The sequence below is a fragment of the Bos taurus genome, chromosome 24 (assembly GCF_002263795.3).
Source record: "Bos taurus isolate L1 Dominette 01449 registration number 42190680 breed Hereford chromosome 24, ARS-UCD2.0, whole genome shotgun sequence".
NCBI lineage: Eukaryota > Metazoa > Chordata > Mammalia > Artiodactyla > Bovidae > Bos > Bos taurus.
In genome coordinates this window covers 46407238-46645528 of record NC_037351.1, presented here as the reverse complement: position 1 = coordinate 46645528, position 238291 = coordinate 46407238, and the positions used below count along the sequence as shown (strand labels likewise).

Below are 238291 nucleotides of genomic sequence, written 5' to 3'. Positions count from 1 at the left end.
AGTCTCCACAGCGCTTCAGGAACTGGTGCCTGGCATCCACGCCGGGGACCGGGGGCAGAGGGCTGCACGGCGACCGGCCCGGCTTGGCCGGAAGGCGTGCGGGAAGGCGGGCAGGCCGCGGGAGAGGGCGGGGACCAGCGGGCGAGGACAGCGCGGCGCGGGGAGGGCCGGCGCGCGGGCGGAAGACGCGGGCGGAAGGCTGTGGGTTGGATGGGCGGGGCCGCGCTCGCCGGTGGGCGGGGCTCCAGCGCTCATCACGTGACGGGCCCGGCGGCGGCGGCAGCGGCGGCGGCGGCCGCGGCGTCTTTAGCGGCCCCCAGTGCAGGATGGTGCTGGAGGCGGCGGCGGCGGCCGTGGTGGCGGCGGCGTTGTTGGCGGTAGCGGGCGGGGGTGCTGTGACGGCAGCGGCGGCGGCGCCCGCGGGTGGTATAAAATGGCGGATTTCGAGGAGTTGAGGGTAAGCGGGGGCGCGGGAGTGGAGAGCGGAGGCCGCGGGGGGGGGGGGGGGGGGGAGGGGAGGGGAGGGGAGGCGGGGAAACCGCAACGTCGCCGGCTGCCACCTTCTTGTTTCGCGGGGAGCGGTTGGCGGAGCCCGGAGCCCCGAGCCTGGCCGGCGTCCGAGCAGGCGCCCGCGCGGCCGTGGGGGGAGCGCTCGGCGGCGGAGGACGCGCGGGCCGCGCAGGGGTGGCGGGCCCTGGGGCCCAGGGTGAGCCGACCCGTGGGGTCCGTCGCGGGTACGCACACCTGGCGCGAGGGGCCGTGGCCGCTCCCGCCAGGGGCTCGTGGGGACCCAACTTCCCCCATTTATTTTAAGGGATGAAGTCGGGAGTAGGGTTTGCTTTTCCACCTTCGCGAGGGGTGTACGTGTCTGGCGATTCCTCAGTCTCCGGGCCACTCACTTGAGTGGGAGGCTGTTTTCGGAAACGTGAAGTTGCTTTTAGAATTCTCCCTCTCCTTGGGGTGATGCTGCTGTTCAGGACGATCTGTCACGAGAAAGGCCCCTTCCTCCCACCAGTGCTCCTTGCACGTCTTGGAGAGGAGCGTCGTCTTTTGGGAATCCTGCCTTTCGTCATCGGCCTTAAACGTTGGTGTTTTTCTTAGTACTATGGGTAAGAACTCCGCAAAGTCTGTGTTGTCATGAGAACAAGGTCATAACTTTATTGTTGATACGCTTGTATTGTAGAGTAGAGGTTTGAAATGGGCTGTGTTGCGGTTAGAATGGAAAAGATATATATATATATATATATATTTTTTTTTCCCCCGAAGCTGATAACCTTCAAAGCCCTAACTGAAACAGAATTGTGATAAACGAGCCAATTTTTTTTTTTTTATGGACTGTTGAGTTACTGACGGCATAAATAAGATCCTTAAGGACGGAAATCTGATTAAAAAATAAATAGTCTTAAAAGAACGGATGAATAGAAACTTTTAACTGCGATCAGTTTGCACAACATAGACGTGTGTTGTTAGCGTTACTTTTTCAGAATAAGAAAGTGGAATCTGGCAAAAGATTCAGTGTGTATGTTTATTACGGAATTTGGGAGTGGGGTGTATTGGGGGAAGGGATGTTGGCGGGTACCTGGCTGGTTTGGTGAACATCGGCAAAAGAACGTATTCATGGCTCTGATCTAAAGGTAAATTGTTTTGGTTTGAATAGTGCCTGTCATTTTCTCTCCAGCTGTTTCAAAAATTACTTAATTCCCAGTGAAAAGTATGTTAATACGTTTTATGCACTATGCTAGTTTATACAGAGAACCTGATACTAGGTAAAGGGTGTTCATATGGTTAAGTGTAAGGGTGAGTCTCAGCTGTAGAGCTAATAACACCTGTAGAGCTTTTGAAACAACAAGGCCTGAGCCTCATCTGTAAATTAATGCATTAGATGTAGAGTGGATTGAGGATACTGAAATTTGTGGTTATTTGTATCTGCAATATTGTCTTAGTTTTTGTGTACTAATGGGTATATGTAACTTGTCCTCTTCTAAGCTTTTTTTGTTGTTGTTGATGAAAACTTTGCCAAGACTTGTGTTAGACTTTTACAAATGTTGGTCACAGCTTAATAAAAAGTGGAGAATTTATTGGTGAAAGGCAAAAAGGGCTTCCTTGGTGGCTCAGTGGTAAAGAACCCATTTGCAGTGCAGGAGATGGCGGGTTCGATCCCTGGGTCAGGAAGATCCCTTGGAGAAGGAAATGGCAGCCCACTCCAGTATTCTTGCCTGGGAAATCCCATGAACACAGGAGCCTGGCAGACTCCAGTCCACGGGATTGCAAAAGAGTAGGACATGACTTATCAACTGAACAACAATGGAGGGCAGAAAAGGCAGGCAGTGCTTATAGGTTGCAGTGGAACCAGGAACTGGAAAGTGGTTGAAAACCAAGATTTTTCTCTTTCTGTCTTTATCTCCCCTTACCTCCCTCCACTCTCATCTCCAGCCCTCAGCACTCTCTTCTCTCCCATTTTATTTTGTGGATCATCATCATCATTTTTTTTTCTGTAAATTAGCTGTCTTTGCTTCCTACACTTGCTAGAAGATGGCCCCTTCCCGACAGGTTGCCTTAGGAAACAGGAAATTTTTCGGAAGTGAGGAGGGTATGAGCTATGCAAACACTGAGTTATCACCCCAGATTTTGCCATACTGCTTAATAGCATCGTTTGCACTTAAAGATGTGCTGTAGCTCTCCCTCATTGTAGACTCCTCATTGCAAACCTTGATGATGATGGTGGCAGATATCCATTATAATAAAGTGCTTATTATGTGCCTGGCTCTGGTTTCAGAACTTTACATACATACTTATTTAAATAGTTCTCACAAAAAGTGAGGCCCAGAGTGGTTGAATAACCAGACGGAAGTTGCACAGCTTGATACTGGGAAGACCTGGGATTTTTAATTTAGGTCTAACTTCAGAGTCAGCGCTCCTCAGAGTCTAAGCTGTACTGCTCTGTCCAGTTTCCTTGAGGTCCATGGGGTGTCCCCTACCTGTCCTCCAGCACTCTGTGAACTAAATTGAATGATAAACAATGATACCCTGCTTACATGACATAATATTGAGGGGAAAACCAGACAACTGGCTAAAAATCGAATTAGAAGGGAGGAAAAGAGGAAGACACATTAAGTGTTTTCTAAATGGTTTCTGAATCAGAGTATATTTTGACGATCAGAGGGATAGTGAAGTAAATTCACGGACGGGGAAAAATCACAGGCATTGGTTTGTTGCCTAAATTCTTGGCTGTAGAGGAAATGGCCAGCAGACCTGAATGTTGCATGTTTGGCTCATAATGCCACTCAGAAGATTTCCTTTATCTTTGTCCATTATGACTCAGGGCCACTTCCTAGAAGCCCATGTCACAAGAGCAGGTCACTGCTGGCTAATGCTGGTGTCTCCTGTACAGAAGGTCCAGAATTTGGGGAAGGAATTTTGGGAATTTAGACCTCACTGTGCTTCAGTGACTCCTGTGCCTTTGCTTTTCTTGGGGGAGGGGCGTCATTTGATGGGGCCACTCCTGTAGACCCTTAAGAGGCTGCCTGACAATTTCCGTTTTTGAGACTGTCTTGTGGGCCAGTACTAGAACTCTTGTCCAGTCATGGCAGAGTGTGACATCCCTACATTTTGCCTCTTGCAGTTCAGGTGACCAGCAGGATACCAGCACACTCCCTTCAGTTCTTAGGGGAGAGAGGATCTGATTGGCTGAGCACTTAAGCCAGGAGATGAGGGTCATATTGGGCTTCCCAGATGACTCAGTGGTAAAGAAGCCTGCCAATGCATGAGATGCCAGGTCAGTCCCTGGGTTGGGAAGATCCCCTGGAGCAGGAAATGGCTACCCATTCCAGTATTCTTGCCTGGCGAATCCCATGGACAGAGGTGCTTGGAGGGCTATGGTCTCTGTTCACAAGGAGTGAGACAGGACTGAGCAACTAAACAACATCAACAAACAAAGATGATTACAATAATGCATCATGTGTTAGAAGCTTTCAAGGTGCTGTTGTTCAGTCGCTCAGTCGTGTCCGACTCTTTCAACCCCATGGACTGCAGCACGCCAGGCTTCCCTGTCCTTCACCATCTCCCAGAGTTTGCTCAAATTCATGTCGGTGATGAATCGGTGATGCCATCTAGCCAGCCACTCCTCTGTCATCCCCATCTCCTGCCTTCAGTCTTTCCCAGCAGCAAGGTCTTTTCCAGTGAGTTGGCTCTTTGCGTCACGTGACCAAAATATTGGAGCTTCAGCTTCAGTATCAATCCTTCTAATGAATATTTAGGATTGATTTTCTTCAGAATTGACTAGTTTGATCTCCTTGCACTCCAAGGGACTCTCGAATCTTTTTCAACATCACAGTTCGAAAGCATCGGCACTCAGCCTTCTTTCTGGTCCAACTCTCACATCCACACGTGACTCTTGGAACAACTAGCTTTGACTGTATGGGTCTTGGTCAGCAAGGTAGTGCCTCTGCATTTTAATATGCTATCTGGGTTTTAATTTCATGGCTGCAGTCACCTTCTGCAGTGATTTTGGAGCCCAGGAAAATAAAGTCTGTCACTGTTTACATTATTTTCCCATCTATTTGCCATGATGTGATGGGACCGGATGCCATGATCTTCATTTTTTGAATGTTGAGTTTTAAGCCAGCTTTTTCACTCCTCTTTCACCTTCATGAAGAGGCACTTTGGTTCCTCTTTGTTTTCTGCCATAAGGGTGGTGTCATCTGCCTAGCTGAGGTTATTGATATTTCTTAATTCCAGCTTGTGCTTCATCCAGCCAGCATTTCGCATGATATACTCTGTATGTAAGTTAAATAAGCAGGGTGACAGTATACAGCCTTGATGTACTCCTTTCCCAATTTGGAAACAGTCTGTTCCATGTCTGGTTCTCACTGTTGCTTCTTGACCTGCATACAGGTTTCGCAGGAGGCAGTAGGTGGTCTGGTATTACTGTCTTTTAAGAATTTTCCACAATTTGCTGTGATCCACACAGTTGAAGACTTTATTGTAGTCAATGAAGCAGACATAGATGTTCTTCTGGAATTCCCTTGCATTTCCCATGATCGATGGACGTTGTCAATTTGATCTCTGGTTCCTCTGCTTTTTCTTAATCCAGCGTGAACATCTGGAAGTTCTCGGTTCACGTACTGTTGAAGCCTAGCTTGGAGAATTTTGAGCATTACTTTGCTAGCATGTGAAATGAGTGAAATTGTGTGGTAGTTGGAACATTCTTTGGTATCGCCCTTCTTTGGGATTGGAATGAACACTGACCTTTTCCAGTCCTGTGGCCACTGCTGAGTTTTCCAAATTTGCTGGCATAATGAGTGCAGCGCTTTCACAACATCATCTTTTAGAATTTGAAATAGATCAACTGGAATTCTGTCACCTCCACTAGCTTTGTTTGTAGTGATGCTTTGTAAGGCCCACTTGACTTCACACTCCAGGATGTCTGGCTGTAGATGAGTGATCATACCATTGTGGTTATCTGGGTCATTAAGGTCAGTTCTGTGTATTCTTGCCATCTCTTCTTAATCTCTTCTGCTTGTTAGGTCCATACCATTTCTGTCCTTTATTGTACCCATCTTTGCATGAAATGTTCCCTTGGTATCTCTAATTTTCTTGAAGAGAGCTCTAGTCTTTCCCATTTTATTTTTTCCTCTATTTCTGTGCATTGATCGCTGAGGAAGGCTTACTTATCTTTCCTTGTTATTCTGTGGAACTCTGCATTCAGATGGGTACATTTTTCCTTTTTCTCTTTGCTTTTCGCTTTTCTTTTCTCAGCTATTTGTAAGGCCTCCTCAGACAAGCATTTTGCCTTTTTGCATTTCTTTTTTCTTGGGGATGGTTTTGATCACTGCCTTCTCTACAATATCACCAACTTCCGTCCATAGTTCTTCAGGCACTCTATCAGATCTGATCCCTTGAATCTATTTGTCACTTCCACTGTATAATCGTAAGGGATTTGATTTAGGTCATACCTGAATGGACTAGTGATTTTCCCTACTTTCTTCAATTTAAGTCTGAATTTGGCAATAAGGAGTTCATGATCTGAGCCACAGTCAGCTCCTGATCTTGTTTTTGCTGACTGTATAGAGCTTCTGTATTTTTGGCTCCAAAGAATATAATCAGTCTGATTTCGGTGTTGACCATCTGGTGATGTCCATGTGTAGAGTCTTCTCTTGTGTTGTTGGAAGACGGTGTTTGCTATGACCAGTGTGTTCTCTTGGCAAAACTCTGTTAACCTTTGCCCTTCATTTTGTACTCCAAGGCCAAACTTGCCTGTTAGACCAGGTATCTCCTGACTTCCTACTTTTGCATTCCATTCCCCTGTGATGAAAAGGATACCTTTTTTGGGTGTGTGTTCTAGGTCTTATAGGTCTGCATAGAACCATTCAAATTCAGCTTCTTTGGCACTAGTGGTTGGGGCATAGACTTGGATTACTGTGATGTTGAATGGTTAGGTCTTCATGCTATGCTATGCTAAGTCACTTCAGTCGTGTCCGACTCTGTGGGACCCCATAGACGGCAGCCCACCAGGCTCCCCCGTCCCTGGGATTCTCCAGGCAAGAACGCTGGAGTGGGTTGCCATTTCCTTCTCCAATGCATGAAAGTGACAAGTGAAAGTGAAGTCGCTCAGTCGTGTCCGACTCTCAGCGGCCCCATGGACTGCAGCCCACCAGGCTCCTCCATCCATGGGATTTTCCAGGCAAGAGTACTGGAGTGGGGTGCCATCGTCTTCTCCTTTAGGTCTTCATAGAACCTTTCAACTTCAACTTCTTCAGCATTATTGGATTATTGTGATGTTGAATGGTTTGCCTTGGAAACAAACAGAGATCATTCTGTTGTTTTTGAGGTAGCACGCAAGTACTGCATCGTACTCTTTTGTTGACTAGGAGGGCTACTTCATTTCTTCTAAGGGATTCTTGACCACAGTAGTAGATAGTCATCTGAATTAAAATTGCCGATTACAGTCCATTTTAGTTCACTGCTTACTATAATATTATGTTCACTCTTGCCATCTCCTGTTTGACCACTTCCAATTTGCCTTGCCAACAAAAGTCCATCTAGTCAAAGCTATGGGTTTTCCCGTAGTCATGTACGGATGTGAGAGTTGGACTGTAAAGAAAGCTGAGCGCTGAAGAATTGATGCTTTTGAACTGTGGTGTTGGAGAAGGCTCTTGAGAGTCTCTTGGACAGCAGGGAGATCCAATCAGTCCATCCTAAAGGAGATCATTCTTGAATATTCACTGGAAGGACTGATGGTGCAGCTGAAACTCCAATACTTTGGCCACCTGATGTGAAGAACTGACTCATTGGAAAAGACCCTGATGCTGGGAACAATTGAAGGCGGGAGGAGAAGGGGACGACCGAGGATGAGGTGGTTGGGTGGTATCACTGACTCGATGGACATGAGTTTGAGTAAGCTCCGGGAGTTGGTGATGGACCGGGAAGCCTGGCTTGCTGCAGTCCATGATGTTGCAAAGAGTCGTATGCGACTGAGCAGCTGAACTGAGTTTACCTTGATCATCCACCTAACATTCCAGGTTCCTATGCAATGTTGTTCTTTACAGCGCTGGGCTTTCTTTTCACCACCAGACACAGCCACAACTGGGTGTTGTTTCCACTTTGGCTCAGCCTCTTCATTCCTTCTAGAGCTGTTTCTTTGCTCTTCTCCAGTTTACTGGGCACCTACTGATTTGGGGAGTTCATCTTTCAGTGTCCTACTATCTTTACGCCTTTTCATACTGTTCATGGGCTTCTCAAGGCAAGAATGCTGAAGTAGTTTACCGTTCCCTTCTCCAGTGGACCGTGTATTGTCAGAACTCTCCATCGTGACCTGTCCACCTTGGGTGGCATGGCATGGCTATGAGCCATGAAACTATGAGCCATGAAACTATGAGCATGGCATGGCTCATAGTTTTCATTGAGTCAGACAAGGCTGTGGTCCATGTGATCAGTTTGGTTAGTTTTCTGTGATTGTGGTTTTCATTCTGCCCTCTGATGGATGAGAATAAAAGGCTTGTGCAGGCTTCTGATGAAAGGGACTGGCTGTGGGGGGAAATTGGGTCTTGCTCTGGTGGGTAAGGCCATGCTCAGTAAACCTTTAATCCAGTTTTCTGTTAATGGGTGGGGCTGTGTTCCTTCCCTGTAGTTTGGCCTGAGGCCAAACTATGGTAGGGATAATGGTGATAATGACCACCTCCTTCAGAAAGACCTATGTCAGCACACTGCGGCTCCCAGGACTGTTGTAGTCAGTGCCTCTGACCCCACGGCAGGCCACTGTCGACCCACGACTCCTCCAGAGACTCCCGCACACCCGTGGGGAAGTCTGCCTCAGTCTTTTTGTGGGGTCACTTCTCCTTTCTTCTGGGTCCTGGTGGGCATGAGGTTTTATTGTATCCTCCAGGAGTCTGTTTCCCCAGTCCTGTGGAAATTCTGTAATCAAATCCCACTGGCCTTCAAATTCAAATTCCCTGGGGGTTCTCAGTCCTTTTGCCCGATCCCCAGGCTAGGAAATTTGTTGTGGGCCCTAGAACTTTGGCAACAGCGCGAGAAACTTCTTTGTTACGATTGTTCTCCAGTTTGTGGGTTGTCTGCTCGGCTTACCTGGGCCGGTCTCATGGTGACCTCCAGGAGGACTTCGGCCACTTGCCGCGCCTCCCAGGTCTGCACTCAGAGCCCCCGTCCCTGCGGCAGGTGGCTGCTGACCCGGGCCTCCACAGGAGACCCTCACACACTCAAAGGCAGGTCTGGCTCAGTCTCCTGTGGGGGGTCACTGCTCCTTTCCCTCCATTCTCAAGTGCACAGGGTTTTGTTTGCACCCTCCCAGCGTCTCTGGTGGGTCTGAGATTTGATTGTAAATGTGTCAGAGAAGAATTTATTCAGTTCAACTGTTGCTTGTTGAAAGTGTTTATGTTGTTAGGAGGTTGTGATTTATTAGGTTGGTGCAAAAGTAATTGTGGTTTTTCTTTGTTGAACTTTGACGTTTGATACTGGAATACGTTCTTGAATGTTGTGATATACATCATTTTAATATGTATTTCTTGCTGTATTTTTTTTGCTAATGATTATTACTTGCTGCTTATTTTATATTTATTTAGACTATAGAAATAATGTTAGACAAAAAGCAAATTCGAACAGTTTTTGTTATTTGAATTCAAAATTGGTCATAAAGCATCAGAGGCAACTTGCAACATCAGCAGCACATTGGGTCAGGCAACTCCCAACGAGTGCACAGTGCAGTGCTTGTTCGGAAGTTTGGCAAAGCAGACGAGAGCCTTGAAAACGAGGAGGGCAGTGGCCGGTCGGCAGAAGTAGACGCCGACCAACTGAGAGCAATCCTTGAAGCTGATCCTCCTACAAGTATGCAAGAAGTTGCTGAAGAACTCAGCATTGACCGCTCTATGGTCGTTGAGCATTTGAAGCAAATTGGAGAGGTAATGAAGCTCCGTTAGTGGGTGCTGCACGAGCTGACTGCAAATCAAAAAAAATCATCGTTTTGAAAAATGTTGTCATCTGTTATTCTACAAAGAGTAATGAAAGGTTTCTCAATTGGATTGTGATGTGCAATGACGAGTGAATTTTATACAACAACTGGCAGCCAACTTAGTGGATGAACCGAGAAGCTCCAAAGCACTTCCTAAAGCCAAACTTACATCAAAAGAAGGTCAGGGTCACTGTCTGGAGGTCTGCTGCCTGTCTGATCCACTGCAGCTTTCTCAGTCCCTGCGAAACCCTTACATCTGAGAAGTATGCTCAGCAAATCGATGAGACGCACTGAAAACTGCAGCGCCTGCATCTGGCGCTGGTCAACAGAACCGGCCCAGTTTCCACTACAGCGCCCAACTGCGTATCGTACAACCAGCATTTCAAAAGTTGAACAGATTGGGCTATGAAGTTTTGCCTTATCTGCCATATTCACCTGACCATCTCTTGCCAACCGACTACCCTTTTCTACACTTGTTGTCTTCAAGCATCTCGACAACTTTTTGCCAGGAAAATGCTTTTGCAACCAGCAGGAGGCAGAAAATGCTTTCCAAGAGTTCGTCGAATCCTGGAGCATGGATATTTATGCTGCAGAAATAAACAAACATTTCTCATTGGCAAACATTGATTGTTGATTGTGATGATTCCTATTTTGATTAATAAAGATGTATTTGAGCCTAACGACTTAAAATTCATGGTCCAAAACCCGAGCTACTTTTGTGCCACCCTAATAGTTTGTGAATTAACTAACTAGTTGTGATTAATCTGGAACACGCTCAGACAGTCTGGTGGCCTGGACCTTTGTCACCGCTGCTGTCCTGCTTTCTTCCTCCAGAATAGCCTCTAGGAGGCAAGCGCAGTGGTGGAGGAGAGGCAGAATAGTTGTCGTCTGAAGTCCTTCATCTCTTCAGCCAGAGCACCCTTTCTACCCTTGTCTTCTCCAGTTGCGTAATTTCAGTACGCTACTGGTGCGCTCCTTAAAAAGGTCCCTGTTACGATTTAACCTGGTCAACCTACTCTTTGCACTTCTCCCAAGGTTGCGGGTGGAGTGGGATCTATTGTAGTGACTTTTTTTTTAAGGTTGTCTCATGTATTCCTCATCCCCTTCCTTTTGTGCACTGAGAGTTATCTTTTGTGTGTCAGAGAATGAGAATGAATGTGTTTGTAAGAATCTAGTGAAAGAGCCAGTGATTATCACTTAATAGATACTAGTACACCAGACACAGAAAATCTACTCAGAGGCTTAAGGCTTAAGTAATTCTATAACAGAAGATTTTCTGCCTAAAAGACTTGAGTGTTTGGTTCCTTACTTGCCATCCTGGTACCTTTGGGTGCTCTTGGGATACAGAGGGAGAATGGGAAGTTAGTGGGTAAGGAGGGTGTTGAGGTTAGAGGTCCTCATCCCTCCAAGTTCCCGTCTATTGGGCCAAGAAGTAGACTAATACAATAGATGTAAAAGAATCCACCATGTAACTCAAAGCGGTTATTAGTGGACACAACTCAATTTCCAGGAGGGCTTCCATTTGAGATCATGTTGATGAAAGCAGATTCAAAACCAGATATTTAATTTAAAGTGAAATAGATAATTTTTCATAGTAAACCAAGGTATTCTTAGCTGTAGTAGACCTTTTTGTGTGTTTGCTCCTTAGGTCAGCACCATCTCTCGGTATACATGAATATTTATTCTGATAAAGGTGACATTTTTCTAACCATTAGATCCTCCAGATGTTTGTCTTTTGTCAACATTTGTGCCTTTGTTTTCCTGAATTGGATCTTAGCTATTAAAACATTTTTTTTCTTGCAATATAATTGTTATACCATAAAATTCAGCCTTTTAGTGGTTGTGGTCAATTTGCAAAGTTGTGCAGCCGTCACCACTATTGAGTTTCAGGACATTTTCATCACCCCAAAGAAACCCATGTCACTGTCAGTCCCTTCCTGTGTTCTCCTTCGCCCAGCCCTCAGCATCTACTGGTCCACTTTGGCTCTATGGATTGGCCTATTCTGGACATTTCCTAGTAACACAGTGTCACATGTGGCCTTTCTTGGAAAGAATCATGTGATTTCTTTGACTTAACATATAATCTTTCCAGGTTTGTTATTGTAGCATGTATCAGTACTTCTTTCTTTTTTATGGTTGACTAATATTCTGTTGTACGAAATATACCACATTTTGTTTGTTCTTTCATGAGTTTATGTACATTTGGGTGATTTCCACATTTTGATTAGTGTGAGCATTCATCTCTAAGTGTATAAGTCCTGTGTGGACATAATGTTTTTGATTTTCTTGGATAGACACCTAAGAACGTAGTTGCTGGGTCATGTAACTCTTAAGTTCTTAAGAAACTGTCCAACTCTTTTTCCAACTGCTACACCATTTTTCATTCCTACCAGAAATGTATATGTTATGATTTCTCCACATACTTGACCTCAGGGATGTGAAGTGGTATCTTGTGGTTTTGGTTCACATTTTCCTGGTGACTCGATGTTGAGCATGTTTTCATGTGCTTATTGGCTATCTGTACATCTTCTTTGGAAAAATGTCTATCCAAGCCTTTTGCTCATTTTTTAAATTGGGTTATTTGATTTTTTTATTATTGTTTATGTTCTTTATATATTTGAGGTATAAGTTCTTTGTCAGATATATGGTTTTCAAGTATCTTTTTCCTTTTTGTGGACTGTACTTCATTTTCTTTGTTACATACTTTGAAGCACAAATGTTTTGAATTTTATCTGTTTGTTCTTTGTTGCTTGTGCTTTTGATGTCAAATCTAAGAAACCATTGCCTTATGGAGTGTCAAAGATTTATTCCTGTTTTCATCTAGAGTTTATAGTTTTAATTTTTACATATAGGTTGTTTATCCGTTTTGAGGTAATTTTTGTTTATGGTGTAAGGTGGAGATAAAATTTCCTTTGCATGTGGATATCCAGTTTTCCCAGGACGATTTGTTAAAAATTCTTTCCCTATTGCGTTGTCTTGATAACTAGACTTTTTATTCAGGAATCTGAATTTAAGAAATTCACAACTGAAGTAAATGTGATATGAAATCAATTGGTGTCATAGTCTAAACTGTCCTATATGAATGTTCATTTTGAATCCACTAGTGACATGCCAATTTCCCTAGATTTTTTTGAAACAAAGGTTTTTTTTTTTAATGTGTGACTTCAGAGAACAATATAAACTTAACAGACGTTCAGAGCTCTCCATATGATTATTCATATAAGTCAGTAAAAAGCAGATCTAGATTAAGAGCTTTTTTTTTTTTAATTGGGCACGCATAGATTTCAACTGTATGACCTTAGACATTATTTGACTTTTTTCCCCAAGTTGGAAATGGTTTAATATTTTAAAATTTCTTATTTCTTTTTTTCATCTTTTTCTTTGATTCTTTTTTTAAATGAAAGGGCAGAAAATGTTTTAAAAAAAATTTCTTTCTTAAATCCTGATATTACTGCCTTTAATGAGGGTTCTCTTTAGGTTTTTTTTTTTTTAGGTTAATTCCAAAAGTCAAAAAAAAAGCATATCTTTCTATGTCCTGACTTTTCTTTCGATTCTAAACAGTATCTGTTGCTTGACTCCCTAGTAGATAAGAAATTCAGGTCATTGTATTTTCTACCGGCCCCAGCACTTTGATTTCTAGGAGGTACAGTTTTGTTCCTAATGCAGTTGATTATATTTTAAACTTTTCGTAATAGTTACATTTCTGTTTCTTTTGTTCTTTGCTTTTTAAAAAACTAATTGTAATCATGCTAATGAAGTTTGCATTTCTTTTAATTGCATTATTGTTTTATTATTGTTACTGTTTTTGGCTAAGCTGGGTCCTCATTGCTGTGCAGGAGCTTTCTGTCTTTGCAGGGAGTGGGGCTACTCTTGTTGCGGTGCCTGCTCTTCTCATTGCAGTGGCTTCTTGTGGATCACAGGCTCTTGAGCGTGGGCTTCAGTAGTAACAACATGTGGGTTCAGGAGTTGGGGCATTAGGGCTTAGTTGTACGGAAACTTCCTGGACCAGGGATTGAACTGGTGTCCTGTGCATTGGTTGGAGGGTTCTTAACGACTGGACCACCAGGGAAGTCCCAGATTTCTGTTTTTTCCCACTGTGAATTTTAGGCTGCCTCCTCTCTGTTGCCCCTCCCCAAGGACCTTCAGGCTTTGGAGGCTAGAGTCAGAACTAAAGAAATATGTTTTACTGCTTTACTGCTTTGGTGGGTTGGTATTTTTCTAATGTTTTCCTAACGCTTTACTGCTACGGTGGTGTTTTTCCAACACATTGACTCTCCAGATTTCTGTTTTTTGACCCATCAGTTTTAGACACTCTTTCATTTCCAGTCTTAGAGAGGATTTAACACCCACCATTTTCCTTTTGTTCTCCCTGCTTCCACCCTTGTCATGTATGGATGTGAGAGTTGGACCGTAAAGAAGGCTGAGCGCTGAAGAATTGGTGCTTTTGAACTGTGATGTTGGAGAAGACTATGAGAGTCCCTTGGACTGCAAGGAGATCCAACCAGTCCATCCTGGGGGAGATCAGTCCTGAGTATTCATTGGAAGGACTGATGTTGAAGCTGAAACTCCAATACTTCGGCCACCTGATGCGAAGAACCAACTCATTAGAAAAGACCCTGATGCTGGGAAAGATTGAAGGTGGGAGGAGAAGGGTACCATAGAAGATAAGGGGGTTGGATGGCATCATTGACTCAATAGACACGAGTTTGAGCCAGCTCCGGGAGATGGTGAAGGACAGGGAAGCCTGGTGTGCTGCAGTCTGTGGGGTCACAAAGAGTTGGGCATGACTGTGTGACTGTACAACAACTACCCTTCTTTCCCATTCTAGCCTTCATTTTCTATTGCGTTGTCAAGATTTGTAACTTTTATATTATGGCTTACAACTTTTCTAAACTTTCCTGTGCTTCTACAGAAAGATTCTACAAATTGAATACTAATAGCCAGCCTTGTGATTTGTGCGCGGATATAAGTAAGTAGTTACTGTAGAACCGAGTAGTGTGGAGCTTCTGTGTTAAACCCGGGCTCCTTAAATTAGTAATATTACAACACCTGGCTTGATTGTGGATAGCTCTTGGAAATCACTGTTAAAACTTTAATATTGCAACGTGTTTTCATCCTAGAACCATTCAACTTTTCTTGAAGATGGGTTTTCTGGAGCTCTCAGCCTTTTATAATTGGGCAGTTTGCTTTCTAGAGCTGCTTTCTAGATCTAGATCTTGCTTTCTACATCTGTTATCCTGAGATTACATTGCACTCCTGGGTTTGGTTTGTTGTTTGCATCTCATGTCTTTCTCTTTTTTAAACTCCTTTTTGATTTTACTGGAATATAATCTTGAATAGTTGTTTTATTTTTTTAATTTTGTTGAAGTATAGTTGGTTTGTAATGTGTTAGCTTCTGCTCTACAGCAAGTGACTCAGTCACCTGTTTATATTTTCATGTTCTTTCCCATTCGGGTTTGTCAGAGGATATTGAGTATAGTTCCTGTGCTGTTTGTCCATGCTGTATATGCTGCTGAGCCCAGTATCCCAATCCCTGTCCCTGACCCAAGTAGTTGTTTTAGAAACGATAAGCAGGTGATAAACTTTCTGGTTTCTTGAACATTTAAAAAATGACTTGCTTTTGTTCCTAGTGGAAAATTTAGATACAGAATTGTAAGTTGGTAATACAGTTTTTCCTTCTGAATTTTGAAAGCTTTGCTTTTGGAATTTAAAACACCCAGTATTGCTGATGAGATCTGTTGCAAATCCGGTGGTTATCCTTTTGTGGAAGCCTTGTTTACAGTCTTTATGGTTATCTCCTTATCTTTGGCTTGTGAACTGTGTTTAGTTGTGGGCCTTTTTCATTCCTTCTGGTGGAACCTTTTCAGTGGTAAGGCTTTTCAGGTCTGGGGAATTATTTTTTGTTTTTTTGATAATTTCTTTCCTCTTTTCTCTGAGACTCTTGACAGGTAAATGCTAGATTTCCTAAGTTGACGTTTTATTTGTTTACATTCTGGAAGATTTCCTTGACTTGTCTTAGAACTCGTCCATAAAATTTATTTTAGTGATTATATTTTTGATTTAGAAGAGCTTTATCCTATTTTTCTTTCTGCTCCCTCTTCATTTTTTAAAATAGCAACCTGTCCTTGATTTATGGGGGAAAAATATCTTGAACTCTCTTAGGATTCTAATTCCTTTAAAAAAGTCCTCTTGATTGTTTTCTGAATTGATAATGGGGAATATTCCCTGGTGGCTCAGATGGTAAAGCATCTGCCTACAATGTGGGAGACCCAGGTTCAATCCCTGGGTTGGGAAGACCCTCTAGAGAAGGAAATGGCAACCCACTCCAGTACTCTTGCCTGGAAAATCCCATGGATGGAGGAGCCTGGTAAGCTGTAGTCCATGGGGCCCCAAAGAGTCGGACACGACTTAGTGACTTCACTTTCATTAGTGATGTATGTATTGGTGTGTATCATGCTAATTAATAAACTTAAATATTTAAATTATTTAATAGATTCAAAAGATTGTTTATACCAGGGAATGAATGAATGAATGAAGTCACTCAGTCGTGTCTGACACTTTGCAACCCCATGGACTGTAGCCAGCCAGGCTCCTCTGTCCATGGGATTTACCAGGCAAGAGTACTGGAGTGGGTTGCCATTTCCTTGTCCGGGGGATCTTCCCAACCCAGGGATCGAACCCACGTCCTCCCGCATTGCAGGCAGACGCTTTACTGTCTGAGCAACCAGGGAAGGTCTTATACCAGGTAAGGTATAGGTAAATAAACATTCATGTGCACACCATCCTAGTTAAGAAATAGTTCATTAGACCAGCAGGGTGCCCTTCTCTGATTACATCCACATTATATAGATATAAAATTATATATATATAAATCACAAGTTTTATATATGCATATTTTTTATAATTAGTGTGTGTGTTTTAAAATTTTATACAAATTGAATAATGCTGTATGTATTTGGGATGTTTTGGTTTATCATTGTTTTTGAATTTCCATTGTGTAAATGTAAATACTAGTTTTATTGTTGCTTGTTGGAAAAATTTCCTTTTTCCCCCTCCTATAGCAGGCGCCTAAATCTCTCTTCTATATGTCTGAAATCCAAAAAGCTCTGAAAATGTGTGTGTGCACACACACACACACACAAGTAACTTACTTTGTGAACAAAGTTAACTTGCATTGATACGATGCTATTTGTAATCTTTGTCGATCTCATTTAATGTGAATATTTAATACAATATGTTTTACTGTAGAAATTCTAGGAGTAGCATTGCATTGCTGGGAATTAAAGATACTTGCATCTTCAACAATACTGGATAATGCTAGGTTATTTTCTAAAGAGTATTGTATCAGTATTTACTCCCTCCAGTAATGTAGAGGTTTTCATTACTTAGCACTTTTATTAAACTTCAGAAGTTTTTGCTGGGGAGTATAAAATATCACTTTTTAGTTTTCAATTTTTTGATTTTTGCTAATGAGTTTGAGCATCTTTTACTGTGCTGGTTAACGTGTTCTTCCCTCATCTGAGATTCTATTCATGTCTTTTGCCCATGTTTGTACTAGGTTTCTTTTTTTTTTAATATATATTTTTTTATTGGGGTAGAGTTGCTTTACAGTGTTGTGTTGGTTTCTGCTGTACAGCGTTATGAATCGGCTCTGGGTACACATAGATTCCCTCCCTCTTCAGCCTCCCTCCCTCTCCCCCATCCCACTCCTCTAAGTTGTCACAGCCACAGGATTGAGTTCCTTGTTTTAAGCAACTTCCTACAAGTTATGTGTTTTACACATGGCAGTGTGTATGCTTCAGTGCTGCTCTCTCAGTCTGTCCCGCCCTCTCCTTCCTCTGCTGTGTTCACAAGTCCATTGTCTACATTGGTAACGTGTATTTTTCAACGCTCTCAGTTCATCAGACCCTCTCCTTTCCAGACTGTGTCGACAAGTCTGTTCTATACGTCTGTGTCTCTGTTTCTGCCCTGAGTATAGGTTCATCAGTACCGTTTTTTTCTAGGTCCCATATATATGCATTGATATACAGTATTTGTTTTTCTCCTCCTGACTTTCTTCATTCTGTATAATAGGCTCAAGGTTCATCTACATCAGTTCAGCTGACTCAAATTCGTTCCCTTTTATGGCTCAGTTTTTAAAAAAAATTTCCTCCTGATTTGTAGTAGTTCCACGATTGAATCTATCTATACTTTCTAGACTAGTTTCTTAGTCTGACAGCACCATCACATAGTTTTAATTACTTTAACAGCTCCCATAAAAACACACTTCTACTGCTCTAGGGCATATGTAAGTAAGCAGAGCACAGCAAGAAATAGAACATGACTGGCATCCATTCCCGTGAGTCCTTTCCCAGTGACTAACCTCCTCCTCCTCAGAAGATACCTACTGGCCAGACCTGAACATCTTACACTAGTTTTGCTTGTTTTTTGAATCTTATTTAAATGGACCTGTATAGTGTAGTGTATATTTTTTGTGTCTCATTTTTTCTTCTCAGTTTTGTTTGCGAGATTCATCCGTATTGTTGTATACAGTTGTAGTTTTTTGTTAATTTCCTTCCGCTAGCAAAGTAATAGAGTTCCAGTTGCTTCTTGTGCTTTCTCATCCATCCTTTTAATTTTAGACATTTTGGTGGATGTTCACTGGTTTTCATTTGAATTCCGTAATGATTAACTATGTTAAGCCCTTTTTAATACACCTTTTGGTCTTTTGTGGGGTGGCTTGCTAAGTCTTTTCCCATTTTTGTATTGGGCCATCTGTCTTTTTCATACTGATTTGTAGGAGTTTATTAACGTATCCCAGATACTAGGGCTTGTATGTTGTATTTTGCAAATATCTTCTCAGTTTTCCCAGCCCTATAAGTGTATTTAAAGATCTGTTTGATTTCTTAACTTCCCCATTGCCCCCTTTCCTTTGGCAGGTATCTCCAGGGGAAAAGAGGCATCAAATATTAGATTCCATATTCTAGGCTTCCCTTCTTTCCACGGTCTTGGCCTTCCAGGTTCTTACTGCCTTTGTTGTGCTTCTTGCCTTCCAACAATTTATTTTTTCTTAAATTATGTTCAGTTTTAAAGTTTTCATAGAGTTGGTATGAAACCATCTAGTCAGTCATTGAGGGACACAGAAGTAGGCCAAGTCCTCCTGCCTTGTAGCTCCTCAAAACTTCTTGGTGGTTTGCTCCTCCATATAATTTTAGGATCAGTTTTTAAAGTTCTGTAGATACGTGCACAGCTGTTGGGGTTTTGATGGGAAATGCATTGAATTTGTAAACCAATTTGAAGGAAACTGACATTTTGTTATTGTTTCTTAAGCATGAACGTGGCAATATTCATTCACTTAGGTCTTTTACAGTCTAATTCAATAAAGTTTTTATAATTTTCTTCTAACAGTTTCAAAAAACGATTGCAAGTATTTTGTTAGATTTATTTCTAGGTGCCTTATTTTTGTGTCAAATCAGTAACGGTATCTTTAAAAATTATATTTTCTACCTTGCTGGTGTAAAGAAGTACAATTTGACTTTGTATAATGGACTTGGTATTGTTCTAATTGTGATAAATTGTATATAGAATTCTTTTGGATTTTCTGCGTAGACAGATCTGTGAATAATGACCTCTTTGTTTCCTCCTTTCCAATTCTTATGCTTTTTTTTTTCTTCTTTCTTTTTCTTGTCTTAATGTGCTGGCTAGGATCTCCAGTACAATGTTGAATAGAAGCGGTGATGGGGGCATCCTGATCTTGTTCCTGATTTTAAAGGGAATGCTTTCAGAGTTTCACAGTTAAGTATGATGCTTGCTGTAGGTTTATTGTAGATAATCTTTTCAGGTTAAGGATGTTCCTTCCTATTGCAAGTTTGCTAATTGAAAAGAAAAATGAATGGATGTTGAATTTTATCACAAACTTTTTCTGCATCTTTTGAGAGGGTCTTATGTTTTTCTTCTGTTAACCTATTAACGTGATGAAATACACTGATTTGTTTTCTAATATTTAAACCAAATTTGTGTTTCGAATATTAAGTCTACCCTGGTCTGTCCCTTTTTTCCATTATTGGACTCAGTTTGAATATAGTTAACGTACGATTTTGGCTTTAATAATGAGTAATATTTCCTTATAATTAAGAAAGTATATATACTTTTCCTCTTTCTTTTGGAGGAGTTTATGTGAGATTAGAAAGATTTGTTTCTTGAGTGTTTGGTAGAACTTCCTTGTAGAATTGGGACACATCTTAATCACTGACTCAATTGCTTTGGTTACAGGATTGCTCGTATTTTCAATTTTCAAACTGATTTTGGTAGGTTATACTTTAATAGAAAGTTGTCCATTTCATCCACATTCTTGAGTTTATGGCAGATTTGTAGTTAATGTCCTTTTAATCTTTTTTTTAGTGCTGCCTTTTTCTTGCTTAGTTTTAAAAGCTAAAAATGCCAATTTAAAAAAAAAAAACCCTTTCAGATAATCAAGTTTCTGTCTTTTATATGCTCTTTAACGTATCCTTTCCCTCCTTAATTTCTGTTCTTTATTTCTGTTGGGTTTATTTCTATTTTTCTAATTTCTTAAGTTGGATGACTTGCTTATTAATTTTCAGCATTTTAATAGACATTTAAGATCATGAATAGCTATGTATTTGCTTTCCCTGAATCACACAAGGGATGAATTCTTAATTTATGAGTTCTTTAACACTTTTATTTGCAGAGGACTTGCCTGGTGGTCCTGTGGCTAAGACTCCAAAGCTCCCAATGCAGAGAGCCCGGGTCTCTCCCTGGTCGGGTAACTAGATCCTGCATGCCCCAAGTAAAGATCCCATGTCCTGCAGCTAAGACTTGGTGCAAATAAATAAATAAAAATATTTTAAAAGTTTTATTTCTAAACATGCTGGCATTCTTTTAGTTAATTTGGTCATTGATTTGTGTTGTGGCTAGGTAGTGTGATCTATGGGGATACAGTCCTTGGAAATCTGTTGAGACTTTTTGAATTTGGAGAGTTTTTTTGTATTTGAAAACAGTGTATTTTCTAGTTGTTGGTGAAAAATTTTATATGTGTCTAGTATTAGACTTGTTAATTCTATTGTTAGAATCTTATATCTTTGTTTTTTAAGAGTAGATGTTATTCTTCTGCTAGAATTATTTTTCAATTTTCTTTGTAGTTTATATCAGCTTTTTAAAAGACATTTTATAATTGTTACTGGTACATGAAAATTTGAATTTATCATATTGCTGTTGAATTGAAACTTTTACTCTCTGTAGTTCCTCTTTATATCTAATAATGCTTTTTCAGTTACATACTGTTGTTTGATATTAACATACCTATTATTTATTTATTTATTTTTAGGCCATCTTATTCTGCCTGATTTTTAAAATTTCCCCTCCTACATTTTTGTGTTCTTTTATTTTAGTTTTATCTCTTATGAATGTCGTGGTATTGAATTAAAAAATTAATCTGCTGTAATAATGTTGGTCTTTATACTTTAAATTTTTTATTAAGATAATTGTTAATTCGCTGACAGTTGTCAGAAGGAATACAGAGGCAACAGAGACATCTGTGTCCTCTTTATCCAGGTACCCCGTTGATAATGCCTTGCTAAACTGTAGTACAATAGCACAGTCAGGGTATTGACATTGACACAAGGTACAGACCATTTCCATCACCACAAGCATCACTCATATTATTGTTTTTATAGCCATACCTATTTCCTTTCCATCCCCTTAATCTCTAGTTCCTTTGCCTTTCCATACAAATTTTAGAATAACCTCATGTATATCTATAAAACGCTTTGGTGAGACTCGGGTAGGAATTGTCTTAAATCTGTGACTTGACATAGGGAAAATCGATTTTGTTGTTTTGTTCCTTGTTCCAGTGCACAAGGGATCCATTTATTTAGCACTTTTTAGACTTCTTTCCGGAGAAGGCAATGGCACCCCACTCCAGTACTCTTGCCTGGAAAATCCCATGGCCGGAGGAGCCTGGTAGGCTGCAGTCCATGGGGTCGCAAAGAGTCGAACACGACTGAGCGACTTCACTTTCACTTTTCTCTCTCACGCATTGGAGAAGGAAATGGCAACCCACTCCAGTGTTCTTGCCTGGAGAATCCTAGGGATGGCGGAGCCTGGTGGGCTGCCGTCTATGGGGTAGCAGCAGACTTCTTTCATTAGTGTTTTGTAGTTAACAGCATACAAGACCTGTATGTGTTTTGTTATAGTTTTGACTGTACATATTTTCATTTTCTTTGGAGTGATTATAAATAGTATTGTGTGTTCTACTTGTTTCCGCATATTCTTTGTTAGTATATAGAGGTGTGATTGTATTTGTGTGTTGGCTTTTGTATCCTGTGACCTTGATGGACTCAATTATTAGTTCTCTCTCTGTCTCTAAACAGTTAAAAATTTTTTTATTATTTATTTGTTTGGCTGTGTCAAGTCTTAGCAGTGGCACTGGGGATCTTTCACAGTGGTGCACAGACTCTCTAGTTGTAGCACATGTGGGCTCAGCAGTTGTAACGTGGGCTTGGTTGCTCCATGTCATGTGGGATCTTAGTTCCCTGACCAGGTATCAAACCTGTGTCCCCTGCATTGTAGGGTGGATTCTTAACCACTGGAACCACGAGAGAAATCCCCAGTTATTAATTCTAGTAATTGTTTTGCATACTCCTTGGAATCTGCCAGTACAGGCAGTTTTGTTTTTTTCTTTCATTCGCTGTGTCTTTTCTTTTGTTGGTCTCATTCCACTAGCTAGAACTTCCAGCACATCCTTGCCTCGTTCCCAGTCTTAGGGAGAAGCATTCATTTTTTTCCACCATGAGCTATAGTTTTTTTTGTAGGTGCTTTTTGTCAAGGTGAGGTGGTTCTCCTGTATTCCTTTTTTTCTGAGAATTTTTATCATGAGTGGTTGTTGAATTTGTCACATGCTTTTTTCTTCATTGATACACACACACACATATATGTATAATCATGTGATTTTACTTAAGCTGTTAGTATGGTGTACTTCTGTGATTTCAGACATTGAGCTGACTGTTTATTCCGGGAATAAACACTTCACTTGGCCTTAGTATTCTTTTTATATATTGCTGAAATCTGTTTGCTAATACTTGAAGATTTTAGCATCTACAGTTGTGAAGGATGTTGGTTTTATTTTCATTTTTTGTATTGATTTTGTTTGGTTTTGTTATCAGTCTGTTACAACTTCATAAAATAAATTTGGAAATCTCTGATATTGTTTTCCAGAAGTAATTATGTAGAATTGGTACTGATTCTTATTTAAATGTTGAGTAGAATTCTCTGGTAAAATGATCTGGGTGTGGTAATTTTTTTTTTTTAATTATTTTTTTAAATTAAGAGCTAAATTTCCTAATTAGATGGAGTAGTCAAATTATCTATTTCATATTGGGTGAATTTTGATAGTTTGTATTTTTCAAGGAATTGATCCATTTCAACTCAGTTGACAAATTCATGTGTGTAGAGTTGTTCTTAGTATTCCCATATTTTTGATGCTGTGATTTCTGTAGTGATATCCCTTAATGGCTATTTTAATTGGGAAGTATTTCATTTTCATTTGTTGGGATTATTGATATATTTGTATTTATTTCTACACCTTTAGTTTGAGCATGTTTCTTTTTCTGCATTTTGTTTCCTCATCTGTTTTCTTGCTGTCTTTTTTTTTCTCTTTTTCATGTTTCTCCATTTTACTAGTTGTGAAATACATTTTTTTTTTTTTTTTGCTTTCTCACAAACTCTTGGAGTTTAATTAATTTTCTCTTGAAACTTTATATATAAATTTAAAATTACTGTATTTTTCTTCCTTTGCTGTAGAATGTTTTAAACTGCTTACCACGTCTACCAACATTCAGGCATGCCATCTTGCCCAGCACTTTTGTCTTTTCTTAGCCTCACATGTTTCATACTATAATTTTATCCAGTAAATGTTTGTTTAGGTTATTTCCCTCCCTCCCCGGGTTTGTCAGTTTCCTTGCTTATCCTGCTTTCATAATACGCATTCCTTTAGATTACTGTGGTTCAGCCATGGTGGGCTTTTACTTTCTGTTCAGTGTGTTGCTACTGCTGCTAAGTCACTTCAGTTGTGTCCGACTCTGTGCAACCCCATAGACGGCAGCCCACCAGGCTCCCCCATCCCTGGGCTTCTCCAGGCAAGAACACTGGAGTGGGTTGCCATTTCCTTCTCCAGTGCATGAAAGTGAAAAGTGAAAGTGATGTATCTGTTTTTTAATATGCTGTCTAGGTTTGTCATAGCTTTTCTTCCAAGGAGTATGCTGCTTTTAATTTGGTGGCTGCAGTCACCGTCCATAGTGACTTTGGAGTTCAGGAAAATAAGGTTTGTCGCTCTTTCTATTGTTGCCCATCTATTTGCCATGAAGTGATTGATGGGACTGGATGCCATGATCTTAGTGTTTTGAATGCTGAGTCTTAAGCCAGCTTTTCCAGTCTTCTCTTTCACCTTCATCAAGAGGCTCTTTAGTTTCCCTTTGTTCTCTGCCATAAGGGTGGGTGTAAAGCAGCGGAGACAACTCACAGCATCAACAGTCATTTAACCCAGGAACTGCTAGCGAACGTATGACGCAGGGATGATTCCACAAGTTTCGCAAAGGAAACGAGAGCGGAGACAACTCACAGCATCAACAGTCATTTAACCCAGGAACTGCTAGCGAACGTATGACGCAGGGATGATTCCACAAGTTTCGCAAAGGAAACGAGAGCCTTGAAGTTGAGGAGTGCAGTGGCTGGCCATTAGAAGTTGACAGTGACCAACTGAGAGCAGTCCTCAAAGCTGATCCTCTTACAACTATGCAAGAAGTTGCTGAAGAACTCAGCATCGACCATTCTCTGGTTGTTCAGCACTTGAAGCAAGCTGGAAAGGTGAAAAAGCTCATTAAGTGGGCGCCTCGTGGGCTGACCACAAATCAAAAAAGAAGTCATCATTTTGAAGTGTCATCTTCTCTTATCCTACTCAACAACAACGAACCATTTCTCGATCGGACTGTGACGTGCAACGGAAAGTGGATTTTGTACAACAACTGGTGATGTCCAGCTCAGTGGTTGGACCAAGAAGAAGCTCCAAAGCACATCCTGAGCCAAACTTCTACCCAAAACAGGTCCTGGTCACTATCTGGTGGTCTGCTGCTAGGCTGATCCTCTAGAGCTTTCTGAATCCCAGTGAAACCATTACATCTGAGAAGTGTGCTCAGCAAATTGTTGAGATGTGCCGAAAACTGCAGCTCCTGCAGCCAGCATTGGTCAAGAGATTGAGCCCAATTCTTCTCCATGGCAGTGCACAACCAGCATTTCAGAATTTGAATGAATTGGGGACCAAGTTTTGCCTCATTCACCGTATTCACCTGCCCTCTCGCAGATCGACTATCACTTCTTCAAGCATCTCGACCACTTTTTGCAGGCAAAGTGTTTCCACAACCAACAGGAGGCAGAAGATGCTTTCCAAGGGATCGTCCAATTCTGAAGCAGGGTTTTTTTGCTAGAAGAATAAACAAACATTTCTTGTAGGTAAAATGTGTTGATTGTAACAATTCCTATTTTGATTAATAAAGATGTGTTTGAGCCTAGTTATAATGATTTGAAATTCATAGTCCAAACCACATTTACTTTTGTATCAACCAGAGATCAAATTGCCAACATCCGCTGGATCATGGAAAAAGCAAGAGAGTTCCAGAAAAACACCTATTTCTGCTTTATTGACTATGCCAAAGCCTTTGACTGTGTGGATCACAATAAACTGTGGAAAATTCTGAAAGAGATGGGAATACAAGAACACCTGATCTGCCTCTTGAGAAACCTGTATGCAGGTCAGGAAGCAATAGTTAGTACTGGACATGGAACAACAGACTGGTTCCAAATAGGAAAAGGAGTATGTCAAGGCTGTATATTGTCACCCTGCTTATTTAACTTCTATGCAGAGTACATCATGAGAAACACTGGACTGGAAGAAACACAAGCTGGAATCAAGATTGCCGGGAGTAATATCAATCACCTCAGATATGCAGATGACACCACCCTTATGGCAGAAAGTGAAGAGGAACTCAAAAGCCTCTTGATGAAAGTGAAAGTGGAGAGTGAAAAAGTTGGCTTAAAGCTCAACATTCAGAAAATGAAGATCATGGCATTCAGTCCCATCACTTCATGGGAAATAGATGGGGAAACAGTGGAAATAGTGGCAGACTTTATTTTTTGGGGCTCCAAAATCACTACAGATGGTGACTGCAGCCATGAAATTAAAAGATGCTTGCTTCTTGGAAGGAAAGTGATGACCAACCTAGATAGCCAACCTAGATAGCATATTCAAAAGCAGAGGCATTACTTTGCCAACAAAGGTCCGTCTAGTCAAGGCTATGGTTTTTCCTGTGGTCATGTATGGATGTGAGAGTTGGACTGTGAGGACTGTGAAGAAGGCTGAGCGCCGAAGAATTGATGCTTTTGAACTGTGGTGTTGGAGAAGACTCTTGAGAGTCCTTTGGACTGCAAGGAGATCCAACCAGTCCATTCTGAAGGAGATCAGCCCTGGGATTTCTTTGGAAGGAATGATGCTAAAGCTGAATCTCCAGTCCTTTGGCCACCTCATGCGAAGAGTTGACTCATTGGAAAAGACTCTGATGCTGGGAGGGATTGGGGGCAGGAGGAGAAGGGGACGACAGAGGATGAGATGGCTGGATGGCATCACTGACTCGATGGACGTGAGTCTGAGTGAACTCCGGGAGTTGGTGATGGACAGGGAGGCCTGGCGTGCTGCGATTCATGGGGTCGCAAAGAGTCGGACACGACTGAGCGACTGAACTGAACTGAACTGAATAGCATTTGTCTAGCTAATCACATGCATTTTTTTGAGCCGGTAAATCTTTTTGTATTGTTTTTCTTCTTACCTTATCCACTTTCAGAATACTAATGAGTTGGTTTCCCAATGTTTTCTAAAGGAGATCAGTGAGTTTTTTAAAGTACCATTATGTACAAATGATTTTTCATATACTTGATATTTGAATCTGATGCAGTGTTAGACTTTTTGCTGCTCACGTCAGCTTGTCCTGGGCTGCTGAGTTGTTTTGTGTCCTTCTGACAGGATTTCAGTAGTCCTTGATAATTTGTTTTCTGCATAGGCTGTTCTAGGCATGTCTTGTGCATTTTCAGACTTGCAGTTAGACATTTCCCCAAGGAGCCTGAGCTTTTTTTTTTTTTTTTTTGGTGGGAAATGATATTTAGATCACAATCTCTTTATCCTAGATTCAAACAAATGACTTTTTTTTTTTTTGTTCTAATGAATATAGAATACTTTCAGGTTAATAGAAAACTTGAATAGATAGTGCCATGTACCCCACCAGTTTGCCCTTGTCATGCAAACTTTTTATTACGGAGACTTTCTAGGTGACAAAGGTAGAGAATTCTCTGTGTATTCCATACCTTGTATTATCAACTTGGGTCTTTTTTCATGTTGCCCGGTTGTGTCTGTTTGTACTGCAGTATGCCAGGCCTCCCTGTCCCTCACTATCTCCCAGAGTTTGCCCAAGTTCATGTCCATTGCATCGGTGATATCACCCAGCTATCGGATTCTCTGACGCCCTCTTCTCCTTCTGCTTTCAGTCTTTCCCAGCATCAGAGACTTTTCCAGTGAGTTGGCTGTTCATGTCAGGTGACCAGAACACTGGAGCTTCAGCATCAGTCCTTCCAATGAATATTCAGGGTTGATTTTCTTTAAGATTAACTGGTTTGATGTCTTTGCTGTCCAAGGGACTCTCAGGTGTCTTCTCCAGCAGGACAGTTCGAAGACATCAATTCTTTGGCACTCTGCCTTCTTTACGGTCCAGCTCTCACCACTGTATTTGACCACTGGGAAGACCAGAGCCTTAACTGTAGGCAGTGTGATGTCTCTGTTCTTCAGCACACTGTCTAGGTTTGTCATAGCTTTCCTGCCAAAAGCATCGTGTATGTCCTCATCTACTCTCCCCAAATGATTTTAACAGAAATTCCGTGTACTTTATAGAAGTTTTATCTGTAAATATTTCAGTATGTGAAGTCATTTTAACCAAGTAATTTATTGAATTTATCTTAAACCATTTTTATTTTCCTAGATTAAATTATATTTTAGGTACTTTGAGGCTTTTATGTCTGTGCTCATAGGAAACATTACTGTGTTACCAAAAGATGCCTTATCATCTGTCTTTGGAGATGACATAATGGGTGGTATCCTAGATCCCTGTTTCATCAGCTTTTCTCCGAAATTTTGGTTGGATGCGTGGACTCACCTGCTGAAGTTTGAAATACAGTAATATTTTAAAAGTTTGTGTTTTGTGTTCAGTAATTTTTTCCATGTTTGTTTTCTAGCGTGTATTTGATTTTCTGATTCTTAAGCTCTTGAATAGTTTAAGGAAGAAATTCCATTTTTCCCTTGAAGAGGTAGAGGAATTTATTTACTAAGCTATGTTTTCTAGGCAGATAATTTTGGAAGTAGAGCAGGACAAAGATAATACTCCTTGAATCAGATTGAGTAACATATTTTTCTAGGAAATAACTTTGTCTTTAAGTTAGACTAAAGGAACATTTCATGCAAAGATCAGCTCGATAAAGGACAGAAATGGTATGGACCTAACAGAAGCAGAAGATATTAAGAAGAGATGGCAAGAATACACAGAAGAACTGTACAAAAAAGATCTTCACGACCCAGATAATCACGATGGTGTGATCACTGACCTAGAGCCAGACATCCTGGAATGTGAAGTTAAGTGGGCCTTAGAAAGCATCACTACAAACAAAGCTAGTGGAGGTGATGGAATTCCAGTGGAGCTATTTCAAATCCTGAAAGATGATGCTGTGAAAGTGCTGCACTCAATATGCCAGCACATTTGGAAAACTCAGCAGTGGCCATGGGTCTGGAAAAGGTCAGTTTTCATTCCAATCCCAAAGAAAGGCAATGCCAAAGAATGCTCAAACTACCGCACAATTGCACTCATCTCACACGCTAGTAAAGTAATGCTCAAGATTCTCCAAGCCAGGCTTCAGCAATATGTGAACTGTGAACTTCGTGATGTTCAAGCTGGTTTTAGAAAAGGCAGAGGAACCAGAGATCAAATTGCCAACATCCGCTGGATCATGGAAAAAGCAAGAAAGTTCCAGAAAAACATCTATTTCTGCTTTATTGACTATGCCAAAGCCTTTGACTGTGTGGATCACAATAAACTGTGGAAAATTCTGAAAGAGATGGGAATACCAGACCACCTGATCTGCCTCTTGAGAAATCTGTATGCAGGTCAGGAAGCAACAGTTAGAACTGGACACGGAACAACAGACTGGTTCCAGATAGGAAAAGGAGTTCGTCAAGGCTGTATATTGTCACCCTGTTTATTTAACTTATATGCAGAGTACATCATGACAAACGCTGGACTGGAAGAAACACAAGCTGGAATCAAGATTGCTGGGAGTAATATCAATCACCTCAGATATGCAGATGACACCACCCTTATGGCAGAAAGTGAAGAGGAACTCAAAAGCCTCTTGATGAAAGTGAAAGTGGAGAGTGAAAAAGTTGGCTTAAAGCTCAACATTCAGAAAATGAAGATCATGGCATTCAGTCCCATCACTTCATGGGAAATAGATGGGGAAACAGTGGAAATAGTGGCAGACTTTATTTTTTGGGGCTCCAAAATCACTACAGATGGTGACTGCAGCCATGAAATTAAAAGATGCTTGCTTCTTGGAAGGAAAGTGATGACCAACCTAGATAGCCAACCTAGATAGCATATTCAAAAGCAGAGGCATTACTTTGCCAACAAAGGTCCGTCTAGTCAAGGCTATGGTTTTTCCTGTGGTCATGTATGGATGTGAGAGTTGGACTGTGAGGACTGTGAAGAAGGCTGAGCGCCGAAGAATTGATGCTTTTGAACTGTGGTGTTGGAGAAGACTCTTGAGAGTCCTTTGGACTGCAAGGAGATCCAACCAGTCCATTCTGAAGGAGATCAGCCCTGGGATTTCTTTGGAAGGAATGATGCTAAAGCTGAATCTCCAGTCCTTTGGCCACCTCATGCGAAGAGTTGACTCATTGGAAAAGACTCTGATGCTGGGAGGGATTGGGGGCAGGAGGAGAAGGGGACGACAGAGGATGAGATGGCTGGATGGCATCACTGACTCGATGGACGTGAGTCTGAGTGAACTCCGGGAGTTGGTGATGGACAGGGAGGCCTGGCGTGCTGCGATTCATGGGGTCGCAAAGAGTCGGACACGACTGAGCGACTGAACTGAACTGAACTGAATAGCATTTGTCTAGCTAATCACATGCATTTTTTTGAGCCGGTAAATCTTTTTGTATTGTTTTTCTTCTTACCTTATCCACTTTCAGAATACTAATGAGTTGGTTTCCCAATGTTTTCTAAAGGAGATCAGTGAGTTTTTTAAAGTACCATTATGTACAAATGATTTTTCATATACTTGATATTTGAATCTGATGCAGTGTTAGACTTTTTGCTGCTCACGTCAGCTTGTCCTGGGCTGCTGAGTTGTTTTGTGTCCTTCTGACAGGATTTCAGTAGTCCTTGATAATTTGTTTTCTGCATAGGCTGTTCTAGGCATGTCTTGTGCATTTTCAGACTTGCAGTTAGACATTTCCCCAAGGAGCCTGAGCTTTTTTTTTTTTTTTTTTGGTGGGAAATGATATTTAGATCACAATCTCTTTATCCTAGATTCAAACAAATGACTTTTTTTTTTTTTGTTCTAATGAATATAGAATACTTTCAGGTTAATAGAAAACTTGAATAGATAGTGCCATGTACCCCACCAGTTTGCCCTTGTCATGCAAACTTTTTATTACGGAGACTTTCTAGGTGACAAAGGTAGAGAATTCTCTGTGTATTCCATACCTTGTATTATCAACTTGGGTCTTTTTTCATGCTGCCCGGTTGTGTCTGTTTGTACTGCAGTATGCCAGGCCTCCCTGTCCCTCACTATCTCCCAGAGTTTGCCCAAGTTCATGTCCATTGCATCGGTGATATCACCCAGCTATCGGATTCTCTGACGCCCTCTTCTCCTTCTGCTTTCAGTCTTTCCCAGCATCAGAGACTTTTCCAGTGAGTTGGCTGTTCATGTCAGGTGACCAGAACACTGGAGCTTCAGCATCAGTCCTTCCAATGAATATTCAGGGTTGATTTTCTTTAAGATTAACTGGTTTGATGTCTTTGCTGTCCAAGGGACTCTCAGGTGTCTTCTCCAGCAGGACAGTTCGAAGACATCAATTCTTTGGCACTCTGCCTTCTTTACGGTCCAGCTCTCACCACTGTATTTGACCACTGGGAAGACCAGAGCCTTAACTGTAGGCAGTGTGATGTCTCTGTTCTTCAGCACACTGTCTAGGTTTGTCATAGCTTTCCTGCCAAAAGCATCGTGTATGTCCTCATCTACTCTCCCCAAATGATTTTAACAGAAATTCCGTGTACTTTATAGAAGTTTTATCTGTAAATATTTCAGTATGTGAAGTCATTTTAACCAAGTAATTTATTGAATTTATCTTAAACCATTTTTATTTTCCTAGATTAAATTATATTTTAGGTACTTTGAGGCTTTTATGTCTGTGCTCATAGGAAACATTACTGTGTTACCAAAAGATGCCTTATCATCTGTCTTTGGAGATGACATAATGGGTGGTATCCTAGATCCCTGTTTCATCAGCTTTTCTCCGAAATTTTGGTTGGATGCGTGGACTCACCTGCTGAAGTTTGAAATACAGTAATATTTTAAAAGTTTGTGTTTTGTGTTCAGTAATTTTTTCCATGTTTGTTTTCTAGCGTGTATTTGATTTTCTGATTCTTAAGCTCTTGAATAGTTTAAGGAAGAAATTCCATTTTTCCCTTGAAGAGGTAGAGGAATTTATTTACTAAGCTATGTTTTCTAGGCAGATAATTTTGGAAGTAGAGCAGGACAAAGATAATACTCCTTGAATCAGATTGAGTAACATATTTTTCTAGGAAATAACTTTGTCTTTAAGTTAGACTAAAGGAACATTTCATGCAAAGATCAGCTCGATAAAGGACAGAAATGGTATGGACCTAACAGAAGCAGAAGATATTAAGAAGAGATGGCAAGAATACACAGAAGAACTGTACAAAAAAGATCTTCACGACCCAGATAATCACGATGGTGTGATCACTGACCTAGAGCCAGACATCCTGGAATGTGAAGTTAAGTGGGCCTTAGAAAGCATCACTACAAACAAAGCTAGTGGAGGTGATGGAATTCCAGTGGAGCTATTTCAAATCCTGAAAGATGATGCTGTGAAAGTGCTGCACTCAATATGCCAGCACATTTGGAAAACTCAGCAGTGGCCATGGGTCTGGAAAAGGTCAGTTTTCATTCCAATCCCAAAGAAAGGCAATGCCAAAGAATGCTCAAACTACCGCACAATTGCACTCATCTCACACGCTAGTAAAGTAATGCTCAAGATTCTCCAAGCCAGGCTTCAGCAATATGTGAACTGTGAACTTCGTGATGTTCAAGCTGGTTTTAGAAAAGGCAGAGGAACCAGAGATCAAATTGCCAACATCCGCTGGATCATGGAAAAAGCAAGAAAGTTCCAGAAAAACATCTATTTCTGCTTTATTGACTATGCCAAAGCCTTTGACTGTGTGGATCACAATAAACTGTGGAAAATTCTGAAAGAGATGGGAATACCAGACCACCTGATCTGCCTCTTGAGAAATCTGTATGCAGGTCAGGAAGCAACAGTTAGAACTGGACACGGAACAACAGACTGGTTCCAGATAGGAAAAGGAGTTCGTCAAGGCTGTATATTGTCACCCTGTTTATTTAACTTATATGCAGAGTACATCATGACAAACGCTGGACTGGAAGAAACACAAGCTGGAATCAAGATTGCTGGGAGTAATATCAATCACCTCAGATATGCAGATGACACCACCCTTATGGCAGAAAGTGAAGAGGAACTCAAAAGCCTCTTGATGAAAGTGAAAGTGGAGAGTGAAAAAGTTGGCTTAAAGCTCAACATTCAGAAAATGAAGATCATGGCATTCAGTCCCATCACTTCATGGGAAATAGATGGGGAAACAGTGGAAATAGTGGCAGACTTTATTTTTTGGGGCTCCAAAATCACTACAGATGGTGACTGCAGCCATGAAATTAAAAGATGCTTGCTTCTTGGAAGGAAAGTGATGACCAACCTAGATAGCCAACCTAGATAGCATATTCAAAAGCAGAGGCATTACTTTGCCAACAAAGGTCCGTCTAGTCAAGGCTATGGTTTTTCCTGTGGTCATGTATGGATGTGAGAGTTGGACTGTGAGGACTGTGAAGAAGGCTGAGCGCCGAAGAATTGATGCTTTTGAACTGTGGTGTTGGAGAAGACTCTTGAGAGTCCTTTGGACTGCAAGGAGATCCAACCAGTCCATTCTGAAGGAGATCAGCCCTGGGATTTCTTTGGAAGGAATGATGCTAAAGCTGAATCTCCAGTCCTTTGGCCACCTCATGCGAAGAGTTGACTCATTGGAAAAGACTCTGATGCTGGGAGGGATTGGGGGCAGGAGGAGAAGGGGACGACAGAGGATGAGATGGCTGGATGGCATCACTGACTCGATGGACGTGAGTCTGAGTGAACTCCGGGAGTTGGTGATGGACAGGGAGGCCTGGCGTGCTGCGATTCATGGGGTCGCAAAGAGTCGGACACGACTGAGCGACTGAACTGAACTGAACTGAATAGCATTTGTCTAGCTAATCACATGCATTTTTTTGAGCCGGTAAATCTTTTTGTATTGTTTTTCTTCTTACCTTATCCACTTTCAGAATACTAATGAGTTGGTTTCCCAATGTTTTCTAAAGGAGATCAGTGAGTTTTTTAAAGTACCATTATGTACAAATGATTTTTCATATACTTGATATTTGAATCTGATGCAGTGTTAGACTTTTTGCTGCTCACGTCAGCTTGTCCTGGGCTGCTGAGTTGTTTTGTGTCCTTCTGACAGGATTTCAGTAGTCCTTGATAATTTGTTTTCTGCATAGGCTGTTCTAGACATGTCTTGTGCATTTTCAGACTTGCAGTTAGACATTTCCCCAAGGAGCCTGAGCTTTTTTTTTTTTTTTTTTGGTGGGAAATGATATTTAGATCACAATCTCTTTATCCTAGATTCAAACAAATGACTTTTTTTTTTTTTTGTTCTAATGAATATAGAATACTTTCAGGTTAATAGAAAACTTGAATAGATAGTGCCATGTACCCCACCAGTTTGCCCTTGTCATGCAAACTTTTTATTACGGAGACTTTCTAGGTGACAAAGGTAGAGAATTCTCTGTGTATTCCATACCTTGTATTATCAACTTGGGTCTTTTTTCATGTTGCCCGGTTGTGTCTGTTTGTACTGCAGTATGCCAGGCCTCCCTGTCCCTCACTATCTCCCAGAGTTTGCCCAAGTTCATGTCCATTGCATCGGTGATATCACCCAGCTATCGGATTCTCTGACGCCCTCTTCTCCTTCTGCTTTCAGTCTTTCCCAGCATCAGAGACTTTTCCAGTGAGTTGGCTGTTCATGTCAGGTGACCAGAACACTGGAGCTTCAGCATCAGTCCTTCCAATGAATATTCAGGGTTGATTTTCTTTAAGATTAACTGGTTTGATGTCTTTGCTGTCCAAGGGACTCTCAGGTGTCTTCTCCAGCAGGACAGTTCGAAGACATCAATTCTTTGGCACTCTGCCTTCTTTACGGTCCAGCTCTCACCACTGTATTTGACCACTGGGAAGACCAGAGCCTTAACTGTAGGCAGTGTGATGTCTCTGTTCTTCAGCACACTGTCTAGGTTTGTCATAGCTTTCCTGCCAAAAGCATCGTGTATGTCCTCATCTACTCTCCCCAAATGATTTTAACAGAAATTCCGTGTACTTTATAGAAGTTTTATCTGTAAATATTTCAGTATGTGAAGTCATTTTAACCAAGTAATTTATTGAATTTATCTTAAACCATTTTTATTTTCCTAGATTAAATTATATTTTAGGTACTTTGAGGCTTTTATGTCTGTGCTCATAGGAAACATTACTGTGTTACCAAAAGATGCCTTATCATCTGTCTTTGGAGATGACATAATGGGTGGTATCCTAGATCCCTGTTTCATCAGCTTTTCTCCGAAATTTTGGTTGGATGCGTGGACTCACCTGCTGAAGTTTGAAATACAGTAATATTTTAAAAGTTTGTGTTTTGTGTTCAGTAATTTTTTCCATGTTTGTTTTCTAGCGTGTATTTGATTTTCTGATTCTTAAGCTCTTGAATAGTTTAAGGAAGAAATTCCATTTTTCCCTTGAAGAGGTAGAGGAATTTATTTACTAAGCTATGTTTTCTAGGCAGATAATTTTGGAAGTAGAGCAGGACAAAGATAATACTCCTTGAATCAGATTGAGTAACATATTTTTCTAGGAAATAACTTTGTCTTTAAGTTAGACTAAAGGAACATTTCATGCAAAGATCAGCTCGATAAAGGACAGAAATGGTATGGACCTAACAGAAGCAGAAGATATTAAGAAGAGATGGCAAGAATACACAGAAGAACTGTACAAAAAAGATCTTCACGACCCAGATAATCACGATGGTGTGATCACTGACCTAGAGCCAGACATCCTGGAATGTGAAGTTAAGTGGGCCTTAGAAAGCATCACTACAAACAAAGCTAGTGGAGGTGATGGAATTCCAGTGGAGCTATTTCAAATCCTGAAAGATGATGCTGTGAAAGTGCTGCACTCAATATGCCAGCACATTTGGAAAACTCAGCAGTGGCCATGGGTCTGGAAAAGGTCAGTTTTCATTCCAATCCCAAAGAAAGGCAATGCCAAAGAATGCTCAAACTACCGCACAATTGCACTCATCTCACACGCTAGTAAAGTAATGCTCAAGATTCTCCAAGCCAGGCTTCAGCAATATGTGAACTGTGAACTTCGTGATGTTCAAGCTGGTTTTAGAAAAGGCAGAGGAACCAGAGATCAAATTGCCAACATCCGCTGGATCATGGAAAAAGCAAGAAAGTTCCAGAAAAACATCTATTTCTGCTTTATTGACTATGCCAAAGCCTTTGACTGTGTGGATCACAATAAACTGTGGAAAATTCTGAAAGAGATGGGAATACCAGACCACCTGATCTGCCTCTTGAGAAATCTGTATGCAGGTCAGGAAGCAACAGTTAGAACTGGACACGGAACAACAGACTGGTTCCAGATAGGAAAAGGAGTTCGTCAAGGCTGTATATTGTCACCCTGTTTATTTAACTTATATGCAGAGTACATCATGACAAACGCTGGACTGGAAGAAACACAAGCTGGAATCAAGATTGCTGGGAGTAATATCAATCACCTCAGATATGCAGATGACACCACCCTTATGGCAGAAAGTGAAGAGGAACTCAAAAGCCTCTTGATGAAAGTGAAAGTGGAGAGTGAAAAAGTTGGCTTAAAGCTCAACATTCAGAAAATGAAGATCATGGCATTCAGTCCCATCACTTCATGGGAAATAGATGGGGAAACAGTGGAAATAGTGGCAGACTTTATTTTTTGGGGCTCCAAAATCACTACAGATGGTGACTGCAGCCATGAAATTAAAAGATGCTTGCTTCTTGGAAGGAAAGTGATGACCAACCTAGATAGCCAACCTAGATAGCATATTCAAAAGCAGAGGCATTACTTTGCCAACAAAGGTCCGTCTAGTCAAGGCTATGGTTTTTCCTGTGGTCATGTATGGATGTGAGAGTTGGACTGTGAGGACTGTGAAGAAGGCTGAGCGCCGAAGAATTGATGCTTTTGAACTGTGGTGTTGGAGAAGACTCTTGAGAGTCCTTTGGACTGCAAGGAGATCCAACCAGTCCATTCTGAAGGAGATCAGCCCTGGGATTTCTTTGGAAGGAATGATGCTAAAGCTGAATCTCCAGTCCTTTGGCCACCTCATGCGAAGAGTTGACTCATTGGAAAAGACTCTGATGCTGGGAGGGATTGGGGGCAGGAGGAGAAGGGGACGACAGAGGATGAGATGGCTGGATGGCATCACTGACTCGATGGACGTGAGTCTGAGTGAACTCCGGGAGTTGGTGATGGACAGGGAGGCCTGGCGTGCTGCGATTCATGGGGTCGCAAAGAGTCGGACACGACTGAGCGACTGAACTGAACTGAACTGAATAGCATTTGTCTAGCTAATCACATGCATTTTTTTGAGCCGGTAAATCTTTTTGTATTGTTTTTCTTCTTACCTTATCCACTTTCAGAATACTAATGAGTTGGTTTCCCAATGTTTTCTAAAGGAGATCAGTGAGTTTTTTAAAGTACCATTATGTACAAATGATTTTTCATATACTTGATATTTGAATCTGATGCAGTGTTAGACTTTTTGCTGCTCACGTCAGCTTGTCCTGGGCTGCTGAGTTGTTTTGTGTCCTTCTGACAGGATTTCAGTAGTCCTTGATAATTTGTTTTCTGCATAGGCTGTTCTAGGCATGTCTTGTGCATTTTCAGACTTGCAGTTAGACATTTCCCCAAGGAGCCTGAGCTTTTTTTTTTTTTTTTTTTTGGTGGGAAATGATATTTAGATCACAATCTCTTTATCCTAGATTCAAACAAATGACTTTTTTTTTTTTTGTTCTAATGAATATAGAATACTTTCAGGTTAATAGAAAACTTGAATAGATAGTGCCATGTACCCCACCAGTTTGCCCTTGTCATGCAAACTTTTTATTACGGAGACTTTCTAGGTGACAAAGGTAGAGAATTCTCTGTGTATTCCATACCTTGTATTATCAACTTGGGTCTTTTTTCATGTTGCCCGGTTGTGTCTGTTTGTACTGCAGTATGCCAGGCCTCCCTGTCCCTCACTATCTCCCAGAGTTTGCCCAAGTTCATGTCCATTGCATCGGTGATATCACCCAGCTATCGGATTCTCTGACGCCCTCTTCTCCTTCTGCTTTCAGTCTTTCCCAGCATCAGAGACTTTTCCAGTGAGTTGGCTGTTCATGTCAGGTGACCAGAACACTGGAGCTTCAGCATCAGTCCTTCCAATGAATATTCAGGGTTGATTTTCTTTAAGATTAACTGGTTTGATGTCTTTGCTGTCCAAGGGACTCTCAGGTGTCTTCTCCAGCAGGACAGTTCGAAGACATCAATTCTTTGGCACTCTGCCTTCTTTACGGTCCAGCTCTCACCACTGTATTTGACCACTGGGAAGACCAGAGCCTTAACTGTAGGCAGTGTGATGTCTCTGTTCTTCAGCACACTGTCTAGGTTTGTCATAGCTTTCCTGCCAAAAGCATCGTGTATGTCCTCATCTACTCTCCCCAAATGATTTTAACAGAAATTCCGTGTACTTTATAGAAGTTTTATCTGTAAATATTTCAGTATGTGAAGTCATTTTAACCAAGTAATTTATTGAATTTATCTTAAACCATTTTTATTTTCCTAGATTAAATTATATTTTAGGTACTTTGAGGCTTTTATGTCTGTGCTCATAGGAAACATTACTGTGTTACCAAAAGATGCCTTATCATCTGTCTTTGGAGATGACATAATGGGTGGTATCCTAGATCCCTGTTTCATCAGCTTTTCTCCGAAATTTTGGTTGGATGCGTGGACTCACCTGCTGAAGTTTGAAATACAGTAATATTTTAAAAGTTTGTGTTTTGTGTTCAGTAATTTTTTCCATGTTTGTTTTCTAGCGTGTATTTGATTTTCTGATTCTTAAGCTCTTGAATAGTTTAAGGAAGAAATTCCATTTTTCCCTTGAAGAGGTAGAGGAATTTATTTACTAAGCTATGTTTTCTAGGCAGATAATTTTGGAAGTAGAGCAGGACAAAGATAATACTCCTTGAATCAGATTGAGTAACATATTTTTCTAGGAAATAACTTTGTCTTTAAGTTAGACTAAAGGAACATTTCATGCAAAGATCAGCTCGATAAAGGACAGAAATGGTATGGACCTAACAGAAGCAGAAGATATTAAGAAGAGATGGCAAGAATACACAGAAGAACTGTACAAAAAAGATCTTCACGACCCAGATAATCACGATGGTGTGATCACTGACCTAGAGCCAGACATCCTGGAATGTGAAGTTAAGTGGGCCTTAGAAAGCATCACTACAAACAAAGCTAGTGGAGGTGATGGAATTCCAGTGGAGCTATTTCAAATCCTGAAAGATGATGCTGTGAAAGTGCTGCACTCAATATGCCAGCACATTTGGAAAACTCAGCAGTGGCCATGGGTCTGGAAAAGGTCAGTTTTCATTCCAATCCCAAAGAAAGGCAATGCCAAAGAATGCTCAAACTACCGCACAATTGCACTCATCTCACACGCTAGTAAAGTAATGCTCAAGATTCTCCAAGCCAGGCTTCAGCAATATGTGAACTGTGAACTTCGTGATGTTCAAGCTGGTTTTAGAAAAGGCAGAGGAACCAGAGATCAAATTGCCAACATCCGCTGGATCATGGAAAAAGCAAGAAAGTTCCAGAAAAACATCTATTTCTGCTTTATTGACTATGCCAAAGCCTTTGACTGTGTGGATCACAATAAACTGTGGAAAATTCTGAAAGAGATGGGAATACCAGACCACCTGATCTGCCTCTTGAGAAATCTGTATGCAGGTCAGGAAGCAACAGTTAGAACTGGACACGGAACAACAGACTGGTTCCAGATAGGAAAAGGAGTTCGTCAAGGCTGTATATTGTCACCCTGTTTATTTAACTTATATGCAGAGTACATCATGACAAACGCTGGACTGGAAGAAACACAAGCTGGAATCAAGATTGCTGGGAGTAATATCAATCACCTCAGATATGCAGATGACACCACCCTTATGGCAGAAAGTGAAGAGGAACTCAAAAGCCTCTTGATGAAAGTGAAAGTGGAGAGTGAAAAAGTTGGCTTAAAGCTCAACATTCAGAAAATGAAGATCATGGCATTCAGTCCCATCACTTCATGGGAAATAGATGGGGAAACAGTGGAAATAGTGGCAGACTTTATTTTTTGGGGCTCCAAAATCACTACAGATGGTGACTGCAGCCATGAAATTAAAAGATGCTTGCTTCTTGGAAGGAAAGTGATGACCAACCTAGATAGCCAACCTAGATAGCATATTCAAAAGCAGAGGCATTACTTTGCCAACAAAGGTCCGTCTAGTCAAGGCTATGGTTTTTCCTGTGGTCATGTATGGATGTGAGAGTTGGACTGTGAGGACTGTGAAGAAGGCTGAGCGCCGAAGAATTGATGCTTTTGAACTGTGGTGTTGGAGAAGACTCTTGAGAGTCCTTTGGACTGCAAGGAGATCCAACCAGTCCATTCTGAAGGAGATCAGCCCTAGGATTTCTTTGGAAGGAATGATGCTAAAGCTGAATCTCCAGTCCTTTGGCCACCTCATGCGAAGAGTTGACTCATTGGAAAAGACTCTGATGCTGGGAGGGATTGGGGGCAGGAGGAGAAGGGGACGACAGAGGATGAGATGGCTGGATGGCATCACTGACTCGATGGACGTGAGTCTGAGTGAACTCCGGGAGTTGGTGATGGACAGGGAGGCCTGGCGTGCTGCGATTCATGGGGTCGCAAAGAGTCGGACACGACTGAGCGACTGAACTGAACTGAACTGAATAGCATTTGTCTAGCTAATCACATGCATTTTTTTGAGCCGGTAAATCTTTTTGTATTGTTTTTCTTCTTACCTTATCCACTTTCAGAATACTAATGAGTTGGTTTCCCAATGTTTTCTAAAGGAGATCAGTGAGTTTTTTAAAGTACCATTATGTACAAATGATTTTTCATATACTTGATATTTGAATCTGATGCAGTGTTAGACTTTTTGCTGCTCACGTCAGCTTGTCCTGGGCTGCTGAGTTGTTTTGTGTCCTTCTGACAGGATTTCAGTAGTCCTTGATAATTTGTTTTCTGCATAGGCTGTTCTAGGCATGTCTTGTGCATTTTCAGACTTGCAGTTAGACATTTCCCCAAGGAGCCTGAGCTTTTTTTTTTTTTTTTTTTGGTGGGAAATGATATTTAGATCACAATCTCTTTATCCTAGATTCAAACAAATGACTTTTTTTTTTTTTGTTCTAATGAATATAGAATACTTTCAGGTTAATAGAAAACTTGAATAGATAGTGCCATGTACCCCACCAGTTTGCCCTTGTCATGCAAACTTTTTATTACGGAGACTTTCTAGGTGACAAAGGTAGAGAATTCTCTGTGTATTCCATACCTTGTATTATCAACTTGGGTCTTTTTTCATGTTGCCCGGTTGTGTCTGTTTGTACTGCAGTATGCCAGGCCTCCCTGTCCCTCACTATCTCCCAGAGTTTGCCCAAGTTCATGTCCATTGCATCGGTGATATCACCCAGCTATCGGATTCTCTGACGCCCTCTTCTCCTTCTGCTTTCAGTCTTTCCCAGCATCAGAGACTTTTCCAGTGAGTTGGCTGTTCATGTCAGGTGACCAGAACACTGGAGCTTCAGCATCAGTCCTTCCAATGAATATTCAGGGTTGATTTTCTTTAAGATTAACTGGTTTGATGTCTTTGCTGTCCAAGGGACTCTCAGGTGTCTTCTCCAGCAGGACAGTTCGAAGACATCAATTCTTTGGCACTCTGCCTTCTTTACGGTCCAGCTCTCACCACTGTATTTGACCACTGGGAAGACCAGAGCCTTAACTGTAGGCAGTGTGATGTCTCTGTTCTTCAGCACACTGTCTAGGTTTGTCATAGCTTTCCTGCCAAAAGCATCGTGTATGTCCTCATCTACTCTCCCCAAATGATTTTAACAGAAATTCCGTGTACTTTATAGAAGTTTTATCTGTAAATATTTCAGTATGTGAAGTCATTTTAACCAAGTAATTTATTGAATTTATCTTAAACCATTTTTATTTTCCTAGATTAAATTATATTTTAGGTACTTTGAGGCTTTTATGTCTGTGCTCATAGGAAACATTACTGTGTTACCAAAAGATGCCTTATCATCTGTCTTTGGAGATGACATAATGGGTGGTATCCTAGATCCCTGTTTCATCAGCTTTTCTCCGAAATTTTGGTTGGATGCGTGGACTCACCTGCTGAAGTTTGAAATACAGTAATATTTTAAAAGTTTGTGTTTTGTGTTCAGTAATTTTTTCCATGTTTGTTTTCTAGCGTGTATTTGATTTTCTGATTCTTAAGCTCTTGAATAGTTTAAGGAAGAAATTCCATTTTTCCCTTGAAGAGGTAGAGGAATTTATTTACTAAGCTATGTTTTCTAGGCAGATAATTTTGGAAGTAGAGCAGGACAAAGATAATACTCCTTGAATCAGATTGAGTAACATATTTTTCTAGGAAATAACTTTGTCTTTAAGTTAGACTAAAGGAACATTTCATGCAAAGATCAGCTCGATAAAGGACAGAAATGGTATGGACCTAACAGAAGCAGAAGATATTAAGAAGAGATGGCAAGAATACACAGAAGAACTGTACAAAAAAGATCTTCACGACCCAGATAATCACAATGGTGTGATCACTGACCTAGAGCCAGACATCCTGGAATGTGAAGTTAAGTGGGCCTTAGAAAGCATCACTACAAACAAAGCTAGTGGAGGTGATGGAATTCCAGTGGAGCTATTTCAAATCCTGAAAGATGATGCTGTGAAAGTGCTGCACTCAATATGCCAGCACATTTGGAAAACTCAGCAGTGGCCATGGGTCTGGAAAAGGTCAGTTTTCATTCCAATCCCAAAGAAAGGCAATGCCAAAGAATGCTCAAACTACCGCACAATTGCACTCATCTCACACGCTAGTAAAGTAATGCTCAAGATTCTCCAAGCCAGGCTTCAGCAATATGTGAACTGTGAACTTCGTGATGTTCAAGCTGGTTTTAGAAAAGGCAGAGGAACCAGAGATCAAATTGCCAACATCCGCTGGATCATGGAAAAAGCAAGAAAGTTCCAGAAAAACATCTATTTCTGCTTTATTGACTATGCCAAAGCCTTTGACTGTGTGGATCACAATAAACTGTGGAAAATTCTGAAAGAGATGGGAATACCAGACCACCTGATCTGCCTCTTGAGAAATCTGTATGCAGGTCAGGAAGCAACAGTTAGAACTGGACACGGAACAACAGACTGGTTCCAGATAGGAAAAGGAGTTCGTCAAGGCTGTATATTGTCACCCTGTTTATTTAACTTATATGCAGAGTACATCATGACAAACGCTGGACTGGAAGAAACACAAGCTGGAATCAAGATTGCTGGGAGTAATATCAATCACCTCAGATATGCAGATGACACCACCCTTATGGCAGAAAGTGAAGAGGAACTCAAAAGCCTCTTGATGAAAGTGAAAGTGGAGAGTGAAAAAGTTGGCTTAAAGCTCAACATTCAGAAAACAAAGGTCATGGCATCCAGTCCCACCACTTCATGGGAAATAGATGGGGAAACAGTGGAAACAGTGTCAGACTTTATTTTAGGGGGCTCCAAAATCACTACAGATGGTGACTGCAGCCATGAAATTAAAAGACGCTTACTCCTTGGAAGGGAAGTTTTATGACCAACCTAGATAGCATATTCAAAAGCAGAGACATTACTTTGCCAACAAAGGTTCGTCTAGTGAAGGATATGATTTTTCCTGTGGTCATGTATGGATGTGAGAGTTGGACTGTGAAGAAGGCTGAGCGCCGAAGAATTGATGCTTTTGAACTGTGGTGTTGGAGAAGACTCTTGAGAGTCCCTTGGACTGCAAGGAGATCCAATCAATCCATTCTAGAGGAGATTGGTCCTGGGTGTTCTTTGAAAGGAATGATGCTGAAGCTGAAACTCCAGTACTTTGGCCACCTCATGCGAACAGTTGACTCATTGGAAAAGACTCTGATGCTGGGAGGGATTGGGGGCAGGAGGAGAAGGGGACGACAGAGGATGAGATGGCTGGATGGCATCACTGACTCGATGGACGTGAGTCTGAGTGAACTCCGGGAGTTGGTGATGGACAGGGAGGGGGCATGCTGCGATTCATGTGGTCGCAAAGAGTCAGACACAACTGAGGGACTGATCTGATCTGATAACAGCATGTGCTGTTCTCTTAAAGAAATTTGCTTAGTATTTGTAGTCTTTATGTTTCTCTTCTCATTCTTAGGACTGTATTTGTTTTCTTCCCGCTTTTTCCAGATTGAATTTATAGACTTTTAGTATTTTGCTTTCTAAGTCATGTTTTCTTGTATCTTTTAATTTGTCACTCTTTTCTAGGGTGTGTTTGTTGTTGACTTTTTTTGCTTCTTGAACTGACTTCTTTATTTTAAATCTTGTACAAAAAGAAGGTGTTTAGGAGATCAGTGTGTTGTAAAGAAGAGATCCATTTCAAATATCTCAAGTAAAATGGGATTTAATCATAGGGATTACATGATCTCACAGGAGTAAGGCCCAGGAACTGAGGCCTCCTATGACTTCTGGAATTGCATCTATCTTTCTAGTTTGCCGTAGTAGTTTTTCTTACGGCATCAGCTTAATCGTGCCTTTGATGGATTGATGATGTATCTGATTTTTTAATGAATCCCTGCCTATAAATGCAGGCGTAGATTGTTTTAATACTGTAGCTGGGAAAGGCGATATTAATAACGTGATTGGTCAGTTTGCCTCAGCAGCTCTTCTCCTTTCCCTATAGTATGTGTCATAGCAGATGGAGGATCTACAGAGCTGAATTGATCTTTACCGTGACGTCTAACCCGCTATAGCTTCGCCAAATTCTGTGCTTTTTTGGGCTCACATAGCACCGTCAACTTGCCTTCAGTCCTATATGTAATGTTCAGTTGTATAAAGTTCCAGCTTTAAATTGTTTTAATAATTTTGACAATGAAAAAGCTTGTTTTACATTTGTAGTCTTAATTGAATGTCAGTTAACCTAGATTAGCTTTATTGAACCAATTAGCTCTTCCTTAGCAATCAGATTATCTTTTTAAAAAATCAGTCATGCCGGCATAGTTCATGAATTTTCTCAAAGTCAGTCCACAAACATTGATTGAGAAATTTCTCTGTAGCACGCACAGCATTGTAACTGAAGTATTAGAGGGCAGACTTGGAAGCAGGCAGGATGGACTGGATAAAATCCACTTGAAAAGGAGTGTTATTAAAAACACTGACATCAGAGGTTGGTGGAAAACAGTAGCTGAAACCCATTTTTGGTAGTATTCATAGCAGGCTCACCTTACCTGGTGACTGCTGAAATTGGTTGAAGACAGATATTTTTTTAAAAAGGCATAACTTGAAGAAGAAGCAGGATCCAGCAATGTTTGCCAAGAAACACATGTTCATTGGAGTTGACTGATTAAGCTTCTTAGGGGATATCTTAATAGTAAATGCTAAATAAAGGGAGAGTTTTGTTGTTTTAAACTAGAAATTACCAGAAAGATGGTGTGACCTCCAGTGTCCTGAGTTCTGAATCTGGGACCTTCAGCTACTGATTGCTGGTGTGAAGTTTTCCACAGGACACTGTGGACTCTCAGAGCCATCGTCTTTGAGCAGACGCCTGCAGTAGGATATCTTGGCAGCATTTTGCAGGGCAAAGGCTGCCCTGTCTCCTGTTGTTGTTTCCTTGCACCTCTCCAAACCTGGGGATTTCTGTTTTGCTTCACAATACTGTAATTCTGCATTCCATCTCCTTATTCTTTTTCATTTGTGTATTTACAATAGATGTTAGACCAAGTACATTAGCATTCTTTGCCAAATAAAATTCCCATTGAAAATAAGTATTATGAGACCTCCCAGGAATTCCTTTTTGAAAGTCAAGCTTTAGAATGCCTTGTGGTCTATTTTGTCATTTCTGTAAAACAAGTTTCCTTAAAATGAAGAATTACCTGAAAATAAGGGTAAGGAGAGATGCTGTGAATTCTGAGTTAGTTTGGTTTCTTTATAAAGACTCACAGGTAGCGTATGTCTGTAGGACTGTCATTGTTCATTGTTTTTGTTGTTAGTGTTCTCCTAACAACTAGTTCAGCTAATGCTAGTGTTAGATTTAATGTTATTTGTGCTACTGTAGTATAAGTAGATTTCAGTTGAAGTATTTTTTAAGATTGACGACTTTGGGAAAGAGGCATTGCATTTCTTGCTTGGGAGGAAACTTCCTGAAAAGCTGTCATAGTCTTTATATGCCTGAAACTGTGACTCTTAACTGATGTGCCATTAGATAGGCCCCAGATTCTCTTGTTTTCCATCTTTGTTGTCCTGAGCATAGGGGATCAGTTCAGTTCAGTCACTCCAGCTGAACTGATAGTCACTCCAACTGAACTGATGGTCACTCTTTGTGACCCCATGGACTGCAGCAGCCAGACTTCCCTGTCCATCACCAACTCCTGGAGCCTACTCAAACTCATGTCCATTGCGTTGGTGATGCCATCCAACCATCTCAACTTCTGTCGTCCCCTTCTCCTCCTTCCTTCAATCTTTCCCAGCATTAGGGTCTTTTCCAGTGAGTCCGTTCTTTGCATCAGGTGGCCAGAGCACAAGGGTAGGGTAAGATAAATAAAATCTTCCTTTTACCCATGGGGGAGGTGAAACAAATTAAAATATAATGATCATGGTACTTGTGATATATGTTGCTGTTAGAGTGTGATTTAGATCCATACTCCTCCCCTAAGCCCTTGAAGTGGGGTTAGTCCAAACTGAGATGTACTCAAGTGTGAGATACACACTTGATATTGAAAACTTAGTATGAAAAAAGATCTGTTGACACTTAAAAAAAAAATTATGTTTAAATTGCAACCACTGTTTACATGTTGAAATAATGCTTTTGATGTATTGGATTAAATAAAGCATATTATCAAAGTAAATTTAAAACGTATTTTAATGTGGTCACCAGATAGTTTCAAATTATATATGTGGTTCCCATTTCTATTGAATTGCACTGATCAAGAGTATAAAGTGTTTGCTGGGGTTACTATGTAATATTCTCTGACTGTACAATCTGAAATTTGGAGACAGTATTTGAAGTAGAATTATGATACAGCATATACATTCAGATTACTTTGATATATTTAAATTTGTTTGCATTTTGGAAAACTGGCAGGTATTCCTAACAACTGTTTTAAATACCAAGAAGAGTTTTTTTGTTTTTTTTTTTAAAGAGTTTTAGCAGTTGTTCTTGGGCTATCAGTGACACTTAAAAGTGCAAAACAGAGGAATTATTATGAATCACTGCCAACTGTAGTATGGCCCCTGCATACTGACCAGGTTGAATAGGCATCCCAGGCAGCTGTAGGGCATGCAGTGCCGAGGAGGGGGGCTGGTTGGTTTCCGAAAAGGCTTTGGACGACACAGGTCTTGCTTCTCTTTCTGGTCACATGGTGCTTGTACGGTACGGCCAGTACAGGTGAAGCTGACCCAAGTGTGGTTTACCTCTAAGTTCAGAATCTGAAAATGACATAAGTAGATGGGTTTATGACACACGCAGTAAATGATAGGAAGAATTTACTAGGTTTGTTGAATAAATAACAAGGTGAAATGTGGAACAGCTATATATAGTCTTCATTTTACACCACAGAGTTCTTGTTTTACACGTGAGAATTTCAGTCATTTTAGGAATTTGACTGCTGAATAAAGATGATGTGATTTTTATCTTTAGTATTAAAAAAAATCCTAATTTTCTTAGTGATTAAGTGAAGTTGCTCAGTCGTGTCTGACTCTCTGCGGCACCATGGACTGTAGCCTCCCACGCTCCTCCGTCCATAGAATTTTCAAGGCAAGAGTATTGGAGTGGGTTGTCATTTCCTTCTCCAGGGCATCTTCCCGACCCAGGGATGGCTTTACCATCTCTGGGAAACCCTGTTGTCCCTTCATATTGGAGTTGGGGTGAAAAATTTATTGGATTTTGGATTACGGTTCTGTCTTGATTTTTGTGGATTTTTCCTGCTTAGCATCAGAAACTTCAGAGGTACATTGTTGCAGAAACTTAAATTTTTTTGTTCAATTGGTGATAATACTGTAATAAACATTACACTGTGTATTGTACACTGTGAAAAGGAGTATTTTCATTGGTTATAGATTTCATAGATAGTGAAGTGGTCAACAGAAACCAACAGACTATAGATTTCCAAAATTGAGAACAGCAAAACATAATTAAAACCACAATGTGAATGTAATTGCGGGGAAGGGTGGTGGTGGTAGAAACAGTTAACAGTTGTAAGTGATATGTGAAAATACTGATTACTAGCACATGCCAGTTGATATTAACAATGTTGGAAAAATCTGAAATTATAGTATATTTTAGATAGCATTTTTATGTGTTTGAGGCTATTGGCTTATATCCTTTTTTTTTTTTTTCTTTCCTTTTAGAATATGGTTTCTAGTTTTAGGGTTTCTGAACTACAAGTGTTACTAGGCTTTGCCGGACGGAATAAAAGTGGACGTAAGCATGACCTCCTGATGAGGGCGTTGCATTTATTGAAGAGTGGCTGCAGCCCTGCGGTTCAGATTAAAATCCGAGAATTGTATAGACGCCGATACCCTCGGACTCTCGAAGGCCTTTCTGATTTATCTGCAATCAAATCACCAGTTTTCAGTTTGGATGGTAGCTCCTCACCTGTAGAACCTGACTTGGCTGTGGCTGGAATCCACGCGTTGCCTTCCACTTCAGTTACACCTCATTCTCCGTCCTCTCCTGTTGGTTCTGTGCTGCTTCAAGATACTAAACCCGCATTTGAGATGCAGCAGCCATCTCCCCCAATCCCTCCTGTCCATCCTGATGTGCAGTTAAAAAACTTACCCTTTTATGATGTCCTTGATGTTCTCATCAAGCCCACGAGTTTAGGTAAGTGTTAGAGAAATCCGTTTCTTCTGGACAAGAGAGTGAATAAAGCAAGAGGGCTTGACTGAATTGCATGTTATAAAATCAAGGCATTAAAATGCCAAATGCTTAAATGTACAGGTAAAAAGAAATACGGGCAACCATGACAAATCTGGCATAAAACTTTAATTCATTGATCAAACTTCCTTCTTACAGCTTAGAACTCAAATTGCTTCAGGGTGTATACGAACAGACACAAATCTTATTTATTGCCTGTGATTCTGCCTTTTGATATTTTTACTGTTTTTACAGAGACTTAGTTTCTGTTCAGCATAGCTTTTTAAACTGTTTTTGCAAGAAATCTTTTTTACTTAAATTTTTCCTAAGGTGACAGTTTGCCACATATTTTAGCTTTTTGTTTAATAACCAGTGACTGCTCAGAAAACGTAATAAATTTTATATTATTAGACATTGATACATGTGACTCCAACACGTTTTTACCTCAGAATTTTCACCACATTTTTACCACAGAAGTTGATGACTTCTGTGCTGTAATGGCATAATTTCCTCCTGGCTAATGAAATTATTTACAGAGGTATTTGAATTTGTTGATAAATTGCTTGGGAAATGACATTTCAGAGTTAGGCTGGGAGATCATTTTCCTGTCCATCCTAGGAAAAACGCTTTTTTGTTTCAAGTCATTTGAAAACTCTCTTAAATATATTAATATGCTTTTTTCATTTTGTATAGGATTATACTTGTACATCTCGGTTGAGCTAGAAGGAAGTTTTGAGGTTAATGGGGTCAACATGGCCTGATAGTGGTGGGCTCCTTACATTGTTTTGTTTAGCACACCTGAACCAGGCAGGTAGAATAATGTATTTTATCCCTTCATTAACATTCATTCTGAAATAAGGATTCTATATTTGTTCATGTTTTATTGTTTTTACAAAGTCTTGTGAGCAGAATTATTGCATCATAGTCAGGACTCTTGATAACATCGTGTTAGATTAGTCTCCAGTACAGCTGTGCCAGTTTGAATTCCACAAAACGAGAGACTGTCTCTCACTGCGGTTTTTCTTCCAGCTTGTATCTTGTTTAGATTTTTCGTTTTTCAAATTAATAACAGGAACAAACATTTAAAATATGTATTAGCTAACTGTTTCTTTTATGGTTTTACTTTCATTTTTAACCAGGTTCGTTATCTGGTTAAAATGTTTCCATAATTTATTTCTCCTTTTTTCATGGTTTTTGATTTGTATCAGTGTACATATGTAGCATCATGGTTCATTCACATGTTTCTTAGCAATCACTGCAAAATTATTTCTTTGTGTTTGGAGAAGGATTCAGACTAGTAGTGTGTGTAGGTGACCCTACCTCCAGGGACTCCTCAGAAATATGGTTAAAGGCAGGACTGAGAAGAAGAGGCCATCTGGGGTCCTGGTTCCAGTGGAAGGTTGAGTGCCTGGAAGGAAGATGACTAGAGACGGAGAAAGGACGCAGCAAGGTGTCTTCTCTGCCCCTGGCATCAGTGGGGCACCAGGCGGCAAACTCTGAAGAGGCTTCATGGAGTGCTTCGTGTTTCATGCTTTCCCTGTGTTCAGAAACAGAAATAGGAATTTTGTTACTTTTCCATGTTCTTTGTAAATTTTTCTTTCATTAACCTTAGTAAGGTTAAAGGAAGGTAGTAGGCTTTTTATAAATTTACTAAAATTTTTGTATCTCATGTGACTTAATGATGTTAATAATACTGGAGGCATTTTGTGTTGAAGAGTGATTAAGAAGAAAACCAGCTTTTTGCTCATAGTTTACATTAGAATGTAAGAAATACATATAACCTTGGGACTTATAATCTTTTGCTCCTGAGCTAAAAAATTGTTGATGCATGTATTTTTCAGGAGTCCTGTTTATCATTGTTTCTGTAAACTTTATAAACTGATTTCTTACTTTAAAACAAGGCTTAAACATTTCCTTATCCTGCTTTCCCTAAGAAAGAAAAGAAAACTATTTTCTTAATGTTTATTCTTAGATTGATAAAACAGTGATCTAAAAAAGGCTAGTTTCATACTATCTAAAGCAATGCAGTGACATTCAGGAATTGCTTTTAAGTTTTAATGATTTGGTTATATAATGTTGAAAATACTTGTAAAAATAAAAATTTGGGGTAAATCCATTTATTTGGAACACTGTTATGGAGAAACCTACTTAGATTTGGGAAATGAGAAGTAGAAAGCCTTATGAATTGAAAGAGATCCAAAACCATATTTCAGAGCACATATTTTTGGCGTCCTTCGGCCAGTCTGTGTATTCTTGATTTAATATACAGTTGATTAGATGATTTCTAAGCCATCAACACATTGTTGAGCAAGAATTAATTAACAACATGGGAAAGACTGGAAGAGCCCTCATAGGAAAAAAAAAAAAAGCCAACCGAAAAGTCAAAAAATGTTCCAAAACCTCTTGGGAACGTTGAAACCAATAGCCCCTTAGTGAGGGATTCACTGTTACAGCAGGGTGCATCTGTAGATGCTAAACAAGACTGTCTCCACAAAAGAAGATACATTATTATATAGTTTTGCAATTTGGTATTATTTCTATTAAAATTATTTAAATAAAATTAGCATTTAAAATGATAGACTATTGCATCTAGAAAGTGAGTGTCTACAATAATACTATATGAATTTCTCTATAGCTGAGGTTTTACTGTAACAAATGAATTATCCCCTAATCTGAAAACAAATTAATAAAATTTCTCTTCTCCCTTAAATAGCTATTCTCATTTGCTTTTGCTTTCACTAGCAGTGTTTTTGTCTTTTTTTCCTCTTTTCTGTTTCTTCTGTTTTTTTTTCCTTTGATGATGAAGTCCTTTCTCGTTAAAAAAAATTTGTGTGTATTCAGTCTGTATAAAAGAATATATTAAAGACATTGTTATAAAGAATATTTATGAATGAAAACCTGTGAAACCACTACCCATTTTTTAGGAAAGGAACATTGCCAGTATCTTTGAAACCTTCTTGCCTTTTCCTCTTTGAGTTAAATCACTGTTCTGGATTTTGTGTTTCCTCTTGCTTGTTTTACCATATATGTGTGAGAAAAACTAATGTTCACTTAACTTGCTTTTGAAATGTGTGTGGTATACTGTGTATATATTCGTCTGTGACTAGCTCTTTTTGTTCATTCTCTTTTTAAGCATCTACATGTTGATGTATCGAAGTGTTTAATATTTTATGAAATACCTTCAAAGTGTTGAGTCTGATTCCTTAAAGTTTCTTCACTTTGCTTTTCCGTTTACAAAAGTAATTTATGCTGGTAATTGATAACTTCAGACATGGAAGCATAACAGAAAGGAAGAGTCCCTCGTAGCCACAGTTATTACTCAGCTAGAGTCATTATCAGTAATTAACTGTTTCTCTGGCATATTATGTCATCTTTTTTTCTCATTAAAAAAAAATTCTCATTTTTCTTTATTAAAAAAACCCTTTCTAACCACAGAGCCACTGTGCCACTTTTCTGGTGGAAGGAGAAGGGCATTATTCTGCTTGAATCTACTGTGAAAAGCATCTTCTGGAGTTCTGTGCTATGACAGTCTTAACTGTATTTCTTTTTTTTTTTCCCCATTTTTAATTTTTTTATTATTTTTTTTAAATTTTATTTTATTTTTAAACTTTACAATATTGTATTAGTTTTGCCAAATATCGAAATGAATCCACCACAGGTATACATGTATTCCCCATCCTGAACCCTCCTCCCTCCTCCCTCCCCATACCATCCCTCTGGGTCGTCCGTCCCAGTGCACCAGCCCCAAGCATCCAGTATCGTGCGTTGAACCTGGACTGGCGACTCGACTGTATTTCTTAGAAATAAATTATGCATCTGTAGATTATAGTAGGTCTATTTTCTTGTAGATGTACCACAGTTGAGCCAGTGTTCTGTTGATGTACGTTTCCAGTTGTTATTTATTCAGAAGTATTTAGTGTATAACGTGTCTTGGGCACTATTCTTGCAGTCTTACAGCCATTGCTGCTGGCAGCACTTTTGCATATGTTTCTGAATACTCGCACTGCATATTCACAAAGTGTAAATGCCTTGGTGTGGATTTGTTGGGTCCAGGAGTATGATTGTGTAATATTTTGATATTCAGCTTTTATAGAGAAGTTTGGCAGTTGCTTCAAAAGCATTGTACCAGTTTCTACTTCCAATGATGTATGAATGTGTTATTTTCCTTATACTTTATCCACATTGTATTGTTGGTCTTTTAATCTTTGTAGTCTGGTAGGTACGGAGAAGGCGATGGCAACCCACTCCAGTACTCTTGCCTGGCAAATCCCATGGACGGAGGAGCCTAGTGGGCTGCAGTCCATGGGGTCGCTAGGAGTTGGACACGACTGAGCGACTTCACTTTTACGTTTCACTTTCATGCGTTGGAGAAGGCAATGGCAACCCACTCCAGTGTTTTTGCCTGGAGAATCCCAGGGACGGGGGAGCCTGGTGGGCTGCTGTCTCTGGAGTTGCACAGAGTCGGACACAACTGAAGCGACTTAGCAGCAGCAGCAGTCTGGTAGGTGACAGAGTAATGGAGGTCAGTATCTTTTCATAGTATTAAATTTCTGAATATTAGGAAATACTCATTAAGCCTCTGGGTATAGTTAACAGTTAATGGACTTCCCTGATGGCTCAGTGGTAAAGAATCTACCTATAATGCAGGAGACGTGGCAGGAGCCGTTGGTTTGATCCCTGGTTCGGAAAGATACCCTGGAGAAGGGAATTAAAACCCACTCTAATATTCTTGCTTGGGAAATCTCATGGACAGAGGAGCCTGGTAGACTACAGTCCATGAGGTTGCTAAACAGTTGGGCACAACTTGGCGAGTAAACAACAACAATAACAAAGTGATACACACATTAATGTAAAGCCATTAAAATGTAATCTCATAACAAGTACATAGTGAGGGTTTAATTTGGATATGGTCATGTAGCCTGATTGTAGAGAAGTCAGAAGTATGGCGTGGGCTTTAGGAATTTTACTCTAGTTGGAGAGAGAATGTTAAGGTGAGGGAAAAGTAGCAAACAATTTATATGCTTGTATGGTGAAACCCTATAATTTGTGAACCTAAAGCTCAAATATTGTATTGGCCTAATGGATGGAAAAGTTAATCAAGTTCTTGGAGTAAGAGTGATAACTTGAGGGAGATTTGAAGGATGAATGTGCCTGCTCTGAATCAGTGGAGTTTATAGGAGAGTAGACATCAAGAAAGGAGAGATTTGAGTAGTCAAAGGAGTAGAAATAAAAATGGCACAGTTCTGAGTCCTGACAGTGAAGAAACTGCTTTGAGTAGAGCAGGACTTCGGGAGACATTGGAAATGTAGGTTTGTGAGGAAAGACATTGTTACGGAGGTTCTTATAAATAAGGGACTTTGGACATGGTTCATTCAGAGATAAGATGATCTTAGCATTTTTCAGCAGGGGAACGATGATGAAAAAGTTTTACGAAGGATGACCAACTCTGCACTGATGTTCTGGTGAGGGACCGACAGAGGCACGGGTGCCCCTTCATTTGTACAGAGTGATTCTAGGTTTTGCTAGGATAGGATGGTGGTAGTGGAAATAGGGAGGAGGCAGTTGATAAGAAAATTAAAAAAGCAAAGCAAAACAACAGAACTTAATGAGTAACTGGTGACAGGGGTGAAGGTGGAGGGCGAGAGGGAAGGAAAGGAGTGATTGCTGTGACTGAACAATCGATAGCAAGTCTCCTCACTCATAATTCTGAATTAAAGCCACTGTTTTACAGGAAGCATGAACACTCAGCACTCTGCCCTCCCCAAATGATCTCTGTGGCCAGTGTATTTATAGAATGAAAAGTATTTTAGTGTTAAACATCACTGATGATAATTAATATGATTGTTTTTGTAAAGATAAAATTATTTCAGTTGATTCAAGTTTGCTATATTCTGTTTAAATCTCATGAAATTTTGGTGTGTGCATAGGATTATTTTTAAACGTTCTCATAAAGCAATGTTTAGTGATAATTGTAACCGATTGATTATTGGAATTTAGATGCGTATTCAGTTAAGTGTTAATTGAAGGCATTCATTGTTTAAATGAGTACTAGAACATCATTGAATAATGGGTCAATGTAAAACTATGAAAAGTTCTTTGTGAAGAAAATACATTTCAATTTTTAAAAATAACACTTCTGAAGAATGACTTCATTAGATAATCCTTTTGAACTGCATAATCTTCTGTATGTTCAAAATTATTTATGTCTTAATAACTCTCCCAACTTAGAAGTTTTCAGAGTTTTAAATTTTCTCTTGAATGAATGCTCTGTGCATGTAATTGAGTATAAAGTGTTGAAAACGAAACACAACAAAGAAAGAAACACAAACTCCGAGTCTTGACCAGAGCTTTCCTGGGGAGAGTTTTTTTACTTCCTCAGACTTGATTAGAAGATGCTGTAGTCAAGGGTGAAATGTAACAATTGTGAAGGGTTGTGTTATATTTTGATTATAATTAGAATATTACAATAAAGAATGATAAATGCTTAAAATTGAACCTGCTTTAGAGTGACCTTACTTTCATGACTCCAAGATGCATGTAGCTTAGTACTTCATTTTGGTGTATTTTAACAAAAATTTCAGAATTTGGCAGAGTCTTTATTATAAGTGTCTGGTTATTGTAGGTTCTTCTATTATTGAATCTGTTATTGGAATATTACCTTTCTTTTTTTTCCTCCCCAGTTCAAAGCAGTATTCAGCGGTTTCAAGAGAAGTTTTTTATTTTTGCTCTCACACCTCAGCAAGTTAGAGAGATATGCATATCCAGGTAAGAGGAGTTTGGAATGTGTTTTCTGAGATGTTTGTGTCGTAGTCTGCTCTGCCTGCTGTACTAGAGTACCACAGATGGGGTGGCTTAAACAACAGAAATTTTTCTTCTCACATTTCAGGGGACTTGAAGTCCAAAACTGATTGACAGGTTTGGTTTCTCCTGAGGCCGCTCTCCTTGGCTTGCATTGCAGGTGGCTGCCTTCTTGCTGTGGCCTTCTTCTCACGGCCTTTCCTCTGTGTGCCTGTGTGTTCTGGTGTGTCTTCCTCTTCTTATAAGGACGGTAGTTCTGGTGGATTAGGGCTCCACCATTGGGACCTCATTTAACCTTAATGACCTCTTTAAATTAAAGCCCCAACTTCATAGTCACATTGGGAATTAGGGCTTTAGCATATGAATTTTGGGGGGACACAATTCTGTCCATAACAGTTAAGCCATTTCTCCTTAAGTAAGCATAGTATACTTTGACTAAAGTTAGGTAAATATTAATAAATACTCTGGAACCAGACATCCTGGAATGTGAAGTCAAGTGGGCCTTAGGAAGCATCATTACTAACAAAGCTAGTGGAGGTGATGAAATTCCAGTGAGCTATTTCAAATCCTAAAAGGTGATGCTGTTAAAGTGCCACACTCAGTATGCCAGCAAATTTGGGAAACTCAGCAGTAGCCACAGGATTGGAAAAAGTTTTCATTCCAGTCCCAAAGAAAGGGCAATACCAAAGAATGTACAAACTGCTGCACAGTTGCACTCATTTCACATGCTCAGAATCCTTCAAGTGAGGCTTCAGCAGTATATGAAACGAGAACTTCTAGATGTACAAGCTGGATTTACAAAAAGCAGAAGAACCAAAGGTCAAATCACCAACATCTGTTGGATCATAGAAAAAGCAGGAGAATTCTAGAAAAACATCTGCTTCATTGACTACACTAAAGCTTTTGACTGTGTAGATCAGAACAAACTGGAAAATTCTTTAAAGAGATGGGGATACCAGGCCACCTTACCTGCCTAAGCAACAGTTAGAACCAGGCATGGAACAACAGATTTGTTCCAAATTGGGAAAGGAATATATCAAGGCTGTGTATAAGTCACCTTGCTTATTTAAGTTATATGCGGAGTACATCATGTGAAATTCCAGGCTGGATGAAGCACAAGCTAGAATCAAGATTGCTAGGAGAAATATCAGTAACCTCAGATATGCTGATGACACCACCCTTATGGCAGAAAGTGTAAAGGAATTAAAGAACCTCTTGATGAAAGTAAAAGAGGAGAGTGAAAAAGTTGGCTTAAAGCTCAGCATTCAGAAAATGAAGATCATGGCATGCGGTCCTATCACTTCATGGCAAACAGATGGGGAAACAATGGAAACAGTGACAGACTTTATTTTCTTGGGCTCCAGAATCACTGCAGGTGGTGACTGCAGCCATGAAATTAAAAGTTGCTTGCTCCTTGGAAGAAAAGCAATGACAAACCTAGACAGCATATTAAAAAGCAGAGACATTACTTTGCCAACAAAGGTCTGTCTAGTCAGAGCTATGGTTTTTCCAGTAGTTAAGTACATATGTGAGAGCTGGACAATAAGTACATATGTGAGAGCTGGACAATAAAATAGGCTGAGCACCAAACAGTTGATGCTTTTGAACTGTGGTGTTGGAGAAGACTCTTGAGAGTCCCTTGGACTGCAAGGAGATCCAACCAGTCCATCCTAGAGGAGATCAGTCCTGGGTTAACATTGGAAGGACTGATGCTAAAGCTGAAACTCCAGTACTTTGGCCACCTCATGCGAAGAGCTGACTCATTGGGAAAGACCCTGATGCTGGGAAAGATTGGAAAAAGGGGGTGACAGAGGATGAGGTGGTTGGATGGCATCACTGACTTGGTGGACATGAGTTTGAGAGAGCTCCGGGAGATGGTGAAGGACAGGGAAGTCTGGTGTGCTGCTCTCCGTGGGGTCACAAAGAGTCGGACATGACTGAATGACTGAACAACAACTAGAAAAACATTTTAATTTTTTAATAAAACCCCTTTGAATTTTTGTCACTTCTGGCAGTACTTTTTTTTTTTAATGAAAATTTTATTCCAAATATAGCAACATAAAAAACTTTATTTAGGGCTTTATTTATTTGATAGAATGACATAAAGTTCATCATCCAGAGGCTTTTTTATATTAAATGTGGACATTAATATTTTTTCTGGGATAAGAACATAAACTAGAGGACCATTCTGAGCTGTATGGTTACCTGGACCAGAAAAATTAGCAGAAATCTGAAAACAGTTATGAAAAGTACTCTGAGCTTTGCCATTTCAAAAAATAGGATAAACTTAAACACGTTTATTAAGAGCAGTGAACTAAGATAGGACAGAAAAGGAAATCTGTACTATATACTTTTCCAATTAAATACATAGTCATCTTTGGTGTTAATGTATTTATAAGACTTTAAAAAGATTTAGCCTAAAACAACTGAGGCTCCTGGAGGTTAAATGATATTCTGGGATTGTAGAGTTAAAATTTAGAACCCAGAATTGAGCAAATTAGAGGTCTTTTTGCATCTTTTCAGCTCTTCATTAGAACACTTATCTTCTGTGAGATGTTAATACAATTTTTTTAAAAAATAAAGGTCCTGCAGTTAAGTTTTGGAAATTCTGAATTCGAGGTAGTTTCAAAAGTTCTTAAAGCCAGACTTCAGTCTTTCTTATGTTAGTGTACATTCTCAGTCTCCGAGGACGTGGATCAGAATATATGGATTTCTCTTAAACATCCTAACATCTCGAAGATGCACATGATGTTATTAGGCGGAATAGTATGGGACACAACTTTAGATTCTTCCACTGATCACATCACTGCTCTCAGCAAAGCCTCAGACTTGACTTGGTTAAATTTGAGCTCCCCAGAAGGGGACCAAAATTGAACAGTAAAAGAGAAAAAAAGGGACAGTACTAAAGATTGGTCCAAGAGACCTAGTGTCCAAATAATACGGGTTTTGGAAATTTTAGAGAAGAAAATTATCAAAGAAGTAAAATGAATGTACATGTTCACTAGAGGCAAGACATTGCAGGAAATTTTTATATTGGAAGTACTTTCAAGCTTGGGAGTACCAAAAAACCAACTAAGAAATGAATAGGGTGAATTAAAAGTTATATTTTATATCCCAAGCCATATCATTTATTATATGGTTTTGTTTGTATTCACTGATGATCCCTTGCTTGAGAACATTTACTAAGGGTTTATTAGCTACACAGCATTATATTATATGGCATGTCTCCTTTCCACAAGTTGCTTGCAGTCTATCTAGTTAATGAACTGGGTTATATACATAAAATGATTGTTGGCATTACAGGGTGTCACATGGACAGAAGACAAATAAGAGCTGATTTATAGGTGGAAGAGATTACCACAAGCTTCTTTAGGGTGTTGTGTTGGCCTTTGACCTAGGGAGGTTATTTAGTCAATAGGTTTCAACATACATTTTTAAGTGAACAAATCAAAGCGTGGAATTTGGATAACATGTACCATTAGTTAGCCTTAAAAGGGGCCTCTCTGGTTGCTCAGTTGGTAAAGAATCCGCCTACAATGCAGGAAACCTCAGTTAATTCCTGGGTGGGGAAGATTGCCTGGAGAAGGAAATGGCAACCCACTCCAGTATTCTTGCCTAGAGAATCCCATGCACAGAGGAGCCTGGCAAGCTACAGCCCATGGGGTCGCAGAGTCAGACACGACTAAGTGACTAAGCACACGCACTGTCTTAAAAAGGCGTGTGTGTAATTTGCCTAAGTGTATAGCATATGTCTGGACATACATGACAAGTTGCCTCTGGAGAGGGGAATCAGGTAGCCCTGATCCAAGCTGAGGGAGTTTTTTCACTTTATATCTTTTTTCTGTATCTTTGAAGTTTGAACTGTGTGAATGTTATTAATTAGTCAGAAAATGAATGACTAAATAATTACTTTCAGTAAAAATTTTCAATCATGGATGTTCAATCATCTGTCTCCGGGATGGATGATAGTGATGGTATAGTATAAATGTATTTAAAGCCACGAAACTATACACTTTAAGATGGTTAACATGATAAAGCTCAGCTTTCTTTATAATTGAGGTCTCCACATAGCCTTAACTAGATGGACCTTTGTTGGCAAAGTATTATCTCTGGTTTTTAATATGCTGTCTAGGTTGGTCATAACTTTTCTTCCAAGCCCCAGTTGTGGGAAGGATAAATTCTCTAAGGAGTTCTGATTCTACCCTTACAGTACTTTCTACCACTTACTTTGAAAAAGAGTGGTTCATTTGACTCTGTTAGCATATTACACATTGTGGATTTGGATAATTGTGCTTCTTGTGGTATCGTATAACTTCTATCCTTATGGTTCTCAAATTTCGCTGTGTATTAGAATCCAACTGGGGAGCTTTTAAGACTCCAGATACCTAGATTTCATTCATATCAATTAAATTTGAATCTCTGAAAATAGAAGCCAGCAGCAGTAGTTTTTAAAGCTCCCCAGGCGTTTCCAGTTTGCAGCAAATTTGAAAACTGCTGTGCCTCCATCCCGTCCCCTTTGCCTATAATGGTGATAAGGTCTAAACCAGAGGCTTGAATACATTCAGGTTTGGGGTTTTTTGGTCACATCTTGTGAAGACTGATAGTGACTTCAGCTCTGTTTTGGCTGTAGCACTACGCCTCGAGTTGGGTTCCACTGCCTCTGCAGTCATGCTGTCTCCGTTTCTCGTACTGCCATCTCTTGCATGTTCCCCAGATCAAGGTGTGATGCTCTCCTCACTGCTCTGTGATAGTATCCACGAATGTGCTTTTTTCTTTTCTTTCTTAAATTAGCTGGCTTCAAAGAGATTTTTGCTTAGTATATGTTTCCTCCTATTGCCTATTCTGTTAATGGTGTGGGATCTGCCTGAACAGAGGCCTGTTTATATTATCCCACATTTCATCTACCACATCCTTTCAATTTGCTACTCTGTTCATCCTTTTGTGTCTCTTTCAGGATTTAAAAGTTGAATCAACTCTACCTTTAGGAAGCTAGCATGGTCTTTAGAGTTCATACTGATTGAAATGTGAATTCTGGCTTAACCACTTATGTCTATATACCCCTGGGTAGGTTACTAAAGCCTATTGAATCTTAATTTACTCAGCCTGTAAAGTTGAAGAAATAATCACTGTCTCACTTGGAGAAGGCAATGGCACCCCACTCCAGTACTCTTGCTTGGAAAATCCCATGGACGGAGGAGCCTGGTAGGCTGCAGTCCACGGGGTCGCTAGGAGTTGGACACGACTTCACTTTCACTTTCACTTTCACGCACTGGAGAAGGAAATGGCAACCCACTTCAGTGTTCTTGCCTGGAGAATCCCAGGGACGGGGGAGCCTGGTGAGCTGCCGTCTGTGGGGTTGCACAGAGTCAAACATGACTGAAGCGACTTAGCAGCAGCAGCAGCACTCAGTGATTGGTGGCTGAATTTTATAACTGGCTCTACCTGGGTCACCATCTGTCCAGCTGCACCATTCTAAAACCTGGGCACCATGCTTAGTGCTCCCTGCTCCTTATCCTACCTCCTTGTATCCAGTCAGTCATTTAGTCCTATTACTTTTTATCCCTAAATGTCATATTGTGTGATATTTATGTTTAAATAACTTTGAAGCATTCATTTTCTGCCTATACAAGTGTAATGATCTCCTAACTCTCCCAGCTGACCAACTGATCTTTCTAAAGCCCATTCAGTCTTTTCTTCTTTGTGCTTAAAAACCCTAAAGTGTGTAAAAGTGTGTTAGTCGCTCAGTCGTGTCTGACACTTTGTGACCCATGGACTGTAGCCCACCAGGCTCTTCTTTCCCTGGAATTCTCCAGGCAAGAGTACTGGAGTGGGTAGCCATTCCTTTCTCCAGGGAATCTTCCTGTCCTAGCAGTCAAACCCAGGTCTCCTGCATTGCACACAGATTCTTTACCATCTGAGCCAACAGGGAAGCCCTTAGTGATACCATCTGAAGTCCACACTCCATTGCTTGACAGTTCTCTGCCACACCTACTCTGCTCATCTTCGTTTTTAATTTTTTAAGTCGAAGTATAGTTGAGGAGAAGGAAATGGCAACCCACTCCAGTGTTCTTGCCTGGAGAATCCCAGGGACGGGGGAGCCTGGTGGGCTGCCGTCTCTGGGGTCGCACAGAGTCGGACACGACTGAAGTGACTCAGCAGCAGCAGCAGCATAGTTGAGGAGAGTGAAAAAGTTGGCTTAAAGCTCAACATTCAGAAAACGAAGATCATGGCATCTGGTCCCATCACTTCATGGGAAATAAATGTGTAAACAGTGTCAGACTTTGTTTTTTGGGGCTTCAGAATCACTGCAGATGGTGACTGCAGCTGTGAAATTAAAAGACGCTTACTCCTTGGAAGGAAAGTGATGACCAACCTAGATAGCATATTCAAAAGCAGAGACATTACTTTGCCAACAAAGGTCCTTCTAGTCAAGGCTATGGTTTTTCCAGTGGTCATGTATGGATGTGAGAGTTGGATTGTGAAGAAAGCTGAGGGCCGAAGAATTGATGCTTTTGAACTGTGGTGTTGGAGAAGACTCTTGAGAGTCCCTTGGACTGCAAGGAGATCCAACCAGTCCATCCTAAAGGAGATCAGCCCTGGGTGTTCTTTGGAAGGAATGATGCTAAAGCTGAATCTCCAGTACTTTGGTCACCTCATGCGAAGAGTTGACTCATTGGAAAAGACTCTGATGCTGGGAGGGATTGGGGGCAGGAGGAGAAGGGGATGACAGAGGATGAGATGGCTGGATGGCATCACTGACTCGATGGACGTGAGTCTGAGTGAACTCCGGGAGTTGGTGATGGACAGGGAGGCCTGGCGTACTGCGATTCATGGGGTCGCCAAGAGTCGGACATGACTGAGCAACTGAACTGAACTGAACTGAACTGATAGTTGATTTACAGTGTTGTGTTTCAAGTGTGCAGCTAAGTGATTCATATATATAGATAGCTTTTTCAGATTCTTTTCCATTGTAGGGTGTTATACCAAATATAGTTTCTTGTGCTATACTTTAAATCTTCGTTGTTTATCTATTTTATATATATGGTGGTATATTTAATCCCATACTCCTGATTTATCCTTTCCCCTAGCTCCCTTTCCCTTTTGGTAACCATAAGTTTTTCTTTTCCTAAGTCTGTGTTTTCTGTTTTTTAAACAGGTTCGTTTATATCACTTTTTAGATTCCACATATAAGTGATACATAATATTTGTCTTTTTCTAATTTACTTCACTTAGAAGTAAATGTTTCTTTACTTGGTCCACCCAGTGTTGCTGTAAATGGCATTATTTTATTCTTATTTGTGACTTATGTTGTATGTGCATATTTTTTATCCCTTCATCTGTTAATGGACACTTAGCTTATTTCCATGTCTTACTGTTGTAAATGATGCTGTGAATATTGGGGTGCGTGTCTTTTTTTGAATTACAGCTTTTGTCTCTTCTGGATATATACTTGAGGGTGGAATTGCTGGATCATGTGGTGACTCTAATTTTTTAAGGAACTTCCATATTGTTCTCCATAGTGGTTGCACCAGTTTGCATTCCCACCAGCGGTGGAGGAAGGTTCCTTTTCCTCCATACCCTCTCTAGCATATGTTATTTGTGCACTCTTTGATTGTGGCCATTCTGACCCATGTGCGGTGATAACTCATCGTAGTGTTGGTTTGCATTTCTCTGATGATTAACAATGTTGAGCATCTTTTCATGTGCCTGATGGTCACTTGCATTTCTGTTTTGGGAAAATGGCTATTCAGTTCTGTTAATTGGGTTGTTTATTTTCTTGATGTTGTATGAGCTGTTTATATAGGATGTTATATAAACAGGTGGATGTTGATCCCTTACCTGATAGATTATCTGCAAATCTTTTCTTCGATTCCATGGATTGTCTTTTTGTTTTGTAGTTGGTTTCCTTTGCTGTGCAAAAGCCTTTACATTTGATGAGGTCCCATTTGTTTATTTTTGCTTCCTTTTCCATGTTAAGAAAATGTTCAGCTGTTAGGTCTTCAGATATGTTCCCAGGCCCCTCTCTCTTCTCCTTCTAGGGGCCCCTGTGAATTATTAGTGCATTTGATGTCCTAGAGGTCTCTCAAACTGTCCTCATTTCTTCTCATTCTTTTTTCTTTGTTCAGCAGCAGTGATTTCCACTACTCTCTTTCAGGTCACTGATCCATTCTTTTGTATCATTTAATCTGTTGTTGATTCCTTCTAATGTATTTTTCATTTCAGTTTTTATATTCTTCATCTCTGGTTGTTCTTTATATTTCCTAACTCTGAAAACTTCTAACTTTTCACTTTGTGTAGAAGTTAATTTCTCCCAAGTTCTTAGATCATCTTACGATCATTACTCCAGACTCTCTTGGGTAGATTTGCCTATCTCTGCAGTTTTTTTCTGAAGTTTTATCTAGCTCCTTCATGTAGAAATTGCTCCTCTGCTGCTCATTTGGCCTAAGTTGCTACTTGTATTTTTTATGTTTGTGGTAGGTTAGTTTTGTTTCTCAACTTTGGAGAAGTGGCCTCGGTAGGAAATACTCATTCATGTTTTTTTAAATCATCTCATCTCCCATCACTCTTCTCTAGCAGCTTGTACTCCAACTAGGCTTTCCCAGCTCTCCGTCTTTGCGTATCCTCTTCCTCCTTGCTCTGCTTGGCAAACCTGAATCATGTTTTAAGGGCCAGTTCACGTCTGACCTCTTCTGTGTTGCCTTCCACATTTCCCCAAATGGATCCTTTGTCTCTCACTGTACCACTCTCATGAACTTATTTTCTGTTAAACATTTATTTGACTGCTTGAGTTTACAAACTTAATGAGACCAACATCTCTTTCTCATTTTTATATTCTCAAGGCCTGTTATATAGTGCGTGGCGTGTAGGAAACACCTTTATATCTAATGAACGAGTTCAACATGTGAAAGTTCCTTGAGCAGTTACTGGCAGAAGATGTCAGAAGATGCTTAGTCATTACTTGTCATGTTTGTGAAGATATATAACGCACTGTATTTCCCAGTTTATATTAATTTTCCTTAGTAGAATGAAGCATCAATCCTTAGTGAACTATCCAAACCTTTGTAAATGTTCTCCCGTCTGTCTTTCTAGATTAGTCTTAAAAATTGTGTTCCCAACCTAACAAGCATTTGCCATGCTTTCCTTTTGTTTAGTATCACCCCTCTAGTGAAGCCGCTGTTACTGATGGAAATATGTCTCTCTTAAGTATAAATAGAACCAGTGCTGTCCAAACGCTTTTCTAATTTGTTCAGACTAATTGTGGAAATTGTCTTGAACTTTCAAGACCAGGCTTCCCTGGTGGCTCAGAGGTTAAAGCGTCTGCCTGCAATGCGGGAGACCTGGGTTCGATCCCTGGGTCGGGGAGATTGCCTGGAGAAGGAAATGGCAACCCACTCCGGTGTTCTTGCTGGAGAATTCCATGGACGGAGGAGCCTGGTAGGCTATAGTCCATGGGGTCACAAAGAGTCGGATACGACTGAGCGACTTCACTTGGTTCACTTCAAGACAAAATAGAATTTCCCTCTTTTCTGTAATACTTATTTTACATAGTATACTATAATACCGTATTATTTTAGTTGTATGTGTTTGTTACCTACTAGCATATGAGACTTTTGAAAGCAAATATCATGTTTTATTTATCTTTGATGCTCCAGCACCCAGACTTTGCAGTGTTGTTTGATTTTAATGAGCAGAATGATACGGGTTACTCACAAGAGGTCGGTGCTGTCTAGGATATTGTGAATAGACATTTGAGAAATGTGGATTACTACTGGCAGGAGAGACAGTTAACAGTAATAGCAACCAGCTGCCCACACGTGTTGAGCACTTGTTATATCCAGGCACTTCACATGTATTAACACGTTTGTCACACAGCGTCATGAAGTGGATGCAGTCATTTCCCATCTTTAACAGATGGAGGCACAGAAAGCTGAAGGCATTTGCACAAGGTCCCTTGGTTTGGACTGTAGCACTCAAGCTGGTGATTACTGTGCTTTATTGCCTTCCAGCGAACATAGAGAATTGGAAGCAGTATGCAGGCTATCCCTGTGGGAGCAAGGTGGAGGGCTGCGTGTACTCTCCAGACAGGACTCAGCTCTCGTGATCTTCTCTTTGACACAGTCCAAGATTTATGACAGTGGCTGAGGGCAATATTTCTTAAACTGTAAAGCGAATACATATCACTTTGGGACTCTTTCTGATTCTGTAGGTCTGAGGTGGGACCTGAGGCTCTGCATTTCTAACTAGGAAGCTCCCAAGAAGCTGCAGTGCCGCTTCATTGTGGACTCCGTTTTGACTGGCAAGGGTTTAGGAGTTTCAGTGTCAGAGATATTTTATATGGGACCGTGTTAGGTTCTCATCTAGAAATTCTAAGAGATTCTGTGTCCTTAATTGGGTGCATAGTTAGGAAGTTGCTGTGGCATAGAGGTTCTGAGACTCTGGACACCAGTTATAGATCCTAGATCTTATATTAGAATTCCCTAAGTAGTTGTAAAGACTGTTAATGCTCCGACTGTGCTTCAGAGCCAATAAGGATACCTGGTGAGTGGGCCTTTATGTTTAAAACATGTTTGCAAGTGACTGGAATACTCAGCAAAGGTTTCAGAACCACTGTGAGCAAATTAATTCATCAGAGTCTTAGAACCTAATGTGCTCCTTTTCCTGTTAACCAAATCTGTTGTCTGTTGAAATAAAAATTGTATTGTGAAAGTTCCCATGAATTGAAAATACTGTAAAGTTGCTGTAAAGACAAGACTAAATGTTAAGCATATGCAGACTGTCACCACAGTGTTTTGTTTTGATTAAACCTTCTGCCATTGGTTAGGCTAATGTTCATTTTTTAAGGACTACAAATAAAAATACCAATAATGCTTTTTTTCTGTTGAGCATATTTCTGTGAATTCTAGTTGTATTTTCCTAATCCATTTGTTTTTCTCTTTTCAACAGGGATTTTTTGCCAGGTGGTAGGAGAGATTATACAGTACAAGTTCAGCTGAGGTGAGTTTGCAGTTTTTGTGTTACTTTAATTTTATGCTTGCTAACTGTGTGCATATAGTCCTGAATTTGTAAAGTGTAAATTTGAGTACAATATTTAAGAGTTTTTTTTTTCTTTAATGCAGACTTTGCCTGGCAGAGACAAGTTGTCCTCAAGAAGATAACTATCCCAATAGTCTCTGTATAAAAGTGAATGGGAAGCTGTTTCCTTTGCCTGTAAGTTGCTTTTTACTCACCAGGCTTTTGCTTGTGAGTTTGTTATAATTACTAACAAGGCTTAAAAATCGTGACTACTTAGTGCCAATGAACAGTCCCAGCATTAAATACTGTTTTCCATTAGAGAGATTCATGGCTTCTTGGGGAAGTGGCAGATTCCAGGTCTAGGGGAGATGGAAAAGATGAGCTTGAAGCATCTTGTGCCAGGAAGTAAGGAAGCTGTGAGAGATTCTTAAGATGATATCAAAAGGCATAGTAGCAGGGCAGGACCTGTAGGGAAGGACATGAGGGCAGCATGTTGTACTGGCTGTCTGAATGAGCTGGGCCTTGACCTTGGATGGGATGGTGAAAGTTGGAGGCTGCTCATTACAACTGGACATGGTGATTGAGGATTCCAAGCTTGAGCCTTGATGGTGCACACCCTTGAGAGACAGATGCAGTGGTGTTTGATTGACAGCCTGTTGAGAGAGAGTGAGAGACACACACTCTTTCTCTCTGTATAGCCTGTTTCTGACCTGATAGATGTCAAATCTTAAAATAACAATTGTTGAATAGGAGTATGTATCTGGCTCCACTGAGGGTTGAACTAAACTGCTAATTTGCTACAGCTGTGTGGCAGTAAAGCTGTATTCTCAATAGTAGTAGAGCATGGCCTGTTTTTCAGAGTGGTTATGTATCTTAACTGAAGAAGTGCTGTGAGAACAGTGATTCTACCATGAAGGTAAGCTGCCATATTCAGCAAAGCAGAGACCATTTGACATGGAGATGAGGTGGCTGTTTAGCATTCCTGCTGAGTGTAAGATTTGGCTCTGAAATAAGTATATGAGCAACAGCTGTGAGCAGCTGAGCAAGCCAGACAACAAAGTCTAGAAATCTCAGCTCTACCAGGGCCAAGTGGTTGTAGTTGAACCCCAAAGTGACAAGGCCCGTGGCCAAGGCTGACCCCTGTATTCGAAGATCTGACTTATTGGTTGTCCGGAATCTCATTTCTGTCATATATAGCCTGTGGATTTAAAGACCTGAGAGATAGCCCTTCTCATGTATTTTATAGTGCTTGAACAGTACTGTACCACTGCCTGACTCTTTCTGAAAGATGTCTATAAGGCTGAAATCTTGTGGGGATTAAAGGGGAAATTTCAGAGGCTGAGTAGGTATGGTTGGGAAGGCATGCTTACATGCTCTTGTGTGTGTTCAGAACCTAGGGGGCACATTTTGTCTCTTGGGTTTCTGGCTGTAAGTAACAGGAGATCTCAGAAGCTGTCTTTCATCTGGATGAATCATATAAAGATCTAAACCAGGAGAAGCAGCAGCTCACTTGGAACTGAAGGATGCCACTGGGTGGCCACATGTGTGGCAGAGGAAACCTAGGATTCTGGAACGATAGCACATTTCCATGGCTTTTCATATCCAGTTCTCTTTGTGTTGGAGGGGCTAAGATTTCTTTTGACCTTTAACTTTTATTGCTGTTTTACTCTCTCACTCTCCTTAAAGAAATATCTGACTGTGATAATCTTCTTGGTGTCTATAGACCCACCTGGAAGATCTGTCCAGTATTAAATGATTGTGCTAGTTTTGGGGAGTTGTGTCTCTGAAACATGTGAGGCTGTACTTAAACTCTGGTGTTGCTGCAGAAAATATGATGCTTACAGATGTGTACACACACATTCCACAGAATTTTCCAAGTGGACCAGTCAGCGCCATGCTGTGGTATAATATTCCATCTTTAAGGTCTGCAGCACCACTGTGGATAGCTCTGAATTTGTCACTCTTTCAGGACTGGTGAGAGAGAAGAACTCAGGTAGTTGAGCATGTTCTCTGGGACACTGTTGCTCAGTCACTGCTGGTTCCTCTCCAGAAGCACTAACTAACCCTTGTGTACTTACACTAGGGCTGTTGGTGAACACACTGACTACTGTGCGATGAGCTCCACACTCACCTCTGGAGCCAGGGTCCTGCAGTGGCTCCAGGGGCACTTGTGGGAGAGATGAGGAAATGGAGCATAGGACAAAGGATGTCAAAACAGATTTCAGAAGGAGAAGGCGATGGAGTGGTGGTAGGGGCAAGGGGGAGCTTGCCTGACCCTAGTAGGGCCGTCCCAAAGATCAGATGCCAGTCTTTCCCAAAGAGGTTCTTCATCTTTAGCCTTGTGAATTCCTGTGGGACAGCTGACATAAATGTGCATGGAACTGATGTAGAACTGCTGAGACCTCCCCTTGATCCACGATTGGGATATTGTAATATCTCCCAGTATTGGGGTATTGATTGGGATAATGTAATACGGGCATTGACTGGCGTATTTATGAGAATCATGTGAGTATACTGCCACCTTAGGAGAAGAATTGAGCTCTTTACCACCATGGAGATCTTCAGGGACTTTGTTCCAATTGTAAGAAGCATCAACAAGCCACAGAGAAGTTTGACATATGGTTCTTGCCCATGATCCTGATTTATTACACAACAGATTTTGGAGGAATAAGCTTTGACAGTCATGGGATTTCCCATTTGGGCTCTGAATAAATTTGAATTTGTGTCCTGGAACAAGTCCCTGTGTGTATGACCTAATTGCAGTATGCAGTCATCATGGATCCATAATGGTTGGATACTCTACCTCATGAACAGAGAGTGAACTGAATAGAAAATGGTGTTCCCTTGATAATAGCAAGGTATCCCTGGATAATCAGGGTCAAATAGTGATGAAAGCAGTTTATATGCTACTCTTACCCAGATCAAGATGATGGCTTTTATTTTTTTTATTTTTTTTTTAAGATGATGGCTTTTAAAAGATACTTTAATCCATTGATTTTCCAGCCTCTTGATAACAGGGATGACAGTAAGCAGCTCGTAGCAGGGCTTGTAGAACGATATGTGTAGTGAGGACAGACACAAGTGAAGCTGCCTCCAGGCATGTCCCCATACCGCCATCTTTGACCCAGATGCTGCCATTGTACAGACTGACCACATGATGAGAAAGTTATGTGTTTTTAAGGGCAGGAGAGAGGGGAAGAAAAAGACCCTCTTTGCCTGGAGAGTTTTGAAAGGCTGAATTATTTTTCCTTTTAGACATATTTTGAGAAATGGATGTAAACCTGTGGAGCTGTGAGGTTAGGGGGGTGTGTGGGGGTTGACGTGGGGGAATATTTCTTGTAGAGATTCCAAAAGAATGGAGAGGATGTGTGTTACAGTGCAGCTGGCAAAACTCTCCTAAGCGTTTCCTCTCATTGCAGCGGGAGACATGTCAGTCCAGCGCCATTATCTTAATGCACTCTTTCTGAGTTTGTGGATTTCCTTTTCCTGATACCTAATTTTTTCCTGCATATATTAGTTACGCCGATGGTCTGCCTCACAGTAAATCTGGCGTAAGTGCAATCAGTATTTTCTTTTGTTAAAACACACACACATGCTCCAGTGTGATGAGATTCCCTTGACCTAAGATGGGATAATATTGGCATCTAAAATATAATGATTAAGTAGGCTCAAAATTATCAAACATAAGTGAGTTTATAATTACGCTAAAATAAACCATTGGAGGTTGCATCAACTCATTGCTCTAAAAATTGATAGAATCATTGATTTTGGAGTAACCAAATGTTGATGTGGTCAAATTGTTTATGGAAAGGTTTAATACAAGCAAAGGGAAGAATGGATTTAAAAAACCTTTTTTTTTTTGTAATCCATGAATCAAATAATGGATCTAGGTAACCATGACCAATGAAAACTGAAACCACTAGGTCAAAGCTAGATGGGAACAACCAGGCTGACATAAGCTGAACTGATCAACCTTCACATCACTGACAGTGGAGCAAACAGGCATTCTGCGCCTCATGACATGGCACAGTAGGAAGCACGTAGCATTCTCTGTGAAGTTTTTGTCTCTGAAAATTTAAACCTGAATCTAGTCAAGCCTGTGCAACTCATTACTGTCTCAAAGTATGGAGTGTCACATCTTCAAACTGTGAGGAAGCAGTCCGCCTGATCCAGAAGATGAGAATATTCTTCAGATCAAGAGCCCTGGGGTCCCCCACAGAACAACAGCGTCAGAAACAGAGTGGGAGTTTTGGGGCAGGGGGTGAGAGAGGATGAAAAGCATTCTTTAATATAGAATAAAGGAGACTTCAGAGACAGCTGAGCACACTGTGAGGCTCTAGTTTGGATTCTGATTCAGACTGTAAAGGCACATCTTCTATGTCAAACTATGTATGCCTAAAATAATGTGTCTGGAATACTTTATATAATGGGCAAAGACTACTTACAGGTAACCTATTGAATTGGGTGATAGTTTGTTTAGACTTTTTTCTCTAGTTTTGTATACATTTGAAAGCTTCAGTAATAAAAGACATCGTCGAGGCAGTTGAGAAATTGCAGTGTAAACTAGATACTAGACAATTTTTAAAATCATGGTTAATATTGTTAGGTTATGATACTGTTCTTATTTCCTGAGGTCTTTTAAAGATGCATATAAAAGTATGGGTCAAGTCACATGTCTAGAAGTTACATTCAAAAAATACTTAGGCAAAAATAAAGGTGTAAATGTGTGGAGTCCCCTTCATGGATCATAGCCTTGTCATGGCAAAGGGGTTTGCGTAACTCAGTGTAGCTGTGAGCCATAGCAGTCAGGGCCACTCAAGAGGGGCGGTTCATAGTGGAGAGTTCTGACAAAATATGATCTTTGGGAGAAGGGAATGGCAAAACACTTCAGTATTCTTACCACAAGAACAATACAAAAAGGCAAAAGATAACCACACCAGAAGATGAGTCCCCCTCCCAGGTCTAGGTGTCCAGTATGCTACTGGGAAAGGGCAGAGGACAGTTACTAACAGCTCAAGAAAGAATGAAGAAGCTGGGCCGACGCGGAAACGACACCCAGTTGTGGATGTGTTTGGTGTTGAAAGTGAAGCCCAGTGCTGTGAAGAACAGTATTGCAAAGAACCTGGAATGTTAGGTCCGTGAATCAAGGTAAATCGGACGTGGTCAAGCAGGAGATGGCAAGAGTGAACATCAGCATCTCAGGATTCAGTGAACTGAGATGGACAGGAATGAGCATGACCATTATGTCTACTACTGTGGGCAAGAATCCCTTAGAAGAAATGTAGTAGCAATGTTTCGTACAGTGATGGGCACAATAAAGGGCAGAAGTGGTCAGGACCTAATAGAGACAGAAGAGATTAAGAAAAGGTGGCAAGAATACACAGAAGAGCTATACAAAAAATGTCTTAATGACTTGGACAACCACATTGGTGTGGTCGCTCATCCAGAGCTAGGCATCCTGGAGTGTGAAGTCAAGTGGGCCTTAGGAAGCATCACTTCGAAGAAAGCTAGTGGAAGTGAGGGAATTTCAGCTGAGCTATTTCAAATGCTAAAAGATGATGCTGTTCAAGTGCTGCACTCAGTATGTCAACAAATTTGGAAAACTCAGCAGTGGTCACAAAAAAAGATCAGTTTTCATTCCAGTCCCTAAAAAGGGCAGTAACAAAGAATGCTCAGACTACTAGACGGTTGTACTCACTTTGCATGCTAGTAAAAATTATTTTCAAAATCCTTCAAGCTAGACTTCAGCAGTATGTGAACTGAGAATTTCCAGATGTACAAACTGGGTTTAGAAAAGGCAGAGGAAGTGAAGTGAAGTCACTCAGTCGTGTATGACTCTTTGCGACCCCATGGACTGTAGCCCACTAGGCTCCTCCACCCATGGGATTCTCCAGGCAAGAGTACTGGAGTGGGTTGCCATTTCCTTCTCCAGGGGATCTTCCAGACCCAGGGATCGAACCCAGGTCTCCCGCATTGTAGGCAGACACTTTACCGTCTAAGCTACCAGGGAAGCCCTAAAGGCAGAGAAACTAGCAGTCAAACCCAATGTTCGGTGGATCATAGAGAAAGCAAGGGAATTCCAGAAAAACATCTGCTTCGTTGACTACACAAAAACCTTTGACTGTGTGGATCACAACAAACTGTGGAAAATTCTTAAAGAGATGGGAATACCAGACCACTTTCTCCTGAGAAATCTGTATGCAGGTCAAGAGAGCATTTTTATCCCTCACAAGATTTTAATAATTCCTTTGAAATTCCCCAGTTTGTACTTTTTAAAAAAAATTTTCAGAGTTCGTTTTCCCTCTTTGTCACCCCTGGTATTTGAATGAATGAAAGTTCCTAAAATGAATCAGTATAAAGAGATTCAACTTTATTGTTTAAAAGAAAGGAAAAAAAAAATCATAGCCAGTATGGTAAGATCTCAGCACCTTTGATTTTACTGGAACATGGAATTTTTGTTGTTACATTTTTCTGGATTTGTAAAATATTTTATAACATTTTTAAAAGGTTATTTTCCTCTTCTGGGTTTCCTCACCTTAGGGTGAGGACTGTGTGATTTCCAGGATAAAATAAAAGAATTTAGTGTGACTGAAATTAGGCAAGATACTGTACTTGTCTTGGAGAAAACGTTTGCACCTCTGCTCAGAATTTTAAATCGCTTTTCTTTTCTGTGGTTACAGGGCTATGCACCACCACCTAAAAATGGAATTGAGCAGAAGCGCCCTGGACGCCCTTTGAATATCACGTCTTTAGTTAGGTTATCCTCAGCTGTGCCAAACCAGATTTCCATTTCTTGGGCATCAGAAATTGGAAAGGTAAAGATTCTTTTCTCTGGGGAACATGGAAGTGATTCCTCTAGGTGGTATTGATTCGCTTTGCTTTTTCTTAGGCTACTAGTTCCAACTAGTTCCATCTCGTTCACTTTTCTGTTTATAACCCCCAAAAGCCATATTTTTCAATTCGGGCTAGAGATGTGAGATTCTTAAAAGTTAAAACTAAGGTTTCTTCAGTATCATCTCTGTGTCTCCTTCCAAAGGAGATAAGTGCTCTAACAGTATCTCTTAAAGTTAGTGGTTAATCACAGTTGTGTTTATGTGTGTTTTAAGTGGTATTTTTAAAAAGTGGGAATTTGGGCTACTGTTACATATTTATGAAGAGGGACAAAGAAAACTTTATTAGGCTTTTGGGGAAATGGTTAAATGTACTCCTGTTGTGATTAGACATAATTTACTCCAGCCTTTATATGAACAGCTGATACTTAAATAATGTGAATATCTCATAATATTTACTTAGATTTATATTTACTAGAAAACATTTACTTAGATTGGTATTAATTCCTCCATACTTTTAGATTGATGAACTTGGTTTTCTGCAGATTCTTAAGTATTAAAAAGCTTTTCGTCAATTATGAAATACTGGTTAATACAACAGGGATTTCCATTTTAGAACTGCTTATTTATATAACTGAAGTAATAGAAATGGAAGAGATTGCAATTAATTTCTTATCATCAGCTTTAATGTTGCTGTTTCATAGAAATAAACGATAGTATTCCTTCTTATGGATGGAGAAGTTGAATCATGTTTGTAGCCAGAATTAATTTGGTTTTATCACCAAGGTAATTGCCAAGCTGGACATAATGAATATTTTTGTATTAATCTTTGGACTGTACAACTGTGATTACCAGGACCTCTAATGATTGTTCTCTTGAGCTCTCATTTCTGAATTTTTACTATAACTTGTTTATCATAAGACACTGATCCCTAATATTTTTTATTTGCATGAACTTAAATGTACAGTGATGTAGCACTGGATAAAGATTCAGGAAATCTTGGCTTAGTCTCAGGTTGGCAAATTGTTTGATTTTGGCAAAATTGCTTAATTCTCTGGGGCCTGCTTATTATAAACAATAAGTAAAATCTTGAGAATGGGTGTTATATACAAATATCAGAGACCTTGTTAACTGAGCAAGTACTAATGCTTTAAAGTTTAGTGAGATAATAAAGTTTTTTGAGAGAAATTTGAGCAGAAAAGCAGTATATCTTTTTGAAATGATTATGACCTTATAGATTTTGTTTTTGAGTAAATGATTGCAGATACTGAACGCTTAGCAGTTTTTTTTTTTTTTTTTTTAAACCCTTATAATGGCTGCCCTGGTAGCTCAGCTGGTAAAGAATCTACATTTCAATTCTGGAGACCTCGACTTGATTCTTGGGTTAGGAAGATCCTCTGGAGAAGGGATAAACTACCCACTCCAGTATTCTTGGGCTTCTCTGGTGGCTCAGATGGTAAAGAATCTGCCTGCAATGTGGGAGGCCTGGGTTTGATCCCTTGGTTGGGAAGATCCCCTGGAGGAGGGAAAGGCTACCCACTCTAGTATTTTGACTTGGATATTTCCATGGACAGAGGAGCCTGGCAGGCTACAGTCTGTGGGGTCACAAAAAGTCAGACATGACTGAGCGACTTTCACTTAATGGAAATAATATTCTTTTCTTGCAGTTGTAATCAGTAAATTTGTATACTCTTTTGGATATTCAGATATTTGAAAGGACTGTAGCAGGATGTTAAAAGTGATATTTAAAGTATCTGATTTGGCAACTATTAAAAGTATTTTGTTTATTGTAGAATCAATTGAATGAATACATGTAGTGAATTGGTGAGGTGGGTTTTAAGTATTTAAGTAAAATTATATATCATCTCTTCATTGCTTTATAGATAGCTCATGAAAGTTCCTTTGTGCGAAGTCTAAGAGGGTATGGAATTGGATGCTATTATTTTCTGACCTTGTATTTTTTGTTTTTATTATTTCTTCATGTGTCTTATATACTACAGTAGTTGCTTCTTCCCAGTAAAATGTCCGTTTGCAAATAGCAACTGTCAAATTTTTTCTCCAAAAAAAAGCTGATTTGGGGTTCATGTGAATGATTTGCCTAAGGTTATGTAGCAGGTGTCTGCCAAAATTAGAACTGTGGAACTCTGGATTAGAAGTATTAATTTAGACCACAGGTGTTTGAACTTTGTTTCTGTAGTGGAACTCATTTTTCATGAATGTATTTTCCCTATTACATAAAAAACAGAAAATTCTAGTTAGCAGTGTTCATAGGAGGGTGTATTCTCATTTATACCATGATGGCTCCTGAGGTACCAGTTTTGCTAAGTTGGAAACACGGTTTGAAAACCACTGATCTGAGCATTTTATTTTTCACGTAGATGTTTTACAGTGGTGAGTGATTGAGAAATACCTTTCATAGGGTGACGCATTCATCTTCCCTGAAGTAACTGAGTTGATTTTGTTCCCTTCCCAGTCACTGACTTTGCTGTATAAGTTATTTTGCATGTTATTTTTAGAAACCAGAGTTTCTTAGACAAGTGTTTTATATAAATAACTATTATCTCTCATCTTTAATACAGATTATTTTTCTTTGTAGAATTACTCCATGTCTGTATATCTTGTACGACAACTCACATCAGCCATGTTATTACAGAGATTAAAAATGAAAGGTATTAGAAACCCTGATCATTCCAGAGCACTAAGTAAGTATTGTTTGTAAGACTGAGCATATGAGATGGTTTTAAATGGAAGTTTTAAAAGCTTCACATATACATCAATACAGAAACAATTTGGGAATAATTACTAAAAACCAAAAATGAATTACAAGTTAAAAATACTCTTGAAGAATGGAGCTGTATAAATTGAAAAACCCTTCTCTTAGAAACTGCTCCCAAGAGGATGAAGTTTGACTCTCAATTGATATTGATATTTTGCCTTTTCATAAGAAGTTAATTTTGGTAAATGTCTGGTTGTTGGCAGTTTTGATGCCTGCGTTGGGAATAGGAATGCAGGTCTTTAAGTCCTCCAGTGTGTAGTGTGCTATACACTTAAAAAACTTATAACTTAAAAGGTCTTTTTGCAAAAGAAATGTTGATATCCATCAGAAATAATATTTATCTTCTGAGATGTTTTATTTTGTACTTTGATACTTTCATGCTGTAGAATAATAAATAGAGGAAAAAATGTGTAACCCAAGCTGTAGATAATTCAGTAACTGATGTTAATTGAACAAGACTTTTTTTTCTGGGAAAGAGAATATTTTTACCCCCATTACCTCCCATATCACTGAATGAACCAGAAAGGAGAGAGAATCTGTGGGTTGGACAGGGAGCCAAGCAGGGCTGTTGAAATGGTATTTTGTTTCTTACACGCAAGCCATTTCTCATCACACACAGCACAGTGTTGATCTTCCTGTCTAGAGCTGAAAGCCACGGGAATTCTTCCACAATTCTTACCTGACGAAGGTTCCACTCTTCCAGTTGCAGTCTGGTTCTCCCTGTCATGGTGTTGAGAATTAGGCATCTGAAGGCAGTTTATGTATTTATTAGTTTCTGTCAACAGTAACTTGTATGTATTATGTGGTGAAGAAGATGGCACATAATCCTACATCCATAGTAGTTTTCAGTAGTCAAAGTATAAAAATATTTTACCTTTTTTATAAAGTATAAGAACAATTATTGGAAATTACATGTAATCCCTAATTAAAAGTCATGCATGTATTTTAGAAAAGTATTGAAGCTCAGAGTTCAGCTGCCTTCCCTAATTGTATTGTTCTTAAGCCTGAAACAGCTCTCTGTTTTAAAAACTCTTCCTTACCCACAATTTTACTTTTAAAAATAAATCTTAAAAATTTGATTAAGCATGTCATTTCGAGTTTGTAATTCTTTAACCTAATACTGGAAGTATGGCTGTATTTTCAGTACATTAATACTTAACATTTTATTTTGTTTTTGTAGTTTCTTGATCTATTTGAAGTGTTTGGGAAATTTTAAATAAGATGGCGTATATTTCTATAATTCTGTTCATAAGTCACAATTTTTTAAACATTGTGTTTATTGTTGATTTTCCCTCAAGTTAAAGAAAAACTTACTGCGGATCCTGACAGTGAGATTGCTACCACTAGCCTTCGGGTGTCCTTGATGTGCCCTGTAAGTAAAGCAGCGAAACATTCTGAGGCATTTTGCTTTTTTATAAGTTACTAATTTTCCTATAAGTAAGTATGGGAATGAATGATACAGTATAAAATTTTGAACTTTTTTCATTTTCCCATTCAGGAATCTTCATAGATAAGCATTATAATATCAAAGAATGCAAGGGTTCTCAGGCAGTGACTAAACAGAAAGAGACGTAAAAGGATATTATAACGAAGAGGAAAGAGAGCTTTAGGTTCACAGTAATCTGTCGCTGCTAATTACAGATAATCCACAGCTAATACTGAACATAGAGAGTTGGCTCCTTTTATCAGCATATAAACTGTGTTGAAAAATAGCAACAAAATTATTAGGACCTAATGCTAATTAATCGGAAAAGTCAATGGCAACCCACTCCAGTGTTCTTGCCTGGAGAATCCCAGAGACGGTGGAGCCTGGTGGGCTGCCGCCTGTGGGGTTGCACAGAGTTGGACACGACTGAAGCAACTTAGCAGCAGCAGCAGCAGTGCTAATTGATGGGAGAAATCAGGAATAGTGGATGAAGGCTTCTTGATTAAAATCACTGCTTTTGGGAACGACAAGTCCTGGGATTAGGAATTTATGATATGGTTCGGTGGGGGAGGGTTGGGTTTGGTGACCAGCTACCATTGTGTACAGTTTTTTAAATGGAAAGAGAATTGTGTCAGAGAAAGGGATACTTTGTTGAGCCCCTATTACGTGCTCTTAGACTGTCTTAGCTAGCAAGCCTGTATGGAGTTGTTCCCATTTTGCCGATGAGGAGCCTGAGACTGAAAAAGGTTGCTAACCCAGGTCACACACTTAGGTTATAGTAGAAGAAGAATAGAGAGTTTGGTCTTCTGACCATATTCCAGTTTTCTTAACAAGGTACCATATTGCCACATGGGGCCAAAAATATAAATATCCTGATTATAAATCTACTTCTCTGTTATTCTGGAAAGCAGTATTTGCAGGTATCTTTGTTTCTAAAGCTTTATGTATTATCATTTACTTGAACTTACCTTTACTGAAAAGGGATAGAATTACATGAAATTGGGATTGCTTCCAAATTGGGAACCTGTGGTTTTGAGCAGGGTGAAGGTCAGCAGGAGGACTTTAATGAGGTGGCAGCAGAGGCCCTCAAGGGCATGTGTTTAGATCCGGGGTCTTCCCTGGTCACTGGGCATCAGTTCATTTGAGTGTCCTCACAGTACCTTTTTCTCCTGCTCACGTTAAAATTGATACCAAATTGAAACACGTGAAATTTCCATTTTGTTAGTCAGAAACAGTTTGGATATTAGAAATTTCTTAGTGGTTTAACCCTAGTGTATTTGGCAGATACTCATTGCTGGCTATATTTTAAGCACAGCCACTGGGAGTGGAACTTGTGTTACATGTATGTTTTATTATGTCAAACTGTTGTCAGGAAGAAAGCACTTCTCTTTACAACTAAGAAGTTGTACAGTTACACAGTGCCGTATCCTGTAAGTTTTTTTTGAACCTTTTGTTGGTGTGTGTTTTTCCTCTTTTCTTCAAACACCATGCTATTCTACAAGACAACAACTAAAGCAACCAAACTGTTGAATTCTTGGGCATTCAAAACAGTGGAAGTGGCATATTGAAGTGGTTGGGATTTCTCCTATATAAGAATAGATTCCTTTCAGATGTGTCAGTTTTAAGAAAACTGACAGTTTTAAGAAAATTAACAGTTTTCTTATTTGAAGAAATAACAAGATCCTGTTTAAAGTTCATTAATGTTTTCTTTTCTCTGCTTACAAGTGAAAACAGATCTCTTTTGAGACTGCCTTTTGAGCTTTTCCTCAGTATTCATTCTACCTGATTTTTTCCATAACATTTTCTAAGAAAACTGTGAATGGTACTCTTCAGACTGCCTTAGTGCTAACATACTTTGCGTTGATAGCTGTAGGATGTGGTGTATGTTATTAGAAAATCAAGCATAGGTGTTTTGAGCAAACTTAGCAGATAGATGATGGAACTTAGATTATGAAAGTAGTTTTGAAGGCAGAGACACTATAGCAGAACGGAAATAAGACAGGAACTAGGATGGTGATGGGAACTGGAGAGGAGAAAAAGGATTATAGGCAGTTGGGAGGATAAGCCTAAAAAACCCTGGGTTTATGAGGCAAAAATTAGAGAAAATGATAGCTTAAGGAGGTGGGAGAAATGTTCTGTTTTCATGGTATGTGAAATGTTTTGTTGTGTAAAGTGATTTAGAGTAGACATGCATGTGGATAGTGAGAGTGCAGTCCACGACCTCTGTCCTTGGGACCCAAGGGAGGTATGTTTTCAGCACTGGTTGTTGAAGAGGATCTGATTGAGTGTGTATAATTAACTTTTTGAACACAGGATCTGAATTTTACACAGAATTGAGATTGGGATGAAAACTGACCTTTTCCAGTCCTGTGGCCACTGCTGAGTTTTTCAAATATGCTGACATGTTGAGTGCAGCACTTTAACAGCATAATCTTCTAAGCATTTTAAATAGCTCAGCTGGAATTCCCTCACCTCCACTAGCTTAGTTCATAGTAATGCTTCCTAAGGCCCACTTGACTTCACACTGCAGGATATCTGGCTCTAGGTGAGTGACCACACCATTGTGGTTATTCCTGTCACTAAGACCTTTTTTGTACAGTTCTTCTGTGTATTCTTGCCACCTCCTCTTAATCTCTTCTGCCTCTGTTAGGTCCTTACCCTTTCTGTCCTTTATTGTGCCCATCCTTGCATGAAGTGTTCTCTTGATCTTGAAGAGATCTCTAGTCTTTCCCATTCTGTTGTTTTCCTCTACTTCTTTGCATTGTTCATTGAAGAAAGTCTTATCTCTCCTTGCTGTTCTCTGGAACTCTGTGTTCAGTTTGGTGTACATTGTTCCCTTTCTCCCTTGCCTTTGGCTTCTCTTCTTTCCTCTGCTATTTGAAAAGCCTCCTTGTATAACTACTTTGCCTTCTTGGATTTCTTTTTCTTGGGGATGGTTTTGGTCACCACCATCTGTACAGAGTTATGAACCTCTGTCCATACTTCTTCAGGCACTCTGTCTACCAGATCTAATCCCTTGAATCTATTCGTCACGTCCACTGTCTAATCATAATTAATTATTATTTGGGTCATATCTGAATGGCCTAGTGGCTTTCCCTACTTTCTTCAATTTAAACTTGAATTTTGCAGTAAGGAACTCATGATCAGAGCCACAGTCAGATCAGGTCTTGTTTTTGCTGACTGTATAGAGCTTCTCCATCTTCAGCTGCAAAGAATATAATCAATCTGATTTTGATATTGACTATCTGGTGATGTCCATGTGTAGAGTCTCTGTGTTGTTGAAAAAGGTGTTTGCTATGACCAGTGCGTTTGCTTGGCAGAATTCTGTTTTAGCTTTTGCCCTGCTTCATTTTGTATTCCAAGGCCAAACTTGCATATTACTCCAGTTATCTCTTGACTTCCTGCTTTTTCAGTTCAATCCTCTATGATAAATAGGACATCTTTTTTTGGATCACTGCCTTGTTGGGGCGACGGGTCTTCTGTAACTCAGTGAAGCTATGAGCCATGCTGTGTAGGGCCACCCAGGACGGTTGGGTCATAGTAGAGAGTTGTGACAAAACGTGATTCACTGGAGGAGGGAAGGACAAACCACTCCAGTATACTAGCTGTGAGAACCCATGAACTGTATAAAAGGGCAAAAAGTTAGGACACTGAAAGATGAGCCCCTGCTCCTGCCAAGGTCAGAAGGTCTCCAGGATGCTACTGCGGAAGAGCAGAGGACAGCTATTAACAGCACCAGAAAGAAGGAAACTGCTGAGCCAGGGCAGAAACCACACTGAGTTGCGGGTGTGTCTGGTGACGAATGTAAAATCCAGTGCTATAAGGAACAGTTTTGCACAGAAACCTGGAATGTTAGGTCCATGAATCAAGGTAAATTGGATGTGGTCAACCAGGAGATGGCAAGAGTAAATATCGACATCTTAGGAATCAGTGAACTAAAATGAATGGGAATGAGTGATTTTAATTCAGATGACCATTATATCCACTACTATTGGCAAGAGTCCTTCAGAAGAAATGGAGTAGCCCTCGTAGTCAGCAAAAGAGTCCGAAATGTACTTCTTTTAAGGTGCAACCTTAAAAACAACAGAACAATCTTGGTTCATTTCCAAGGCACACCGTTTAGTATCACAGTAATCCAAGTCTATGCCCCAAACACCAGTACTGAACAAGCTGAAGTTGATCAGTTCTATGAAGACCTAGAACTAACACCAGTACTCTTTTAAACGAATGATATAATGAAGGGATGCCTCTTAGGAATGCAAGTGTAAGTTGTTATTAGAAAATCTATTGAAATATTCAAATCTATAACAATAATTGAAAAAGAAAAAAAATCCTCCAGTTACCCCATTAGGTGCTGAGTAGGTCAGCATCCTTTCCTCACAGAACAAAACCTCTTAGCAAAATAGGAAAACGTAGATAATTAAAACTAAAAATTACCACCATGTATGATATAAAACTAGGAATGTCTTCATGAAAGTGAAGAACATTTGAATTTGTGTTATAGCTCTGCCAGCTGTATCTTAGTGAGTGTATTGTTTTCAGTATCTTGTAACCTCAACATCGTCATTTCAAAAATAGAAATAGAGGTACTAGTCTTTTGGAGTCATGCAATTATTATGAGAATTAGATGAAATTTATGTAAAAGTCTGTAACATGCTGTAAGTTTCTACATTACGTAAGAGGTTATTTGTTATTAAAGGAAGGGGAAATAAAGCATATATCATAGAAAATTGCCTCACATTCTTTTCTCACCTTTTTCCATCTTAAATATTCCCTAACATGATACAGAAAAACCTTAATGAACTTATTGGGCAGCCCAGTAGTTAAATTGTTCTATCCATTTGCATGAATCACTATACTTCTAAAATCTCTTAGAATCCTAGTTAGACACTTAAGAGATAGTATGGACTCTTGAGCTAGATCATCTGGGTTCAAATATTGACTCTTGATTTTGTAATGTTAGTCAAGTTAACTTTGTTTCTTTGTGCCTGTTTCCTCATGTATAAAGTGAGGATGATAATATAGATCAACTGGGTAGTGTAGTTGTTAGGTTAAAAGGTAGTGTCACTAAGATAAAGGTAGAGGGTATTCATTGTGCTACTTGGCATATAGGACTGCTATAATGATGAGTTGGCTAAATTATTTTCTTTTTATATTATAAAATAACCCAATGTTCATTTTAGAGGAAAGAAACTACAGGTAAACCAAAAAGAAAAAAGGAGAATATCCTAAAGATCCTCCCCCTCCCCCTCAGGGAGGATTAACGGTGTTATAATTTTCTGTGGTTTCTTCTAGACTTCATAGTACATATGAAGAAGTCCTTTCCTTTTCCTTTTCTTTGTCTTTGCCATTTATCCAGTCTCTCTGCATTCCTTCTACCATCTGGTTGACAAATACTGATCATCTGTTGCATCCTTGGTACTATGTTGTAACACTTAGGTTACAGTAGTGAACAGTGACATAGACCTTTTCCTTGTGGGGCTTAGCATATAGTCGAGAAATAGATTTTCTATCAGAATGAGAGAACTGATTAGAAACTGAGAATTTTTTGTAAAGGAAATATACAGGGAAGTTTGAAAGGCTTTACAGCAAAACTTGGTCTGATCTAATCTGGATGTTATGTCTGTCTTGATGTTCGTATTCCTCTACCAATTGGCCATTTAAGTTTAATAGTAAAAGACTGGTTAATGATAAAAATGCATTGTAAAACCTTCAGAAGGAAAGGAGAATGTTTTTGTGGACCATATGCTCTGTGTGTGGCAGTTTAAGTTATTAGTTTTTAAAATCAGTACTTTTTAATGAAAACAACTTGACCAAAAATCTGTCACATAATTTGAGACCCATTTAAAAAAATTTAATGAGGAAAAAAAAAAAGAACTAGGTTTTATCAGTATACTGACACTTCAACATATGTGATTATAGGAAAGTAAAAAGCTTTCTTTCTTAAGTGAAAAATACATTTGCAGTTCATATCACGTATATGAGGCTGATTAATATAGGTAACCAAAGATTAATAACCAAGTAGAAAATCAAGAACGTTTTGAATAAGTAGTTCTTAGAAACCCAAATGACCCTTAGAAGCTATAAAAAGCTCAGCTTCACTTAGAAGTGTATTACAAAACTATAATGGGGTGTTTTTCACCTGTCAGATTGGCAGAGGTTAAAGGATTCAAGAACTGCTATATTGATAAGGTTGAGGGGAGCCAAGCACATTAATACATGTGTATGTGTAAATCAATAGGTAATTTCTGTGAAAGTTAGTTTGTTATTGGGACAAAAATCACAGATACGCTTGGACTCAAAATTTTTCCTGCTAGGAATTTATCCCGTAGCTGTCTATTGCAGCATCATCTGTAGTGATAAAGGATTAGAAAAAGTTTAAATATAAGTAAAGAATTGTGTGAATTGCATGCCACCATTTCTGTGAAAATATTTTTTAAAAGACACACTTGATTATGCATAGACCATCTGTGAAAGGACATGCGAGAGATAGATAGCAGTGGTTCCCTTTAAGTAGGGGAAGAGATGAAAAAGAAACATGTTTTCATGTTTTAAAAAATTTATTTATTTTTAATTGAAGTATAAAGCTTTAAATGTTTTCATTTTATATGTATCTTTTTCTACCTGTGATTTTATAAGTTTTACTTTCTTTCAGAAAGTGAAATGGTCTTTTAAAAATTATAGCTCAAGCAGTGAATACAAATAAAGTATATTGTAGTCTTGATGGAAATAAATTCTGGTTTGAATTTCTTTTTGACTTTGTTAGTCTTGTATGACTTCTTCAGATTTTTATGACTTTTGAGGCTTTGTTCTCCTTTCTGAAATGACTTTCCACATTGTCTTCCCTGTCGTCCAGTTAGGGAAAATGAGGCTGACAATCCCATGCCGTGCGGTGACTTGTACACACCTACAGTGTTTTGATGCTGCCCTTTATCTGCAAATGAATGAGAAGAAACCCACCTGGATTTGTCCTGTGTGTGACAAAAAAGCTGCCTATGAAAGTCTAATTTTAGATGGGTAAGTATATCCCAACATAATACTTAATTATACTCAATCTTATTTTTAAACTGTAGTTAGTGGCCCTTCTGTCTTTACAATATTATGGTGTTGGGGGCAAGAGGGTGAGTAGTTTCCTTTTCATTTTGCTTTCCATGGTCATATTTCATTACCTATAGGAAGGAGGGTAAAATCCACTTAGTGATATCATTTTGCTTATCTAGAACTAGAAGAGCAATGAAGTCTCTGCAAAAACATACTAAGTAAGTGGTAGGGTAAATAGAGTTGTGTTATGCAGCTGGTAAGTTTAAAATGGGAATTCACTTCTAGGTTTTTCTGACTCTGGAGCCCAAACTCTTAAGCAGTATTGCTCATTTTGTATATGTTGAAATTAAGGAAAAATAATACAACCTAATTGTTGGGAAGTAATGTATATATACACTATCATTTTCATTCAGTATAGAGTGAAAAATAACCTTGATCTTTAAAGATAATTCTGCAGCACGATTTTTTAAGTTTGAAAAGAGTATTATTGTAAAGAGGAATGAAACAGTAAAGAGTGATGGGACTTTTTCTCTCTGTAAACTTTTACTTTTTAACTTGCTTTGAAATAATTTCAAACTTAACAAGAATTTGTTAACAGTAGCGTGTAATGTGTCAGTTGTTAACAGTCTGCCATATTGTTTTATCACATTCCCTCTTAATTTGTATGTGTTTTTGTGCGTGTATATCTGTGTATAGAGAGAAAAAGATGATTTTCACTATTCTCAGAAACTTTTTGAATCATTTGAGATAAGTTACGTATTTCATGCCCTTTTGCCCATTCATATTTTAGGGTGTGCTTCCTGAATACTTGACATTGTGTTGTGGGTATACTGCTTATCATTAGTGTGTTTTAGAGAGTTCCAGAGATTTTATTTGAACAAACACTAGTTTTTTTGTCAGAAACTTCAAGATGTCATTTTCCCTCCTTTCATTCATGCAGTTCTTTATTCTGTTATGCATTCCTTCATGAATTCTTTCAACATAATACATATTAAATACTAGCCATGTGTCAGGTCTAAAATGGAGACAATAAAGAATTGTGTAGTAAATGTTAAGTGCTGTGAAAGTAAAGAATGAAACTATGTGAAGAGAACTGGGGGTGGGGAAGAAACTGATGATAGGGAGTATGTGATCACATTACTACCCACTACCTGATTGTTGGTCGGTAGTCTCACCAACACTTAATGAATATATCTCTTCATAGGCTTAGGACACTGCTTCCATCATTTGAAACATTTTTATATACAAGTGTCATTTCTGTGCTGTTATTTGTGCCGTTGATCAAAGTATTGATCACTGTAAAACTGTTTTAATTATTGGATTTTTGTTATGCATTAGTACCTCTTTGGCCATATGAATCAGAATTTTCTTGACCATCATTGGAGTTGGCCATATTCACCTGAATGAAAGTATTCTTAAATTACACAAATCTTGTTTTGATTTTGATTGAAATTTTGTTTTTCATATAATTGGGGAAATACATATTTAAAGTTTTACATCTTCTAAGGAGGGTAGTGTTTTTCCTCATTCATTTTTATCAGTTTTATTGTGGTAGAAGAACTATCCCTGTTTAAAGTGTACAATTTGATACATTTTGACCCAATATATACCTGAAATATCATTAAAATATGATAAATATATCTATCACATCTGAAGTTTTCTCAATTCTTGTGGGACTCCATGGCCTGTAGCTCACCAGGCTTCTCTCTCCATGGATTTCTAGGGAAAATTATTGGAATGAGTTGCCATTTCCTTCTCAGGAGATCTTCTGTACCCACGGATCAAACCTGTGGCTCCTGTATTTGCAGGTGGATTCTTTAGCACTGAGCCACCTGGGAAGCAAGGTGGCTGGAGAAGAAAATGGCAACCCACTCCAGTATTCTTGCCTGGAGAACCCCATGGACAGTATGAAAAGGCTGAAAGATAGGATGCTGGAAGATGAGCCCCCTCCAGGTCAGAAGATGTCCAGTATGCTACTGGGGAAGAGCGGAGGGCAGTTACTAATAGCTCCAGTGAGAATGAAGCAGCTGGGCCAAAGCAGAAATAACACTCAGCTGCAGATGTGTCTGGTGGTAAAAGCAAAGTCCGATGCTATAAAGAACAATATTGCATAGGAACCTGGAATGTTAGTTCCATGAATCAAGGTAAATTGTATATGGCCCAGGAGAAGATGGTAAGATTGAACATTGACATTTGAGGAATCTGAATTTTCAGATGACTATTGTATCTACTACTGTGGGCAGGAATCTGTAGAAGAAGTGGAGTAGCCCTCATGGTCAACAAAAGAATCTGAAATGCAATATTTGGGGTACAGTCTCAAAAAGGAGTGAATGATCTCAGTTCGTTTCCAAGGCAGATCCTTCATCATCACAGTAATCCAAGTCTGTGCACTAAATACTTAACACCAAAGAAACTGAAGTTGACTAGTTCTATGAAGACCTGTATACAAACTTTTTTAGAACTAATAGTAAAAAAAGATATGCTTTTCATTGTAAGGAATTGGAATGCAGAAATAGAAAGTCAAAAGATATCTGAACTAGCAGGCAGCTTTGGCCTTGGAGTACAAAATGAAGTATGTCCGTGGAATTCTCCAGGCAAGAAATTCTGGAATGGGTAGCCATTCCCTTCTCCAGGGGATCTACCTGACCCAGGGATCAAACCCAGGTCTTCCTGCATTATGGGCAGATTCTTTACCACTTGAGCCACCAGGGAAGCCCCTAATGAAGCAGGACAAAGGCCAACAAAGTTTTGTTAACAGAACACACTGGTCATGGCAGACACCCTTTTCCAACAACCCAAGAGATGACACTACACATGGACATCACCAGATGGTCAATACCAAAATCATATTGATTGTTCTTTGCAGCCAAAGATGAAGAAGCTCAATACAGTCAGCAAAAACAAGACCTGAAGTGGACTGGCTCAGATTATGAGCTCTTCATTGAAAAATTCAGGCTTAAATTGAAGTTGGGAAAACCACTAGGCCATTCAGTTATGACCTAAATCAAATCCCTTATGATTATACAGTAGATGTGACAAATAGATTTGAGAGATTAGGTCTGGTAGACAGAGTGCCTGAAGAACTATGGATGGAAGTTCATAACACTGTACAGGAGGCAGTGACCAAAACCATCCCCAAGAGAAATAAATGAAAGAAGGCAAAGTGGTTGTCCAAGGAGGCTTTACAAATAACCTAAGGAAAGAAGAGAAGTTAAAGGCAAGGGAGAAAGGGAAAGATAGACCCAGCTGACCACAGAGTTCCAGAGAATAGCAAGGAGAGATCAGAAGGCCTTCTTAAATGAACAATGCAAAAAAATAGAGGAAAACAACAGAATGGGAAAGATTAGAGATCTCTTCAAGAAAACTGGAGAGATCAAGAGAACATTTCATGCAAGGATGGGCACGAGAAAGGACAGAAAGGGTAAGCACCTGACAGGCAGAAAAGATTAAGAGGAGGTGGCAGGAATATACAGAAGAAATGTATATGCAAAAAAGGTCCTAATGACCCAGATAACCATGATGGTGCAGTCACTCACCTAGAGCTGGACATCTTGGAGTATACAATCAAGTGGGCCTTAAGAAACATTACTATGAAGAAAGCTACTGGAGGTGAGGGAAATCCAATTGAGCTTTTCAAAATGCTAAAAGATGATGCTAGTAAAGTGCTGCACCATTATGTCAGCAAACTTGGAAAACTCATCAATGGCCACGGGATTGAAAGTTTAATTTTCATTCCAATCCCAAAAATGAGCAATGCTGAAGAATATTCATACTACTATACAGTTGCTCTCATTTCACATGCTAGCAAGGTTATGTTCAAAATCCTTCAATGTAGGCTTTAGCTGTACTTGAACTGAGAACTCCCAGATGTACAAGCTGGGTTTTGAAGAGGCAGAGGAACTAGAGATCAAAATGCCAACATTTGTCGGATTATGGAGAAAGCGAACATGTTTAGTTCTTGATAAACACCCACTTCTTCATTGACTATGCTGAAGCCTTTGTGTGGATCACAAAAAAACTATGGAAGTACCAGACCGCCTTACTTGTCTGCTGAGAAACCTGTGTGTGGGTCAAGAAGCAACAGTTACAACAACATACTGGTTCAAAATTGGGAAAGGAGTACAACAAGACTATATGTTGTTAGCCGTTTTATTTAACTTATATGCATAGTGCATCATGTGAAATGCCAGGCTGGATGAATCACAAGCTGGAATCAGGACTGCTGGGAGAAATATCAGTAACCTCAGATATGCAGATGATAGCACTCTAATAGTAAGTGAACAGTAACTAAAGAGCCTCTTGATGAAGGTGAAAGAGAAGAGTGAAAAAGCTGGTTTGAAACTTAGCATTCAAAAAACTAAGATTGTGGTATCTGGTCTCATCACTTCATGGCAAATAGAAGTGGGAAGAGTGGAAGCAGTGGCAAATATTATTTTCTTGAGCTCCAAAATCACTCTGGATGTTGACTGTAACCATGAAATTAAAAGAGGCTTGTTCCTTGGAAGGAAAACTGTGACAAACCTAGCCAGCATATTATTAATAAAAAGCAGAGACATCACTTTGCTGACAAAGGTCTGTACAATCAAAGGTGTGGTTTTTCCAGTAGCTACCTACAGATGTGAAAGTTGGACCATAATGTAGGCTGAGCACCGAAGAATTGATGCTTTTGAGTTGTGTTGGAGAAGACTCTTGAGAGTCCTTTGTACTGCAAGGAGAACAATCCAATCAATCTTGAAGGAAATCAACCCTGAATATTCATTGAAAGGACTGTTGCTGAGGCTTTAGTATTCACTGTTGAAGCTCGGACTTCAATTCTTTGGTCACCTGATGCAAAGCACCAACTCATTGGAAAAGACCCTGATGCTGGGAAAGATTGAAGGGGAAAGGAATGGTGGGGGGCAGAAAATGAGATGGTTAGATAGCATCACCAACTCAGTCATGAATTTGAGCAAACTCCGGGAAATAGTTGAGGACAGAAGAGCCTAATGTGCTACATACAGTCCTTGTGGTCACAAAGAGTCAGACTCAACTTAGCAACTGAACAATAACAACAGTTTTCTCATGTATCTTTCTAATCTCTTCCTTTCACTATTTCCTCAAATACTAATATGCTTCCTGTTTCTATAGATTGTTTTGGATTTTCTAGAGTTGTGCATGAATGGCATCATAGAGTGCATTCCTTTGTCTGACTTATTTTTATTCAGTGCCGTTGAAGTCTGTCCACATTGCTGTAGGTACCAATAGTTCGTTTTTTTTGCTGAGTAGCATCCATTGAACAGATAGCCCACAGTTTTATCAGTTCACTTGTTGATGGGTTGTTTCTGGCTTGGAGTCTTGCAAATAAATCTGCTAACAACATTCATGTCCAAGTCTTTGTTCTGATGTTTTAATTTTTCTTGGGTAAGTACTCAGAGTGGAATCCCTGGTCACATGCTAGGCATATGCTTAATTTTTCAGTAAATTACCAAACTGTTTTCCAATGTGATGTACTATTTTGTATTCCCAGTAGCAGTGTATGAGAGTTCTAGTTACTCCACAGTCCGATCAACATTTGGTATTGTTAGTTTTTTAAACTTTAGACAATCTACTGATATATGGTAGTACTCCATTGTGGATTTAATTTAATGCAAATAAGGGATTTGCATTTCCCTCATTTCTATACTGAACATCTTTTTGTGTGTCGATTTGCCATCTCTGTGTTATCTTTGGTAAAATGACTGCTCAGATTTTCACTCACTTTGCAGTTGGGTTTTTTGTTTTCATATTACTGAGTTTTGATAATTCTGTACATATAGTGGATGTACAACCTGTTATCAGATAATATAATTTTACAATGTTTTGTGCCATATCCTCCTTTTAGTCTCTTAACAATGTCTTTCAAAGAGCAATAGTTCTTGGATTAAGGCCAGTTTATCAGGGTTTTCTTTTATGTCCTATGCCTTTGATATCATACTAAGATATTTTGCCCTAACCCAGGGTCACAAAGATTTTCTCCTTGCTTCCTTTAGAAGTCTTTTCATTGCATTTTACACTTAGATGTCTTGTCTGTTTCAAGTTAATTTTTGTATATGGTGTGAGATAAAAATCAAGGTTTTAGCTTCATTTTTCTTTCTGGCATATGGTCATGCAGTTGTTCTGCCACACTTGTTGAAGAGATTGGCTTTTACTCACTGCATCGTCTTTGCATTATTTTTTCAAAAATCAGTTTGCCATATGTGTGTGGGTTCATCTTTGAATTTTATTTTGTTGATTTGTATATGTTTATGTCAATATTGCACAGTCTTGAAATCAGAGTAATAGACTTCTAATTTCTTTCTTTCTTAAAATTCTTTTGGCAATTATAGATCTTTTGCATTTCATTGCACATTTTAGAGTGAGCTTGTCAATTAGGGAAAAAACCTGGTTTTTTTTACTTGTATAATGTTGACTCTGTAGATCAATTAAGGGTGACTTCACAATATTGAGTATTTTAATCTATGAACATGGTATATATCTGTTGATTAATTCAGTTCAGTTGCTCAGTCATGTCCAACTCTTTGCGACCCCATGAACAGCGGCACGCCAGGCCTCCGTGTCTATTACCAACTCCCGGAGTCCACCCAAATCCATGTCCATTGAGTCGGTGATGCCATCCAACCATCTCACCCTCTGTCGTCCCTTTCTTCAAATGAGTCATCTCTTCACATCAGGTGGCCAAAGTATTGGAGTTATAGCTTCAACATCAGTCCTTCCAGTGAACACCCAGGACTGATATTCTTTAGGATGGATTGGTTGAAACTCCTTGCAGTCCAAGGGACTCTCAAGAGTCTTCTCCAACACGACAGATCAAAAGCATCAATTCTTTGGCACTCAGTTTCTTTGTAGTCCAACTCTCACATCCATACATGACCACTGGAAAAACTATAGTCTTTACTAGACGGACCTTTGTTGGCAAAGTAATGTCTCTGCTTTTTAATATGCTGTCTAGGTTGGTCATAACTTTCCTTCCAAGGAGTAAATGTCTTTTAATTTCATGGCTGCAGTCACCATCTGCAGTGATTTTGGACCCCCCCAAAATAAAGTCTGACACTGTTTCCCCATCTATTTGTCATGAAGTGATGGGACCGGATGCCATGATCTTAGTTTCTGAATGTTGAGCTTTGCTACTGCTGCTGCTGCTAAGTCGCTTCAGTCTTTTACAACTGTGCAACCCCATAGACAGCAGCCCACCAGGCTCCCCCATCCCTGGGATTCTCCAGGCAAGAACACTGGAGTGGGTTGCCATTTCCTTCTCCAATGCATTTAAGCCAACTTTTTCACTCTCCTCTTTCACTTTCATCAAGAGGCTCTTTAGTTCTTCATTTTCTGCCATAAGGGTGGTGTCATCTGCATATCTGAGATTATTAATATTTCTCCTGGCAATCCAGCTTGTCCTTCCTCCAGTCCAGTGTTTCTCATGATGTACTCTGCATATAAGTTAAATAAGCAGGGTGACGATATACAGCCTTGATGTACTTCTTTTTCTATTTGGAACCAGTCTGTTGTTCCATGTCCACTTCTAACTGTTGCTTCCTGACCTGCATACAGATTTCTCAAGAGGCAGGTCAGGTGATCTGGTATTCCCATCTCTTTCAGAATTTTCCACAGTAATGTGATCCACACAGTCAAAGGCTTTGGCATAGTCAATAAAGCAGATATAGATGTTTTTCTGGAACTCTCTTGCTTTTTCGATGATCCAATGTATTTTGGCAATTTGATCTCTGGTACTTCTGCCTTTTCTAAAACTGGTTCATGTATTGCTGAAGCCTGGCTTGGAGAATTTTGAGCATTACGTTACTAGTGTGTGAGATGAGTGCAATTGTGTGGTAGTTTGAGCATTCTTTGGCATTGCCTTTCTTTGGGATTGGAATGAAAACTGACCTTTTCCAGTCCTGTGGCCACTGCTGAGTTTTCCAAATTTGCTGGCATATTGAGTGCAGCACTTTCACAGCATCATCTTTCAGGACTTGAAATAGCTCAACTGGAATTGCATCACCTCCACTAGCTTTGTTCATAGTGATGCTTTCTAAGGCCCACTTGACTTCACATTCCAGGATGTCTGGCTCTAGGTCAGTGATCACACCATCGTGATTATTTGGGTCGTGAAGATCTTTTATTATAGTTCTTCTGTGTATTCTTTTTTTTTTTTTTCTTCTGTGTATTCTTGCCACCTCTTCTTAATATCTTCTGCATCTGTCAAGTCCCTACCATTTCTGCACATATTGAGCCCATCTTTGCATGACATGTCCCCTTGGTATCTCTAATTTTCTTGAAGAGATCTCTATTCTTTCCCATTCTGTTGTTTTCCTCTATTTCTTTGCATTGATCACTGAGGAAGGCTTTCTTATCTCTCCTTGCTATTCTTTGGAATTCTGCATTCAAATGGGTATATCTGTCCTTTTCTCTTTTGCTTTTTACTTCCCTTCTTTTCACAGCTATTTGTAAAGCCTCTTCAGACAGCCATTTTGCTTTTTTGCATTTCTTTTCCATGGGGATGGTCTTGATCCCTGTCTCCTGTACAGTGTCACAAACCTCCATCCATAGTTCATCAGGCACTCTGTCAGATCTAGTCTCTTAAATCTATTTCTCACTTTTACTGTATAGTCATAAGGGATTTGATTTAGGTCATACCTGAATGGTCTAGTGGTTTTCTCCACTTTCTTCAATTTCAGTCTGAATTTGGCAATAAGGTGTTCATGATCTGAGCCACAGTCAGCTCCCGGTCTTGTTTTTGCTGACTGTATAGAGCTTCTCCATCTTTGGCTGCAAAGAATATAATCAATCTGATTTCGGTGTCAACCATCTGATGATGTCCACGTGTAGAGTCTTCTCTTGTGTTGTTAGAAGAGGGTGTTTGCTATGACCAGTGTGCTCTCTTGGCAGAACTCTATTAGCCTTTGCCCTGCTTCATTCCATATTCCAAGGCCAAATTTGCCTGTTACTTCAGGTGTTTCTTGACTTCCTACTTCTGCATTCCAGTCCCATATAATGAAAAGGACATCTTTTTTGGGTGTTAGTTCTAGAAGGTCTTGTAGGTCTTCATAGAACTGTTCAACTTCAGCTTCTTCAGAGTTATTGGTCGGGGCATAGACTTGGATTACTGTGATTTTCCTTGGAAACGAACAGAGATCATTCTGTCGTTTTTGAGATTGCATCCAAGTACTGCATTTCGGACCCTTTTGTTGACCATGGTGGCTACTCCATTTCTTCTAAGGGATTCCTGCCCGCTGTAGTAGATACAATGCTCATCTGAGTTAAATTCACCCATTCCCATTCCAGTCTATCTTAGTTCGCTGATTCCTAGAATATCGACATTCACTCTTGCCATCTCCTGTTTGACCACTTCCAATTTGCCTTGATTCATGGACCTGACATTCCAGGTTCCTATGCAGTATTGCTCTTTACAGCATCGGACCTTGCTTCTATCACCAGTCCCATCCACAGCTGGGTGGTGTTTTTGCTTTGGCGCCATCCCTTCATTCTTTCTGGAGTTATTTCCCCACTGATCTCCAGTAGCATATTGGGCACCTACCAACCTGGGGAATTTATCTTTCAGCATCCTATCTTTTTGCCTTTTCATACTGTTCGTTAATTAGGTCTCAGTAATACTTGGTAGTTGATTGGTCTTGTGTGCCTTATGTCAGATTTATCCCCTTATTTCATGTTTGATGTGGTATTAGTTTTTATATTAATTTCTGCTTGTTATATGGAAATTTAGTTGATTTTTGTCTATCTTGAAACTCTGCTCAATGCATTTTGTAGTTCTAGTTGCATTACGGAGAACATAGAATGTTCTGTATAGAAAAGTTAATAATTTGTGAATAAAGGCAGTTTTTACTTCTTCCTTTTTAATTTAGATGCCTTTTATATTTTTGTCTTGCTGTCTTAAACTGACTACTCTGTTTACGTGATGATTTGCATTGATTGATTTTCAAATATTAAACTAACCTTTCATTCTAACCCCACTTGGTCATGATTTGCTATGTTTTATATTTATTGTTGGGTTTGTTTTGCTAAGTTCGTGAGAGAGAGTGGTCTGTTTTCCTGTATTGTCTGTTTTTACTATCAGAGTAATGCTGGCCTTATGGGATTTCCCAGGCGGTGCAGTGTTAAAGAACCCTCCTGCCAGTGCAGGGGACACAAGAGATGTGGGTTCGATCCCTGGGTGGGAAAGGTGCCCTGGAGGAGGAAATGGCAACCCAGTCCAGTATTCTTGCCTGGGAAATCCCATGGACAGAGGAGCCTGGTGGGCCCCAGTTCATGGGGTTGCAGAGTCAGACTCGATTGGGCAACTGAGCACCCACACAATGCTGGCATTATAGGTGAGCTGGAAAGTCATACTGTGTCTCCTCAGATATTTGGTAGAATTTCATACTGAAGACATTTGGGCCTAGAATTGTCTTTGTGGTAAATTTTTTTTACAAATTCAGTTTCTTTAACAGACACAGGTTCCTTGGGTTATCTTTTGCTTTTTGAGTAAGTCTAAGTCTGACTAGAAGTTTGTCGGTTTTTATTGATCTTAAAGTACCTGCATTTGGTTTCTTTGTTTTTTCTCTATTTTATTTTTTCCCTATTTTGTTTATGTTCTTTGTTATTTTCCTTCTCTGGCTTATTGTCACTTTAATTTACTTTTTTCTAGTTCTGTTTAGTTAGAAGGTGAGGTTCTTGATTTGCATCCTTTTTTAATGGAAAATTGTACGGCTTTAACTGCCTTCTACAGACTTTAGTATATTTTCATTTCCATTCAGTACAAAATACTTCCTGAGTGTTTTAATATTATCTTTGTGTCCTGAATTGTTCTGTGTAATTTCCAAATATTTTTCTGAAGTTGTTTTCCAATTTCATTTTGATCCTGTAACATAATTTATATGCTGAGTTATTTTAAATTTATTAAGACTTCGATGTCTCTATTTCTGCCTCCTTTCCCCATCCCTGTGATCCTTTTTTCTTGATAATCATATATGTTATATTTTGGACAGTAATTTTTGTGTTTGGTTCATGCGTTATGTTGAGGGTTGTTTGTTTATTGCAAGTCCCAGCAAGAATGTTCCAGTTGTGTCTGTTTTTGTTTAACCACTGATTTTTAGAATGATACTCAGTAAGTCACTTAACTCTTCTGTTGCCTGTTAAGGAGATAAAACCTAGGAGGAAGGAGGTGATAATAGTTGTTGTTAAGTGTGAAGTATTAAAACACCAAACAAACAAAAAATACAAAATACCTTTTGTCTCCAAGGTAAAATGTATTACTTTGTTATTTCACCTTTGAGCAAAGCCATTCAATTATGTTTCTATTCTTCTTACTTGGTTTATAGGCTTTTTATGGAAATTCTCAATGACTGTACTGATGTGGACGAGATCAAATTCCAAGAAGATGGTTCTTGGTGTCCAATGAGACCGAAGAAAGAAGCTATGAAAGTATCCACCCAACCATGTCCCAAAATAGAAAGTATGTGCAGAATGGCCGCAGAGAGCAAAGCAGTGAGACTCGTGTGTTGTATCTGTAGCATTCGCCTCGGCCGTTAGAACGCTTGTTTGGAGTTCCGTGTCCTCAGTTTACCTTTTGATCGTTAAACATCTTATTTCTCCCAAATGATTTTTCTTAAGACATGTGCAGAGGTTTATACCACATTATAATCAGTCTTTTCATAGTATATTTTTCATATATAAAGTAAATAACCATGTAAATTGTCTTATTATTTTTATTGAAGTATAATTGCTGTACAATATTATGAAAGTTAAAGGTGTACAATATAGTGACTCATAGTTTTTAAAGGTTATACTCCATTTATAGTTAATTGTAAAATATTGGCTATATTCCCTGTGTTGTACAACATATCCTTGTAGCTTATCCTGAACCTAATAGCTTGTACCTCCCGCTTCCCCACCCCTCTAATGCCCCTCTTCTCTTCCCTCTTCCCACTTGTCACCACTAATCTGTTCTCTATATCTGTGAGTGTGCTGCTGCTTTGTTACATTCACTAGTTATATTTTTTAGATTCCACATATAGGTGATTTCAGATAGTATTTGTCTTTCTCTGATTTTTTTCACTTAGCATCATGCTGTCCAAGTTCATCCATGTTGGTGCAAGTGGCAAGATTTTTGTTTTTAATGTCCGTGTGCATGTCTGTAGGTACACACCATATCTTCTTTATCCGTTCATCTGTTGATGGACACTTAGGTTGCTTCCCTATCTTGGCAGTTGTAAATAATGCTCTTATGAGCTTTGGGGTGCATGCATCTTTTTGAGTTAGTGTTTTTGTTTTGTTTTTCAGTATATACCCGGGACGGAATTGCTGGGTCATAGGGTAGTTCTGTGTTTAGTGTTTTGAGAAACTGCCGTGTTGTTTCCCACTGCGGTTGCACCACATTCCCACCAACAGTCATCTGGAGTTACCTTTTCTCCACATCCTCACCAATACATTGCTTGTAGTTTTTAGAATCATCTTAATATGCTGTGCTTGTTACAACGTGCAGATTTATGTGACATTTCTATGGATAGTTTTTCAGAATTGTTTTTAGAGTATCTGTTGGAGGAACGAACCCCAAGTAGACATGTGGATAGAGAGGCTGCATTTTCCATTAATGGAGGGTGGGGAAAGATGGTCATACGTTAGTTGGTTTGAAAAAAAAAAAAAAAGGTGAGTTCAGAGCTCATTGCTTTCTGGGAAGAAATATGAGCCTGAGTTACACTTAGCTCAGCCTTCAGCTCCCTGTGATGTCCGTGCTGAGTGGGGAAATTCAGGGCCATCTGAGAAATTGAAACCTGAGGTGCACCTAGTTTCTTTTTATCTGATGTAGTCCACTCACTGAGTTTTGTGCTGACTGTGTTTCACATCTGGCAACGTAATGAATAATAGGTGTTCAGAGTAGGAGGAGAGGAAAAAGTAAAGGATTTTATGTCAGTATTAATCATTCTCCTGTGTTGTTACTGAACCCGTGGGAATGATCAAGGTTTCCCTCATATGTGAGAAAAATAGTGATTTAATTAGTTGCTACTGCTTTTCCATGATCAAGTAGCATGCATTTTCTACTAAGTAGATTGTAGAACATATTTTCTTTGAAACAGTGAGTTAACATATCGTGTAAGACTATGGAAGTGGGTAGAAAGGAGAACCTAAGTAGGTAATTGGTAAGAAAAACTTCGAATGTCTGAGTAACTTGTTAAAGTGAGATAGTTAGGCTTTTTTTCAACTGATACTATCAAAGTGAGCATTTTATCCAGTTCTGGCTTGTGGTGAAGAGCTTATGTATTCTTTGATATAAGCACCACTGCTTTGTTAGAATGGAAGTGTTTGATTCTGACTTCATACTACCATGTCTGTGAGAATACACAGCCAGTAAAGCCACATACTCTTGTCCACGGCCAGAGACCAGCCCCTTAACTCCAGATGTCTGTCTATAATGTGAGTCCTGACCGGGGGAGATAGTGTGAGGAGCAGGATCTACACAGATCTACTGGCAGTACTGGGGAGATAACTCAGCAGGTGCCGTCTGAAAGAGGTTTTGGTCTTCTCACAAGGCATTGTGCTCCCTCTGTCTCCTAGGTAAGCAGTCGTTTCATAGATGAATGTCTGAAGTTAGAGAGTTAGTCTCTGTCCATGGGATGAGTATGGACTTTACGGGCTGTGTATTCTTTAGGACATGCTGCACAGTTTAAAACTTACGGTTAGAGCTTGTATTACACCTCTCACTTTTTTTTCCCCACTCTGTTCCCTCCATGTAGCTTCAACTGTCCTCAGTAAGCCGTGTGCAGTGACTGTAGCCAGTGAGCCAAGCAAGAAGAAAGTGGATGTCATTGACCTAACAGTAGAAAGCTCTTCTGATGAAGAGGAAGGCCCTCCTGCCAAAAGGAAATGCATCTTTATGTCAGAAACACAAAGCAGCCCAACCAAAGGGTTTGTGAATTTATAGTTCACTATTGTTTATTACACTTGGAACTAACTGTTCCTGGGTTAGGTTTGTAAATGGCTCTTGGAGAGTGGCATAACCATAGAGGGCCACTTTAATTTGTGTTCTGTTCAGTTGAAATATTTTCAAATGAGCATGTTGTTCATGGGAAAGCAGATTTTGATGAAGAAGATATTCCCGTCTTTGGGAAGTGAGGGTTGAAATCTTCTCATGTCTAAATATTTCATATTGAACACTTGCTGTTATTTTCTTGACTCTTTGTAAGGAGTAAATTTGGCATCACAGACCACCGTGAGGAAGTGGAGTGTGTGGAGTGTGTAATTGGCAATCTGACCAGTGTGGATTCTACTTTTGACACCATTGCTTACTCGTTCTGTGATCTTGGATGAAATACTTAACTTGTTAGAGCCTCCTTTTCCTGTTCTGTAAAATGGGGTTAAGTAATGCCTACCTCATAAGGTTATATTCAGGTTTCAATAAAATAATGCAAGAGCTCAGCCTGATTCAGGCCCATGGTAATTTTCTCAGTAAAAAATGATTGCCTTCCCTTCTCACCCTCTCCAAAGCACAGTGTGGGCAAGTAAATGTGGTGTAGCATTTGTTTCTAAGGCATCTAAATGACAGGTTTAAGTAATTAGCAATAGATAATTTTGAGAGATTTTAGAACCTGCAAGAAAGTAGCAGAGGGTTCTCTCGACATCCCATGAGCATATTATTCCAAACTTGGGTGTGCCAGTCTTGTCTTTTGACCTCTCATTGCACTTCTTTTCTCTAATGGCTTTATTGGAGTATAATTTACATACCATAAAATCCCACATCTGAAGTCTTGAGTTGCACAGTTCAGTGGTTTTATTAAATTCATAGGTACGCAGTTATCATCACAACTCAGTTGTAGAATATTCTCAACACCCAGTAAACGTCTGTCATGTTCCTTTGAGTTAATCCCCATGCACACTCCAGTCGGCAACCATTGATCTCCTTTTTATTGCTATAAATTTGCCTTCTCTAGGCATTTTATACAAGTCGAGTTATATTCTCGGTGCACTTTTGAAACATTCCTTTTTTGCAGTTAACTTTTGAAACCAGGAGAATTAAAGCTTTCTGTGCTGCCTTCTTCACTGTTAAAATACTTGTATTTCAAGATGTGCTTTCCACATCACAGTGAGAGTGCATTTTTTTTCTTAGTGGAACTGAAAATGTAATAAGTATTTCAACTGGAATTTTTTTTCTGGGATGCTGATCATTTATGGTTTCTTTCAGACAGTTTGGTTGGCACTTCTAGAATTTAAATGATAAAAAATGAAAATAGAGTTTTGAAATGTTTACTGGCTTAGATGTGATATTTCCAGAGTTTACTCTCTAATAAAATGCTTTAGAGCATGCTGGGGAAACGTAGGTTGCACAATATATAATTAGATGGATATATAAAAATATATAGTTAGATGGATTCACACCAGGTTGAAGGGTTACTGTTATCTTGGAGGGTGTCTCTGGTGGCTCACTGTAAGGATCATCTGAGATGACCTCACCATGCTGAGGAATCAGGACAGTTCACACCTGTGATCAGCTACCACAGAGATAGATGTTGAGTCTCATCTAGGGTAAAAAGAAAAACCTAACATTTAGAGTATAAGGTGGAAATTTGTGACTAAACCAGCAACACGTGAAAATTTTGGTTTAAATCATAAAGTGCAGCTACCCCATTCATTCTATGAAGCTGGCGTAATTCTTAATACCCAAACTTGACTTATACATTAACAGCCAAATTGGAAAACTGCTATGAAACAGGCTTACATTAGGAAGATCAATGAAAATTCTGAATTTGATCTTAGTAAATTATTTAATAATATGTTAAAATGGTATCCTTTAATGCCAAGTAGAGTTTATCCAAGAATGCTTTATAATTAGGAAATACATTGATAAAATGGATCTTGTCATAGACAGCTAGTCAGCTCTCCACATCTGTGGATTCTGGCAATTGTGGATTATCAGAAATGGCTAGAGGAAAATTTTTTTTTTAAAGTTTCCAAGAGCAGGAACTATTTCACATAGCATTTGCATTGTATTAGGTCTTATAAGGTATACATACATGAAGTTGCTCAGTCGTGTCCGACTCTTTGCGACCCCGTGGACTGTAGCCTACCAGACTCCTCTGTCCATGGGATTTTCCAGGCAACAGTACTGGAGTGGATTGCCATTTCCTTCTCCAAAGGATCTTCCCAACCCAGGGATCGAACCCGGGTCTCCCGCATCGTAGACAGACACTTTACCGTCTGAGCCACCAGGGAAGTCCTATAAGGTATAAGGTAATCTAGAGATGAATTTTATGGTATTTGAGGTAAGGGACTTCAGGATCTGTGAGTTTTGGTATCCTTCTGGGGAGAGGGTCCTTGGACCCAGTCCGCTGTGAATACTGAGGGACGACTGTATATCATCATCTTAATAGATGATGGCCTTCTGTAAATTAACAGCCATTTAGCTAGAAGCTCTCTGAAGTGTCAGAATTCACTTAATGGTTTACCACTTGAGCAGATTTGTTCTTAGATTGCATTAACAAAAGAAGCAGTATCCAAGATACATACCCATGCCAGTTCTATTCCATTTTAGGCTAAATGACTTTCACTTAGACCATTTTAGTCAGGGCTTTCATCAAGAAGGGTATTAATGAGAGCAGCCAGAGGAGGGAAAGAGGACAGTGAGTAGCCTGATGGATGAGTGGGTCAAAGGACTGAAGCTGTGAAGCCAGGAAAAGAGAAAATGTGGTTATTTACCTTGTAGGTCTTGAACGGGAGTCATTGGTGAACTGGGTTAAGTTTATTCTTTGTTATAGCATTTGGCAGATACACATCCAGTAGAGGAATGATACATGAAAACTTTCCATTGGAGTTTTCTGAACACTAAGAACATTGATGTTTTTCTGTGTTAAGGTAGAGTGGATGCCACCTGTGCAGGCGTCACAGTGGTGACCATACTGTGATTATTTCATCTGTGTAATCCTGTCCAACTCTTAGTTGTTTTTTTTTTCTGGTTTTGTGTCTGGTCATTCTTCTCATGTCCTCCCTTTTGTGTCAGCATCTGGAAATTTTCCCTGAGGTGAAAATTTATCATAGGGCTTCTTAGTGTTAGTAAGCAAATGGGGAATAGAGGGAAAATAAGACTTTTAGAAAACGTCTGGTGTTTTTCTAAATTAACAGATAATTTTAAAATATTATGCACCTACTCCATGCCTTGGAAATTGAATGATTGCTTTGTCATTAATAAAGAGGTATTCTCAAGACAGGAAGCAAAGATTAGAGATACATTAAGACTATGGTTTTGGAGAAGACTCTTGAGAGTCCCTTGGACTGCAAGGAGATCCAACCAGTCCATCCTAAAGGAGATCCGTCCTGGGTGTTCATTGGAAGGACTGATGTTGAAACTGAAACTGCAATAATTTGGCCACCTGATGTGAAGAGTTGACTCATTGGAAAAGACCCTGATGCTGGGAGGGATTGGGGGCAGGAGGAGAAGGGGACGACAGAGAATGAGATGGTTGGATGGCATCACCGACTCGATGGACATGAGTTTGGGTGAACTCTGGCAGCTGGTGATGGACAGGGAGGCCTGGCGTGCTGCAGTTCATGGGGTCACAAAGAGTCAGACACGGCTGAGTGACTGAACTGAACTGAAGAATCATTAGAAATTGGTAGCGGAATTGAATCTTTGAAAATATGTTTATGATCATAAAGTGGGAACACCTGGTGAATTTCAGGTTTATGGATAAAAATTCAAGTCACTGAATTTTCAGACATCTAAGTCTGGGCCAAGTATGATGAATTTAGTGATCTAGTACTCTAGAATACTAATATTTGCTGTCTAGCAGTATGCCAGCAATTTTCTTTTGTGCTGTGAAATTATGTTGTTGTTCAGTCACTAATTCATGTCTGACTCTTTGTGACCCTGTGGACTGCAGCATGCCAGGCTTCCTTGTCCTTCAGTATCTCCTGGAGTTTGCTCAAACTTTTGTCCATTGAGTAGGTCATACTCTTCGCATCAGGTGCCCAAAATACTGGAGCTTCAGCATCAGTCCTTCCAATGAATATTGAGGGTTGATCTCATTTAGGATTGACTGGTTTGATCTCCTTGCAGTCCAAGGGACTCTCAAGAGTCTTCTCCAGCACCATAGTTCTTAAGCATCAATTCTTTGGCACTCAACCTTCTTTATGGTCCAACTGTCACATCCGTACATGACTGCTGGAAAAACCGTAGCTTTGATTGTACTGACCTTTGTCAGCAAAGTGATGCCTCTTCTTTTTATTAATAATGTGCAGTCCGGTATCACTGACAGAAATAGAGCTGACTTGGACAAGGATAGTGACTTTGTACTTAAATATGATGAACCAAAGGTGACAGTAAACAACCTGTAACGTTTCCTGTGTAGTAACCGTGTGACTTTGGGAATTCTGTAAGCTCAGTTTTCTCATCTGTAAAATAGGAATGATAATAATGTGCAACTCATTAAGTTATTGTGAGGATTGAATGAAATAATGGCAATGACAGTGCTCAGTAAAGCATGGAAAAGTGACGTATTTTGGCCATTGTTATTATTCATCTTATATTCGACAAACCGCACAATAACTCTTTTTTGTTACATGAAAACAAAAAACAGACAAAAAATAATATGCTGTCTAGGTTTGTCATAGCTTTCCTTCCAAGGAGCAAGCATCTTTTAATTTCATGGCTGCAGTCACTGTCTGCAGTGATTTTGGAACCCAAGAAAATAAAATCTTTCACTGTTTCCACATCTGTTTGCCATGAAGTGATGGGACCAGATGCCATGATCTTAGTTTTTGAAAGTCGAGCCTTAAGCCAACCTTTTCCTGATATGCATAAAGCTATAAAAACTTATATGTGTACATAATACATAATGTACATATAGGCCTGTGTGTGTATTTGCCAATCCTATGAGGAGGGAGTAACAAAATGTTTTTAGTATTTATAGCGTCACATACTTAAACCCATAATTCCACCAGACATAGCCATTTAGATTTCACCGTGGTTCCTATTATTCCATGTCTATAAATACATCTGTTTTTGCACAGGCATTAGAGTTGTTTACCTTTCCGAATGTGATCTTTGTGAGGCTTCTGATTGAGATAAAAATCCGCTGCTGCTACTGCTGCTAATTGTGTCCGACTCTGTGTGACCCCATAGACGGCAGCCCACCAGGCTCCCCCGTCCCTGGGATTCTCCAGCCGAGAACACTCGAGTGGGTTGCCATTTCCTTCTCTAGTGCAGGAAAGTGAAAAGTGACGGTGAAGTCACTCAGTCGTGTCCGACTCTTAGCGACCCCATGGACTGCAGCCCACCAAGCTCCTCGGTCCCTGGGATTTTCCAGGCAAGAGTACTGACTGGAGTGGGGTGCCAAAATCCGCTACCAGTAGGTAATTTGATAATCCTAACAAATGGCGAATTTTACCCATTCTATATGAAGTTGAATTTGTGTTAATGTTACAAAGTTCAGGTAATCGGATTTAACTTACCCTGAATTGTTTAATTTTTCAGATATTTGCTGAGATTGTAGATGTTGATTAATAATTTGTACTGTCACTGGATTGTGGCATTTTTACCTGTTGTGTAGAATTTTATATTGGTGAAACAAGGAATAGTTAATCACCCAGAGTTTTACGTTATGAGAGCAGAAGATGTGCAGTGGTTAAGGGTTACTGTGGTGACGAGTACACGGGGACATTGACCTCAATTCTGTGCAGGTGTAAGTAAAGGGCCAGGGAGGGAAAGTGAGTGTTGTTTTCTATGAATCTGATCCAGATTGAAAGGTCAGTTGAGGATGAAGAGAAAAGCCAGTGTGAGATAATCAGAGCCACTTTTTACGCCCCCTTGTGTGTACAAACATATGCCAGTCTCTATTTCCTTCTTATTTCCCATGACCCCATGCCCCAGTTTCTCATACACATTCCTGTGTGGGAGGTAGGATCATGTGTAATTTGGAAACACTTCTGGTGATTCCCTGTTCTACTTTCATCCTTGTAGAGGACCAGTGTCTTCAGACTTCCAAAAGCAGATGTGCTTTAATATAACATGCATACTTGAGCTCATATCAGGGCTCTCTTTCCCCCTCCAGAGTCTACCTTTGTGGTTTTAGATGGCCAGGTAACACTGGCATCCAAGACACCTCCTGATTGTAACTGAGGCAGGTTGCTCTTTTTGTTGGTCTTCACCTACGTCTGGAAAATGTGTTTTGAAATACTTAGCTTATGTTGTTGTCTCAAGCATACTGTATTTCCCGTGATTCCCAAATAGATCAGTCTCAGTTCACTTGCTTTCCTGAGACTAGCATTTGCTAACACAGCCACGTATATCCTCTCAAGATGACTTTGTTTTCCTCCTTTCCAGTGACATCTGTATTTTTTGAAAAATAGTACAGAATAACAGGGCTTCCCAGGTGGCTCAGTGGTAAGAATCCTCCTGCCAGTGCAGAGGCTGCAGGAGATGCTGGTTTGATCCCTGGGTCGGGGAGATCCCCTGGAAGAGGAAACGGCAACCCACTCCAGAATTCATGCCTGGGAAATCCCATGGACCAGAGGAGCTTGGTGGGCTATAGTCCGTGGGGTCTCAGAGTCAGACATGACCTAGTGACTGATCATATACACGCACGCGCTGTTTCTATCAGTTGTGCGTCATCTTTGTAGTGACCCCTTCCAGCTATGGAGATTGTGCCTGTCTTGTTGAGCTCACAGAAGTTTTATTTTTCACAATGTACAGTGGTGGGACCCGTCTGTACATCTTTACTGGAAGCTGGGGCATCTTCACCTTTGGTGTTTCTGGTTTAAATTACGTGTACTCTGTGCTTTGAAACCACTTTAATGGATGCTTTACTAAGTAGCCCCTGAAGGGCTACCCTGACCAAGGAGCTGTGAGTCTTCAGTCTCTCGGAGACAACAGCTGAGGTTTTAAGCTTGTAGTCAGGAACTTCCTCACGTAGTCTGGCATATGTGGCTTTGTCAGGCAAGACTAGGTTATTGAGCTTGTCCCATATTTTGCCTTTGGCCTTGCCCCCGACTTGCTCACTGGGTGTTTGTCTTTCTTGGCTGGCTTTCTGGCATCTACTTTTTCTTGTCATCCTTGGGTAGCATCTCAGAGATTGGAGAGCAGCTGCTACCCCTGCAGCCTCACTAAGATGTTGGACAAAAAGATGGTCGCCATCAGCCAGAGGGTCCATGACGTTGCTTAGTTTCTTTTATATATATATATATATTTTTAAGATGTTTTCTTGAGGACTTCTAATCATTAACTCTGGACTAAGATATAATGACTATTAAGTGGGAAGAATGCAAAATCATTTCTCTTTTTTCCTGAACTACTTCAAAAATATGTTTAACCATACTGCTTCTTGAAATTATAAAATAATTATAGTGTATATATACAGTGTGTATACATATATGTATAAATACCAATAATAAATTATCTTAAGTATATTTAATTTGTGTTTTTAGTAGCATGAACAGTGAATTTCAAAGTCATAGCTCTCCTAAAAGAGTAGATGGTATCATGGTAGCTAGTGTTTTTATTTCTGAATGTTATGTCTTAAATCCTGAATGTTTTATTCTTAATCTAATTTCTTTTCTGATTGTTACTGGTTTTTTATCAGACTGGCTGGCTTTAGGACTGTCTTTACTCAGGTGATCCCCAGATAAAAGTGCTAATAATTAACACAATTCATGTTACATAATGGAAGGAATTATGTTTGAGCTATAGTAAGTAAGTAGCTTTAGTCATAAAGGTACCCTGATTTAAATCAAATTTTCGGAGTCTTCTATTTTCTTTCTAAATTTCTTTATATATAACTTACTAATATCACATGCATGTTACACATACATTAATAAAAGCAGTGTGTAGCGTATAGCCCTATTTGTGGTTCAGAGTTCTATGTTTTGCTCTAGCAGTGTTCTTTATGTTTTAGTGCCACCTTGCTCTTATGTCACAGCTGCTATTGAGAGGCAACATATTCATGTTAAAGTGAAGACTGTTATGAAAGAGGAGAGTGAGTGGCGTTCTGTGTAGTGAGTAGCTGCCACATAGTTGTTCTGAAGCTTAGTGAACTTACGATTGAGAATGCCCCGTAGTACAGCTCTTCTCTCCTGTGAACTAACAGCCAGATTGTTTGTAATTTCCCATGCTATTTAAAACAGGGTTCTCATGTATCAGCCATCTTCTGTAAGGGTGCCCAGTGTGACTTCGGTTGATCCTGCTGCTATTCCGCCTTCATTAACAGACTACTCAGTACCATTCCACCACACGCCAATCTCAAGCATGTCCTCAGATCTGCCAGGTATGTGAAGAGTTGTTTTGTTTTTATCAATTTTTTTTTTTTACCATTTATTTTTTATCTTAATCTGTGAAGCAAATATAATTTAAGTATCTTAAATAAAAATGCAAAGGAAATTGCTAAGGAAAGGGTTCCTGTAAGGGTGATACCTGTTTTAAATATTAATCACGTTCAGTTGCTATCATTTTAACTACCGAGCAATCTATAGATTTTGTTGGGAGGAAATAGAGTGGTAGGGTAGTGGGAAAATTTGACGAAGTTTATTCTCCTGCATAGAGGATATACCACAGGGAGACTTTTTCTTGGTTTGTTTTTCATGAAAGCTTCACAGGTTAGGGAGAATGTTTTCTCATACTTTTCTTTTCTAAAAGCGCATCACTTCTTGGTAGCCCATCACGACTTCAGAATACCCTTGAGAACTGTGAGGTCAGGTTGCCTGCCAGCTTTACCCTGTAAAAATCAGATCTGCCTGCTCTTTTTCCACAACACTCCTGAGTGTTTAGAGTTATCTTTTTAAAAAAACATTTCTTTTTTTTAATTGGAGGATAATTGCTTTACAATGTTGTGTCGGTTTAGGAATATCTTTTATATGATATTAACAGCTAAAAACGTCATGGCTGCCTGAGCTACCGTAGTATCAAGTTTTTTCATAGATCAAATTGGCACAAGTTTAGAACCAGTGACTTTATGACTTCCCTTCTCTCTGAAGGGCCCTTTTATTGAAATTCAGTTACCTCCTCCTGTTATTAATTTTCTTTTCTGGATTTAGGAAGTTAATTTGACCTGTGATTTATCCTTCTTAGCCCTCTTAATAAGGTCTTTATTTTAAGCACAATATATATTCTATTGGGTGAAATTTGTGTTGTTGGAACAGTTGATAGTTGTGTAATCTGGTCAGGTGTAATTTTGTTCAGAGTTTATTCAGTTTGAATACAATTTAATGGAAAAGAGTAAACTAAAAATAGTATCCATCAAAAAAAATGTTAAAAGCTTTTTGGTTCTTAAATATATCTCCTCCACATGTTCTTTGGGAATTGGTTATTTAAAAAAAAACTGTTTGTAAACCCAGCCAGCACCAGTTACAGAGTTATTGCTGATACAAAGCTTGATCTTGAGTTACAGGTGAAGTTTCATGGTCCATAAGAAAGAGGGAAAGTCAGAGTCTTAATCCCTAACTGCCATGTTTATTTTAACTGTGGCTAGTTTTAAATGAAGTTGAAAGGTTTCCACATGTCATCTTAGTATGTGTTACAAATAAGCATTCCAGAAGAATTCATTTCCTAAAGATCTCGAATTAAAAATTAATCCTGAGGAAAAAGATAATGAACATTTCTCTGTTTACTAAGTGACTCTGGCCATTTAGCAATAGAATAGATACAATGTACAAATCACTTGCTCTGTTAGTTTTTGAATTGTGTGAGTTTGGATGAATTTTTAATTTCAGAGAATTTATATTTCAAAATTTGGGCATAAAGTCAGACTATTTACTTTATAAAATGTACAGATTTGAGAAAAATGCGATAAAATATGTTAATTGTGTATTTCATAAAATACATTCAAGCTGGTAAGAACTAAGACTATTATCCAGGACTGGTATTTAGCCATTATAAGCTAGTATAGTGATACTGCTTATTAAAATGAACGGAATAGAATAGGATCTATTGTACTTTAGAAGAGTTACCAGTTTACCGTCATTTATGAATTATGTAGTAGTTACTTGATCTAAATAGTTTAGTTTTTATTTGGGTTTTACTGTTAACATGCTCTTTTGTAATTAGTAATTACTTTGGAGATTTTTTTGTGCATAATTTTTATGTAATTAGTCATACTGTACAGAGTTTTGATATTTATAAATTTAATAATTTATAATAAAATATTAAATAGAATACCAAGAATTGAGAGATGACAAACTCTTAATACATTTCTTAACATTCCTTTTAAACATCATAAACATGAATCTTCTGAATCTGCAGGAGAACAAAGAAGAAATGATATTAATAATGAACTGCAGCTTGGAACATCTTCTGATACTGTGCAACAGTGAATGCAAAAATAAAACATAATTTGTATTTATGGAATGGAAAACAGCTTGATTATTTCACGAAAAAATATGACTGCCTTATTATTGCTAGTGCCATATTGTCAGGTGCGAATGGTGCTCAAAAGTTGTATCATTAAAATTTGAAAGTGCTAAACATTTACATATTTAATCATGTAGCAGTTACGTTTTGTTAAACTTCATGGCTCAAGTAAGTAAAATGTGTTGTTATTAATAAGACATACAGAGTCAGTTTCACATGAAGAAGTGTTTAAAATCTAAAAACTACAGATCTATCAGTATTGAGAAAAGCATTTAGAATGTACCATCATAATTTTTAAAACTACCTGCTTTTTTAGTTAAAGATAATTATGAAATACTTAAGAGTGAAAACACAACATACCATTGCAGTTCAAACTTATGGTGAAATAAGAATAGCATTTTACTGAACTTTTATAAAGTATTAAGGCAATAATGTTTTAATCACTATTCCTGAAGCTTCATCTGTTTCATGTAAGAGTTTTCATAGTCTATACTTACAAAGTAGAATTATAAGACATTGTTGATAATATTTTTTTAATAGAAGGAATAACATCTGAAATACTGTTCAAGCTTCAGTGTTACTGTTGGAGAGAAAATGGTTTAAGTGAGAAATATTTACATTGAAATATTATTGACTTTTATGGAGACAGCATCTGTATAATACAGCTAGGGAGATACAGTGGGTTTCAATCAAAATTTCAGAAAAATTTCTAGATACTTTTATTATGGCATTGTATGTTATCATATTCAGTTATCCTTGGATGAGATGTCAAAAGATACAGATCAGTAGACTGTTAGCACACATGAAATAATCATCCAGTAATAGAAATGCTGAATATATAAAACTTGCAGATGATATTATAAGGGCTAGACAGATTTTGAATTACTGTTCAGCTGCCGCAGAGAGAGGATTTACTCAGCGGTATTATTACTGTGAACAGAAACTCGCTTACTGAAGTACATCACCTCCTTAGTATCACTTTAATGGGGAACTCTTTGGAAAAATTGTTTATGATTCCCTTTGTCCAGTGTTGGCTCAAATCTTGTATCTTATAGCTAGTGATAGCCATAAGAAACGACAAGTCATGTCAGCAGTTTTCAAAAATCTTTTAGAAGTTGAATGACTTCTTTCAAATGATTGGTGCTACAGCTTGTATTATTCAGTAAGTATTATCATTTTACCCTTATTTAGAGATTATAAGGGAATAAACTTAAACATTTATCAGTTGTATTAACACAGGTTAAATATAATTTCCCACTCATATTCTCTATTTAGACTAACAGTCCAGTATCATAGTACACTGTATTATGATTATTGTACTTGAGGTGACCTTGAATACCAGGATATAAAAACTCATAGAATAAATAGAAATTGGCCTTAGTAATCATATACCTAATATATGATTTTTTTTTTATAATGTTTTAGAATTTAGTCAAGCAGAGGTCTAGGGGAACTGACCTTGAAGTTTATTGCTAGACTTTTCAGACATGAAGATTTTATTATTTATTGTTATAACTTTAATATTTCAAAACAGTATTACTGGGCAACCTTTTGTTACTTTTCTATTTCTATATAAGTATAATTGGAGGATCCCAAATCTTTAGAAAACTGCATTAGCTTATAACCCAGTACACCGTGGCAAGGTTTAGCTTGTTAGTAAGCAGCGGCTACGAAGTGCTTGCTTTATGCAGCGTATTGAACTGTGTACTACTCCTTTTGTTGTGGGAACCGGGGGACAGAGAGCTGTCCGTGAAATAGACATTTATTTGTTTTAGAAGTGATATTTTAGATGAAGCTTAATGTGTATTTCTAAAAAATAAATGTGAAGTGTCTTAAGAGACTAAGCATGTTTTTTTTAATGTCTCAATCCAGATAATCATCTCTTCATTTTATTGCTTCTCATTCCGCTAAGTGAAAATTTGCTTTGACTAGTTCTATTTAAATTTTGGACTCCTCTACCCGTTTTAAACCTCTGGGGATGGTTTTTCCAGTTGTTTTGTCAAGACATATGTACATTTTTGGGTTTTATGCACATAAATATCCTGAAATATCCTGATTGTGATATAGACCTTCCCTACAGCAGAATGGTAAGGACTTAACCCACGTGTTCTATGACTTAAAAAATGATTTGGGGAAATAATTCTTGTCTCCAAAATATGAGACAACTATTAACAGAACATTTTTGTTTTAGGTTTGGATTTTCTTTCCCTTATTCCAGTTGATCCCCAGGTATGTATCCTGAATTTAAGCAACTAATTTGTACTGGATTGTTGGTTGTGTCACTAACTAAAAATGACCAGTTGCATAAAATCAGGACAGTCAACTTTCAGTTACTTAAATTGATGGAAGGAAAGTACTTCTATAAATACTTCACAGTTTTACTTGGAGGCATGACGTTTTTCATTTTATGATATTTTGACCTTTACTACTAGCATTTTAAATTATTTTTTGTTTAGTTTAATATAATCATTTGGCATTTCTTAACAAGCATTTGAGTGATTAAAATGAGGGGAAGCAGTGCTGGATGACTGGAAATGTTGAAACTTTATAGAGATAATTTGTAAAACACTTGTTCTGTACATAGAAGATGGCTGAAGCTGATTAAACAGATTGAATCATTAGCTTGATTCTTCCTAGTTTTTAAAGGCAGTCAAATTCAGACTTTGAAGAAGCCCTCACCTAAAATTGCTATAAACCAGCCAGTCGTGTTTTATCTGTTGGAGATAAGAAACTAGTATTCCAGTGTCCCACCATGAAGACCTTGCAGTGAGCACAGCCTCCACTGATAGGCTAACAGGAGAGGAGGAAAAAGGCACAAGAAAAGCTGATGGGGAAAGCAGACAGAGAAAGAGACCTGGAGAAGTGCTGAGAGTAGGGACGGATAGAGGAAGAACCATGGATCACTGCTCTTGTAGTCTGCTCAGAATCGGCTAACCACAGGTTGTGTATCAGCTTCCTGGTTTAATACTCTGTTTGATCACACAAGCAGTACTGGAAGTTTGGGCCCAAGGTGACAAGCACAAAAAGAGAAGTTTCTTTTCACCCTAAACTGACTTTGCTACATCAGTAGATTCTATAGCAAAATATCTATGTATTTTTCTAGGAGATAGATTCTTCAGGATTACAGTATTACTGACTTTTATGTCAATCATCCTTTTTTAAAAAATCATCTTGGGAACCTTGAGGATTTTGATTTTATAGGGCTATTCAGCATGCTTGGTGTCAGGCTAACTTGTTGATAAAAAATACCTAGAATTGATAATATTGATGAGCTGTCCTTACTGATCTTTCATGTAGTCAGTCTAAACACAAACTTAGGACCTCTCCTCTTGTAGTGTGTACTGGGCCGCGCTTATCATACTGAAGTTAGTGCAGTTGTTTCGCACATAAAACAGTCTATGGTGATATAAAATAAAGCTTTTAGCGCTTGTCTCTCTTCCTCCTGGTCAGTATCAGAGTACTTAAACCCAGGTTGAAATTTGTTTGGGGATCAGCAACTAAGATTTAAACCAGCATTTATAAACACTTGCAGGGGGCTGTCAAGCAGACATCTCAGAGGCAGTTAGATTTCCTTTAAGATTTATTCCAAAATTTTGTTTTGTTTTTTATTCCAAAATACAGGAGATCTCGTTCTGAGCATCTCGGGGTAGTTAGCTACCATGTAGTCTCTATATTAGAGTGTATGCTGTCTTCTAATCACACAAGTACTATTACATGTATGTAGATAGGAATCAGATGTTGTTTTTCCGCTGATAAGTCTTAACATTGTTCCTTAAGGGTCTAATTAATAATAACTTTTGAAAGAATTATTGAATTTTGTGTTAGCACTTTTGCTTAAAGCCATTAAAGATAAGTTTATTAGCCTTTTACAGTGTGCTTTAAATTTGGTATAAATACATTTAGTGAGCAAATTCAAGACTAAGTATGATTCATAATTGTGGGGCTAGTATTCAGTATTAACTATAGTTATTATTGACATTTTTGTACTACTACCTACATATTTGGTCAACAGATTCTGTTTTGAGACAGTCAAGAATATGCTGCACTCATCAAATAATGTAAAATGTTAAATTCGTGCCACCTTCTATCCAAAGATGTGAAGTTTTGAGAAATTTTTAAATCCCACCGAGATTTAAATATGTGGCTTTCACTTATGCATATCTAACAGTGTGTAGTCTTTATTTACAATCAATGAAGCCTCTTCCTCACCCGCATCATTGTTTGTTTCAAGCAGTACTGTCCTCCTATGTTTTTGGATAGTCTCACCTCACCCTTAACAGCAAGCAGTGCGTCTGTCACCACCACCAGCCCCCATGAGAGCAGTACTCATGTTAGTTCATCCAGCAGCAGGAGTGAGACAGGGGTCATAACCAGCAGTGGAAGTAACATTCCTGACATCATCTCACTGGACTAAAGAAGGACTCTCGATTCTAGGAATCATTCATCAGAACTGCTCTTTCTTGGATCTCTGGTCCGTGGAAGCTATTTTTTGCTAATGATTGCTTTGATATTTATTGAAATGTCAGATGGATTCGTTTGCCTTCTGAGAGATGAACACAGATGACTGCAACAAGAACCACATGACGTGCACGGATTTTTCTTACTCTTGGTGTCCTCTGGAGCATCAGCTACATTCAGCTGTAACTGTATCCTCCTGAGAGATGGATTTCAAGTTCATGTTACTGGATAGATTCTACAAAAAAGTTAAATTTTTTTTGTTGTAATACACAGCAATAAAATTATGTAAATATTCAAGTATACTTTTTTCTAATTAAAAAAGATGTAATCAGTGATTCTAAAATGACAACTTTTTGTTTAACCTGATGTGAAGGAAAAAATACATGGAAAGAAGTTACATTTGCCAAATGAGTCCTTTCCATGGATTTGTTCTGTTTTGCTGAAGTAATGAAGTCTAGATAAGTGGCCAAAGCTTGGGTTCCACTGTTCTCCGTTTCCATCCAAGAAACATGGCCTGTATGTTTCCCCTGGCGGTTGTTTCTACTCTGGTGTTCTGTGCCCATGAGTGCAGAGTGGAGTTCTGGGATTTGTCTGCTCCTTAATAGTGAGTATGTTGAAGAACACTATACAGAGTCTGCCCTGATGTAATGTGTGCTGTTTTTGGTCATTGAACTTTCTCATTCTAGAGATGTCTGTAAATTAGGGCTTACCTTCTCAACGAAGTTCTCTGTGACTGTTGACTGAAATGTGTCTGGATTAAGGTGTGGCTGGAATGTTAAGATTGTGTTCACACTGTCCAGAAATATTGAGAGCATGGAGGCAGTAGAAGAACAGATTTAGGGGCAGTGGGAATAGCAAAGTTTAATTTCTTCCTAAGAACTTCTTTTACTCGTTTATTGTATAGGATAATGTTCAAATCTGCAATGAGTAATACTGACAAAGTATGTCATAGATCTCATTTTTCTCATAGCAGTGATTTTTAAATTTAAAAGAACAAACAATAGCAAAGGGATGGAGGTGGCATCAGATTTCCTTTTTTTAAAAAAGGAGATGTTTGCTGAAACCACAGAAGATAAAAACAGAATTAGAAGTGTTTGGGTATTAGAAAAGTTTGAAGAGAGGATGGGCCTGAAACCCACTTTGAAAACCACTCTCTTACTATGTGTTTGATTTGAAATCTCTCAGGAAGCTGAATTTTACCTTTAGAGAAACATTTTTATCCAGATTTTATACTTTGTTTTCATCTGGCTGCACAATTTTGATTTCTCAAGGAGTTAATACTTTCCGAATGTTTAGCTTTCTCTCCCTAAGCTGTGTCTAAGTAAACCTTTGTTTAAAAATCATGAATCTGGCTGATTTCTCAGACTGAAATGCCCAGATGAAGAGCACCAGTTTCGTGTAGGACAGGGAACAGTCAGGCCTGGTGCAACTCCAGGGAGCTGCCTTGTCGCTGCTCGGTTTTTCATACCTTCTCAAGTTCTCGTGACCTTTGTGCTGTTTTTATACTCATTTAATTTCCTGTGAGTTTTTACATCATCCCTTCTTTGGCTGTATTATCCCCTTAATGTATTATCCCTTTTGGAGAGTTAAAAACATGGAAAACAAGCATGAATCTTCTGCAGTTGTTACATCATAGTTGCCAGTTTTCAATTCTTAGGACATGTTGCAGTCCTTTCGTCCATACACAGAATTTCTTCCTGGTAAACTTTTATATTGCTGCTCTAAATGTGGATGCAAGTTCTGTTAACTCTGTAATCAGACAGAAAAAGTAACCTGATTTGTGTGATATAATTTGTTAATAAAGAAATGCTGTATATTTGTTATCATTTTGTTACCCATTAGATTCTCAGAGACCCCCCCCAACTTAACCAACAGAGTTTTATAAGGTAAATGAAAAAAATAATAGAAATTAGTTCATTTACTCGATTCTTGTAACTGATAACCGCTGTGCTTTTATAGTTGTACTTTTATTTTCACTATTTTATGTGAACAGTTGTATTGTTCATTTTTGGTGCTTTACACTAAATTACATAAAATTTTTAATTTATCTCATACAGGCGACTAACATTTTTAAAAATATACTTTTGAGTTTATAATCTTAAAATTGAGACTTTTATGTATGTATCTTTGAAGGTGAGTACCTTTTTGTATGCTTTTGGCTCTATGACAACAGCATGCTTACTAAGCCATTGTCCTTTTTTTAGTATGGCCACCAAATACTTTTACTGGGACCCTGCCTTTGTAGTAGTGTCTTTTACTAGCCAAGATACCTGCTCAACCAAGTATAATTCAGTTTCAGAGGAGGTCATCGCTACTTGTACTTAGGTGGCAGCCAACCATCTGCCATCTGATGATGTGTAAGAAAAGGAACTGTAGTTACCAGCCTCTTACAAACACTTAACCAGCCTGTGTTTTTATCTTTGTTCACACAGAAATGTTAGACGAGTTTCCTTGCTCTGATAACTCATGACAATATAATTGGTACTGAATGTAGCTTCAGCCTAGGGTCTGCTTACATCGACTAACTTTTTGATTCTTAGGTAAGCCGCTTTAGGACTTTGTTTCCATTTCTGCCCAGAAGGTATAAATTCTTTCAGCATCTGTTGTGGGATGATTATAAAGGCCACATGAAACTGTAGAGTCCAGAAAGCTAGAATGGAAATACCATAATTAAGTGAACGATTATGAGTATACATAAGGAGATCCATAACTCTGGGTATAAAGCAAATTTCTCTAGGGTAGAATTTTGGAAGGATTTGAAGAAAGGTTGGATTGTAGAGGAAAGATATTCAACAGACTGTCGTGATTTAGGATTCAGACCTTTCCGCCATTCTTCATTCAGAGCAGTCCTGAACGTCTGTCATCTAGTAACCAAGGTGTCTGCTTTTCTTCTGCCAAAAAAGTATTTATTTTACATTTCGTCTTTTTAAGTAAAGTTGAATTTTATAAAATATTAGTTCTCAACTCAGTCGTTCATTTCTCTCTAGTCCCAGTGGGTGTGAAAAAAGTCTCCCCCCCACCCCAAGTAAACACTTTATTTTCCTAATCTTTTTCATCGTGGAAAACGTAGAGCAGTGTGCCATTTAAAACTTGGGTCTGACGTTGTATTTTGTGACCCTGGGTCTAGGTCTGTGTGTTGTGGGAGCATGGAGTTGTCATTTAGATTGGTAATTCATAATAGAACCTGATTCACCATCTTTTCTGCTACATTTCTACGTGAATATGGTGGAACTTACAGAAAAGAAATTAAATAACTTCTCTGCTTTTTAAAGAATGACTGGTTTGTAAGCCCCCACTTTTTTGTTAGGAACCACACTCCAATTCCTAGCAGAAACCAATAAATCTATATAAAAATGCCCATTCTGCTTTAATGCTTGTCTGATTCAATATTTTTTTTGTTTATGTTGGTAATACATGCTTATTGTGGGAAGTCCAGACAATACAGAAAAGGTAGAAAGGGCACTTAAATATTTTTGAATGTTTCTTGCCGGTCTCTTTGCTACATGTTTGATTTTACATAGTTTTATTCCTTCTCAGTGTAAGTTGTATCTTGATTGTTTTTTCTCAGTCTCCAGGCATTATTCCATGTTACTAAAAACTGCCTTGTATGGATGTGCCATGCTTTCTGTTGCTTTTCCCTGTTGGCATTTCAGTTGTATCTCATGATGCTGTTACAGTGCATGTCTTTGTGCATAAATTATTTCCTTAGGATAAATTCCTAGAGGTGAGCTTGAGTCAAGGATGTAAATACTTCTGTAACTTTTGGTGCACAACAGTTTTCCAAGTGGTTTTGCTAACCATGTGGTATGAGAACTATCTAACCATATTTTCCAAGAATATGTACCATTACCTGTATGCAGGCATCTGCATTAAGGCCTTCCACCTCTGACCTTGGTGAGCTGGGGTAACTGATTTGGAGATAATTGGCAGAAATTTTCCTGGGATGTCTCAGTTTCAAATATATCTCTCTGATATGTTCCAGAAACACCTGCGTATAAGGATATCCAAATGGTTTTTCACACATTTTTACTTGCATTACAAAGTAGCCCATGTTACACTACGTTTTCCATTTTTAGTTAGAAATTCTTGACTTTCTGAAACCATCTTTGCCTGGGGCCAGCCCTTAGTAGCCAGCTCTCTCTTTTTTTCTCTTCCCTTAGGCTCCATTTTGGCCTTTCTGAGTTCCCCAAGGCCAGTAGGATCTTCTGAGCCAAAGGCAGTGCAACTCAAACTGGAAAAGTGGTAAGGCTAAAGCAACAACAAAAGCAGAGCCAAGCTTTGCTTTCTCATTTTTTTCGTGTGTGTTTCCCACCCCATCTTGGTGTTCTCAAGGTAGCTCTGGGATAAGAAAAACAGACTGCAGTCGTCTTTTGCTCAAGGTATTACTTTCTTGATTGGCATACCATGTTGTTTCCTGAACTGTTTCTTTTTGAATGGATTGTAAAGCTGCTTTTATGTTTTCAAAGCTCAAGCCTTTTACATGAAGAGTGTTGTGTTATAAAATATCCCTCGTATTTTGGCCTTCATCACACCATTCAACAAGGTTTCAGTGTGTTTTGAAAATGTATGTGGACTAGACTGACGTAACAGATCTGGTCCCATTCTTCAAAGGGCTTACAGCAAGTTTTCAAAAATCAGGAATTCTTACCTACTAAGAGCTGTGCTGAGCAACCTACAACATATCACATTCCTTACCGCAGTCTTTCAAAGGAAAGTAGTGTTGTCTTTGTGTTGCAAATGAAGAAACAGATAAATTTTGCAGTTGGACTTGGGTGTCTGAAACAGACCTATTAATTCAAAAGCCTTATGACTGAAGTGACACTAATTAGGTAGGCTATTTGGGAGGCTGGTGTGGTAACCTAGACATAAAATTATGAGACCTGATTTCAGGTGATGGCTATAGGAATAAGGAAGGAGTGGATGATGGAGCCATTTCAAAGGAAGATTCAAGATTAAGTGGATGTAGGAATAAGAGCTGAGTCCATTTCTCAAGGTAGAATGGACAACAGTCATTAAGGGGAGACAATGGTGAGTTTGATGATTAAGATGAGATTTCAGAAAGGAAGTTTTCAAGAAGCATATTTTTGTTCTGCAGTCTTAAGAAGTGCAGACTTCCCTTGCCTCCATTTTTACCGTCACTGGTCTCCCTTCTGTATGTGTTGCAGTCTCTCCCGATTGCCTGCCTGCCTTTGTGCTTGCACATGCCCAGTCGCTCAGGCGTGACTGACTCTCTGCGACCCTTTGGACGGTAGCCTGTGTTGCCTGCGTCGCAGGTGGATTCTGTACCTGCTGAGCCATGGGGAAGCCCTCTGTCCACCCTCTATCTTCCCTTAACCATGCTTGGCTGCAAGTTGATGTTTTTTTGAGTTTGTACTTAACTGCCTTGTCATAACAAATTTGGCTGTCTCCTAAAGGCCTGCCAAAGCCTGCAGCTCTCACCAGTGTGGGCTGTGTCCACATTCCACTATCTCAGGAGGTGGTGGCAGCTGCCCTTCCTTTGTCTTGTAATTTCTAAATAATTTCTCAAGGCTTCTGACAAAAATCTGCCCTTTTGTTGCCTGTGTCAGGAAGTTACACTGTTAGTTACTTCTGCTCTTAACCATCGATCACTCCCATTGATTTGCTGAAGGCCTCACTTCCTGACAGTGTACTTGGCCATCTCTGATTCTGTCGTATTCTCAGTGACTTCATGTTCTGACGGATGACCCATCCAACACTGGCTGGTGAGGTTTTAGGTTATCTTGCCTCCAACATTTTCTTCCATTGAAACTCCCTATTTAACCCTCTCTATTTTCTTTGTACTCTTACCTAACGTCATTATCACATCCTTCAGCATGTCCTCAGACCCCTTTCTCAGTCACCTGCCAGTCCTTTGACTTGACACGGCATGGTTCTTTCCCCATTCTCATCAATTAATGCAAATATTTCCATTCCTTTTTTCTTTTTTAATTGAAGTATAGTTGATGTATAAAATTATGTTAATTTTAGATGTACTACATGATTTGATGTTTGCATCTATTCTCACCATCATAAATCTAGTAACCATTTGTCTCCATATGAAGTTATAATAATGTATTATGCTGTATGTTTTCATTCCTGTGGCTTATTTTATAACTGGAGGTTTATATCTCTTAATTCCTTTTACCATTTCTTCCCCTCTCCAGCCTCTCCCTCCTGGCAACCACTCATTTATTCTCTGTATGAGTCTTTTCATTTCATTTGATTAGATTCCACGTAGGAGCAAGATCATGTGGTATTTGTCTTTCTCTGATATATTTTGCGTAGCATAATACCCTCTAGATCCATGCATGTTATTGGAAATGGCAAGATTTCTTTGTTGTTGTTAATGGCCGTGTTGTGTATGTATGCACTTCTTTGCCCATTCATCTGTGGGCACTTAAGATGCTTCCATATACATTGGCTATTGTAAAATACTGTTGCAGTGAGTATTGATGTACACATACCTCTTTGAAATCACTTGACATCATGTAAATACCCAGAAGTGGAATTGCCAGATCATATGGTAATTCTACTTAATTTTTTGAGAATCCCTCGTACTGTTCTCTGTTCTAGCTGCACCAGTTTACTCCTGCCAGCAGTGCACAAGGGTTTCCTTTTCTCCACATCCTCGCTAACACTTACTTCTTGTCTTTTGTGTGTGTGTTTGATGACAGCCTACCACTCCTTTTCAGAACACACCTTTCTTAGCAGGTGATCTTGTTTCCAAATTCAATTAGAAGATTCAGGACTTCAGCATGGTTTCTTTACCTCCGCGCTCACCTTCATCCTTTATTCCAGCCTCAGAGGACAAGTTGGGCCAAAGGCCAGTCCAGCCCCATGAACCTTCGATGCCTGTGTCCTCTGTTGTCCTCAGGACCTCCCTCCATGAGACTTTCCCTCTATCCTCTATGTCTTCCACCTTTTGGCTGCTGCTTTTGGCTTATAAAAGTCTCATGTCATTAAATATTTGAGAGGCTGTTTATGCCAGGCACTGTATCAGGCACTTGGAACACACGACGCAGACTTACCTTCACCAAAGTTGCCATCCAGTAGATGGGGCTTCCCTGGTGGCTCAGCTGGTAAAGAATCCGCCTGCAATGTGGGAGACCTGGGTTCTATCCCTGGGTTGGCAAGATCCCCTGGAGAAGGGAGTGGCTACCCACTCGAGTATTCTGGCCTGGAGAATTCCATGGACTCTCTAGTCCATGGGGTCACAGAGTCAGACACGACTGAGCGGTTAATACTAACCACTGACTAAGGCCATGTAGATCAGTGAATAGGGAGATCGTAGTGCAGTGGTTAAAGGTGGAGTCAGGGTGCTACAAGAGCACACAGATAAAGAGACGGCTGAAAATGTCCAAAATAGCCAGAAGTTTGCTAAGGAATATTAAGAGAAGTATGTAAGAAATCATGAAAAATCATGTAGAATATCAATAGCAAGAAGTTATTGAAGACTTTTCATGGTGATTCACAGTAAGGAGCATTGGTTGAGTTTCATACGATAATTTCCATTCTACGAATGTGGAAACAGATTCTGAGAGGGTAAGTGACTTGTAGCATATAAGCGGGGAGTCAGGCTTCATACTCAGTTTTTAACCATTTCTCATAGGGGCCTTCCTTGACTATTCTGTCTAAAAAGTGTTTCCTAAATATCCTGACCACATCACTGCTTGTATCCTATATGGCAGAAGGCACAACCTGTGTTTATTTTATGTATTAGTTCACTGTGTATTTGTTTCCTCTGCTAGATTGTAAGCTCCATGAGGGCAGGATATTTCAATTGCATCCCAGAGCCAAACATGGTGTGGCACATGGTAGGTGCTCAATAAATGCTTGTCAATGAAGAAATGGTGGGTCGTCATTTGTGTTTGACTTAAACTGACTGTAGAAATCACTTGACATCTGACCAACTGGTATTCACAAGGGAGGGAAACAAGGCAGACGGATGAAAGAAGCTGGGGACTTTGGAGGAAGTGAGCTCACTAACCTAATAGACTCCAAACTCTTACAGGGCGAGGGCCAGGAATGGGAGATGGGTAGGGAAATGCACAGTAGGGACAAGAATGTGCCAGTAGGTGTTTCATTAAACCTGAAGGCCTAGGACCCATTGTAGACTCAGCCTACTGTATACGTAAGGCTGGGGAAATTCTGCCTATAATCTCTATATCCTAGGGGCCAGGTTACCTGGGTCAGCTATACTACTATGAATATTGCAGTACAATTGTATTGGTATCTAGGAATACCAGACACCTTACCTGCTTCCTGTGAAACCTGTATGCAGGTCAAGAAGCAACGGGACTATGGACTGGTTCCAAATTGGGAACAGAATACATCAAGGCTGTATGTTATCACCCTGCTTACTTAACTTATATGTAGAGTACATCATGGGAAATGCCTGGCTGGATGAAGCACAAGCTGGAATCAAGATTGCTGGGAGAAATATCAATAACCTCAGACAACATATTGAAAAGCAGAAACATAACTTCGCTGACAAAGGTCTGTATAATCAAGAGCTACGGTTTTTCCAGTAGTCATGTATGGATGTGAGAGCTGGACCTTTATAAAGAAGGCTGAGTGCCAAAGAATTGATGCCTTTGAACTGTGGTGTTGGAGAAGACTCTTGAGAGTCCCTTGGACTGCAAGGAGCTCAAACCAGTCAATCCTAAAGGAAATCAATTTTAAATATTCATCGGAAGGACTGATGTTGAAGGTGAGGTTCCAATACTTTGACCACCCGATGCGAAGAGCTGATTCATTAGAAAAAACCGTGACGTTGGCGAAGGTTGAAGGCAGGAGGAGACAGGACAACAGCATGAGATGGCTGGATGGCATCACTGACTTGATGGACATGGAATTTGAGCCAGCTCTGGGAGATGGTGAAGGACAGAGAAGCTTGGCTTGCTGCAGTTACGGGGTCGCAAGAAGTCGGACACGACTGAGCGACTGAACAACAAAATTAAAAGAGAACTTTAATTTTTAAAAATGTGTGGAATATGAACTAATACTGGTTTCTTAATGGTTTATGTAATGATTTGGGGAAACCACATGTTTTCAGAGCTGATTAGCTGTCTCTTCATAGCATTTACATGTTGGGGATACAAAAGCCCAGCGTTTTAATTCTTGAGGAAAACCTTGTTTTGTCTCAGCAGTTGATGACATAGTTTGGCCACATGGGCAGTCACGGCAGCGTGTGTCTTCTCTCACTTGAACTGCTGTAACTGTAGGAAGTATCTTATTGTTTTCATTCCTGTCTCCCTATCCTATTTCTCGCAGTAACAAGTTTTTCTTTTTTTTTTTTTTTTTAGTTAATTTATTTATTTTTGGCTGTGCTGGGTTTGTTGCTTCGCGGGCTTTTCTCTGCTTACGGGGAGCAGGGGCTGCTCTTGGATAGCAATGCGTGGACCTCTCGTTGCAGTGGCTTCTGTTGCTGCGCAGCACGGACAGTTGGGCACGCAGGCTTCAGTAGTTGCAGCATAGTTGCAGTTCCCTGACTCCAGGGCACAGGCTCAGTACTTGTGGCACAGAGCCTAAGTTGCTCCACAGCTTGTGGGATCTTCTCAGACCAGGGGTCAAACCCTTGCTCCTGTAGTGGCAGGCAGATGCTTTACCACTGGACCATGAGGGAGGCCCCACAAGTTCATTTTCTTAAGACACAATTCAGATGATATAACCGCTCTGCTCAAAATCCTTAATGTTTTCCTGGCTCGCTCTGGGTAAATCTAATGTTTTTACCATGACCTACAAGGCCCTACATCAGTGATTCTAAAGCTTTCAAATGTGACCATAGTAATATATTTTAAGTTATATCTCAGTATACACACTATTGTAAAAACAAAATTTTAGGAATCATTGTTGGTCCTCACATATTTAAAAAGCATGTATGACTTCATTAACATTTAAATAAAGTATGATAACCTCAGATACGCAGATGACACCACGCTTATGGCAGAAAGTGAAGAGGAACTAAAAAGCCTCTTGATGAAAGTGGAGAGTAAAAAAGTTGGCTTAAAGCTCAACATTCAGAAAACGAAGATCAGGGCATCCGGTCCCATCACTTCATGCGAAATAGATGGGGAAACAGTGGAAACAGTGTCAGACTTTATTTTGGGGGGCTCCAAAATCACTGCAGATGGTGACTGCAGCCATGAAATTAAAAGATGCTTGCTCCTTGGAAGGAAAGTTATGACCAACCTAGATAGTATGTTGAAAAGCAGAGACATTTGCCAACAAAGGTTCGTCTAGTCAAGGCTATGGTTTTTCCTGTGGTCGTGTGGATGTGAGAGTTGGACTGTGAAGAAGGCTGAGCACTGAAGAACTGATGCTTTTGAACTGTGGTGTTGGAGAAGACTCTTGAGAGTCCCTTGGACTGCAAGGAGATCCAACCAGTCCATTCTGAAGATCAGCCCTGGGATTTCTTTGGCAGGAATGATGCTAAAGCTGAAACTCCAGTACTTTGGCCACCTCATGCAAAGAGTTGACTCATTGGAAAAGACTCTGATGCTTGGAGGGATTGGGAACAGGAGGAGAAGGGGATGACAGAGGATGAGATGGCTGGATGGCATCACTGACTCGATGGACGTGAGTCTGAGTGAACTCCAGGAGTTGGTGAGGGACAGGGAGGCCTGGCGTGCTGCGATTCATGGGGTCGCAAAGAGTTGGACACGACTGAGCGACTGAACTGAACTGAATGAATTATCTAGTAATTCAGTATATTTTTTATTTCTAAAAATTCACTTAGGGTATATTCCAAGTTAGTATATTCCAAGTTGCTAATTGAGTCTTTTAATATATGGAATAAAATTATAACAACTGATTTACTGTCCTTATTGGCAAATTCTAACATCTGGGTCCATTCTGGTTTGTTGATAAGTCTTCTCATTATGGATTGTGTGTTTCTGCTGCTTATATGCTTATATGCCTTATATCTAAACAAAGGTAATCTTTGTTTAGATGCCAGGCATTGTAAATTTTATGTTGTGCTGAATATATTTGTGTTTGTATGAATGAATTGAACATTGTTTTGGGATGCAGTTATGTTACTTGGAAATAGTTGATTCTGTCATGTCTTGCTTTTATGATTTTTTAGGAGCCTCCAGAACAGTGATTTCTCTAAGGCTAGCTATTCCACAATAATGAGGCAAGACCCTCCTGGTTATTATATGCAGTGCCTCTTGAACTGTGAGGTTTTACACTGTGGCTATTGGGAATAGGCACCATTTCTGGTCCTATGTGCTTGACATTATTCCCTCTAATTCTTTTGTATTTTTCCCCCATCATATAATTTACTTACATGCATTTATTGAAGCCACTGTGATGAATTCTGGAGGGAATCCCTCTCTGTTTAGCTCCTTGTCTCTGTTTTCTGTCCTGCAAATTCTCACCACCCTGGTCTCTCTGGGTTCTCAGCTCCATTTTCTAAATTCAGAGGATCTTCTGGCCTTTGCCTGGGTTCTCTACTGTGCTGCAGCTTGGAAACTCACGAGGTCATGAGCTGGGGCAGTGGTAGGGCTCAACTCTTGTTTCCACTCTCTCAAGAATCACTGTCCCTGATATCCAGCATCGAAGAACCAGTTATTCCATATACTTTGAGAATATTTTGGTTGTTGCAGGCAGAAGGATAAATCCAATCTTTTCTTGCATGGAAGGGAAGTCACTAACTTTTTATGTTTCAGATTTCTCTCCTGGAATGTAGTGATTAAAAGTCCATGATGGAAAAATGAGGTGTAACACTCTTGTTTAAGCCATTGTCATAAATACATTCACATTGCTAACAATGTTAAGAAATATGATACAGTCATATCTTTTAAGTCTTATTTTCCACTTCAAAATATTATTTATAATGTTTCTGAAAAACAAACTTCCCATAATTGAAACTCATAGTAATGACATGTTTACCAACAGAATATTATATGTCTCTGCATTTAGCTTGATAAACTACAAAATGTGTTAATATAAAACTCAGATAATAGAGCAGTAACCCTCCTAATAGAAGTTGACCTTCATATGCTAGAAAATCAAATGGAGCAACATTTTACAGAAGGTTAAATGACCTGTTCTTCCATTTCGTATATTCATCACGTGCTCTTTACTGTTTTTCCTGTGCTGTTTGTCTCAGTTGGCTGTAGTGTTTATTGAGACATTTCTAGTTCTTGCAGAATGTTCATGGGTCTGCTCACTTAGGAATCTATTTTAGTAGTTAATTATAATACCTTTATTTTTGAAAATACTGGTTGTGACCCTCTACATTGCTTCCCTGACACATTAAATTGAAGTGGCTAGTTCTTGCAGAGTCCATAGCTATTTTCCTATTCTATTATCTATTTCTATTATTTTAAAATTCTGAGTGTGACCCATTCATGACATTGGTTTCCTAACACATTAAATTGTGTCAACCAACAGTTTGAAAAGTTGTCTGATAACAGTAGATTTTGTCCAACTGGCCAGGATCAGACAGGCACCTATTTGAAGCTAGGTAGGCTCCTGCTAGAACAGCTAAGAGTCTTAGATTTAAAAAAGAAAAACATTTTTTTTAAAGAAGCTTTGAAGCATTGATTAGCTAGTATAAAATCAAGGAATTCTCAAGGAAGAAGTAAAATGGGGTATCTAGAGAGTAAAACAAACTCTGCTGCAGTTGGCTTCAGCAGTTATTTGTTGACCAGAGCAACCTGACTTTGGTCTTCACAGGCTCTGGGGCATGATTATAGCAAGCAAATCTCAAAGGTCCTAAGTTATCTACTATGTGATCTTCTCCCCATAGAACCAGAGCCCAAAGGGCTGTACCCTTAGTATAAAGATGAAGTAGAAGTAATCCTAGTCTACAAGGGAATCACAAGGAGTCTGAACTTTTAGCTAAGGAGGAAAATTACCACAAGGCTTCACATTCACACAGTCTTGTAGCTTGAATGCATAGTATTAGATATTTTGACTAAAACTTCAACCTGAGAATTTACTTAGTGACCCTCCATAATGGTAGTGCCCCATGGTACCTGGGAGATGTAAATACAGATTCACTCTGGAAGAACGTACATTCACCCCAGAAGGAAATTCCAAACAAAATGAGCTGCTTGAAGTAAAACAAAAAAACTTCCGTTTACAATGATCAGGAGGAAGAATCAATGAAACTACAACAACCTTCAGGGACTTTAGATAATGAAATTATCAGGGACAGACTGTAAAATGATCATCTTGTTCAATGAAAGACAAGACTGAAAAATACATGCAAGGAATGAATTATATATCCAATTAAATACTAAAAGATAACACACAGAACTTGTAGAGGTAAAAATGATTGAAAACTGTGTACAGATTAGACACAGATCTGAAAGTAAATGAACAGTATAAATGTTTTACAAACTTTAATGTGCATGCAAATCATATGGTTCAGTTTAGTTTGCTTCATCAGTCGTGTCCGACTCTTTGCAGCCCGCCAGGCTTCCCTGTCCTTCACTTAGCTTCTGGAGTTTGTTGAAACTCATGTCCATTGAGTCAGTGATGGCCTTCAGCTATCATCTTCTGTCACCCCGTTCTCCTGCCTTCAATCTTTCACAGCATCAGGATCTTTTCCAGTGGGTTGGCTCTTAGCATCAGGTGGCCAAAGTATTGGAATTTCGGCTTCAGCATCGGTCCTTCCAGTGAATGTTTAGGACTGATTTCCTTTAGGATGAACTGGTTGGATCTCCTTACAGTCCAAGGGACTCTCAAGAGTCTTCTTCAAGACCACAGTTCAAAAGCATCAATTCTTCAGTGCTCAACTTTCTTTATGGTGCAGCTCTCACATCCATACATGACTACTGGAAAAACCACTTGGGGATGATATTAAAAAGCAAGTCCTGGTTCTGTATGTTTAAAGTGGTTCTTGAAATTATGCATTCCTAAAAGGCTCAGAGGTGAGAAGACTTCTTCAGATTCAAGGACCACTCTTCAAATACCAAGACATTTCAGGATACATCAGAAGAAGTCAATAAAAATGCAGCTCAGAAGTATAATGAGATGAAAAATACAAAGAGTTGAGTGCTGGCAGGGGCTCAGTGCTAAAGCATGGGGCTAAGAGATTGGATATGGGAAGAGGACCACTGCTGGCTGTGTGGATACGTCAGAGGAGATGTGAATGAGGGGAATTGAGGCACCAGTGTTGAGTGGGATGCAAGTGGTGAGCACCCTCCACGGGCATTGGGAGGGACTTGCACCAGAGTGAGCACGCCCCAGACTCTCAGCACGCACCCCAGCTGTGGCCGCCTTACTCCACTCCGGCCTGAGTGAGTGGGTGTGCCCCAGTCGGCGGTTGCTTTTGCTCCCTCTCGCCCGGGTGGGGAACAGATCCCTGAGGGTGCCACACAAGCAAAGTTGGGGCCAAAATCCAAGCTGAGCCCAGGGGCAGTGTGACATGAAGGGGAACTGAAATCTCTCCATGCAGCTGTGCAAACCATGGGTTAAATTCCTGCAATCGGCTCAGTAAATCTTGCATCTTTGGAATATCTGAATAGCCAGTGAGTGTTCCTACAACTGAGACCCATCTAGCTTTAGCAGCAGTGGACTTTGGAGGCAAATACATGTGGGATTTGGGCCAGGTCACAGTCTGAGCTGGCCCCACAGTGCCCATGGCAGGTCTAGAAACCTATCTAGTGATATCGAAAAGCCACCTCGGGAGGCAGGGGCTGTGGCTCACTGTGGAAGGACACTGACAGGAGGCCTCAGGAAGATACTAACATTATTTTTGTGTGTGTTGCATTTTGTTCAGTTGTCAGTGGTGTGTTTTGTTATTTTTAACCTTTTCTATGTTTATATTTTTATTTTTCTATTTTTACTTTTCTTTTTCTGTTTTTTTATTTGCTTGATAATTTTTACATGTTTTATATTTTCATTGTTTTTCTTAGTCTCCTTTCTGTTTCTGTTTTGTTTTTCTTTTTTGTTAATTTAGTCCTTATTGTTTTCATTTCTGAGTTGGACTGTAAAGAAAGCTGAGTGCCAAAAAGCTGATGCTTTTGAGCTGTGGTGTTGGAAAAGACTTGAGAGTCCCTTGGACTGCAGGGACATCAAACCAGTCAATCCTAAAGGAAATCAGTCCTGAATATTTATTGGAAGGACTGATGCTGAAGCTGAAGTTCCAATACTCTGGCCACCTAATGCAAAGAGCCGACTCATTAGAAAAGATTCTGATACTGGGAAAGATTGAAGGTGGGAGGAGAAGGGGACGACAGAGGATGAGATGGTTGGATGGTTGGCATCACTGACTCAATGGACATGAGTTTGAGCAAGCTCCAGGAGCTGGTGATGGACAGGGAAGTTTGGAGTACTGCAGTCCATGGGGTCACAAAGAATCAAACATGACTGAGCATCTGAACTCACTGACTGACGAAATAAAATTCTGTTGTTTGTAGTGGTGTGGATGGATCTGGAGACTATCATACAAAGTAAGTCAGAGAAAAATATTAATGCATACCTGTGGAGTCTAGAGAAATGGTATGCTGCTAAGTCACTTCAGTTGTGTCTGACTCTGTGCAGCCCCACAGACGGCAGCCCACCAGGCTCCCCCGTCCCTGGGGTTCTCCAGGCAAGAACACTGGAGTGGGTTGCCATTTCCTTCTCCAATGCATGAAACTGAAAAGTGAAAGTGAAGTCGCTCAGTCATGTCCCACCCTTAGCGACCCCATGGACTGCAGCCTACCAGGCTCCTCCATCCATGGGATTTTCCAGGCAAGAGTACTGGAGTGGGGTGCCATTGCCTTCTCCAAGAGAAACGGTATAGATGATGATATTTGCAAAACAGAAATAGACAGACATAGAGAATAAATGTATGGAAACCCAGTGGGAAAGGTGGAATGAATTGGGAGATTGGATTGACATACACTATATTATGTATAAAATAGATAACCTAGACAACCCACTGTATAGCACAGGGAACTCTACTCAATGCTCTGTGGTGACCTAAATGGGAAGGAAATCTTAAGAAGAGTGGGTATGTGTATATATAAGGCTGATTCACTTCATTGTACAGTAGAAACTGACATAGCAGTGTATAGCAACTATAATTTAAAAATAAAATGCAAGGGGAATAAAGATACTAGAGATCTGAGGGTCACTTCAAGAGCCAAGGCAGGTTATATATCAATGTGAGGTGTTGCATACTTTCATACCTAACGTTTTCTCTTAAATCTGAAGATGTTATATTCTCCCATTTTACAAGACCCAGAGTGTATGTTGGTAGAATGTTGTGTACAACTTGTACAAGCACAAGTTGTGGTGCTTGTCCTTTCAGAAAGACTTAATGATGTTTGGGACATATCCCCAAAGGGCAAGGGCCAGGAGAGGCTGCTGTGCAGTTTCAGACTAGAAATATCAGGACTATTTTGCCTTGAAATATTAGGTTGAGAAAAAGTGGGCACAGAATCTGAAGGGATGTGAAGAGTGTAAACACAGTTTTAGTCATCAAAACCCAACATCCTTCTTTCAGATTCCTCTTAAAGCTTGAAAGAAGGCACATTTAAGGCAAATAAAATATTACTTTTCTTTGGCATGACACTTTGTGTTTCCAAATGTTTATTTTACTTTTTTTCTCAGATAATCCACATACCATCTGTGTGATGAATATAATTATTGCTGTTCTATAAGTTGAGAATATCAAGGCTCTGAGAGGTGGTTTGCCTGAATCTCTTCAGGGAATGAACCATGTATGAGTCATCCTGTTAGTGTCTTTTCTAAAGTTTTTTTAAAAATGGAAAGAAAAAATGATCATCAGTAAATGTGTATAAAATTGAAAAACAGAGTTGAGGTTATGAGACATGGATGATAGAGAAGGTCTAATATATTTCCAATTGATGTCCCAAAAGAAAGGAAGAGAAACAGTGGGATCAAGATCATGGCTGAGAATTTTTGAAAACTGATGAATGATAATCATCCTACAGATTCGGGGGGGATAAATTGCAAAGAGAAATAAGAATTCACATCTTGACATATCAGGGTAAGACTTTAAAACAACAAAGATAAAAAGAGGAAACTATTAATGAGAAAATGGATATTTTCAAAGGTTTGACAGTTAAGCTGACAATGATCCCTCATCAGCAATGATGCAAGCCAAAAATTGACACTTCAATGTAGAAAGATAACCTAGAACTCGGTACCAAGCGGAAATCTCTTTCAAGTATGAGAGAATAATATATTTTCACTTGAAGACAGAAATTTGTCCCCAGTAAACCTTCACTAGAAGATGATATAAATCAGGATAGAAGGAAGAAATCCCATATGGGAGAGCTCAGATGTGAAATAAAGGCCACAGAAAGTGACTGATTAGCAGATACTGTCTAATAAATTAACAACTCAATGTAAAATTTTTAAAAAGGCATAAAGAATGAAAAACCACATGAGGGACTTTCCTAGTGGTCCAGGGGTTAAGAATCCACCTTGCCATGCAGGCAACATGGGTTTGATCCCTGGTTAGGAAACTAAGATACTGTGTGGCAGAGAACAACTAAGCCCACATACCACAATTAGAGCGTCTGTACACGGCAGTGAGAGATCCCGTGTGCTGCGACTAGAGAGAGTGTACACTGCAGTGAAAGACCTTGTGTGTTACAAACTAGAGGGTCCATACACGGCCGTGAAAGATTCTATGAGCTGCAGCTAGAGAGTCCATACACGGCAGTGAGATCCTGTGTGCTGCAACTAGAGAGTGCGTACACTGCAGTGAAAGATCCTATGAGCTGCAAGTAAGACCCAAAGCAGCCAAATAAAAAATTGGTAGTGACAAATGAGTGAGAATGAAGTGATGAATAGGCTTTTTATTGGTAAAGAAGAGGGTCAAAATGTTAATTTACTTTAGATTGCACGTTGTTAATTTTGGAGTACCTGCTAAAAAGAGAGTGAACAACTTTCAAACTGGTTGGGGAATAAATGGGATGTAAAAAATAATCCAAATGATAATCAAAACATCAAAATTGTGGGATAAGTGGAAAGCAAAAAAACAGTTGATATAAATCCATATATCTCAAAAATTACATGAAGTGAAAATGGACTAACTGCTTTAGGTGTATGACAAAGATGGTCAGATATCAAATAACATACTGTTTACAAAAGACATTTGAAACAGGAGTGCAAAAATGCTGGACTTTAAAAGATAGAGCAAACTTTGACTTGGGGAATTTTGAGGTAGTTGTATTAATACCAAGCAAAACAGCTACCAAATTATTAGATAATACAGTTTTAAATGTGCCTATTAACATAGCCAAAATACATTGTGTAGAAAATGTAAGAACTGCATGGAGAGTAAAAAAAAACAACAAAAAACTGGTCGTTACAGAAAATAGTAACATCTCTCTTTGTAAGGAATAGAACAAATGTTTAAAAATTAGAAATGTACAGAATTAAACATTAACAAACATTTAATGAACATACATTGACTAATATATCAAACAACTGCAGAATATACCTTTTTTTATAGCACAGATAGGACATTTCATAAAAATTTCAAACAGTTCAAATATAGAAGTATGTTCTCTAGTGTTAGTTGCTCAGTCATGTCCAACTGTTGGCGACCTCGTGGGCAGAAAGTAGCCCATCAGGCTCCTCTGTCTGTGGAATTCTCCAGTTGGGAATACTGGAGTGGGTTGCCATTCCCTTCTCCAGGGAATCTTCTGACCCAGGGATGGAACCTGGGTTTCTTGCGTTGCAGGCAGATTCTTTACCAACTGAGCCACCAGGGAAGCCCATTGTGTTCTCTAACCACAACACAATTAAGCTAATGCTAATGCTAAGTCACTTCAGTCGTGTCTGACTCTGTTCGACCCCACAGATGGCAACCCATCAGGCTCCCCCATCCCTGGGATTCTCCAGGCAAGAACACTGGAGTGGGTTGCCATTTCCTTCTCCAATGCATGATAGTGAAATGTGAAAGTGAAGTCGCTCAGTCGTGTCCGACCCTCAGCGACCCCATGGACTGCAGCCTTCCAGGCTCCTCTGTCCATGGGATTTTCCAGGCAAGCTAAAAATCAGTGCAAAAAATTGCACGTCTAGGAATTTGTGACCCCATGGAATTCTCCAGGCCAGAATACTGAAGTGGGTAGTCATTCCCTTCTCCAGGGGATCTTCCAAGTCCAGGGATTGAACTCATGTCTCCCGCATTGCAGGCAGATTGTTTACTAGCTGAGCCACAAGAGAAGCCTAAGTAACTCCTGAATTCAAGAAGAAAATGTATGACTTTGTGTACAAAACAGAAACAAGATTTGCAGATGTAGGAAACAAACTTATGGTTTCTAAAGGGGGGAGAGAGGGGAGGAGGGACAAATTAGGAATATAGGATTAATAGATAAAAGCTGTTATATGTAAAATAGATAAGCAATACAGATTTACTGTATAGCACAGGGAATTATGTCCAAAATCCAAAACCTATAGTGAAATATAATCTGCAAAAAAACTCACTATGTTGTATGCCTGAAACTAACACGATACTGTAAATCAACTATACTTCAGTTTTTTTTTTAAAGAAACTATTGGAGATTAGAAAGTGTTTAGAATTGAATGCAAATAAAAACAATATATCTAAACTTTTGGGATGCATCTAGAGTAATACTTAGAAGTTTATAGCCTCGAATATGTATATTAGGAAAGTCAGGTTGAAAAGGGATGAGGCAGACATTCTTACTGAGTTAGAACAAGACTGGCATAAGTCAAAAAACAGGAGGAAAAAATAAGAGTAGAAATAAATAGAAGATTCCAATGGAAAGATCAGTATGTTTTCCTCCTACTCCCCACAGCCTTCTTCACCTTATTAACTAGTACCCTTCAGATTACCATTTGGCCATCTTCTCATCTAGAGCAGTGGTTCTCCAAGTGTGCATTCTGGGAACTTGTCAGAAAGGCAGATTTTTTTATTCAGACTTACTGGGGGTGGAACATAGCCATCTGGGTCGTGAGGCTCTGTGAACATGGATCAGGAACCCTCCAGGGAATTCTGATACCCATTTGAGAACCACTGTTCAAACTTGAGTTTGTATCAGAATCCCCTCTGGGCTGATTTAGTGGAAAGTTTAAAAAGTTCCAAGGGGACGTTAATTCTCTTCTTTTAGAAACCAGTGTTTTAGGGGCTTTATAAACAGGCCCAGGAGATTCTGGTTGGCTTGGGTTTGGCAATGTGACAAACTTCTATGTGTTCTTAATATGCAGCCACTTCTCCAGGAAAACTTACCCAACAATCTCTGCCATCCCAAGCTTTGGGTCCATCTCTCCAAGGAGCTCTCCTCGTACCCAGTGCTCTGCTCCACTGTAGCAATTATTTTGTGGCCCAGCACTATCTACTTGTCTGTCTCTCTCACCAGAAGATAAAACTCTTGTAGGCAAAGACCTTACCTCCTTTGCTCTTTTACCCTTAATGTTTTGATGGGTATTCAGTAAATGTTTTGGAGAAGGAAATGGCAACCCACTCCAGTATTCTTGCCTGGAGAATCCCAGGGACAGAGGAGCCTAGTGGGCTGCCGTCTGTGGGGCCGCACAGAGTCGGACACGACTGAAGTGACTTAGCAGCAGCAGCAGTAAATATTTGTTGGTTAATTGATACTTTAAATACCTCTGACTGTTAGTGGTACTTACCAGCTGGGCTTCCCTTATAGCTCAATTGGTAAAGAACCCACCTGCGATGCAGAAGACCCTGGTTTGATTCCTGGGTCAGAAAGATCCACTGGAGAAGGGAAAGGCTACCCTCTCCAGTATTCTGGCCTGGAGAATTCCATGTACTGTATAGTCCATGGGCTCACAAAGAGTTCGACATGACGGAGCGACGTTGACTTCACTTCCCCAGTTGGGCGGTGCTATTCTTCTTTGACCCTCAGAGAAGCACAGAGAAAGGCATGTGTTCTGTAGTTTGGGATGAGGATTCTGGAGGGAGAAGAATCAGTAGGGGAGCTAAATCAGACATTCCCCTTCACTTGGACTTGAGCAGTCTGGTAGGACCCTGTCGAAGTGGCTGTGTGGACTGCCTGAATTCGAGTCCTGCCTCCTCTCTCTGCAATTTACTAGTGTGATCTTGGCGAAGTTACTTAAGTACTGTATATTCCAGTTTTCTCTTGTGTAATATGAGGATAATAAAAGTACTTTGGGGTTTGTCATTTTTGAGAATTAAAATATATGTGAAGCTATCAGAGCAGTATTTAGCACCTACTAAGCATGAGAAACACTGGACTGGAAGAAACAAGCTGGAATCAAGATTGCCGGGAGAAATATCAATAACCTCAGATATGCAGATGACACCACCCTTATGGCAGAAAGTGAAGAGGAACTCAAAAGCCTCTTGATGAAAGTGAAAGTGGAGAGTGAGAAAGTTGGGTTAAAGCTCAACATTCAGAAAACGAAGATCATGGCATCCGGTCCCACCACTTCATGGGAAATAGATGGGGAAACAGTGGAAACAGTGTCAGACTTTATTTTTCTGGGCTCCAAAATCACTACAGCTGGTGACTGCAGCCATGAAATTAAAAGACACTTACTCCTTGGAAGGAAAGTTATGACCAACCTAGATAGCATATGCAAAAGCAGAGACATTACTTTGCCAACAAAGGTTCGTCTAGTCAAGGCTGTGGTTTTTCTTTGGTCATGTATGGATGTGAAAATTGGACTGTGAAGAAGGCTGAGCACCAAAAAATTGATGCTTTTGAACTGTGGTGTTGGAGAAGACTCTTGAGAGTCCCTTGGACTGCAAGGAGATCCAACCAGTCCATTCTGAAGGAGATCAGCCCTGGGATTTCTTTGGAAGGAATGATGCTAAAGCTGAAACTCCAATACTTTGGCCACCTCATGCGAAGAGCTGACTCATTGGAAAAGTCTCTGATACTGGGAGGGATTGGGGGCAGGAGGAGAAGGAGATGACAGAGGATGAGATGGCTGGATGGCATCACTGACTCGATGGACGTGAGTCTGAGTGAACTCCAGGAGTTGGTGAGGGACAGGGAGGCCTGGCGTGCTGCGATTGATGGGGTTGCAAAGAGTCGGACTTGACTGAGCGACTGATCTGATCTGATCTGATCTGAAGCACTATTACTGCACTCCCTTTTAATTGATTAATTTTTTTAATATACAGATTCAACTTTAGAATATGTAATGAAATTACAAACATCCAAAAAAGTATGAGTTACACAATCTTAATGCATTGCATCATAGAGGTTAGCCATATATTAAAAATATATACTACTTCCTTATCTCTAAGACAAATCATGATGCCTCTGCAATTCAAAATTTTATTTATTTTAATTGGAGGCCAGTTACTCCACAATACTGTATTGGTTCCTTTTAATTTATGGAAGTGAGTAAAAATTATCTGATTATTAAATCTCTTGGGGCTTCCCAGGTGGCTCAGTGATAAAGAATCTACCTGCAATGCAGGAGACTTGGGTTCAATCCTTGTGTCACAAAGATCCCCTGGAGAAGGAAATGGCAGCCCACTGCAGTGTTTTGCATGGGAAATCCAATGGACTGAGGAGCCTGGGGGGCTAGAGTCCATGGGGTCGAAGAAGAGTGCGACTGAAAGCAACAACTAATCTCAGAACAGATGACTCTCATTTGCCAAGCCCCTGATTAAGCCCGAACATTACTTTCGTCCCTAGGGCTGAACACAGATGGGACCTAAGTAAAAAAACCATAGTAGTGAAGCAATGCAAGCTGATAAAATTATTACACCAAAAGCATTAAATTATTTGCCAACATGAACTCGTATTTTTCACTCAGTCTTAGTATATTTTCTAATTGGATATATTTTACATATAATAATGTTGCTATACTTTTACTTTGTAGCTAGTGCCAAAGTTTAAATTTTATTGGTCTTATTGATTAGGCAATCCCCTCCCTGCCCCCAATTTACTGGTCTCCATTAGGATTAGAGGTAAAATTGCTGTGAGCTTGGCAGAAAGGTAAAGATACTAAAACACGTTGCCTGCACTGGGGTACTGACTTTATTAAGGATAGTAAAAAATAGCCTTTTATATAATCTTTTTCCCTCAGCTATATCTCGTAATCCCATGAGGAATATATATGGCAGAAGTTTCTCTCTCTCATTCCCCCTTTCAAAGGGAAACCAAGCTGCAGACTGTTCACCAAAGGTCAAACAGGACTCCACATTGATTTCCAATTCAAGACCTTCCCCATCAGGCCCCACTGCCCCTGGGGGATCAGTAACCATCTTACATGAAGCTTGGGAGGTAACAACAGGGAAGTGTCAAAGGATACTGCAAATTCACCCATTTCATCCAAAATCCACAAGCTCTTAACCCCGTGATGCCCAGCCCTGCCTGGCATCACAGTCACCTGGGGAGCTTTCACAAATTAACCTGTGGCTGGGCCCCACCACAGACCAATTCAGTCAACTTCTGAAAAGTGGGGGTCCCGCATGGACATTTTGTAAAAGCTGGGGGCAGGGGAAAGGGGAGGGGAAGTTCTAAGGTGCAGAGCCACAGTGTCTGGAAGGATAAATGCCAAGAATGAACGAGTAGGGGAAGGAACCTGCAGGAAGTCGCAGCACGCTGAGCCTCGGTGACTTGCCCACAGAGAGGGTGAATTTATTCCAGAGCCTCCTGTCTACAGGAGAGATTTCTGGCCCTGCTGTTTTCAAGTATACGGGTAGCAGGAAAAATAAATACTGAAACTCTGATCGTTTTTCCTTTTCCTTCTCTGTCCTCCCCCTCCCCACCCCAGCCCCACTGACTCCCTCTCCCCCTTACACCCAGACTACACATCCACTCCAGTGGACTCCAGCCCCTGGCCTGCCTGCTAAGTTAGAAAGTCGCCTGGGCCTGCTGAGTGCGCCTCACCCACCCTTTGAGGGAGTACCGCTGCAGGTTCTGCAGGGTTTGGGGAGGTTGGGTTCTCCCCATCTAGACTGAGACAGTCTTCCAAGCCTGGGAGGGAGACAGTGAATTCCTAGTGGTGACCCAGTTTAGAGGGACTCTGCCCAAGGGGTTGAGTGGGACTGCCAGGGTCAGCCACAGGCATGCCAGGAACACTTCCTACTCGGATCCAAAAAGAACCACACTCCAGAGTGTCCATGGCGAACAGTGATCTATACCTGGAATCTTTCAGACCTCAGCTTCTCTTGAGTATGGGGTGGGAGAGCTCTCCATACACTTGAGGCTGAATTTCCTGCCTCCTCTGAGGGTGGGGGTGGGGTGGAGGTGGAAAGAGGATTATATTTATTTAAAGGAAATGCACACAAATGCTGCAGTCTGTGAGCAGATCCACTCCTGCTATGCAGGCCAGAAAACAGGAATTAGCCTTCGTTGACTGTCTAATAATACAACAGCTAACATTTATGGAGCCCTTACTCTGTGCCAGGCACTGGTTATCTCACGCGGTCAAACACTGACCCTGCCAGGGTGAGACACTGACGAGGTGATGTGAAATTACTCACCCAGAGTCACACAGTTACTAGCTGCTGAAAATGAGATTTGAATTCAAGCTGCCTCATTCCATTTTCTTACTCAAATCGCTGGCTGCATCTCTTCACCTGCGTCTTCTTGCTTAGTCCTCAAACTGATGTTCAGCTGCAAAGTCATGTCCGACTCTTTGCAACCCCATGGACTGCAGCACACCAGGCTTCCCTGTCCTTCACCATCTCCTGGAATTTCCTCAAACTCATGTCCATTGAGTCAGTGATGCCATCCAACCATCTCATCTTCTGTCACCCTCTTCTACCCTCAATCTTTCCCAACATCAGTCTTTTCCAATGAGTCGGGTCTTCACATCAAGTGGCCGAAGTACTGGAGCTTCAGCATCAGTCCTGAATATTCAGAGTTGATTTCCTTGCAGTCCAAGGGACTCTCAAGAATCTTTTCCAGCACCACAGTTCAAAAGCACAATTCTTTGGCACTTAGCTTTCTTTATAGTCCAACTCTCACATCCATACATGACTACTGGAAAAACCATATCTTTGACTAGATGAAAGTTTGTTGGCAAAGTGATATCTCTGCTTTTTAGTACTCTAAGTTTGTCATAGCTTTTCTTCCAAGGAGCAAGCATCTTTTAATTTCATGGCTGCAGTCAAGTCCACAGTGATTTTGGAGCCCAAGAAAATAAACTGTCACTGTTTCCACCTTTTCCCCTTCTGTTTGCCATGAAGTGATGGGATGAGATGCTATGATCTTAGTTTTTTGAATGTTGAGTTTTTTTAAGCCAGCTTTTTCACTTTCCTCTTTCACCCTCATCAAGAGGTTCTTAAGTTCTTCTTTGCTTTCTGCCATTAGAGTGGTATCATCTGCATGTCTGACATTGTTGATATTTTTCCTGGCGATCTTGAGTCCAACTTGTGTTTCATCCAGGCTGGCGTTTCACATGATGTACTCTGCATATAAGTTAAATAAGCAAGGTGGCAATGTATAGCCTTCATATACTTCTTTCCCAATTTTGAACTAGTCCACTGTTCCATGTCTGGTTCTAACTTGCTTCTTGACCTACATACAGGTTTCTCAGGAGGCAGATAAGGTGTTCAGGTATTCCTGTCTCTTTAAGAATTTTCCACAGTGTGTTGTGATTCACACAGTCAAAGGCTTTAGTGTCCTCAGTGAAGCAAAAGTAGAGGTTTTTCTGGAATTCTTTTGTTCTCTCTGTGATCCAGTGAGTGTTGGCAATTTAATCTCTGGTTCCTCTGCCTTTTAAAAATCCAGCTTGTGCATCTGCAAGTTCTCGGTTCACATACTACTAAAACCTAGCTTGAAGGATTTTGAGCATTACTTTGCTAGCCTGTGAAATGAGTGCAAAGAATGTTCAAAGTGAAAGTCACTCAGTCATGTCCAACTCTTTGTGATCCCCATGGACTATCCAGTCCATGGAATTCTCCAGGCCAGAATAGTGGAGTGAGTAGCCTTTTCTTTCTCCAGGGGATCTTCCCAACCCAGGGATCGAACCAAGGTCTCCCACATTTCAGGCTGATTCTTTACCAGCTGAGCCACAAGGGAAGCCCACGAATACTGGAGTGAGTAGCCTATCCCTTCTCCAGCAGATCTTCCCGACCCAGGAATCGAATCAGGGTTTCCTGCATTGCAGGCGGATTCTTTAACAACTGAGCTATGAGGGAGTCCTAAGAATATTCAAACTACCATAAAATTGTGCTTATTTCACATGCTATCAAGGTAATGCACAAAATCCTTCAAGCTAGGTTTCAGTAGTATGTGAATCGAGAACTTGCAGATGTAGAAGCTGATTTTTAAAAAGGCAGAGGAACCATGATCAAATTGCCAACATTTGTTGGATCATGGAGAAAGCAAGGAGATTCCAGAAAAACTCTACTACTGCTTCATTGACTACACTAAAACCTTTGTGTGGATCAATTCTTAGAAAACTGGAAAATTCTTAAAGAGATGGGAATACCAGACCATTTTACCTGTCTATCTCCTGAGAAACCTATATGCAAGTCAAGAAGCAACAGTTAGAACTGGACATGGAACAACAAACTGTTTCAAAATTGGGAAAGGAGTATGTCAAGGTTGTATATTGTCACTTTACTTATTTAACTTATATGCAGAATAGATCATGCAAAATGTCGGGCTGGATGAAACACAGACTAGAATCAATATTGCTGGGAGAAATATCAACAGCCTCAGGTATGCAGATGACACCACTCTAATGACAGACACAAAGAGGAACTAAAGAGCCTCTTGATGAGGGTGAAAGAGGAGAGAGAAAAAGCTGGCATAAAACTTGACATTCAAAAAACTAAGATCATGACATCTCCCATCATTCATGGCAAATAGAAGGGGAAAAAGTGGAAAGAGTGGCAGATTTTATTTTCCTGGGCTCCAAAATCACTTCAGACAGTGACTGCAGCTATGAAATTAAGACTCTTGCTCCTTGGAAGGAAAGCTATGACAGACCTTTATTTAGTTGCTGTCATGTCCGACTCTGCGACCCCATGGACTATAGCCCGCCAGCCTCCTCTGTCCATGGGATTTCCCAGGCGAGAATACTGGAGTGGCTTGCCATTTAGACAGTGTATTAAAAAGCAAAGAGATCACTTTGCTCATAAAGTTCCATACAGTCAAAGTTATGGTTTTTCCAGTAGTCATGTATGGGTGTGAGAGTTGAGCCATAAAGAAGGTTGAGTACAGAAGAATTGATGCTGTTGAACTGTGATGCTGAAGAAGACTTTTGAGAGTCCCTTCGACTGTAAGAAAATCAAAGCAGTCAATCCTACAGGAAATCAACCCTGAATATTCACTGGAACACTGATGCTGAAGCCCCGATACTTTAGCTATGTGATGCTGGGAAGGATTGAAGGCAGGAGGAGAAGGGGATGACAGAGGATGAGATGGTTGGATGGCATCACTGACTCGATGGACATGAGTTTGGGTAAACTCCGGGAGTAGGCGATGGACAGGGATACCTGGCATGGTGCAGTCCTTGGAGTCGCAAAGTGTCGGACACAACTGAGCAACTGAACTGAATTGATGGAACCGAATCCCATGATCTTAATTTTTTGAATGTTTAGTTTTAAGCCAGATTTTTCACTCTCCTCTTTCACATTCATCAAGAGGCTCTTCAGTTCCTCTTCACTTTCTGCCATGAGGGTGATGTCATCTGCATATCTGAGGTTATTGATATTTCTCCCTGCAATCTTGATTCCAGCTTGTGCTCCATCCAGTCTAACATCTCTCATGGTGTACTCTGCATATAAGTTAAATAAGCAGGGTGACAATATACAGCCTTGACATACTCCTTTCCCAATTTAGTCAGTAGGCAAATGTAAATTAAACCTCTAGTGAGACAGTGTCACGAACCTCCATCCATAGTTTTTCAGGCACTCTATCAGATCTAATCCCTTGAATCTATTTGTCATTTCCACTCTATAATCATAAGGGATTTGATTTAGGTCATACCTGAATGGCCTAGTGGGTTTCCCTACTTTATTCAATTTAAATCTGAATTTGGCAATAAGGAGTTCATGATCTGAGCCATAGTCAGCTCCCAGTCTTGTTTTTGCTGACTGTATAGAACTTCTCCATCTTTGGCTGCAAAGAATATTATCAACTGATTTTGGTTTTGACCAGGTGGTGATGTCTGTGTGTAGAATCGTTCCTTGTGTTGTTAGAAGAGGGTGTTTGCTGTGACCAGTGCATTCTCTTGGCAAAGCTCTATTAGCCTTTGCCCTGCTTCATTTTGTACTCCAAGGCCAAATTTGCCTGTTACTCCAGGTATCTCTTGACTTCCTACTTTTGCATTCCAGTCCCCTGTGTTGAAAAGGACATCTTTTTTGGGTGTTAGTTCTAGAAGATCTTGTAGGTCTTCATAGAAAATTAGAGATACCAAGGGAACATAAAGGACAGAAATGGTATGGACCTAACAGAAGCAGAAGGTATTAAGAAGAGGTGGCAAGAATACACAGAAAAACTATACAAAAAAGATCTTCATGACCCTTATAACCACGATGGTGTGATCACTCACCTGGAGTCAGACATTCTGAAATGTGAAATCAAATGGGCCTTAGGAAGCATCACTACGAATAAAGTTAGTGGAGGTGATGGAATTCCAGTTGAGCTATTCAAATCCTAAAAGATGCTGTTAAAGTGCTGCACTCAGTATGCCAACAAATTTGGAAAACTCAGCAGTGGCCACAAGACTGGAAAAGATTAGTCTTCATTCCAATCCCAAAGAAGGGCAATGCCAAAGAATGTTCAAACTAACATACAATTGCACTCATCTTACATGCTAGCAAAGTAACGTTCAAAATTCTGCAAGCCAGGCTTCAACAGTACGTGATCCGTGAACTTCTAGATGTTCAAGCTGGATTTAGAAAAGGCAGAGGAACCGAAATCAAATTGCCAACATCTGTTGGATCATCGAAAAAGCAAGAGAATTCCAGAAAAATATCTACTTCTGCTTTAAAAGAAATACAATTATCTAATGACACAATAAATATTTGTTTAAAAAAAATTAGGGGGAAAAACTAATAAAAACAAAGAAAATCTGTATCACTGTCTAACAAATATTCTTAGAAACCAAATTTTATAAAGGTAAAACATTGCAAATTAAAGGCATTAAATCTTGATAAAATCTAAAAAAAAAGAATAAGGAAATCTGAATAAAGTCTGGGTTCTACTTAATAACAGTGCATCAACATGAGTTCATTGATGGCTACAGATACACCATACTACTGTAAGTTGTTGACAAAGAAAAAACGGAATTTGGGATATATAGGAATTCTGTACTATATCAAAATTGTTCTAAAATAGTTTACTTTAAAAATGCCATTTGCAATAACATAAAAAACATAAAATACCTAGGAAGAAATTTAATGAAGATGTGGGAGTCCTCTATGCTGAAAACTACAAAATATTGAGAAAAACTAATATGAACCAATGAAGATGTATTCTGTGTTCATAGACTGGAAGACAATATATTCCAGATGTCATATTGTTAAGATGGTATCCCAATTGTTTTTTTTTTTAATTTAAATTTTAAAAATTGAGTTGAGTTGCAATATAGTGTTATTTTCAAGTGTACAGTACAGTGATTCATATATGGGTATGTGTGTATATATATATGTGATCTTCTTCAGATTACTTTCCATTGTAGGTTATTACAAGATATTTAATATAGTTCCCTGTGCTATACTGTAAATCCTTGCTGTTCATGTAGTGTATATATAGTAATGTGTACCTGTTAACCCATACTCCTAATTTATCCTGCCCTGCCCTTTTCCCCTTGGTAACCGTAAGTTTGTTTTCTGTGTCTGTGAATCTGTTTCTCTTTTGTAGATAAGTTCATTTGTATTGTCTTTTAGATTCCACATATGAGTAATATCATATATTTTCTTTTACTTTATGACTCACTTCACTTATGATGTTAATCTCTAGGTCCATCTATATTGCTTCAGATGGCAGTATTTCATTCTTTTTTATGGCTCAGCAGAATAGTCCCTTGTATATGTAAACCACATCTTTTTCATGCATTCATCTGTTAATGGACATTTTGGTTGCTTCCACATGTTGGCTATTACAAATAGTGCTGCTGTGAATATTGGGGTGCACGTATCTTTTCGAATTAGAGCTTTTGCCTTTTTCTGAATATAGGCCCAAATGTAGAATTACTGGATCATATGGTAACTCTACTTTTAATTTTTAAAGGACACTCCATACTGTTCTCCATAGTGGCTGTACCAATTTACATTACTACCACACCCTTTCCAGCATTTATTATTTGTAGACATTTTTATGATGGCCATTTTTGCTGGTGTGAGGTGATGCCTCATTGTGGTTTTGATTAGAATTTCTCTAATAATTAGTGATATTGAACAGCCTTTTGTGTGCCTGTTGGCCATCTATAAATGGCACTCCAATTGTAATTCCATCAGACTTTTTGTAGAAATATCAACTTCTATTTATCAAAGCTGATTCTATAAATGTATTAATGTTTGAAATTGCAAAGGAGCCTAGAATAAGCAAAACAATCTTAAAGATTGAAGTTGGAGGACTTCTACGGTTGGATTTCAAGACATACTATAAAGTTACAATAGATGAAACAATATATATTTCACATATGGGTAATTAAATAGAACAATGGAATAGAATATCAAACCCGAGTGTAAATCCATATATATATTAAAAGTATAACTTTCTATTCTGAAAAAGCACTAGTGCATTTCCATGGGTGAAAAATGTCTTTTCAATAAATGGTATTGAAATAACTGAAGGTCCTTATGGACCAAAAATGGACCTTGACTTTGACCTCGACCTCTACCTCACACCACACACAAAGTTCCTGCTCTCAGCTCACACAGTCTGGCCAGGTAGGGCAGTTTCACACAGAGGAGGAGGCAGTGAGCTCAGCCTGCAGTTGGGCATGAAGAGTGAAGTGAGTAGAGGTGATAACTTAATCAAGCTTTACAGGTTTATGACATATGGCAACTCACTCCAGTATTCTTGCCTGAAAAGTCCCATGGACAGAGGAGCCTGGCGGGCTACAGTCCAAAGCGTCGCAAAGAGTCGGACACGATTGAATGACTTAGCATGCCCTGTGTCCTGAGCTCCTAGAACAGTGCTTGGCACGTAGCAGGAGGTCAACAGCTTTTTGTGAATGTAGTTGAAAGCCATAGAAAGAAAACAGAGTAAGACAGTGACAGTCATCACATGCCTGGCTGAAGAGTTGAATGCAGTGGAGAGTGACGGATTTTAAACAGCACATGAGATCAGCACTGAGAAAAGTGTGGTGGCCGTAAGGAGAACAGACCGTAGGGGCTGACAGGAGGGTCTGGAAGAACAGCCCAGGGTCTACTACACTAGAGCAGGCATGACGTGAGCAGGCAAATGGCTAAGGCATTGGCAAGCCTAGTCGGTAAGGGATGAAGAAGAGATTTAGGAGTGGGGACTGCAAGATCAAACCAGTCTATCCTAAAGGAAACCAACCCTGAATATTCATTAAAAAGGACTGATGCTGAAGATGAAGCTCTAATACTTTGGCCACCTGATATGAAAAGCCAACTCATTGGAAAAGACCCTGATGCTGGCAAGATTGAGGGCAGGAGGAGAAGGGGGCAGCAAAAGATGAGATGGTTGGATGGCCTCACCGCCTCAATCGACATGAGTTAGAGCAAGCTCCAAGAGAGTGAAGGATGGGGGAGCCTGGTGTGCTGCAGTCCATGGGGCCGAGGAGAGTCAGACACGACTTAGCAACTGAACAACAACAGCTGAGTGTTGGAGAGGCTCCAGGAATGGACCTGGCACAAAAGACTTATTTTACAGAGGGAGAGTCTGAGACCCAGAGAGGGGAAGCGGTTTGCGCGTGGCCACACAGCATGCTGATAGCATGTATTGGACAGGAACAGGTCCTATCTCTGGTCAGATGGTCTGTGTTCTGCTCCCTCTTGTGTTCCTAGCTAACCTTGTCCTCAGGAAAGTTTCCAGTGTCATCCCAGCCTCTGCAGTGGAAGGGGAGTCCCCAGGCCTCCTTACTCAGCACTGCCTCTGACTGCTGACAGGCCGGAGAAGCAGTAAGGACCTTGGGGGCAAAGGTCACCCGAGGCTTCTCCGGGTGCAGCTGACCCTCCGTGGCAGTTGTTATTTTAAGTAGTTCATGCTGGAGGGAGGAAGTGACAGAGGCGAATGTGAAAATGAGTAGCTATTGCAAGATGTGTGTGATAAATGAAACAAGGAACATAAAGACAGACCAAGAGGCACATCTGTTATTTTTGTTCCTTTTTATAGCAACCTCTAAGTCAGACTTCTCACACTGAGTAGGAACCCTTAGCAGCTAAGCGTTTTCCTGACCGAAGCGCTCACGAGCCCCAAAGGGAGCAGGGATGGGTAGGTGATGCGGGGCCCTGGGAACAGCATGAACCCTCAGAGCCGCACCCCAGGCCTGGGCACTCAGCACCTCGGGATCCGAGGCTCTGAGCAGAAGGGCTGGAGGGCTTCAAAGGTCGGTGCTCCCCTCCGTTTACCGAAGAGTAGGGTGGCAATCTCACTTGGTCCCTGAACCCAGGGACATCCCCACCCAGATGGTCCCTCACCAGCAGTCAAGAATGCAAGGGAGCCGTTTTCCATGGGGGAATACTGGCTTTCTCTCTCGAGGTGCTTTCTCTCTGCTGAGAGTCGAATCCCCAGTGCCACCTGCTTGTGGGGACTGAGCCCTGGGGCTGCCGGTAAGTGCCCTGGCAGAGGGGGCTGTGGAGCCAGATTCTGAGCTTCCTGCAGGGGGGATTCCCGCTGTTCTGAGGCTCATCAGTGGCTCAGAGGAGGAACTGAGGGGATGCTGGGGGAAACCCGTCCCTGAGATGGTCCCAGTCAGCCTGCTTCAGGCCTCCTCTGCATGGAGCCTTGGAGATCCTGGAGCATTGTGGGAGCAGCTAAGGGTTCAAGCCATTAGCTGTGAGCACATTCGCTCCCTTCTTTGTTTGTACTGATCGGTACTAAGCTCTGGGCTGAGTGCTACTGTGAGATTCCAGGAGAGAGGGAGGGTGCTCTGGCCTGGGCACCCGCTGGTGCAGCTGGAGCAGCTTCAGAGGGACAAGAGGGATGGCTGAGGAGTGGGAGGAGAGGCCAGACCTTCTGCCAGGAACAGGAGTGGGAAGAGTGTTTCGGGAAAGTGTGCAACAGAGAGGGACATGGCCTTGTCCAGGAGTGGGGGGCCCCTGTCAGCATGACTTGTTTTCTCCAGCCTTTGGAACAGCCTGGAAGCAGAAGTGGATGGCGAAGTCATCACTGGCTGTGCATTGGCCAAGCATGTACAGTGATAGGACCACCCTCCCCCTTCTTCCTTTTATTTGGAACAGGAGTTAAGCAGCAACTAGGTGTACCTCTGTGACTGGCTGCAGGACGGTGAGAGATTAGAGGAAGGCATTGGACGGGAAGGTTCCAGAGCAGGAGGATAGATTGCTGAGGCTCTTTGTTTTCCTCTCCCCTTTCTTCCTCTGTTATGCCATCTGGAATGCTGATACCATGGCTGGCACTCAAGACAGCCATCTTGGACTGTGAGACACTGTGCGAACAGTCCATCTTGGACTATGAGCAAGAGAAGAGCAAGGGTCCTTGATCCAGTTAGAGCCACCATCCCAGCTCCCGGTTGGGGTTCCTTTTACGTGAGAGAGAAATAAACTCTAATGATCTTAAGAATTGCTATCTTGAGTTTTCTGTTATATGTCACTGAACCTAATACTAACAGACACAGATCAAGTATGAGGAAATTGTGAGTGATTATAAAGTGGCAGTAACGTGATTGATTATGGTATCTGAACTAAGTAGGAAAAAAGTCAGAAGGTGGCAGATACAGCTGGGAATGGGGACTCCGGCCCTTTGGACACCAGCACAGAAGAGTAGCCCACTGAGGGCAGGAGATCTTTAAGAATAAGAAGCAGAAAGTTGTGGCTAGAAAGTGGAATTTCTGATTTTATGGTTTCAGAGTCTGCGTGACAAGATGTGGTCACAGTAAGTGCTGCTGCTGCTGCTAAGTCGCTTCAGTCGTGTCCGACTCTGTGCGACCCCGTAGATGGCAGCCCACCAGGCTCCTGCGTCCATGGGATTCTCCAGGCAAGAGTACTGGAGTGGGTTGCCATTGCCTTCTCCAATACATTAAAGTGAAAAGTGAAAGTGAAGTCGCTCAGTAGTGTCCGACTCTCAGCGACCCCACGGACTGCACCCTACCAGGCTCCTGCGTCCATGGGATGCTAAGATTTCCTAAATACTTCCTGTGCAGCCAGCTCCCTTTTAAGGAATTGGCATGCCTACTGTCACTCCTCACCATAATTCTGGAAGGTATTTTTATTATTTCATAAATAAGGCAACAGGCTCAGAGAGGTCAAGAAACTTATTTGAGGGGACCAAACTGATAACTGGCTGGGTTGGCAATAGAACCCCAGTGGGGTGACTCTGGGGCCCAAGCTCTCAGCCAGCCCTCTCTTCTGCCTTGCACGGCACTGGGGTCTGCTAGACAGAGCAGGGAGAAGTGTGTGAGCCCAGAGGGGGAGGGCTGTGAGGCGGGCCAGAGGCTATGCCTTCTGAATGGGTATTCACATCTTCCAGCAAGGTGGCAGGAGACAAGTTGGAGGGGAGGCAGCAAGCCACATACCAGACCTTTAATTGACAGCCCTGTCCTGGGCCCTGAGGTTGGCTTGGAAGACAGTGCAGGAGCCTGAACCCTGCAGTGTGCGTTAGATTGCAGCTGAAGTAGAAGGGTGGGCTCTAGAACCAGATGGCCTGGGGTCAGGTCCCATGTTCATCTCTTAGCTCACTGTGTCACCTTGGACAAGTTGCTTCACCTTTTGTGCCTCAGTGTCCTTGTGTGTATGGACATGATTGTCGTTCCTACCTTGTAAGACTGTGCAGATGAAATGAATTAACACCAGGGAGCACTATAGACAGCCACCTCCACTCTGAGCATTCGCTGGTCTTGTTTCCCAGAGATTCATGGAGAAGAGAAAATGCTGGGACAGAACGGATCCAGGTAAGGAGGGCAGATGGTGAGAGGATTGATTCCATGGAGGAAGCACGGCGCTTGGCGCAACTGCTTCTCAAGGAAGGCTCTCGTCCTGGTCCTCTGCAGTTCCTCTGGATGGCGCAAGGCCACCGCTCCTGGGTTACTTGCTTGTCAGTCTCATGTCCATAATATGAGGACTGACCTGACTTCTAAATAAATATCTGAGCAGCTTGGAAGGAGTGTTTTCTTCCAAAACTCCCTTGAGTTTCTGAACACCTGTCCAAGTATCCCTGGGCACCTGGATGGGGGCCACCGTCCAATGGTGTTTGTCTGATGATGGCCTGAGCCACCCGGCTTTGCTGACGGCCAGGACGGGGCTCACCTTTAGTCCACTGTCCGCCTCATCCGGCCAGGTGCCCGGTTTCCAGCCCCGCCCCAGTGCTGGCTGCACACCCTGCCTTGGCCCTGACTGCTCCACATTCCATCTGATCCTGGCAGGTCCCACACACTACACAGCCAGTGAATTCCTCACTCATGTCTGCAGCTATTATTAGGCACCACTGGAATGCAATCCTGCTGATGGAACTGTTTTTATTAGCCATTGTTATAAGGTTGGTATCTGTGTGTCGTGTCTGTTTCGGAAACCTGGTGAGGCTGACGGTGGGTCTCTTAAAGAACCAGGCACCCCTGGGCCACCAAAGCACCTGGATAGCCACGGTGCTGTGAGCCGGTCCAAACTCCTGCCCCAGTCTCCACACCCCAGGTCAGGAAGGCTGTGGCTCCAGGTTGTGGCTGGCCCAGCCTCAGAGCCCAGGGCCCCCCTTCCCTGTGGTGCTGACTGGCTGTTTGACCCTGTGCAAGTCACGTTGCCTCAGTGGGCACTGTGGTGTCAATCTCTGAAACAGAAATAATGAGGGTTGTCTCACAGGGTTTTTAAAAGGTCCAGCCAAAAGCACAAAAATGAAAGTGCAGTGGCTTGTCACAGGGGCCACTGTATGTGAGCACACACAGGTCCTGTGGGGAGGACAGGGGCCAGTGGATTTGACCCTCAGGACAGTGCGTGGGCAGGGGTGAGAGGTTAGGTCTCTCGCCCAGGCTCACAGGGCCTGCGGGCAGAAGCACTGAGATCCTAACCTGGGTAACTCTGGCTCCAAAGGTCACGCAGTCGCATGCGTGCTAAGCTGCTTCAGTGTGTCTGGCTGTTTATGATGCTATGGACTGTAGCCCGCACCAGGCTCCTCTCTCCATGGGATTCTCCAGGCAAAAATACTGAAGTGGGCTGCCATTTCCTTCTCCAGAGGATCTTCCTGACTCAGGGATCGAACCCACGTCTCTTAGACTCCTGCTTGGGTAGGTGGGTTCTTTACCACTTGCACCACCTGGGAAGCACAACCACCTCAAAAGATTACCTGCCCCCATGCCCAGGGTATCTGGGAGGCCTGGGAGGTGAGGAGAGCAGAAGAGAGGATGGGGTGAAGACAGAGTTGCAAATAAAAATGGAGAAAAGGAAAGATTTTTCTTTTCTTACCTAGGTGTCTTTATTTTGTGATAATTTATGGAGCTGTACTCCATGATTTGTGCACTTTTCTGTACATATGCTATACTTTTTTAAAAGGTTAAAAAGAAAATAGGAACTTTGTAGCATACCATTGAGTACAAATGTATTTTTAAAGTTCAAACTCATTATGACTTATGCAACTCTCATCTGCATCTTTTCTAACGACATTAAAAATTATGTTTGAGAATCTGAAGATATCAAAATAAGATTCCCAAGAGGATAGGTCAGTGTGTAAATCTCAGAACTGAAATTCTCAAGGGTCATTAACCCCTCTTTGGTGGCTGACTAGCTCCTGACATGGAAACCACCAGCTGTCGTAGGTCATCCTTACTTCTCCCCCCTGGAAGATGATTTCCTCCAACCTCCCTATTTAAAATACATTGTTCAGTTGCTAAGTCATGTCCGATTCCTTGCGACCCCATGGAGGTCGGAGCCAGAGTCATCCAATTTAGATCTCAGCTCCTCTGCCCAGAGGCTCTGTGAACCTGGACAAGAGCATAACCCTCAGCACTGCCCGCACGCTGTCCTGAAGGTCACATCCACTGCCCCGTACTCTTTGTAAAATATATTATTGTTGTTTGGTGCTAAGTTGTGTCGACTCTTTGTGACCCCATGGACTGCGGCGTACCAGGCCTATGTATAATTTCATTTCTTTCCTTATTTTTGGCTGTGCTGGGTCTTGCTGCGTAGTTTTTTCTCTAGTTGTGGTGTGCGGGCTTCTCATTGCAGTGGCTTCTCTTGTTTTAGAGCATTGACCCTAGGCACATGGGCTTCAGTAGTCGTGGCACGTGGGCTCAGTCGCTGCGGTTCCTGGGCTCATGAGCACAGGCTCAGTAGCTGTGGTGCCCAAGCTTAGTTGCTCCGTGGCATGTGGAGTCCTCCCGGATCGGGGATAGAACCTGTGTCTCCTGTATTAGCAGGTGGGTTCCTTACCACCAAGCCCTCAGGGAAGCCCCAGCCTCCCTTTTATTTAGGTCGACTAAAAATATCAGGTTAGCTAATGAGATGTGAGTGAAAGTGTTATGTGAGACTTCAGAGACTGTCTTTAAATGGAGAAAGACCCACCTTTCTTTATCTCTTCCCTCATCTCATTTTTTATTTAATTTTTAATTGCAGGAAAATTACTTTACAATGTTGTGTTGGGTTCTGCCATACAACAAAATGAATCAGCCGTAATTATACACATATCCCTCCACTCTTGAGCCTCCCTCTCCTCCCCCCATCCCACCCCTCTAGGTCATCACAGAGCGCCGGGCTGGGCTCCCTGTGTTATATAGCAGCTTCTTACCAGCTATCGGTTTTACATGTGGTAGTATATATATGTCAATGCTACTTTCTCCATTCATCCTACTCTCTCCTTTCCCCACTGCGTCCGTAAGTATGTTCTCTACATCTGTCTCCATTCTTTCCTTGCAAATAGGTTCATCGATACCATTTTTCTAGGTTCCATATATATGCATTAATACATGATATATTTTTCTCTTTCTGACTTACTTCACTCTGCATAACAGGCTCTAGGTTCATCCACCTCACTAGAACTGACTCAAATGTGTTCGTTTTTATGGCTGAGTAATAATATTCCATTGTATGTATGTACCACATCTTATTTATCCATTCATCTGTAGATGGATATCTAGGTTGCTTCCATGTCCTGGCTATTGTAAACAGTGTTGCAGTGAACATTGGAGTGCATGTGTCTTTTGGAATTGTAGTTTTCTCAGGGTATGTGTCCAGTAGTGGAATTTCTAGGTCATATTGTAGATTTATTCCTAGTTTCTAAAGGATTCTCGATACTGTTCTCCAGAATGGCTGTATCAGTTTACATTCCCACCAACAGGGTGGGAATGTATGAAGGTTCCCTTTTCTCCACATTTTCCCAGCATTTATTGTTTATAGATTTTTTGATGAAGGCCATTCTAATTGGTGTGAGGTGATACCTCATTGTAGTTTTGATTTGCATTTCTCTAATAATTAGTGATCTTCCCTCATCATGTTAAATGGACTTTAGAACTGATGGCTGGAGCTCCTGTGTCCATTTTGGAACCTGAGGACAAGAACTACTTCCTTAGAGTGATGAGCTGGAGGGAGCCTGGCTCTTCAAAGACTTTTCTGAATGAAGCCACTCTTCTAGCCTTAGATTGCTGTTGGATGTCTGTTATATAATAGAAAGAAATGTATATCTTTATTAGGTCTTGTCATTTTGGGGATTTCTGTCCCTCAGAGCTGAACCTGATTCTAACTCTTATTCCCCCCATGAAAGAATCGATGGCCTTTCTTTGTCCTCCTTGGGCCTCATGATTAACGAAGGATCTGTTGGGAAGCCAAGAGTTCACTTACCAGCCCAAAAAATGACATTAATCACCTAAGTTAGTCCTACATGAAAGCTGAATGGACAGCCCAAGTCATAAGATCTTACGAGATCCAGGGGTGTCTCCAAACTGCCTCTTTCATATATATGGTTCCTGAAATTCTATCTTTATATATTAATTCATAAAATTATACAGCTATGAGAATTCCTACTCAAATACAAGTGATTCTAGTAGGAGTACTATAGTGTATTATATTACTCCTCACATTAGCATGAAATCTTTTATCTTAGAGACTGAATTAGAGAATTTAAAAGATGAATGGAACCTCAGGGGTCATTTAGCTCAGTGTTTTCAACTATGCTTCAGCAAGCCCTTGCCTTTCGTGGCTGCCTAGGGAATGCCATTTGGGTCAAGAAGGGGCATGAGGGGAGGGATGAAGAACATAGAGCATCCTTTTGCTTTGAAGGTAGAGTTTTAACGCTGGAAAAAGTTTTAAAAACCACAGCTGTCTTTCCGCGTATGGGCTCCAAGTCTAACGTTGCCAATAGGTTAATCAAACCTGAATTCAGATGGCCAGTTAGTGACAGAGCCAGACTTAGAATTCAGGTTTTTGACGCTTAGCACTGTGCTGTTTCCACGATTCCACACTTCTTAGGTCATCTTCCACTGTGCATTGAGGAGATGAGGTTTGCTTGGTGGGAGGACAGTGAAGGGGGCCGATCCTGGTCTGGGCTCCAGTGGGGATGCTGGGGAGTCCTGGCCACTGATGCTGGGCCCTGGGAGTGGTCAAGAGAGGACAGGGGAAGAGGGATGCCTCTAGGGATACCTGACCACCTTCACAAATTTGTTGAGACTTAACTTTCCCTCTATCTCTGGCCACAGTAAATACTGCTGTCTCAAGTTATACAGTTTCATAGCTTACAAAATGCTCTTACAGGTTTACATTTAATCTTCACAGACTCCTCCTTTGAGGGGGAAGGTATTGTATTTTCCAATTTACATGTGACGATACCACTGGGTTAGAGAAGGTAGGTGTCTCTCCTGAGCTCACAGAGGTGACCTAAAGCATGTCACCTTCTGACCCAATCCTGAGCTCTTTCCCACCATCAGACAGCATCTCCCACACTCCAGGATGCTGTCAGCCACTTTCTCCTGCCTGGAAGCCTCTGTAGCCAAACACCAAGTCATTCAGACAACAAACATAATCTGTTTCCTCATTTGTAAGTTGTGGACCAGTTGCCTGGTTTTTCTTTTCCCATGAGCTTGGCAACTGTCGTCATAGGTGCTGCTGCTGCTAAGTCGCTTCAGTCGTGTCCGACTCTGTGCGACCCCATAGACGGCAGCCAACCAGTCTCCCCCGCCCCTGGGATTCTCCAGGCAAGAACACTGGAGTAGGTTGCCATTTCCTTCTCCAGTGCATGAAAAGTGAAAAGTGAAAGTCAAGTCACTCAGTCGTGTCTGACTCTTCGCGACCCCATGGACTGCAGCCTACCAGGCTCCTCCGCCCATGGGATTTTCCAGGCAAGAATACTGGAGTGGGGTGCCATTGCCTTCTCCGCGTCATAGGTGCAGTACCAAGTAAACCAGTAACACGTGTTGGGGCTGGAGGGCTGGGCAGGTGACCAGCAACCAGCGCCATGGATGATGCCTTATGTGGTTCTGACATGGCATTTCTGGGAGGTTGGTGGGACATATCTCCCCATTCTCTCATTTCTCTTCCCTCAACACCACACACTCCCAGAAACAGTGTCCCATTGAGAAGAAGAAAAGGGAAACATAAGTGGAAAAAAGGGTAGAGGGCATTCCATGCATTCTATGCATGAAAATGCCATCCTGTGATCCCCAGGCTGTAGTTCAAGGCTAAATGAAGCTGTGCTAACCTGTGGACAAAGGATAATGGATTAACATGTTACAATCTATCAGGCCGTTGTGGACATAATCCTAAACACAGGGGAATGTCTTTTACGTGGCTCGGTCCATGGAGTAGGCCTTCTTGCGTAGGGCTCTATCACATGATGGGGAACAGGGGCAGGCACCTGTACAGCCCATGGGCAGACGCTGGTCACACCCATTCATTTCTGTATCGGGCAACAATAGAGCTGCATGCAAAAGAAGGGGTGCAGCTCACGAAATGTCAGAATTTTTTCTGGCCTTTTCAGAAAAAGCTTGCTGACCTCTGGAGTACAGCTCTGCCTGCTTGGCCTGTAAGTAGCAACGACCTGGGCAGACTCACTGCATGGCAAGGCCAGGCGGTCCTGCTGTGAGCATACTCGGGGATGAGGATCTGTTTTCGGGGTGTTCAGGCAGAATGCATCAATCCTGTTGTTTCTCATATGCAAGTGTTGACAGGAAAACTTTACAAGAAGTTTCCTTTAAAACGAGTCCCGTTTCCACAGATTTCTATTGTGACATCAGACACATGTTCTGTCCCCAGTAGGTTGCATGAAAACACTGAGGACGCGGCTCCGTTGCTGGTCGCCTGAGGTTTCTTTCCAGCGCTCTGTGCGCAGCTCTGGAGCCGGCCTTTATTACAGGCACAGAGAATACTTCATGTTGAATTTCCTTCCAGCAGGAGCACTGAATGAAAGCTATCAGAGCCTTTCCCAAGAGCCGGGCTTTCAAAGGGAGTGGGGAGAGCATATATTTTTGCACAAGGAACCAGAGGGAACCCTGGAAAGTGCGGGGGTGGGGGGCAGGGAAAGGAGGGTATCAGAGACAAGCTCTGAGCTGTCCCAGTGTGTGGTGGGCCTGCCCCCAGTATGCTTACCGATGTCCATGAACATCAAATGAGCCACAGTTCTGATTCCTGCCACCGCCCCCCTCCAGCCTCATTTCCAGCCACACCAAGCTGGCTGTGCCACGTCTGCGGCTGCCCACCCGGCTCCTCTGCCCTGCATACCTTGTCTCAGGGCTCCTCATGGCCCACCTCCTTACCTGTCACAACTGTGGCCAAACACTGCCTCTGGACACCTCTCTTGCCAATGGGTCCCTCCCCACCTCCCAGACCTGACACCCCAGTTTGAGTTACAGGCACACATATCCTCCTCTCGAGTACTGTGTGTCTGTCTTCACTGTGCTATGAAGCTCTTGGGGCACAGATTGGCTGATCTTTTTTCCCTGGCATTCACAGAAGACCAAGCACCTGGAAGCTCTTCCACCATGGCTACCAAGTGACTGGAGATTCTAGGACCCGGGACTGCGGGGAAATGACAGGAGCTCTGCTGCAGCCATGGCATCAGGACTAGGAGCTCCCCTGGTGCTTTAGAAATGGATGATCACAGGGAACAGTCATTCCTTTCCATTTCTCAGGTACCCAAGGAACATTAGACATTTCTAGGCAGCTATATTTATAGGTATTTATCTGAAGTTCTAGCATTATACTGCTGCTAGGTCGCTTCAGTCGTGTCCGACTCTGTGCGACTCCACAGACAGCAGCCCACTAGCCTCTGCCATCCCTGGGATTCTCCAGGCAAGAACACTGGAGTGGGTTGCCATTTCCTTCTCCAATGCATGAAAGTGAAAAGGGAAAGTGAAGTCGCTCAGTCGTGTCCGACTCTTCGAGACCCCATGGACTGCAGCCTCCTGGAAAATACTCCTCCGTCCATGGTATTTTCCAGGCAAGAGTATTGGAGTGGGGTGCCATTGCCTTCTCCGAGCATTATACTGACCAGCCACAGAACACATCTTGAGGCCGGTCCTGGGTTGCAATGAAAAACATTCAGCTGAATTCATCAGTGCTCTTGCTCAAAGGACAGAACCTGATCCCAGTGTTTCTACCCCAGAGCTTGGCCTTTAAAGTGATTAAAGGAGATCCCAGGTTCTTTCTGGCCACGATATCATCATGTCATCTAAATGTGTCCTTTTTTAGGGCTGTGACTCACAGCTTGTAGGATCTTCGTTCCTCAACCAGGAACTGAACCCAGGCCCTTGGACGTGAAAGCGCAGAGTCTGATTCACTGGACTGCCAGGGAATTCCCTCTAAATGTGTTCTGAGTAACCTTATCATAAACTGTGTAGCTATTTCAATCTGCAGGAGTATGATATGCCCAAGGTAGAAATGGCTCTCTCTGCACCATATGCCCTGAATGCACAAACTATTATGGAATAATAATAATGATGCCTCTACCTTTTGAAGCAAACTGAATAAACTGGGGCAAATTCAGGAGAGAAATACATGTGTAAACAAAAAAATGTTGCCTGCCTTTTCAGTTCTACAAGGATACAGCCATTAGCCACTGCAGTTTCTTCTCCAGAAGAATATTCAGGGTGGAGAAAAACAGGAAATGTTCTGTCCTTTGGATACACTGGCCCCTAGATAGCTGAGGTGTACATCTAAGGAGAATGTCTAAGAGACCCCAGGTTCTTGCATCTTCCTGTACATTGAAAAGCACTAAAATCATTAACTTGAGAGGTCTGTTCTTTGTGATTAGCAGTCATTTTTTGATGTTTGACTACAAGTTTTTTCCCAGTAGAAAAATAATCATATATATCTTGGCCCCTCCTTTACCTCTTTGGAGTAGTTCCTCAGAGCTATCTGAGAGGCTGTCTCCTAGGCTATGAATAAAACTTAACTCTCTAGCTTTATATTGTGTATTTTTCTTTCAGTTGACCCCTGGCAGGTGGTGCTGAGACAGAAGGGGGATGTTTGTCAGGTTGGAGATGGGAAGGTCAAAAGGGGACTTCACATTCACGTTCAAGATTATTTCATAAGTTATTTAGAACAAAGCTCGTACTTCATAAGGGAACTGAAAAAGGAGTTTAAGTTATAGTCTATAATAATAATTTATTGAAAACTAGACTGATGACATAGGGTCCAGTGTCTGCAGTTGCCCATGCAGGGGGCAACCCTGGCTCACTGAATTACGAGGCCATCCCTGGCATTTTTAGTCAGTGGCCACTAGACACCCTCGTCACAGGCAAAGTGTCCCTAAACCACAAATCTGCCTTGTTCATACAAATATAAAAATGTAGTGGAACAGCATATTCTTATCACACACTCCTTGAACACATGGGTGGAAGGTTACTTACATAACCTGGTAGGTTGCAGTTGTGTGGTTGAAACAAAACGCAGCTTTCTTAAACCAGTAGAAACCTCTAAGACCTTTTCAAAATAGGAATCTTTCCATTTTCTATCGGAGACAATGCTCACAGCATGAGTAATGCCCATCAGTTATCAGTAATTTAGCAGATTGTGCCAGTGTTGACATTTGTTCTTGGCTTAATTGTGCGTGAGTGTGTGTTTTAAACAAAGATGCAGCTGTCCCCATTCCTGGCAATTAGGATATAAAAATGGTGTTCGCTGAGTCTGGCAGAGGGATCGGTTCTCCATGTGTTTACTCTTTTGTTTGCAAGGCCTTCTGAGTGTTTGCTGCAATTGTACCATCAGAATATCAATTTGGTTTAAAATGGAACCATATCCCCATTAATAGAAATAACAGGAACTGCAGACCTCCATGTTTCCAGATCATCAGTCTCTGATTCCATCAGAGATGCTTGTGATTGTGTGTGTGTGAAAGACACTTCTTTGACTTCTTGTGAAGGCAGGTTTTAAATGTTGTTAGGATCAAAAAAGCAGTGTCAGCAGAGATGCTCTGGACTCTTGCTAATCATTTGCAGAGTATCAAGCAATCCAAATACCTCCCATATAGAATACAGTTATCCCTCAGTATCCTTGGGATTGGTTCCAGGGCTCCTGTGGACACCAAAATCTGCCAGTGCTCAAGTCCCTTACGTAAAACAGCATTGTATTTGCATAACACGTATTCACATCTCTAGATTATTTATATTGCCTGCTGCTGCTGCTAAGTCGCTTCAGTCGTGTCTGACTCTGTGCAACCCCATAGATGGCAGCCCACCAGGCTCCCCCATCCCTGGGATTCTCCAGGCAAGAAAACTACTACTATGTAGATGATATGCCAGTAGTTGTACATACAGTTTGAATGCAACAGTTAGAATCAGACATGGAACAATGGACTGGTTCCAAATTGGGAAAGGAGTATGTCAAGGCTGTATATTGTCACCTTGCTTATTTAACTTCTATGCAGAGTACATCGTGTGAAATGCCGGCCGGATTGGATGAAGCACAAGCTGGAATCAAGATTGCAGGGAGAAATATCAATAACCTCAAATATGCAGATGGCATCACCCTTATGACAGAAAGCGAAGAGGAACTAAAAAGCCTCTTGATGAAAGTTTGACCAAGCTCGGGAGTTGGACAGGGAAGCCTGGCATGCTGGAGTCCATGGGGTCGCAAAGAGTCGGACAGGACTGAGGACTGAACTGAGGCGGTTCAGTTCAGTTCAGTCGCTCAGTCCTGTCTGACTGTTTGCGACCCCATGAATCGAAGCACACCAGGCCTCCCTGTCCAACTCCTGGAGTTCACTCAAACTCACGTCCATTGAGTCAGTGATGCCATCCAGCCATTTCATCCTCTGACGTCCCCTTCTCCTCCTGCCTCCAATCCCTCCCAGCATCAGAGTCTTTCCCAATGAGTCAACTCTTTGCATGAGGTGGCCAGAGTACCATCAATCAAATATGGGATTACAATACTAATGGACCATCTAAAAGTTTATGTGTTATTTCTTTACAGTTCCAGTGAGGTCACTCAGTCATGTCTGACTTTTTGCGACCCCGTGGACTGTAGCCCACCAGGCTCCTCTGTCCATGGGATTCTCCAGGCAAGAATACTGGAGTGGGTTGCCATTTCCTTCTCCAGGGAATCTTCCCGACCCAGGGTTCAAACCCAGGTCTCTCGCATTGCAGGCAGACGCTTTAACCTCTGAGCCAAGCCTACTGGCACCCTCATGGATAATAGTTTTTTGATACATAGATAAAACAGGGTCCACTTTCACCTTGTAGATTAACATGAATTCCAAGATATTGGTGGAACCCTAATCATGAGATTTAACCTGAGTTCTTTGGTTCTTCCAGTTCAAAGAGCAAACTATTAGATGCTGACACCAGAGTATTGGAGCCTGGGCACTTCCTGTCAAAGTCCTTTTTCTTGCTGAGAGATTCAAGGTCAAGTTCGGAGATGAAGCCCCGACCTGACTTTAGAATCCCCCGGACTGCCTGGAGAGCCCTGGAAGGGGCGCCCTAGAATCATCTACTCAGGGCTCCGTGGTGACCTACTTAGGGCTCCGTGGTGACCGCTGCGGGCACGTGACTCCCAGGCGGCAGGGGCTTGTCCGCGGGGCGTGCGGGGTGGGGCGGAGGTGGAAGGGTGATGGGAGAGCACAGTGAGGGGTTAGGATTTCTGAAGAGGTACCTCTTTGGCATTGCATTTCTTTGGGTCCCCCTCTCCGCCCCCCCCCCCCGCCCCCGCGCTGTGTCTGTACTCTTGAAGTGCAGACCTTTCTAAACAGTGACTTACTAAAGCTCTGGGGGACCGTGGTACCCGAAGGCGGCCCGCTGCCTGACCTAAGATTTACGAGTGGTTCCAAGGATGAGACAAGGTCCCAGTGTCTCGGTGACAACAAGGTCTTTGACGAACTGCCGAGAGCTGTGGCCGGGCAGAAAGCCCCAGAATCTCCTCCCTGCTGGAGTGGGGCGCCCGGGGCGCGGGCGGGCGGGCACCCCCGCAGGCCATCAGCATGCAGGAGCCGCGCGCTCCGTCCTTGAGGGCTGCCGGGCTGACCTTGCTCGGCTTTCTCGGTAGATATCGCCCCGGGAGCGTGAGGACGCGGCAGCGGGGGTGACTCAGTGCCCCGCCGCGGCTTTCCTTCCTGCCTCCTTCTAAAATTCCGGGATTCAAACCCGGCGTTTTCCGCCCCACCCCTCCCCCTCTCCACCCCCCGCCTGTCGTTACCCAGACTGTCCGGGTGTTTCGTCCCCCACCTCCCATCTATAGAACTGAAGGCCGACCTTCGCGCTCTCCCTCGCTGCGGGCCCGGGGATCAGACTTGGCCCGCCAGAGCCGGAGACCGCACTGGGCGACAGATCCGGAGCCCGGCCGGAGGGGGCGGTGCGCGGCGCTCTCCGGCGCACAGGCGGACCTAGCCGAGCCCCGCTCCCCATTGGCCACCACCTCGGCGGGAGGGGCCGCCCGGGCTCGGGGCACCTGGCGTCGCCCCTCCGCAGGGAAATCAGAGGCTGCCGGGCATGGGCGCCTGGAGGTGAAGGCATCGGGAGGGAGGCCTGGGGTATCTGTGGAGCTCGGGGAGGCCAGCCCTGTTCTACCAGCTGCCCCGGCGCGGGCGGCCCTCGGATTCTCCTGCTCTGGCTTCGGCAGCCGGAAACTTTGCTCCGAGAAGTCCCCCACCCTCCTGATCGCGCCGAGAGGCGCCTGGTGGGCCGCGCGCCCCCGGGGGCCCCGCAGCCCCGCGCGTGATTGAGGGGGCCCCCAGGCGCCAGGCGCCCGCCGCGCTCCGCCGTGCGCGCGCGGCCGCCAGGATGCGCTACGCGGACCCCTCGGCGAACAGGGATTTGTTGGGGAACCGAACTTTGCTCTTCATCTTCATCTGCGCCTTCGCCTTGGTGACCTTGCTGCAACAGATCTTGTATGGCAGGAACTACATCAAGAGGTAAGAAAGTCCGAGCGCGGGTGGGGTGGCGCGGAGCCCGCGGGCAAGCCCCCAGGTGGCAGCCGGAGGCTCCGCCCCGGCGTGGCCCGTGTGAGCGACCCCGGGGTCTGCACTGAGCCTCGAGCAAAGCCGCGTGAGGTTTGGGTCCCCGCGCTCCTAAGCGCATCTCTCCACGCAACCGGAGGAGAACGCCTGCGTCCAGCGCTGGCCAGAGGGGCCCGACAACTTTGTTCTGTTGTGGAAAACGGGGGACAGGATGGAATTCGGACCGGCCAAGCTGAGGATAAAAACATACGAATGTCCTGAGCGGCCTCAGGGGTCAGATCAGTGTCCTCAAGTCCACAGTGCCACGGCCATATGGTCCGAGGGGAGGCTGCCGGGTGTAGAGGGCTCAGAACCGTATAGGGTTACCTCTTGAGTCCTGAACTTTTGTGGGGGCCCCTGGGGGAAAAAACACATTCTACCCCCCACCCCCATCCCCCCGCCCAGGAGTGCAGAATTAGGTGTGGCGGGGTGGATAGTGGGCTCGGACGATGCGACAGAAACAGTGAATTCTTACAGACCGGTATCCACTGGCACCGGGAAAACTCACCACCCGATCCCTCCTGAAGCAGATGGTTCCGTCTCATCCTTCGGCAGAAGGTCAGAGCTGCAGCAGAAGTTAACCGCCCCCACTTGGGCCCCCCTCCTACCCCACCTCATCCGCGGGCAAACTCCATTAGGAGAAAGGGACTCCACTCGGGCACGGCCTCAGTCCCTGCGTGCGCAAAACACGGAAATGCCACCATGGGCTTCTGCCTACGGCTGGCGGAGGGCAGCCGCTTGGGGTTACAGGACCTGGGGAAAGGGCTGCGCTAGGATCCTCGCGTTTCAGAGCCTCTTTCGGAAAGACCACACTCTTTTCTGCCCGAGCTTTTTCCTTCGCTGTCAGTTGTCTTCCTACCCTCGCTGCCCCTCCCCCCATCAGACGGATAGAAAACAAAACGCCTGGCTAGCTATATAAACATCCCGGCTTCTTCCCTAAACTTCCGAATAATAAAACAGTTTTTCTCTTTGCATCCTTCGGAGTTCACGTCAGTCGCTGGCGTCCTAGTCTGGGCTGCATCCAGGGATGGGAGCAAGTGACAGTGCTGCTGGGCCTGGGCTCACTGTAGGAGAGTCAAACAGTTGGGCTATTTTCCGCTCCGCGTCCCGAGCTGGGGAGCGTGAGGCCCCTTGGCAAGAACATTTGTTCCCAACCAGCCACTGCCCCGACCTTCCCAGAGAGCATTTTTCTCTGGTTGAGGGCAGCTGATGGGCCCTGCGTGGTGCTGGTACCATTAAAGGACATTTTCAGAGTCTCCTGGCTTGCTGGAGCCCATTGGGCCTGCCGCCCCCTGCTCCCCCGCCCCCACTAAGATGACCCAGTGCAAGGACAGTTGGGCCCAAAACGACCAGCTTGCTGCACTTGCTCCTTAGCAGGGTGGCTCTGGGTTCCTACCCCCTGCTGGCACCTACCCAGAATGGCCCCGGGGTTGCTGGGACCCCTGCTGCCTTATCAACACCGGGAAAATATCCTGCCCACGGCAAACGGCAAACGGAAGCTCAGCTTCTAAGTGCTCGCCCTGGCAGGCCCTCCTCGATCTTGGGCTGATGAGCTGGCTGCCTGGAATTCAGCAGCCATACCAGTTGCATCCCGACTTCTAACACAGAGACCTCATCCCCCTTAGTCTCAGAGGCCACCTCACAAGCCTCGCTCCAGGGCCTGGATGAATTCAATCAAGTAAGCAAACTCACATGTACTGGATCCCGGCAGGGCACTGTAGGATCGTTAAAGAAGATGCCGTGGTCCTGGTGTTCAGGGGGCTTGATGTCTAGCTGGGGAAACATAGTGGCCACAGATGAGCTAAGATGTGAGTGTCGAAATGTTTGAGGAGGAAGGCGCCACCAGACCAGAGTTGGGAGGGAAGAAGACCACCTGAAGGAGGTGGGACCCGAATGGGCCCGTGAAGGAAGGAGACGCTTTGGGCAGGTGAGGAAAATGCAGATCCAGAGCCCAAGAGGGCAGGAGCCAAGGTGCAGAGACGTAGCCCCGCCGACTTGCACCTCCTGGGCTGACCCTACCTGTGCTGTCACACGGGGCTTTAACCATCGATCAGTTGGACCAGCCGAGAGGCTGTCCGGACCCTTCTCCAGGTTGTGGCTGCCACGCTGGCACACGAATAGCATCTGTTCCCCTATCTTGTTTCTTACACATCTCATCTTTGCCATGAATTGACTCGATAAGGTTACTGGTCTGTCTCCTGTGTTTCTACACTTGACACTTGAGTGCTCCTCCAGTAGATGCCCTGGAATGGCCTGCACGAGAGTCACCTGCGTGGTCACTGAAATGCAGGTTCCCGGGCCCCTCTCTGGGAGTGGGTCCCAGTAACCAGCCTTTTTAATGAGCTCCTCGAGTGATTTGTAACTCTGCTGCTCTAGGCCTGTGGTTCTCAATGAGGGCAGTGTCGCTCCTCGGGCAATGTCTGGAGACACTTTGGGTTGTCACAGTAGGGAGAGGAGAGCATCTGGCATCTCTCGGGCTGAGGCCAGGGACAGGGCTAAAGATGCTACAATGCACAGCCCGCCCACGACAAGAAAGACTTATCCAGCCCCAAATGTCAGCAGTGCTGAGGGAGAGAAACCTTGCTCTAGATGAACACTCCATGGGATAGGGTTCACTTTATTTTGTCCCCAGCTGTACCCTGAGCACCAAATATGGTGCCTGGCACATAGTAGGTTTTTGAAATATTGGGTAATGGAGAAATGATTGAAAGCGCATACCTGCAGGGGTAGTGAACTCAGGAGACCAGTGACGATGTGGATCCCACTAAGGTAAGGGGGAGTGTAGGGAATGGGAAGCTCAGGGAAGGAGGAGACAGATGTATTTTTGGGTCAGTGGCTTATTGGACTGAGAAGGACAGTTTAAATTCGGTTCACAGGGAGCTGCATGTGGTCCTTCAGTAGAGTAGTGATGTGATCCAAGCGAAGGAAGGCTCTCTGGGCCTTTCAAGAAAGGGGTAGAAAAGGGAGGAGGCTGGGAGGCTGTTGATGCAGCCTGGTCAGAAGTGAGGAGAACGTGGTGCTGGAGGCAGATCTACTTGGGAGCTGGGGATTCATGCAGGCGGCTGTTCTTTGCTTCTGGGCTGAGCTGGGTGGATGTATTCGGCAGAGCCTTCATTGTTTGACATGACACAAAGAGCTCAGGGCCACAAACAGGGCCAGCTGTTCCAATGAGAATCAGGGACAGATTCCAGCAGAAGGGAGTGGGGGTGTGAGTCAGTGCACATTCTTTTTTTTTGGTTGCCTGGCCACTCCCTGTGCTGTACAGGGGGTACTTCCAGGAAGGGAGGTGAAGGGGAGATGTAGAGAGGAAGGTGGGCAGTACAGGTGGCTTAGTGGGCGCCAGGTCTCTACTGGAGTGCCAGGGTCCAGCCTCAGCAGAGTCCAGGGATACCCTCAGGATGAACGGCGTTGGTGAAAGATGACACAGGGAGACCAAGCTTAGGTGAAGCCGGTCTGCAGCTTTATTTTCAAAAGCAGCTTTTATACCCTGAGTTACACATTTCCAGAAGTGAAAGATGCAGAGTCATGCAGAGTCAGCTCAAGATTCCATCAGTTTTGACCTTTATTGAAACCAGAATGTTTTTTGCATACCTTTTCATTTACAAGGGTCTTGTGTTATGTACATTATCTTCTGGCCCAGAGGCCTGTTGACATTTTGTGACCCTTTTCTGGTAAAGGTTGGTCCACCAGAAAACTTGTTTTCCCTTAAAGTGTTTTTTCTTTATTTTTCCAATCTGTGTTACCCTCAGAAAGTACTAAATAAAGTTACATTCTTATGGAGCAAAGGTGTAGTGGGTTATAGCAAAGAAAGAACTTATTAACTCAAAGGTCTTATGTTGCTAATACCAAGGCTACTACTTGTTCTTCTTACATTCCAACTAATGCACTCCCAGGCACACAAAGGGTAAGCAAGCATTGGCTCAACAATGCAGTATTATTCTAATAAAACTTTTTCACTGCTCTAAGGTCATGGTTGAGATGTTGTGAACAATCATGTGCGTTAGTTGCAAGAGTATGGATAAAACTGCCAAGCAAGCTTAGAATGCCAACAGAGGGGTTAGAATTGAAATACTCCTTTCATGCCCAGGAGACTTATTAACTAGAGCCCTTAGTTGATTTTCTTCAGAGAAAGGTGGTCAGGGATAGACCCTGTTAGTGTCAGAAGAGTTGGTGAAAGGCAGAATATGGTAAACAGTAGACAGCAGACTTTGGTTTCAGGGTCGATGCTCGAGCAGGTCCAGGGAGTCCCTCGAGTCCTGATCTGCCTTGCCTGTCAGGTCTCCTCCGCATGACCTTGTCATGGGTGGGATCTCCTGTGCTGGCTCCCGGCATCGGAGAAGGTGAGCAGTATGTGGAATGAGAAGGAAAAGGCAAGAAACAGAGCTGTGAAATTTGCCCTTGGTGTTTCTTGGCTTCCATGTCTGTTCTCACTTGAACAAATACTTAATGAAGATTTCCTACACGCTGAACCCACAGTGATCTGCAAGACGGATGCAGCCCAGGGTCCCCAGTAACTCACAGTCTATGGGGAAGACAGAATGGCACGTAGCACATGCATAGGCCTCACGGGAGATGCGGACAGGGGACTCGAAGGATGCGGAGCGAGCCATAGCAAATTGGTTGGGATGTCTTAAGGAGCAGGGAGGGAGGCATTTGAAGGGGGTCCTAGGGAAAGGGGAAATGACCCATAAGAAATAGAGGTGGACGGAAGGGGTATGAAACCCAGCTTGAACAACAGTTGAAAGGTTCAGGGGAGACTTGAGTCATTCTTCATAACGCGTGTATAGCTGGGGGCCAGAGTGAGGCAGGCAGAGCTGGATTATGGAGAACTAAGTGGAAAGTGACTTCTTCCCTGATGGTTCAGTTGGTAAAGAATCTGCCTGCAATGCAGGAGACCTGGGTTCGGATCGCAGGGTGGGGAAGATCCCCTGGAGAAGGAAATGGCAACCCACTCCCGTAATCTTGCCCAGGAAATCCCATGGACAGAGGAGTCCATGGAGTAGCAAGAATCGGACACAACTTAGTGACTAAACCACTACAAGTGGGAAATATGTGAGAAGGAGCTTGTCTGGAGGAAAGAGGGTAACAAATTCACATCTAGATCTGCTCAGACACTGCAGGGCAATCCAACAACTCATTGGAAAGGAGCTCAGGAACTGTGGGTGGACAAGAGCCAGACAAACAATGGGGATTTTGGTGTCACCACACATCAAAATCAGCGTTTTTCCAACTTTCATGATTGTTATACACTGTAAGTTATACCTGGGGATCCAGAACATACTCTCATACACATCCATCTGAAAGAAACATTCTGTGAAAGAATGTTTGACCTCATTATGAGAAATTCACTTTAGTATTTTCTATTCTGCTTCATTAAAAATTCACTTTTACTTCATTTTTTTGTTTACATTTCAATACTCTTTTTTTTTTTTGACTTTTTTAAAAGTTAAATTTATTTAATTGGAGGCTAATTACAATATTGTATTTGTTTTGCCATACATCAACAAGAATCCGCCACGGGTGTACACGTGTTCCTCATCCTGAACCCCCCTCCCCATTTTACTTTATTTAAAAAATAAATTCAGCCTTAAAAGGAAGGAAATTCTGATATATACTACACTATGGACAGACCTGTAAGATATTATACCAAGTGCTGTAAGCCAATCCCAAAAGGACTATACTGTATGGTTCCACTTATATGAGTTCTGTAGAGACATAAAGCAGAATGTTTGGTTGCCAGGGGCAACTTCAGGATGGAGGAATAAGAAATAAGTGTTTAATGGGTACAGAGTCTCAGTTTGGGAGGATGAAGTTTTGGAGCTAGACGCTGATGATGGCTGCACAACAATTGTGGTTGTGCTGAGTATCACTGAACTGTACACTGAAAATGGTTAAAATGGTAAATTTTATATTTATTTTACCACAATAAAATAAAAAAAATAATTCTGGGATATACTGCTGCATCGATTTTTTAATCTATTGGATGAAACTCTCAATTAGAAAAACACTGGCCTGTGTGATGGAATTGGATGACATCTTACCCAAGGGAGAGCAGAGTGAAAGATGGCGATGGGCAGGGGCACAGAGGAGAGTCCTGAGGGCTTGCCTGCACAGAGGGGCTGGAGAGAGGAGACCTGGCGTGGGAGCTGAGGCTGCAGAGAGGTGGGGGTGGAGGAGAGTGAGGAGACGGAGGTGCGAGAGGAAACTAGGCAAAGTGATCCCTGGCTGGGAGTGGGCAACTGTGACGCGCACTGTGGAGGGATCCGTGCGAAAGGGCCTGCAGTTTTGGCAATGGAGCAAGGGCGGTTTGGGTGTGAACACTGGGAACATTATGTATTCATAGGATCTACTGATCTATAAATTCATAAAGTTTACCCATATTCTAGAATGTGCTATGCTGTGCTTAGTCGCTGAGTTGTGTCCAACTCTTTGAGACCCAATGGACTGTAGCCCGCCAGGCTCCTGGGGGTGTGGAAAGCATCTCTACCTTTAAACTCTCTGCTGCTCCAAATCCCCTTTGTTAGTGCAAAAATCTTAACATAAACTCACATCACTGGAGTGTTCAGTTCAGTTCAGTTCAGTTCAGTCACCCAGTCATGTCTGACTCTTTGCAACCCCATGAACCGCAGCATGCCAGGCCTCCCTGTCCATCACCAACTCCCGGAGTTCACCCAAACTCATGTCCATCCAGTTGGTGATGCCATCCAGCCATCTCATCCTCTGTCGTCCCCTTCTCCTCCTGCCCCCAATCCCTCCCAGCATCAGAGTCTTTTCCAGTGAGTCAACTCTTTGCATGAGGTGGCCGAAGTATTGAAGTTTCAGCTTTAGCATAAGTCCTTCCAATGAACACCCAGGACTGATCTCTTTTAGGATGGACTGGTTGGATCTCCTTGCAGTCCAAGGGACTCTCAAGAGTCTTCTCCAACACCACAGTTCAAAAGCATCAATTCTTCAGCACTCAGCTTTCTTCACAGTCCAACTCTCACATCCATACATGACCATTGGAAAAACCATAGCCTTGACTAGACAGACCTTTGATGACAAAGTAATGTCTCTGCTTTTTAATATGGTGTCTAGGTTGGTCATAACTTTCCTTCCAAGGAGTAAGCATCTTTTAATTTCATGGCTGCAATCACCATCTGCTGTGATTTCGGAGCCCAGAAAAATAAAGTCTGACACTGTTTCCACTGTTTCCCCATCTATTTGCCATGAAGTGATGGGACTGGATGCCATGATCTTCGTTTTCTGAATGTTGAGTTTTAAGCCAACTTTTTCATTCTTCTCTTTCACTTTCATCAAGAGGCTCTTTAGTTTTTCTTCACTTTCTGCCCTAAGGGTGGTGTCATCTGCATATTTGAGGTTATTGATATTTCTCCTGGCAATCTTGATTCCAGCTTGTGCTTCCTCCAGCCCAGCATTTCTCATGAGGTACTCTGCATACTGGAGTGTTAAAGACTTCAATTACTTAAGTTTTAGCAGAGGGGTAGCAAAAGAGCAATTACTGTTTTTTTTTTTTTTTAAGGTAGAAAGGATACTGTGTGATCTGGTGGCAACCTGCTGTTTAAACTTAATCTCAGAGGAGGACCAGGTAGACATGGGCCTTAATGCCCTCCTTCAGTGTCTCTCAGGAGCTTTATCATTCTCCATAAAGAATGTGAACATTTTTGTTAGATTTATCTCTAGATGCATAGTTTATAATGCTACTGTAAAAAATCTTTAAAAAATTATATTTTCTGTCCATTTGTAGCTAGTGTAAAGAAATTAATTTGATTTCAGTGTATATTGTTTTTATAAAACAGCAAGCTTGAGGATAATAATAATAATCAACACATAATGATAGTAATTTATTTGTAGAGTCTTCTGGGATCTCTATGTAGACATTTTCTTCTTTCGTTGCAACCCTTTTACCTTAATTCACTTATCTTACTGTGCTGGCTAGAACCTTTGATAGCATGTTCAATAAATATGTCATAGTGAATATCTTGGCTTTAATCCTGATTTTTTTTTTCTTAAAATTTATTTTTAAAGAGTAGCATTATTGAAATATAGTCATAAAATCCACCCATCTATGAATTCATAAACTTTATCCATTTGAAGTGTACAATTAAATGGCTTTTGGTATGTTTGAACAGTTATGCATCCCTCATGCCAGTCAATTTTAGAACATTTTCCTTAAACCCCCAAAGAAACACTGTACCTCTTAGCCATCACCCCGTAGTATTCCCATACCTCCCATCTCTAGACATGAATAAATACACTAATCTGTCTCTTTAGATTTGTCTGTCCTAGACATTTCATGTGAATGGAAACATACAATGTGTGGTCTTGTGTACCTGACATCTTTCACTAAGCATATTTTCAACGTTCATCTGTGTTGGAGCGTATATCAGTACTTCATTTCTTTTTTTAATTTTTATTTTATATTGGAGTAGAGTTGATGGCACCCCACTCTAGTACTGTTGCCCGGAAAATCCCATGGATGGAGGAGCCTGGTAGGCTGCAGTCCGTGGGGTCGCTAAGAGTCAGACACGACTGAGCGACTTCACTTTCACTTTCCACTTTCATGCATTGGAGAAGGAAATGGCAACCCACTCCAGTGTTCTTGCCTGGAGAATCCCATGGACGGGGAAGCCTGGTAGGCTGCAGTCCATGGGGTTGCACAGAGTCAGACACGACTGAAGCGACTTAGCAGCAGCAGCAGAGTTGATTAGCAATGTTGTGTTAGTTTCAGGTGTATAGCAAAGTATTCATTATACATATACATGTATTTAGCCTTTTTTCAAGTTCTTTTCCCATTAAGGTTATTACAAAATATTGAGCAGAGTTCCCTATGCTATACAATAGGTCCTTATTGGTTATCTATTTTAAATATAAATCAGTATGTATATGGCAATCCCAAATCAGTACTTCATTTGTTTATTGGTGAATAATATTCAACTTACAGATATACCATATTTTGTTTATCCATTAATGATGGACTTTCACATTTTTGCTAGTGCTCATTTTTTGCTATTGCACATTTGCTATTGAACATATTACTATTGCAATTTGCTGTTGCACATTTTTGCTATTTTGCTCATGGTATATGGCTGCCATGAGCATGGTACCATGGCTGTACATGTTTTTCTGTGGATGTGTGTTTTCGTTTCTCTTGGGTATACAAGTGGAATTGTTGAGTCATATGGCAACCCACTCCATATTTTTGCTTAGAAAATTCCACGGACAGAGGAGCCTGGTGGCTACAGTCCAGAAGGTCACACAGTGTCGGACAAGACTGAGTACACACACACAACACACAGCGTGGTAACAAGTGGAATTGTTAGGTCACATGGTAACTCTATGTTTCATCATTTGAAGAATTGTCAGACTGTTTTCTGAAATAGTGACACCATTTTACACTCCTTCCAGCAGGGTATGAGGAGTCCAGTTTCACCACATTCTTGGAAACACTTGTTATTATCTTTTTGATCATAGTCATCTCAGTGGTTTTGAAGTGGTATTTCATTATGGGTTTGATTTTGTGTTTTCATGATGGCTGGGGATGTGGAGCATTCTTTCCTGTGGTTATTATTAGCTGTATGTATTCTTTGGAGAAATGTCTATTCAGATTCTTTGCCCATTTTTAAATGGGATGGTGTGTCTTTTCATTATTGGGTTGTAAGCGTCCCAAATATAAATGCCTTGTCAGATATACGATTTGAAAACCATTTCACTCATTTTATGGGTTCTCTTTTGCTTTCTTGATAATGTCCTTGACAGCATGAATGTTGTAATTCTGATGAACTCCAATTCACCTGCTTTTTTCATTGGTTGCTTGTGTTTTGGGTGTCATATCCAAGAAACCATTGCCTATTTGCAATATCAAGTGTCACAAAGATTTACCCCTATGGTTTCTTCTAAGAGGGTTGTTTTTTAATAGCTTGTTCTCTTACTTTGAGGTCTTAGATCCATTTTGAATTAATGTTTCTATGTGGTGTCATGAATCCTGCTTTTAAGGGGAATAACAGTGAAGTGTCACCATTGCATCCGTCCGCTTAGTTTTGTTTTGTTTTGTTCGTTGTCGTAGTTTTTTGTTTGTTTTGTTTCCTCTAGTAAGGAAAAGAAGGTTCCCTCATGGAATATGCTAAAAAGTGCTGTTGTTGTGTTTGAATATTAATTTTAATCAGTTGCTTTTTCTACATCTATTGGACTTTTTCTCCTTTACTCTTTTAAAAAGTGCTTTGACTTACTTACTTATATGACTGCACCCCACCTTGGTTGCGGCATGCAGGATCTTTAGTTGTGGCATGAGAATTCTTAGTTGTTGCATGTGGGATCTAGTTCCCTGAACAGGGGTTGAACTTTGGTTCCCTGCATTGGAAGTGCAGAGTCTTGGCCACTGGACCACCAGAGAAGTCCCTCCTTTACTTTTTTGATGTGACTGTTGTTGTTTAATCTCCTAGTCATATCCAACTCTTTTGCGACCCCATGGACTGTAGCCTGCCGACCTCCTCTGTCCATGGGATTTCATTGTGTTAATAGACATTAAACTAGAATTTTAGAGACAAACACAGCTTGTTTGTGGTACATTATTTGTTTCATACAATTTGAGATTTTGTTGACTAATATTTTTATTTAAGATGTTGGATCTCATGCTCTTGAATGATGCTGCTGCTGCTGCTAAGTCGCTTCAGTTGTGTCCCACTCTGTGCGACCCCATGGACGGCAGCCCACCAGGCTCCCCCGTCCCTGGGATTCTCCAGGCAAGAACACTGAAGTGGGCTGCCATTTCCTTCTCCAATGCATGAAAGTGAAAAGGGAAAGTGAAGTCGCTCAGTCATGTCCGACTCTTCGTGACCCCATGGACTGCAGCCTACCAGGTTCCTCCGTCCGTGGGATTTTCTAGGCAAGAGTACTGGAGTGGGGTGCCATCGCCTTCTCCATCTTGAATGATAGTGGCATGCAATTTTTAAAATGCTATCTTTGTCTAGTTTTAAAACCAGTCTTGTCAAACGAGTTGGGATGCTTCCTCTTTATCTATTTTCTGGGAACGGTTTATGCAAGTTTCATATCTGTTTTCTGAAAGCTTGGTAGAATTCACGTGTACAGCCATCAGCACCTAATATTTTCCTTGTGGGAAGACTCTAAATTACCAATTTTGTCTCTTTAATGGTTCAAGGCTATTCAGGTTTTTATATTTCTTCATTCACTTATTGGTAAATTATAGTTTTCCAGAAAAATTTAAAAAATGTTCAGATTTATTTGCACAAAGTTCATAATATTCTCTGTTACATCTCAGGTTTTGGTTCCTTTTCTATTCCTAACGTTGTTTCTTTTTTCTATTTTTAAATGATCTTTATTAAATGACTGATTTTGGGCTTTGTTGATTTTTCTCTTGTAACTTTCCTATCGAATTCATTAATATTTTTTTTGCTTTGGTTTTATTCTCATATTATTTTTCTAGCGTCTTAAGTTGGATGCTCATCTTTGTAATTTTCAGTCAGTCGAACTTGGGTCTCCCGCATAGCAGGCAGATTCTTTACCATCTGAAATGCCCCTTTCAGTCTTAAGTATTTTCCAATGTAAGCTTTTTAGGTTATAATATTTCCTCTAAATAACTCTGTAGTTAAATTTCTGTGATTTGGGATGATGATGATGATGACAACAATTCAGAATTGTCTTAGATTTACAATGTGCCACACACCAGTCTAAGCACTTTATATGTTACCGCTCTGAATTCTAACAACAAATAATAGATACGATCACTACTGTCATTTTATAGGTGAGGTAACTGAGGCACAGTGACGTTAAGTAATTTGTTCCTAGTCATATAGCTCCTTTTCGTTACCTTGAAGTATTTTAATTATCTTGAATTCCAAATATTTTCTAATTTCTCTCGTGATTTATTTATATTTGCTCATAAAGTTTGGAGAAGGGATAAGCTACCCACTTCAGTATTTCTGGGCTTCCCTGGTGGCTCAGCTGGTAAAGAATCCTCCTTCAGTGCGGAAGACCTGGGTTCAATCCCTGGGTTGGGAAGATCCCCTGGAGAAGGGAAAGGCTACTCTAGTATTCTGGCCTGGAGAATTCCATGGGCTGTATGGTCCATGGGATCGCAAAGAGTCGGACATGACTGGATTCTTTCCTGCTCATAAATTTAGAAGTTTTTAAAAGTTCCAGATTCTTTCTTTACATACTTTTTTGAATTTTTAACCCAAATGAATTGTGATGTGATGTTTATAAGGCTGATTCCTTGAAATTTGTTGAGATTTTCTTTGTGGTCTAGTATGTGGTTGATTTTCATAAATATTATTTGTGTACTTGAAAAAAATGTGATTCTCACCTTGCTAGGTACAGTATCCTTACATATCTTTTCAATCACGTGGTTTTTAATTTTTTAGTCTTCTGTATCCTCACTGGTTTTGTTTGTTTTTAGTTTTTTGGTTCACTTGTTCTGTCGATTTCTGAAAGATACATGTTGAAAATTTCCTCCATGATAGTGGATTTATTAGTTTCTCCTTATCAACTTACCAGGCTTTACGTTAAACATTTTGAAGTGATGCTATTGGATGCATGCTAGTTTAGTATGCATACTAGTGAACTGAATCTTTTATTAAAATGTAGGGAGTTTCTTTGTTTTTAGTAATGTTTTGATCCTTCAGTTCGATGTTGTCTGAAATGAATATAGTGAGGCAGTTTTCATTTGGCTAGTATTTGCTTGTCACATCTCTCTTTATCCTTTTTTTCCCCAACATTTTCATGTCTTTCATTCCATGTCTCTGTAACCAGCATATAGCTACAGTTTTTATATTTAGTTTGACAGCCTTTATCTTTTACTTGGGTAGTATAGTGTATCTACATTTATTGTGATTACTGATGAATAGCATAGGATGTTAGAATATTATTTCTACCATTATATTTTGTGTTTTTTATGTGTTCTTCTTTACTTTCTTTTCCTACCTTGATTTTGAATTGTTTGTGTTTTCCTGGCTGAAGGAGGAGGTTTCTAAGAAGAATCTTTATCTTGGGTAGCCCCTGTTGCCGTTGCAAGGGAAGCATGGATCACGGGGATTGACCAATGCTGCTAGGACTGCTGCTGTTTCTGGAACTCATCTACAGCTTTTTTCCTTGCCAGATCATTCATCCATTTAAGAAGGAGTTTTATACATATTGTGAATATATGAATATATATATATATATATATATATATATATAGGGACTTCCCTCGTGGCTCAGTTGGTAAAGAATCTGCCTGCAATGCAGGAGACCCGGGTTCGATTCCTGGGTTGGGAAGATCCCCTGGAGAAGGAAATGGCAACCCACTCCAGTATTCTTGCCTGGAGAATCCCACGAACAGAGGAGCCTGGCGGGCTCTGGCATCCATGGGGTTGCAAGAGTTGGACATGACTTGGCGACTAAACCACCACCACCATATATATATTAGGTGTATTTTAGGCTGCAGTCCATGGGGTCACTGAGGGTCGGACACAACTGAGCGACTTCACTTTCACTTTTCACTCTCACGCATTGGAGAAGGAAATGGCAACCCACTCCAGTATTCTTGCCTGGAGAATCCCAGGGACAGGGGAGCCTGGTGGGCTGCCGTCTATGGGGTCGCACAGAGTTGGACACGACTGAAGCCACTTAGCAGCAGTAGCAGCAGCATTTTGTAATGGGAGATGTTGTAGATTGGGGTCCCTGGAAAGAAGACTCTTTGCCAGAGATTTGAATACAGGATGTTTATTCAGATGTGTTCTGGGATCAACACCTAAAGAAGGAAGAAGGACCAAGGAGCTGCAGAGTGTTCCCTGAGTTGAGGCTTCCTCAGGGTGAGGAGGCTGGGCCTTTGTACCTTTAGGTTGAATTTTTAGTCACTGGATGCAGATGCTTCTGGAAGAGAGTGTGGTCTTGGCCAAGTTGGCTCTCTTTATATGGGGTGATTCCCAGAGGAAACTGAGAGTTGGGGGCTGTCAGCTCTTGGTACCCCAGCAGGTCAGGAGGAAATCCTTCATTCCTGAAGGGGCACTCGCCACAGAGGGGTTTTCAGCATGCCGTTTTGCCAGAAATAGAAACTCTAGAATTTCTCCATCCCCTATGGCCTCTCCAAACAAAAGTATCACCCCCATGATCAACCTGTGCCTGAAGCCCCACTCTTTTTTTTTTTTTAAAGAACAGAGTTGCCCAGTATAGCATAGACAGAACAATCTGCCCTGCAGGTCCCAAAAGGATCAGCTGAAAGAGAGTAGGGGATCACCCGACTCTTAAAGGAGACCATTGCTCCTGCCAGCCAAGGGTCTTTCACACATCACATCTGTCCTGACTCTGCAACTTTATACCAACTTTTCCCTGTCTGCTGTGCCCTCCCAGTTATCTCTCTGCCAGTCACAATCCTGCTTCTCCTTCTGTTCTTGGCCCACAGTGTGCGTCCCTGCTCTGAATTCATAGCACCTGTGCTAGCTGTACTCAGCACAGACTCCCCAGAGCTACCCTGGTGCCTTCTATGTGATAGCACAGCAGGCAGGACCCTAGACTGGGCCTGCCTTATCCTGCCCGGTGTAGACAGGACTCTTCCATACTCTTTCCTCCAGCCTTCCTCTTTCCTGCACCTTGAGGGTACAGATCTGGGCTGCCTGCATATGGCTTGTGCAGGTCTGAGATTTGAGGATATGAAATTGGGTCAAGGAAAGGTACAGCCTGACTTTATGCTGTATCTCAAGTATGCATTCGAAGGCTCTCACCGCTGATCCCACACTCCCCCTCAGTTCAGTTCAGTTCAGTTGCTCAGTAGTGTCCGACTCTTTGTGACCCCATGAACTGCAGCACGCCAGGCCTCCCTGTCCATCACCAACTCCCGGAGTCCACCCAAACTCATGTCCATCGAGTCAGTGATGCCATCAAGCCACCTCATCCTCTGTGATCCCCTTCTCCTCCTGCCCCCAATCCCTCCCAGCATCAGAGTCTTTTCCAATGAGTCAACTCTTTGCATGAGGTGGCCGAAATATTGGAGTTTCAGCTTTAGCATCAGTCTTTCCAAAGAACACCCAGGACTGATCTCCTTTAGGATGGACTTGTTGGATCTCCTTGCAGTCCAAGGCACTCTCAAGAGTCTTCTCCAACACCACAGTTCAAAAGCATCAATTCTTCGGCTCTCAGCTTTCTTCACAGTCCAATTCTCACATCCATACATGACTACTGGAAAAACCATAGCCTTGACTAGACGGACCTTCGTTGGCAAAGTAATGTCTCTGCTTTTCAATATGCTATCTAGGTTGGTCATAACTTTCCTTCCAAGGAGCAAGCGTCTTTTAATTTCATGGCTGAAGTCACAGTCTGCAGTGATTTTGGAGCCCAAAAAAATAAAGTCTGACACTGTTTCCACTGTTTCCCCGTCTATTTCCCATGAAGTGATGGGACTGGATGCCATGATCTTCGTTTTCTGAATGTTGAGCTTTAAGCCAACTTTTTCACTCTCCACTTTCACTTTCATCAAGAGGCTTTTTAGTTCCTCTTCACTCTCTGCCATAAGGGTGGTGTCATCTGCATATCTGAGGTTATTGATATTTCTCCTGGCAATCTTGATTCCAGCTTGTGCTTCTTCCAGTCCAGCGTTTCTCATGATGTACCCTGCATATAAGTTAAATAAGCAGGGTGACAATATACAGCCTTGCTGCTGCTATGTCACTTCAGTCATGTCTGACTCTGTGCAACCCCATAGACAGCAGCCCACCAGGCTCCCCCGTCCCTGGGATTCTCCAGGCAAGAATACTGGAGTGGGTTGCCATTTCCTTCTCCAATGCATGAAAGTGAAAAGTGAAAGTGAAGTCGCTCAGTCGTGTTCGACTCTTAGTGACCCCATGGACTGCAGCCTACCAGGCTCCTCCATCCATGGGATTTTCCAAGCAAGAGTACTGGAGTGGGGTGCCATACAGCCTTGACGTACTCCTGTTCCTATTTGGAACCAGTCTGTTGTTCCATGTCCAGTTCTAACTATTGCTTCCTGACCTGCATATAGGTTTCTCAAAGGACAAAGCCTTGTTCACTGGAGAAACAGGCATGACCCCCAAGAGGTGGGGATGACAGGACTGGAGGATCTACCTGGGGTGCTTCTGGAGGGGAAGAGTGCCTTGTGGGGATGGAGTGGAGCTGGCGGGTACCCTCAGGATGGGGAAGGGGCTGAGCTGTTCACCACCCTGGGTTTGTGCTTTGCTGGCAGAACAGCTACAGTCTTGCTGATCAGAGCAAGTTTTGATGGGGCTCCTGCTGTAGGGCTGGGACTAGGGGGAGGCAAGCAAGGCACCCAGGGGACAAAGTTAATGGAACTCCCTCTCCGGTGTCCACTCTGCCCTTGTATCAGCTAGAGGGTGGGGCCTCCTGGATCTTGTGCCCTGGCCCTGGGCTCTCTGTGCCCAGCCTGCACAAGCTGCTGGGTGTTAGGGAGCTTCTTGTCCTTTGCCCGGCGTCCCTCAGGGGCACAGTGCTGCCCTCTCACAGCTCGCTCTTGATCATCTCTCTACTTTTTTTCCCTTTTGATATTTGTGCTTTCCAGGCAAATTTCACCTCTTAGAGGTTTCTCCTCTTTGACTTATTCAGGCTCGTTCACTTCTCATCTAATAATCTCTCATCCAGTAATTCTCTCAATTAGCTCTTCACTCGATGTGTGGGAACCCCCTCCACATACATACACTACAGGTGATGGATTCATCGGGCAATAATATAAATTATTAGCATTCATTACGGGCTCATGAGCCAGGCTCTAACCTAAGCAGATAATCCTAAAGAAGGATTATCTCATTCAATCCTCACATTAGTCCTGTTAAACAGATACAGTCATCCTCATTTAATACACAGAGAGGATGAGTAAGTGGTATAGGTTCGCAGTTTGTAAGACCCTTGAAAGAGATATTTCATTCATTTCTGAATTCATAGGACCTGGCATAAAGCCTGACATTAATTGCTGAATGAATGATGCACACAAAGGGAATCCTCAACTTTTTCCCCAATAATCAATGAACATCCACTAAACATTCAGGTGTATGCTGGTGGAAAGGTTAGGTTACTAAAGAATCATCAGCTATGTTACATGTCCTTAAGGAACTTACAGAACACTGAAAGAGACAAGCATGAAAAATAGGTAAGACTGTGTATAAACAAATTAGTCGTGTGGCATAGACTATAAATCTTGTAGATTTCAGAGGAGACAGCAATCAGGGTGGTGAGTGGCCAGGTGGGACCCGAGGTGGGCTTGGAGAGCTTTGTGGGTTTCAGAGACTGGATTTAGGGTGACTCTGGGGGACAGGCTGTGGTGTTGAGTCTGGAGGAGCAGGTGATGGTTCTGTGAGATCAATAGCCTCTCTGATCCCAGTTTAGTCTTATGCAGTATGAGTGGGAGGCCAAGGTACTCTTGTCTCTTCCCACCCTGATGACACTGGCCACTGGCCAGGCTTTGCTAGTCCCTCTGGGAGGGGCCCACAGGTCCTGCCAAGGCTCTGGACTGTGGGGGGATGGACATGAGGCAGGTAAGCCAGAGGTGTGTGTGGGGTGCTGTGCATAGAGGGGGCTGGGGTTATTGGGAGGGGAAAAGAAGAACAAAATCCACAGATGCTTAGGTTCCTTAGAGTCAGCCCTCTGTACCCTGGGGTTTCACAGTCACTGCTTTAATCAACCATGGATGTGGAACCCACCAATGTGAACTGTACCACAGTCTGGGGGCTCACACAACAAAATGTTATTATCACACGGTTATGGTGGCTGAAGTCTGAGATCAAGGCATTGGTAGGGTCTGAGGGCTGTGAAGGAGAATCTGCTCCCCACCACCCCCTAGCTTCTGGTGGTTTGGGGGTAGTTTTCGACACTCTGGCTTGTAGACCTCTGCCTTCATCTTAACAGGGTTTTCTCCCTGCGTACATGTCTGTGTCCCTTTCTTTATAAAAACACCAGACTTACTGGATTAGGGGTCCATCATACTCCAGTGTGACCTCATCTTTTAAAATGTTTTAATTGTTTACTTATTTGGCTGTGCCAGGGCTTAGCTGTGGCACACAGGATCTTCAGTCTTCCTTGCAGCAGGATCTTTAGTGGTGGCATGTGAACTCTTAGTTATGACATGTGGGATCTAGCAGCCTCACCAGGAATGGAACCCAGGCCCCCTGCACTGGGAGCGGAGTCTTACCCACTGGACCCCGAGGGACATCCCCAGTTCTTACCACTGGACCACCAAGGAAGTCCCCACATGACCTCATCATAATTTATCTAATTACATCTGCAACGACCCTATTTCCAAATAAGGTCACCCTGGGATTGGACTTCAGTATCTGATTTTCTTGCTATGGGGAGAGGGGACCCAATTCAACCCATAAGAGTCAAAGGACCTAATAGGAGACAAGGCCGGGGAAGGCATGACTTGATCGGCGTTTAGCTGGACTGGGTTCCAGAGGTTTGGGGAACAGTGTGGGGGGGTGGGCGCTAACATAGGAGGCACCTGCTCACATAGACTCTGGGCCTGTCCTAGGATGGAGAAAGTAGAACTAGTGGGAGCTCTTGACACAGAGTGGTTGGAATGAATGCTAGGATGAGTGTTTGAAGGGACCTTCCCCCCATATCCACATCACTCCTCTGCTGTCCCAGGAGGGAAGGGGTCTCCACTCTGCTAGCTGTGGTGCTCTGTCTGCAGTCTGGGCGCTGGAGGAAGCTGGAAGGCTGGTGTGGGTGCCTCCTGTGGACCCCATGCTCCTCCTAAAGGTGGCCCCCACCGTGGAATAAACGTTGAGCAGATATTTAGCCAAGAGTAGTTGGAAGAGGTGTGAGACTTGGATGGCCTTGGGTGCCCGCTCTTGTGAGTCTGGAGCTGAGAGTGGAGGTCTGGAAGGCCAGGCCAGGGAGCAGACTGTTTGGAGGTTGACTGGGGGAGCCCAGCGTCTCTGTGGTGCAAGGCTTGATGGGGGTGTGAGGTTGCCCCCGAGTTGTACCTGGAGCTCCTCTGGTTCCTCTCTCTGGACCCTCCCCTGGCTAGTGCCCCCATGCGCACCCTCTCCTGTCCCCGCCTGAGCACTGGCTGAACCTGGACTCCCCTGGGCCACTCCTTAGCCAGAGGCCTCCGCAGAACCATGAACGTTCCCAGCATCCGGGAGGCTCTTGGGCACCAGGGGCCTTTCAAGGAGGCCAGCCCTCTGCCATCTGTCCGCAGACCCCCGCTCACTCCAGTGCCCGAGACTTGCTCCACTAGCTTTCTCTCTTCCCACCTGCAGGTGGAGAGTGTGGGGGGGTTGCCAATGGAGCAACCCTTGCCCTCATTCCCAGCAGGCTGCCACCTGCACCATCTTCTCTGTTGCCCCCAATGAAAGGCCCCCACGGGCAACTGGGGGATGAACCCACCTCTCTTTTCCCCTGAGGTTCTTCTCATTCCGGGTGAAAGTTACCATCAGGGAATAATGTGAGTCACTAGTGAGTCAGGATGGAGACCAGGCAAGGAAGTACGTGGAACCTGGTAATTATGCCCATTCATCCTCCTGCAAAGGCTTCCCAGCTGGCAGGCACTTCCGCTGTGAGCTGGGTGGGAAGGGTCCACACCTTCTCTGAGGGGGTCTTCCTGACTACCAATCCCAGCTCTTCTTGTAGACCTGGGGATGGCGGAGGACTGTGAGAGGTGGGAGAGGGCAATCTGTGTGCCCCAGGAGGACCAAACCCCCAGAATCCTGGGGGCCCACCAGAGGTGTTTGCTCAGAAGAGATCCCTGGTCACCTCCCTTGCAGATGACTTTGAGGGGCCACAGAAAGGTGGACTGTATCACCTGCTGCCTGCCCTAGACTCCTTGCCAGCCCCAGAACAAGCCATGGGACTCATGCTTCAGGCCGCTGCAGGTGCCAGGCCTTTTCTGGGCCATTCTTCTCTGGGATCCACCTGTTCCCTCATCGCTTCCTACCCTGCTGAGATGTCACCTTCTCCGGGAGGAGACCACAGTCTGTGGAGCAGCCCCTCGCCCCCAACTCCTTTTCCCTCTTGCTATCCTTTATTTTTTCCACAGCACTTTTCACCATCTGACACATTACATGTTATGTTGCCTGTTAGATTATCTGTCTCACTGTAGTCAAAATGAAGTGTTGCTGGGGCAAGACCTTGCTAATTTCTTCTCTGTTGAACCCCAGCCAGGCATGACTGTTCAACAAATATAGAACAATAAAATAAATATTTGATATATATACATTTATAATGGAATAAAAATAGCGTGAATGGATAAAGGAAAGATATCCTGTCAGCTGTGACGTACAACATAAGTACTTTGCTGATTCATAACAGAAGAGTGGTTATACATTTTATTTGAGAAGCTTGGTGTGAACGAAATGGCTCATTTCCTCACTTTTCCTTTAATTAAAAAAAAATAGACTAAACTGTATCCATCAGCTGGTGGGAAATCTAGTCTGTTTAGTCTACTGAGGTGCCTTCCTTTCGCCTTTGAATGGTCGTGTGGGGATCCTGGAGGCTTGTGTGGAACGAAACAGTTGCAGGGCTCCCCAGGCCAACCCCCACCTCAGGCAGTCCAGTCACTGCTCCCTGGAAGCTTCTGAAAGTCTGGATCCAGCCTCCCAAGGTGCTCCAATAAGCAGTCTTTCTGAGGCCCTCAGTCCGTGTAGAGGGGAATGTGAAGACCCCGCACTGGAGACATCGTGGGCTTCTGGCACTTGAGGAATCTTCCACTCAGCCATGGTCTCACCCACCCATCCCCAGAGCCAAAGGCCCGCCCGCCGCCCTCTGGGTCGGTGTCGCACAGTTTCTTCAGGGAACTGTGAAGCTTTCAGTCCTCACCACCCACATGGCCCTAGAGTAAGAGGTTGAAAAAGCCAGGTTACCTTTTTGGAATGGAGGAGCGAGAACGCACATGAATAATTCAATAGATTAGCCTCCCACGAAAGTTAAGAACTGACGTTTTGTGAATGATTTTCTTCTTTTTTTTCCCAAATAGAGCTGACTCAAGGTTATCTTGTCATAACAGCAGCTCAGTCATTTGCATTCCTAATATACGCTTTGTCTGGAGGGAGGGAAAGGGCAGCTGCAGGCCAGGCTCAGGAGCTGCACGCCCTGGCCTTCCCCTGTGGCTGCCTTTTGTGATGGTGAGTGTGTCTGCTGCACAGGAGGCAGAGGCTGAGGGTTGTTGCTGACCCAGCCCCCAAGATGGAAGATCCCAAGTCATGCTGAGTCCTGGCACAGCATCCAGCATTTTGGTGGTTGAACTGGGAGTCAAGGCTCTGGCTCCCAGGCCTGGCTTTGCCTCCAGCTGGCTGAGAGGTAACTTCCCGTGCTCTGCCTCAGTTTCCTCAGCTGAGATGGGCGGCACACACTCTGTCTCCCTCTTTGGACTAGGGTCAGCTTCAAACAGAGGATGTAAGTCAGGGCCACCACTGGGGATTCCCCAGGCTGTGAGTAGCTCACAGCAGGGAGTATTTGGTCTACACAGCATTTAAAAATTGGCAAATTAAAAATAGAAGTCTGGCTATCCAGCATCTCTTGGAAGGATGAACAAAATGGCAACATAAGGCTCGTCTTCCCACATGGCAGCAGTGGGCTGGGGCTCAGGGCACCTACCTGGGCAGGTGTAGCGTGAGATAACCCCTGGTCCCTGCTGCCTTTGCTTCATTCACTCAGTTCATTCACCGTCTTCTTCCTTGGAGAACTTTGCTCTGTGGTGGAAGTAAAACACTTTGTGGGAACGTAAAGTATCGGTTGTTTTGTCCAGGGTGTGTCCAGGTGAAATGGCCCAAGGCCCAAGGAGAGTGAAGACAATGATTGGTTAAGGGAGAGGAAGGGTGTTATGGGACTATTCATCACTTTAGAGGTCAATGTCAGGGAATGAGAGTGGCCCTTCTGGCCAGCACAGGGTCTCTCGTTGGGTAAAGGCGTCACGTTCTTAGTGGGCCCACTAGCTTGAGATCAAGTTGACTCAAGAAAAAGAGGTGGATTTGGTTCTGTTCTTGGTCAAGATCGCAGTTAAGAAGGGCTTAAAAGCTGAGCTAAAGCTCAACTGCTGCAGCCGCTTCTGGCTGCTGATCCCTAGGCACCGATCCTCACCGGACCCTGGGCTGTCCAGATGGGGTTGGGGGAGGACAAAGGGCCACAGGCTGGTGACCCCCACAGCAGGTCACCGGGCGCTGAGGGGCTTGGGTGGCAGCAGTTACTCAGGAGAAAGGCATGAAACTCTGGAGCGGCTCCTTCTCTCAAATCTCAGCTTGAAAAAACCTCCCCGGCTTGGTTTTCCCAGTTTTTCCTTTCTGTGTTCGCGCCAGCTCTCTTCAATCCCTTCTGTTCATGCAGCATGAAAAGAGTTACCAGAAGGCTTTTTCACCTGCTTTTTCTCACTTGACAAAGTCCAAGTGTTATTTACTGAGGACCTACTGGGTGCCTCCAAAGGTCTACAAAGTCATCTGTGATCTCTGTATTGCTCAGAGTCTACATTATTTCTGTGATTATTAGATAATACATGTTTGTCTTAGAGCTTATGGAAAGGACAGCAAAGTATAAATAAGCAGGGGAAAAAATTCCCTCATCATACCACACTCAGTGACATATTAGTTTTAGGGAATGTTTTCTCCTCGACTTTGCTCTAAGCACTGCTTTTGTAAAAGAAATGAGATCATAGTGAACGTGTATTCTATTTATTAATTTTTTGCTTACGTTAATGATTTCCCTGCACCATTTAAAATGACTTCATAGACATAATATTTTGGGGCCCATGTGGCCACATGTCATTTAGCACCGTAGTTCCTTAGCCTCTCCCCAGTGCTGGGTATTTAGGATGTTTCCTGATTAATAAAAGACCCCAGACAACTGTCTGTCTGGTTCAAAGCCCTTTGATCTGTCAACAAAAATTCAATTAACCATCAAGTTAAGAAGGAAAAAAGGGAATTTTGTTCCAGCCAAACGGAAGATTATAACCTGGGAAGCAGAATCACAGAAAGCTCTGAGAACTGTTCCACCTTTTAGGAGTCGAAGTCACAGACATATGCATTAAAAAAAAAATTTATGTATTTTAATTGGAGGTTAATTACTTTACAATGTGGTGGTTTTTGCCGTACATTGACATGAATCAGCCATGGGTGTACATGTGTCCCCCCATCCCGAAGCCCCCTCCCACCTCCCTCCCCATCCCATCCCTCTGGGTTGGCCCAGTGCACCGGCTTTGAGTGCCCTGTTTCATGCATCAGACTTGGACTGGTCATCTATTTCACATAAGACATACAGATTTTTGAGATAAAGGATTTTGCATCAGAACGACATACTGATATTTTCCATAAAGTTCACCAAGGGTGCATAGTCCAGGTGACACGCACCAAGGGAGTAGCAAGTCAGCATGACCCGCTACAGAGCTGGGAAAGAGCACTCTTGTTTTGAGAAGTTACATTGCTAGCATCAGAATAAAGAAAAAGACAACAACAATCTTTCCGGTTGAGCAGGCACTCCCATCTTACAGGAGCTCTGTCTGCACATTAATGCAGACGAAGCCTGCTCATCAGGGAGGGAGAAGGCCCAAACCACAGAGAGATAATTTTATATTTAACTTTTCTTGTCCTGCCTTAAAATATAAATTTTATTTCATCAGATCAAAGTTGGATCATTTCCTAAGGATCAGTTTCTAGAAGGGGTATCATGGGGACTGAATGTATAAACACTCTTAAACCCTTTGATACATCTTCCCAAGTTCTTTTCCAGAAATGTGGATGACACCAATGACCAGCCCTAGGTATTAACATTACATTTATCTTGTCAACTTGATAGGTTAATAAAAAAGGATTGCTTTAATTTCATTTGCATGTACTTTGGTTATTAGGGGCTTCGCTGGTGGCTGAGACGGTAAAGAATCTGCCTGCAATCCGGGAGACTTGGGTTTGATCCCTGGGTCAGGAAAATCCCCTGAGGAAGGGAATGGCAACCCACTCCAGTATCCTTGCCTGGGAAATCTCGTGGACAGGGGAGCCTCGTGGGCTACAGTCTATAGGGTCACACAGAGTTGGACACGACTGAGTGACTTACACTTTCACACACTTGGTTACTAGTGAGGTTAAACCCACACCACAGTTTACCTAGATTTTGCGTGTATAAGATTCAAAAAGCAGAAAAGGCTATGGATCTGGAGAGTAAGACTTCTTCTCAGCTGGTGCTCCAACAGCTTTCTTGTCTTCTCTGGCAGAGAACACAGAGTGACATGTGTTTCAATTGTGTTATTAGAGTTAAGCTGTAGGTTATTAGACTTAAGTTTATGTTATTAGATTTAAGCTCTTACATGTGTGTTCACATTTACATATCTGCTTTTGTGGGCTGTTTATATCCTTAGGTTGAGGATTATTTCTCCTTTTGACAGGTGAGGAAACTGAGGCTTCAGGAGGTAAAAATGCCAAGAGTCACATGATTGCAAAAGGGAGTGGGCTCTGGGGGCATCTCTACTCAGGAATCTTTGGAGGCAGCAACGGGGCAGCTGCAGGCACAGGTGACGGAGAGGCTCTGGGAGTGCCTTCTTATCCAGCAATGTCTCCCTTATCAAACTTTTGCTGCTGCCTGAAATCCCACCAAAGGCAGGCCCGCAGCCTGGCCAGTCCGGTTTCTGACACCTGGGAAAGGCAGTTTCTGTGGCGAGCACTGCACAGGACATGGGCCAAGCCCTGGCCCTGCATCCTCGGCTCTGCTTTTCCAGTGCCCTCACCCCCAACCCCACGCCCTGGCCTGTGGCCCTTCAAATCCAGCCTCTCCATGCCTAGTGCCCACTACTAATGGTCCTCCAATTATATATCCTACAACTCATCTCTTGGCGTGAAAGTTAGAAACACCTGCTACCACCCCAGGAAGGTTGGACCCAGTGAGCCATCTGGAGTGTGCCCTCTGCCCCTGCTCCCCGAATACCTTGCTTCTTCCTCTTTCCTGGGACGTGAAAACCTCCTGCTCTAATTTTCGCCAAGGATCCTGGAATTTTAGAACCTAAAGCTGCCTGAGTCAGCCCCCTTTTCCCCACTCCACTTGCTTCAGGGCTCTTGGGGAAGACTACTTTACACCTGGTTTACAGGCAAGTCTATAAAGGGCTGTTCAGTTCAGTTCAGTTCAGTTCAGTCACTCAGTCGTATCCGACTCTTTGCCACCCCATGGACTGCAGCACACCAGGCCTCCCTGTCCATCACCAACTCCCAGAGTTTACTCCAGCTTTTGCCTATTGAGTTGAGATGCCATCCAACCATCTCATCCTCTGTCGTCCCCTTCTCCTCCCACCTTCAATCTTTCCCAGCATCAGGGTCTTTTCAAATGAGTCAGCTCTTCGCATCAGGTGGCCAAAGGATTGGAGTTTCAGCTTCAGCATCAGTGCTTCCAGTGAACACCCAGGTCTATAAAGGACTATCTGCCTGTAGGGATGACATACAAAGAGCAGGTGCAGAGGACCAGCGACTCAGGGCAGAATGTGTGGTGCTGAAGGGGTCGTGAGAGAGAGTTAGAGTTGAGCTGACAGAGCTGGGGCTCAAGGAGAAGAAGGCTTTTCAGCTGGACTTTGAACTTTGGGTGGGAGTCAGGTAAATGGGAGATGGGATGAGGTTGAGTGGGAATGCCCAGGGCAAAGGCTTGAGAGTCCAAATGCCCTGGTGGGTCACGAGGCTGAGGTTTCCCTGGGCTGCAGGTCAAGCTGCAGGGCAGCTGCTGGAAGGGCCCCTGAGTTGAGGGTTTGGAACTTGTCCTTTGGCAGTGGGGATTCTTGGAAGGTTCTGGAACAGAGGAGGTGGCTGCTGGCATGGTCATTAGGAAGCAGCTCTGAGAGAGTGTCAGGGTACATGGAGACCAGAGATGAACTTGGAGGCAGCTGGCTTCCATGCTCTACTGACCTGAGGAATGTAGAAAAGACAGTGACTCCGGTCTCCGCCTGCAGAGCCCGAGGAGGCCACGGCTGGAAGCATGTATATTTTTAATCCAGTCCATATATTTTAATAACCCTTCATAATTTTGGGGGGATATTATTAATGCTCAAAATACTTCAAGCTAAGCTTCAGCAGTACGTGAATTGAGAACTTCCAGATGTACAAACTGGATTTAGAAAGGGCAGAGCAACCAGAGATCAAATTGGCAACATCTGCTGAATCATAGGAAAATCAAGGGAATTCCAGAAAAACATCTACTTCTGCTTCATTGACTACACTAAAGCTTTTGACTGTGCAGATCACAGCAAACTGTAGAAATCTTCCTGACCCAGGAATCAAACTGGGGTCTACCTGCATTGCAGGAAGATTCTTTCCTAACTGAGCTATCAGTGAATGGCCCTTCTGTGTCACAGTTCCTGCTAAAATATAGTAAGTGATGTTTTCTTAGTAGTTTGTCACTTCTGCAACCCTGGGAGGGACTGTCTTGGGAAGGGACAGCCTGTCTCAGCAGCCAGTCTGGGCAAGAGAGTGGCGGTGTTGCTGGCTGACCCACTTGGTGGAGGACATGAGTCTTGCTGGCTGGACTCTTTCTAAGGAGCCTGTGAGTTTTCTAGCTGGCTGCTGGGCTGGGAATTGCTTGAATGTGCTTGTGAATCGGCTAATTTGCAAAATTTCGGGTGGAAATACTAGTTTTCTTGGCCAATAGGTATTCTGGTACAGACTTTTAGGTTGGTTTTTAGAGTCAGAAGGTGCTATATTTAAATCTTAGGTTGGCCACTTGATAGCCTTGTAACCTTGGGCGAGTTCCCAAACCTCTCTGAGCTAAACATTTCATCAACCGTAAATGCAGAGAATGGGACTTGCCACATGAAGCTGTTGTAGGAGCGGAGAGCATGTATGTGAAGGGCTCACAAAATGTTTCCCCTCCTAATAAACCAAATCCAAATTCTTTCTAAGAAATACCTAATAATATTTCCTCAAAATATTTCTTTGAAAGGAAACATAACCCCTTCAAATCAATAAACAAGTAAATGAATAGTTTATTTTATAGATGCTTACAATGCATTTATAAATGTATATGTGATGTTGTTTACTCACTACTGCTACTGCTAAGTCACTTCAGTCGTGTCCGACTCTGTGTGACCCCATAGACGGCAGCCCACCAGGCTTCCCCGTCCCTGGGATTCTCCAGGCAAGAACACTGGAGTGGGTTGCCATTTCCTTCTCCAATGCGTGAAAGTGAAGTCGCTTAGTCGTGTCCAACTCTATCGACCCCATGGACTGCAGCCCACCAGGCTCCTCCGTCCATGGGATTTTCTAGGCAAAAGTACTGGAGTGGGGTGCCATTGCCTTCTCCGTTAGTCACTAAGTCATATCCAACTCTTTGCGACCCCATGGACCATAGCCCACCAGGCTCATGGGATTTCCCAGACAAGAATACTAGAGTGAGTTGCCATTTCCCTCTCCAGAGGATTTTCCTGACCCAAGGATTGAACCTGAGTCTTCTGCTTGGAAGGCGGATTCTTTACCACTGAGCCACCATGGAAGCCCGAATATGTGATGGGTTTATAGAAGTATGCAATATTTGTATTGTGGATAGATAAGTATATAAAGGAACTTCTCCTATGGTCCAGTGGCCAATACTCTGAGCTCCCAAGGCAGGGGGCCTGGGTTCAATCCCTGGTCAGAAACTAGATCCCACATGTCGCATCTAAGACCTGATACAGCCAAATAAATAAATAAATATTTGGGCTTCCCTGGTGGCTCAGACAGTAAAGCATCTGTCTGCAATGTGCGAGACCATTTTATACCATTTTATACAGTCCATGGGGTCGCAAAGAGTCGGACACGACTGAGCAACTTCACTGGTTGAAGAATATAAAGATCTCGAGCCAGAACAAGTGCAATGCTGCTGCTGTTCCCTGAACACGCTAGAAACTGAAGGGCACTTTGCTGCAGCTTCAGGCTCTGTCCTGCGAGTTGTGCCTGTTCTGCCCCCAGTTCCGCTCTGCTGTGGAGGCAGAGAGAATCCGAGTCACTCGGCAAAGCATCCACTGAGCATCTCACGTGTGTGGCCCTTCTGCTCACAGGGCCCCGAGGGCCTCTTCCGCCCAGCGTCTGGCTGGAAACCAGGCTGACTCACAGGCAGGAGGCAACCTGTCTTGCCATCGAGGACACAGCTCAGTCCGGTGATTGAGGACACAGCTCAGCCTGGTGATACTTCCGGTCAAGCACTTTGGAGATGTCGAGACCGCTCTCCTGACTCGAAAGATAGGAACAGAGGCCAAGAGAGACGTGGAGACTTCACTGGGGTCACTCAGCTCATTAGTGGCTGGTCCGGGTGGACCAGAGCCCAGCTCTGACCACCATCCCTGCCCCATTCCCCTTAGCAGAGGCTGTTTATTAAAGGGCTTTATTTTTAGGGGTTTAAGAGTTTTATTTTTGTTTGTTTGTTTTATTCTCCACTTTCACAGTGAAGTTTATCCCATGTGCCAGAGTCTTTGATGGGACTTGAATATTCACATTTGAGGGCAAAGCCAGCCTCTAGGAGGTGCACTGGAGCTCAGTGTGGTGGGCAGGGGTTCCCTACAGGGGACATTTGGCAATGTCTGGAGACAGTTTTGGTCATCACGGCAGGAGGGTGGGGCAGGAGGTACTGCGGGCCTCGGAGGGTAGAAACCAGGGATGCCGCTTACCAGGGGTGCACAGAACACCCCCCAACAAGCACTGTGCCGCCCCAAATGGCAGCAGTGCCAGACCGAGCCACCCTGGTGATGGGGCGGCAGCACCCTTTGGTCTGTAGCCTTCTCTTTGGACCTGGGCAGGTTCTCTCCGAGAAACCCAGCCATGGCCAAAGTTTTGGGGCAGCGTGGCTGGGACCAGGCGTACACAGTAAGCCTCTTTTCAGCTCTGCCCAGCTGTTTTCAGCCTAGTATCTCCCTGCATGAGGCCAGCAGCGCAGAGCTCCTCTGGGTCAAGCCTCCTGCCATCTGTCTGTCTTGGGGGCAGATAGAGGGCCCAGCCTGCTTGGGCTTAAGGCAGGGGCCCTGGGGGCATGGAGGTGGGTAGTAGCTAATGTTCCTTATGAACCTAAAGCAATTTTCCTGCCTGCCACTCCATTTTGCACCCTTACCTTCTGCGGCCCCAGCACCGCACCTTCCAAAGCTTTCTAGATCTGTGTCTGGAGAATAGATTTGCTTCTTACAAGCAGTAAGGGCTCCTCTCTCTGACCTAAGGCAAGTGACCCCTCTGCTTTTGCTCTTCCAGAATGTTGTCTCTGGCCCCCTTCTATGCCTCCTCTCCGCAGGCCCTTATTATGCCTTTGCTGCATTTCAGTCAGGCTCGGGGAGGGAGCGAAGAGAACCAGGTGTGTTGAGTTCATCTCTTAAACAGGAGGCCTGTCCTTATGTGTTGGAAAACTAGATTTCCTTAAAAACTCTGCTGTGTGTCTGGCCTCTGAGGAAGGTGAAGAGCTGAGGAGCTGGAGCGAGTTGCTAGAGGCGGCATTGAAGGATGCACCAGATGGGGTAGAGGAGCTTGGTGACCTAGATCTCACTAAGCCTCAGTGTCTCTGCATGCATGATGACGCGTAACCCTGGCCTGCCTGTCCAGGTGAACTGAGGGCACGGATGTGGACCAGCAGAGAACCCTGTAAAGGACTCTGGTTTATTATGGTTGTCCTTCTGGATGGACAGCACTCTCGTCTCCATTAGGCGTGGTCAAGGCAATGTGTCACGTGGCACACGCTGGACTGCGGCTCCCTGGTGACGGGCTTACCCAGCACGTGAGCATGAGTACCGACTACCTCGTTCTCTTGCCAGAGGCCTCCAGTTTGGTTGGCAGAGTGGTGACCAGTTAGCCAATTGGACGGGGCTCTTTAATGTCACGGACGACCCGACAGTGCAGAGCGGCAGTGACTCCAGTTCCAGGTACAGACCCCCGGTGAACAACCAGGGAGCGGGGGGAAGCTCTTCTTGGGGCGACCCTGCAGCCTCTGCCCCTCCGGGCTGCCCTCAGGGAAGAAGCAGTTTCAGTGCAATGGCCCAGAGCTCACCCTGGCATCTGACCTGGGCTGCTTAGATAGGAGGGTGAGGGCCAGGACCCAGCCAGAGCAAAGCAGGGACTTGCCACCCCTCTCTTGGAATGAGGGTTTGGGGCGATGGAGTGGGAGTCTGGGTCTCCAGCCTCCATTTGAGGTTGGGGAAATATTCCACCCCTCCTGGAAGGATTTTGGGGTGTGTAGGTATGTGTCAGGGTGACATCAGGGTGGGCAAAGACCATTGGTTTCCTGCTCCTCTGAAATCCACAGAACAGGCTGTCCCTACTCTGCCCAGCCTTGGCTGGGCTGACCTTGGCTGTACTAAGTTGCTCAGTCATGTCCAACCCTATGGACAGTAGCCCACCAGGCTCCTCTGTCCATGGGATTCTCCAGGCAAGAATACTGGAGTGGGTTGCCTTTTCCTCCTCCAGAGGATCTTCTCAAACCAGGGGTCGAACCCACATCTCTTGTGTCTCCTGCGTTGGCAGACAGTCTCTTTACCACTAGTGCCACCTGGGAAGCCCTTGACCTTGGTTGGGAAGAACCATTTTCACCAAGATATGATACTGAGAACTGACATTTATGCCATCACATGGTTATTTCTTCTTGATCTGCTGTAGTGTTTGGAGCTAAAATCAGTAATGAGGGGCATTCTGTATATCCAGGAGAAGGAACTATTTGTAGAACAAATGAAAATGGAGTGTTCTCAGGTGGAGCACACTCATTGTGGGTAGGGTCGGGGTGGGGTGCGGCGGGGGTGGTCATTTCAGGGAATTTTTTCAGACAAGGTGGAATGCTCTCTCTGCTTGAAGGAGGGTGTGCCTGCAACCTGCCCACTAAGGTTTTCTCCGGGCTAAGTTATTTGGTTTCTTAATTTTTGCATTTCCAAGTGCAGGCTAACTATTAGATTAATTTCCCTGGGAAAGAGGCCTGGGTTTTTGTTGCTGTCCATTTTGACACTAAAACATCAAATTGACCCTGCAGAAGAGAAGTAGTATGTTTTTCGGGGGCTTCAATACGTGTGATTTTATCCAATGCTTTGAAAAAGAGACGATGTGGCTCCAGTGTCAGACACCGACGGGCGAGGTGAATAGACAGGCTTTGGGGTGTGAGGCAGCCACGGGCCATGGCCTAGGATCAGGGTCTTATTCTGACTCTTTAGGAGCCTAGTTCTTTCCATATATCTGTGGTGGGAGCCCTGGCCTGGCACTTGGCTCCTGGGATTGTCACCCAGTGAGAGGACAAGTCCCGACTTGTCTGTTCCATTTGAGCTTCCAACATTGGCTTCTGCTGTGTGACCCGCCCACCCAGATGCCCCGGGGTGTCTAGGTAAGTCTGCAGGAGTCTGTCTCCCTGGGAAGGACTCCCTGAAGGGTTCACAGAGAGGGTTTGGCTAGAAAATCCTAATCAGCTGAGTAAGATGGGACAGGCCCTTGGGAGGCTGTTCTGGGCAGATGTCCTGGGCTGGGGCTGAGACCACTGCACAGATTCTGCTTCTGGCTTTTCCTACTGCCAGCAGCTTTTGTCTCTTTGTCCTTTCCCTGCAATTTTGTCTCTGATTTCTGTGCCTTTCTCACCCTACCTAGTCTCTCCTCTTCCTTTCCTCCTGCCGCCCTCTCTGGGTCCACTTTTCTTTCTCAGTCCCTGTGTCTGGCCTCTCTCCTCCTCTCTCTCATCTCCTTTGCCCTTGATCCTCTCTCCCGCTCTCAGCAGCCTCCCCTCCCTGTCTCCCTGGGCCCCTCGGGTTCAGACACACCGCCGCCTCCATCGGGTGCCCCTTATTTAACATCGTCACCAGCTGAGCTGGTTTCCTTCCGGAGAGCTGCCATTTGACCAAGAGCCCCCTGAGCCCCTGAATAAATGTGATGACCTCACATTCCAAGTTCTTCTTGGGCACTGCCAACTTAGATCCCTATTTCTGATTGACCTCGAAACTCCCCACATAGGTGAGAAAACACAGTATGCCTTTCCCATGTGCAGAAAATAATGGTTCATGTAATTAGAACCGACCCGTGTGTTGGAGATTCTTTTCTTTGCTGTGGGAGCAGCTTCTGCCTTCTTTAAAATGGACAGGACAGCTCCTCGCAGCAGACGTGCAGGACTTGGGGGAGGACCTGATGACACTGGGAAAGGACTCTGCTGAGTGAAAGTGCATCATCCCAGCAGACAAATGTCTGTGCCTGAAATACGGGATGAACTTCGTGGTATTATTTGCCTACTGAATAATTCAGCGCATGCCATATTTTGCTATCTGTAGCTGTGTGGAGTGTTGAAATGTGGTACACCGGAAGTCATTTATTATTAACACCCTTTGGAAGGGAGGTCAGGAGGTACCATTTATAACAGAGGATAAAGATGGGCAAAAAAAAAGCAATGACTCATAAGTTATGTACTCACCCAGGAGCCACAAGAAGAAGGAGCAGGTCCAAATGATCGGTCTGGAACACTCCAAACAGGACCACAAAGAAAATCCAGGCCAGATGGTGCTCATAAAGGCTGTGGCCAGGTCTTCACTTTGGACACGAGCTGGGGGAAGTCCAGCTGGCAAGTGTGTGTTACAAAATATACATTGACATACAGCTTTGTTAAATTCAGGTCTAGATCTAAAAGTGTCCAATAGGCATCTAAGGAGAACTGTTGTAGAGAGCAGATAGGAATAATTGGTAATCAGCAAGTGCTTCTATTAAAGTGGCTGTCTTGAAGGAGCAGGAAGGTCTTTGAAGAGAGTTCTCATCATCTTCAGATTGGGTGTTTGTGTTTCTATCTCCCCACCTAGGCAGTGATTGTGCTTCTCCCTCTTTGAATTTTCAGCACCCAGTATGGCACCAGCTCAATAAATGTTAATCGAATAAAGGATGAATTAAGCAAGGACAAAGTAAAGACTGTTGGTAAGAATTGCAGACTTCAACGTTAGTGTCCCTGAATTCTCCCTTAGAGATTTATTCCTTTGGATTAAACCTCGTCTTCTCCTGGCAGTATCCTTGAAAATTAATCCCTGGGGAGGGAAAACATTGTGGAAGCATAAACTCATTCTCAGTTTAGAATGACCAGAGAATTTTTTCTCTTGAGAGGAGTAGGTGGTCAGGTAGTCTGAGAATCTGGGTGGCAGGGTGGGAAAAAGGAGACTGAAGGTGGGGGTGTGTGTGTGGATAAAAACAGAAGGCAGTGGAGGCAGATGATATACTTTTGCAATAACTGACTGAGAGCCGCCCCACCCCCACCACCCACCCCGTACCACCACCCCCACTACGGAGTACGAAATTCTGAGACGGGACGATGGGGCACGGGAAGGCGGGGTGAGGGGCTCTCGTACTGTCAGCTCACTGCTTTCACCTCTCCAGCCTGGCCAGCTTCTTGCAAACCCAGTGACCATCTGGAGGGCAGGGGAGGCATAGCGCCCACCTGCCAAAGTGGGCAGGCAGTGCCCACTGCCTCGGGACACCGCAGGGAAAGGTCACCCAATCTTAGGGGCTGAGGGCAGCTGAGGCAGAAGTCCCCCAGATACTAACTCAGCCTGGTCTATAGTCACCGCTCAAAAGGCTTCACTCAGCTTCCGTCAGATGGTTCCTGATCCATGTCCCACTCCTTGTCCTCCTCCAGGATCCACCTCCCACTCTGCCACCTCCTGGAAGCTTTCCCTGATAGCCACTTTCACTCCACGTTCTGTAAGATGTGTCTGAATCGGGGTTGGGGCTGGGGAGTGAGTGAAAGTGAAAGTCGCTCAGTTGTGTCTGAGCGACTGTTTGCGATCCCAATAGTCCATGGAGTTCTCTAGGCTAGAATACTGGAGTGGGTCTATCCTTTCCTTTTCCCAGGGGATCTTCCCAACCCAGGAATCAAACCAGGATCTCCTGCATTTGCAGGTGGATTCTTTACCAACTGATATCAGGGAAGGAAGCAATTTCTATCATCACACACACAGAGAGCTCCCCAGCAAGTGCACACGAACCCCTCTGTGCTTGCTCAGCCTTCCCCAAATCCTGAGGACGCTCCTGTGCCAGAGAACGGGGCTGGACCACCTGTGCGTGCAGTGTCAGGGCCCTCCAAACCTTCTTACTTCAGACCCAGGCCACAGGCAGCCCCTCCTCCCAGGGCGCATACAACCTTGGCCCCCTGGTCTGGAACCACATGGCAGGAGATGGTTTGCAAAGACAGGGAAGGACCACTTCTAGAGCGGAGCTGAGGACAGAGTTTCCCTGCGCTGCTGCGCTTCCACTTGGGGTGCTGGGGACTTCTCGAGGGAGAGGAAGGACCAGCACAGGAGGGGCGGGCAGGCCCCAGACTGGCGGCACAGTCGCCTCTTTGCTCCGCAGAACAGCAGGCCCAGGGAATGTGTGTCTCTTTCTGAAAGAAAGAGCCTTTCTTTCTGGGTCAAGGTCTGCGTTCCAGGCAAGCGTGTATGCCTGGGGTGTGGAATCATCATATTTCAGAGCTGGAAGGAACTTGACTGAATTGAATTTAGCATTTTATTATGCTGTCTTGAATTGTTCCCTAATTGTTTCATGACAGTGTATAATTAGGGAATAAATTGTGTGATGCAGCTGGTGAGGGCTCCAGGAGCCTAGGGTACAAGTTGGAGGTGCTTCTGTGGAGGGGAGGGACTTGGATTGGACGTGGACAGGCGATGATGCCATGGCTGAGCGCTACTAGGGGCTGGCTGTGTGCCGGGCACGGTGCTGGGCGCCTGATGCGTTACCCTCAGACTTTGGGGGAGAGGGTGCTGTCATTGCCCCCATTTTACAGAAGAGGAACGGAGTTCCCACTTCCAGGTGGTGGTGGGTGGTGGAGCTGGAACACACCCCTTGCTCTGTAACTCTGAGTCCCAGCACTCGTGGGCCATGCAGAGGGATTCTACTTTCCGGGCTGTGGATGGACATCCAAGGTTGGGTTAGGTTGGGTCTCCTTGGCTGTCCTTGCCAAGTCCTCTCAGCTCCTGGCTGTTACACTGGACTAAAATGACCGTATTGGTCTAAGCAGGTAACCGACAGGCACGTTTTCTCCCAGTGCTGTCATGGGCAGTATAGGCAAGAAAAGACGATCTTTAGGGGCTCTCATCCCCTCCTCTCCTATCTCTTTCCCACTTTTGACCTTCTGCGCTCTCCTTCACCCCCAGCCACTATGCTTTGTGTTCCTTCTGTCTCCTCCTGGGGGTCCTGGATTTCAAAGAGGAGCCCTGGGTGGCAAGGTTAGCCCAAGGGAAAGACTTTTCCACGGAGGACTTACAGAGGAGGTGTGGTGACAGCTTTGAGGGGTGGGGTCTGCACGTCTGCATTTGAGTGCAGGCTGGCTTAGCATAAGCCTTTTGGGTCAATTTTTGCTTCTAGGGAAAAGGACATACATAAATAAATAAGAGATTAGGAGAGTAGTCTGAATTTGGGGGTCACCTGCATCAATACGAGTATTGTGAGAGAATTAGATTATCGAGAGAGAGGATGCAGAGTCATCAGCAGTCTTTGGGTGGAATTGCCTCCTTATTTGGTTGAGTTTAAAATGGAAAAGTTCTGCCTGTGGTTCTGATATGCTATCTGGATGTTCTTCTTTGCTTTTTGACGGCCAGATTTTTCTATGAATATCCCTTAAGTTTAGCAGATTATTTGGAATGAAACTACTTTTTTTTTTTTTAAGATTCCTCATTCTATTAATTTATTTTAAATAATGGATGAAAAATAAATAACCAGAACTCTTGGGCTCCATCTAAGTAAGATGGCACTGCTTCTCCCTTTGCTCCCACGCACCCAGTGTGGGCTTCTGGTGGCAGGCAGAGGAGGCCAACTGGAAAGCGGGGCTGTTAAGGCCCCGAGAGGCCTCGGATGGTGTCGTTCCGTGAGCTCTCCTGGCCACCAAGCTTTGTGGCCCTTGGCTGTGTCTGAATTGAGTCTCCTGGCCAAATAACCACCGACATCAGCCTTTCTGTGCCTCAGTTGCCTCCTCCTCTGTGAAACTCCCACTTTGCTGTGTCACCAGCGAGGTCCCCTGGGTGGGCTCACAGCTAGGCGGGAGGTGTTCCCCTTGGGGCTGGCTTTTCACATCAGATGACCCGGCCCTACCCCTTCCTCACCCTCCAGTCAGCTCCCCAGACTCTCTGTCCCTCCCTCCAGCGGTCCGTTCTTCTTCCTTTCCTTCACGGCTCCCATGCTTCCTGCCTCCTGGACCATCATCAGGAATTTCATACGAGTCCCTTAGCAAAGACAGGAGGCCACAGAAAGGAGTGAGAATGGAAGGAAATGGAGAATGGAAAGGACAGGGGCTCTGGGGTCTGGTTAAGAGGATCAGCATCCATCTGGGAATCAGTGTAGGGGATGCTTAGAAGGGAAGACAGCAAGGCTCTCCAGGTGCCCACTCCATGTAGTCATGCATAGCCCCCAACCCCTTCTTTGATGTCAGTGGAGGCTGTGCTGGGACCGTGGGCAGTGGGGCTCCTGGAGCCTCGAAGAGAGGCCGGTCCTTCACTGCAGGTCTCTCCTCTGGGACTGCAAACCTTCCCTCCCTCACACTCAGCTGGGGCTCCTTGATTTACCTTCCGGAACCTCCTAGAACACTTCCGTCTGCTCTTCATCCAGCAGTTTCTTCACACGTCAGGGAATCCCATTCTCTCTACCTCACCTGAGACCCACTCTTTATATGCTCACCGTCTTAGTCTGTGCGCGCTGCTCTGATGAAATACCACACACCAGGAGGCTCATCAACAACAGGGATTTGCTTTCCGCAGTTCTGGAGGCTGGGAGTCTGAGCCTGCGTGGTCGCCAGCACGGTCAGGTGAGGACCCTGCTCCGGGTGGCAGATGGTGTCCTCACATGGTGGAAGGAGCTAAAGAACTCTGTGGGGCCTCTTTTATAAAGGTGCAAATCCATTCAGGGGCACCACCCTCATGACCTCATTACGCCCAAAGGCCCCATCTCCTGATATCATCACCTTGGGGGCTAGGGTTCCAGCATATGAATTTGGGGGGGACATGCATTCAGTTCAGTGAATGCACCCGCTCCTTCACTTTGAGCCTCCACAGTCTCTGCCTCCAGCACCCCCTACTTCCCGTCTTGCCTCAACCCACACCAGCTGGGGCTCTTGTCTCCCCTGCCACTGGCTGCTCCTGAATGACACAGGGACCTCCCTGGGCTCCTGTTGTCTTGAACACCATCAGTACCTGGGGACGACGTGGTGTATGCGAGAGACATACACTGCTGGATGGGCTTCATCTTCTCTCAGCCAGTGACTGCTGGGGCTCAAAGTATTGTAGTCCCCAGTGAATTCCATGGTCCAGATGGAGCTCTGGAGGGGGTTTCAGGCCGGACAGGGGAGCCGTCTCTGGGGCAGGCTTATGGGGAAGGGCTAGGAGGAAGGACAGAGACAGACTCTGCACCCTAGACCGAGGGCATGCTGAAATGAGGCCCCCTCAGCCTGCAAAGCTGGAGCCCAGGCCTGTGTGGGACGAGGGGACCCAGTATTCAACAGTTGCAGTCACGTTTGCATTTGTCTTCTCACTTAACAGAGGCCGTCCCCTGCTGATCAGGCAGCCAGCAGTGCCCAGCCCTGCCCCTCACCTCCCCAAGGGCACAGAGACGGGGCAGGGTGGATGCAGCCTGGCGCCAGCATCGGCCTTGGCTGCCGGAAGCCAAGTGGCATCTGAGCTGAGCTGCTCTCCTGATGTGACCGGTGGTGACTATTTATACTTGGGAGGTGTCCTGCCAGCATCTCCTCCCCTTTGAACTGGGTAGAGATCGTCTTTCCAGAATTGAAAGAAGAGATAGTGACTAGCTCACCTTGAGAGGCTCGTGGAGTTAGGGAGGTTGGAGAAATTGCTGCTCTCAGTCTTCTAGTAGCTCAAGGGAATGCTTGAGGTATTTAGAGAAAAAGCCGTGGCTTAAAGGGGCATTTGTTAGTGATTTCCAATAACAAGAGTCATAACCCCATTACAGAAAGTGTATAAAAATGTAGAAAAGAGTTTTTTTTTAAAAACCATCATAATTCTGTACTTAGGGCAACCTTCTATTAATATCTTGTTATCATCCTTTCCCATGGGTTCACATATATGTATATATAATTTTTTTTGGAGACCATAGTTTTGTAGCTTGCTTTTTTCACCCAGTATTATCGTATAATCATTTTCTCATGTCATTATACACAAACATTTCAGCATCATTTTGATGTCTGCATGATGATCAGTATCCAGACCAAACAGGGATTTCTATGGCTTCCTCCAGAATGCCATCCTGGGGCCTCCTCTCAGAAGCAGAATCGAGGAATGACCCAGTGTGGCAGTGCTTCTTACAGTCTTATTTCCTCAAGTCGTTTATCTTTAGAGACTGAGATGAAACAGCACAGCCTTCTAAAAGCAAAGCCCGGATAGGCTGGAGAAAGAAGCAAGGGCTATATTAAGTGAAAGTGAAGTGAAGTCGCTCAGTCACGTCCGACTCGTTGCAACTCCATGGACTGCAGCCCTCCGTCCATGGGGGATGGATGGAATCCCAGGCTCCTCCGTCCATGGGATTCTCCAGGCAAGAATACTGGAGTGGGTTGCCATTTCCTTCTTCAGGGGATCGTCCCGACCCAAGGATCGAACCCAGGTCTCCCACATTGCAGGCAGATGCTTTAACCTCTGAGCCACCAGGGAATCCCAAGGGCTATGTTAGCTCCATTTTTTCAGATGGAAAAATGAGGCTTTAGACCTCGGCCTGGAGTGATTGTAATTACCTGGCTGAGGTACCACATGCAGTGTTTTCAGGGTGCCTGGGATTTTTTCAAATCATCAGGTGTGGTAAGACACAGAGATGTGGAAATGACTTTCAGGAAGGAGGAGGTTTTTATACTTACAGATTCTGATAAATGGGAAGCACATGATACCACATAGGGCCACGCGGGAAGGCACCAGCGTCAGTCAAGAAGCAGAAGGAGCAAAGGGGGAAAAGCGGACAAGAGCCTTTCTTGTGGTTTCTATGTAAGGAACGGATGAGCAGGCATGTGGGCTTAAGATTGGCTTGTTTAAATAATTTCAGAGGGCTCTGGGGCAGAGAGCTGCCGCAGTTGTCTGGTAGCTGGCCTGTGGGTGGTTAGGGCAGAGGGATAGGTGGCCCTAAGTGTGAGAGGAGGAGAAAGAGGAGGAGGAGGAGGTGGTGGCGAGTGTGAGCTCTGGATTGCTTGGTTTGCACATGAAAGGTGTGCTCACAGGGTTTGGTTTGGTTTTGTTTTTACCATATCTAGGAATTGATTCGGAGAAGGCAATGGCACCCCACTCCATTACTTTTGCCTGGAAAATCCCGTGGACAGAGGAACCTGGTGGGCTGCAGTCCATGGGGTCGCTGGGAGTCGGATACGACTGAGCGACTTCACTTTCACTTTTCACTTTCATGCATTGGAGAAGGAAATGGCAACCCACTCCAGTGTTCTTGCCCAAAGAATCCCAGGGACCGGGGAGCCTGGTGGGCTGCCGTCTATGGGGTCGCGCAGAGTTGGACACGACTGAAGTGACTTAGCAGCAGCAGCAGGAATTGATTAGCTCTAGGAGAGGCAGACTCTCTGGGACCGGGAAGGCCCCAGATGTCAAAGCATCAGAAACACAGTTAATCCATGGAGTTTGCAGCAGAGATGCAGTGATCAGGGACATCCCATCCCTGTCAAAGCAGAACTCAGCATGGGCTTTACCCTTAGGGTGATGGGGGAGAGGTTTCCTAATAGCAGCAGCAGGAAAATGGCAGCCAATCCAGATGGTGGAGAACTTCTGAGTTGTCCATTTCTTTCTTAGCTCTGTCATCAACCAGCTGAGGGACTGTAAGCACGTCTGTGACTCACTGGGCACCATTGGCAGGTCTTGTCCTTTCATGGCAGGAGAAAGGGGAAGAAGGGGAATAGACATTTTCTGGGCACTTCCTGTGTGCCAGACACTATACTAATGCTTTCTTTGAGATTCTCATCATTATCTTATCTCAGCCAATTATCTTATCTTGTCACGGGTGTACTTCCATTTTTTATACTGATTTTGCAAATGAGGAAACTAAGGCTCATGGAAGTGATGGGCCCCTGGCTAGGGATGGGCAAAGAAGGATGTGAACCCTATTCTGAAACCCTTGCCATCTAATAGCCACTAAACACACCACGTGAGACCTTTTGGAATCACTGAACTGCCAAGTGATGATATTGGGGATTCAAGAGAAAGGGAGACCCAGTGGAGGCTGCCAGAGTGAAAGTGAGGATGGCTTGTGACAGTGATGAAGGGGCTGGCTGATCAAAGGGAGGTGCTGATTGGCTTTAACTTCCTTCGAGAGTTTCTTTTGTTTGCTGTGCTTAGTTCCTCAGTCATGTCTGACTTTTTGTGACCTCATGGACTACAGCCCGCCAGGGTCCTCTGTCCATGGGGATTCTCCAGGCAGAATACTGGCCTGGGTGCTATGCCCTCCTCGAGGGGATCTTCCCTACCCAGGGATCAAACACAGGTCTCTTGCATTGCAGGCAGATTCTTTACTCTCTGAGCCACCAGGGAAGCTGGTAAACATTCCCTTGTTTATGGATCATTAATTCATAGAATTGTTCTGGCTTGGTTAGTTAAGTGGGAAACACTGAGGAAACTTTGGGATTGTATTTTAGTGCTGGATGGGACTTCAGATACCACCTCATTCAAATTATTTAGGAAGAGAAAAAAGAGGCTCAGAGAGGTGAAGCGATTTACCCAAAGCCACACGGCTGGTTTAGAGGCATATCCTGGGTGTGTCTGTAAGTGTCCCAACTCCTGAGAACCCTAGTATAAGTTTCCTCTTAATTATCTTCTACATCATTAGAATCTGGAACTTTTCTTAGTAGCAGCCTGAGATCATGGCTTCAGAAGACCCAGGGATTCCCAAGGGCTTAGTGTCATTGGCTGTGGTTGCAAATGATGATCTTTGTGATGAGACACAAAGAGAAAGTGAAGTCGCTCAGTCTTGTCTGACTCTTTGCAACCCCATGGACTGTAGCCTATCAAGCTCCTCCATCCATGGGATTTTCCAGGCAAGAGTGCTGGAGTGGATTGGCATTCCCTTCTCCCGGGATCTTCCTGACCCAGGGATTGAACCTCGGTCTCCTGCTTTGCAAGCTGATTCTGTACCTTCTGAGCCTCCAGGGAAGCTACTGACTGGTTGAACCTAAATTGCATGGAGGACCCTAGCTACAAAGGAGTCTGGGAAATGTAGTTTTTAGCTGTCTTGTCTCTGTAGTGCAAATGTGCAGAGATAACAAAGACAGATTCCACATGTTTCAGATACTCCTCATTTGGAAAGGGAATAAACAGACAATTATTACAATGGTACCTGCTCTAATTAAGAGAAAATGTATAGAATAACCTGAGAGTAAGCATTAGAAAAGTCTTCCCAGAAGTGGGGGCATTTGAGGTAGGTACTGAAGGATAGATATGAGTTTGCCAAGTGAGAAAGACAATGAAAAGAGTTGTAAAACATAAAGGAAACAGAAAAAGGAGAGTGATATTTTAGGGTCTTCAGTGCCTCAGTTCAGTTCAGTCGCTCAATTGTGTTTGACTCTTTGCGACCCCATGGACTGCAGCACGCCAGGCCTCCCTGTCCATCACCAGCTCCCAGAGTTTACTCAAACTCATGTCCATTGAATCAATAATGCCATCCAACCATCTCATCCTCTATCATCCCCTTTTCCTCCTGCCTTTAATCTTTCCCAGAATCAGGGTCTTTTCAAATGAGTCAGTTCTTTGCATCAGGTGGCCAAAGTACTGGAATTTCAACTTCAGCATCAGTCCTTTCAATGAATATTCAAGACTGATTTCCTTTAGGATGGACTAGTTGGGTCTCCTTGCAGTCCAAGGGACTCTCAAGAGTCTTCTCCAACACCACAGTTCAAAAGCATCAATTCTTCATCGCTCAGGTTTGTTTACAGTCCAACTCTCACATCCATACATGACCACTGGAAAAACCATAGCCTTGACTAGACGGACCTTTGTTGGCAAAGTAATGTCTCTGGTTTTTAATATGCCGTCTAGGTTGGTCATAACTTTTCTTCCGAGGAGCAAGCGTCTTTTAATTTCATGGCTGCAGTCACCATCTGCAGTGATTTTGGAGCCCCCCAAAATAAAGTCTGTCACTATTTCCACTGTTTTCCTATCTATTTGCCATGAAGTGATGGGACCAGATGCCATGATCTTCGTTTTCAGAATGTTGAGTTTTAAGCCAATGTTTTCACTCTCCTCTTTCACTTTCATCAGGAGGCTCTTTAGTTCTTCTTTGCTTTCTGCCATAAGGGTGGTGTCATTTGCATATCTGAGGTTATTGATACTTATCCCAGCAATCTTGATTCCAGCTTGTGCTTCTTCCAGCCCAATGTTTCTCATGATGTACTCTGCATATAAATTAAATAAGCAGGGTGACAATACACAGCCTTGATATACTCCTTTCCCAATTTGGAACCAGTCTGTTGTTCCATGTCCAGTTCTAACTGTTGCTTCCTGACCTGCACACAGATTTCTTAAGAGGCAGGTCAGGTGGTCTGGTATTCCCATCTCTTTCAGAATTTTCCACAGTTTATTGTGATCCACACAGTCAAAGGCCTTGGCATAGTCAATAAAGCAGAAGTAGATGTTTTTCTGGAACTCTCTTGCTTTTTTGATGATCCAACAGATATTGGCAATTTGATCTCTGGTTCCCCTGCCTTTTTTAAATCCAGCTTGAACATTTGGAAATTTATGGTTCATGTACTGTTGAAGCCTGGCTTGGAGAATTTTGAGTATTACTTTATGAAATCTGCTTAAATTCTTTTATAACATGAAAAGTAGGAGATGATTTATTTTGTATAGATAGGAGTCAATTTGTTGTATAAAATATTTTTAAATATTCTAAAATATATTTAAAATGTCTTAAATGTATGATTATAATATTTAAAATTAAATTATAGTAAAATAATAAAGAACAAATATTTACAAATATAATAGTTTTAAAGTATTACATATGAAGTTATATTTTAAATTATTTAAAATGCAAGTTGTTTAAAAAGAAGTCAATTAATTGGATAAATGTCTCAGTATTTCTAAAGCAGCACAGGCGTAAGTTTGCCTATATAAGTTAGTGAGAATATATGTGAAATAGCCGCTGCCATGTTTTGGGAAGGTTTGTGGGAAATGCTCAAGGACTGACTTTATTTTAAATCCTTGGTTGTGGTCTGCAGGGCCCAGCTGCAGTCCTGGGGCTCCACCCCAACCTCTGGCTCTCCAGGGCTAGCTGTAGAGAGGCCTCTGCCCCAAGTTTAGAGGCTGAGCCTGCAGATTTCTTGACTGTGGGCCCTCCTGGGATCCCACCCTCCCAGCTTCATCAGCCCCGGTGTCTTCCGACGACCTCCAGAAAGAGAGGCCGTGAGGAGAGGGTACACCTGGCCTCTGCCCTGGAGGCCCCTCTGCCTTCGTGGCCAAGTCTGGCAGGGAACTACTGTGTTTTATCTTGGTGGTCTCCCTCCCCTGCCCCTTCCCACCCCACCCCAGTCAGTGGATGTTCCCTGCGCTGGTGTGAACTGGCAGGTGTGGCTGTAGGAGGTCAGAGAGCCCTTGCCAGGTGTCACCAACTGTCCATGTAGGTGGGCAGACAAGAGCATTTTGACTGAGTGCACTGCTTCGTCACCCAGCTTTGCCACCTGCCACCTACATGGCTTTGGGAATGCCATGCCATCCAACCATCTCATCCTCTGTCGTCTCCTTCTCCTCCTGCCCTCAATCTTTCCCAGCATGAGGGTCTTTTCCAGTGAGTCACTCTTCGCATCAGGTGGCCAAAGTATTGGAGTTTCAGCTTCAAAATCAGTCCTTCTAATGAACACCCTGATCTCCAGTCCTGTTCTTCCAATGAACAGGACTGATCTCCTTTAGGATGGACTGGTTGGATCTCCTTGTAGTCCAAGGGACTCTAAGAATCTTCTCCAACACCACAGTTCAAAAGCATCAATTCTTTGGCGCTCAGCTTTCTTTATAGTCCAACTCTCACATCCATACATGACCACTGGAAAAATGGGAAAATATGTTAACCCCCAGAGCCTGCTCTGGATGCTTGATGACCATTTATCTGGTGGGCTAGTGATACAGATTAGAAGAGGATATTATGTTTAATGAAATAAGTCAGATAAAGACTAATACTATTTGGTGTCACTTATATGTGGAATCTAAAAAGTAATACAGGGCTTCCTAGGTGGCTTGGTGGTAAAGAATCTGCCCACCAATGCAGGAGACACAAGAGACATGGGTTGGATCTCTGGATCGGGAAGATCCCCTGGAAGAGGAGATGGCAATCCACTCTAGTATTTTGCCTGGAAAATCCCATGGACAGAGGAGCCTGGCAGGCTACAGTCCATGGGGTCACCAGGAACTGGACATGAGTTAGTGACTAAACAATGACAAAAAGTAAAACAAGTGATTGTGCATTCAAAATAGAAATAGAATCACAGACATGCAAAACAAACCTCTGCTTATCAAAGGGGAGAGGGGAGGGGGCAGAGATAAATTAGGAATATGGGATTAGCAGATAGAAATTACTGTATACAAAATGGATAAGAAATAAGGAGATACTGTATAACACAGGGAATTGTACCCATTATCTTGTAGTCTCCATGCTGTATACTTGAAACTAACACAATACTGCAAGTTAACTCTACTTCAATTAAAAAGGAAAAAAGTGAATACCTCCATGTAGGTACTGGGCCCTGAACTTGGCCTTTGACAAGGGCTCAACGGTGTTGGTTGAAGTTGGTGTTGTTATTCTGCTTGAAGCTGCAGAAGGGACTGTGTTGGCCCAGGCTCTTCTACACTGACAGCATGGCCTGGAGCACCATCTGTTCAGCCTCAGTTTTCTCAGCTGGCAAATGGGGAGAAAGGATCTCACCTAGTCACAATGCGCGCATGTCAATGAGCTAATGGAAGTGGAAATTCTTTTCACAGTGGGAAAGCAGCTTGTGCTTTCTCGGCTGTGCTGTGGCTGTCGTTGCTGGACACTTCCCCAGGAGGAGGAGAAAGGGGGCAGGAGAGGGCAGGCCGAGCTGAAGGCCTGTAGACTCGCTGACCAACTCCAGGGCTGCCTCCGTCAACGACTGGTCCCAGGAGGAGTGTGAATGAGGATGTATCCAGAGCATCCTCTTTCTCCTTCAAAGTCACCATGTGGAACCAAGCCCACTTCAAAAATGTCATGATGTACTGAAACGGGTTCATGGCTTAAATGCTTATACTCCCGGGGTACTAGGGGTGCCCACAGTAATCAGCCAAGCAGTGATTAAACCAGCGGGCCTGGAGGCAGACCCCCATCAGGCCATCTGCTGGGGAGGGCTGGTTTGCTCTACACTATTACTTTGATGGGACACCACCCCTCTGCCCCCCATTCCCACCATTGAGAACCCCAACAGGTTTTCGGGAGTCTTCCCGCTTCTCTGTGTAGTAACCTCTGTTCCTGTTGGTTCCCAGGTACTTTGAATTTTACGAGGGCCCTTTTGAGTATAACTCCACAAGATGCCTGGAGCTGAGGCACGAGATCTTGGAAGTGAAGGTGCTCTCCATGTGAGTGTGGCTGGGTGGGTGGTGGGTGCTGGGTGGTGCATGGGGGGCGGGCAGGGCAGGGGCTTGGGTGGGGGCATGGCCCAAGGAAATAAGACACTTGGTGGCTCATGAAAGAGCAAGAATTAGGTCTGCTTCCCCAGGGCCTCTGGCATTTGGAGAGCCCTGGAAGGCTGGATGTAGGGATGACTGTGTTTTATGAAAAATGTCAAGTTCGCAAAGTCACCTCGGGTGACTGTGTTCCAGTCCTCGGCTCAATTACCAGCCTCCACAATTATTATCACGGAGCTCTCTTGTATAGAGATTGAAGAGGGCACAGGAGTGTCAGTCCTGAAATTCAGTACTTTGTGGCTTAAGCATTGCCTTCTTGCTATTGTCTTTTAAAATTTTTATATTTATTCATTTTTAAAATTATTATTTAAAGCATACAGCTTTCAAGTGGTACAGTTCAGTTCAGTTCAGTTCATTTGCTCAGTCATGTCCAACTCTTTGCGACCCCATGAACCGCAGCACGCCAGGCCTCCCTGTCCATCACCAACTCCTGGAGTCCACCCAAACACATGTCCATCGAGTTGATGATGCCATCCAACCATCTCATCCTCTGTCATCCCCTTCTCCTCCTGCCCTCAATCTTTCCCAGCATGAGGGTCTTTTCCAGTGAGTCAGCTCTTCGCATCAGGTGGCCAAAGTATTGGAGTTTCAGCTTCAAAATCAGTCCTTCCAATGAACACCCAGGACTGATCTCCTTTAGGATGGACTGGTTGGATCTCCTTGTAGTCCAAGGGACTCTCAAGAATCTTCTCCAACACCACAGTTCAAAAGCATCAATTCTTTGGCGCTCAGCTTTCTTTATAGTCCAACTCTCACATCCTTACATGACCACTGGAAAAACCATAGCCTTGACTAGACAGACCTTTGTTGGCAAAGTAATGTCTTTGCTTTTTAATGTGCTGTCTAGGTTGGTCATAACTTTCCTTCCAAGGAGTAAGCATCTTTTAAGTTCATGGCTGCAATCACCATCTACAGTGATTTTGGAGCTCCCCAAAAAAAGTCAGCCACTTTTTCCACTGTTTCCCCATCTATCTGCCATGAAGTGATGGGACCGGATGCTGTGATCTTAGTTTTCTGAATGTTGAGTTTTAAGCCAACTTTTTCACTCTCTTCTTTCACTTTCATCAAAAGGCTCTTTAGTTCTTCTTCACTTTCTGCCATAAGGGTACAAAAGGGTCTAAAGTAAGAAGCCCCCTTTCCACAGACCTCCCCTCCCTCAGTCTCCTCCTCAGAGGCCACCCATGTATCTTCATGCATCCTTCCAGAAAGTCCGCATAAACCAGCACCTGGATAGCAAGAGAACTGTGCCCACCCCTCCCCACCCCAGTGCATCGCTCTTTTACAACCTGTGCGAGGGAAGACACATTATATCCTGGACACTCACTCACAGGACTGCCAGGAATTGAGAGGAATATGTGCCCTGTTAATCATGACAGGATGCATGTTGACTTGAAAACCATTACTGTTGACCCTTGAACAACGCGGGTTTGAACTGCATGGATCCACTTATATGCAAATGTTTGGCTAGAGTAAGCTCTGCAGTGCTACTCGGTCCGAGGTTGGTTGAATCTGTGGATGCAGAGGAACTGTGGACCTAAAGGGCTGCCCAACAGCCCTGTGCTGTTCAAGGGGCAACTGTACACTCAGATGTGGAAGAAATCGGAGCCAGGCAGTGCTGGGCGCTAATGTGGACTCAAGGGACCCTGACAGGATCCTGGCACCACCATCAGGCCCACAGGCAGGAGCTGCTGCTCCTTTAGCCATTTGACATGATCACATGATCATGCAGGTAATTGAAAGAGCATGGGCCTTGGGGTCAGGCAGACTTGGGGTCTAAAGCTGACTTGGGCCTTAGCAGCTCTGCATGTTTATACAAATCATTCAACCTCTCTGTCTTTCCTTTCCTATAAAAATGGGGCCACTATTAACCTTCTTTTAGGTTGCAGTAAATAACATACGTGAAAGTATTGTGTTGGCCAGAGTTCATTCCGGTTTTTCCATATGATGTCACAGGTACATAGCCCAGAAGTACGTGTCACAGCAGCACACATAATAGGTGCTCAATAAATGTGAATGTTCCCCCCCAACCCCCAGCCCCTTTCCTTTCTGGAATCAGCAGCAGCAGCAGCTTTGCTGACATTCACAGACTCTATCAGCTTAGTTGTACAAGAAAGTTCTGGGGATAAGGCCAGGTGTCCAGCTGGGATCAGTGGTATTGTTCACGGTCGCTGTTCTGACTAAGGGTTGGGGTTAAGGCCACGTATCCAGCTGGGATCAACAGCATTGTTCGTGGTCCTTGTTCTGACCGAGGGTCTGGGGTTAAGGCCAGGTGTCCACCTGGGATCACCTGCATTGTTCACGGCCCCTGTTCTGACCAGGGGTCTGGGGTTAAGGCCAGGTGTCCACCTGGGATCAGTGGCGTTGTTCACGGTCGCTGTTCTGACTAAGGGTTGGGGTTAAGGCCAGGTATCCAGCTGGGATCAGTGGTGTTGTTCACGGCCCCTGTTCTGACTGAGGGTCTGGGGTTAAGGCCAGGTGTCCAGCTGGGATCACCTGCATTGTTCACGGCCCCTGTTCTGACCAGGGGTCTGGGGTTAAGGCCAGGTGTCCACCTGGGATCAGTGGCGTTGTTCACGGTCCCTGTTCTGACTGAGGGTCTGGGGTTAAGGCCAGGTGTCCACCTGGGATCACCTGCATTGTTCACGGCCCCTGTTCTGACCAGGGGTCTGGGGTTAAGGCCAGGTATCCAGCTGGGATCAGTGGCGTTGTTCACGGCCCCTGTTCTGACCAAGGGCCTGAAGCTTCCAGAGGAAGCCGAGGAAGTGCTCCCTGTCTATCCATCCCACCCAGCCCTGTGCGGACCACATCGTGGAGGGGGCAAGGAGTTAACTGGGCCAAGAGGATTCCAGATGAGGGGGATGGTGCGTGCAGAGGCCTGGGCCAGGAAGGGCCCGCTGTGTCCCAGGCTCTGAGACTGGCCTGAGGGGATGCTGGAGCAGGGTTGCTGGAGGGCAGGCAGGGCTGGAGCTTGTGAGTCCTGCAGTGCAGGCCAGGATCTAGATTTTATCTCTGTCTGAGGGCCATGGGGCCCTTGGGAAGGTGGGAGGAGTAGGATGTAGTTGGCGTTGGATACGCTCTGCCGAGGAGCTGTGACTCAGTGACAAAGATGGCTGCCCGGGCCCCTGTCAGGAGCCATAGGTGTAAGCAGAGAGCCTGATCCTTTTTCAGAACTCCAAGATCTTAGGCCCTTAAATGTCTCCCCCTGGAAAGCCCGGGCACTGAGAGCATAACCAAGAGTTCACAAAGGGTGAATAATTAATTTTTAAAATTATAAGATGGAGACAGTTTCTTCATGGCTACCTCAGGATCCAGACAGGAAGCCTGAGAGGCCCTGTAAATGGGCCATCCTTCTGTTAGAGCCCACACCTCTACCCCATGTATTTCCTGTGTGTTTGCCTGAGTCCTTGTATTGGTTTGCTGAGGCTGCCACCACACAGTACCCCTGACCAGGGGGCTTAGACCACAGAACTTTACTTCCTCATGGCTCTGGAGGCTGCAGGTCTGAGATCAAGGTGCCGGCAGGTTAGTTTCTCCTGCGGCCTCTCTCCTTGGCTGAAACGTGGCCGTCTTCTCTCTTTTGCAGGGTCTTCCCTCTGTACCCATGTCCTAATTTCCTCTTATTGTAAGGACATCACTCGTAATGGCGTAGGGCCCACCCTGGTGATGTCATTTTAGCTTAACCACCTCTTTAAAGACCTGATCTCCAAATGGAGTCACATTCTGAGATCTTGGGGTTTGGGGCTTCAGCATAGGAATTTCGAAGAAGCTATAACACAGTCCATAATAGTCCTATCAGAGGGATCATGTTAGAAGTTCCCCGGGCCCTTAAGGGGATTCCCTCATATCTTAGTCTGTAAAGAATCTGCCTGCAATGCAAGAGACCCGGGTTCAATCCCTGGGTCAGGAAGATGCCCTGGAGAAGGAAATGGCAACCCAGTCCCCTATTCTCGCCTGGAGAATCACATGGACAGAGGAGCCTGGCAGGACTCATGGGGTCGTGAGAGTCGGCCACGAGTTAGCGGCTAAACCACCATCACCACCAGGCTCTTTGTTTCAAGCCTAAATCTCAAACATTGTGGGGTGGGATGGAACCTCATCCCGCCCCCCACCATCTGTGCCCACCCTCTGTCCCTTGTCAGGAACTCGTGTTAGTGGTCATGGAGCCTCTGTGTGTCTGGCTCTATGTGTCTCTGCCTTTGGGGTACCCTCTCTGGTCTCCTGAGCTGAGTGGCCGTCCCAGCTGGTGACCTCTGGGCCTTGTCCCTCCTGTCTCTTTCATGTCAGTTGCCCTCCATGTGGTCTCCTGGCCCTGGAGTCTGGGCCCTTGTGGTGGGGGAAACAGGCTGTTTTTCAGGGAGCAACAAGCCCAGTGACTCCTTTCCTGAGTCCTCAAGCTGAGGTCAGTGGGCTCCCCCAGAGCTGAAATCAGAAAGCCAGAGACTGGCCTCTGATCTTAGTGGTTCTGATGCCACCTGGGCACCTGTGGGCTTCACTGTGGTCCAGCCCAGAGGCAAGAGCAGTGCTCACAGTGGAGACCCTGAGTCATCAGGAAAAGGTTAAATCTCCATCTGCGAATGGAAGGGGCTGGACAGATGTGCCTAGAGGCCCTTCCGGTACATGCATGTCAGCTGGCATTCCATCTGAGGAGACAGGGCAGTGTGTGATTCATCTGGGAATGATTCTGATACAAAATTGGTCCAATCAGTGGTAAAAATCAGTCAGCTGAAAAACTCCCACATGGTAAGGGCCTCATTCCCTGACAATGTCAGATACAATGAGGAATGACTCTATGATGATTTGTTGCAAAATCACATTGTCCCTGATACTTGTAAAAATTATTTATGCTTTATTTTAGCCATTCTAGGGCCTCCTTAGTTTTAAACCAATGCTGCCTGCGCTCACACACAGATAGCACCATGCATGCCTGGGACCTCACCCTGGGTGTCTCCTGCCACCCTTTCCCCATCTTTCTGGCCTGGGGAACCCCGACAGAGCCTCACAGAGACCAGGAGAGAGGCTGGGAGCAGCTCTCTGGGCTGGGACGTTCCTTTGCACCCATGCTTCTCTGAGTCTTGTTGCCTGACCCTGCCCGGTTCTGGACGTGTCTGTTAGATGAATGAGTAGGTGGATGAGACCAAGGTGGGAGCAGACGAGGCCATAGAGGAAAAGGGGAAGAAAGAAGGAGGAGGACGAGGGGATGATCATCATCTTCTGCACACGGCTGGAAAAATCAAGTAGCTACCAAAGTTTATAGTAATAAAAAGTGACGGTTTCTGCCCACACCCTCTCCCCCAGCCCTGCTCCTTACGACTCTTGGCTGTTTCTTCTGGGAGTCACCTCATACCTCTCGGTCCTGTGCATGCCCCTGTCGCCACGTTTAGTGTCCACTGATGTCCTGCTCTGCTGGGTGAGGATTCCACTCCCTGACCCAGCCCAAACACTCCCTCCACCCCACTTCTCCCAGCTGAGGGGTCCTGCTATTTTAAGTTCTTCTATCTATAGATTGCCTAGATAACCTATTTCTTGTTCTACCAAATACTGGCAGTATCTGTTGGTTCTATACTTTGTTAAGAGGAGGGTATCTGGCTTTAGTCATCCATGAGTTTACCTTGAGAATGTCAAGGCTGATGACATTTACGCTGTATTTGTAACTACAGCAAGCCTTTCTTGGGTTTTCTCTATGGGCTGACTCTAAAATTTGAAGATCAGAAAACAGTGATTCCTACTGCCTTTCTTGTACATTTCCACCCCCTCCCCCCTTTTTTTTCTGGAACTTCTAGTCATCTTTTTCCTTTTGAACACTTTGTCTCTATCATGCCCTATTTTTTTTCCCCTGCCTCTTCATCAACCAGGCATTCCCCCAAGGGTTTCCCTTCATCCTCTTTATCCATCCTGGACAGGCTACTCTCTGGGTAGGTCACACAGTTGTCACTTCCCTTCTCTGCCCCGTAGATTGGATTCACCCACAGCTGCTTCTTTCTTGGTTTACACCTTCATTTGCTGCTGCCCATGTTCAGGTAAATTCCCCCAAAGTGGTGGGTAATGGTTGAGTCCTTCTGTGTACAAATGATGTAATTCTCTTATTTGTTGATTTGGTGGCGTTGGCATTTTAGGTGAAGATTATTCATCCCCGGAATGCTGAAGACCTTCTCCATCATCTTTATTATATGTTACAAGTGTACAATATAGTGTATTGTATTTAAATTTTAAAAATTATACACCATTTCTAGTTATTATACAGGATTGTCTTTATTCCCTTTCTTTGTAGAAATGTCTTTTCAAGTCCTTTGCCCAATTGAAAATTGGGTCTTTGGTTTTTTGCTATTGCTTTGTAGGAGTTCCTATGTATTTTGGATATTAACCCCTTATCAGATATGTGGTTTGCAAATATTTCCTCCCGTTCAGTAGGTTGTCTTTTTACTCTGTTGAGCACACGGTACTCCTTTTTCCTTTGGATGTGACCTGTTTCCTTCTGTCTGAGTCTTTACAGGTCATGATGGTTCTGGAATATCAGAACCTGGGCCTCAGGATACACACTCGCAGAGACCTGTTACTCCAGAGCTCACTCCAAACTCTTGAACTTTCTCTTGGGTTTCTTTATATTTCCTCCTCCAGTTTTGTTCCTGTCTTCTTTCTGGTACCTCTAAGAGTTGTATGCCTCTGGATTGCTCCTTGAATAGCTTCTCATCTTATCTTTCCTCTCTTTGCCTTTTGCTTCTATGTTCTGAGAAAATTCCTTGACTTCACCTTCCAACTTTTCTAATGACCTTTTTTCCCCCACAAGAACTCTTTTTTTTAGATTGTTCTCAGGACAATCTAGTCTTTTTTTATTCCTCTTCTGGAAAATAGTCATATCTTGGGAGAAAGGGGTTAAGTGCCTGGGATTAACCTTTCATCTTTAAGGTAAAGGTGATCTCTGCATTTGTAAAGCAATTTACAAAATATTTTATACATATTATCTCATTTGATCTTTCTGACAAAGATCTCATTTGATCTTTGAGATCTTCAGGGCAGAGGTTATTATATCTGTATTACAGATAAAGCAGCTGAGTCTCAGAGAGTAAATGACTTGTCTGAGGTCATATTGACAATTGGGAATGAAACCAGGACTCCAGGCTATGTGTCCAGGCCCAGATCTTGGTCTAGTGTGTGACAAGGCCTTTGGCGGTACAGAGAATGGGGTCTGGACACTGGTAAGACTTGAACGCGGGACCCCAGCCTGCAGTGTTGCCAGGGTTGTGTTTTTCAGGAGGTGGTTGAGGCATTGGCCAAGCAGGGTGCTGTGCTGGGGACCTGTGGGTAACAGGGAGCAAGGGAGGGCGGCAGTGTGAGTGAGGGTGCCACTGTGTAATGGCCCCTCTCCTTCTATGTCACACGAGCTCAAGAGGCAAGAGCTGCTATGGGAGGTTTGGGAAAGCTGGAACGAAGACGTCCGGATGAGATGAAGAGATCCTTCTGGCTAAAGCTGCAGGGCAGGTTCCTGCCTCAGGGCCTTTGCACTCACTTTTCTCTCTGTTTAGAATACTCCTTTCCTAGATATTTGTGTGGCTCACTCCTGCATAATTTCAGTTCTTTGTGCACGGTTCCCCTCTTCAGGGAAGCCTTCCTGGATCAACTCATCTGAAGCACTCACTTTTCTATCCCTGCTTCATTTTTCTTTTTGAAAATTTTTTTCTTTTTTTGATTGAAGTATAGTTGGTATACAATATTATATGTTACAAGTATACAATATAGTGTATTGTATTAAATTTTAAAAATTATACACCATTTCTAGTTATTATACAGGATTGTCTTTATTCCGTGTATTGAACAATATATTATCCTTGTAGCCTCTTACTTCATTTGTCTTTGTAGCACTCAGCACTCCCTGATATGGCATTGTATATCTGGGTTTGTTTGTTTGTTTGGTTGTGATAAGAATACTTAACACGAGACCTACCCTCTAATTTTAAGTGTGCAGCCCAGCATTGTCAACTATAGGCACTAAGTTTTACAGCAAATCTCTAGAACTTATTCATCTTACATAACTGAAACTTTATAACAAAGCTTCATTACTCCTTCCTGGAGCCCCGGCATCTATCATTCTGCTCTGTTTCTGTAAGAGTGACTGTTTTAGTTGCCTCATGCAAGTAGAATCATGCAGTATTTGTCCTTCAGCAACTAGCTTTTTCACTGAGGATAGTGTCCTCCAGATTCATCCAAGTTGTCACATATGGCAAGATTTTCTTCTTTTTTAAGGCTTCCTAATATTTCATTGGGAGAAGGCAATGGCACCCCACTCCAGTACTCTTGCCTGGCAAATCCCATGGACGGAGGAGCCTGGTAGGCTGCAGTCCATGGGGTCGCTAGGAGTCAGACACAACTGAGCGACTTCACTTTCATGCATTGGAGAAGGAAATGGCAACCCACTCCAGCGTTCTTGCCTGGAGAATCCCAAGGACGGGGGAGCCTGGTGGGCTGCCGTCTATGGGGTTGCTCAGAGTCGGACACAAGTGAAGTGACTTAGCAATATTTCATTGTATGTATAGAATGCCTTTTCTTTATCCATTCATGTATCAGTGAGCATTTGGATTGTTTCCATATCCTGGTTATTCTGAATGATGCTGCGATGCACATAGCGGGGTAAGCATTTCTTTAAAATTCTGATTTCAGTTCTTTTGGATATATACCCAGAAGTGGGATTGCTGACTATATTGTATTTCTATTATTAATTTTTTGAGGAATCTCCATACTCTTTCCCCTAATAGCCATACCATTTTACATTCCCACCAACGGTATAGGAGGGTTCCCTTTTCCCTATATCCTTGCCAATACTTATCATCTTTTTTTTTTAAATAATAGCCATTCTAATAAGCATGATGTGATATTGTACTGTGGTTTTGCTATGCGTTTCCATGATGATTATTGGTATTGACCATTAGTATGTCTTCTTTGTAGAAATGTCTTTTCAAGTCCTTTGCCCAGTTGAAAATCGGGTCTTTGTGTTTTTGCTATTGCTTTGTAGGAGTTCCTATGTATTTTGGATATTAACCCCTTATCAGATACGTGGTTTGCAAATATTTCCTCCCGTTCAGTAGGTTGTCTTTTTGCTCTGTTGATTATTCCCTTTGCTGTGCAGAGCTTTCTAGTTTGATGGAGTCCCGCTTGTCTATTTCTGCTTTTATTGTTTGTGCTTTTTGTGTAGTAGCCCACATATCTGCTTCCCATGTGTAAGGTCTATGTAGGCAGGGGGTTGCTTTGTTCACCACAGTATCTCTAGATCCTGCCACATTGAGGAATTTAATAACATTTATAGATTTTATTTGAGCTCAGACTTATTGATTCATTCATTAACTTATTGATGTACTCAACAAATATTTACTGCTCATCTGCTATGAGCCTTAGCACTGGAGACACAGTCAGGCCTGATACCCTGGCCCGGTATTTACTATTTAGTGGGAATGGTCAGGCAGAAGTAATGACAAGTTATAGGTTTTACACAAAGGGGAGTGCAGGGGGCTGTGAGTGAGCATCATCACGATAGCTCAGTTTAACAGAAGGTTGTCCAGACAAAGGTTTTCTCCTCTCTTCCTCTCAGTCACTGGAAATTGTGATCTGCCCTTGGGAAAAGAGAAAGAGAGGGGCATTGTGCCCTTGCAGTCAGCCCTACTGTGTGCTGAGCGCAGTGTGGGGTGATCTACAGACCTTAAGAAAGTGGTCTCACACCCTCTATAGACAGATGTTCCTTGGAGAATCGTGCAGGCCTGTGTAGCAGGCATTTGAGGAAGGATGTTTTGAAATGTACCCAGATTCATTTTGATTACATGTAGTAAGACACATGGACACACAGGACTATCGTGAAGGAGCATGTTCTTGTGCTCACAGATCCCTAGAGACAGGAGGCATGGCATGCCACTCAGAGATGCATGGGGAAGCACAGGACTGGTCAGGAGGCAGGAGGGGCAAGGGGAAAGCATGGGTGAGACCCTTTATTGTGGTTTTCTTGGGAAGGAATGGACAAGGTGGGATGAAAAGGTTTAGGATTGGCTAGTTTGCATGATTTCAATGAGCTCAGTGCGTAGGGACTGCCCCTGGTTGTTTGATCCCTAGCTCTGGGCTGATGAGGGCAGGGGGCTAGCGGCTCCATTCATAAAGGAGGTGGTTGAGGGTGTGGACTCTGGATTGGTTGGTGTGTGCATGGAAGGCAGGCTTGCTGGAGGGTGGTTTGCTATCTCCAGGAGTTCACCAGGCTCCAGATGCCAGAGAATCAAGGGTTTTGCAAATTAGAAAATACAGTGAATATGAAGGACTAGCCCAGGACTTGGCACAAGGTCAGGAAGGGAGCGTGTTCGGGGATGGTGACACTGTGTCCAGCCTGGCCCTTTCATGCACTCTCTGTCCTCTACTCCCAAGGGTGAAGCAGTCGGAGCTGTTCGACAGGTGGAAGAGCCTCCAGATGTGCAAATGGGCGATGAACATCTCTGAAGCCAACCAGTTCAAGTATCTATGACTCGTCTGTCCTCCCCAGCCCTTCCACGCGTGTGGTTCTCCTGGCCACCTCTTCAGATCTCCCTCGTCCTGCTAGGCCAGCCCCCAGGGGCATTTTCCCCGGCACTAGCCCTGATTGGGCTTTGGAACCTGGGAGTGGGGAGGTTCTGACTCAGAACACAGGCTGAGGCTGGCATCTTGCAGGGCACTGTCCCCCGTGTTCCTGCCCTTAGTCCTGGCAGCACCGGCACGTGGTTGGTGCTGTCGTCTCCAGTACAGACCCTGACCACGAGGTGAGATGCGCGAGGTCTCCAGCTGGCCTGTGCATTAAGGCTCCTTACGCATCTTCCACGGCTTCACTCCACTCCCCATCCTGCCCATGGGGCAGCTGCTCAAACTCAGCAGCACTCTCCCTCTCAGAGCACTTGGGCTCATACAGCCTAGACCAGCCATTGGAGCACGGCTATACCTTATTCTTGAGCTGCTCTCTAACTGAAATTGACAGATTGTAAGCTCCCAGGAGAAAAGAGCTGTATCTTAGTGTTCTCCTGTCTTTGAGAGCTAAGAAGCTAATAGATGTCCAATCTCTGTGATTAGTGGCGAGCTGTAGGGTCTGCTCCACTCTAAAATTCTGGGGGTTTCTGGTATGCTTTTAGTGCAAGAAGACTTTATTGAATGGAATTGATAGGATCCTGGGAATATGTGTATAAACTGGATTTCAGCAACTCGGGTTGTAGTTTGAATGTGCTGAGGAGTCATCTGCATGAAGGAATCCTACATGGGAAGCTGTGAAAAGCAAACAACACTGAGTGTTTTGTATTTTCTGTATGTCATTTCTTTCAGTTTGTTGCAGTTCTGGGCCAAGTCTAAAGGCAGCATTAAGTGGCATGTTTTAGAAATGTGCTGCAGGTACCAGCAGCCCCTAACCAGAGGCCTCCCTGAGACTGCAGAAGCCCAGCTGAGGCTCAACAGTCGTTGCAGAGACCCACAAATCATAGATGTGGAGTGCAGGGAGCAGGTCCAAGATCTGTGATGTCAATGCAACCCCAGTTGCACCTTTAGGATGAAGCCTTATTGCAGGTGGTGTGTGATGGGGAGGCCCAGGCACACCGAGGGCACACTGGTGAGCAATGGACAGGGTCAGTGAGGTCCTGAGATGCCAGAGGATGTTGTCCAGGCTGAGAGCGGCACGGAAACATCATCAGTGGGAGTCACACATCTAAGGAAATAACGAAGCCACGGGAGATGACGTGGCAAGAGGAAAACTGGGATACCGTGGGAGCCTTTGGCAGGGACTAGCCAGCACCATTTGGGGGGAGGCTCTGAGAGCTGAGCCCCTTCTGGCGATGGGGGTGTGGTTCCAGGTGTGGGAGAGAGAAGTGACATCAGGTCTTGCCATGCTCTAAATGGGAAAAGCTTCGAGGCCAGGTGGTCTTCCCCCTTTGCTCTCATTACAACCTCACTGATGGTGAGATTCTAAACTGAGGTGTAAGAACCTGGTGCAGTGGGGCGGGGTGGGGGAATGTGCTGGAACACAGGTGTGAGCATTCCAGTTCTAGGAAAGGAATCCTGTAACAGAGGCCCTCCCCTCCCCTACTGCTTGCAAATGGACACACTTGCATCCTGGTTTATATATCAGTCACTCGTGAGCTTGGTTAATATGAGTCAGTCTCCCTCATTGGGATTCTTACCAGTGGGCTGACAAGATGGACCAGCCAGATGCTGCTTTGAAATGCTGACTGCTGGCTCCTGCCTCACCAGGCCTCTGGCCTTCTCTCTGGAAAGCCTCAGTCACAACCCTCCCCAGGAAAGATTACTCCCTATGGCCAGCAGCCAATTGAGCTCCCCTGTGAAGTCTCTGCAAGAACGACAGTCACAAAAAATATTGTGTATACCCTTCTTGGGCTTTGGAAGCTTGGAGTCACAGGATTACAGGGGGTCAGAAGAGTCAGCCCTGCATCCTACAGATGAGGAAACTGAGGCCCAGAGAGGGGAGCAGACCTACCCCGAGCCCCACAGCTGGTGAAGGCAGAGCAGAAACTAGAAGCCAGGCCTCTCGATGCCAGGTTGGCACTCAGGTTTCCATCCCAGACCTTCAGCATGGACTTTACAGAAAGCTTGTCCTCACCTTTGGTTAGTAGTCAACATCCGGGCTCCATGGAGACGGTGTTCCATTCCGCCCAGGGCCACCAGGAGGCTGGGTATAACTGTGCCCAGAGCCAGTGTTGTGGGGAGAAAGTGTATCATGGCCCACTGCTGCTGTTTTTGGAGAAAGTAGATCTGCGTGCTCTCATAGCCCCCAGAGTGAGACAGGGACAGTTGGCATCCTTTGTCAAATCCAGCCCCTCTGTAGCCAGGGTGGGACTCGGGTCCCGAGAATAGAGGAGCAGGCCGTGTCTAGGATCTGACCCCATCACCAAGCCTTGCAGGCATATTTGGGAGAATGCAGTGCCAGGCGGAACACCAGCTGCAGAGAAGAGAAAACCAGGCTTCTCCAGCCTGGCTGGCTCCCAAGCCTGCCTCATTAGCCCCACGCTCCCTCGGAGGCTATTTTTTAAGCCTGCTTGCGTTGTCTGAGCTTTAACCCCTTCTGTAGCTCATGTTTGAGTGTCTTTGTCAGTGAAAACCAGAGGGATTTTTTTTTTTTTAAATCATGAACTCCCAAAACCTTTTGAAAGCCAGGTTCCACTTTCTGCAAGAAGTCACCCAGTATCAACCCACCATCCAATTTCTGACCCCTCCCTATCCCTGAGACAGTTTCTAAGTCACTGAAACGGCTCATTTCTGTTGATCGTGTGTGTGTTGCTTTTTGACCATCAGGTAGGGTTAGCCTCGCCTAGAGTTAATTATGGGGGACAAGAACCAAGGAAGAGCTCCCATCCCTGGGTTTTCCCTTAGAGCTGCGTAAGGAAGTGTTTCTGGGAAGTAGTAGAAGCCTTGGTGGCTCTTGTGAAAGCTGACGTGGGAATGCTTCGCCCAGGGTTGGCAGGACCTGCTTGTTGACACCCATATATCTGACCTTATGCAGAATCCTGACAGGCAGGGTCCTGGCCACCCAGGGACTTTCATTCAAGTGAAGAGGGAGTTGACAGAGGATAAAGGAAGTGGTACCCAGTCTGTGCTCTGGGACTTTGGAGGCCAATGGGTACAGGGCAGCCGGGAGCTTACGGAGGGAGACCTGGCTGGACCCTGAAAGGCTGGGGCATTGGGAGGGGTTCTGAAGAAAGGGGACACATGAACAGGGGTGAGAAGGGGTGGGTAGGAAAGGATGGTGCTCCCCGGCCTCCCCAAAGGGCCTCAGTTCTGAGACCCCTCTGTTCTCTGGCCCGTGTCACTGTTCTCTTCCTGTCCGTCTCCTGCCCGGCAGGTCCACTCTGTCCAGGTGCTGCAATGCCCCCTCCTTCCTCTTCACCACCCAGAAGAACACGCCCCTGGGGACGAAGCTCAAGTATGAGGTGGATACTAGCGGCATCTACCACATCAACCAGGAGATCTTCCGCATGTTTCCCAAGGTGCTGCTTCGGGCAGGGTAGTCTGGGTGGGCATGGAGCTGACTCCGTGGGGCCTTCTGTGGCTGTGCCCATGTGGCATGGCAATCACTCTGCTGTTCTCCTGTACTCAGTGGTCCTGGGCTTGGCTGGCCATTCTCTTAGGCTCAGTAGACTGTCCTCTGGGGTTCCTGGATGTCCTGAGTACACTGAATGCCAAATAACACTGGCTGTTATTTGAATGACTTTTGGCAAGAAAGTGGTTGTAAAGTGTTGATTATTGCCTTGCTTGCAAAGAACATCCTGAAGCTATCTGGGTGGAAGAGTAAGCATCTGCTCCCCACCCGAGGGAGGCACAAGAGCAAAAACATACATGCAAAGGTTGTGTGCACAAGAAATCACAACCATACAAAGCAAGGCACTGCAAGGTTGACCTCGTAGTGGCTGACCTTGGGCAGTCCTTTTGTCTTGCCAGGCTTCACTCTCCCTGTCTGTAACAGTGGAGTTTGGACTTGATATAGTTTTGGCTTCTTAGAACAGAAAACCTAAAATATCAGACACTTAAACAGGAGAGACATTTATTATTATTTTTTCCTTTACACACAAGAAGCCTGGAGGGAGGCTGTTCATTCAGGCCTGGTGCATTTCCCCCACCCTGGCCAGGGGGACCACAGAATGAGGGACCCATATGAGCCAATGGCTCAGACCACAGAACCCAGGCACAGGCATTCACTTCTGGCCTGATCATTGCACCAGACTCTGGGAGAAGGTACTCTGTGCTGTATGTTCAGCTCTTTGGATGGTTACCTCCTGAAGGGGATGGTTCCATGCATGTTTGCAGGCACTTCCTGGAGCACTCTGGCCCAGGGCAGGGCGTAGTGGGTCCAGTTTGTAGACCTGCTGGCGTGGCTGGGGGTTAGGGGGTGTGTTCAGGTCTTGCTGGATGAAATGTGAAGGACTGGGCTGCCTTGCTTCTGGGACAGCTAATGAAAGAAAGCCCGGGGTTCCCTGCATTCTTGCTGTGCACACCAGAGTGCGCTGGTATGACTGGGCCTGGGGGTGGATAGGGCAGTGCTGCAGGAGGAGCCGGGGCTGGAGAGGTGTCAAACACCCCCTCCCACTGCAGTGCTGGAGGATGATGGGACTCGAGCCGTCTTTACGAGGCGGGTCTTGCAAGGCCGGGAACGTGAGGCTGGTGACAGCAGGTGAACATGCAGGTAAAGCCAGTGGCTGACACACAGCTCGGTTACGACATATGGATGCGAGGAGGGCCATGGGGAAGGGCTGGAAGGCGAGCAGTGGTGGCCAAATGTGCGGGCCATATGGTCTCTATCACAGCCACTCACCTTTATCATTCTAGCATGAAGCAGCCACAGACAGGAGTAAGCACAGGACTGTGGCTGGGTCCCAATGACACCTGATTCCTGTCAGACACTGAAATTTGAATTTTATACGTTTTAGACATCACAAAATATTCCTTTGATTTTTTTCCCCATCCTTAAAAAATATAAAATCCATTCCTAGCCCACTGGCTGTGCAGACATAGGTGGTGAGTCAGGTGTGGCCTGCAGGCTGTAATTTACCACCCCCTGGACTAGAGCATGTGATGTAGACGTATTATCTGAACTTCCCCTAAGGTGAGTATTTCTTTGAGTTCAAAAAATATGCAGCTTCTCAGACTCCTACCGTGACCCTGAAGATTCTGATTCCGTGGTTCTGGGATGGAGCCAAGGATGTATACTTCCAGAAAGTATGCAGGTGGTTTCTGATTTTCAGAAGTGTGGGGAACACTGACATAAAACACAGAACGCTTTTGGTCATTTCTCCAAAGATGGCTTTGTTTTATTCTCTCTCTGGGCAAAGTCAAACACTGCAGTTTCCCGCACTGGCCGTGAGATGTCCTTGTTTCCTCTGTCCTAGTCCTGGGAGCCTGTCCCTCCAGGGAAAATGTGCCAAGAAGGACAGTCTCCCACAGACGGGTACAGTGTCTCCTTTAGAGTTAGCCTAATTGCTGGTGATCCCATTGTATTTTCAATCCCACTGAAAATCGTGGGATCTTCCATGATGCCTGTATGGCAGCTGGTCTCAGTGGAGGCCCCAGGTGCTGACCGGGGCTGCTCTCACGTGGGGCTGGCCAGCTGGGGTGAGCCAGGAGGAAAGCCACCCAGCAGTCTCCAGTGTCAGGGCCATCCCATAATAAGCACCTGATGCCCTCACCCTTGGGCCAGGTACTGGGTGAGCTTTTCATCCACACCAGTGGGGCAGGGAGGTGGGGACATTGCCAATGTCTGGAGATGCTTTTGGCTTCCCTAGAGATCCTGGTTTGATTCCTGGGTTGGGAAGATCCACTGGAGAAGGGATAGGCTACCCACTCCAGTATTCTTGGGCTTCCCTGGTTGCTCAGCTGGTAAAGAATCCGCCTGCCATGGGGGAGACCTGGGTTCAGTCAGATTCATTTGGTCATCCTGACTGGGTGTAGGAGGCCAGAGATACTGCTAGGCTTCCTGTGGTGCGCAGTCAGCCCCCACAGCAAGGAATGAAAGTGAACGTGAAAGTCACTCACTCTGGTCCAAAATATCAGTACTGCCGAGCTGAGCAATTCTGTTTTATGTCATCTCACTGAATCGCAGGAAATATACATTACTATCTGGATTTTGTTAATTACAAAATTTAATTCGTAACAAATTTTACGAAAATTACAAAACCAAGTCACTGAGAGTTCAAAAAAACTTGCCCATGGCTCCCTCAACTCACTGTGGTGCAAAACCAGGTTTGAGTTGGGTCCCTTAACTGGGGTGCCCAACCTTAGTTTGCCCCAGCCATCCCCAGTTTGACTGAGTCTAAGTCCTGCATCCCAAACAAAGTGCCCCAGTCCTGGGCCACCTGGGATGGTTGGTCACCCCTTGACTCCAGGTCTACACTCCTTCCCTGAGCCTGCCTGGTCCCACCTGCCTCGGGTTGCCTCGAGGCCTAGACTGGGGACATGGCAGAACTAGGTCTTTTAATCAGGCTAGTATTTGCTTTTTCCTGCCTATTTGCCTGTGGTCCCCTGGAAGGCAGGCCCAGGGAGCCTCTGTGGGCATCTAGTGCCCAAACACAGGCAGCCCTGCCAGCTGAGGTGTGATCAGGTCAGAGTGCTGTGGGATGCTCCTTCTCAGTGCCCCCCGCGGGTGCATCATCACCAGGGTAGGCTCTGGGTTCCCCTGTGCTCAACACGCTTTCTCTGCAGAGATCCCAGGGTCGCTGGCTCTCACTGCTCCCCTGAAGTGGCTTTGCTTGCTCAACTCCAGTCTCTTGTCCCTGCTGCTGCCAAGTCCTGGCATCCGTGCTGGTCTATATGACCTCTTTGTCCTAGTTCTGTGCCTCCCCATGGAGCTGAAGGACTTCAGGGCCAGATTTAGGGCCCTGGCCCCTGGTGGCCTGCCCCTCCCCTCCACTGCTGTCACCCCCAGATAGTCTGTGTTAGTCACTGGCAAGAGTACTGGAGTGGGCTGCCATGCCCTTTGCCAGGGGATCTTCCCGATCCAGGGATCAAACCTGGGTCTTCTGCACTGCAGGCAGATTCTTTACCATCTGAGCCACCAGGGAAGCATAGAATATATGGACTAGAAGTCAAGGAAGCTGAGTTTCCAGACACTGGGGAAAGCAAAGGCAAACAGGGCAGACACAACTGAATGCTCTTCTTATTCGAAACTGGGGACTTCCAGGGCTTATTGAAGAAGGTTGTGGAGACCTAGCTTCTGGTTCCAGCTCATTCGTAATTGCGTGTGGAACTGAGGCGGCTTTTAATCTCTTTTCATCTGCAAAGTGGAACAGCCACTTCTCTCCCATGTTCCCTACAAAGCTGTCTCGTGGGACCGTGGGTGTGGAGGTGGATGTGGGTACAGAGGGGAGGGCACAGGTGAAGGCAGGGATGGCGCCACCTCTGACAGCTCTGCCCCTGTCTCCCCAGGACATGCCCTACTACCGGTCCCAGTTTAAGAAGTGTGCGGTGGTGGGCAACGGGGGCATCCTAAAGAACAGCCGCTGCGGGAGGGAGATCAACAGTGCCGACTTTGTCTTCCGGTAGGAATCACCTTGGGTCTGCACCTGCCTCTTCTACCCCCACACCCCTCCTCCTCCATGCCCACCCTTTCTGGTGCCCCACCCTGTAATGCTGCCCTTTTAATCCCCACTTCCCACCCCTGAGAATCCTCATGCTCTGGGTTGTCCCTTTCCCCTTCAGCTCCGTCACGTGCAAGGGGTCGAACCTGTCAGGTCCTCAGTCTCCACATCTGTAAAATGGGAGCAACTGACATACCAGATATGAAGACACTGAGGACTCACAGGGGCATGCAGAGCTGTTAGTGAGGTCGTCTGGGCAGCTACCTCCCTGGTTGGGTTCCCCTCTTCTGGAAGGGTGGCCTTGTGGCTGACACCAGTATGAGCTTCACTGTGGCCTTACCTAAGTTAGACACCTGTCCATGTATTTCTTCTTCCTCATGTAAAACCCCCTCTTATCTCTTTGGGGATTCTAGCTTACCTCTTTAAGTAAAGAAGATAGGTTGAAAATAAGAGTTAAAGCGAACAAACTTGGGTTGAGGCTGCAATCATCTCGTGGGTTGGGGATCTACAACAATTAGGCCACTCAGGGTTGGTGAGGGAAGGGGTTGAACTTGCCCTTCTATGCCCAGGCTGGTTTCCTCTCTGTTCCTCTGCCCAAGTGATCACCGTCCCTTTCTTCCCCACGCCCCAGCTCCCCAGCTCCCTCTAGAATGACATGCAGTCGGACCACTTTATCTCTTCTGCAGGTGCAACCTACCCCCCATCTCAGAGAAGTACACCATGGATGTAGGGGTGAAGACAGACGTGGTCACCGTGAACCCCAGCATCATCACAGAGAGGTCAGTAGCCCTCTTTCTAGACCAGTCCTGTCTGATACAGTAGCTATTCATCACGCATGGCCACCGGGCACCATCCAGATTGAGATGTACCATCTCTAAGTGCAAAACACACCCTCGCTCTAAAATATTTACTATGAAAAAGAGGGTGAATCACACCTCATTACACTTTTATATTGATAACATATTAAAATGATAGTATGGGGGTATATCAGGTTAAATAAAATCTATTGTAAAAATTAATTTCACCTAATCCTTTCTACTTATCTAAATGTGCTTCCTAGAACATTTAAAATTACATTTGTGGCTTGCCTGATGTTTCTCTCAGACAGCGCTGATCTAGACGATCTTCCCCTAGAGATGAACCAGAGGGCCTTCCAGTGGGTGAAGAGGGCAGGCGTCTCCCTACAGGGAGCGTCCACGTGACACTGGGGAGAAACCTACGGCAAAGACCTCAAGGCACCACCTCCCCCGGCGGTTCCGTGCTGGGGTCTGTCTGGGAAGCCTGGGGGAGGGGTTAAGGTGTTAAAACTCCAAAGGCGGCACAGTCACACCTCCAGGTCAGGAGAAGGGGAAGAGGAGGGGGAGGTGTTAAATGGGGACAGATGCCCACAACCTTTACAGAGTCAGCATTCAGAGAGGAGGCCACTCAGGGTTGGTGACGGAACCAGCTGGGAGGAGGGCTGTTTACTGTAGAGAGAAGGTTAGGGAGGGGCTGTGGTGAAGGAAGGGCTCCGGGGGCCAGCGGCTGGCTTGGTGTCCATCCCCAGGGACCTTGGTGAAGGCAGGCCAGGGGGTTGTCCCGAGGGGGGCTCTAGGGAAGGCCTCCCTCCTCCACTTCCCCTTTGAGCCCACCCGGGAACTCTCATCCGTGTGGGTTAAGGATTACCCTCCCCCCAGCAACCGCACCCCACCCCCACCCCAACCCTGCCGCAGTCACACACCAGGTACTTGTCCCTTTGGGTCCAGACTGCCCTCTCCTGCACCCTCTTAGAAAACTACAACTGTGCCGGAGAAAAGCGGACATTCATCTGCTGAGTGCCTGAGATCAAAGGAGGCGAGGAGGTGGGGGGTGGCCTTGAGAGACCCCCCCAGTCCTTTGCGAAGAGCCCAGGGAGCAGGGGTGGGCCAGCGAGGGCCCGGGGCCCCGTCTCACCCTGTGCGCGCACCCCGCCAGGTTCCACAAGCTGGAGAAGTGGCGGCGGCCCTTCTACCGCGTGCTGCAGCTGTACGAGAACGCGTCGGTGCTGCTGCCCGCCTTCTACAACACGCGCAACACCGACGTGTCCATCCGCGTCAAGTACGTGCTGGACGACTTCGAGTCACCGCAGGCCGTGTACTACTTCCACCCGCAGTACCTGGTCAACGTGTCGCGCTACTGGCTCAGCCTCGGGGTGCGCGCCAAGCGCATCAGCACCGGCCTCATCCTGGCCACTGCGGCGCTCGAGCTGTGCGAGGAGGTGCACCTGTTCGGCTTCTGGGCCTTCCCCATGAACCCCTCGGGCCTGTACATCACCCACCACTACTACGACAACGTCAAGCCCCGCCCCGGCTTCCACGCCATGCCCTCGGAGATCTTCAACTTCCTGCACCTGCATAGCCGCGGCATCCTGCGTGTGCACACGGGCACCTGCAGCTGCTGCTGAGGGCGGCGTGGCCCTTCTGCCGGCCCCCCTGGCACACGGGTACCCCCGGCACACGGAGCACCCCCGGCACACGGAGCCACGCTCTTCCTCGCCGGCCCGCAGGGCGGGGCGAAGGCCTGGCACTGAGGCTGGCGCTCTCTTGGATGCTCAGCTTCAGACTTGGGTCCTGTGGGCTCTGGGAGGCAGGGATGCGGGCGGGGGAGAGACAGCTCCATGCGCACCGCCCCACCTGCCCCCCACCCCGGCCACACCTCAAGATGGGGGCCCTGGGGGTCCCAAGGGAATCAAGCACATTTCCACTCAGCGTTAGCATCCAAAAGAGCATAAACCGTATGGCCTCTTTGCAGCTAAAGGAAGTCCCTACTGGGAACAGAAAAGAGGGAGACAGACAGAACGTGTGAGCACACTTTAGATGCAACTCAGACTTTTGGGTTCCTGACTCTTATTCCCAGGCCTCAGCCATGAAATGTGGTCTAGAAGCTCAGAGCTAAAAGGCCAACCGAGTGGCCAGACCTTCCTGTGAGGACAGTGGCTCAGAGAGGTCCAGGGATTATTAACCGAGTTTCCACCAACCGACTAAGTGGCGCTGTGAGATCTGATGCAAGGGCTGTGGGTTAGGATCTTCGCTCAGACACTGTCAAACAAGGAGAGCCACCCCCTTCAAACACATCCTCAGACACACACGTCTTGGTGCCTCCAGGTTCAATCCTGTGTTTGACTTTTTGATGAGAAGGAAATAAACCAGACCAGCCATTTGCACTAAGGTTTTCAAGCCAACGTTATCGACTCAATAAGTGCTTAGCGACTTGCTTCCTCTTCTGTCTCCCTATTTTCAGCTCTGTTTTAACCGGGAGTTATTTATAAGATCCATCCCTCTGTGTGTTCCTGAATACTGCAGTTCCTGCTGTATCGTGTTCCTGAATTGGAACCGTAAGGCTCTGGACTGGAAAGCGCTGACATGTGACTGGCGAGCTTAGCGACGGAAGTGAGTCTTGGCCTCCGACACCAGCATCACTGAGGTCCTACCGTGAAGGCGGGGTTTCCCGCAGCACGCAGCCTGCTGGCCTTCACGTGCGTGGATCCACAGGGCCTGTGCTTTGGGAAGTCAGCTGTGCCTAGGCTGAAAGGGCTTCTCGTGTCATTTCACATTGCTTTCTTCCTCCCTGTGGTATTCCCACCATGAATGCGGCTGTGCCTAATACACACTGTTGGTGAATTGCCTTAGAATTTAGCTTTGTGGAACCATAGAAGGCCAGTGCTGGAGGATCTTCAGCCTGCCTCTCCTTTCCTCCCTTCCTGCTCTCTCCCCTCCTTCACCTAAACATTTCCAGAAGCCTGTTCTGCTTTGGTTTGGGGTGAGGCTTGGGAAGACATGATGACAAAGACAGGATCTCTGTCTTCCAGGAGTGGAGGGCAGACCAGAGACAAATTCCGACTCCGCATGCTGGGTGTAATGAGAAGGAGGAGGGGTGGTGAGAGCTCAGCACACAGGGAGCAGGACCTTTCATCTGATCACTTCATTTTACAGGCAGAGCAACAGGCCCAGCTGGTGAGAGACCACAGCACACAGGCTCTGTCCCGGGTTCCCAGGCTCCCCATCGAGGCCAGAACCCCTTCTCCTTGCTTGGGTTTCGTGTTGGTGGAGCCATTACGGAACAAGTGCTCCACGCACAGCACTGTTCTAGGTGCTGGCCTTGATTCTGGCCTCTGGTCTTCACTGGGGAAACCTTGGGCTATTCTGAGCCTCTCTGCTTGTCTGCAGTGCAAGGAAGTAGCCAGTGAGCCAAAGCAGGCCCAAGGACGTGGTGAACCAGGGAACACCGCCGAGGACAGTGGATGATTTCCTTTCTTGGGCTCTGCCTGTTTCTCCAAGGAAGGAACATCTGAGACAGATTCCAGTTAACTGAAGTTTCCAGCCATTTGTTTGCGGTTAGTTGGGCCCCATTCTTGAAACTACAGGATGTTAGACCTGGAAGACTCTTAAAGAACATTCTGTCCCACTTAAGGAAGGTGAGGTGACCTCCCTGAAGAACAGGGAGGTGACCTGGCTCAAATCGTGCCAGGGGCTCTACTGAGTGCATGCTGTGGACAGAACCTTGGTGAGTCAGACACCAGGGTTCACATAGCCAGGAGTATCTGCCTCAACCAGGGCCCTCGTAGGAGTGGGGATGGAGCATCACAACCCATCCCATGTAGGAGCTGGACTCCTTGCTTTTGGTCCTATTGAAGTCTGAGGGCCTTAGGGCAGTCCCTTCTCCTTTCTTAGGTCTCCATCTCCTCATCTCTACAACCAGAGGCTTAGAAAATATCCCTAGGGTCTCTGTAATCTTTAATTTTATTAAGTGTTTGGAAGTATTCGTGATGTATGGATCTAAGCCATAGATAATATTTATTGCTATAATAGCTAAGATTTCCTGCACGCTCATTCTGTATCAAGCCCTGTACTGGGCGCTTTCTTTGCATTATCTCCTGTGATCACCACAGGACCCCTTTGGGTAAGCAGGCTCCAATGGGGAGACAGTCATTTGGTGTCTTGCCGTGGCCAGACACCCAGTAGAGGAAACTGCACCCAGGTCTTGTAGAAACCCAAAGCCTGCGTTCCAAACCTCTGTCTTCGCCACTTCCTAGCCAGTGTCCCCAGGGCTGGCACAAGAGGGAATCCTTGTTCCGGAAGGACTGAGAGGCCACTGCAGGGTGGTGCTGGGCCCTGCTATAGGGACAGTGCTCAGACGCTGGCATGGGTTCAGAAGGGAGTGTGCTTGTAGGTGCTTCTTCACCCCAACCCCGCCCCAGCCCTGGCAACAGCACAGATGTGCCCACAGTGCAGTGAAGGGAGGGGAGCTGCGGCCACATTTTGCAGAAGGGGTACACATTAAATGTTGGAGGACTTGCCCAAGGCCACATGGCCAGCTAGTGACTCAGCTGGGACTCAGTCTCCTGACTTCCACGCTACACTTTTCTCCTGCAGCCAGTGTTTGTAGGAAAAGCACATTTTCAAAGGCTCAGAAGACCTGGGCACTGGCTCAGGAAGCCACCCCACCCCCATGTTCCTTGAAGCTCTGCCCCCATCCCACCGTGCAGTGCGCACAGCTAGTTATATATAATACCCTTACGTAAGGAAGCTCGATTCCCCAAACAAAACAACCATCGTGTCTTCCTTTGTGCTAAGCCCACTGCTCCAGGCTTCCCTGGTGGCTCGGACAGTAAAGAATCTGCCTCCAATGCAGGAAACCCAAGTTTGATCCCTGGGTTGGGAAGATACCCTGGAGAAGGGCATGGCAACCTACTCCAGTATTCTTGCCTGGAGAATCCCATGGACAGAGGAGCCTGGCGGGCTATAGTCCGTGGGGTTGCAAAGAGTCGGACACAACTGAGTGACTAACACTTTCACTTTCACCAGGCTTGAAAGGCAGTGAAAACAAGCAAATGACTCTGTGCTTAGCCAAGCAAAAAGGAAGGTGGCTCAAGGTCAGATGCAGCCTCTGAGACCATTTTTGTAATGCTGCTGTGGCAGCTCTGCCCACTAATCGCCTGGTGCTGCAGACAATCCATCGCCCTCAGTTCTGCTGAGTGTAGGGAGGAGGCAAGGGCAGAGCTACCCGACAGTTGAGGGACAACACAGAGCTGGCTTCAGTCAGGTATTCAGCAAATCGTTACCGAGCACTCATTTTGTGCGGGGAATTTGGCTAGGGGCCTTTGAGCTAGAGATGAGCAGAGTATTAGCCCCAGCCCTCCCGGAGCTTATGGTCTGGTGGGCATGTCCAGATGCTGAACTGAGTCCCCCAGGCACGTGTAGGGGCTGAGCTGAGTACTGGCAAATCTGGGCTCAGGGACAAGTATCGCGAGAGGAGCACCAGGCCATGCAGGCGTCGGTCCTGAATCCTGAAGGTTGGCACAATGATTGTAATTGCTAAAGCGGTAGACCCATGTCAGGCTTCATTCCTCGACATCTATGTGACAGTGGTGAGTGGCCTCACTGGTCTTTTGAGTCCTCTCTTCCTTTTTTTTTTTTTTTTTAAGAAACCACTTTACCCTGACTTTCCTCCCGCCTCACTGAATGCTCCTTCTCAGGCTCCTTTGTTGACCCATCTTTTGTGAAGCTTCCTCAGGGTTCTCTTCTCTTATTAGGAGTGTTCCTTCAGAAATTGCATCTGTTCACAGCCTCTAACCTCTCCTGTCCTTGCATCTTACGCCCCTTACCTGGAGGCCAGTTCTCCTTTGGAGCCACAGAAACACACTCACTGTGGCTGTCTGAATGCCTGTAGCTGCTCAACATCTCAGCTCGTATAGTTAAAACCTGCTCAATGTGCCCTCAACTGGCACAGTTAAAAGGACAATCTGGATTCAAAGTCACATCCCCCCCACTTACTGGTGACTTTGGGGGCGCTGCCAATGCCCTCTGGAAGCTCTGATTCATCATCTGAGGTTTAGGCCAGGACACCAGCCGCGGAATAGGGTTTCACGATGCCTAGCACAGAGCTGACACAAACTAGACACCCAGAGAACAGGTTCCTTCTTCCTCCTTTCTTCCCCCGCTGAATGGCTCTACCTCATCACTGGCCCCTCGGTCCCAAACCTGGGTCCCTTTTGGTTCTCCTTCCTCCTTCACTTTCTGTTTGTTCACCAGATTGTATCAATTCCAACTCAGAAACTTCCCTTGAATTCATTCCCTCCATACATTCCTTCTGCCACTGCCCTAACTCAGGCCCTCTGACTGATCATTCTGCTTCTGGGGAATTACCTTCTGGAAACACCTTTGGTGGAGCCCATTGCCTTCTTATACCATATAGTCCAGATTCCTTTACCCAGACATGCAGGGGTTGTCCCAAGCTGGCTCACTCACCTTCCCAGAGACCCTCCTGCCCCCATCATCCCACCAGGACTCCTCCAGATGGCTGTAGCTTCGAACAAGCTGTTGGAAATGCCTGAAATGGCCCTTTTACCCCACCATTTGTGCAGGTAATGTCAGGTGAGGGTCCCCACCTCTTCCCCTCTGTGAACCTAGGCTGCGCTGAGCACTCTCTGTGCTTCTGCAGGAACCATCACTGACTCCTGTTAGGACATCCTCACAGCGCAACACCGTGGGGGTGCCTGTGTCCTTGGCCGAGGGCTGTCCTTTCCCCAGGAGAGGGCAGTGTGTCTGGTTCTTCTTGGTGTCCCCAGTACTGGCACAGAGCCACCTGTTAACTATAGCAGTAGGGTCTCTGATTAGCCAGTGTGTTCCAGTGGTTCAGGAGACCCCACTAATAAACTGAGTAACGTGTAATTGTCAGCTTAAGAGAGTCCTCCATTGATTATTATATTATTTTTGCCTGGTACCTTGCATGTGGGAAGCATTTTGCTGTACAGACTCCCCCACCTGCCTCTGGGGAGCTTGGGGTGTAGGTCCCAGTTGTGGTTGCTTGCTGGCTCCATCACCTGATCTCTGCTGCCTTCTCTTTGCCTCCTTCCATTATAATCTTGAATTAAATCCCTGGGTCGGGAAGATCCCCTGGAGAAGGGAATGGCAACCCACTCAAGTATTTTTGCCTTGAGAATTCTGTGGACAGAGGAGCTTGGTGGGCTACAGTTCATGGGGTCTCAAAGAGTCGGACACGACTGAGCAACTAACACACTATTATAATCTTCTTCCTCATCTGCTTCTTGCCTATTCACCAAGTCTCTCTAGTTTAAGCAAAAGGTGGAAAGATTTTCTTTTTCCCTTCCCTCCTTAAAAACCATAGAGATTTGTCAGAATCTTAAATTGCTATATTGAGGTACAGACCGAGTATCAGTATACAAAGGACTAATCAATAATGTCTCAAGAACGAGTGGAAAGTGCTGTGTTTATTGGCTGGGAAACAAATGAGCTGAGCTTTGCAAAAATGTCTGCTCCAGATGCCCAGTGGAAGGTCAGGAGCTTGGGGGTCTCTCTGTGGGAGGGGGCTGGTGCAGCTCTGAGTTCAGCACACACCCTGGCCTCTCTCCCGGCAACCTGGGCACCCTTCTAAAGAGGAGGCTGACTGTGGCTTATGACCGGATGAGGCTAGGCTTGGGGTATGCCAATGCCTGGGGTGTGCCCTGTTCTCTTGTTCTTTAGAGGGCTGGTCAAGCCAGGCCAGTCTAAGGAGGTTGATTACATCCTACAAGGCGCTATGATAAAGTGATATGTCCTTCAAGGTGTAGACTGTAGATCACTCGTGTCAGAATCCCCTAAGTGTTAAACCCCCTGCCTCCAGACTCAGAACCTGGGGGAGAGGGGTGATGCGGGGCAATCAGCATTGTGACTCCAAGACCAGCCAGGCTCTCCAGGTGGTCTTGGAGCCCATATCTGCTGGAGAACTGGGCTCTGCACCGCTTGTGGGTCAGTGGCTACTGCCAGGTGAGTGATGGTGTCTGGCTTGAAATTCAGACTGGAGTCTTAAGCAATAAAAGAGCAAAAACAAGAATCTGACACACAACTGAACTTTGGTGTGTTTTAGAAATATGAATATAAAATATAATCCACTATTTAATTCACAACAGAAATTGACTGCTTAGGAATCTCTTACATTTATGAAATCTGTTTTGGCCTAGATATTATCAGTGGGTTTTCTATTTTTCAATTGTGGGTAAAATATACATAAGATTTACCATCTTAGCCATTTTTAAGTGTATAGTTCAGTAGTGTTAAGTTGTATAACCAATCTCCAGGCTGTTTTTTTTGTTGTAGTTATTGCAAAACTAAAACTCTATACCCATTAAAGAACAACTCCTCATTTCCCCCTCCCCCAGCTCCTGGCAGCCATCATCCTTTCTGTCTCTGTCCCTTGACTACTCTAGGTCCCTCACATAAATGGAATCATAGCGTGTCTGACTTTTTGGTGACTGGCTTATTTCATATAGAATCTCTTAGGTATGATCTGTTCTCAAATGACTTGAACTGTTCTCAGTGTCCCTATGATAGGATTCTGATTTTAATTTTGGCCTGGAACAGTTGTCCTGGGCCCTTAGTTGTTCCCTGGCTTCTGACAACCTCAGCACCTTTTGCTGAGGGTCAGAGCAGACCCTGTCTTGCTTTGCTAGCTTGACTCAGCTGTCCTGGCCAGCCACTGCCCTGAGAGGCAATAACTCTGCTCAGCTTCTACAAGTCTATAGATATTTCTCCTGCATGGTCTCTTCTGAGAACCTGCTTTTCTTTTTTTAACAAGAGAAAGAGAGGGAGAGAGACATACATACATTACCATGACTTAGCTCTTAGGACAAAAGCCAGAAATCACTGACTGTCTCTCTTTTCAGTAGGGGGATGGTTTCCTTGGCAACCAAGTAACTCATTTCCTTCAACTAAATGACTTGTTCAACTTTAGGGTAAAAGTGTTATTTTCTCTAGAATCATGGCCCTCAACCTTGTGTGCACATTGAAGTCACCCAGGGATCTTTATAAAGCCACCCATGCCAGATCCTCATCTTTCCAGAGAATCTGATTCACTTGGCTTGGGGACAGGGCCCCATATTCTTATTTTTAAAAATCTCTTAAGTGAATCTACTGCACAGAGGCCAAGGGTCTCTGTTTCGGCGGCACATCAGGGTCATCTGGAGAACTTTTAAGAGCTACTTGTGCCTGGACTTTGCCCCCAGAAGTTCTGATCCAGTTGGTCTGAGGCGTGACCTGAGTGGGAGGGCTTTTCTGACTCTCCAGATGACCCTACTATGCAGCCGAGACTGAGAACCACTGTTCTAGCCCACCATCTTCCAAACTTGAACCTGTGTCAGAATCACTCGGAGAGCTCACTGGTTCCTGGGCCCCTCCCCAGAGTCTGATTTGGTGACCATGGCAGGGACCTTCCTTGCTACTTCCTAAGTGATGCTGAGGCTGGTCCTGGGACCCACACTTTGAGGAGCACTGCTGCGCTGTGGTTGGGCTTTAGTGGGACCTGAACATGAGGAACTGGAGAAGGCAATGGCACCCCACTCCAGCACTCTTGCCTGGAAAATCCCATGGATGGAGGAGCCTGGCAGGCTGCAGTCCATGGGGTCGCTAAGAGTTGGACATGACTGAGTGACTTCACTTTCACTTTTCACTGTCATGCATTGGAGAAGGAAATGGCAGCCCACTCCAGTGTTCATGCCTGGAGAATCCCAGGGATGGGGGAGCCTGTTGGGCTGCCATCTATGGGGTCGCACAGAGTCGGACATGACTTAGCAGCAGCAGCAGCTCTGCCTGATCTTGTAACTGTCTCAGCCCTACTTTGCTGGCATTTGTTTCCTGGTTAGTGGTTGGGAGCCTTGATTCAGGCTTGAGACTTCTTAAAGGTATCAAGCAGCTCTTTTTCTGAACAGTCTCAACCTTTAAATAGACATTATGAAATCTTTTTAAAGCAAAGTTAACTAGATTTCCTCTCGCAGGGTTAGGAGGCTTGGAGTGTGCTTGAATTAAGATTCATCTGTTCCTGGAGTAGGGGTGCATTTGGGGATTAGCGCTAAGGGGCTGGAGTCTCTGGAGTTGGTGACCAGCCTGTGTCTGGGTGAGGGTCTCCCTGTGATGAGTGCTGGGATAAGATCAGGGCATCACAGTGCTCTCTTGAACACAAAGCCGGGGCTGGCGCACTGCCCACCACACCCGTGGAAAACAAACAAGGTGGTGATGAGGCAGCATCCCACAGATGTGGGCTGATGTGACCCAGGGTTTACACCGGCCTTAGGCTCCTCCTTCCTTTCCCGCCTTCTGTTAGAAAAGGCTCAAGTTGAAACCAGCGAGCTAGTGCCGAGATCCTGCCTCAGTCTCTTCTGCCTCCAACCAGAGGCCAGTCCCCTGCCCGTTCCTCCTGAGGATACCCACAGTCGTGTGGCCCTGGCAAGCCCTTTATCACTGTGGCAGCTCACAATCTCATATTCAGCTGCAAAATGTGTGGGAAACCTTGAACATCTTAAAGATTTGTTAAAGGAGGAAATAATTGCCTTTTTTTTTTTTTTAAACAAGGTCAAAGCACACCTCACTTCCCAGGGCCCCTTACCCAGCAAGTTTACTCAGCCTCAGGCAGTTGGGGACTCTGGTGAAGGAGAATTAATTTTGAGCCCCTGTAGTAGATGCTATAAAGCTCTGTTTCAAAGACCAAACATCTTGCTAACAGCAAATCCCTCATGGCATTCATGGAATTTAATTTTAAATTCATTTCCAGTGAACTTGATTCTGGTTTCTAATAATAAAGCAAATTAAGAGAATGACAACAGGTGCTAGGTTTAGCAAGAAGCGGCAGCTAATAGACTAACATAACGGCATTAAAAAGACCAAAGCTATACATCTCAGAGAATACCAAGTGATCGGATGCTGTTTAGTGCAGGGGCCAATATGTAGTAACAACCCCAAGAGCAACAAATAACCCCTCACAGCAGCCCATCCTGTGCTGTCCACAGCCACGCAGAGATACGAAAATGCTCAAAGACTGTGCAGTAGACTGTGTTTAAGGAGGCAGAGAAGCGCTTTATCCACTTGGAATTATTTCCATCCCCAAGCACTTGAAACACATTCATCGAAATCTTGGTGCTTAAAGGATTAGCCCTCAGTTATCTTGAAGTTCAGATTGGTGAAGTTCAAGTTCATTATCTGATCACACAAGATTCGTGAGCTGGGTAAACTCACTCTTTGAGACTTAGTTTCCCTCTGACATTTGCTGCCTCCCCCCGCAAGGTGGAGGGTGAAGGGCACCCCTTCCGCCATCCTGCCTTATAGGGGACATGCAGGTTAGTGGCCGGTGGTGGCCGGGTGTCCTCTGCTTCCACCTGTGGTGTCTCTACTGCACGTGGGAGGGGATCTGGATCTCAGCTGGGCCAGGGCCGGCTCTGCAGTGACTCAGCCTGGATTTATTTGTGAATTTAAGAATAGGCCTATTCGGTCGTCTTCCTGTGAAAGTGAACACTTCTGCTTTCTACACACCTTCATCCCCCATTTTCTCACCAGCCCTCGCTGTGTTCCTAGGAGGAGGGAAAGGCAGTGAGCGGCCTGCAGACTGGACCAAGCCTGGGGAATATGACAGAGGTGTGTCCCGGGTCGCACAGAATGCTGGTGGAACCCTAGTAGGGTGCCCAAGCTCCCCAATGGGCAGGGGGAGGTGGCCCTGTCTTGTTCCCACCCTGAGACCCTTCTGTTTTCTTCCCTCTGGGTTATCTGGTTGACTGGAGTCAGGTTCAGGCCTGGGGCTTACCCCTGGCCGCATACCCTGCCCAGAGTCTGTGGGGAGGGTCCTCTTTGGTATTCGTTCCTCTCGGGGCCCCCAGCATTGGGAGCTGTACCTGGTGGGGTGAGAGGGTGGCAGTTTTAACTGGCAGAGGGTCAGCCAAGGCCACAAGCCTGAGCACAGCAGGTGTGAGGAGGTGGTTGGCAGTCGATCCAGTGATGCCCTCCGTTGCTGTGCTTGTTTGTGGGGGGCTGGGGGGTGCCCCAAGTGACAGCTCCTTCCAGCCTTCCTGGACCTCTTCCACAGGACCCTCGGCCTCTACTGGGGCCAGCTTCTGAGCAAGTCTCTCTTCCCAAGTATTTTTGGGGGGCAGGTGGTCCTCCCTGAGGCTTCCACGCTCTGCACACATGTTTTAGGGGCGCAACGGGGTCTTCGAGGCCTGCCAATTCTCTTTCTGGACCCAACTAACCTCTCTTCAGAAAGCCATAACTCTTCTTCAGAGCTGTATTGTGTGAAATATATGTAAATGTGTATGTATTTTTAAACTCACACGTTAACTCAATGCGCGTACAAGAAGTCGTCCAGTGCTACAGTTTGGAGTCGAACCTCTGCCACCTGGCTCCCCAAGTGAAGGCAGGACAGATGACGGGGGTCCACGAGGGAGCTGTGGAAACCTCGTCCCTACAGCCACGAGCTCCCAGGCTCGATGTCGGTTTCCAGGAGCTCACCTGAAGGCAGCCAGTGGAGTGCTCCCGCGGGGCTGGCGGCAGCGACTCGCCCCTGCGTGGCCTCCTGTGCGTGAAGACAAAGTGGCCATGTGGATGTGACCTCCACGTGCTCCTCAAACCCATCCCCCAGTGCTTTCCTCTCCCAAGAGCCACATCACGCTGCACCGCGCTCCACAGAGCCTTTCCCACTGGAGAGGGAAAGGGAGACCGAGACGTCGTTTGCTGGGCTGCTCGGAAACTCAGTCTGGACATGGAACTGGAGCATTGCTTTTTAAAAGAAAAAAAAATCCCTCTCTTGCTCTGGTTGATTTGCTCCCTCCGTTTGTCCTGGAGAGAAACGCTTTGTGCCCCTCCAGAGTGCTGGGAAGATGAGGTTGCAGTCATTATTTTCATGCAAATTTTGCTGAGGAGCAGGGGTTCATAGAAACTCTTGCAGCCTCATTCCAGCTTGTTCGTGGCTGTCCTTGAGTGATCCTGAAGTGGTGACTGTGACTTAACGCCTGAGACGTAATCAGGGTAATTTGTATCTGTCACTGTGTTTGAAAAGCCCTCAATTCCACCCAATAAAAACAGTCAAGTGGTTCATCTAGTGCAGATTTCTCTGGCTGTGGCCTTGTGTGTGTGCGTGTTTGGGGACTGGGCTGGACCAGGCTGATGCAGCACAGCTCAATGTGCTGCATTGAGCAGCTGCCAGCTCTAGGGAGGACACCATGGCTGCCTGGGGCTCATCTTTGGGAAGCATTGGCCTCTCTGTCTGGCAAGAGTGGCAATCTAAGCGGGGGCTCTTAGGAAGGGCTCAGAGACCAGACCCAGACCAAGTTGGGTGGAGTGCTGAATTGACAGTATACAGGGAGCAGAAGAACAAAAAGAGAGAAGACTGCAGACTTCCTCTAAGGAAGGAGGGTCCCCACGAGCTGGGGTGGGGGTTAAGGGGAGAGGGGTGAGTGGGTGGGGGATTATGGGATCTGAGTTGTGCTAACACCTAGAAACAGACCCATTAGCTAAAAAGACTTGTTTTTCCTTAAGCAACTTGCTCTGTCAAGGTCTGGAGTCACAGCAAAGGAATTACCCTTTCATTAAAAAAAAAAAAAAATTGTTCTTTCAATGCTGCTATCCATGAGTGTGTTTGGAATAGGATTATGTTAAATAAATAAAAAGAAATTTATGTACAAACTGGCTGGG

At 43.4% G+C, this 238291-nt stretch overlaps 2 protein-coding genes and 1 pseudogene across 13 annotated transcripts; 2 read left to right on the top strand and 1 right to left on the bottom strand.

Moving 5' to 3' along the window:
• Nucleotides 1-308: 308 nt before the first annotated feature.
• On the top strand, nt 309-120762 carry PIAS2 (protein inhibitor of activated STAT 2). Of its 11 annotated transcripts, none has more exons than XM_059881073.1 (16): nt 309-457; nt 19148-19236; nt 20151-20225; nt 47731-48205; nt 54919-55003; nt 65981-66031; nt 66154-66244; nt 72730-72864; nt 75476-75581; nt 76954-77027; nt 83938-84098; nt 95453-95586; nt 97865-98036; nt 106239-106378; nt 110648-110685; nt 112688-114737. In XM_059881073.1, exons 4-16 carry the CDS (start codon nt 47734-47736, stop codon nt 112868-112870), a joined length of 1842 nt encoding a protein of 613 aa, XP_059737056.1. In that variant the 5' UTR covers nt 309-457; nt 19148-19236; nt 20151-20225; nt 47731-47733; the 3' UTR covers nt 112871-114737. The 11 variants fall into 11 exon arrangements, 10 of the variants coding, with proteins under 10 accessions (XP_059737056.1, XP_059737054.1, XP_059737055.1 ...); XM_059881071.1 differs by having other exon boundaries at nt 20151-20249; XR_009492743.1 differs by lacking the exons at nt 19148-19236; nt 20151-20225 and adding an exon at nt 108349-110543 and having other exon boundaries at nt 112983-114737.
• On the bottom strand, nt 104761-105182 carry LOC107131792 (small ribosomal subunit protein eS25-like; annotated as a pseudogene).
• Nucleotides 120763-159664: 38902 nt separating the features above from the next.
• ST8SIA5 (ST8 alpha-N-acetyl-neuraminide alpha-2,8-sialyltransferase 5) lies at nt 159665-237694 on the top strand. Of its 2 annotated transcripts, none has more exon segments than NM_001192874.2 (8): nt 159665-160172; nt 205567-205659; nt 216160-216246; nt 219602-219746; nt 223675-223787; nt 224513-224605; nt 225780-226246; nt 226249-227006. In NM_001192874.2, coding segments are annotated over 7 exon segments (1129 nt in total). In that variant the 5' UTR covers nt 159665-160041; the 3' UTR covers nt 226249-227006.
• The last annotated feature ends 597 nt before the right edge of the window (nt 237695-238291 follow it).

Bases quoted from the DNA above. Each gene is read 5' to 3' on its own strand.
- PIAS2 (XM_024984531.2), top strand. From the start codon at position 434: ATGGCGGATTTCGAGGAGTTGAGG. The intron at 98,037-106,238 runs GTTTGTGAATTT...TATTTAAAACAG, and splicing joins CAAAGCAGCCCAACCAAAGG to GGTTCTCATGTATCAGCCAT. The intron at 106,379-110,647 runs GTATGTGAAGAG...TTTTTGTTTTAG, and splicing joins CATGTCCTCAGATCTGCCAG to GTTTGGATTTTCTTTCCCTT.
- ST8SIA5 (XM_024984187.2), top strand. From the start codon at position 160,042: ATGCGCTACGCGGACCCCTCGGCGAACAGGGATTTGTTGGGGAACCGA. The intron at 205,660-216,159 runs GTGAGTGTGGCT...TCTACTCCCAAG, and splicing joins GAAGTGAAGGTGCTCTCCAT to GGTGAAGCAGTCGGAGCTGT. The intron at 224,606-225,779 runs GTCAGTAGCCCT...GCACCCCGCCAG, and splicing joins CCCAGCATCATCACAGAGAG to GTTCCACAAGCTGGAGAAGT.